This window comes from Stegodyphus dumicola, chromosome 8 (genome assembly GCF_044657685.1).
Source record: "Stegodyphus dumicola isolate Sdum_Otavi_A_Nest chromosome 8, ASM4465768v1".
In the NCBI taxonomy this organism is placed as follows: domain Eukaryota; kingdom Metazoa; phylum Arthropoda; class Arachnida; order Araneae; family Eresidae; genus Stegodyphus; species Stegodyphus dumicola.
This window is the reverse complement of record NC_140775.1, coordinates 6,315,211-6,585,382: the sequence shown is the minus strand read 5'-3', so window position 1 is coordinate 6,585,382 and position 270,172 is coordinate 6,315,211. Positions and strand designations below refer to the sequence as shown.

The 270,172-nt window shown below is 35.4% G+C and overlaps 2 protein-coding genes, 1 long non-coding RNA gene and 1 pseudogene across 5 annotated transcripts; 2 read left to right on the top strand and 2 right to left on the bottom strand.

Moving 5' to 3' along the window:
* Positions 1-32,985: 32,985 nt before the first annotated feature.
* Positions 32,986-35,870, bottom strand: LOC118191398 (zinc finger MYM-type protein 6-like; annotated as a pseudogene).
* An 18,734-nt stretch (positions 35,871-54,604) lies between these two features.
* On the bottom strand, positions 54,605-262,891 carry LOC118196116 (tubulin polymerization-promoting protein homolog). Of its 2 annotated transcripts, XM_035367520.2 has the most exons (4): positions 86,945-87,053; positions 82,307-82,632; positions 68,396-68,528; positions 54,605-54,862 (listed from the first exon to the last, which is right to left on the bottom strand). In XM_035367520.2, exons 2-4 carry the CDS (start codon positions 82,618-82,620, stop codon positions 54,659-54,661), a joined length of 651 nt encoding a protein of 216 aa, XP_035223411.1. In that variant the 5' UTR covers positions 82,621-82,632; positions 86,945-87,053; the 3' UTR covers positions 54,605-54,658. The 2 variants fall into 2 exon arrangements, with proteins under 2 accessions (XP_035223411.1, XP_085679027.1); XM_085822901.1 differs by lacking the exons at positions 82,307-82,632; positions 86,945-87,053 and adding an exon at positions 262,563-262,891.
* LOC118198888 (repulsive guidance molecule A-like) lies at positions 122,342-258,232 on the top strand. Its single transcript, XM_085821536.1, has 4 exons — positions 122,342-122,491; positions 189,020-189,108; positions 211,193-211,701; positions 252,771-258,232. The coding sequence occupies exons 2-4, from the start codon at positions 189,033-189,035 to the stop codon at positions 253,383-253,385; spliced, it is 1,200 nt and encodes a 399-aa protein (XP_085677662.1). The 5' UTR covers positions 122,342-122,491; positions 189,020-189,032; the 3' UTR covers positions 253,386-258,232.
* Positions 178,224-184,642, top strand: LOC118196115 (uncharacterized). 2 transcript variants are annotated; one of them, XR_015042472.1, is made up of 3 exons: positions 178,224-178,307; positions 182,981-183,070; positions 183,960-184,640. It is a non-coding gene; the product is annotated as an uncharacterized LOC118196115 (long non-coding RNA). The 2 variants fall into 2 exon arrangements; XR_004759379.2 differs by lacking the exon at positions 178,224-178,307 and adding an exon at positions 179,429-179,821 and having other exon boundaries at positions 183,960-184,642.
* Positions 262,892-270,172: the final 7,281 nt, after the last annotated feature.

Genomic DNA, 270,172 nt, shown 5'->3' with positions numbered 1-270,172 from the left:
TCCTGAAAATAAATTTAAATACAGTTGGTTACACATACTAAAACAGTTAGAGACTTATATCAATTTATCCTTTGGCTTGGGTGTGATAGTTTTTTTAATGATAATAGTAGGAGCAGGTTTACCATTTTTTGGCGAGATATCACTAACGTTAAAAAATGCAGCTAAATTAATATTTCTGGTTTTGTCACTAAATTAATTCTTCTAGTCCAGAAGTTCTTGGAAAGAATAAATTGTATGAACTTAGTGAATTAATATAATTCATTACGTATCATGCAGCTGCGATCATATATTTGTTTGGATTCCATCATCTAGGCTGCTCACATTTTACAGCAGTATAAAAAAGGCATAAAACAAATACTGATGTTTTTGCTCCCAAAGAGGACATTAAGGAAATACGTTAAGGAACACATTAAGGAAACCCTACATTAGGATCCCTACATCCCTAATCCCTACATTAAGGAAATACGTTACGTTAAGAAAATAACAGCTTCGAAACAATATATTTTAAATCATATTTTGTGGTTTCCTCTGGCAACAAGATTATTGATAAAATTTTTGCTTGTGTCATGTAGCTTCCATCGCTATTTCGTGGGTACCCTGTTACCAGAACATCGATTTTTCAAAAATACAAATAAATTTTTTAACATTGTTAAACAAACGCTTTGAATTTTTCTAGTCTATGGCTCATTTCATTATATAATTTCTTTTCACGACTGCCCCTTTTTATGTTACAATATTTGGTAAAAGTGTATTTTTTAGAACAGGAACTATATAGTCTCGAAACTCACTTTTTTGTCCGTATCACATTTTAAATAAAAGAATGCTGCCACCAAATGTTATCAACAGTTATTATTTTTAAAGAAATAATAGATCGTATATTAAAATGGCAACATTTAAATATTTTGGGATTTGCTGTTGAATTTTATGTGGTGTAAGTGCGAAGAAAGTGACGTTTTAATAATGTTAAAAAATTAGTAAAAAAAAAGGCAATAAAAGCTGTGTAAGTCCTCTTAAGTAAAAAAAAAAAACTGAATTGAGAAAAGATTGAAAAAAATAGAAAATGTAGGAATCCGGAAATTATGCAATTATGCTGTTTTTGAAAATTTTGTGGTGATTTTATTGTTTAATTTTATGAGGTTTATTTTACAAAAGCCTTCGATGCTCAAAATCGCGGCTTCAAATGACTACAGAAAGAGAAAACTTCTGACTACTTATTCTTCTGACTTCGTATCTCAAATTATGTCCCTCTTTTCTCGAAACCTTAGAGTAACATTCTTGAATACAACCAAATGTTTTCGTAGATTTACTCCCTCAAACACTTTCCTCAAATGCATATTGTTCCCCGGATTGTTTGTCAGTTCAGTATACCATTGTTCGAAAACCTTCGAAAAATCTTCGACTGAAGGACTTCAGAAGATAACAGTATCGGACGTGTATCTTTCAGGTTTCTTCATAAAGAAAAGGATGCGCGTTATATAGATCAAAACCAAACAGCGGGACATATTGCTCGGCATTTGAGCATGGAGCCGAATGACAAGTTATAAGGTATTTTTCCCGCCTTCCTAGCATGCCTTCGTGGTGTGGTGGTTTGCACTCTGGGGCGCGTATTCCAGAGGACCGTGGTTCGATTCCCGACGAAGGCGTTGCTCATTTTTCATCTTTCCTTCTTCAAAAATAATCCTAATGTCTCTACAAAGTATCTGGTTTACTGTAGACGGACGACTTCATAAGGGTGGCTTGGTGGCTTATTCCCTCGCTGTCCTGAACGCTGCTCAACATTGATATCAGCCCGTCGGTGGCACTTTTACAGTGATGTAGAGAGCATAAAGACTGGTCACTCATAAATGAAGTCATGTCCTCTTTGCCGATGAGCGCCGCTTCCGTGTGACAAACGGTTCTGGACGCTAGCTGGTATAGAGAGTGGTAAGGACACGCTTTGATCCCACTAACATCAGATAAAGAGACCGTTAAGATGGTCCTGGCGCGCTGGTATGGCAATACTTTCGACAGAGTTTCACTTACCGGAGAACGTAAATGGGGCGAAGTAATCCTCCTCGACATGCGTCTTTTCCGGCGTGCCATTGTTCTCGACATTGTTTTTATGGATGACAATGTATGCCACGCATGATTCATACTACTGAGGAGCTCCTGGAAAGTGAAGATATCCACAGAATGCACGATCTTACCCCGCGGAGAACACCAGACAAGTGAGACAGATGCTTCTTGAAGAATGGGAACTCTTACTCAAGAACTATAACATAATCTGTTGTTGCAACGCAGCCATTGCAGTTAGGGAAGGTCATATCCTTTACTAAAGCTGTTTGGTTTGTTGTTCTCCTTCTAGACAGTGTTTTGTAGCAACGCCATTCTGTTAATAAAGTTGTAGTCATTATGTTATTTTAATGCTGGAGACGTGAACAACAAGCCTGGAGCTCTCAAATACGCTCCGATAAATGTTCTACCGTTAAACCACGAAGGCATGCAGAAAAGAAAGAGAAAATACTTTATAATACTTCCTCTTTTAAAGTGCGATTCAGCCACCACTGTGGAGGAATAAGGTTATTTTGGTGCTGGAGACGAGAAAAAGGAGCAATGCCCTCGCCGGGATCCGAACCTGGACCTCTCGAATACGCGCCGAGTGCGCTACCGTTACACCACGAAGGTATGAAAAAAGGACGAAGAAAATGCCTTATAAAGCCTCAGTGGTACTAGCCTTAGTGGTACTTTGTGCCTTAGTAAGCTTTATACCTTATAAAGCCTTAGTGGTACGTTTTCATGGTAAAGAGATTGATTCTAAAATGTGAATATGAAAGCTACTAATTCTGTACACCTGGCAGAAATTTATTCTGTAAAAGAAGTCTTCCAATGGATTGACTCACATTTACAAGCATCATATTCAACTAATCTATATTCAGACGCTTTGTTTGCCCTGCTGGCGCTCTCTCACCCGACTCATAGCAATCTTATGAATGAAATCAAATGTTTATATAGAAAACTTCGAAGAAAACACAGATCTGCACTGGTTTAAAGCGCACTCTGGAGTGTGTGGTAATGAGAGGGACCATGCACTAGCCAAAGAGGCTGCCCTGGGGAATGGAACCATTTGTCATGATATTCAAGACTCAAGGAAAAAGACTATTGCCATTATAAAGATCATTTGTTGAAACAACGGAACGATAGGTGGGAGACATCTGATAAAAATATTAATTATTTAAGACATATACGTATTAAGGAAAAAAATGACTATTATGAATGATATGGACCTTAACGAAATAATTACCAATGATGGTAGGTTTCCCGCCTATCTAAACAGATTCCGCCTCCAGGAGAACTGCTTATGCAACATATGTAATTCTTACAGAGATGCAGCTCACTTTGTCGAGGACTGTGTATTAACAGGGAGTGTGACGGCAAAGTATTGATCATTCAGTACGCAAAATTTCAATTAAAAAAAATGGAAAGACAACAAGATATGCTAGGGAAATAATGAACATTATTAATATGAATAAGAAGTCTATTGGAATTGAGAACTACATCTATTTATTTCTGTTTTTATTTATTTATTTGGAGAGGCGCAACCGGGCTGCTGGCTTCCTCTTTATGGTTGAATTGGCCGGTCCTCCTTTTAGTCATATGGCGGCTTATGCCGGCTAGGTGGACTGGGAGCTTGCGTCCGTTGATATTGTTACGAAATGGACAGGCGCGGTAAGATGGCTTCCCCGCAAAGCAGTTTAGGGTTGCCATAAAATGACAAGGGAAGGCAGGGTTGCCACATTTGGCGATATTTGGAGGCAAAATTGGCGATATACCATGGACGGATGGAGAACCTTCTGGAACGAATTCTTACCGGTTTAGCCCAGAATGTTCTCGAACACAAGCCGAAAGCTATATAAACCCTGTTGGTTCGCAGTCAGTTAGTGTCTAAGAGATTGCCACGTCGAGAGGGCAAGTGTAAGTGCCTCGGCTAGCGAGCTGATAGTCAGTATCGAGTTGGTGTCTCATCTAGCGAATTAGTCCGTGTGGAATCGATCGAGTTGACATCCCGGCAGCGAGTGCCGAGTGGGTCGTGGAGTGCACCGAAGAAGTCTCGTCGTGTATCGCGGTTAGTGCATCGTCGAGAGAGCGTGTTGAGCTCCGGGAACGATTGAACCGAAGAGTCGGGAGCTGTGCTCGTGTGTCGTCGAGTTCATCGCGAGATGTAGCTTGGAGAGTCGCGAGAGTGCGTGGAGTTCCGAGAACGACCAAGCAGAGTCGGGAGCTGTACTGTGGTGCTTTGCAGGAAGCTGTCTCCACCGTTATTGCCTGACAATGTGAAGGCTGTGTCGCTGATTGTTCCAGCGTGTTTATAGTAGAGCTTCGACGACTGTAAAAAGTGTTATTGGAGCTGTCCTGATTAATATTGGCTAAATAAAGTGTGTTTCGATATTTCATCAAGTAGTGTCGATGTTATTCACTCCAAATCCACACGTACCCCGTACGAACGTGAAGTAAGAAAATAACGTACCAACTGGTGTCAGAAAAGAAAGAAAAACCGTAACAATATTAATACTAATACCTTATAAAGCCTTTTATGTTCGTTCCGTACTGTATGCGTCCTATTAATTTTTAGGAGGGCTACTACACTTTCCTCAGGGTTTTAAGTACTACATCGTGCTTGTGCACTATGAATATCATGTCTTGCAGGTGATTTGTTGCGAAATTGCTGCCAAAATCACGAAAAATTGCTTAAGTTTTGCACAATAGTGTATGTTGATATTGTTACGAAATGGACAGGCGCGGTAAGATGGCTTCCCCGCAAAGCGGTTTAGGGTTGCCATAAAATGACAAGGGAAGGCAGGGTTGCCACATTTGGCGATATTTGGAGGCAAAATTGGCGATATACCATGGACGGATGGAGAACCTTCTGGAACGAATTCTTACCGGTTTAGCCCAGAATGTTCTCGAACACAAGCCGAAAGCTATATAAACCCTGTTGGTTCGCAGTCAGTTAGTGTCTAAGAGATAGGTCATACTATATGGAACAGATTAATATATATATTTAATCGATTTAATATAGTGTATGTACATTTATATTATATATATTCTACTTTAATTAAACTTAGGAGATAATATAATCAATTAATCAATATTGTTTAGGAAATAAATTATTATATATATATATATTTAAAAAAGAAATAATTAGAATGATGAACGCGTTATCTTTTCTTGGCGGTTTCCATTTCATCAAATTCAGTTCAGAGATTTCAGAATAATCTTTACGATTTCTGTTTAACGTTGGATTTAAAAAATAAAGAAAGGGTCTTCTATTTCTCTGATGGAGTCGCTGGTTTTACCGTTTTATGACACCTGTCAGATGTCAAATTAGAATCAGACGGAATCGGTGGTTTTTTTTCTTTTTTGCGTGGTGAAATTGCTTGGTGTCTGGAATGATTTCCGCCAAGTTGTCGCCAAAGGTGAATAATAGGGCAACCCTGTGTGGCGGGCGAGGTTGCCGATTTAAATGCAAATGAGGAAACCTGAAGGACGCTCCTTTCAAGTATCTGCGCCTCACTCAAACTGCTTTCTCCTTTCATTCATGAATCGCCTTTTTTTTTTTTTTAAACTATAATTTCTATCTTTCACCTCCTCCCCTTCACCAATCAGAAGCGAAAAATCTTACACAAATATTGGAATTCGTTTTTATGCTTGAATCAAAGCGGATGTTTGGTATTAGAACATTTCTACATTTATTTTCCACTGTAGGTTTAGGTTTACTCACACATTTCTCGCACCCCCTTTTTTTTTATTCTCGAAAATCGAAAGGGAAAAAGCAATGCGAATCATTTAATTTCTGAAGAAAGCGGTTATAGTAAGAACGTAACAAATAAAAAGTAGGCATGAATAAATTACTCCTAACTATTACAATATTATTTCTTTAAAACAAACTTACATTTCAAAAAGAATACATGGTGATATTAACATTACAATATCTGACGGATATTCAGCCGACATGTGACGGTAAGCGTGACGTGTCCTGCTCAGTTACCTTGCAAAGCCCCACGAGCACCTCACATGAATGAGTGTTTCCGAAAGGATTGGATTGGATTATTCATTTATGGCAAAGCACACAAGGATATCTGCCTAAAGGGAGGGATGCCTTCGTGGAGGACTTTCTAAGGGAAACTGGCTCGTATACGCGTTACACATGGGGAAAACCACGAAAACGCCCATGCAGCCAGCCCGTTCGCGGGATTCGAACCTCGGACCGAACTACCAGTGTTCAGCGTCTTTACCGCTCGGCCGCTGGTGGGCTGTCTTCGAAAGGAACATCTGACGAATGAAAATGAAGACAGGCGAGTAAAAGACCCGGATTTTGAAAGATCGAACACATTACCAGTAGATAAAAGTGCAATGAGCTGGAGCATAAATAATGGAAGAAGGTAAAATCACACGTGTGGAAAGTTTCTTTAGTGTGGAGAACACCTGCCGTGTCCGAGTAACTTAAGGAAGAATCTCTGCGAAATATTTTTTCAAATTAAATGGAGGCCATATTAATACGAAAATACAAATACAAATTGAATACTCTGAATAAAAATGAAAATAATACAATTTACCAGTAAATAGCTCTCAGAAGAAAAACTATGTACAATAGAAGAAAGGGAAAATTGAGTGGGTATTTCTAAAATTTTTCAGAACCAAGCACTGGAAAGCTAGGGAAAAAATACACTAGGAAATGCGATAAATACTAAAATTTGAAGCTTTGGGTTTATATTTTAATATAAATTTTCATTAAAACTGTTGTAGACCATCTCCGGTAAAGTAACACTTTCGAATGTCGCTTAAAAACTGTTATGAACGTGTTATGAACCTATATTAATAAATACGTCGGTAAACGCAAATTATTTTAAAATATAAAATTATATTTATCTCAAAATTACATTTCGTAAATAGCTTTGGAAACAGAGTAACCTCGAAACCTTCTCGTAAAGGCTTTCAGCCTTTTAAAGAAGTTATTTTGAGAAAGAATTATTTTTTTCTTTACTCTGCCTTTCTTCAGAAATAAATAAATGAAACAAAATAAAAATTGGATGAAATAGAAGAGGATTGCGTGATGGAAACTTTTGTAAAATGTCTTATTCTCTGGAGTATTTTTCTCCTTTCTTATCTTAAAAGGGCGTTAGCCCGAAACGGCTATTTAGTCTTGGAACGGGATTTTGCGTCGTCAACTATAAACGGCGAATCAGTTTTCAAATTGTTTCCATCAAATATCATTTTTATGGCCTGTATTATTTTAAGAAATTAAAATAATGAAGAAGCTGCATGTATGTATATATGTACTTTGCACTGTGAAGAAACGACGGCACTTAGCGCCATCAAATTTTGAATAATGTAGTCCTCCACCTGAACATGTGCACCTGAAAATCCGAATTTGGAATTTCGAATTTTATATTTCCTATTTTTTAAAACTTAAATGAATTTTTGATTAACAGATTCAACGATTTGAAAGCGACCATTGGCAACACTGCACGGAATAAAACATTTTTATTTCCAGCGCGTAAGACTCTTTATCGGAAATTCTAAAGATATGTTGTTTTAAAATATTTTGTGATTTTGCTGTAGAATGGAACTGTGTGTTGGGCAAGTACTGAGACCATAGTATTTAATTAATAAATTTCCCAGACAAAACTTTAACAGTACAAGAACAAAAAAAAGGGGGGGTTGCAAGCCATCTTATTAAGAAGATTGAAAGTGATATGATGAACTGAGAAAAGTCTGGAAAAAACAGAAAACTGTATGACAACTGACAACACTTTAACGCTACACCCTTAATTCTAAACATATGCTGTTATTTTGCTTTTGAAAATTTTTAATCCAAAGGGTCTTTGTCCCTGAGAGACTATTGTTTTCGTTTTGCGATTTCGCGTCGAATCACTCTGAATGTCTGTTTCACTTTTCAAACTGTTGCCACCAAATATTATCGCCCTGTACTATATTTGAAGAAATTAAGGAAGAATCTGCATAAATATATGTATGTTTCTCGCATTGTGATAAAACAACGGTACCTAGAGCCATCCAGTTTTGAATGGCGTAATCCTACTGCGAATATGGGCATCTGAAAGCCCTAATTTGACATTTGGAATTTGTTTTACTATTTTATTTTGTAAAACTTTAACGAATTTTTGATTAAAAACCTAATGATTTCAAAGGCAGCAATGGCAACGTTGTACAGAAAAAGCATTTTTATCTCCAGCGCGTGAGACTGTGTATCTGAAATTCTACAGATATGCTCATTTTAAAATTATTTTGCGATATTTCTCTTGAACTGAATTTTATGGTTTAAGTGCGAAGAACATGATATTTAATAAATAAATTTGACATACAAAATGTTAAAAAAGCGCATTTTCGGGCCTAATTTAAAATCTGAAACCTTTCAGATTTCCTTTTTTCTTTCTTTCTTTCTTTCTTTTTTTTTTTTTTTTACTTTTTTAATTTATTTTTTTTTTTAATTTTATTTTTATTTTTTATTTTATTTTTTTTCTTTCTGTCGAATTCTAAATGGCGAAGTGTGAAGGAAATGATGCTTTTTTAAAACTTCAAGTATGCTTTTAATGTATATTGAAAACTCCTCTCTGACTAACAACTGCTCCACTGAACACTACTAGTTTGTTTCGGATTTGGTTTCGGGCAAATTTGCTGAACTTTTTCCTATGCGTAATTTGAATTTGGGTTAATTTCCACAGAAAATTCTCCATGAAAGCGTTCCTACTGGGCTTTTCTGCAATCAAAAACCAAATAGCTTTTCTGTCAGTATCTGTATGCTGAATTTTTTTTTTTTTTTTTTTTTTTTCTGTGTGTATAATTTCTTTGCAAAACAACTGTAAAATATGTTCAACAGTTTCTTTTCCCTGTTAATTTGTAGTGACTCAGTACCTACGTAATATAGCTTATTTTTCTAGGACTAGCATATTTTCGGCATTTTTTTTCTATCAGCTTACACTAATGTTCTCTCTTTATAATGTATTACTGTATCGAAGAATTATAAAAAAAGTCCGGAAACTTTTATCACAATTCGATACATAATAACTTCGATACAGAATTAGTGTATCGAAGAATTATGATAAAAGTAAACCGGGGTTGCCACACGTTCTAATTACCAGCCTCCCAATTACAATATGTACTAGAATGGCCGCGTTTTTCTCCTGTTTTCGAGTATACATCCATTACAATAACCAGCCCACGCAAGCATATTGTTGCATGCGTACCGAATCGTAATGTGACACTGAATGCACACAGAACCGATAATAACTTGATAAAATTTATTTTACCAAAAGAAACGCTTTACGGTTCTGGAACTTTCAACAAAAGTACTCGTACAATTCTCAGTATCACAGACCACAATCAGTAGTTACACTTCAAATTACTACGAATGTTAAACACAAGGCAATGCAAAGGGCGATCCCATAATGGACCTCGTGATAATTTTTCCATGAAATATAGTCCAGAATGAGCGGATGTCATATCCAGAAAAACCCGAGAGCTGATGTTTTTCTCAGACCTTACATAGTTTTCCATGAAGTATAGTCCAGAATGAGCGGATGTCATATCCAGAAAAACCGAGAGCTGATGTTTTTCTCAGACCTTACATAGTTTTCCATGAAGTATAGTCCAGAATGAGCGGATGTCATATCCAGAAAACCCGAGAGCTGATGTTTTCTCAGACCTTACATAGTTTTCCATGAAGTATAGTCCAGAATGAGCGGATGTCATATCCAGAAAACCCGAGAGCTGATGTTTTCTCAGACCTTGCATAGTTTTCCATGAAGTATAGTCCAGAATGAGCGGATGTCATATCCAGAAAAACCGAGAGCTGATGTTTTTCTCAGACCTTACATAGTTTCCCTCGGCCGTTTAGAAATCTCTAGTACCTTCCACTTATGTTAAAGTTACATATAAAGTCCGGATACAATTACAGTTACATATGGGGATCGATTACAGTTGTTCAATTACAGCATGAGTTATAGTTACACAGGGATCGGACCAAAATATTGCCACGTTTGGCGAGTTTTCGTGATGTATCACTTGCTTAGAGCTTTTGGGGTTACTTGTTTTAGAGCTAAATATGGAACACCATTAGCAAACACAGAATGAAAGTATAAACGTTCGTGAACAATTCACATCTTTTGCCACAATTCCAGACCTAAAACAAAATATCAAAATTATAATATCAAATGAATTAGTTAAATGGAAGAATTGTTAATAATAAGCTTTTTTTTTAATTACCTCAGTAAATTGCAATGTTTTCTCGATTATTCGGACTAAAGGCGGCAAAGATGATCACAGATAATTAAAAAACACGATAATCCAAATTGTCACTTTTCGTGTATGTTGTATGTGTTTATTCCTTTTAAAATTCAATAATTTTACTTCGTTTTTTATAACTTTTAAGTATTTGTCGAATTTTACCAGGTATTTTTAGAAGTCTTATTTTATCCGGCAGAGTTTCAATAGAAGTGACTTTGCAGTCTCGGGACCAGTGTTATCAACAGTATCCTCTTTGCTTCTATTTTCAGTACCACTCTCCGCCTCTTCTGTTCTTGTGGCATTTGAAACCTTTAGTAGAATGTTCTTTATTAATTTTTTAGTTCTAAAATATTAAATAAGTTTTTAGAAGAATAAGATGAAAATAAGCACAAATATACGTACGAAACGAAGAAACCCCAATGATCAACCAAACTGACAGCTTTCACTATACCGACGTAGAATGAGTTAATAGTTGAAACTAAGCCTAAAAATGCAACTTAGCAGTTTTTAGAGAATAATTCGACTTGCAGGTTTGTTTTTTACACAATGTCACGCACAGCGTGGGAACACGCAAGGAGTTATCGAAAAACCGGATAATAAGCGTCCGTATAATCAAGAGCACTCCGTAGTTATTTTAAAACAACTCAATCTATTAATTCCACTAAAATAAAAAAATTATGATGCATTTTATTTAAACTTATTTCCTCAAATTGTTCATTACAGATGTATTTCTCATTCAATTAATTCAGTTCGCACTTCCTGGCAAGACAAAAATCCATAAAAACTCAAAACATGTTCATTAAAAATTGTAAAATGCATAAAAAATAAAACACCAAATATAGTTAAAAACAGTTAAAAAACAATTTTTAAAATTAATATTAGAGTTTGTACACCAAACAAGCAATTCGGCCAACGGGAAGGAAGACCAAATTTTCGGCGCACATAATTGAAAGTTAACTTTCGGTCCAACTGATTAAAAAGACACTGTAGTTCGTGCACCAAATAACTGAATTCACTATTCTAGTAACAGTTTCAAATGTAAACAAATATCCGCCACGTTAGGCCTAGCGCTCCTTGCATTTTTGAATTGTTGTTAATTCCACAATTGTTGCATGCAGGTTAACTAAAGCCATAAAAACAAGAGCAACATAATTCAATCACTTTTAAAGCACAAAATGCACAATTTACCAACATATGAAAATTTCGGGTATCATATTTATATATAATATATACGATATGCGAAATTTTTCGGGATTACAGTAATTCTTTTACTTCGTACAAGCAAGTAAAAATAATTTCAATCAAATCTGTGTTCTTAAGTATTGGAATTCCGTTTAAAGTTAATTTGCATGACATTTTGAAATTTGGTTCATTTACCATAAAGGTATATTTTATAAAATCTAAATAATTATAAGCAACAGTAAATTAGATACTACATGCTCAGCAGCTGTCTATGAAGCAGACAGACGAAAAATGCTTCACTAACAAAGAAGATTTACTGCTTTGACGCCTCTGCGATATAGAAAAGGAACGTTTAGAAGTACAAATGGGTGACGAATTCCGTGACAAACCGTTTCCTGCCATCAATCCAAGACACACCCTACTGTTCACGTACTGTTCGATATGGGGTGTAATACATGACCTCAAGCTGCGTAAGAAGGGAAATGAAATTTTATCTCTATTCCCATCTCCATGTAAATAGCTAGTTTCAATTACAGCAAAGGTTTTAGTTTGAAATGACTGATCAATGTAGGCATACTTCGTTATATATTGTGTTTTGCAAAAATCCTTCCCATGCCGTTCTTCCAGGTCTATGGCAATTCTGAATTGAGGCGCCATTTTTAAAATTCAATACGATTTGTCGCCATTTTGGCTATTCAGTGGCCTATTACAGAGATTTTCGAACTTTATGACATTAGTACCACATAAATAAGAATTAAAAAAAATTTATGTACCATCATGAAAGCGTTTTTTAATTAAAAATCTACGTATCTTAAATGATGTGTTTATAAACAAAATAACAAATAATTATAAACAAAAGTTAAAACACTTTATATTATTCAAGAATATTATAAGGTATTTCTCCCGCCTTCTTATCATGGCTTCATGGTGTAATGGGCAGCACGCTCGGTGCGTATTCGAGAGGTCCGTAGTTCGAGTCCCAGCGAGGGCATTGTTACTTTTCCACGTCTCCTGCTTCAAAAAAGCAAAAACGGCAACAAAAAAACCCTAATGTCTCTACAGTGGCGCCCTAACTAAAAAAGATGGTGGATGATGATTCTCCTACCACCAAGATTAGGCAATTGGGTCCCCTAATCCCCAGTCGCCCTTTGAAAGCGGGAGTATATAAGGCATTTTTCCCGTCTTCTTATCGTGCCATCGTGGTGTAGTGGTCAGCACACTCGGAGCGTATTTGAGACGTCCGTGGCTCGAGTCCCTGCGAGGGCATAGCTCATTTTTCATCTCTCCTGCTCCGAAATAAACTAATGTCTCTACAATATTCGTAAATGAAATTTTCTATTACAACAAAAATTTAAAAAAAAAAAATCTGAAATGTTTCAGATTTTAAATTACGTCCAAAGGTTCGTTTTTTTAACCTTTTTGTATGTTACTTTCATTTATTAAATATCATGTCCTTTGCACTTAAGCCATAAAATTTAGTTCAATAGCAATGTTGCAAAATAGTTTTAAAATGAGCGTATCTTTAGAATTTCTGATACACAGTTCGACGCCCTGGAGATAAAAAGGTCCCCCCCCCGTAGAGTGTTGCCATTGCTCGCTTTTAAATCGTTGAGTTTGGTACTCAAAAATTCGTTAAAGTTTTACAAAATATGAAATCGATAATAAAACAAATTCCAAATTTCAAATTTGGGAATTCAGATGCCCATATTCGCAGTAGGATTACGTCATTCAAAATTGGATGGCTCTAGATACCGTTGTTTTATCACAATGCGAGAAATGTACATACATTTATTCAGATTTTTCATTATTTAATTTCTTCTAATATAATGCAGGACTCTCATATTTGGTGGCAACAGTTTGAAAAGTGAACCGACATTTATAGGAGTCCTACGCAAAATGGCAAAGCGAAAGTAACAGTCCTTCGGGGCTCAAATCCCTTTGGAGTAATAAATATGCAATAGAATCTCTTTCACCCGGTTTCAACGAGACCTCGTCGATTCCGGATAAGAGGTTTTTCCGGATTATTAAATATACATTTCTAGAATTTACCTGTTCATGTTTAGAGATGACATCTGTAGAAACTGTCGCATGCGAAGATCGTTACTCATGTTTTTCGAACTATTGGTCTCAATTAAATAAGCTATATCGAAAATCGTACAGATTATTTAAATTTAAAGCACATGCACATGATTTTATGTTTAAAAAAATGTGATGTGCACACGTCATGACTTCTTTGTTTGGCCTATTAAATTTATACACATTTTTTGAAGCACTTCATTGAAGCTTAGAATTATTCTACTTGAATAACCGATCCGTCGAGGCAAGTTGAAAATGACAACAAAAACTGCAAATTTTTAAATTAAATATCCCGGTCAATTTTTGTCCCACGGGAGTTTTCTCGTACAGTTTTTGTCTGCTGTTATGTGAGACACATAGATGCGCACGACCTGAAAAAAATCTCTTTGTAATCCATTTTCAATACATTTTACAACTCATTTTGAAAAAAATAGGAATTTGTTATGCGCGTACGTACAAACGTTACGCAAAAAATTCTTTCAAATGTTCAAATTTCTTCCGAAATGGTCAAAATAGATATTTTCGTTGAAATATGATATCCGATTTTTTTCTAGATTACAATACTCCCTTTACTTCGTACAAAAAAGTAAGAAATATAATTAAAAAATATATTTAAGCAGTATTTTAAAATTACAATACATATTATAACAAGAAATTTACGAATTTCTTAGCGTGATGGCATCTAATTTGGAATGTCTGCCAGCTTACGCGATTTGTCACGATAGTTTTCAAAGATCGCTGTGCATATAGTGAAGCTTCATAATATCGTATATGGTTATAGATGAGCATTTCTCGGCAAATCGCATGAAATTCTGCTATTTCCTTTCATGTGCCTATCTTCATCTTCATCCTCCTCATCATCTTTCTCCTTTCCCAGTACATGTCCGATTATTTCGTCGTCTCCTTGAGAGAGTGCGACGAAAATAGAATCGTCTGAATTCAACCACAGCCAGCTCATCACTAATACTAAACTTATCAGACTTCTTTAATTAAATCCAAGATACCCGCTACTGCAGAGGAATGCTTTTTATAACAATGAGGATTATGTTCCGGTTAAGGTTTTTATGCCTTTAGCTAATCTGCATGCAATAGCTGTAGAATTGCCAAAAATTTAAAATTTTAAGTGGGACTGTTCTAACGACTACATTTGAAACTCATAGTAGAACAGCAATTTATGCCAGTTATTGCACTAACTTCAGAATCCTTTTGCCCAGTGGGGTGTTTATGCCGAATCTTGCGCAGCGAAACTTTGGTCTTCCGAATTGCTTGTTCGCCATAGAAACTTTAATTTTAATTGTAAAAATTGTTTTGTTTTAACTGCTTTTAACTGTCTTTGGTGTTTTAAGGTTTTTTTGTGTTTTCAATTTTTAATGAAGATGTATTTTTGCGAAGTTAGAATTGAATTGATCGAATGAGAAATATATCTGTAAAATGCGAGGAAATAAGTTTAAATGAAGTGTAGCAAAATATGTGTATAATTTAATAGACCGTACGAGGAAGTCATGTGGTGCACACATCAGACTTTTTCATTTCAGAATGAAATTGTTTTGAAACCCAAGAATACGGTTGCCTAGTTTTCCTGCAGCTTTATTTTGGGAGTAAATATAGCAAATATGATGTTGAAATAACTTACCACTGGCATAAAATACACACTATTTCATGGCCCGCAACCGATCATACGGTCTCCCATACATGGTTTGAAAGATAGTTCATTCTTCCCAACTGTTATCCATTTCATAACCATTCAGAACAGTTATGTTAAAGTTCGTGAAATTCAAAGTTAGCTCCATACAAAATTACCGGACTACATCTACATACTATGTAACGACTTTCTTTAATTTAGGTACTTTTGTTGGGCAACATCGATAACGATCCAGACAAATCCAAATTGTAGCAATTGTTGCAAAATGGCCGACTGCCAACAGTACTTAAATTTTGGCACAGATTGCAACAAGGAGAGAGTTATTTGGATGATTTAAATGATGGAGAATATAATCCGTAAAGAAGATTGTTATCTGTACTACATACATGAAGATAAAACATGACAAGCAGAATTTAATCTACACAGTAATTATCTACAGACACTATTTTAGCTAAGGACTACTACAGATTAGAAATCATTGCATATTGATGGTCCACCTCAAATAAGAATTACCCGATGTACATTCAGAGAAAATGTTTCCCAATTTAGTCTAGGCATAAAGATGCAGGCGTGTTCGTATATATGCTTTTAAACTTGTAGAGACATTAGTATTATTTTGGAAGCCAGAGAAATGAAAAATTAGCAACCGCCTTCGCCGGGAATCGAACCACGGACCTCTGAAATACAGGCCCAGCGTGATACCGTTACACCACGAAGGCACGCTAGGGAAGTGGGAGACATACCTTATAAACTAGAGAACTCTTCATTATGAAGATGGTCTACCCATTTCAGGTTAGGCTTCTAAACCCATATTTCTGAATAATTCATTAAGCTATCGAAAGGCTATTTATTAAGCTATTCATTAACCATATTCATTAAGTTACTTGTAAAAACCATTTTATTTGCACTGCAAAGTTATTAGGCTTGTTTTCTAAAAAAAACTTAAAAGGGCATTATATCCCGAATGGGCTATTAGTCTCAAAATGGTATTTGGTGGCGTATCACTTTAAATGTCTGAATCACTTTTCAAATAATTGCCACTAAATATTATTGCCCTGTATTACTTTTAAAGAAGTTAAATAGTGAAGAATCTGCATAAATATATGCGCTTTTCTCCCACTGTGAAAAAACGACGTATTTAGGGCCATCAAAATTTCAATAACGTAGTCCTCCACCCGAGCATGGGCACATGGGAAGCGAATTTTGAATTTTAGATTTCCTATTTTGTAAAACTTTAATGAATTTTTAACAAACTCAACGATTTGAAAGCGAACAGTCGCAACACTGTACCGATTAAAACATTGTTATCTTCAGCGCGATTTATCGGAAATTCTAAATGTACGCTTGTTTTTAAATATTTTGCGATTTTGCTATTCAGATGAGTTTATGCTGTGGTATTAATGCGAAGAACATGATATTTAATTAATAAATTTATCGCACAAAACGTTAATGATAGAAACACACACACACACACACACACACAAAAAAAAAAAAAAAAAAAAAAAAAAAAAAAAAAAAAAAAAGATTTTGCAAGCCATCTTACTAAGAACACCGTACACTGACATTGTGGAGTTCCACCCTTTTATCTAACAGTGTAGGAACCTCGTGAACGGCTAAGCGAATAATCGCTTTAGTTCGGGAACAGAGAAGTAAACTGAAAAAGCGTTCATTACCCTTTATTTCTCAAAACAAGAATTTAACAATCGGCCCCTTTCTCAAGGCGTACAGCAAAGTCTCCACTTGGGCCTTGAGCTCAAAATAATAAGAACTAAGACTTAACTGATGCTTAACTAAAAATACATAGTTGAAGCTGCCGAAATTCGAAGTAGTTCGCCCCTAAATATCGAATAAGCTAGCGAAGCTATCAAGGGCCTGCAATACGGCCCAACGTAATAATAGCTTAGAGAAAAAAATAGCCAAAAGGCGGAACGCGCGCTAGTCAGAAACTGTGAGGCTCTCTCTCGAAGTCAGTGGAACTTCGACTTAAATCCTACTCTTACTCATTTGCATTAAATGCGATTTTAAGAACACATTCTGGTAGGAAATTGTAAGCTGAAATTAGGAAGGACAGAAAGTAGCTTTAACTAAAGAACACTATTAAAAACTTAGGATAAACCTTTCAACATGATAAACTCAGAAACAACTCAAAAAAGTAGAAAAATGTAAGCCAACATTTAACACTTCACCGGGAATTCTAAACACATACTGTTTTGTAATTTTGCTGTTGAATTGTATATGGCCTAAGTGCGAGGAAAATGATGCTTAATAATAAAGACAAGAGATTATTTTAGATTGTTATTTAAGCTATCATATATGTTAAAATTAGCGTTAATAATCACTTTCCTTTACTTTACAGGAAAAGTATATAAAAAATTGCTTAGTTTGAGAATTAGTTTTCAGAAGCACATTCAAATTATTCCGACGTTTTTAATTAACAAAATGCATTAATAGACTTTTAAATTGATATAAAAAATTACATGAACGACTGTTTACGACAGGGTTTCTTAAACGTTTTCCAGTCGCGACCCCCTTTTATCGCTGAGATTTTTTTCGTGACCCCCAGGACCCCATAATATTTACAAAAATTTTGTGGGACCCCAAAATCACACACGCGTGAGTGAAACTGTCAGTTTTTTCACTTGTACTCTAATATACTATTGCAGTTTTAGGTCATTAACTTTAATTTCTAATTTTAAGACAGAACAATGTGAAATTTCTAATTAAGTAACAGACGTAATGACAGCATCACGTGCAAAGCAAGGAAAATGAACGTGTCTATTATAAAAAGAATGATTCGAAACGTCTTCGTTTTTTCCTTTGAGTGTATTGTCTCATCTTTATCTATTTTCAGATACACTGTGTAAAAATATTTGGTAATTTAAGTTAAGGAAATATCAAAACTGATTATCTTTTTGGCGACCTCTTGCTGCAGGTCAGGCGACCCCCTCGGGGGTCCCGACCCACACTTTAAGAAACCTTAGTTTACAAGAAGAAGTAACAAAAATTTTCACCGTGAACTGGAAGGCAGACACTCTGAGCTCAGTCTCTCACAAAATGTCCATATGAGAATCACTATAAATATCGCTCTCGAACTCTTTAGAAAATTAACCTTCACTATCCTTCATATCCTTAAGTTGCTTATTGACCATTCATCTGCTAAATAACGTTTGCTCGCCATAATAAACTGCAGTCAAGATTTTCCGAAATAAAGCGTAACAGAACCTCACATAGTAACCTTAAAGGACTCTGCATAGTAAAAATAATAATAATAATAAAAAAATAAATAAATAAATAAATAAATAAAAAAATAAAAAAAATTACAAAAACAAAATCTGAAATGTTTCAGATTTTAAATTACGTCCAAAGGGGCTTTTTTTAACATTTTGTGTGTTACCTTTCTTTATTAAATATCATGTTCCTCGCACTTAAACCATAAGATCCAGTGCAACAGCAATATCGCAAAATAGTTTTAAAACGAGCATATCTTTAGAATTTCCGATACAGAGACTCACGCGCTGGAGATAAAAATGTTTTTTCTGCACAACGTTGCCATTGCTCGCTTTGAAATCCTTGAGTTTGTTAATCAAAAATGCGTCAAAGTTTTAAAAAATAGGAAATCGATCATAAAACAAATTTCAAATTTCAAATTTTGTCTTCCACATGCTCATATTCGTTGGAGGATTACGTTATTCAAAATTCGATGACTCTATGTACCGTTGTTTTATCACAATACGAGAAATATACATACATTTATGCAGATTTTTCATTATTTAATTTCTTCAAATATAATGCAGGACTCTAACATTTTGTGGCAACAGTTTGAAAAGTGAACCGACATTTATGAGTCCGACGCAAAATGCCAAAACGAAACTAATAGTCCTTCGGGATTCAAATCCCTTTGGACTAATAATAATAAAAGATTCGAAGGTGTATAGAAACGCGAATGTTTATATCACGTGGCGAGTTAAAGAGACAAGCTCTATCTGTTTATATCTCCCTCCCCGCAAGAGCTCACACTAAAGAATATGATCAAACTGAAGGTCAGGTTCCTAAACCTATACCCAATTCAAAAGTAAAGGACACAAGACGCCATCTAGTCGTCTTTAAAACGTTTCAGGATACTAACACAAGTGCGTGACGGCCGGGGGTGAACGAGAAAAGTCTCTGGCACGTCAAGGTGCCGGCCAGGAAATGAGTGCGTTTCTTGCTGGCACGTATGCTTGACAATCGGGGTCAAAGATTAAGTAAAAATTCATGATACTAAATGTACATATATACAGAGAGAATCACAATTTTTTATTTAAAATTTGTTTAATTTTATATTGATTTTGGTTAATTTTACATGCTAGTAGGGAATTTTGAAATTTACTGGTTTTGAATATCACTTCATTTGGGTCTTCGCGAAATTGGTTCTAAAATTCGTATTTTTTGTCTACATATTTGGTTTTTATTAATTAATTTTTAATTTTTACTTTCTCAATTTTCCTATTATAACTTTATAGATTGGAATTTATGTAGTCTTCAAATTGTAATTCTTAGCTTTCTTTATTGGCATTCTTAATTTTTACTTTATTGGTATTTTAATTAGGAGTATTATTACTTCATTCATTTGATTATATATATATATATATACGTTTGATACGGCCGATAGCAATGAAAAAAGGAGGTGCACAACAAGATGTTATAGCAGTCCCATATACAAAATTTCAACGCTCTACCGCTAATCATTTTTGAGTTATGCGAGATATATACATATATATATATATATACACGTACGTACAGACATCAGGAAATAATCTCTTCTGAATCCATTTTAAATCGTTTTGGAAAAAGGTCTTTTACTCTGACCGTACGTGTCATGCGAAAACATAGTTCAAATGGATTGGAAACCGGTCAAAATGGATATGTTCGTTGAAATATGATACCCGAAATTTTCTCGATTCCAATACTTCCTTTAGTTCGTACAAGGAAGTAAAAACGAATATCACCAATTTGTCATCAAGTGCGCCAATATTGCAAACTCAATAAGCTTTTTTCTACCATCTGCTTCAGACTGCAACACATTTTTTTTTTTTTTAAATGTAGAAAATCGTTCAATTAATATTTTTTGCTTCGGTATCAATAAAGAGAGGACTGTGGCGTTGGGTGTGTCAGAATGGCGGAAGCTGATTGAGAAAGGCCTTGGCCTGAAATCGGCTGTACAGAGGAAGAAGAAAAATACTCTTTTTATCATTCTTGTTTAAAAAAGAGGGGAAAATGTTTGTTTTATAATCTGTTAAAAATTTCAAGACTTTATATTTGATATATTTTTGGATGTTAAAGATTTAAAAGCATAAGCGCTAATAGTCTTAAAAAAAACCAGCGATTTTCATAAATCCTCCAAAAATTCAGAAATTAATTTACAATTTTCACAAGTTTCATTGAAAAGATTGTTTTTCCGCTTTACTGGATGGTGTAAACAGCAAAATTCCGATATGTTTAGTTTATTCATTATTTATTCACTACGAAGATATGGGCGAAAAATCGTTTAAGAATCAAATAAAAAAATCAAAATCGAATTTTTAAAAAATCTCTTCAAAGCATCGACCAACAGTGTTTGCATAAAATTTAAACTCGATACTTATCGGGAAGTAGGTTAAAAATCGATGGCGAAATTCCAACCAAATTAAACACAATGGTAAACTAAACAAAAGCTTACAATTACATTCAATCCATTTCACGTAACAACTCCACAGAAACCTAAGGAAATCCCAATATTCATTCACGGATACGTTAAATACAGCTCATAAAATCTTGGCATGAATTTGTAAAATGGCTTATAAATATTCTGGGTTAGATAATAAGTATTAAAAATATAAAGTAAAACAAAATAAAAGGGAAAAGAAAATCATTCTTTGTCAAGATTTTCAGATTAGCTGAATTTTTTTTAACCGCAATTGTGTGTAATCATTTTACTCCGGATACTTTTAACACCCAATCTGAAGTTTAAATCTTATGGGCGGTTATCTCGAAAACACCAGTTTCAAGACTTTCTCACCTGTTGCCACATCTCTTCATAAATCAACACCCACGTAACGCATTCAGCTCACGTGGTCCACTCCCATTTTAACCACGTACAAAATCTATTCTATTCAAATCTCAATTATTCAGATCGAATATTATGCTTCAAATTGTTACCCCCACAACAAAATTAATAACAAAATGTCAAGACGACCAAAAAAAAAAATCTAATAAGTCTAAAAACAAGGGTGTTCTGAAGCCTGATCTGTCTTCTTGCTCGGGTTTTGTGAAATATTGACAGGTGTTCCAAGTCTTTTGTTAGTCAGCCATTTTGGATTAACGCAGTTACGCTTGTCAAGATATGACAGCCATTTGCATCGAATGGAAGTTCCTATGGAGGGAAAACGGAAAGAAAATAAAAGATTCTATTGTAACTAATAAAAGATTTCCTTTACTGATTAAACCTAAGTGAAAGAAGTTATTACAGGTTTTCTAGTTTCAAAATAAGTGACAAAAATCATTCTGTTCAAGTATCAAATAAATTTGCAGGAATTTTCCAGGTAGATATACAAAGATATTCGTTCAAAACTGATTACAATACAATTTCCGATTAATCGATGCAATACAGAGGACGATGTCCACCGTTAACCCAACAGCAGTTAGAAAAAGCAAAAGAGAAATAACCCACATTATACTTAACACTACATAAAAACGCCTTCTTTTGCGAGACTTATGCGTCATCTGATACATATATTGTTAAGAATTTTGTACTTAGATAGTAATTTTAGTAGAATTATAATTAAAATTGTTGTATTTTTCTGTGTAATGTAGCGCGAGACAAATTTTAAGAAAAAGCTATGCCGGAAAAGTAAAAATACAAGGGCACGTGCATTTAACCTTGAGTAAATGGGTACCTCGGCATTTTGTATTGAAATTGAATAAATGTAATTGACCACTGTGTTAGCTGTAACCGTAATTCCATCATCGCATTGCTTTCCAGTAATTTCGAGAGGCAGAAAGCACTAGAAATATCTCGCGGCTCGATGAAAACTGTTTAAGGCCGAAGAGAGAGCATCTGCTCTCAATTGCTTAGTTATTGTTGTTGCGAGTTGTTTAGTTCCGCGTGAACTGAGATATTTGAGTTAGCTTTCTCCTTAGATGCGCTTTGCATTGCGTTGTATTTAACGTTTTTAGTAGTTTGAAGTATAACTAGTGATTACATTGCGTGATATTGCGAACATTTGTACGAATATCTATGAGAAAATTCCAGAGTTCTGATATATTTCTTTTGATAAGAATAAATTTTATTAACCTATTATCGGACTTGTGCATTCAATCTACTACGAACCCGTACGCACGCAACAATATACATCTATATACGCAAAAACTCAAAACAGCTTCATTAAAAACTGTAAAATACAGAAAAACATAAAACACCAAATGCCGTTACAGACAGGTAAAGAAAAACAATTTTTTACTGTTAAAATCAGAGTTTAAACAAACAAAAGCAAGTAATTTCGCCAACGGACAGGAAGACAGACTTTTCGATGCGGAAACGTGAAAGTTTACTCTTAATCCCACTCGGCAAAAAGACACTGAAGTTGGTGCACAAACTGATTTAATTCAGTATTCTACTAACAGTTTTAAGTGGCTTCGTTACCACCAGTTGTTTGCATTTAAAACACTAAAGTACCACTTAAACAAATTTTAAGTTGTGAATAATTCTGTAAGTCTGTAAGTTTTATGCCTTTAGTTAATCTGCAGCAATAGTGCTGCAGATTAACTAAAGGCATAAAACCCTTAACCAGCATGTAAGAACAACACATTAACTCAATAATTTCTAAAGCAAAAAATGCACAATTTACCAAAATATAAGAAAAAAAGGATAGAACTCACGAAGCCGAGTATCGGGGTGAGTGTTTATATACGTATATTGTTGCGAAATGCCCGGCTGCAGTGAGATAGCTTCTCTGCAAAGCGAAATTCGGGTTGCCAGAAATCGGCAGAAAAAGGCAGGGTTGCCACAGCTGGATTGAAATCGCCATTTGGCGACGAAATTGGTGATATGCCATAGACGAAGCGAGAACATTCTAGAATGCATTCTTATCGGTTTTTCTATAGAATGTTCTCGAAGGTAGGTTAAAGCTATATATATATATCTTGCCTGTACGCGGAGAGTGAAGAGTATCCTGAGTTTTTTTCAGCTTGTTTATCGTAGTCTTTTCGACGACTGTAAACGTGTTTTTGGAACTCTCCTGCGTAATACTGGCAAATAAATTGTGTTTTGATTCTTCATCTAGTGTTGTCATTAATTATTCCAAATCCGCGAACCCGTACAACGCAGTAATATGTATAAAAAGAAGAAGAAACAATTATCTCAACATAAAGGAAAATTGTTTAAATAACGCTTGTGCAAGTGTATGCCAAAAATCTAAATAAAAAATTGTAAAAGATCAAAAAGATTTAAAAGGAGAAACAAAAACTGAAACTAATTATTGCCATTAAGCGGAGATTAATTGACTTTTCAAGGAGAAAAATCAACCCCGTTCAATTAAAAATAATCAAAAGAAGCGATTTTGATCCATCACCCTCTATTTGCAAGGTAAAAACAAATCAGGATTTGATCGAGGTGAAACTTAAGCAAATTGCATGTAAAAGATTGTGTAAAATCTGAAGAAGCAAATGGTCAAAAATAGAACAAAAAAATAAACTGCCAAACAAATTATTAAGTGAAGATGCTATAATCCTTGCAAAAAGAGGTCATTCCCCTACAAAATCGCATAACAAAAACCTTAAATATTTTTAAATGTGATCAAAATATGACACATTTAAAATAAGGATTTAAAAAACTTTTTAAAAATACATATAATGCCAAATTAAAATTTAAAATGCAAGAATACAACTGAAAAAAATCTTTTAAACTATACATTAATAACGCCAGAACATCAATAAATTGAACTTTGTAAAGCTGTAATAATTTGTAAAGCTGAAAACCATAAGTAAAATGGCAAAAACTGAACGATGCTTGGAATGCAAAAGGGGTTGTCATGAAAAGGAGAAGTTGGACAAATTTAAATCTAGTTTCAGAAGGGAGGGAGTTAGGATCACGTTTGAAAGAAAAGAAGTAAAACTGAGGACTTACTTCAAACGCAAAAATTAAATAAAAACTTACAAACAATAGAAATTAATTAATTTTGGGTAAGTTTCTGAAATGTACACAGTGAAATAGAAGTTCTTCACTTGTAGAGGACGATCAACAAGTCAGAGAAATAGAAATAGGCCCATTATTTCGTAAAAGCATTAAAGCCAGAAGAAAGTGTTTTTACAGCATATACAAAAACTACAGGTCTAATTACAAAATTTACAAATCCTTAAAGTGAGAGACATCTAGCACGATTCGCCTGAAAAGTTTAGAAAAATATTATCATAACTCTATCGATAAAAAGATTACAAAGTGTATTTAACGCCTGCTTTCTTAAGACAAGAGTTAATAAATTGGTTTGGAACAAGATTGGTTTTAAGTACGTTTATAAGAGTTAATATTTCCTTTTGAACATCAGGTGTATCTGTACATATATTCTTAATGCGCTATAATTGATTAGTAATAGTATTAGAAATATCTCTTTACGTCTGGTGCCGCTGATTGCCGGGAAAAAAGGGAGGTGCATAACTAGATGTTATAGCAGTTTTATATACAAAATTTCAAAGTTCGACTGCTAAACATTTTTTGAGTTATGCAAGATACATACGTAAGTACGTATTCATGCCACGAAAAATTCCATTTTTAATCCATTTTACAATTCGTTTTGGATTATAATCCTTTATTTTGCCAGTACGTCTGCATGTCACTTAAAACAAAATGTCAAAATGAATTCGGGAACGGGCAAAATAGGTATTTCCGTTGAAATCTGGAAACCAAAATTTTTCGCGATTGCAGTACTCTCTTTACTCCGCACAAAGAAGTAAATAAATAAATAAAAATTAAAAATAAAATAAAAATAAATGAATATTAAAAGAAAATTTAAAAAGAGAGAAAGAAAGAAAATCTGAAAGATTTCATATTTTAAAGTTGTACCAGAGGATTTTTTAAGGATTATTATGCTCTCGCTGAGCATCGCTTGTTACCAATCTGCTCTTGGATTCATACCTGCTAACAGAATTTGTTGTTTTTTTAGCTTTTTAAAGTTCCGCTTTAGTCGCACTTATGCAAAGCAAAATTCCACAACAAAATCACAAAATATTTAAAAATATTATATTTTTTGAATTCCTGATAAAATATGAGTTTTCACACATCTGTTTTAGATTTATCATAGAAAGAAAAAAATATATAATGATTTAATAAGTCCATCTAGCGTCATTTCATAAAAATATTGAATATTTCTAGTTAGACATCTCATGATTTCGATGCATTTTAAAAATTTGTAAGTTAAATATTTTGCGCTTTACTGAATGCCAACACGCTGCTGCGAATATACATATAATAGTATGCTGTTAGAGGCAATGGCAGCACATTGCTTTCAAATAGCCGAGTTTGTTTGCGGATTAAAATTGGAAGAAAAATATCTTACATTTTGCCGAATGGCAACAATCTGGAGCGCCGGATGTTTTACTTCGAACAGTGTTGTCATTGCTCGCTGTGCAACTTCACTGGCCGGCAGGATTTAAGGGAGACAACATTTTTAGAATTTAGAGAAAGCACTGGGCATCAGAATTTATGGGCGGAAAATTTTTTAATTTAAAAAGGCAACGGGTAACAAAACTTAGGATTCACACATTTTGCACCAGGCGGCAAAATGGCAAAATGCATACACACATACAGATTCTTCATTATTTTTTTATTTTAAATAATGCATGCGATAACATTTAGTGGCAACAGTTTAGAAACTGATTTGGACACAAAAGGGATCGGGAAAAATGCGAGCTACGAGACTAACAGCATATGTGGCGTTAATTTAAATCAGGGATCCCCAAACTATTTTGGACAAGTGACCCCTTTTCCAAAATGAACTGTTACCTCAGACCCCCATGGGCAAATTACCTACTTTTAAGATCAACCCCCTTATTCATAATGGTCCGCTAACTTAAAACAGCTGCTACAGAGTGTTATTTTTCATTCTGACTTAGGTCAATAGAAGAAGACAGAGTGAGAATTAGCAATGCTTAAGTTAGAATAAGGGGGCCTATTCTTTAGTTTTTTCCTATTGATACAAAATACCTGGTACTAAGGTACCAATTGGAAAACTATGCACTTGGTTAAGTGAGTAAAGTTGACTTCATTTTCTCATCAAAATTTAACAAAATAAAAAGACATACAATTCAGTAAATATCAAGTTTAATTTATAATGATTATTACAAATTAAGTACTTAAAGAATCTTAAGTAGGTAGGAAATTATATTTAAAAAAGTATTCATTCGCAAAGAGAAAATAAAACATTCAGTGTAATGGATGAACCTGGTGACTATCTACCAATCTAGCTACATCCGGTTCAATATTGGTGAGTTGCAGCCTTAAATCTCCACTTTGGTTGATTTTCAAACGATTTCTTTGTTTCGTCAAAATGTTTGTTACCACACTGAAGCTTTTTTCAACTAGGTATGATGATGGAAAAGCGATAAGGTATTTTTCAGCAATGTTCCACAATGTAGGATACTGGGTTTCAATGTTGCGTTGCAACCAGAACTTCTGATAGCCTTGGTTGAACTTCTGCTTAAGCTCTTCGTCTGTGCTGATGGTAATCAACTCTTCTTACATTATCACATTGGCTTCTTCTATGGCTGTGGTATTGTACGGATTTATTATCCATTGAGGAATTTGTAAATTTAAAAGATCCTCAAAGCTCTCCGTAAAATCCTTGTGTAATGCGTCCAAGTGAGTGACATATAATAAAATGTCATCATCTTGAAGCATTTCTGGTAATTTTGACAAATGCGGAAACTGGGAATATTCTTTTCTGCCTAAATTTTGTTTATAAAGGATTAGTTTACCCACGAAGGCCGATATTATTGATTTTGTTTTAATCAAGTTAAGATCGTCACCCTGCAGTTGAAAATTAACTTGGTTGAACATTCCAAAGATATCAGTCAAGTAATAAATATCTGTTTTACAATTGTTCAGATTTTCTTTCAAATGCGGATCTTTTTCTTGTAAAAACTCCAACACAAATTCAAAAATGGCTGAAAATCTTTCTAAGCAAGAGCCTCTTGATAGCCAGAAAACTTCAGTGTGCGAAAGTAATCGAGTAAAGACTTCGTCATTTTCCTCACATAGCTGAGCAAATAACCGAGAGTTCAAAGAATTGCTTCGAATCTTGTTGATAGCATTTAGCAATTCCTTAGCAATAACCAATATGGGTTCAGAACTGGTCTCTCTACAGTACACACTCTAGATAAGATCAGAAGCCACATTAACGATAATAGAGCCAATAACCGGCACACGGCATTTATATCACTAGATCTTCAGAGTGCCTTTGCCTCCCTCTGGTGGCCTGCAATCAAGCAGGCCCTCAGGGAGGCAAAGTGCCCCAGGAATCTATATAACATCTTCAACGATTATCTGGACTCAAGAAGTCTCATAATCGCAAACAATAGTGGTGTCTATACAAAGAAGCGGGAGAGGGGCTGCCCACAAGGCTCTTGCGCGGGGCCCCTGCTTTGGATAATTACGTTCAATGCGCTACTGCAACTCAATTGGCCTGACCACACCAAAGTAGTGGCGTATGCCGATGATGCGGCACTACTCGTTACTGGCCGTACGCGAGACGAACTGGAGAGGAACGGCTCCGCCACTTGCTCCAAATTCTATGACACGTGCCAAAAGCTGAAACTCGTTATCTCAGCCCAGAAATCTACGGCCATGGTCATACCGCGTCCAGGTACAAACCCCACGAGACGACCTTGTATTAAGCTAATGGGCAGAAACTTGAAAATCACCAAAACGTTGAAATACCTTGGAGTCACGTGGGACCAAGGCTTGACCTGGCTACCACATCTACAAGAAGTCAAAGTCAGAACAGCTAACATTGCAAAGAAAGCCAGGCAGTTTCGGGGACAAAACTGGGGGCAGAACCCTTACATTCAAAAACTGCTCTACTTCACGGTTGCAGAAAGGATTGTACTCTATGCCTCAGCTATTTGGGCACTACCAATGGGCAGCCGTAAAATAAAAGCCCTGTCAACAATACAAAGACCTTTTGCCTCTCAACATTAGCAAGGCATATAGAACAACCGCGACAAATGCAGCACTTGTGCTTACCGGGCTCACACCCCTTCACATCAGGGCCAAGTTAGAAGCAATATATGAGCGGGTAATAAGATTAAAGGAGAATGTTGCACTCGACACCACAGTCTTCAGCACGCTGCAGTACGAAACACCAGGCAGCACACAGCACGTGCACCCAGCACATAAAAACTCGGGCATACACGTCAAAATAACAAAGAGATCTACGCCGCGAATAGAGGATGTACCAGTCGCCTCGCAATTCTACACAGATGGCTCCAAACATGATAACGGAGTGGGTTGTGCTTATGCTTATTATGAGCATGGTACACTTCACAGTCAATGGAAAGGTCATCTTGCAGCTCACAATAGTATCTTCAAGGTGGAGGCGATAGCAATTGAAGCGGCAATACAGTACGCACATGACATACAACTTGCACGAACAGAAATCTGCACAGACAGCATGTCAGTGCTGCAGGCATTAAAGAATCATCATCACACATCTCCCATAATCCTGCAAATCCAACAGACATTGCATAGCAACCAGCAATCTAACATCAAGCTAAAATGGGTAAGAGGCCACTCTGGGATCGCAGGCAATGAGATGGCAGATCAACTGGCCAATGAGGCAGCAATCAACAATAATGCACAGGCTGTCTCAGCACTAATCCCGCCGTCATTTTTAAAAAGACAACTAAGAGACATAGGGAATAAACAATAACAACACGAATGGGAGAATGGAGATACCGGGAGAAGGACTTTCGAGTTCTACCCTGTAGTAGATAAAGAACGCTTACAGGGCATACCCCCTTTAGTAAACTATATCACGGGGCATGGCCCTTTTCCCACCTTCTTTTATAAGCGTGCTATTTCCATGACAGAAGCGTGTGTGGGGGGGGAAATTGGCTCCCCCGACCACTACGTGTTCAACTGTAGCCTCACTACGAGCCATCACCTACCATATCCCACTACGGATATAGTACCTTACAAGAGGTTCATCATCAAACACGCACCTGCGATAAGAAATATATGTAAAATTATACAGCAGCTGAGCGCTCTAGGGAGGTCGAAAATTGACTTTCCTTCCTCATGTCTTAAACTTGAGAAAAAAGTGTACCAAAGTTTTAAATATTCTAAAAGTCTTGGCGAACACCTCCTGGGGTGCAGAGCGTTGCTCCATGCTTCGCATTTACAGAGCTCTAATTCGCTCTAGACTGGACTATGGCTCAGTTGTTTACGGATCCGCCCGGTCATCAGTATTGTTAAAACTGGATCCTGTTCATCATCAAGCTCTACGGATCTGTTCAGGAGCTTACAGGACTTCTCCTGTCCAGAGCCTGTATGTTGACTGTAATGAACCATCACTTTATCTGAGGCGTGAACAATTGTCCCTTTTGCAATATTTTAAAATTCTATCCCAACCTGGATATCCCAATAAGCTGTGCTTACTTGATGATGTGTGTAACGCGTTATTTGGAACACGTCCATCTTGTGTTCCTACATTTCTTTTAAGAGTTCGCCCTGTCATTGTGGAACTTTCCCTCTCTGATATGCACCCCCAGGCAGTACAGAATTTTGAAATCCCACCTTGGGAAAATGCACGGATTCAGCTTCTTGATGTTTTTAAGTATCATGTGAAGGCAAGCACTAACGAGATTATTTACAGACAACACTTCGCTGAGCACAGGAACAAATATAGCAGTTATCTTCCAGTTTATACAGATGGAGGGCAGACGCTTGCACAATGCTTGCTCTGTCTTAACATTCGAACTAACTGCGATATATTATAGTCTTTTGTACATCTCGAGGCTCTGCTACAAAAAGTTTATAGTTTATACAGATTGGTATAGTGCTCTTAAATCATTAGAAGCTTTTCCTAATACTCAAAATCCAGTAATAGCGGATATTCTCAAAATACATATAAACTTAATGAATCGTGGATATGCAATCCTGTACTGCTGGGTTCCCGAGCATGTGGGAATAAAAGGGAATGAGCTGGCAGATATCACAGCAAAATGTGCTGTTGAACTGTCCAGTCATCTCATTCCTTTTGCAGACATCTGTTGTGTTGTGAAACAGAAGATCCGAAAAAAATGGCAGCAACTTTGGGATGTTCAGCTTCAAAATAAATTAGGACATGTAAAACCTAGAATTGAGCACTGGGAATTAACCAAAAATCGAAAGGAGGATGTTCTATTGACTCGCCTCAGAATTGGTCACACTAGAGTAACACATAGCTACCTTTTAAAAGCTGAAAATGAGCCTGTTTGTTTTAACTGTAATGTTTGTTTATCTGTTCGTCATATTTTAATTGAGTGTCCATGTTTTAATAGGCTTCGCTAGAAATACTTTAATAGCTGTGACTTGCCTCTCGACCGTTTTATCCGAAGAGAGGTCAATTGTGGTTTGCTTTATTATTTGAAAGAGACTGGCTTTTGTTACCAAATGTAATTTGTTTTGATTACTGTGTCTTGAATTTTAATGTGTGCTTTTAACTTAAGTTTATATGACTTCATCCTCTGAATCTGGTACATTTGTCTACATGTTTTTATTTATTGAATTTTAATGTCATCAATTGTAATCATCCCATCTTGTGTTTGGCGCGTTATAATCATCTTTGGTTTTTGAGCCATAATCACTCACTCACTCACTTAAGTTTCTAGGATAATATTAAAATTTTGACATAATGTATAGAAATAGGCTGTATAAAAAAGCAGTTACATAGAACAGAACTAGCTGCCTCTATACTATTGAATGAACAGAACTTACAGCATTAAATTCACATATAAATGATATTAAAACTGAATACGCTCTTACTACTAAAAACAATTGAGCATTATCAAGAATTTGAAGTAGGATTAAATAATAAGATTTAGTTATATTCAGTAATCAAGACCACAGAATCAAATGTTAAAATACAAAGTGCCTGTTACTAGGCTCTATCGAACTGTGCATACGACCTTAGTCAAGGTCGAGTTGTTGTTGACAATATGGCTGACGCAAAATGAAGCTGGTCAGTTATTCTTTTTTTTTTTTTTTTCCACAGCTCAATAGATAGAATGTAAGAAGCCTACCTTGGCAGTGATAAGACGAACATGGTAATCCAATGTAATCCTGGGTAATGAATTTTTAAACACTTTTATCAATGATTTCTTGGACTTAGAATAAATTTCGTAAGGTTAACACATTACACAACACTGTTGACACACACAGAAGAGACGCTACGAAGACAAGAACAATGGAAGAATAACAAAAACACTAATTTCACAAAAACCACTAGACGCACAAACACATAACTTATATCAAAATGCTCCTCCAACACTCACTCAACTTAAAAACAACTTTTCTAACACTTGTAATTAAAATTTCCGCTAATTACAGGGAATAATTGCGGAGCGCTTACAGACACGTCTTACTCCCTCGGCGGACGATTGACTCTCCGGAGATACCGGCAGAAGGGCTTTCGAATTCTACCCTGTAGTAGATAAAGAACGCTTACAGGCCATATCCCCTTTAGTAAACTATATCACGGGGCATGGCCCTTTTCCCACCTTCTTTTATAAGCGTGCTATCTCCATGACAGAAGCGTGTGTGTGTGGGGAAATTGGCTCCCCCGACCACTACGTGTTCAACTGTAGCCTCACGACGAGCCATCACCTACCATATCCCACTACGGATATAGTACCTTACAAGAGGTTCATCATCAAACACGCACCTGCGATAAGAAATATATGTAAAATTATACAGCAGCTGAGCGCCCTAGGGCAGGATGTCTGCCAACCAACATAGGAATAATAGCATACACAGCGCAATAATTCTATGTCTCTATTGTAACTTAGCAGGTGTTATGTCTAAAATTGTAAATATGTAAGTGTATAAGTAACTGTGTAATGTAAGTAATGTAAGTAATAGTGTAATGTAAGTAATTTAATCAATGAGTGTAATACGTCGTATTATGTGTACTTTTAACATAACGTAATCGGTAATGTAGTCATTAGCGCGTGTAACGCGTGCCCCATGTGTATTATTTTAAGTAACGCATATATGATTATAAGGCAAAGTATGTGTGCCTATCTTGTTATATAGCATAATGTCATTTAAGAAGTAATAGCAATAATGTAAACTATAAGTAATCCAGTTATAAAGTAACTTAGCAAGTTCGCAATACAATTAGCTTAACGTAGTATACAGTCAGGTTATAACTCTAATAAGTGTAGATTAATGTCATGCATTATGTATGTGTAGTCTAATGTCATGTGAAGTGTAAAGTATGTATGTACTAATTCATGCAAGTATTATGTATAAGTTTAATGTCATGTCATATATCATGTATGTAATGTTATGTTTCATGTATGCATTATGGCCTATGAACACCCAGGTCAACCATTAACATAAGAATCTGTACGGAATCAATGTCAAACTGGAATAGCCCTTGTATGGCCATGTAAACTTTTTCATGAAGGCTCAGTAACTCCCGGTGCGCCCTTGTGGGACCCCAGAGAGTTCTTGTATCTATATAGGGGAGGGCGTGGGACATATGCCTGTTTACCTCCGTTAAACACCAGGCGTCCCCGTCCTCCGTCACCTGTCACCTGATAGCATTTATTACATATTGTAAAGACTTATGCAATCTAGGACTCAGCTTTTTTGCTACTAAATGCTGCCTGTGAATCACGCAGTGAATGACCAGTACATCAGGCAGTTGTCGCTTTAAGTGAGCTATAAAACCACGATGACGACCAACCATAGACGGTGCACCATCAGTCGCAACAGAAACAATGCTCTTCCATGGAATAGCTTTGTCAGTAAAAAAATGTTCCACGGCCTGAAAAATCGATTCTCCTCTGGTATCAGTCTCTAAATATGTAGCAAAAAGCAGTTCTTGGCACATATTTTCATTAACATATCCTAACAACAGAGCTTCATTGCCGGGTAATGTAGACTCGTCCAACTGCAGAGAGAATCTGTTGGTCTGTAAGAACTTGCATAAAATGTTTTCCACATCGCGTCCCATCTCGTCTATGCGTCTCTGAACGGTGTTATTGTTCAAAGGTATTCTCTTTAAAATAATGTGCGGATTTGTGCAATACATTGTTTAGGACCTCCGCAATGGCTGGTAAGATAAGCTGCTCTCCAATTGTGTGGGGTTTCCCCGATTTCGGTATTAGTAAAGATATATTATAGGACGCTAGTAAACCATCATCGTCTTTAATAGATGATGACGCAAACATCGATCTTATGGATGGCCTTTTGTCTAGTTTTTCTTTAAGTGCTTGAAAAAATGACAAGGGCTTACTTTTTTTGTCAACATGTACCCTTGATAAGTGGTCATCCATTTTTGAAGGCGTCATGGCATTACTGAATACTTTTTCACATATGAGACACATCGGCAAGTGTTGATTTGATGGAGATGCAATAAATCCGAACTTCAAGTAGTCCAAACTGTATTGTCTGCGTTTTTTTTTTTTTTTTTTTTTTTTTTTTTCGAGTCCGCCATCATAAAACTCTCAGTAATCAGTCACTTTACTTCACTTAATTAGCTATGTAATAATTTTGTAATCTCTTGAAATAAATGAGTACTTATATGAGTTATTATCGTTCAAGCTCCAACGAATTTCAAAACGCAAATGAACTTTCAACTGACTGACTGACTGATAACTTATAGCCAGAATACCACTGAGATCAGTAGTTTATCTGGCTCAATCAAATTTATGCCGGATGGGCACAATAACATAGAACTATCTTCACATAATGTCCGCAGTAAGGAGGAGAAAGACGTATAAAGAATAGGAAGACCAGCAACGCAAGAGCTCACTAGCAAGTAACCGGCCCGGTAAAGGCGTGACTAAGTGGGAGTCATAAAATGAGTGTAGAATGTGAATAAAACTAGTGAATTTAAGAAATACACAGTACAATAAATGAGTAAGATACAAAATTAAGAATGCTAATAAACACATTGGGTACATTATTTACAGGTGGGCACTAGGTGGGAAAGTTCGGGTCCCTGATAAGGTGTGCCGCAAGTGGGCGCAGTTTGGCGTCCTCATTCAATATTTCGTAGGTAAAGATATCAAAATTTCTCATATGGTCACAGTTCAGAGCTTTCGTGAAGAATTTCCTGTTGATCTTATTCAGGTGCTCTTCTAGAGTGTCCAGTTTTAAGTCACAGTGTAGCATTGCTCACAAAAAAGTGAGCATGGGTGATAAGCCTTAAGACTTTGTTTTGCATGATTTGAAGTCGTTTTATATCCTTCTTGGTAGCCATGCACCAGGCCGGCGACGCATAAGTCATCAATGGCCTAATTGCCGTGATATAAACTAGCCTCTTTTTCCTGAGGTCTAAGCTAGAATAATTACCCAATATAGGGATGAGACTATTTACAACAATGAAAATTTTTCTTCTGACCTCTGTTATATGATCTCCCCATTTTAATCTTTCATTTAGCATTACTCCTAAATATTTCGCCTTACTAACTCTAGGAATCTCTTCAGAGAATAAGAAGAGCTTGCTATTAATAGTCAACTGTGTATTTTTCCTCCTTATCAATAATAATTGCGACTTGCTGGCATTAATAGCAATTCTCCAAGTCGTACACCACTTTTCTACCACTGGTAGAAGCTCCTGTAATTTCTTGATTGCATGGTGTGCGTTTGCGGACTTTACGGCTAATGCCGTATCGTCCGCATAGCACCCAAGAAGTAATTTCTGCCAATGTGAGCCCTAGGGAAGTCATGAACATAAAATAAATACAGGGCGGGCCCTAAAATGGACCCCTGTGGGAAGCCTGCATTCATGGTGCGTAAACTGGATATGTCCTTTCCAATAGCCACAGTGAATTTCCTATTAGTGATGAAAGACATAATTAGCTGAATCAGCTCTCTATCCATAGGGAGATTTATAAGTTTATAAATAAGCCCCTCATGCCAGACGCGGTCGAATGCCTTCGCCACGTTTAGCATGAGTAAGGCGACATTTTGTTTCTTGTGAAGCGCATCCCCACAAAATTCGACGAGTCGAACCAGCTGTTTCGTTGTTGAAAGCTTTCTCCGGAAACCAAATTGTTCCGGAGGCAGTAATTCAATATAGTTTTTCAATCTGCTGTAGATTAATCTCTCAAAGACCTTTCCTAGTCCCGGAAGCAAGCTAATGGGCCTGTACCCATCTGGCTTAGTGTTATCCTTGCCGGGCTTAGGCAATAAAATAACTTTTGCGATTTTCCATTTTGTGGGAAAATAGCATTGACTAAGACACGCATTGATAATACTCGTGAATTTTGTCACAACATTGCAGGGTAGATTTCTAAGTGCGTGATTATTAATACCGTCTATGCCAGGGGCCTTTTTGACTTTAAGCTTCTTTGTGATTTCTTTGATCTCACTGGGGGTAGCAGTGGCCATGTGCCTCTTAGCAGTGTGGGCATTAAGCCAATCCCTAACAAAGTAGCATGCCTCATTGACAAAATTAATGTCCATGGGCGTCATGTTAGGTCTGAACTGCTCTTCTAAATGGTCCGCAAGGACCGTCGATTTGTTTTTATTATTGAGAGCAACAGACTTTTCAGTATAAATCGGCTTATTGCATGTACACTGCCTTTTCAAGTTACGCATGAACGTCCAGAGAATGCCATCATTCGGACTAAGATTCTGAATTTTTTCCTCCCATACATCTCTCTTATGCTCATCTATTTTCTTTTTAATTAATTTGTTCATATCTCTTTTAACGTGATGGCTCCATGTAAGGTGCCACGCTTTCCTCATCCTATTCCGGTCCTTAATCATCTCTCTAATGAACTTTCAATCTAAGTGCAAGCTCGTTAAATAGTAAAATATCAGGAACATGTTTGGACTTGATCATGAATTCGTTCGTGTTAAATCGCGTAAGCGTCAAATAGAGAGCAAGTCAAAACGCGCCTGAAAGACGTACGCTCGAACTCATTACGAATTATTATTGTTGCACAAACTTGTCCGCACAGACTTGCCGAGTTCTTCATCTTGTACGAACTTGAGACTTTACATTACTACAACAATGCTGTTTCCTACAAAAATATTAATTATTCTTAGTACTTGTAACACAACATAAACAATACAGTACCTACCTATCTTGAAAGTTTTAAATAAGAACTTGTGTTAATTTAATAGGGGTCGATTTTTAGACCTCGTCGACCCCCAAAATCAGTTTTCGTTTATGTCGACCCCTAGGAAACGTATCGACCACTTTGGGAATCCCGGATTTAAATGAAATAAATGTTGAATTCAGTTCCAACTGCAAGTGAATAAGACAAGTAAATTATTAAGCCATTACCAGTTTTATTAATAATTATCATCTTTAATAGTTTAAATTAATAATTTTAATAACAATTTATCAATATTATTAATAATTAATTGATTAACAAATTATTATAAATATATAATTATTTATTATTAATAATTACTTTTAATTACTAAGTTTCATTACTAATAATTACCTAAAGAAGATTTAAATCACAGTGAAAGAGCATTGAAATTCAAGTCAATGCTATTCTCTTTCACTTTGATTACCGTCGATTCCAAATCCTTGAATCAAATACCAAATCGATTGAGATCATCGAAAGAAAAAAAGAGAAAAAAAAAAAAAAAAAAAAAAAAAAACATTTCTCTGACGTCGAAGAATTCTGCAACAAATCTTCCTTTTCAATCTGCCTGTTTCTCGAGGCCGATTTAGACGCAGAATTGAGTACTTATCAATCGAGCCAATTATTAAACACACTTGGAGGTTATCACGTGTTTGTTCGTCTGCATGCCGAATCGAGTTCCCGCGCTTTCGAGGTTCGTCCACCCCTCCTCATCCTGCGAACTCAATTGGGTAAACGGTGTTTTCCTGCATCCTTGAAAAGGAAGTTTTTCGTTCACTCAGAAAATCTTTGTCTTCATAATGGGTCGCAATCGTCTGCGTCGAACTAGGTCCGCCATGCATTAGATTGAATACACGATGGAAGAAAATAGGGGGGGATGTTTCATGAAGGGACGTTATAGACGTACATTTTTATATAAGTGGCAACATAATGTGTGATATTTTTAGCATATTTATGACAAGAATAATGGAGGATCACGTGACATTCAGTGCTCCCCTGTTATACAGAAGGTCGTTCGCACTTTATGAACACGATTTTCTACGGTAGGCACCGCTCAGTGCCATTGTGGATAACGTTATTATTCGGATATTGTTATCGAATTGCCGAAGACTCTCCCTTTTGTATACGAAAACATGGAAAATGCATCGTCTATTGTGATCAGAAATTCTATTAATATGATAAAATATTATATAAAAGAAATTTTTTAAAACTGAAGGAAAGTCACCAAATATGAGCTTAAGTCGCCAAATAAGGTTAAAATATATTATAAATACTGCCGAGTAATACAGAATAACCGAAGAGCATGGTTTCAATTTTAGTCAACCATTCGATATTAAGCTAACAAGAAGGTTCTTCATCGGTCTATGGCACATCGCAATTTTTTGCCAAATGGGTGATTTCTCGCCAAATGTAGCAACCCTGCTTTCCATTGTCATTTCATGGCAACCCTAGACCTGCTTTGTGAGGAAGCTATCTTACCGCGCCTGCACATTTCGTAACAATATATTACCCTTTCAGTTGCTTGGCTCTGCGAGCTCAGTTTTATTTTTATTCTTATGTGTTGGTAAATTGTGCATTTTTTGCTTCTGAAGTCTGAAAAAATGTCTGAAGTGTGTTGTTTTTATCTTCCGGTCAAGGTTTTTATGCCTTTAGTTAATCTGCATTCAATATTTGTAGAATTATCAACACTTTAAAAATTGTTTAAGTGCAGCTAAATTTTTTAATCATAGCAGCTATATTTGTTTACATTTAAAACTTAGCAAACTAGTCCTCACCTTCAGTGTCTTTTTGAAGAATTTGACCAAAAGGAAACTTTTAGTTTTGTGCACCGAGAAATCTACCCTCTTGCCCGCTGGCCGAATTGCTTGTTTTTGCGTCGAAACTCTAATTTTAATTGTAAATTTTTTTTTTTTTTACTGTTTTAACCGGAGTTAGTGTTTTATGGGTTTTTTTTTTTTTTTTTTTTTTTTTTTTTTCCCCCAATTTTTAATGAAAATGTTTTGAGTTCTATGCATTTTTGCTTTGCCGCGAAGACTGAATTAATTGAATGAGAAATAGATCTCTAGTGAAATTGGAGGAAATAAGTTTAAATGAGGTGCCGCAAAAAATGTGTATAAATTAATAGGCCATACAAGGTCTATTAATATCGGTCAAATAAGATCTACAAATGTTATGAACAATTCATAAGTGAACTTTGGTTAAAGATGTTATAAAACAGTTCGTAAATAATCCTTCTTTCTCCATGTTAAGATGCTGTGAAAGTAAGTATTAATATTTTTCTTAATATTTTTATACTAATCAGTTAAACTCCAGTGCACTTTTGAATGATATTTTTTTCCCATCGTTTTAATGTTATCATTCGATTAATGTTATCAAAATAGACGTACAAAAGTGGAATTTTCTCGTAAGCAGTTTGACAGTTGATCGTCAATACAATCGTCTACTACTGTTTTGTTTTGACTGGAACGTTGTATCACTTTTCAAATATATCGTTGTGTATCCTTTCAAATGTATCGTCCAAATGTAAGAAAATGGTATCCCCAGTTCTGTATCCTGGAAAGAAATCACCGCGAAAGGCATTTTTCTTATTTCATTTTTCAATGTTCTAATAACTTCAAAATATTTTTGAATTTTCAAGAAAATGGTATCGTCGGTTCTCTATCCTTTAAAGAAATCATTGGGAAAGGCAATTTTCTTATTTGGTTTTTCAATGTTCTAAAGTCTTGAAAGAACTTAAAAATATTTTTGAATTTTGAAGAAAATGGTATCGTCGATTCTCTGTCCTTTCAAGAAATCATTGAGAAAGGCAGTTTTCTTGTTATCTTCTTAAATTTTCTAAAGTCTTGCAGCTAAGAAAATTATTTTTGCATTTTGAAGCAAATAGTATCATAGATTCGTCAGAGTTAAGGAAAAAAAAAAAAAAAATCATTGAGAGACACAATTTTCAGTGTACTGTTTTACGCAATAATGTTGCCAAAAAGAAATTACCGTATTTGCCGGCGTATAAGAGGCACTTTTTTTCTTTGAAAATAGGTTTTAAAAATGGGGTGCGTCTTATACGTCGATACTTATTGCGTCGATACGTCGTTTGTGAATGGATCAAAGCTTCACGGGATGCTATGTAAACAGAGACAGTGGTTAAATCATTTAAGAAGTGTGGCATTAGTAATGCACTGGATGGTACGGAGAACTGATTAGATGCTGATTTAGATGAGGTTTCAAGGGACTGTTCATTTAGTTCTGGATATGCGTGTCCGGGTTTTAACGAAGATTAAAAGGTGTTCTTTCCCAGATAGATTGTGTATTCGCAGAAAGTATTACTTTGCATTTGTATTACTTTATATTTAAAATACTGTAAATTCATTATAATGATCAGTAATACAGTTTGATGCCTCAAAGATGTGTACAAAAAGGGGGGTGCATTTTATACGCCGGCAAATACGGTAATTTTTGAATATGCTTCAAGTAACTAATTTTTCTAGCTTTTTTTACCTTGGTCTTAAACTAATAACCGCTACTGTTTCCACTATATTTAATTATAATTAATAGTTGGGTAATCAGCTCGTCTAGTTTTCTTTACCGAACTATTTCTAGCATGTCACGAATTCAGTTCCATCGACGAAGATTCGTTCCAACATCTGTTTTCTTGTTCTAAAATTCCCTCCCCCGACAGATGTTCTATTCGAAAGCTGACTCAACTCGTGATGCAAGAGATTCCAATTGCTGTTAAGCAGACTTCCTTGTTACTCCACCAAAAATTGGTCCCAAGGTTATTCGAGGGGTTCTCCCGGAGGGTGAGATACGAGCTTTAATATTCTTTGATCGTTCTATGGAACTGATCCGTGGCACCTCATAAATGCAAAACCACGTCCGTGCAACGTATTTGTCGTTAGCCATCTGTTGAAAGACATCATAGAGTTTGACTACGGGAAACAAACATCGATATATGAAGGAAACAATTAATCGATTATATGCAGCATTTTTAGTAAGCATCACATTACTCTACACAGTGTTTGAAAGACGTATTCTAGAATTCACCAAACTTTATGCAATTTGCAGAAATCCGATGGTGGTGGCGGTGGGGAAAAGACATTATTGATACAACTTACATATACTTCATATAAAACTGTTTTGTGAAATGAACTCATAATCCAGCACTTTTCATTCGAATTTATTGAAAATGTATTTTTCACCTTTTTGTATGATTTATTTTCATAGCTTTAAGTTTGCATGTGTTCTATAGAATATAAATTTAAACATTTTAAATCAGATTTTTTTTTGGGGGGAAGGACTGGGAAAAGAAGAAAGGGGGAAACAATAAAAGAAAGAGAGAAGAGCCTCAAGAATTCTGATTGGTTTTACTGAAAACCTTAATAAAGTTATACAGATATGATAAAAAGGTTGCAATGAAATTGTTTATCCGGCCATTTACCAACTACCATTTTTTGTTTCACTACGGTTGGAATTTTGTCATCGAGTTTTAATCTACTTCTTGATAATCTATTGATTTCAAATACTGTTGATCGATGAAAACGCAATGTAGAAGGGGGTTTTACAAAATTCCATTTAGATTTGTTTTTCGAACTAACAAACTAAATATCGATTTTCGAACAAAAACATATCAGAATTTTTCTGTTTGCACTATTAAATAGAGCAGAAAAAATCTTTTAATGGAACTTGTAAAAAAGTTGTAACTTAATTTCTGAATTTCAGATGAATTTTTGAAAATCGCTCGATTTTTTTACATTGATGTTTACGATTTTAAATTTCAACATCTAAAACTGTATTGGATATAAAGTTTTGAAATTTTCTACAGATTATATAAAACAAATTTTTCGCCCTCTTTTTAAACAAAGAGTGATAGAAAATATTAACTGAGCGTTTTTTTTTTTTTTTTTTTTTGGTACCTTTTTACTTCCTTGTACGAAGTAAAAAGTAAGTATTGTAATTGCGAAAAGTTTCAGGCAGCATATTTCAACGAAAATATCCATTTTGACCGCTAGCAAATGCAATTCAACGATGTTTTTGCGTGATATCTATGCGTAAGGACAGAATAAAATACTCTTTTCCTCCAAAAAAATTATAAAACTGCTTTAAAATGAATTCTGAAGAGAATTTTTTGTGGCGTCTGTACGAACGTATCTCGAATAACTCAAAAACGAGATAGCCTCAGAACGTTGAAATTTTGTATATAGGACTGCTGTAACATGTAGATGTGCACCTCGTATTTTGGTTGCAATCGGCCGCACCAAACGTATATAAATATATTTATATATATATCCACTCTGTTACCCGACTCAGTGATCTCGGTTTCTTTACTCTTATATGTTTGTAAATTGTACATTTTTTGCTTTAAAAATGATTGAATTATGTTGTCCTTATCTTCCGGTTAAGGTTTTTATACCTTTAGTAAATCTGTATGCAATATTTTTAGAATTATCAACAATTTTAAAGTTGTTTAAGTGCCGCTAAGCCTAATAAGTTTTTTTGATGGCGGCCATTTCTTGTTTACATTTGAAACAGCAGGATAGCGGATTTGTTGCCAATCTAGAGAAACTTAGCTTCGCAACAACAAAGATAACGTCTTCATTTATTATTGCGAATTAAATCATGCTTAATCCTGTTTCGAATTTTTTCGAGGAAATAAGTGTTTAAGATTTACTTCGTAATTTTTAAAACAGATATTTTGAATTTTTATATATTTTCGCCTTGTCGCGAAGGGAGAACTGAATTAATTGAATGAGAAATACTGAATCATCTGTGAAAAATTTATCTTTTTTGTTTTGTTTGCTTAATTTCTTTTAGACATTGTTTTATATTTATTATAGTATTTGAATAGAACATGTGGCAGAGATTAGATAATTCTTCAAATAATATAAATTTGTATGCATTCCGAGTTACAATATGAACGAAATGTAACACTGTTAAGCGAACCTAGAGCCAGAATGTCGGTATGGTAAACAAATATAGTGAATTTTAAAGAGTACATTTATTCTGTTGTGATTTATGCGCTGTCGGAGAAGTAGATTTAATGGTAAATAAATATAGTGAATTTTAAATAGTGCATATATTCTATTGTAATTTATGGGCTATGGACGAAGTAGATTTAATTCAATCCAATAAATTGAAATTAAATGCAAGAAAAAAAGCGTATAATTCAATATTCCGTACAAGGAAGTCATGTGGTTGCACACATCAGATTTTTTTTAAAAATGTGTCGTGGTCTGAAGCAGATGGTAGAAAAACACTCGAGTTTTTTAGCGCACTGGATGACAAATTCGCGAGATATTCATTTTAGCTTTAAATTAAATGCTCCTTCTAACACTGTCATTGCATCCATTTTCCGAAACTGAATATTCAAAGCGATTTCTACATTCTCTGAATGACGTGCAGTTATTTTTCTTTATTTCATGATTTTCTTATAATTTATTGCTTGCGTTTTAATAGTAACTTAAAATTTTATCATTGATAACGTTGAGACTGAAAACAGAAAATAAAATACAATTTAAAAAAACCACATAGGTTTTTATGCAATAAGCTTTTATTTGAAATTGATATGAAAATGAATATACGAAAAGGAGAAAATTATTTGTCATATAGTTTAATAAGAAGAATAGATTAAATAATTCTATTTACAGAATTCATCTGCAACTTTATGTCGCCCCACAGTTTTGGTATTCACGATATAAAATTGTACATGAATTTTATAAACAGAGTTATTTGATCTATCCTTCCAATTAAACTGTAGGATAAATTATTTTCTTTCTTTTAGTACATTAATTATCATATCCATTTTAATAAAAGCTTATTATATAAAAAAAATCTTTTTAAATTGTACTTTTTGAATCATCGGTATCAGGTGACCGGGATCTGCAGCCACTAGCTCCTTGTTAAATTTCTCGAGGAAAATTTCCAATCGGCCTTTGTTCGTGATATCCAACAGCATTATAAGCGGCAAAATGTAAATTTAAGACCCCATTTACTTCCAAAAATTCATCCCTGATATCTTTTAAGTTTTTTTTTTTTTTTTCCCCCAGTCTAAAAACATCATTTCAGTTAAGAGCAAGTAATGTCCGCCCTTCCTCTTTGACGAGAAGCAGAAGATGTCGTTCAGACCTAACGTGGTATAGCAGGAACTGAGAGGAAGGGGGGATGGGGTATCACTCCCGAGTCGAGTTGATCTGTGACTGTCTTCAGCCATTAAGCTTCCGCGTTTGCCATCATTTCATTTGCCGAGCCACACGAAGATTGTTTCCACAGCTATTATTGCCCTTGTGTTCTTACAAATGAGTTTAATGACATCTGCGGTTTGTTCTTTGTCATACAAAAACCACTTCTAGGAAGAAAAAGATACGAATGCATAAAAAAAAAAAGGTTAAATAAAACAAAGAAAAACCGATTAGTGGGTGAAACCGAGGAGTGATTTCGCGGAAAGGCGCCACCGTGTGTCGGTGAGCTCAAAGTGGCAAGAGAATTAAGCCTACTTTCTATCAATCAGTGGCGCCATTTTCGAAATATGTAACTCGAGCAAACACCATAAACGGTAGTCATTTATTTATTCAGATCATTTATTTCGTGATCATAGAACATTATAAGCGTCTGCTGTTAGACTTTAACTGTGACGTCAGCGTCAATCGAGTAGCATTCGTTTTAAATTAAATTTGCGATTAGGAAAGTTCCAGTATCGAATAATAACCACTACCTATAACTTCTGATATTTTCAGTCAGACATATGTCGATTACCCCAGTAATCTCAAATGGCGTCCCCCTCAAGCAATTTTATGAGGCCCGAGAATATATTTTAATTACGTATATGTTGCCAACTGCGATGTTGTAAAGATTTCAAAATTTTAGTCATTTAAAGTCCGAGTTTATATTACTTCCAATACCTTCAAAAATGAGCACGATTAGCGCATCAGAAAATCTGTAAACTGAGCTAATTAATCTGCAGTATGATATGAATCTTTTTCAAAGAATTGAAGAAAACAGATTTTTAGTTCAAAGGGACAATTTGCCCAGAAGGAGTATTAATTTCGTTTTGGCATTTTGCGTCGATTCACTACCAGCATTGTTTCACTTTTCAAATTGTTGGCACCAAATATTATCGCCCTGCAATATAGTTAAAGAAATTAAACACTGAAGAATCTGCATAAATGTATGTATGTTCACGCATTGTGATAAAACAACGGTACCTAGAGCCATCCAGTTTTGAGTAACTCAACCCTTCTGCGAATATTGGCATCTGGAAGCCCAAATTTGAAATTTGGAATTTGTTTTATTATCGATTTCTATTTTGTAAAACTTTAAGGAATTTTTGATTAACAAAACAGTTTAAAAGCGAGCAATGGCAGCAATCTACGGGGGGGGGAGAGACAAAACAATTTTATCTCCGAGCGAGACTGTGTATCGGAAATTCTAAAGATGTGCTCATTTTTAAATTATTTTTTGATATTGCTGCTTTTTTCTTTTCTTCTTCTTCTTTTTTTTTTTTTTTTTGTAAATAATTTTTATTCGTAGCTCTGTCAAAAAGTAAACAACAAGATCAGATACTAATTTCTTCAATAAGAATAATCGCTTTGTTTGGAAATACATTTAGATGCGAACAATGACTTTCGCAGTTGAAAATCAATGTGCGTAAGGAAAGAACCCAGTTCACCAATGAGCATCCACAATCTATAATGAAAATAATTTGTAATAGTTTCTCTGTAGGGCTGGCTACAAACATTACAAGAATCGAAACGCCATCAAGTGTCAAGATGTACTAAGAAATAAACAAGTATTTGCATACTAATATATTGTTGCGTGCGTGCGGGATTGTAATGCATTGAATGCACACAGACCCAATGATAGCTTGATAAAATATATTTTCACTAAAAGGAACACTTCACAGAATTCTCCACAGAAGTATTCGTACAGCTCTTCTCAGTATTCAACGTACAATCAGTAATTACCACCCGAAACTACTAAGAACGTTAAACAGAACGCAACGCAATGCATGTCGAAAGGGACATTTCTCAGAACCCCGCACATTTCCAGGAAACCCACGTAGCTAGGTTACCATTTTCACTTACTACAAATACTTTGAACGCCAAACAATAATCGATTATAGCTCAGATTGGGATCGCGTGATCCTCCAAAAGCAGAACTTTCGTCTGATTGGTTGATCTCTACGCGGGACGGAGCTGCAGACGGTACATTTTCGGCGAAGTTTCAAAATATCCCGCATGGTCGGGATATGGTTTCTGTAACTAGGCGGGACTTCGCTTCCAGCGGAGCTTTTTCTTCTAGGAATTCTCCCGTTTAAACCATGCTATCGGAATTCTCATTTCTCAGAAAAGTTCGGTCTAGCAGGGACAGTCGTAGATGTGATAACCCGTTAAGAAACGGGAGAGGGATGCCTTCATTGAGGACCTTCTTAGGGAAACTGGTTCGTATTCACGTGCCATATAATGAAAATACGAAAACACTCCTGTAGTCAGCCCGTTCTCTCGCCTTGTATCCGGCTCGCATCACCAGAGTTCAGAAGTCTGATCCATTGATCTTTTTATAGGCTTTATAATAAACAGTCGAAATAGGCTAGCTTCAGGTTTATTTTTTATGATTGCATTTGTGGACAAATATTATAAATTATAGTTTTAAATAACTAAAATTGGGGGATAAAAAAATTATCAAAAAAATTCTTGTTGCTGAATGCCGTCTGAGATTTTTTTTCAACATATACTAAACTGTAATTTGTCCATATATAATTATAAACGAGAACTGGTGCTGTCTGAAGGCTTACATAGTTTTCCCTTCGGCCGCGCAGGTATCTCTACCATTTCTCGAAATTACTGCAAGGTATGAACGGTTAAAGTTACAGCTAAGGGCTGGATACAGTTACGTATAGGAATTAATTATTGTTATTCAGTTACAGTACCAATTGCAGTTATGTAGGAAGCGGACAAATATGTCGCCATACGATCGCCAAGCATGGCGACTTTTGACGATTTCTCGCTAAATCTGGCGACAAAAATGAGTTGCCAAAACATTGCCAACAACATCGCCAACTTGGCGACATCTCCTCAGTTTAGCGAGATAGTCATTTTCCTCAATGTTAAAGAGAATTGGCCTTGTAATCTTATTTTTCCGGTAGAGCTTCGCTGTCTCAAGCATTTCTTGTTATGTTGTGCAAAAGGTACTGCAGTTTCGCATATAATTTCACTAAAATTATTTACATATATCCAAAATTCATAATTATATGTTCGAAAAAAATTTGAACAAATAAAAGAGAAAGACCAGGCTGTCATTATTTATTCTCGAACTTTGTTTTGTTTGGGAAGCTTTCGAAATTTATTACTTCAAAGGGGCAATTTGCCCAGAAAGACTAATGATTTCGTTTTGGCATTTTGCGTTGATTCACGATAAGCGTTGTTTCACTTTCCAAATTTTTGCTACCAAATATTATCGCCCTGTAAGATTGCTGGTGTGCTCCCCACCCACCTGATCACGAAGTGATCTTATGATCTTAAAGGGGCACCCATAAAACAAAAACAAAAAAAAAAAAAAAAAAAAAAAAATTAACAAAGAAAAATATATGTTAGTATAAGAAAATAAAAATAAGGAAAGGTACATATATAAGGACAACACAAACACAAAATACTACCAAACAAACAACATATTGGAATTGACAGGGCACCTCACATAAAAACTAAGAATCGCCCTGTATTATATTTGAAGAAATTAAATAATGAAGAATCTGCATGAATGTATTTATGTTTCTCGCATTGAGATAAACCAACGGTACCTAGAGCCATCAAAATTTGAATAACGTAATCTTCCATAAAATATGGGCATGTGGAAGGTCTAATTTGAAGTTGAAATTTGTTTTATTATCGATTTCATATTTTGCAACACTTCAACGAATTTTTGATTAACAAACTAAACGATTTCAAAGCGAGCAATAGCAACACTCTACGAGGGCGTGAGGGAATAATCTCCAGCTCCCGAGATTCTGTATCGGAAATTGTAAAGATATGCTCATTTTAAAATGATTTTGCGATATTGCTGTTGAACTGAATTTTAAGGTTTAAGCGCGAAGAACATTATATTTAATAAATTAAAGTAACACACAAAATGTTAAACAAACGCTCCTTTGGACGTAATTTAAAATCTGAAATTTTCAGATTTATATATATATTTTATTTTTAACTTAAATCACATTAAAGTTATTTAATGCTTTATTAAACATGTTAGAATTGTTTGAAACAAATATCAATTTAAAAATATAGTATTTAGCTGCCAGGGTATTTGAATAATAAAGTGTAACTAACAGAGAGGTCCTCCAGGTATAGAACTTAAGATTGCACATGGAAAATAAACGTAATTTGTTTTTCATTTGCGATATTATTATTATTATCTTTATATATGTTCTGATAAACAGCGAAGTTTGAAATTTATTTAAAATATTTGTTATTTTGTTGATAAAAAAATTTTCATGTTTACGGCCCGTCAGCTGTTTTTAGATCGTGCATTCATTCGGCCCGCATGCGATTTGAGTTTGAGATCATGTTGACGCGATATTGTTCGAGAGATCAAGCGACGAATTAACATGGGTGAAAATTAAATTTCACCTCGCTGGAAATTTATTGTTACTTTTGAACAATATTTATCTCTATTTAAAACATACAAGAAGTTCAGTTTATTTACCCCTGCTGCCGAGAATAAATGCTAAACGTTCTCATTAGCCCAAAAGTGACCTTTGCTTTCAATCGGCATTTTGCGTTGAATCATTAAAAACGGCGTATCACTTTTCAAATTGTTGCCACCAAATATTATCGCCCTATAATATAATAAAGAAATTAAACAATAAAAAATCTTTATGAATGTGTGTATATTTCTCGCATTGCGAAAAAACAACAGTACCTAGAGGCAGAAAATTTTGAGTAACGTAGTCCTCCACTCGAACATGCGCACTGAAAGCCCGAATTATTATTAATTGCTTTTATTACCGATTTCATATTTTGTTAAATTTTAACGAATTTTTGATTAACAAACTCAACGATTTGAAAGCAAGCAGTGGGAACACTGTACGGAAAAAAAAAAAAAAAACACAACTTTTTTTCCCTCCAGCGCGCCAGGCTGTCTATTGGAAATTCTAAAGATACGCCTATTTAAATTTTTTTGTGATTTTGCAGTTGAACCAAAGTTTATGCGACCTAAGGGCCAAGAACGGAATATTTAATAAATAAAATAAACATACAAAGCGTTTATAATAAAAAACAGAAAAAAATTTTTGTAAAGGCATCTTAGTAAGAAAATTCAACATTGATATGATGAACTCAAATTTGGAAAAAAAAAAAAAAAAAAAAAAAGGAAAAATGAATGCCAACACTTAACGCTGCATTGGCAATTCTAAACGTGTACTGCTACGCTGCATTTAAAATGTTCGTAATTTCGCTGTTGAATTCTATATGGCGTTAAGTGAAGAGAAAATGGTGCTTAATAATAAAGCTAAAAAATCTGATGTGTGCACCACATGACTTCCTTGTACGGAATATTAAATTATACGCATTTTTTTTTCATTTCATTTAAATTTATTGGATTGAATTAAATCTACTTCGTCGATAGCGCATAAACCACAAAAGAATAAATGCACTCTTTAAAATTCACTATGTTTGTTTACCATAGCGACACTCTGGCGCTAGGTTCACTTAACAGCGTTCTATTTCCTTCATTTTATTACTCGGAATGCACAAAATTTATATCATCTGAAGAATTAGCTAATCATTGCCATATGTTCTATTCAAATACTATAATAAATCTAAAACGATGTATAAAAGAAATTAAACAAAATAAATAAATAAATAAACAGCTTTTCACAGACGATTTCTCATTCAATTAATTCAGTCCTCACTTCGCTGCAAGGCTAAAATACATAAAAACTCAAAATAACTATATTAAAAATTACTAAGTAAATCTCAAACACTTATTTCCTCGAATAAATTCCAGAATGGATTAAGCATGATTTAATTCGCAATAATAAAAGAAGGCGTTATCTTTGTTGTTGCGAAGCTTACTTTCTCTAGATTGGCATCAGAAATATATATCTAATTAAATTCGAGGAAATAAGTTTAAATGAAATGCAGGAAAAAATTCATATAATTTAATATACCTCACAAGGAAGTCATGTGGTGTACACATCAGTTTTTTTTAAAGTGCTTTATATGATTCGGTTTCTCCGATAATTGTTGCGCCAAAGTCTGAAGTCAATTTCTAAGACTTATGGGTCAATTTTCTTGAAATTTTGATTACATTCGTATTTGCTATGGCAAAAGAATATTTCAGTGATCGCCTCCCATTAAATTTAATGCTGTTTTCGAACACGTAAAAGGAAAATCCTTCGACATGTATATTGCCTTCACTTCAAGGATTTCCTATAAAGTACTGCCTCTTAAGGGAAATACTTGTGGGAATGCTCTGAGCAAGCGATGCATTGAAATGAACGCTTACTCACATTGTGAATGATTAACTGTCTCCTTCATTAAATAACTGTGCAAAGCTTTACGTCGCTTTAATTGAGGATGAATTAATATTGTGACAAATTGTTTTTCTACCTTTTACCATCTTGAGCAGCTAATTTTAAAAGTTAAGATTTTATGTTCGACAGCTTTACATTCTGGAAAAATGAGTCTTAAATAGAAGACCTATCGTAACTCTGTTTAGAATTATTTCAGGAGTTCAAATGAAATTTATTTACTGAAATTAAAGGGTAATCTGTACTGCGATCTTAAACGAGATCAAATTGCAGTTTGACTTTAATCTAATGATTTTTTATATTTTTAAATTTTTTATTCTTTTCCTCTACTGAAAACTTAATGGTAGCTTTTCGCCATCGAATAGATTAAAAAGTATTCTTCCAAACAAAATCGGTGTGAAATGTCGAATAGAATTTATGAAATTTTAGGTTTGCAAAAATTGGCCAAATTTCTTTCTAGTTTTAGCGGCTTTCCAAAAATCGTCCAATTAACCAATGATCGGTGACCATCAGCAGCCACGTGGCTGCTGCTAATGACCTTTCATTAGTAGCAGCCTTAAAGCTAAAAAGGATAATATTTATTCCTAAAAACTGCACATGTCGTTTTTAAATAGTTTAATTTATTAATTCAGACCTGTTGTTTTAAATAACTTTGCATATTTGAAAGATAAATATTTACATTTTGCCGAATGGCAACAGGCTCAAAAGAAAATCTGAAAGCTTTCAGATTTTGTATTACTGCCAACAGGGCCTTTATTTTAACGTTTTGTGCGTTACCTCTATTTATTAAATATCATGTTCTTCGCAGTTAAACCATAAAATTTAATTCAACAGCAATATCAGAAAATATTTAAAAGAGCATAGCTTTAGAAATTCCAACACAGTCCCGTGCGCTGGAGATAATTCCCCCCCCCGTACAGTGTTGCCATCGCTCGCTTCGAAATCGTTAAGTTTGTTAATTAAAAATTTGTTAAAGTTTTACAAAATTCAAATACAAAATAAAACAAATTCGAAATTAAAAATTCGGGTTTCCAAGGGCCTATGTTCGGTTGGAGGACTACGTTATTCAGAATTGGATGGCTCTAGGTACCGTTGTTTTTTCACAATGCGAGAAACATTCAGACATTTATGCAGATTCTTCATTATTTAATTTCTTTAACGCAGGTCTCTAATATCTGGTGGCAACAATTTGAAAAGTGAAACGCCGTTTATATAGTGAACCAACGCAAAATGCCAAAACGAAATCAATAGCTCCCCCCGGACAGATTGCCCCAAAGGGGCAATAAAAAGTGAAACAACGCATTTACAACTGATTTTTATTAGATATAGTCTGAATTAAATGCATTTTTATTTGAATATATCCAATAAGAAAGTAAAAAAGATAATATTCTTAAGAACTGTACCTGTCGTTTTTAAATAATTTAGTTTATTAATTCAGACTTTTATTTGAAAAATAAATATTTACGTTTTGCCGAATGGCAACAAAATCCAATGCAAAGTGAAACAATGCATTTACAGTAGGTTTTAATTAGCTATATTCTGAATTAAGTGCACTTTTATTTCAATGAATCCGATCACAAAGTAAAAAGAATAATATTTTTAAGAACTACACCTGTTGTTTTAACTAGACTAGTTTATTCATTCAGACTTAATTTTTAAAGATCAGTATCTTACATTTTGCCGAATGGCAACAGATTCCAATGAAAAGTGAAACAGCGCATTTGCAACGGACGTTGTTGCGCAGCATGCGGGCGGGAAAATGACTACCAAAAATATTATATTTATCTAAAGAAGGGCGGCTAATTTTAATTTATACGTAGACGGTCAACGGTCTAGTATTGGTACTGTAAGATAATATCCTGAATTAAATGCATTTTTATTTGAATCAATCGATCAAAAAGTAAAAAGAATAGTGTTCTTAAGAACTGCATTTGTTATTTTAAAATAGATTAGTTTATTAATTCAGACTTAATTTGAAAGATAAATAAATACCTTACGTTTTGCCAAATGGCAACAGACACCAATGAACAGCGAAACAATACCTTTACATAATAACTATTACAGAATGTTGTTATATAATTATCAATATACTGATGTTCTCAAAAGTTTCCACTCAAGACATAACTAAAGTAAGTGAGTCATTATAGAAAAATTAAAAAAACAACTAATTTAAATAATTTTTCGTTAAATTTTCGCTGTTGGGAACGTTAGTAGAGGAAGGGTTAAAAAAAAACTGATGGGCTATAAATACTGTTGTTTTCTGGGTTATGTCATTTTCTGCTATCTGCTTTGCTGTCTTAACTGATGAGACGTTGGAGATTCCATTTGGCAATGATTATAGTTTCCAAAATCGCGTGCACAAATGATTCATCGTCACGTGATATTTTCCCACAGGTAAGTATCGCGCCGCGTTCACCATTTCTTTTTTGGGCGCGCGGTTGAAACAGATTGCTCATCACCTCTTTTCAACAACGATGATCACCAGAGCGAAGAGATTCGAACGCTCGTGAGAAAGAACATACGGAAAGAGAATGGTGATGCATAGTATACTTCCAAGCTCATTTTTCCACTAGACATAATGAAACGGTTTGCAGGAACGTCATGAAGTCTGGAGGGAACATTTACAGCTGATGCTTATGTACAATTTAGTTCTTTCTAAGTTCCGAAATAAAGCGATTGGAAAAGAGTACATGATCGATTTTGGGGGGGGGGGGAGAAAAGAAAATTTCTAAAGCTCTTTCTAAATTGTAAACGCTTCTATAAATCAATAAACTTATACTGAAGATTTCGTACAGAAACCACAATTGGAGCATATCCTACACATGGGCTTACCGGACGTCCCACTTCGACAGGGATTGCTAGCCCAAAGGTCGTTAGCCCAGAAGGACTATTAATTTCGTTTTAGTATTTTCCTTCAACACTATAGAATCACTATAGACGGCGTATCATTTTTCAGGTTGTTGCCGATAAATGTTAGAGCCTTGAATTATATTTAAAGAAGTTTAACAATGAAGAATCTGCATGAATGTATGTATGTTTCTCGAAGTGTGAAAAAACAACGGTACCTAGAGACATCGAATTTTGAATAACGTTGTCCTCCACTCGAAAATGGGCGTCTGTCAGCCCAAATTTGGAATGCTGAATTTGTTTTATTATCTATTTAATATTCTGTAAAACTTTAACGAATTTTTGATTAACAATCTCGAGGATTTCAAAGCGAGCAATGGCAACGCTGTATCTTCAGATCGCGAAAATATGTATCGGAAATTCTAAAGATATGCTCATTTTAAAATTATTTAGCGATACTGCAGTTGAATTGAATTTTATGGTTCAAGTGCGAAGAACAGAATATTTAATAAGTAAAGGTAACACAAGAAAACTTTAAAAAAAGGCGCTTTGGGCGTAATATAAAATTTGAAAATTTCTTTTTCTTTTTTTTTAACTATTTTCGTTGTTGCATTCTGAAGGAAAAAATTGAAATTTAGGACCGACCTACTACATTAGAACAAACAGGAAAGTTATGGAGCTGGTGATACTGATGGGCGCTCTCGAAACATTGAAAGAAATGAGTACCACAGAATGGCGCAACAACGAGACATAACTTAATTCCTTATTTATGCGAATATATGTGGTCCCGAGTTCACAAAAGTAAGTGACAGTTTTGTTGCTGTTCAGAAAACTGGTCAATTACTTTGTGAACGATTGTGAATGAGATTAAGGATTCCGGGCCACCGGAGTTAAATTTAATTTTTTTTTTTTTTTTTTTTTCCATTTGTTATAGCTGAAACCTTGATCTCACATTTATGTGCTGTACCGATAACTTAGTCTTGAACATAAAAGAAAATTTCACAAGCACTTCTACCACTTATTCTACTTAAAACTGCACTTCTGGGAAACAAGAGACAAACACCCCTGTTCGGAACGAATGATCTATAAAATGATCACCAAAACTTCGAATTGTCACCAAAACTTCGAAGTCTTCATCAGCTTTGAGTCTTTGTAAGTTCTATTCTCAATCTCTGTTCGGAATGATCAACAAAATGGTCTTAAAACTGTTATCACAACTTTTAAGTCTTCATAAGTTCTGTTCCAAATTCCTGTTCGCAACGAATGGCCGACAAAATAGTCTTAAAATTGTCACTTAAAGTCTTCATCAGCTTTGAGTCTTTGTAAATTCTATTTTGAATCTCTGTTCCGAACGAATGATCGACAAAATAGTCATATAATTGTCTCTACAACTTTTAAGTCTTGAGAAGCACCAGAAGGAACCAGATTACCAACCGTGCATAAGGTAATCAACATTTCGCAGTAGAAGTCCAAGCAGACATTTGGAGAAAATTAGTGGCAAAAAGGCAAAAAATTTGAAGAGAAAACACTTTTCTAACTAAAAATAAGGAATGAAAGATTATCCCGTTTTCTATCCATCTTATTCTCTAAATTTTCTTTTTTGATTAAAATAACCGAGAGACAGACTGATGTTCCTAAAATGTTAGTGTTTTTGTGACTGATATGCGATTTTTTGTTATTATGTGTATTCTATTTGAGTAGGTATTGGAAAAAATTCTAATTACAAAGCGAAAGGAAATAAATTATTAAATTTATTCTTATAATTGTCTCACGCATTTATTTTTCGCATCTTATTCTTGATCTTGTTTGTCTTCTGGGCTTCTTTTAGGTTTGAATCCTTGAACGTAGCCATCGTCTTCTGCGGTGTCGTACCTACCGGACAGTCCCTTCCCTTTACCCTCGGCATCGAAGCGCTCTTTGTGGGTTCCGGTATACAGTGAGGGATCCGTCAGGCGACGCATACTCTCCGCTGCCACACTTCCTCGGATGGGCTTCTGGGAGAAGGAATAAAAAGAATGTGGTAAAATAAAATCAAACAATACTAATGTAGATTGATAAACAGTGTTACGAATTTTGTGCTTAGACATTTGGCGACATTTTGGTCTGGGTCCTGTATCACCGTAATATGTATTGAAATTGAATAAACATAATTGGCCACTATGTTAGCTGTGACCGCAATTACACCCTCGTATTGCTTTCCAGTAACTTCGAGAAGTAGTAAGTACTAGAAATATCTCTCGGTTGAAAACTAGTTAAGGCCGAAGAAAAAGTAACTGCTCTCAGTTGCTTAGTTATTGTTGTTGCGAGTCGTTTAGTTCCGCTTGAAGTGAGACATTCGAGTTAGCTTTCTCTTCAGATGCGCTTTGCATTGCATTGTGTTTAACGTTTTTAGTAGTTTCAAGAGTAACTACTGATTGTACTGTGTGATATTGAGACACCTGTACGAGTATTTCTGTGGAAAATTCCAGAGTTCCGAAATATTTCTTTTAATAAAATTAATTTTATTATCCTATTATCAGACTTGCGCATTCAATCTATTACGAACTCTTACACACGCAACAATAATATTGTTACGTTATTTTCTGATACCAGTTCGTATGAGGTTCCTAGATTTGGAGTGAATAACGACGACACTTGATGAAGTATCGAAACACACTTTATTTAGCCAATATTAATCAGGACAGCTCCAAAGTCACGTTTTACACAGTCGTCGAAGAACTACAATAAACACGCTGGAACAATCAGCGACACAGCTTTCAGGTTATCAGGCTATAGCGGTGGAGACTGCTTCACTGCAAAGCACCAGAGTACAGCTAACGACTCGGCTCGATCGTTCTCGGAACTTCACGTACGCACGAGACTCTCCACGCTACAACTCGCCCTGCACTCGACGACACACAGAGCACAGCTACCAACTCTTCGGTTCAGTCGTTCCCGGAGCTCAACACGCTCTCTCGACGATGCACAAACCGCGATACACTAAGAGACTCTTTCGATGCACTCGACGACCCAATCGGCACTCGTTGTCAACTCGATCGACTCCGCATGGACTCAGTCGAGTGAGTGAGTGAGTGAGAAATTATGGCGAAAAAACCAAAGATGATTATAGCGCGCCAAACACGAGATGGGATGATTACAATTCATGAATTAAAATTCAATACATAAACATATAGACAAATGTACCAAATCCAGAGGATGAAGTCATATAAAAACAAATTAAAAGCACATATTAAAATTCAAGACACAGTCTTCAAAACAAATTACATTTGGTAATAAAAGCCAGTCTCTTTTAAATAATAAAATAAATTACAATTGACCTCTCTTCCGATTAAACGGTCGAGAGGTAAGTCACAGCTATTAAAATATTTCTGACGAAGACTGTTAAAACAGGGACACTCAATTAAAATATGACGAACAGACAGGTGACAGGTGACGGAGGACGGGGACGCCTGGTGTTTAACGGAGGTAAACAGGCATATGTCCCACGCCCCCCCTATATAGATACAAGAACTCACTGGGGTCCCACAAGGGCGCACCGGGAGTTACTGAGCCTTCATGAAAAAGTTTACATGGCCATACAAGGGCTATTCCAGTTTGACATTGGTTCTGTACAGATTCTTATGTTAATGGTTGACCTGGGTGTTCATAGGCCATAATGCATACATGAAGCATAACATTACATACATGATATGACATGACATTAAACTTATACATAATACTTGCATGAATTAGTACATACATACTTACACTTCACATGACATTAGACTACACATACATAATGCATGACATTAATCTACACTTATTAGAGTTATAACCTGACTGTATACTACGTTAAGCTAATGGTATTGCGAACTTGCTAAGTTACTTTATAACTGGATTACTTATAGTTTACATTATTGCTATTACTTCTTAAATGACATTATGATATATAACAAGATAGGCACACATACTTTGCCTTATAATCATATATGCGTTACTTAAAATAATACACATGGGGCACGCGCTAATGACTACATTACCAATTACGTTATGTTAAAAGTACACATAGTATGACGTATTACACTCATTGATTAAATTACTTACATTACACTATTACTTACATTACTTATATTACACAGTTACTTATTTACATATTTACAATTTTAGACATAACACCTGCTAAGTTACAATAGAGACATAGAATTATTGCGCTGTGTATGCTATTATTCCTATGCTGGTTGGCAGACATCCTGCCCTAGAGCGCTCAGCTGCTGTATAATTTTACATATATTTCTTATCGCAGGTGCGTGTTTGATGATGAACCTCTTGTAAGGTACTATATCCGTAGTGGGATATGGTAGGTGATGGCTCGTCGTGAGGCTACAGTTGAACATGTAGTGGTCGGGGAAGCCAATTTCCCCACACACACACGCTTCTGTCATGGAAATAGCACGCTTATAAAAGAAGGTGGGAAAAGGGCCATGCCCCGTGATATAGTTTACTAAAGGGGGTATGGCCTGTAAGCGTTCTTTATCTACTACAGGGTAGAACTCGAAAGTCCTTCTGCCGGTATCTCCATTCTCCCATTCGTGTTGCCATTGTTTATTCCCTATGTCTCTTAGTTTTCTTTTTAAAAACGACGGCGGGATTAGTGCTGAGACAGCCTGTGCATTATTGTTGATTGCTGCCTCATTGGCCAGTTGATCTGCCATCTCATTGCCTGCGATCCCAGAGTGGCCTCTTACCCATTTTAGCTTGATGTTAGATTGCTGGTTGCTATGCAATGTCTGTTGGATTTGCAGGATTATGGGAGATGTGTGATGATGATTCTTTAATGCCTGCAGCACTGACATGCTGTCTGTGCAGATTTCTGTTCGTGCAAGTTGTATGTCATGTGCGTACTGTATTGCCGCTTCAATTGCTATGGCCTCCGCCTGGAAGATACTATTGTGAGCTGCAAGATGACCTTTCCATTGACTGTGAAGTGTACCATGCTCATAATAAGCATAAGCACAACCCACTCCGTTATCATGTTTGGAGCCATCTGTGTAGAATTGCGAGGCGACTGGTACATCCTCTATTCGCGGCGTAGATCTCTTTGCTATTTTGACGTGTATGCCCGAGTTTTTATGTGCTGGGTGCACGTGCTGTGTGCTGCCTGGTGTTTCGTACTGCAGCGTGCTGAAGACTGTGGTGTCGAGTGCAGCATTCTCCTTTAATCTTATTACCCGCTCATATATTGCTTCTAACTTGGCCCTGATGTGAAGGGGTGTGAGCCCGGTAAGCACAAGTGCTGCATTTGTCGCGGTTGTTCTATATGCCTTGCTAATGTTGAGAGCAAAAGGTCTTTGAATTGCTGACAGGGCTTTTATTTTACGGCTGCTCATTGGTAGTGCCCAAATAGCTGAGGCATAGAGTACAATCCTTTCTGCAACCGTCAAGTAGAGCAGTTTTTGAATGTAAGGGTTCTGCCCCCAGTTTTGTCCCCGAAACTGCCTGGCTTTCTTTGCAATGTTAGCTGTTCTGACTTTGACTTCTTGTAGATGTGGTAGCCAGGTCAAGCCTTGGTCCCACGTGACTCCAAGGTATTTCAACGTTTTGGTGATTTTCAAGTTTCTGCCCATTAGCTTAATACAAGGTCGTCTCGTGGGGTTTGTACCTGGACGCGGTATGACCATGGCCGTAGATTTCTGGGCTGAGATAACGAGTTTCAGCTTTTGGCACGTGTCATAGAATTTGGAGCAAGTGGCGGAGCCGTTCCTCTCCAGTTCGTCTCGCGTACGGCCAGTAACGAGTAGTGCCGCATCATCGGCATACGCCACTACTTTGGTGTGGTCAGGCCAATTGAGTTGCAGTAGCGCATTGAACGTAATTATCCAAAGCAGGGGCCCCGCGCAAGAGCCTTGTGGGCAACCCCTCTCCTGCTTCTTTGTATAGACACCACTATTGTTTGCGATTATGAGACTTCTTGAGTCCAGATAATCGTTGAAGATGTTATATAGATTCCTGGGGCACTTTGCCTCCCTGAGGGCCTGCTTGATTGCAGGCCACCAGAGGGTGTCAAAGGCACTCTGCAGATCTAGTGATATAAATGCCGTGTGCCGGTTATTGGCTCTATTATCGTTAATGTGGCTTCTGATCTTATCTAGAGCGTGTACTGTAGAGAGGCCAGTTCTGAACCCATATTGGTTATTGCTAAGGAATTTGGTACAGTGAAGGTGGTACTTTAGCCTATCCACCAGAAGTTTCTCGTAAACCTTCCCCAGCGCAGACAATAAACATATCGGTCTGTAGGAGCTGGGGTCTTCTGGTGATTTATTCTTTTTAAGAAAGAATACGACTTGGCCCTTTTTGAAGGCCGATGGAAATATCTGCTGTCTTAGCAATTTATTAAAGAAGGCCTTGAAGTATGTTGGGCAGGCAGTGTATGCGACTCTGATGATTGCATAGTCCATTCCGTCAGGGCCTGGCGCTTTCTTGAGCGGAAGATATTTGAAGACTTGCTTAATCTCCTCCGTTTCGAAAGGGATATCATCCGGGGTATCTGGGACGTCTTGACAGTCTCTTGTTAGTCTTTGTTGTGCCGTGTCATCCCCTGGGTTATCTTCCCTGAAGGCTGCATTCAGATATGTGGTAGCAGTATCTTCTGCTATGTTGCCGGTGGAGGTTGGATTTGTGGTCTTGGCGTACAGATGATCCGGCTTGAAGACTTTGGAGGTTGCTAGTTTGTGCAGTATTCCATATGGATTTGAGTTCTCCGTACAGAACTTCCGCCAGCTGGCGATCTTCGCCTTTAGGAGGTTAATCTTGTACGCTGCTCTTTCCTTTCTGAATGCTGCGAGGATTGTAATCTTTGCTTCCTCGTCTGTCGTAGAGCGTAGACGGCGTCTTAACGCTCTGCACTTCTGCCGTTGTTTGCGCAGCTCTTTCGTCCACCACGCAATACCCTGTAGTCGTTTTGCAGTCCTGGTGGGCAGGTATTGATCACATATGCATCGAATGGTGTCTAGAAGTTGTTCTGTATGGTCATTAAGGTCATTTTGATTATTGCATAAATCCAACGCTTGCTCCTTTTGTTGAAGCGCCTGCGAAAAGGCCCTTGTGAGTGCCTGTATTCTATTCTTTGGTAACTTAAATCTCCTGAGTATGCTAATGCTCGTATCACCTTCTATATTGAAGTAAATATATCGGTGGTCCGAACAACTTTCGTCTTCGGCCACCTGCCAGTCATGGACATTGTTGGCGATGTCCTGGGTAGTGATAGTGATATCCGGCCAGCCCTGATGGTAGGTATTATCAAAGGTTGGCTGTGCATGAGGTGCATTGATAATTTGAAGGCCGTTAGAATTCAGGAAATCTTCTAGCAGTTGCCCTTTAGGGGTGGTGGTGGGATATCCCCATATTGTACTACGGGCATTGAAATCACCACCGAGTAAGTGCGGGATCGATGGGTACTTAAAGCTAATGTCCTCAATGCTTGAAATAGTCTCTTGAATGTCATCTGGAGGGGGGCTGTAAATTGAAGAGATAATTAACTGCATCCTCGCAAAACTTAATAGCATTGCTGCGTGGTCTCCCTGTTGCTTTATAATGAGAGGCGACCAGGCTGTGTTGCAGCAAACTATTGCAGTTCTTGGTGCAGGTTCATTTGCTGCGGCTTTGCACTGGTAAATCTTCCAGGCAATTGGTAGGCATGCCACCTCTCCAGTTCTGCAGTACGGCTCCTGTATTAAGAGTATATCTGGCTTATGGGTTACTGCGTGCTGTGCAAGATGCGCCGTTGCGGCTTCTGCCTTCTGCAGGTTTATTTGAATACATTTTATAGAGTCTCCTGGGGTACGCGATGCTGTCAGTTGTTGATCAGGCGGTTGCGGCTCAGTCATATTTTGTGCCTCTTCTGATTGTAGCGACGTACCTGCCGTACGACGGGCAGTTGACATCGTAGGCAGGGTGGTTACAAGAGATGCTTCTGCCGGTCCTGTAGTTGTAGTCCGCGCAGTTAATGCAAGCAGGTCGTTGTGCACGGCAGTTTCGCCCTTCGTGGTCGTCTGTACAGAACGCGCAGTAGTTTCTATTTTTGCAGTTTTTCTGGACGTGGCCAAATTCCTGACACTTATAACACCGCTTGGTGTTAAAAAAACTCCGAGATTCTATAGACTCGCCAGCCAATGTAAAGTCTTGGGGTCTGCAGGAGGCGTTTGAAGATAGATGGTTGACACTCAATGACCCACTTGACAGTGTTCCATCTGTCCCGGAGTTTGTAGAGGATTCTGGCTGTCGCTTTGGTGGCATTGAATTCTGATGCTAAAGTACGTTCCAATTCTGTCTCCTGTATATCAACTGAGACTCCGTGTATGGCAATTCTTGGTAGGCGTGTGGCCGGAACTTTTATGTCCACTAACTCTTGGCCTTTATCACTTGTCAGTGAGCTTTGCAGCTTATTTAGATCGTTCTCTGAGTGGCAGTCAACTGCCAGTCCTCCTTTTTGTATGTTTCTTATAGCCGCGACCTCTACTCCTAGCTTTGGCAGTGGGAACACCTCGCTGAGTTTAGTTTTGAGTTCCTGGCTCGTAGAGCAGGTGGCCTCCTTCGGATATATTAGTAGCGTGTGACTTGGCGCTGCCACTTGGTGTTGACTTTTTATCTTCGCTGTAACTGCCGCGTAGGTTTTCTGCTGCTGTACGTGCCGTTGCTGCGACTCCTCGTGTATGCTGTTGTCCTGTTGCACTGTGCTCGGACTGCTGTCGTGTGCGAGATCACAACACAGCACTGTTGAAGTGTTTGTACTTGCTTCGGTTGTTGGTGGCTTGACTATAGGGGTTGGACCCTCAAGTGCTAACTTTCGCAGAGCTTCTAACGCCTGTAGTAAGTCCTCTCTAAGATTGGTGGGCAGACAGTACTTACCACCTCTATACGTAAGTACTCCGCTTTTGATATGTTCGTGAACTGTATCCACTTTACTCTCGTAGGTAAGGTCAGAGGTCAGTAACACTGTTAAATTTGTGCAGCTGGGAGTTACGTCCCCGTCAATTGGTAGTACAGCTTGACGTGGCATGATGCATTTAATTGGCCTGTAATCACTAACGTTGTCTCTCAGGTAGTCTCTGTTGCCACTTAAAGACACTGAGTACGTGATAATATAGTACTTAACACTGAAATACACTATACACGGAACACACAAAAACACTGGTTTATTCAATTGCACTTATCACTACTGCACTGGATTATGTTACTGATGCACAGCACTAATACGCTTAGCATTAATATGCACTATACATGGGAACACACAGAATATGCTGTTTCACATATGAAGCACAATGCACGGTAGCACGCACCTGTAGAAATATTAAGGCACTATGCACAAAACACAAAAATGGTGGTTCACGGAAACCACTATGCACAGTAGCACTTTAGATGTTAGAAATTCACTTCACTATCGCTTAAAAGGCCTTTAACATAATTGCACAATTCACTTCAAAACTCAATCACTATGTGCACTTCACAAAGGCAAATTTGCACATTTCGCGACTAATTTTAACTTTCACAATAACGCTTATGCGCTTGTTGCACTTATCACTTGCACTGGTAGCACTCACTATATCACTTATGCACTATTTGCATTTAACATAATTTGTACAATTCACTTAAAGGCTTATTCACTATGCGCAATTCACAAAGGCAGATTGCACACTTCGCGATTAACTTCCACTTCACTATATCATGTAAGCACTTGTTGCACTTCACTGACTGCACTTCATTTGTGCATTATTTGCTCGTACACTTATTGCACTTCTCTTATTAGCACCTCAATAACACAATACAGACTTAAAATACAAATAATTGTGCTGAACCCTGAATAATGGATATACACTGAGTAGTTGAACCAAACAAGAGCACATTAACACTGAGAAGTATCACTATGAAAGATTATTGCAAATACAGAGTAAGTATACAAGGGAATCCACAAAAATTAAAACATAATGTAAGCATACTATACATTCAATAAAATATAAGCATTCAATAACAACAGAACCTGTGTTCAATAAGAATCGCATCTGTAATTAATCTAATTAATTTACAAATTCAGTTACTGCAATTGAGATGCTCATACCGATTAGAGTTGAAAGTTATCAAATGCTGAAAGACACTTATATGAAAACACACAAGGTATTTTTAAATGTCTGTATATGCAATTAACCTAATTAAAAATACCAAAACACAAGTAGTTGCAACTTATAAGATCAGCTAGACAAATTAGGGAGAAAAATCAGATGAAAAACACATATGAAGGCACATTATGTAATCAATCTCCGAAATCAATTAATCAGTAGCTGCATTCAACAATTCATTGTCTGTAATTAGCCAACAGTTATTGACAGTTATTGCTGCTTTACTACTCGTGCCAGTTAGGATAAATAAGATAATCTTATGCTGAAACACACGTTATTCATGCGCAGTATACAGTGGTCAGTTGGACCAATGAATTGTCTTATAATTAATTACATTTAAAGCCTGCCCATGTAACAACCAAATTACTAAGCAACGTGACAGGACATACATCACGAATACATGAATCAACTTAGAATGTGCTGCATACAAATTCAAATAATCTAGTGACTTCTAACCTGATAATTAAGCCGAATTATGAAAGTTAATTAAAGAGCTTACCTTCTTGCTCGGCTCTGTTCTTCTGTACTCAGCATTGGTAAAACATTTGCACAGAGATTACGGAAACACAAGAGCTTGAACACTGCACACGCACTTCACAATTGCAAAATTAAGACACTACGCTACTTAGTCATTAGCATGAACCGTAGCACTGGGATCGATGTTGACACTTGCACTAAGTTGGAAATGGAAAATAAATATGCTAGAAATTTAGAACTCTTTAACTACCAGTCCGATCAGTTCCAAATTTAGATAAATCCGATCAGTCCAATTAGATCCGGGGATAGCACTCTGGAAAAAAAACCCCACTCTCGTTAAGTATCCTTTTCTTGTCGCCCTTCGAATCTGACGAACAGACAGACAAACATTACAATATGAACAAACAGGTTTATTCTCAGCTTTTAGAAGGTAGTTATGTGTCACTCTAGTGTGACCAATTCTGAGGCGAGTCAAAAGAACTTCCTCCTTACGATTTCTAGTTAATTCCCAATGCTCAATTCTAGGCTTTACATGTCTTAACTTGTTTTGAAGCTGAACATCCCAAAGTTGCTGCCATTTTTTTCGGATCTTCTCTTTGACTACACAACAGATGTCTCCAAAAGGGATGAGGCGACTGGACAGATCAACAGCACATTTCGCTGTGATATCTGCCAGCTCATTCCCTTTTATTCCCACATGGCCGGGAACCCAGCAATACAGGATATCATATCCACGACTCGTTAAGTTTATATGTAACTTCAGAATATCCACTATGACTGGATTTTGAGTATGGGAAAAAGCTTCTAATGATTTAAGCGCACTACAAGAGTCTGTATAAACTATAAACTCTTTGTGGCAGAGCCTTGAGATGTACAAAAGACTATAATATATCGCAGTTAGTTCCGATGTTAAGACAGAGAAAGCATGGTTCAAGCGTCTGCCCTCCATGTGATCTTCAATTACAAATGCCATTCCGACATGATCTTTTGACTTTGAACCATCTGTATAGACTGGAATATAACTGCTATATTTGTGCCTGTGCTCAGCGAAGAGTTGTCTGTAAATGATCTCGTTAGTGCTTGCCTTCGCATGATGCTTAAAAACATTAAGAAGCTGCATCCGTACATTTTCCAAAGGTGGGATTTCAAAATTCTGTACTGCTTGGGGGTGCATATCAGCGAGGGAAAGTTCCTCAATGACAGGGCGAACTCTTAAAGGAAATGTAGGAACACAAGATGGACGTGTTTCAAATAACGCGTTACACACATCATCAAGTAAGCACAGCTTATTGGGATGTTCAGGTTGGGATAGTATATTAAAATATTGCAAAAGGGACAATTGTTCACGCCTCAGATAAAGTGATGGTTCATTACAGTCAACATACAGGCTCTGGACAGGAGAAGTCCTGAAAGCTCCTGAACAAATCCTCAAACCTTGATGGTGAACAGGATCCAGTTTTAACAAAACAGATGACCGAGCGGATCCATAAACAACTGAGCCATAGTCCAGTCTAGAGCGGATAAGCGCTCTGTAAATGCGAAGCATGGAGCTGGACTCAGTCGAGACTAACTATCTCGCACTCACTCTCCGCGTACCAGCAGGGCTTTTTATATAGCTTTCGGCTTGTGTTCGAGAACATTCTGCGCTAAACCGGTAAGAATTCGTTCCAGAGTTCTCCATCCGTCTATGGCATATCGCCAATTTTGTCCCCAAATGCGCGATTTTTCGCCAAATGTGACAACCTTTTCTTCCCTTGCCAATTATGGCAACCCTAAACCTGCTTTGCGGGGTAGCTATCTTACCGCGCCTGGACATTTCGTAACAATATCATTTTATGCAGACATAATGAAAGGGGTATTGCAGTCCTTTGCTTTGAATATTGCATGTGAAATCAAGACTCGAGACTAAGTTAGTCTCGAGTAAGACACAAGAGAAAAAAATAACGCCATTTTTAAAAAGCATCCAATTGCTTGAAGGCAACTGGATGCTTTTGCCAAACACTTCTTATCCACAATTTCATGCCGTTTTCGTCCATCCACCGTTTCTCGTGAACATGAATGAAAACACCATTTGAGAAATTACATTTTGAATCCGTCTTTCTTTTAAAAATAACCACGAGTTTAATTTTTGTTCCTTCCGCTAAGGAGGAAAGCACTACGGTGAGGTGCCATTTATGCCATTGCTAACGTTGGAAATAATAATTGAAATAGGCAGCTCATAAATCTCGTCGTCTCAAAATATCTTAAAAGTAACGTCAAAGCAGTTCGCAGAATACAAATCATAAAATTAGATCATAATAATAAGGCTTATTACAGCCTACTGATTGCATTATTGAAATCTTAAAGTTCATAATTTTAAATATAGGACAATAACATCTTACCTGTTTTTCAAAAAAAAAAAAAAAATTATGCCCCTGAATAAACATGTCAGAAGAACAAAAAATGAACCAAAAATTTGGAAACTTTTTTACAAATTAAAGCAGAGAAACGTGAGCATTGATTAGTTGACTGCTTCCATGGCAAACACATTTTTTTCTCTTTGCCTTTTCTAATATAAGATCATAAAACTTTTCATGCCATTATGTGCCGTTTTATGTTGTTATATGTAGGGCGTCCCAACCGAAGCTCCGTATTTAATACGCACCCAAAAGATACTTTATTTATTTTTTTAAAGAAAATATTTTTACATATTCACAACAGGTAAATGTTCCGATTTCAGAATGTCGAGTTTGATTTAACCTGGCAACACTGGCAGTTTGTCACTGTCCATTCATTTCGCAGGTTCGCTGCAGATTAATCCAGTGGTCTCAAACTGGGAACACCCCCGAAGCAATTTTACATGCTCCGTGAATGCATTTCTATTATCTATTTGCTGCAAATACGGCGCTTATAGCTTTGGACCCATATGAGATATGGCCTGAGCTTATGTGCGTGACTGCTATTGAATTCACGGTATGAGTATCACGTGACCGGTACTAGCCAGTACGATTAGATCCACAGTGGTAGGCGTGGTGAGTTCAATTATTTACACTTTGTACAAATAACACTAAAAGTCTTTGCCTGTCCAGACACAAATACAAATTCACAAACACGAAATAAATCTTGTTTAAATACTTGGATGAATACTAGGATTAAATGCTTGATTAAATACTTGAATAAAATGAGATAATTTGGATAAAAACTATATACATATTTACAGCTACCACTTTACATTGTGGTGAATTGATCTAGGTCGTTTCGTGACGTTTTCCACAGTGGGACCATCGTTCGTAAGTTCTCTCAAAGTACTGACTGGCGAATTCTCCATTTTCTCAAAAAAGTTGTGAGCATCCATTAGGATCTGCTCCGGTATTGGTTTAATTTTTAAATCTTCATAAATGATCACATTTCTAACATACCAAGACGCATTAACAATCGCTCTTAGTATTTTATTTTGCAGGAGGTTAATTTTCCTTCGTTCAGTCTATAACGCCGTGGCCCAGGCCGAGGCTGCATAAAGCAAAATTGGTTTAATAAGTGCTAAATACAGAGTACGTTTAATTTTTAAGGCTGAGTTTAGACATGTAAGCTCTATTTGCTTTGTCTTTCAACGTCGGTACAATCAATAAATTTAGTTCGTCAGCCGGCAGATGGGGGCGCTTCAGTATTGAAGTCTTTTGGGTTTTTTTTTATTGATTGGCAGTGGTATAGTTAGGGGGCAATGGAGGACATCTGTTCTTCGACGTAGCATCCATAAAATTTTCTTTCCCTTCCCCGCTGCATTTTAGTAAGCAGAAGAGGGCGCGAAATCTTCAGTTGTTTCCTCATGTTGACAATGCTTCTGTTCTTCTCATAGAATACAAGAAATGGTGGTTCTTACATTCTATATATATAAGATCTTCCAGATCCTGCAGGAATTTAAACTGTTTTTTGCATAAATAAATGGTAATTGCCTCTTCACTTTCTACCATTTCGGCTAATGTAATATTACAGAGAAGAATTTTGCTTCCGAAAAACAAAGAAACCTGTAATGAAATGTTCAAAGGCTACTTAGAAAAGAGATATGAAAGATTTTGTACAATTGTTGTGGGCGTAATGGAACAGGCAAGGTATTATCTTCAGTGAACTGACGCAGAATAATCGAATCCTTTTGGTGCTATCAGCTCCAACATGTTCATGCGGAACTTCCCGGAACAGGACCAAACAAACAATATCGCGTCATCATCCACAACAACAGTGCCAGACCCCATGTGGTAGAAATACCGAAACTCACTATTCATCAGCTTAAGGATTCTGCACCAGGTGTGGCTATAATATTTTCCGGATGTGATTCCTGAAAGTTATTTATCAGCTTAAGTATAAGATTCTGCGCCAGATGTGGCTATAATATTCTCCTGATGTGATTCCTTAAAGTTATTTACCAGCAAGCATAAGATTCTTCATCCGATGTGACTATAATATACTCCGGATGTGGTTCCCTAAAGTTATTTATTAGCTTAAGTAAAACATTCGCACCAGATGTGACTGTAATATTTTCCTGATGGGATTCCTTAACGTTATTTATCAGTTTAAATATGAGATTCGTCACCAAATGTGGCTATAATGTTCTCCGGATATGTTTCCTTAAAGTTATTTATCAGCTTATATATAAAATTCTTCCCCATGTATGGCTGCAGCATATACAATGCTATCAGCTTGAAGTTACCATCTTCTAAGATCATTGTCGATGGTACTCCATGGTAAGTCCTCTGAAATGATGATCAGCTGCAAAACGTTTTTGAATGGCTCTGAATGATCCCAAAACTGCCAGAACAATGGTTAGTTTAATACTGATAGCAATAAATGTACTTTGGTACTAAGAAAAAAGGCCATAAATTCATGCGTCGACCCAGTACATATCTTTAATTAAATGAAGTTTCTTACCGTGGTGCCACTGACGTCTGGAGGACCAGCAGCACGTAGTCTTGCTTCTAATTCCTCCACCGGCATGCCCTTTTGATCCGCTAAGACGCTTAGGAATTCTTGAAATTCCTCACGATCAAGTTTCTTTTTATTGCTAAAAGAATCAGAATTGAAAAAAAAAGTATTCAGAGTTTGGATTTTGACGTCAGAAATGTCTACGGCATCATGCGCAAATAAACTGTTACTTTCTGGCACGTTTAATATTTCCCATATTTTAATAAGCAGAAGTTTTATTTTAAAAGCTTAATTTCAAATAGATGTCGAGTTACAGTAGGGCCCATATCACACATGCATTTGTTCCATACGAACAACTTTTTCGGACAATTTTTCTGCCTGGTTTATTATTAAAAGAAAGACGCACGATTTTTTTCCTCCCTTTCGAAAAAAATTGCAAGTTGTTCGCTTTCAGCCAATCAGCTATCAGCTTCGAATGCTATCAGCTTGTTTGTAATGGAGAACCAGTTTCCTCTTTACATGCTAACCCCAAAGTGATCTGGGTGATTGGCTGTTGTGACAAAGTAGAAAAATTGTTCCAAACAGTTGTTCTTCTGAAACAAGCGGATGTGTGACAGCAGCCGTTCTAAATTAAATTCTCTAAATTGAATTCTAGTTATTCAGAATACTTATTCTGAATAACTAGAATTCAGTTTAGAGTCAAACAACAAAAATCAGCGTTATATTTGCAATTTTTCACAGGACTAGTTTCGATGATTTTAGCGAACCATCATCCTCAGCTGCCAAAGCGCAGACGTAGAGGAATTTCTGAAATTTTCACGCCCTCTTTCCTCCAAAAGGAAATAATTGCTCTTTGCTTCTGCCATAATATCAAAGTGCCACGAAAATGCGTCTATATCACTCAAAAAACTCAGTCGGTCTAAACTATATCAAACAGGATAACTTCATAAACATATCAAGACTTGTCTCTGGTCTAGGAATTGAACTAGAGCTCAATTCCTAGAACTTCGGAAACTGCCCACTCAATGCACACAATGTATGCATGTGATCAAAGTTGGACTTATGAAGCAATCTTTTCAAATACAGGACTTATGAAGCAATCTTTTCAAATACAATACTCTCGATTATTCGGATTAATGCCAGGAAAGTAGTTCACGGATAATTGAAAAACGCGGATAATTAAAACTTATTCGTGTGTTTTTGCTACTGTATGTATTTATTTCTTAAAAAAAAAAAAAAAAAAAAAAAAAAACGCATTTCTGTTTTTCTTTTTCAGAGCATTTAAATATTTGTAGAATTTCACTGCGTATTTTTCAAAGTACTATTTTATCACTGCATTCAAATCCCTTTGGGTCGATAAAGTCCAACAGACTCAATGGGAAACAATAGTCCAATGATCGATGGGTCCAATAATCGAGCTAATCCATGGAAAACAATGTCTAATAGACTATACATATGCAAGAGAAATCACTGAATCTTTTCGTCTTAATCATTTTCACTTGTATTTTCAGTATCACTTTCTGACACTTCTTTTCTTGTGACACTTGAAACGATATCCACATCGTTCGAGCACTGAAAGCCCGTCTCTTTCGAATGTCATCGATATATTTCTCGATGTTTTCCCGACCGATATTTACGTACAAATATGTACGAAACAACAACAACAAAAAAAAAAAAAAAAAAAAAAAAAAAACCTGTGATCAATAGAAACGATGCCTTTGTCTATACTCTCATGGGTAAAAAAACTGCACGACAAAATCATTGAAACCAAACAGAAAAAGGGCAATTCAGTGATTTTTAGAGCATGCTCGACTTGCGTGCGTGTGTTTTTGCCTGCTATTGCGCCTAGCGTTGAATGCGTGTGCATGGCCACCGCCATGTACGGATAATCAGCAGCCGGATAATAGAAAGTACACTGTACATATATATGCTTTTTCAAGAGGATGTATATCCCAATGATTGTCACACTGAACTGCATCTAATATAGTATCAAATAAGCGCCGCGCATTCTATAACATAGTGTCTCCACTACAGTTACTGCCTGCACATCATATCTGTATACATAATATATAATTCATCTATATCTATCAATATTGTATCTGCATTACCTGTATAATCTCATAGCTTCGCATAGAAATATATAGCTTGGTAACATCACACAACACAGCATGCATGGTGCTGCGTACTATAATTGTGTGTATATAATAGTATAGTGTTTTAATCTGTTACTATAATTGTGTGTATATAATAGTATAGTGTTTTAATCTGTTACTATAATTGTGTGTATATAATAGTATAGTGCTTTAATCTGTTAGTATAATTGTGCTTATATAATTGTGCACAATTGTGTTGTATACGGTAGCATGGTGTTTTATTCTGTGTTTTAATACTTTAGTATAATTGTGTTTGCATAATTGTACACCATAACTGTGTTGTACATAGTAGTATAATGTCTTATTTCGTTTGTACAATTGTGCGCGGTATATTTTCTAATATCTAATACTTTACAAGTACAGTGTATCTGTTTTTACATTGTGCATCAATTCTGTAAGCATTGTGTATATAAAAAGCGCTGCATATCTATTCAAATTATATAAGTATTGTGTACCTGATATAATGTATTCTACAGCGTAAAGTTTCATTTGTAATTACTACAATCTGATAACAAATTTAATATTCTACAGTGTGGCTGCATGCTTTATGTATGTTTATGGGCGCATTTTACATGTAATTTATATGTGTCTTTAGTTTAAGTGTATAATATATATTAGCTCAATTATGTTTCATTATAAGTATATGTTTTACTTGTATAAGTGTGTGCAAACTAGTATCTAATTTCTATTATTCTGTAATGTGCTTACACGTTCTATATGTTTTATATGTGTTATATATGTGCTTTTATATGTGTTTTACAAGTGCTTTGTATGAGTCTTTTATATGTGTAAAGTGTATGTGTTTGTATATGCTGTAATTAGTGTGTAACAAACCAAGGTGTAACAAATCATTCGCCTATCGTTCAAAACTAATGTATTCTTAAGACGCCTCTGTATGGCCATGTGCAATTACGTAAAATTCTTCAATAAACTCCTGAGGTGGTCTCATCAGGCTCCTTGGAGGTGCTGTCACTCGATAGGGGAAGGCGCGGGACATATGCCTGTTTACCTCTGTTAAACATCAGGCGTCCCCGTCCTCCGTCACCTGTCACCACCTGTCACACTGAACTTATAATGAGTGAGTGAGTGAGTGAGAGATTATGGCGCAAAACCAAAGTTGATTATAGTGCGCCAAACGCGAGATGGGGTGACTACAATTGATGAAATTAAAATACAATAAATAAAAACAAGTAGACAAATGTATCAAATCCAGAGGATGAAGTCATATAAAAACAAGTTAAAACCACATTCAAGACACAATTTTCAAAACAAATTACATTAGGTGATAAAAGCCAATCTCTTTTAAATAATAAAATAAATTACAATTGACCTCTCTTCCGATTAAACGGTCGAGAGGTAAGTCACAGCTATTAAAATATTTCTGGCGAAGACTATCAAAACATGGACACTCAATTAAAATATGACGAACAGATAAACAAACATTACAATTAAAACAAACAGGTTTGGAAATTTCCGGTTATGTTTTTACCACCAATCCTCGAATTCCATATCACAGATTATGTTCTTACTGCATTAATATAATATTAACAAGACATAGTGCACAATAAAAATTAAGCTTTATTTAGGAACTTCGCGCACACTGCCCGACAGCCTGCCTGTTTCGCTCTGCTCGCTACTCGTAAGAAATTTCTCCTCTAGGGTTGCCACACTTATCGGAGGGCGCAAGGCGCGCTCCTTATCGCCATCACCACAGAGTTTCCCCCCAGTTCCTTTAATGACTATTCAAAGGAACGACATATGTTATGAAATTATCTTAGAGGATCCGTACTGTCGGGTATTTTTTACATGATTACAAAATTAGAATATAAAATTAGAAAAGATCAAAATGCAATTCAATATATAACAAGGTATTGACACATATAATAAACATGAAATAACAAGAAATATGTTAAGATATGAATTTTAAAAGAAATGTTTTAAATTGTTACGTAAGAAGCAAGTTTCTTAGGGAAGTGAACATGTCTTCCCGATCTGGTGACAGTTTGTGTCTTAGAGAGTTCGTTTGCAGATTTATTCTGCTGAACTGTCTTTAAGTCTTTATTTGTTTTCAGTTCAGGCAAATTAGAGTCCGAAAGCAAATAGGCTGGTTTCACACGGTCTATAGACACAGTAGATTTCAGACCGTTAATATCAATTGTGAAAGTTTTGTCCGTTCTAGAAAGAACTTTATGCGGACCTGTATATGGTTGGCACAGAGGTGGCTTTACTCGATCGACACGTAAGTATACATGCGTACACGACTTTAAGGTAGCACTTACGTAACATTTTTCTTGGCAATGTGCAGATGTTGCTATTGGATTCAACTGTTGCATTCTATGCCGAAGATTCGTGATAAATTGTGTGTCATACGGAGATATCTTAGATGACGTTATCATATCACTAGGCAGCTTGAGAGTTGTGCCGTACACCAGTTCAGCACAAGATGACTGTAGATCTTCCTTTACGGCTGTCCGAATACCAAGCATAACAACTGGTAGTGTTTCAGTCCAGTTATTGGTCTCGTGAGCCTTGAGAGAAGATTTTAAATGTCGATGAAATCGTTCAACAATGCCGTTTGACATTGGATGATAGGCTGTTGTTGTGATTCTGTTCGTACCCAAAATGCGCGTGAATTCTGCAAAAAGTGCGGATCTCATTTGAGAACCTTGGTCTGTTGTTATGATCGATGGGCAGCCAAAACGAGATATCCAACAGTTGAAGATGGCTCTGCAAATGGTTTCCGTTTTCATATCCGGGATGGGAATGGCTTCAGGCCATCTGGAGAATCTATCTATGAGAGTTAAAAAGTATACATTGCCTTCTGATGGAGGTAACGGTCCGACGATATCCATATGGATTTCTGAAAAACGTGCATCAGGAAGAGAGAATGTGCCCAGTGGTGCTTTAGTATGCCTAGTAATTTTCGATTTTTGGCAAGATTCACAGGATTTCACCCAATTTTTGATATGACGTTTCATGTCGGGCCATACATAACGAGAACAAATAAGCTTCGTAGTAGCTGCAATTCCTGGATGTGACAGATTGTGCAGATGATTAAAGATGAGTCTGCGAAAGGAATTTGGAACAAATGGACGAGGAATGTCCATTGATATGTCACAAAGGATATTACCATCAGAATATTGGCACGGTTTAAATTCCAGTTTCAAAGATGATGTGTTGTTTTTGAGAAGGTCTTGTACCTCCGGATCATGCTGTTGAGCTTGCGAAAATTTTTTAAAATCCAAAAATGGAGATTTTGTTATGGAATCAATTTCGATTCTTGAAAGAGCGTCAGCAACGACGTTTTTTGAACCTTGCACATGCCTAATATCAGTAGAGTACTGAGAAATAAAATCTAAATGGCGCAATTGTCGAGGTGAACATTTATGAGGGTTCTGTTTAAAAGCGTATATTAACGGTTTTTGATCCGTATAAATTATAAAATTTCTGCCCTCTAACATGTGTCGGAATTTCTTAATTGCAGAATAAATAGAAAATAATTCCCTATCGTACGCGGACCATTTCTGTTGACTTTTACTGAGTTTCATAGAGAAAAATGCTATAGGTTCCCATGTTTGTTGAGACAACTGCATAAGTGTGCCGCCGATTGCGACCTCTGAGGCATCTACCCAGATGCTTAGCTGGGCTCCGGGAATAGGGTGTCTCAAAAGGGTAGCCTGAGCAATGGCATTTTTGGCAGCAATAAAGGCTTGTTCAGCATTCTCGTTCCAATTTAATTGTGGGGATGAATCCTGAACACGAGAACGAGATTTCTTTTTATTAATATAGCCTTCTAACAATTTTATTAAAGGAGAAAGAATATGTGCTGCTTTAGGTATGAAACATCTGTAAAAGTTAAACATGCCTAAAAATCGGCGAAGCTGAGTGAGAGTGGTAGGTTGAGGAAAATCTAAAATACATTTGACTTTGTCAGGAAGAGGTTCAATTCCGTTTTCACTAAGGTGAAAACCTAAGAAATCAATAGATGTTTGACCAAAGGTGCATTTTGAAACATTTATGCAAAGTCCATATTCCTGAAGTTTGGAAAATAAAGCTTTCAAATGCCTGCAATGTTCCTCAGAATCTTTAGAGGCTATGAGCAAGTCATCGACAAAAGCGTAAACGCCTTCTAAATCCCGCGTGACTTCATCTATAAAACGTTGAAAAGTCGCAGATGCATTGCATAAGCCGAATTGCATACGGATACTTTCGAATAAACCGAATGGTGTGCATATGGCGGTTTTGTGGATGTCGGCTGGGTTAATTGGTATTTGATGGTATGCCTTAATCAGGTCGACATGACTAAAAATTTTAGTACCGTGCAATGCAGCAGTAAAATCGGCTAAACATGGAATAGGGTATTTGTCTTTTATTGTTTGAGCGTTCAATGCTCGATAATCTCCTACAGGTCTCCATTCCAGACTTCCCTTTTTTGGAACCATGTGAAGTGGGGATGCATAATTGCTGCTCGAAGGTCTCAAATGCCCCAATTGCATCATAGTTTGAAATTCTTGTTTTGCTACTTTTAAGCGATCTGGAGCTAACCGACGAGGTTTTGCAACCACAGGTGGACCTTTAGTTATGATATAATGAACGGTGTTATGTTTAACAGGTTGGTTAGGATCTGGTAATCTAGTAACTGAAGGAAATTCTTTTAAAATTTTGTGATATGGTGTATCACTAAATACAGTTTTTACTGAATAAATGCTTGCATTTTTCACGCAACCGACGGTTTTAAAATGCGTTTTTAAATCTTTGAGACATTTGTTTCTGAGATCAGGCACCAATTCAAAGAAATGGAGAAAATCTGCTCCAAGAATGGGTGTACTAACATTTGCCATAAGAAAAGTCCATGTAAACTGTCGTCTTAATTTGAAATCCAAAGAAAGTGTTTTTTGACCATAAACATGAATAGTAGAAGAATTAGCAGCGAAAAGTGTTTGTTGGGACGAATTCCGTTTTTGAGAATTATTTGCTGGAAGTAAGGACACGTCAGAGCCGGTATCGACCAAGAATGAAAGGTTTGTTTTACGGTCACGAACGAACAGGCGACGTGAAACTTGAGGCAAAGAATAAGTCGCCTCTATTCTTTGCTGGTTTCGTTTCCCTGCCATGAACAAGGTTTTGTACATTTGTCATCTCTACACTTTTTCCCAAAACGTCTATGATACCAGCAAACAGAATAATCTCTCCTTTTGGAATTGCTTCTTTCCTTATTGCGATCTCCGCGATTTGGCGAGCGACCACGAGAAAGAGAAATGCGATCAATACGTTTGTTTAATTTTTCTATTTGTTTAAATAATTTATCCTCAAGAGACTGATCGACTGTGCGAGAAACGGCACAAGTCACTGGGGTTGGATTTACTTCTAAATTTCTGTCGGCAATTTCTGCAGCTTTATCTACAGTTAAATTGGAAACCGCTGCCAAAATAGACTGAATAGTCGAAGGCAAACGTTGAAGGAATAATTCTAACATTAAGTTATCAGGAACATTTAAAGATTCTGCTCGACGTTTCATATTTCTAAGCAAATCGGAAGGTTTTCGAGAACCTAATTCTTCTCCAGATAATAATTGGCGAATTTCTTGCTGAAAAGATTCTCCTGAACGATTTATTAACTCAGTTTTAAGCTTTGCATATGGATCAAAAGGGTCTGGTTTCATAAGTAAATCCCGTACTATTGATGCAATATCTGGAGGAAGATGAGCAACTACATAATTATATTTAGTAATGGATTCTGTGATAGGTTTGGGGGTGGCAAGAGCAAAGGTACTTTCACACATAATAAACCATAAAGATGGGTCTGATCGGTTATAAACCGGAATTTGGACGGCATAAACATCAGACATTGTGCAAGGCTTTTAAGCCAAAATAAAAGGAAAAATTTAACTAAAGAAAATTAAATTAAATGATAAGTAGAAAACAGAATTATAAAATGATCTATAATTACTACTCATCTGTGATCCGGAGGACGAAAACCGATGTAATCCATTACTTCTGGTTTGGAGATCTTGAGTGATGGCTTGTAGTCAAAACCGAAAGTGCTTGAGAACTGTTCATACGATTTAACACAGTCCGGGTTACCATTATGGTGTTTTCCTGTTTTTTTTTTTTTTTTTTTTTTTTTTTTTGTACAATAAAAATTATGCTTTATTTAGGAACTTCGCGCACACTGCCCGACAGCCTGCCTGTTTCGCTCTGCTCGCTACTCGTAAGAAATTTCTTCTCTAGGGTTGCCACACTTATCGGAGGGCGCAAGGCGCGCTCCTTATCGCCATCACCACACAGGCTCATTTTCAGCTTTGAGAAGATAGTTATGTGTGACTCTAGTGTGACCAATTCTGAGTCGAGTCAAAAGAACGTCCTCTTAACGGTTTCCAGCAGAATCCCAATGCTCAATTCTAGGCTTGACGTTTCTCAACTTGTTGTGATGCTGAACATCCCAAATTTGCTGCCATTTTTTCCGTATCTTCCCCTTGATGACACAGCAGATGTCTCTAAAAGGGATAAGGCGAGTAGACGGTTCAACAGCATGTTTGGCTGCGATGTCTGCAAGCTCATTTCCCTTTATTCCAGCATGTCCAGGAACCCAGCAGTACAGGACCTCATATCCTCGAATCGTTAAATTTCTATGAATTTTGAGAACATCCACTACCACAGGGTTCTGAGTGTTGGGAAATGCTTCCAAGGATTTAAGAGCACTATACGAGTCTGTATAAATTAGGAACTTTTTGTGGCAGAGCTTTGAGATGTAAAAAAGACCATAATATATTGCAGTTAGTTCAGATGTTAGGACTGAGAAAGCATGGCACAGGCATCTGCTCTCAATGTAATCTTCAAATACAAAAGCCATCCCGACATGATCATTTGACTTTGATCCATCTGTGTATATCGGATAATAACTGCAATATCTGTGCCTGTGCTCAGCGAAAAGTTGTTTGTAAACGATCTCGTTAGTGCTCGCCTTTACGTGATGTTTGAAAACATCAAGAAGCTGGATCCGTGAATTTTCCCAAGGTGGAATTTCAAAATTCTGTACTGCTTGGGGGTGCATATCAGAGAGTGAGAGTTCCTCAATGACAGGCCGAACTCTTAAAGGGAAAGTAGGAACACAGGATGGACGTGTTTCAAATAATGTGTTACACTCATTATCACGTAAGCACAGCTTTTTGGGATGTTCAGGTTGAGATAGAATATTAAAATATTGCAAAAGGGACAATTCCTCACGCCTCAGATAAAGTGATGGTTCGTTAGAGTCAACATATAGGCTCTGCACAGGAGAAGTCCTGAAAGCTCCTGAACAAATCCGCAGACCTTGATGGTGAACAGGATCCAGTTTTAACAAAACAGATGACCGAGCGGATCCATAAACAACTGAGCCATAGTCCAGTCTAGAGCGGATAAGCGCTCTGTAAATGCGAAGCATGGAGCAACGCTCTGCACCCCAGTAGGTGTTCGCCAAAACTTTTAAAATATTTAGTGTTTTTAGACACTTCCTTCTCAGGTTTAAAACATGAGGAAGGAAAGTCAATTTTCGGTCGAACGTCACTCCTAAAAATTTTACTTCCGGCGTAACTGGAATAATTGTACCATTCAGATATAACTCAGGTTCAGGATGGAGACCACGCTTCCTACAAAAGTGCACGCACACAGTTTTCTGTTTCGAAAAAGTAAATCCCTGTTTGTCGGATATTTCTTGAATCTTATTCAGAGCCATCTGCATTTGCCTCTCTACATATCTCATGTCTGCCCCTCGACAGCTAATCTGCAGATCATCAACATACAGAGATCCCAAGATGGTATGAGGAAGTTCTTTCAGTACAGAGTTTATTTTTAAAATGAACAGCGTTACACTTAGCACACAGCCTTGAGGCACACCCTCTTCCTGTTGAAAAACATCCGAAAAAACAGAGCCAATCCTTACTTGAAAAGTTCTACTGTTCAAGAAATTCTGAATGAAAATTGGTAGGTTGCCGCGCAAGCCACTCTCGTGAAGATCCCGAAGTATACCGTATCTCCATGCCTTATCATAATCTTTCTCAATGTCGAAGAATACGGAGACAAGGTGGCTTCCTCTTACAAATGCTTTCCGAATGGAAGTCTCTAGGAGGAGCATGTTATCTACGGTTGTGCTCCCCTTTCGAAAACCACTTTGATAAGGCGATATAATATTATTCTTTTCCAAGAAGTAGACTAGGCGGCTGTTTACCATCTTTTCAAACAGTTTGCAAACACAACTAGTAAGGGCAATTGGCCGATAGTTCGAGGGATTCCTCGGGTCTTTCCCTGGCTTCCCAATAGGAATTACTACAGCTCTCCTCCATGCACTGGGAAATGTACGCTCCTTCCACACTCTATTGTAAAGTGTGAGAAGGGCACTGAGTGACTTACAGGACAGATGCTTAAGCATTTCATAATACACGCCATCCAGACCAGGACAAGACCTATGTGTCTGCAACAAAGCTCTCCTTAATTCAACCATAGTAAAGTCTCTGTTGTACGGCTCATATTTGGAAGAGTTGAAAGCGATGGGATTTTTCTCAGAGCGTTGCTTGATAGAAAGAAATGCAGGTGAGTAATTTTGGCTGGAAGAAACGGCAGCAAATGTCTCACCAATAGTATTTGCACTTTCTTCTATGGAGCTAATCACACGGCCATCTTTTTCCAGAAAGGAAAGTGAGTGGTCTTTATACATTCCGCATGCTTTTCGAACTCTTTCCCAAACTCGCTTACTAGGTGTAGAGGATGTTATTGAGGACACATATGAAATCCAGGAATCCCTCTGGCTCTGCCTTCTTACTTTTCGTGCATTTGCTTTGGCACTTTTAAAGGCTATGAGGTTTCGCAGAGTAGGATATCTACGAAAAATACCCCATGCTTTTTTCTGTTTTTTCAGTGATTCATTACAGTCGCGGTTTCACCATGGTTTTGAATATTTTAGTAGTTTTCCTGATGTTCTAGGAATGGAGAGCATAGCTGCCTGGATAATAGTATTAGTAACAGCTTCAACAGCGTCATCGATATGCCCATCTTCTACCATTTGATCTGTGAGCTCTGCAATGGAAGAGAAGAGTTCCCAGTCTGCCCTGTCCAGTATAAACCGAGGGTGTCTCGTCATGGGATTTGCTCCTCTTCGTGCAAGAGACACAAAAATGGGATAATGATCACTGTTGTAAAGATCTTTTCCCACATTAAATGTGCAATAAGGCAACAGAGATGGTGAACAGATGGCAAGGTCGAGAGCATGGAATGTCTTTGTAGGCTCATGGAAGTAAGTATCCTGCCGATTATTCAGGAGACAAAGGCTATGATCTTCGATCATCTGCTCAATTTGTCTTCCTCGGCAATTTGTATCTTTACTACCCCAGAGCGGACTATGGCCGTTAAAATCTCCTATTATGATGAAAGGCTCAGGCAGCTGCTCTAAAAGACCATTTAAATCTTGCTGATCAATATGCTCATTTGGAGGCAAATATAGAGAAACGACTGTAACAACAATATCAAAATTTGTTTGAGTAGCGACAACTTGGAGGGATGTCGTCAAAGAAAGTACATTTGAGGGATAATCCAGTGAGGAGAGGAGACCTACACCTCCACTGGCACGCTCACCTGCAAGGTTATCCTTTCTGACTATAGCAAACCTCCGAAGTTTTGCATGTTGTTCAGGTTTCAGATTTGTTTCCTGTATAGCTAAGCACACAGGATGATACGCATTTATTATAGATTTGATGTCAAGCAAATTTCGGTGGAAACCGCGACAGTTCCATCAGACGAGGGTGGCCATTATGATTGATGTTTTTTGTTCCTGTGTTCCTTTTTAGTTTTGCGCGGAAGCAGATGATCGGGAACTTCTAGACCGTCTTCCACTTCCATACTGTCTGAATCTGCAGATTCAGGAATAATTTCATTTGCAGAACTCTTGCTGGGACTTCTATTTTTGGTTTCTATTTTTGGAGGCACAGTTTTGGGTTTGCTCGGGATTGCTATTTCTTTATTTTGTATGATATGTGTTGGATTTTCTTTGTTCTTGCTTGCAGGCTGCTGGTTTTTATTTGGTGGAGTCTGTGTACTTATGGAAGTTTGGGTGGCTATTGTGCGGGTTGATTTTACGGCATTGGCATATGATTTGTTTGATATAGGCTGTGTGCTTTGAACTTGTCTTCTGGCTTCGGCATACGAAATGTTCCTGGAAACTTTTATGGTCTGCACTTCCTTTTCTAATTTCCATTTCGGACAGGAACGAGAGAATGCTGGATGGTTGCCCTTGCAATTTATACACAGTGCTGCAGCGGTGCAATTTTCGCTATCGTGGCCAACCGACGAGCATCGAGCGCACGTCAGGGTCCCACGAAAGGACATCTTGGAAACGAAAGGACGTCAGGGCCAAAACGCTGGCACTGGAAGCATCGCATGGGGTTTGGAATATAAGGCCTTACGGGGCAGTTTATATATCCAGCCTTAATATTTTTCGGCAGATCAGGCGATTTGAAGGTCAGGATCACGTGTTTAGTGTCAGTCAACTGACTTTCCTTACGCATCTTGATCCGCCTAACACCACAGACTTTTTGGTCAGCTAACTCGGAAACGAACTCTTCTTCTGAAACACACAGAAGGTCGATTTCCGAGATAACACCTCTACAATAATTCAGAGTTTTATGCGCTGACACAGTTATAGCTACATTTCCAAGTTTGGTTTGTGACAAAAGGGAAGCAGATTGGGTTGGTGAGACAGTATCTATAAGCAGATCTCCAGAACGGAGACGCTTTGTGTTCTTTGGTTCACCTATGCAAGAACGGATATATTTGCTTACAACGAAAGGGGACATCTTTTGCAGTTCACCAGAGGGACTCGAGACTACAAGGAAGCGTGGATTATCAGTGATTACTTTGGCATTTGCATCGGTACGTATTTTCTTAGTAAGAGATTTATCAATTATTTCAATACTTTGGTCGTTTTCATTTGATTTGAGGAGAAACATAGAAGCCATATTTAAGAAAGAAAAGATTCGGGTCCGACGGCCCCGCCCACCACGGAGCCCAACAAGGGAACACAGATTACTGTGTTAGGGCTAGCCGGACCTATACGCAAACTGAAGCCCCACAGTCGGCTTTCCCGAAAGCAGGTACTCCCGAGAGCTTGACCCCAAGCCACTGACACAAGGACTAGTGACCAGCCGATTGACACCCGTGAGGACGACTAAGGTGCCTCCCGTTTAGCTGAAGCAGAGGCCAAAGCAGTGTGTTGGGGACAGTACCTCGCCCCTCAACTACCAAGACCCTCCTTTCCAGCGACACGGGTCTCCACGCACGGCAAACACGTGGGCAGTTTTCTCGCCATTTGAAAATTGGACGCAAGGGTTGTTCCAGTTTCTCGTGACGAGCCCCAAACTCCGTAGAGAGAAACCACAAGGGAGAAGGGAAGGAGAAAAGTTCCAGTTAAGAGGAGAGGAGATGGAAAAGAGGATAGATCACTGGGGCTCCAGGATCGTGACACCCGTCTCATCAAGAAGATGATCCCCTGAAGGGCTAGGATACCTCAGGATTGCCACACCCGTACTCACAAAAGTGAGCCCCCTGAGGGCGAACTTATAATGAAGTTAATGGTCTATTTCTTTATATTTGATCAACAATTTAGTTTTATTCTGGTCAATAATTCGTTATCTTAACTTCGTTTATATCGTTATAGGTTATATCGTTTCAGTGCTGTGGGTGGTTAATGCTGTGCCATTAAAAGCATCATAACTGCTATGAACACTATTGCTTACCGAGCAATTTTGGAAAACTCGATGGCCGTATCAGCGTTGGTGACAATTCCATCGAACAGCTGAGCCTGGGCGAACCATTTGTCAACGTTCCGCAGCGAAATGTTCTTCTCTTCATTCCAACGGTCTCCGAAGACAGAAAATTCCTCAAAGAGATCATCGAGGCTAGCCTCGACATTTGGAGTGTTCTCGCGCTTCACTTGCGTTGTCCCCCAAGGAAAATTTTCTTCTTCAGACTGACTTTGCGTCTCCCGATTCTGCCTTTCCTCATATTCCCTTTCGTCAGCTTCTTTTTCAATTTTAATTCTTTTGTCCATTGTGGGTGTGTTCTAGAGGAACAGAAAACAGTGCAAATACTCTTTAATGAAGCTGAGAAAGGTATGCGTAGCTGAGCTCGAAGAATAATAAATTTTCTTTAACAATGCTGCAATGACAATTAAATTTCGGATCTCAGTACTTAAAATTTATTTAATTATTACCGACCAAAATAAAAAAAAAATAATCTGAAGGCTTTTAGATTTTATATTACGCGCAAAGGGTTTTTTTGCGCTTTTTGTGTTACTGTATTTATTAAATAACTTAAATCATAAAATTCAATTCAACAGCAATATCACAGAATATTTAAAAAGAGTATATCTTTCACATTTCCGAGACACAGTCTCGCGCGGTGGAGATAAAATTGTTACAGTGTTGCCATTGCTCGCTTCGCAGTCGTTGAGTTTGTTAATCAAAAATTCTTTAAAGTTTTATAAAATACGAAATAGATAATAAAACAGATTCCAAATTTGGGCTTGCAGATGCCCATACGCGAGGGGAGGACTGGATTATTCAAAATTTGATGTCTTTAGTTACCGTTGTTTTTTCACGAACGAAATAAATAAAATAAAACGAAATAAATGGTTTTTCTTGGCAAAATGCTCCTTTGGACTAATAAATTCGTTATCCTTTAACAATATAACATATTGTAATTAGTATTCTAAGTATTCCGACATGAACACTTTGTCCTGAGAAGTACTTAGACCAGGGCTTCTCAAATGTTTGTGTTCCAAGCACCCTTTTCACCATTACTAGATGATCGTTCTCCCCCATTTTAAAACTCGGAAAATGCACAAACACTTACCTAAATTTAGAATATTTTTCAAGGTATTTCATATATTAAACTAGAAAAAAAAATTGAGAAAATATTAATAAATACCAAAATTTAAAGAAAAGTAGTTTTTCATATTCATAAAGTAAAACTAAATACTTAACACGTAAATAAAAGGCTGATCGCATTTCCATCTGAAACTCTTCCCAAAGAGAAACTTCTCCCTCCCTCCCGGTTGAGATATCCTTGTCTAGACAAACTGCTCGACTATTATAAGCAAGACTTTATTTTCCACAATGGCAAATAATGCATGTGCCCGACGATTCCACATTCAAGGAGTATCACAGATCTTCCTGTGGTATTTAAAATGTGTAATATATGACTCACTTTTCGAATTCTAAATTTTAAAAATGGAGAAGCAAGAATAAATTTAAAATTTTGTATTTTAAAATTTCCGTTATTTCGACAACTCTTTTTTTTTTTTTTTTCCCTCCTTTTTAACTGAATGAACATTTTCTACGAAGCAGTTTTACTCTTTGAACTAATGATTTTTTAAATTACTAACAATTGGAGTATAAAGAAGAACCTGAACTATATACAAAAAAGAAGAATGAAATGAAATATAAAAAATAACCTCGGAAAAAAGTATAAAAATAAGAAAGATGAAGTACTGAAAAGGAAAAGTGAAGTGTCAAAAAGAAGTGTAAAAGATGAAAATGGAGTATAAAAAAGAAGTTACAAATTATTAAAAGAAGTTATTTAAAGTTATCTATATTATTATAATCTATGATCGTTTGTCTGTTTGTTTCTGACATTATCATCCTCCGGAACGGCGGGGAGTTAAATTTCGAGAGAGGTACCCTGGATTCCAAAAAATTCGTGGGAAGCCATTTCGACCATTCTCATCTTCGTACGATTTTATAATCAGCCGAGATATTAATTAAAACTTCGAAAACGCTAATTTTCCCCGTCTCAGTTTTCCGAGTGGCAGCAGTCTGGCACGCTGGAAATATAAATCTGCTCTATTTCGAAAAGTGTTGCCACTGCTCGCTTTCAGATCATAGAGCTTGTTAATAAACAATGTATAAGTATTACAAAATATGAATTAAAAATAACATAGCCAGACATTTATATAAAGCGATGTTCTGGCGTTGAAGAAAGCACGCGATTTCATGGGACGTCATGTCGAAAATGTTTTGCTAATGTCATCCTTTTAAACAAATAGCTGCTCTGCTAAAAATGCCCCATAGAAACCAGTAAAACTTTTAAATGGGTACCCATAACGTTTTATGGGTTTTCTATTGACTTTTACTGGTTTCTGTTGGTCTCCGTGGGTTTTTCTTACTGGTATCACTTGACACCCATACAACCAACATCAATGTCAAAACTTTTATCTGGTTTATATTGGTTTATATTGACTTTTACTGATATCAATATAAAAATAAATCTTCAGTTGGTTTATATGGGTTTATGCTAATTTTCTATCTGACGTTAATAGACTTCTTGTAAACAATAAAATTAATAGAATGAAAATATGATCTCTTTTTCCTATGCATTTTTTTAAGGAGATTTGACCTATGTAAACGCATAAAGTTCTGATTTCTGGCTATGGGTTTTTACTGGGATTTTGTTTATGGTGCCTACAGTTCTACAGGTTTCTATGGGTTTTTACGGAGATTTGGCCTACTCTTATCTGCACAGTTGTACGGGTTTCTGTTTATAGGTTTTTTTTACGGGCATTTAGCCTATGGGCACCCGTACAGCTATACGGGTTTCTGTTTATGGGTTTTTACGGGGATTTGGTCTACGGGTACCCGTACGGTTGTACGGGTTTCTTTCTATGGGTTTTTACGGGGATTTGGCTTACGGGTACCCGTACATGGACGGGTTTCCGTTTGTGGTTTTTTGCGCGTAATTGGGCTACGGGTACCTGCAGAGCTGTACGGGTACCCCTAGACCAATTCCCCGTAAAAAAAATGTGTGTTTCTACGGGGCATTTTTAGCAGGGTGCTATTGGCAACTTTTTTGTTTCAGATTAAGATAATTGACACAGTGTATTATTGCCACGTTAATTCTTTTTTTGATATTGAGAAAAGTCGTTATATTACATTAAATTTATAAATCATGACGTCATACGTATACGCATTAACCTGAACTGTCAAAAGTTTTTGTTTTCTGGTTTGGCAACATAAAATGATTTATGAATTGGTTGTTGCTTTAAAAGAATGAACTGATTTCATTGATATTGAAATGTTTTTATACATTTTCCTTTTAGGTGTACATAGAACTTAATTTAACTAACTCTCCTGAAAGAAACTTAATTTTTTGTTTCTACATTTTATTCATTGAGTAGAAGTTATACGACGATCAATGAATATGATTCGATGTGTACATGAATACGTACAGTTAACATTGTAGCACACTAGTTTAACTTCTAACTAAAGCCTAACTTTTAATGTAAGTCTAACATCTAAAACATTATTCTTTAAGTCAGAAATTTTAAAAAGAAAGGAAACATGCTTAAAAACGTCTATTTGCAAAAAATAATGATCAATTATTTACTGCAATTATTTATCTATTGCAACAATTACAAATTATATTTATATTCTTTTTCATTATAAAAAATTACTGAAAAATAATTCCTTTCAATTGGTAGTTGAAATAAAACAATTAATAAAATAAATGAAGACGCAAAACATTTAATTGAATTTAACGATGTTTTTATAAATGTTCTTAATTTGGAACGATTACAGCTAAACGAATAATATATTGTATCCTTTTATAATGTGCGTTAAAGAAATATTTTTGTAAGCCGAAAAGGAATATTATACTCGAAATGCGAATTTGCGTCATCCGCTATAAAATGCGTTGTTCACTTTTAAGTCTAGTCTGTCAAAATGCACGATATTTATCTTTGAAATTGAATCTGTCTGTTATTGATTAACAAAATAAAACATATGAGATCAATCAATAGTTCTTAAGAATATTATTTTTTCTTTTTAATCTTATTGATTTAAATAAAAATGCATTTCATTTATAATATATCTTATTAAAAACATTCAATATTTTTATAGAACGAAGTTATATATTTTTTAATTTTTAAAACATACAGAAGATATATAACGTTCCCATGTTAGTTTAAAAGCATATTCTTCTAGTATCCCATAAAACGTTTCGCTATTTCATCTGGAACTGGCTATTTCATCTTGATAATTTCAACAGGAGTTTATGATAAACCACACTAAACTTCAAAAATGCCCTTTTGGGCGACCATTAAACCTAAACCTTTTCACACTTTTTAAAATAAATTATGAGAAATATTTTTTTAAAAAAATTAATTAAATTTTTTTTGTATAATTTGATTACTGTTTTCTAATATAGAGAGAATGAGAAATAATATCAACTTGCTAATTATTTTAAACAGGTTATCGAAATCAATTGGTTGTAACAGTTACGAAGTTATAGTAAATACAGAAGCGAGAACAAATATTCAAGAAGTCAAAATTAATTTACATTGCACTCAGTAGTTAATAAGAAAGGAAGATGCAGTTTACCTACAAATACTTCCTGTTTCAGTTTCTGCAAATTTAAATTTGGGAGGAAAAGAATCCTAAATTATTTGATGAAAATAATTTGAAATGTTAGATCAAAAAATGATTTAAAAAAAAACTTTGCACGCGAAATTTTGCTATAAATACCACGTTAAAGCTAATCTCGAAGCAAGACTTTGTTAAAATAAATATTAATAAAATTAATAAAATTTTGTTCGAAAAACGTGAACTTTTCTTAGGTGAAATAACAAAAAAAAGTGCACTGAGTTTTTTATTTAGTTATATCCTGATTCCATTCAAAAAGCTGGCAACAACTATGAGAGTGGCAAAAATCCCAAAGCATAAATTTTTCTTAATGTCTCTTTGCAACATCAAGCTTATTGTAACATAAATCTTATTGTAACATAAATCTTATTGTAACATAAGTCTCTTTCTTTCAATACAGGCACTTCAAGGCCTCTGCCACCTTCTTCCGTTAACACCAATCACATATATTTCCGCTACGAGGGACTGGACGTCGAAAGGGACAATTCTCAAAATCCGCACATTTCCAGGTAAACCACGTAGCTATGTTACCATTTCCTTTTACTACAAAGATTTGAAAGCCAAACAGTAATCGATTATCGCTTAGATTGGGATAACGTGATCCTTCAGAAGTAGAACTTTCGTCTGATAGGTTGATATCTACCCGGCACAGAGCTTCAGCCGAAACATTTTCAGCGAGGTTTCAAAAAATCCCGCCTAGCCGGTACATCGTTTCCGTAGCTAGGCGGGACTTCCCTTCCAGCGGCTCTGTTTTTTTAGGAATCCTCCCGTTTAAACCAGTGCTACCAGAATCTTGTTTCTCAGAAAAGTCCCGTCTAGCAGGAAACGTCGCTAGATGTTATAACTTCTTAAGACGTGTCGTCGTCACAGCACTTATTTTCTCGATTTAATTTGAGACTAGTTCAAGTTAGCCACTCGATTAGTTTGAAGTAGTCAAGCGGTTTTCATGAAGCGAAATACTTTAAACGGAAATGGAATGGGGAAAAATGCATAAGGCGACTCGAAATATCTGCCACAGCTGTCATTCCTATGGTTACGAAGCAAACCGGGGCTGGAAAAGGCCCCCAAAGCTGCTCTTACTATACCATGAAGCCGACAATGCTTTCAGTTCAAACCGAATGCCTATTATGACGTACCTAAAATGAAGCCAGCAGTACTTTCAACTGAGTTTATTTTGTAGATGGATGAAACGTGTTCCAGGTGTGACGGATCTTCAATGGCCACAAAACCCGCGAATGGTTAGAATACTTTTACGAAATGCCCAGCTGCGATAACATAGCTTCCCCGAGAAGCGGGTTTAGGGTTGCTAGAAAGTGGTAGGGAAAGGAGGCGTAGCCAGTTTTGGCGCAAAATCGCTAATTTACCATAAATAATTTGCCATAAAATTGGCACATAGACGGTGCGAGAATATTCTACAACGAATTCTTACCGGTTTTCCCGATAATGTTCTCGAAAGCAGGTCAAAAACTATATGTACCTTGTCTGTACGCGTAGGAGAAGAGTATGTTAAGTTCAGTAGGAGTGTTTTGAATTCAGAGATTAGCTTGAGGGCCACCGAACCGAATCGGGAGCTGTATTTTGTGCTTTGCTGTAAAGCTGTCTTCATCGTTATGGCCTGAAGGCTGTGCTGCTGATTGTTTCAGCGTGTTTTTCGATGACTGCAAACGTGTTTTTGGAACTGTCTTGAGTAATACTGACGAATAAATAGTGTTTTGATTTTTCATCAAATGTTGTTATCAATCACTCGAAGTCCACGAAACCAGAGAACGTAACAATACAATGCACATGCAATCCGGTTGGACAGGCATCAGATTCAGAATGGCCGGTCTGTAACTATATGAATCACCGTAATCAATTCTATCATTAGATTACATCTGCTGTTTCTGCGGTTTTTTTTTAGCTGATTATGGAAAAGCACACAAGCGTTCTCTGCGTAAGGGGCGGGATGCCTTCCTGGAGGACTTTCTATGGAAATTGGCTGGTACAGACGTTACACATGGGGAAAAACACGAAAACGCCCATGCAGCCAACCCGTTCGCCTGGAATCAAATCCAGATCAGAGCTACCAGTGTTCAGTGATTTTACCGCTCGTCCGCTGGCGGTCTCTGCTTCTATGGTTCATCGGTCTTTATATTAATTGGCATTTCTCCTTGATACGTTTAATCCTCAATGACATAATTTTACCGGCAATACGCGGCCCGCGGTTCCAGCATGATGGAGGACTGACACATTTCAGCTCGCCTATATGCGTGATTCCTTGAAAACTCTGTCAGAAGATCGAGTTTTGTGATTATGATAGCCATACCTTACACTTTTGAATTTATTTTTATGGGGGGATCTGAAGGAGCTGGCATACTGATCCTCACTTGCTGTAGAAAGAGAGTTACGTATCTCTCCATGCCGCGTTCAATATGTGACCACTGTGCAGTCACCATTTTGAGCATCTCCTGTGGAAATCTAAGTCTGATACATGTACTAATGTTTATTGTGTAAATATTTGAATGAATTCAATATTTAATCGTGAAATTTCAGATATAAGGCTGGAATGAAATGTAAAAAAAATCTGATGTGGACACAACATGATTTCCTTACGACCTATTAAATTATACGCACTTTTGGCTGCATTTTATTTACACTTATTTCCCCGAACTGTACTAAATTAACCGACCAGTAAGGCAAGTTGAAAATGACACCAAAAATTGCAAATTTTAAAATTAAATACCCCGGCCAATTTTCTGTCACGCAGGAATCAAACTTCTTATAATTTTATTTTTTATAGTGAGTATATCTATTAAGTATAAGAACTTGGGGACAGCATTCAAAGTCTGATTTCGTTATCTGTCAATTTTTCTTTTTTGATATTCTAAAACATGAATATTTTCGCCATTTAAAACACTTTTGTAATTGGAAGTGTATAACTACGACTGACGACTGCGAAAATAAAGCCTGGGTAACGAATTTTAAGCTGGATAAAACGATAAATATATATATAAAGAAAATCTGAAACGTTTCAGATTTTAAATTACGTCCAAAGGGGCGTTTTTTAACATTTTGTGCCTTACCTTTATTTATTAAATATCATGCTCTCCCACTTAAACGATGAAATTCAGTTCGACAGCATTATCGCAAAATAATTTTAAATTGAACCTAGTTTTAGTGGAAATAAAAATGTTTTTTCTGAACAACGTTGGCATGGCTGGCTTTGAAATCCTTCATTTTGTTAATTAGAAATTCGTTAACGTTTTACAAAATACGAAATGAATCATAAAACAAATTCCAAATTTCAAATTTGGGCTTCCAGATGCCCATATTCGCAGTAGTATCACGTCATTCAAAATTGGATGGCTCTAAGTACCGTTGTTTTATAACAATGCGAGAAACATGCATACATTTATGCAGATTCTTCATTTTTTAATTTCTTCAAATATAATGCAGAACTCTAACATTTCGTGGCAACAATTCGAAAAGTGATACGCCGTTTATAGTGATTCGACGCAAAATCGCAAGACGAAAACAATGGTCCTTCAGGAACAAACTCCCTTTCCACTAAAAATACTGTATCCCCCCCCCCTCCTGAAAAAGAGGAAGTGTTTGATCTCCTTCAAAATCGATGCAAGTATGGAAAATCTTCGTCAAACAAAGTTTTTTATAAATATTTATTGATTCACTAAAATTGAAACTTTCCTGCTCGGCGACTTATCTTCTTACTTGGCGACATTTCTTGACAGTTTGCATAATCAATTTTGAGCTTATTCGGCCACTTTAGTTTGAAAAATTTATCCTATGGTATTTTGATTATATTAACCGACTTGCTAATCCCAATAAGCGATGTATTTTACGTTTCCGGAAACGGCCAAGACTTCGGCAGTTGCATAACAACATCCGAACGATACCATTATCCGCGATCACATTTAGCGGCGTCTACTGCTAATTTATCTCCCATGTCCATTTATTATAAACGATTTAAAAGTTTTTTGGTAGAGAATATGTAAAGAATCGTAGGCTGATTTCCTAAAATTAAAAAAATATTAAATTATAACCCAGTACGTGTTGCAGCGATCAAAAAGAAAACGAAACTGTTATTTGAAAACTAAGTTTGCTGCCTTGTCAAGATATCGACCAAAGCGGCCCCGATTATTAAATAAACATCATGCTGCTTTATTTGGAACTTCCTAAGACGGATTTTCAGACGATCTGATTGTTGGAGGTTAAAGTTCACACTCGAAGCCTAAGTAGTCAAAAGAAGCTTCAAACACCAACGCATCCGAACTGCAAATGAATTTTCTCCACTTCCTTCTTCGTAGAGATTTCATTTTACCATCGAAATATATTTTGCCTTAACCCTGGGGATTTTCTCCGTAAATTTTTTTATTACTCCAAAGTGGCAATTTGCCTTGAAGGACTATTCTTTTCGTTTTGGTATTCTGCGTTGAAAACTTAAAAGGCTGTATCACTATTCAAATCGTTGCCACCGAATATTATCGCCCTGTCTTATATTTAAAGAAATTAAATAATGCAGAACCTGCATAAATGTATGTATGTTTCTGGCATTGTGATAAAACAACGGTACCTAAAGCCATCAAAATTTGAATAAAGTAATCTTCCAAAGACTATGGGCATGTGGAAGCCCTAATTTTAACTACACGGGAAAAAAAAAAAAAAAAAAAACACTGCGCGGGGGGTTGTCTCCAGCACGCGAGATTGGAAATTCTAAAGATATGCTCATTTAAAAATTAATTTGCGATATTGCAGTTGAACTGAATTTTAGAGTATGTAGTGAGTGAGTGAGTGAGTGAGTGATTATGGCGCAAAAACCAGAGATGATTATGACGCGCCAAACAAAAGATGAGATGATTACAATTGATGACATTAAAATTCAATAAATAAAAACAAGTAGATAAATGTACCAAATCCAGAGGATGAAGTCATATAAACACAAGTTAAAAGCACATATTAAAATTCAAGACACAGTCTTCAAAACAAATTACATTTGGTAATAAAAGCCAATCTCTTTTAAATAATAAAATAAATTAGAATTGACCTCTCTTCCGATTAAACGGTCGAGAGGTAAGTCACAGCTATTAAAATATTTCTGGCGAAGACTATTAAAACATGGACACTCAATTAAAATATGACGAACAGATAAACAAACATTACAATTAAAACAAACAGGCTCATTTTCAGCTTTGAGAAGATAGTTATGTGTGACTCTAGTGTGACCAATTCTGATGCGAGTCAAAAGAACGTTCTCCTTACGATTTCCAACAAAATCCCAATGCTCAATTCTAGGCTTGAGGTTTCTCAACTTGTTGTGATGCTGAACATCCCACAATTGCTGCCATTTTTTTCGGACCTTTCCCTTGATGACACTGCAGATATCTCTAAAAGGGATAAGGCGACTGGACAGTTCAACAGCAGATTTGGCTGCGATATCTGCAAGCTCATTTCCCTTTATTCCAGCATGTCCAGGAACCCAGCAGTACAGGACTTCACAACCTCGAATCGTTAAATTTATATGAATTTTGAGAACATCCACTACCACAGGATTCTGAGTGTTGGGAAAAGCTTCCAAGGATTTAAGAGCACTATACGAGTCTGTGTAAACTATGAACTTTTCGTGGCACAGCTTTGAGAAGTACAAAAGACCATAATATATTGCAGTTAGTTCAGATGTTAGGACTGAGAAGGCATGGTGCAGGCATCTGCTCTCAATGTAATCTTCAAATACAAAAGCCATCCCGACATGATCATTTGACTTTGATCCATCTGTGTATATCGGATAATAACTGCAATATCTGTGCCTGTGCTCAGCGAAAAGTTGTTTGTAAACGATCTCGTTAGTGCTCGCCCTTACGTGATGTTTGAAAACATCAAGAAGCTGGATCCGTGAATTTTCCCAAGGTGGGATTCCAAAGTTCTGTACTGCTTGGGGGCGCATATCAGAGAGGGAATGTTCCTCAATGATAGGGCGAAGTCTTAAAGGAAAGGTAGGAACACAGGATGGACGTGTTTCAAATAAAGTGTTACACTCATTATCAAGTAAGCACAGCTTATTGGGATGTTCAGGTTGGGATAAGATATTAAAATATTGTAAAAGGGACAATTGCTCACGCCTCAGATAAAGTGATGGTTCGTTAGAGTCAACGTATAGAGTCAACGTATTGCCATCTGCAATTGCCTCTCTATGTATCTCATGTCTGCTTCTCGACAGCTAATCTGTAAATCATCCTTATATAGTGATCCCAAGATGGTGGAAGGAAGTTCTTTTAGTACAGAATTTATTTTTAAAGTAAACAGGGTTAGACTGAGCACACAGCCTTGAGGCACACCCTCTTCCTGTTGAAAAACATCCGAAAAAACAGAGCCAATTCTTACTTGAAAAGTTCTAGCGTTCAGGAAATTCTGAATGAAAATTGGTAGGTTGCCGCGCAAGCCACTCTCGTGAAGATCGCGAAGTATACCGTATCTCCATGCCTTATCATAAGTTTTCTCTATATCGAAGAAAATTGAGACAAGGTGATTTTTTCTTACAAAAGCTTTTCGAATGGATGTCTCTAAGAGGAGCATGTTATCTACAGTTGTTCTCCCCTTTCGAAATCCACTTTGATAAGGCGATATAATATTATTCTTTTCCAAGAAGTAGACTAGGCGGCTGTTTACCATCTTTTCAAACAGTTTGCAAACAGAACTGGTAAGGGCAATTGGCCGATAGTTCGAGGGATTCCTCGGGTCTTTCCCTGGCTTCCCAATAGGAATTACTACAGCTCTCCTCCATGCACTGGGAAATGTACGCTCCTTCCACACTCTATTGTAAAGTGTGAGAAGGGCACTGAGTGACTTACAGGACAGATGCTTAAGCATTTCATAATACACGCCATCCAGACCAGGACAAGACCTATGTGTCTGCAACAAAGCTCTCCTTAATTCAACCATAGTAAAGTCTCTATTGTACGGCTCATATTTGGAAGAGTTGAAAGCGATGGGATTTTTCTCAGAGCGTTGCTTGATAGAAAGAAATGCAGGTGAGTAATTTTGGCTGGAAGAAACGGCAGCAAATGTCTCACCAATAGTATTTGCAATTTCTTCTATGGAGCTAATCACTCGGCCATCTTTTTCCAGAGAGGAAAGTGAGTGGTCTTTATACATTCCGCATGCTTTTCGAACTCTTTCCCAAACCCGCTTACTAGGCGTAGAGGATGTTATTGAGGACACATATGAAATCCAGGAATCCCTCTGGTTCTGCCTTCTTACTTTTCGTGCATTTGCTTTGGCTCTTTTAAAGGCTATGAGGTTTCGCAGAGTAGGATATCTACGAAAAATACCCCATGCTTTTTTTCTGTTTTTTCAGTGCTTCATGACAGTCGCGATTCCACCATGGTTTCGTATATTTAAGCATTTTTCCTTATGTTCTAGGAATCGAAAGCATAGCTGCCTGAATAATAATATTAGTAACATCTTCCACAGCCTCATCGATATGCACATCGTCTACCATTTCCTCTGTGAGCTCTGCGGAGGAAGAGAAGAATTCCCAGTCTGCCCTGTCCAGTATAAACCGAGGGAGTCTCGACATGGGCTTTGCTCCTCTTCGTGCAAGAGATACAAAAATGGGATAATGATCGCTGTTGTACAAGTCATTTCCCACACTAAAAGTGCAAAATGGCAGCAGAGATGGTGAACAGATGGCAAGGTCGAGAGCGTGGAATGTCCTTGAAGGCTCATGGAAGTAAGTATTCTGCCCATTATTCAGGAGACAAAGGCTATGATCTTCGATCATCTGCTCAATTTGTCTTCCTCGGCAATTTGTGTCTCTACTACCCCAGAGTGGATTATGGCCGTTAAAATCTCCTATTATGATAAAAGGCTCAGGCAGCTACTCTATTAAATTATTTAAATCTTGCTGATCAATATGCTCATTTGGAGGCAAATACAGGGAAATGACTGTTACAGCAATATCAAGATTTGTTTGAGTAGCGACAACTTGGAGGGGGGTCGTCAACGAAAATGAACTTGAGGGGTAGTCCAGTGAGATGAGGAGACCTGTACCTCCACTGGCACGCTCACCTGCAAGGTTATCCTTCCTGACGAAAGAAAACCTCCGAAGTTTTGCTTGTTGTTCCGGTTTTAGATTTGTTTCCTGTATTGCGAAGCATACAGGTTGATGAACATTGATTATAGCTTTGATGTCGAGCAGATTTCGGTGGAATCCGCGACAGTTCCATGATACGATGGTGGCCATTATGAATAGTTTTTGTTCTTTCTGTGCTCTTGTTTGGTTTTTCGTGGAAGTAGATGCTTGGGAACTTCCAGACCCTCTTCTACTTCCATACCGTCTGAATCCGCAGATTCAGAAACCATTCCATCAAGAGAGCTATTACTGGAACTTCTATTTTTATTTGTTTCTTTTCGTGAGATAGTTTTGGGTTTGCTTTGAATTACTATTTCTTTATTTTGTACTGTATGGGTTGGGTTTTCTTTCTTCTTGTTTGTAGTCTGTTGAGTTTTGTTTGGTGGAGTCTGCATACTAACTGATGTTTGGGTGGCATCTGTGCGAGATCTTTTAAGAGCATTGGCGTAAGATGTATTTGGTCGTAGCTGTGTGCTTTGGACTAATCTTCTGGCTTCGGCATATGAGATGTTCCGCGTAACCTTTGCAGTCTGCACTTCTTTTCCAATTTCCATTTTGGGCAGAGGCGTGAAAATGCTGGGTGCTCACCCTTGCAATTTATACAAAGAGGCGCAGCGGTACAATTTTCAGAATCATGGCCAATCTGTGAGCATCGGGCGCATGTGAGGCTGCCACGACAAGACGTCTTAGAATGGCCGAAACGCTGGCATTGGAAGCATCGCATAGGGTTGGGAATATAAGGTCTTACGGGACAATTTAAATATCCGGCCTTAATATTCTTAGGCAGATCAGGCGTGTTGAAGGTAAAGATCACGTGTTTCGTATCGATCAACTTACCTTCCTTACGCATCTTGATCCGCCTAGCACCGCAGACATTTTGGTCGGATAGCTCGGAAGCGATCTCTTCTTCAGGGACATACAGAAGGTCGAATTCCGATATTACGCCACGACAATAATTCAGTGTCTTATGTGCCGTTACAGTGACATTCGCTTGCCCAAGTTTAGTTATTTGAAGTAAAGAAGCAGACTGGGTGGCTGAGATTGTATCAATAAGCATGTCTCCGGAGCGGAGACGCTTTATATTTCTCGGCTCACCAATACAAGAATGAATATATTTATTTATTATGAAAGGAGACATCTTCTGCAGCTCGCCAGAAGGACTAGAAATGACGAGGAAACGGGGACTATTGTTATGACTTTTTCATTTGTATCTGTGCGTAATTTTTTTGCAGTAGACTTTTCAGAAGTAGGTTCAGTGACTGGTTTAGCAGTAGAATTTTCAGGACTAGGTTGAGTGACTGGTTTAGCAGTAAGCTTTTCAGAATTCGGTTGAGTGACTGGAGTGACTTCAAAATCCTTTATAAGAAAAATTTGAGGGTTAGCCATCATGAGGAAAGAAAAGATTCGGGTCCGACGGCCCCGCCCACAACGGAGCCCTACAAGGGAACACAGATTCCTGTGTTAGGGCTAGCCGGACCTATACGCAAACTGAAGCCCCAAGTCGGCTTTCCCGAAAGCAGGTACTCCCGAGAGCTTGACCCCAAGCCACTGACACAAGGACTAGTGACCAGCCGATTGACACCCGTGAGGACGACTAAGGTGCCTCCCGTTTAGCTGAAGCAGAGGCCAAAGCAGTGTATTGGGGACAGTACCTCGCCCCTCAACTACCAGGACCCTCCTTTCCAGCGACACGGGTCTCCACGCACGGCAAACACGTGGGCAGTTTTTTCGCCACTCGAAAACTAGAAACAAGGTCTGTTCCAGCTTCTCGTGACGAGCCCCAAACTCCGTAGAGAAAAACCACAAGGGAGAAGGGAAGGGAAAAAGTTTTAGCCAAGAGGAGAGGAGACGGAAAAGAGGATAGATCACTGGGGCTCCAGGATCGTGACACCCGTCTCACCAAGAAGATGATCCCCTGAAGGGCTAGAGTACCTCGGGATTGCCACACCCGTACTCACAAAAGTGAGCCCCCTGAGGGCTTAGAGTATGTAGAACATGATATTTAATAAATAAAGGTAACACACAAAACGTTAAAAAAACGCCCCTTTGGACGCAATTTAAAATTTGAAACCTTTCAGAATTTTTCCCTTAGTTTTATATTTTATAATTTTCTTTTATTTAAGTATATACTACTTGCTAATGGTATCTCAGTTGAAAGAGTTAGTAAAAAATTATTTATTATTTTTCTGACTTAAGGTAATAATTTAATTATTATTACAATGAATTTTTGAATGGAAATAATTTTCAAAATAATTTACACTGCTGATCAATAAAATTGCAGCACCATGAAGGAATAATCCGAGGAACGTCAAAATCACATGAAAAGAAAGAAGAGGTTGAGATATGCGAAAGATTAGTGTTTCAGCGCATTTAGATGACGCAGGAGGAGGAAACGGCATCTGAAGCACTGCATAAAAGAAAAGTTGTGCATTGGATTTCTCATTCGGGAAAGCTGTTTGTAAGGTAGGACTCAGAATATTGTGTTGTGCCTCGAATAGAAAGAGCAAATGCTTACCAGCAAGTGTCGGAATTCAATAGACGCACGCCTGAAAAATATTTATTTTTTCCCCCACTTAAAATTAATATTTTTCCTTCAAGTCGATTGTAATATGTTGGAATATAAAAATAACACGATTTTCTGTTTACAAGGCGCCAGCCGCCAAAATTGCGGCTAAAGTGTAAAATGTAGCACCTTGTTTATATCGTGTCATAAACAGCTGTGCAATGTTTAATGTTCGTAATGCCAATACAGCGCTTGATGTCGAATTTGTACAATTTTCTGAATTTTCTTAACGAAAATGGATCGCTATGTACATGGGGAAAACAATTTTTTTTTGAAGGAAATAGATCGCTACGTACGTCGGAGGAAGAACAGTTCTCCCCATGTCCCCTTGGCACTGCACATAACTTCAGCATTACGCAAGAAAACATTATATAATATAACATTGTTACGTTTTTTTACTCTTCTTTTCTGACACCAGTTGTTACGTTATTTTTTTCCTTCACGTTCGTACGGCGTTTGTGTGGATTTGGAGTGAATAACGACGACACTGTCGTTCTCGGAACTCCACGTACTGTCGAGACTCTCCACGCTACAACTCGCGATGCACTCGACGACACACAGAGCACGGCTCCCGACTCTTCGGTTCAGTCGTTCCCGGAGCTCAACACGCTGTCTCGACGATGCACTAACCGAGATACACTAAGAGACTCCTTTGGTCCACGCGACGAGTCACTCGGCACTCATTGCCCGGCTGTCAACTCGATCGACTCCGCAGGGATTGACTCGCTAGATGAGACACCAACTCGACGCTGACTAGACGAGGCACACTCAGTCGCCCTTTCGATGAAACACACACTGACTGACTGCGGACCAGCAGGGTTTATTTAGCTTTCGGCCTGTGTTCGAGAACATTCTGGGTTAAACCGGTAAGAATTTGTTCCAGAAGGTTCTCCATCCGTCTATGGTATATCGCCAATTTTGTCTCCAAATGTCGCCAAATGAGCGATTTCTCACCAAATGTGGCAACCGTGTCCTCCTTGCTATTTTATGGCAACCGTAAAACTGCTTTGCGGGGAAGCTATCTTACCGCGCCTGTACATTTCGTAAAAATATAAAAAATACGTTGGCTTTGCTCTACGCGAACAGGCAACCTCCAATTAACTTTCCGCGATTTCAGGATCTTCCCCTTAGACCAGTACTTTCGAGAACATTCGGGCATGTTACCTAACCGCTACTATAAATGAAGAGTTCACGCCATTTTTCGTCAGACAGCTCCCTGCCATCGTTGCCATAAGACGCTCTGTCGCTTCTTCTTTCCTTTGTTAGAATAGTTATGACGCTTGAAAGCTTAAATTTAACCTTATCTTAATTTAAATCATTATTGGATATGTAGTTTTTGGAGAATCTGAAAGAATAATGACCTGCCATTTTTAAGTGAATAAATATGAAGTTTTAAAATTTAAAATCTTTCGGTGTCATCATTTCTGCTGTAAGCCACTCAGCCAAGTCCGGATTTTGACGCCAAGCTTCACTGATGTGCCCGACTGCCAAAATATTACTACATGTGTGTGTAATAGAAATGCTGATTGTGAAAATACTCGATACTTTAAACGTCAAATTCGTAAAGACTAAGAACTTCGCAGTCGAGGCGGTTTTAATTTCATTTTTTTTCCAATTGACATGTGTGGCTACAATCACTTAGCTCTCTAACCGTGCCTATTTACAGAACATTTACATTTTTGATACTTTTGAGATAGGAAGGTATTCCAGCGAAATTACGTTAAAGCAGCGCTCAGAGAGAAGCTGAAGAGCGTAGTTATCCAATATGGAAGCTCAGGAAGAAGAAAGTTTTGGTTTTGAGTTTGAAAAGTTTCAGTTCTGAGAGTTTAGGTTCCCAATTACTACGTCATCAGCGTTACGCAAGCTTCAGAATACTTGCGTTTTCATTCTTTGAATACTATGTGCTCTGTTTTTATCTTAAAACTATAAAATTGTAAGAATTTTAACTAAAACTTTTCATACAAAATTTAAAATCCAGTGAACCAGCATTAGTTTTGTTTTCACTGGGGAAAAAAAAAAGAAAAAAAAAAAAAAAGGTGTAATTTAATACAGTTTGACCGAAAGAAAGTCATTCGGATAAACAACATTCTTAATATCGGATTCGGTCCTATATTAAAACGTATTAATCAGAAATGGATTAAAAGTTTTTCTGCAGGTCAACACGCGGAAAGTAAATGATACTTGATAACCTCTGTTAATTTTCGATGTGAAACGGGAAGTACCTATCATACGGTAGTTGAAAACACTTTTAGAAGCAGAGTTTTAAGCACTAATTAGTTGCAACCCACTTAAGTCATAGATGATGTCATAGGATATATTTTTTTTTTTCTTTTCCTAGACACTGGCAGAACATAGGGAGCAATTATAAACACAGAAATTAAAAATAAGCGTGGCACAAACTTGCATCAATATGTTCGGTGAAACGGGACTTTTTCCACTATTTACTGCTCACATAGAATGTTAAAGCCATGTAGATTTCTTGATAATTAGAACCAGCCGAATATTTTTTTTATTGTATATATACATATGTAAGAAAAATAAAGAATATGTAAAAGATTAAATTAGCAGAGAAAATGAATTCCCTTCTGTATTCTAAAAATAGTAACCTCTATTTGCACTGCGTCATTTCGAGAAAAATCTATGTCATATGACTCTTACATAATTCTGTTGATGTAAGTGAAACTAAAACTCTAACAGCGAATAGTAATTTTACAACAATATTAACCATCCAATCAAAATGCAGTGAGAACCAAAACTAACTCAGTCTGAACTAAGATTTCACTCTGAACATCAGCCAGCTTTCAACGCTTTGGCTTAGCAGGACTGCTGCCTGTCTGCTGCTGCTTTCTTGCTACAAAGTTATAAAAAATGTAAACTTTTTCGAATGGTCACAATTAATGTGCCAACTCGATTGTGGTCGCAACATGTTTACTGAAATAAAAGTTAAATTAAATATACCTTAACTGACAAATTTCTTATTCCTTTTGGATCGGCGTTTCAGCATTCTACTGCGTCAAAATTCTAGCTGTTCATTACGGATACAACCGCCTGCGTTCTACTACAGAATCAGCCCACCAGCGGCCGAGCGGTAAAGACGCTGAACGCTGGTAGTTCGGTCCGAGGTTCGAATCCCGCGAACGGGCTGGCTGCATGGGCGTTTTCGTGGTTTTCCCCATTTTCCCATCCGTGTACACGAGCCAGTTTCCCTTAGAAAGTCCTCCACGAAAGGCATCCCTCCCCTTAGGCAGATAGCCCTAGTGTGCTTTGCCATAATTAAAAATACACCTCTACTACAGAATCTATTACATATTTTAGCTCATATTCATGCACCATTTTTTTTTCTAGGAAAAATAATTATTTTTTGTGTTGTTCAGATCAGGTACAAGTGCGTGGAGCACCAATATAGCATCATAGACAAAATTTTGGTCCACCAGCGATCGAGCGATAAAGTCGCTGAACACTAGTAATTGGGTCCGAGATACGAAACCCCCGGACGGACTGGCTGCAAGAGCGTTTTCGTGGTTTTCCCCATGCGCAACGTGTATACGAGTCAGTATCCCATGAGAAGTTCTTCCATGAAGGCATCCTTCCCCTTAGGCAGATAGCCCTCGAGGTTTTGGCATAATCACACAAAACCGAACGAAACCAAAACCATGGAAAATTTTGTAAAGTCCCTGTACGCTTAATCATCTGCCCCTTTAAGTGCTTCCAACTAGCAGTTTATTCATAATTTTAAATAAGGTTATAAGAGGTTTACGGAGTACGAATTACAATTACACATATATAAAAGATATGGTTGTACGCAATATTAGATAGTTTAGAACTTTTGTCTAAATAAATCCTTATATATTATAAACATAATTTAAATTAATAGTTCATATAATATAGATTGCAGAGTTCATATAATTTATAACATGGGATTATACATAAATAGCTCATAACAGTTCGTTGAATTTATATAATAATACTAACGGTACAATAAATATGTGTGGGTTCAATAGTTCATATTACAGTCTCAGAGAAGGTGGAGTGCCAGCACACTTAAGAGTGACGGTTTACGTGGTACATCAAAACAGTATAATTAAGAGTTCAAAATAGATCATTAAAGAAATGGGTAATTCGCAGTAACATGGTAAGAAAATAATTAATTCACAGTCCGTCTGCAGGAATGTTAGGAAGATTATCGGGTCTTTTTTATGTGATGCATAATTAGTTTTAATTTTTAGGGTTGCTTTGCGGAATTACTGAAGGCTTATTTTTTATCATTTATTCTCCTATTTATATTTACTTCATTTAATTCCAAATCTATTACATATATATATTTGTATCATATTACATGATACATTACTATTATCAGAAGCTCGTTATTTCGTTCATAAAACTTTACATAAAGTGAATGCTGCCGCCATCTAGTCAGATTTCACTCCAACATTTATGTTTGGAGGTAAGTGGCTTCCCGTTAATATAAAAGCATTAATAATAATAATAACATACTGTCTACCAATAAGTATGTGGACACTGTGATATAAAAGAAAAACAAAATTTATTCATGTTCAGATTTCACTCCAACATTTATGTTTGGAGGTAAGTGGCTTCCCGTTAATATAAAAGCATTAATAATAATAATAACATACTGTCTACCAATAAGTATGTGGACACTGTGATATAAAAGAAAAACAAAATTTATTCATGTTCAGATTTCACTCCAACATTTATGTTTGGAGGTAAGTGGCTTCCCGTTAATATAAAAGCATTAATAATAATAATAACATACTGTCTACCAATAAGTATGTGGACACTGTGATATAAAAGAAAAACAAAATTTATTCATGTTCAGATTTCACTCCAACATTTATGTTTGGAGGTAAGTGGCTTCCCGTTAATATAAAAGCATTAATAATAATAATAACATACTGTCTACCAATAAGTATGTGGACACTGTGATATAAAAGAAAAACAAAATTTATTCATGTTCAGATTTCACTCCAACATTTATGTTTGGAGGTAAGTGGCTTCCCGTTAATATAAAAGCATTAATAATAATAATAACATACTGTCTACCAATAAGTATGTGGACACTGTGATATAAAAGAAAAACAAAATTTATTCATGTTCAGATTTCACTCCAACATTTATGTTTGGAGGTAAGTGGCTTCCCGTTAATATAAAAGCATTAATAATAATAATAACATACTGTCTACCAATAAGTATGTGGACACTGTGATATAAAAGAAAAACAAAATTTATTCATGTTCAGATTTCACTCCAACATTTATGTTTGGAGGTAAGTGGCTTCCCGTTAATATAAAAGCATTAATAATAATAATAACATACTGTCTACCAATAAGTATGTGGACACTGTGATATAAAAGAAAAACAAAATTTATTCATGTTCAGATTTCACTCCAACATTTATGTTTGGAGGTAAGTGGCTTCCCGTTAATATAAAAGCATTAATAATAATAATAACATACTGTCTACCAATAAGTATGTGGACACTGTGATATAAAAGAAAAACAAAATTTATTCATGTTCAGATTTCACTCCAACATTTATGTTTGGAGGTAAGTGGCTTCCCGTTAATATAAAAGCATTAATAATAATAATAACATACTGTCTACCAATAAGTATGTGGACACTGTGATATAAAAGAAAAACAAAATTTATTCATGTTCAGATTTCACTCCAACATTTATGTTTGGAGGTAAGTGGCTTCCCGTTAATATAAAAGCATTAATAATAATAATAACATACTGTCTACCAATAAGTATGTGGACACTGTGATATAAAAGAAAAACAAAATTTATTCATGTTCAGATTTCACTCCAACATTTATGTTTGGAGGTAAGTGGCTTCCCGTTAATATAAAAGCATTAATAATAATAATAACATACTGTCTACCAATAAGTATGTGGACACTGTGATATAAAAGAAAAACAAAATTTATTCATGTTCAGATTTCACTCCAACATTTATGTTTGGAGGTAAGTGGCTTCCCGTTAATATAAAAGCATTAATAATAATAATAACATACTGTCTACCAATAAGTATGTGGACACTGTGATATAAAAGAAAAACAAAATTTATTCATGTTCAGATTTCACTCCAACATTTATGTTTGGAGGTAAGTGGCTTCCCGTTAATATAAAAGCATTAATAATAATAATAACATACTGTCTACCAATAAGTATGTGGACACTGTGATATAAAAGAAAAACAAAATTTATTCATGTTCAGATTTCACTCCAACATTTATGTTTGGAGGTAAGTGGCTTCCCGTTAATATAAAAGCATTAATAATAATAATAACATACTGTCTACCAATAAGTATGTGGACACTGTGATATAAAAGAAAAACAAAATTTATTCATGTTCAGATTTCACTCCAACATTTATGTTTGGAGGTAAGTGGCTTCCCGTTAATATAAAAGCATTAATAATAATAATAACATACTGTCTACCAATAAGTATGTGGACACTGTGATATAAAAGAAAAACAAAATTTATTCATGTTCAGATTTCACTCCAACATTTATGTTTGGAGGTAAGTGGCTTCCCGTTAATATAAAAGCATTAATAATAATAATAACATACTGTCTACCAATAAGTATGTGGACACTGTGATATAAAAGAAAAACAAAATTTATTCATGTTCAGATTTCACTCCAACATTTATGTTTGGAGGTAAGTGGCTTCCCGTTAATATAAAAGCATTAATAATAATAATAACATACTGTCTACCAATAAGTATGTGGACACTGTGATATAAAAGAAAAACAAAATTTATTCATGTTCAGATTTCACTCCAACATTTATGTTTGGAGGTAAGTGGCTTCCCGTTAATATAAAAGCATTAATAATAATAATAACATACTGTCTACCAATAAGTATGTGGACACTGTGATATAAAAGAAAAACAAAATTTATTCATGTTCAGATTTCACTCCAACATTTATGTTTGGAGGTAAGTGGCTTCCCGTTAATATAAAAGCATTAATAATAATAATAACATACTGTCTACCAATAAGTATGTGGACACTGTGATATAAAAGAAAAACAAAATTTATTCATGTTCAGATTTCACTCCAACATTTATGTTTGGAGGTAAGTGGCTTCCCGTTAATATAAAAGCATTAATAATAATAATAACATACTGTCTACCAATAAGTATGTGGACACTGTGATATAAAAGAAAAACAAAATTTATTCATGTTCAGATTTCACTCCAACATTTATGTTTGGAGGTAAGTGGCTTCCCGTTAATATAAAAGCATTAATAATAATAATAACATACTGTCTACCAATAAGTATGTGGACACTGTGATATAAAAGAAAAACAAAATTTATTCATGTTCAGATTTCACTCCAACATTTATGTTTGGAGGTAAGTGGCTTCCCGTTAATATAAAAGCATTAATAATAATAATAACATACTGTCTACCAATAAGTATGTGGACACTGTGATATAAAAGAAAAACAAAATTTATTCATGTTCAATAGTTGGTGAAGTCTCTACGGCTTTTTCTTTGGTACTCAAGTACTTCTTTGGCTACTCACCAGAGGGCACCCTTGTTACAGTTAGTTCAACAGTTTATATTAGCAGCACAGTTTATATTAAAGGATTAGTTACACAAGTAATTTTTTAACATTTGGCGGTATTATCGCTTATAATAAATATTCAAATTTCAAAATGCGCCAATACATAAATTAACTTATTTCTTTGGAAATTTTAAATAAAAAACTTTTATAGGTTATAATTCGAAAAATTCTTTAGAAAAATTTATAAAAATCACAAAAAGTACAAGTTTTAAAAATAAATCAGTAAATAGCTGCGAATTTAATTTGGATTAAGCCTAAATTTCGAAATATGGAAAAGGAATCGAGTAAGTTTAATAAAAAAAAAAAGATATTAATAAATGAATATGAGATATTACTAAATTCAATTAACATCGAGGAGCTAAAATTTTGAGAGTTGATTTTTTAAAAATTATTGAGGTGATATTTACAAAATTTTAGCGGTTTGGCCTAATTTGAGTCGTAGAATGGGAACATAGAAAAAAAAAAAAAATCGGTATGCCATTTGAGAAAAAGTCCGATTTTGAATCAAAATACTATGTTAGAAGAATGCTATATATAAATATAATATGTATCCTATGTCGTGCTTTCGAGACATGGAAAATGCAAATTAAATTTTGTCAATGGGCACAGTAGAACGGGAAATACAGAACTGTTCAATACAGAACTGTTCCATACAGAACTGTTCCATACAGAACTGTTCCAGACTTAACGAAAAGTGTATGCAAAACGCGCTTCAAATAATCAATGCAAGAGAAAATAAAATGGACAAAATGCAAATACAAAATGATTATGCTGAATAAAAATAATCAGGGGATTAGAATTTAAAAATTAAGTTGTTTTCAGAGGGAAAAAATACAATAAAGGAAGAGAAATTTATGCAAATAATTTTTAAATTTTCAGAACCTAGCGCTAAAAGCTAGAAGGGTGGAATATGAGGTGTATCTTCTTGTGTAATGATAGTGCAAAACATTAGAAATTCACATAGATATTTCCATGAAACACTAAGAGAAGACATCTTCATAGTTTTTGCAAGATGCCGAAAATGTTTAAAATTTTGCTTTGTTAGCATTAGAAACGGAATGTTTTGTTTAGGAAGTCATGCCCGTTTACGTCTGTTACTATAATAACGATATATAGTATGTCTGGCTGTGCAGCGTAAACTTTTAACTGTTTGCTAACCTTGTTATTATCATTTTTAATTAGGAGACTCTCCTTTTTTTCGCCCATGTACCTTACCTAGTTATGGCATCTGCATAATTTTAATGATTCAGCTTTAAATAGCGACCTTTCTCTTTGAACACTCATCACCGGAAAATTGTCCAGACTTATTAGACTCGACATTTGAAACTGCATACCTTTCTGTAACATTTTTAACCTCTCTCAAGCCTGAAGAGCTGGACTGCATCATCGCAATAACATGTTTAAAAATTTTATCCAATCCCAATACACTCTGTTTATCTTTTAAAAAACTATATGTTTTCATTTCTGCTGCCAACGGCGAAGTTTCAATCCACTTTTTCGCAACCTCTGATCTTTATATGTTCGTTATTTTTTAATTAATTAATTATTCGTGGGTCTCTTGGAAAGCTAAGTTCCTTGTGATTGCGATTTCCGCGACACCATAAATCCAAGGCTCTCTCTGGTGGTATAGTGCCTGGTTTGTTGAAGACATATATTGATTCTTGCCCCGATTTTCAGGAATTTAGCCAGCTGCTAGAGGATTTTTCGTGATTTTTTTTAATATGTAAATTCGAATGTGGGTTGCTTTGAAAATTGTTCAAGAAAACTTGTCTCCCCACGAAACAAAGCCAAAGGAGAATTTTTGGTCATAAACATAGTAAAATCTTTTATAACTGACACCAATTAACCTGCAATATCAGAATAACGGCATTTTGGAAGGTTTAAATTTCAATCCGAAATTCAAACCTACGAGATAAAAAGAATCTTATGGGGACACCACTCCTTGTACGGCCTGTTAAATTATACACTTTTTTTTATTATTATTTTCGACATTTAAAACACTTCTGTAACTGGAGGTCGTCTGAGAACAACGTCTGAGAAAATAAAAGTCGGGTAAGGTGGGTATGTATACAATTTTGGTACAGCCGATTGCAATAAAAATGTGAGATTTACAACTAGATTTTATAGGACTAAGTATATGAGCAAAAGTTTGAAAAAATGATTTGTTAGACTGATTTTTTAATTTTTGGAATTTTATCTTTGAAAACTGTCAATTCTCGCTAGCCTCCTGGTGAGTGGCTTCATATCTAAACTTGGAGGTGTATTTAATTATGGCAAAGCACACTAGGGCTATCTGCCTAAGGGGTGGGATGCCTTTCGTGGAGGACTTTCTAAGGGAAACTGGCTCGTATACACGTTACACATGGGGAAAACTACGAAAACACCCATGCAGCCAGCCCGTTCGCGGGATTCGAACCTCGATCGAACTACCAGTGTTCTGCAACTTTACCGCTCGGCCGCTGGTGGGCCATATCTATACTTGACGGTTCCCTTTTGGATTTCACCCAGGGAGCTGGTGCTGGCGTCTTCTGTGATCTGTTGTCCTTTTACCTACATGTTGGCTCTCATACAACCCATTTTGACGGTGAAGTCGAGTCCATCCATTTAGCCCTTCAACAGCTTTCTACCCGCCTCTCTCCTCTTAATAAGGTTGTAATTTTATCGGACTGAAGGTCTGTTTTTCAGGCCTTAGCAAGTAACCTAGGAAAGCAAAATGCTCGTGCCCAGAGCTGTAGGGAGCTGTTGATCAGAATTCAGACAAAGGTTGCTTTCCAGCGGGTGCTATCACATTGTGAGCCTTGGTGAAATAAGATGGCTGACCTTTTGGCAAAAAAAGGTACGGGTATTCTCCAAAAGTCTTCCAGATACCTATCTTCCAGATCCCATCGGCCTCTGTGAACAATAATAATAAATTAATCAAAATACAGGTACCTTGTACTCATATGGTGCCTGCGTTGATCAGGGGCCCTGCTCGGGCCCATGCTTTTAAATGGCACTGCATCTAACCATCTCAGTAAAGAGTAGGTGAGATATAAAAGATGAGTAAGTACCATTAAATCATGATACTAAATAAAAAATAAAAAATTCCTATATTTTTATTCCGCTGAGAATGACAAAAATCACAACCAATAACTTACCACAGCAAAATTCGCGACTGCAGTCTGGGCGGATTACCGGCAAGGTTAATTTGCATAAATCGGCACCTTAATGCAAGTTGTCCGTTGTTCGCCATGGTACAAAGGTGCTCTGGTCAGAGGATAAATTGCGCCGGAACCTATCGGAGCCTAGGTCCGGTACTTCTCAGTTTTTGAGATAAATCATAATTTTAGCGGGAGCGCGTGGAACCCTAAAATGAAAGGGCTTCGTCACTTCTTTTCTGTAAATGAACCCCAATTTCAACAGATAATTTTATTTTAATAACAGTTATGCCTTAAAAATATATACTAACTTCTGAATGCAAGCCTGTCCTAATCTCCAGAAAGTGCAATGATTTATAAAAGCGAGTAAATTTTTCGTTCCTGAAAATACTGAAAGTAATACCCTGGTTGTGCACATGCCAGGCTACTGCAGACCTCCAGTAGACTCTGACTTCCTACTGTAGACCTCCAGTAGACTTTTTGAACTACTCTGACTTCCTACTGTAGACTTTTTGAACGATGTGACCAAACGCAGGGGACCATTGCTGTCACTAGTACAGAGAAGTCATGTTTATTTTCATGTTGTTAACGATTATTAATTAAAGCTATTAAAGCTATTCTTATTTTAAAATTTCTTTCCATATCCTCGTAGTATTTCTAGAATTTTCACTATTCTCCTTAATGGAGCTAATTATTTCATATTTTTTCACTGGTGTGCTGCAAAAAAGAATAGTTTTTCTACCTATTATCACATGAAATAGCACATTATACGAATAACCAGGGCTTAAATTTAGCGAAGATCGGTTGAACTACTTCTAATCTTCTGAGTGGAATTGTAATTCCAGCCGGAGCCTTAAATAAGATGAGGTCCGATCATTTATTTTTTTATTTTACTGTTAATAATTAATTTAGTAATTTATTAAATTTCTATTTATTCCTTTATATTTATTTTAATTTTGGTTTAATTATTTAATTATTTTAATTTTTAGTTGTTTTACTTATTTATTATTTTTCCCTTCTTTCCTGACAGTCCATAGGGCTCCGGCACTTCTAATCTTAGAAATTAAGTACTGGCTCCAGTATTAAAACCCAAAGCTACAGACTACCCTTATGAAAATGATCATATGCCATGCGTAGATTTCAACTTTCGTCAAAGTTCCAGGCTTTCATGTGAAGATCTAAGTAAATAATCGCCGACTTGAATAAATGTTCCGGCACCTTCTGTAAGCTAACCATTATTCATCAAGACATAAGGAGTACCTGGAACCTTTATATGGTTGACTTTATACTATAAGGAACGCAACTTTGATGAGGATGCCGGGACGCCCATGAAAGCATCCATGAGAATAGTCGTCGATTTCAGTAAAGATACCGGCATTCTTAGGAATTTTATTTTATACCGTGAAGAATGCTGTCTTCATCAAGCTAGACGTTCCTTTATACAAGTAGTCCTTTGTTTACCAGTTATGCCCTGGCATAAAAGTTGCCCACAATGTTCAATTTATAATTTGAAGAAAACAAATTTTACTTTGAGGTGCTTTTACACTGAGGTTAAATAACACTGAGGTGCTAATAACTTTTATACCAAAGCATTGTTATTAGGAGTCGTGGCAAAGTCTTCTCATAAAGATAATGCCACCATTATGAAGTTCAGTTTTAACTTGAAGAAAGTATCTCTCGTTGAGGTGCCGGTACCTTTTTATATCTGAGTAGTACCTTTACCAACGTCTATCTATCTCGGTGACTTCTATCTTGGAGAACAATCCCCAACGTGCATAAAGGTACCGGCAATTATCCTGGTCAGAACTGGTTGCATATATATATATATATATACTATCATTAAACTTAGGAGATAATATAATCAATTAATCAATATTATATATATATATGCAACCAGTTCTGACCACTCCATTTGATGAAGAGGTGGAGGCCATTAGGTTAGCTTCTTATATATATATATGTAATAATAAAATTCCATAGTCAAGAATACACTTAAAAGTCTAACTGTACGTTCTTTCCATTTTTTAATGGCAACGGTCTCTTATTTGAAAGTACGTGGAATTAAATCCACAGCCCCATAGTCAAGTTGTTTTTCCCGCCTTTTTCTACACGTACAGTTATAGAATGTTCTGGAGATATTTAAAGCGAACTGGAATGGCTGACGTCATTTCTTTGAAGCTCCACCTTTCCAGAGGCTATAAAAGTACTCGCAAAAGAATATCGGGGTCTTTTCTTTAATGTAACGATGTAGTAAACTTCATACAAAAAGTTATTAGTAATTATTTTTTATTTACTCCGGAAATATGATTTTTGTAACTGCTATTTCTCCTGACCAATAATAAATGGATCCTGTTTTTTAAACTTATCGTCTGATAATTTAAGCTACGACTACATCTATATTTCTTCACCAATTTATTTATTCCGGACGAAAGCTGGTACATCACACACACACACACACATATATATATATATTGAATGAACTAAAATTCTTTGAAATCGAAAACAAGTTTTTCTAATACTTGCGCAATAGCTGCAAAGTAAGATAATGATAATTTATTTACTAAAGAAATATGATTATATTATCACCTAATATAAATTTAGCAGAATGTATCAAAATGAAGGAACCCAGAAGTTTAATTCCGAAAATTGTTTTTTAAAAGGAACTTGAATATAAATCATGAAAAGAAAACTTTTTAATGGGACTTGAATTTAAATCATGAATAACAAAAATTCGTACTTCGAAAAAGAAATTAAAGAAACCAAGTAATTATCGCCATTGATCGGAAATTAGTTGACTTTTCAAGAGGAACAAACCAAATCGTGTTCAATGAACAATAATTAATAAATGCGAAGGTATTTCGTCTTTTACTCAAGTAAGAACGATGATGCCAAACTGGCAAATAAAGTTAAGCCAAAATTGTAGTTACGTTAAGTGATTGGATTTGTAGAAAACTTGAGACACTAATGCCAAATTGCTTGTTTTGGTTTAGAAAGTCTAATTTTAATTGCAAAAATTGTTTTTCTTGGACTGTGTTTAATTATGTTTGGTGTTTTAGGTTTTTCTGTATTTTACAGAATTTAAAGAAACTGTTTTGATTTTTTTATGTATTTTTGTCTTGCGGCGAACTGAGAACCGAATTGATTGAATGAGAAATATATCTCTATTGAAACACGAGGAAATAAGTTTAAATGAAATGCGGCAAAAAATGTGCATAATTTAATAGGCCGTACGAGGAAATCACGTGGTGGCTACATCAGATTTTTTTTTTAATTTCGAATATTTTGTTATTTGATGATAATCTTCATTAGAGGTAGTCGCACTAAAGCCATAAGAAAAAAAAAAGTTACACGAGTAAATACGAGTAAATTTAAAAACTTGCTTCCCCGCTTCAAAGAAAAAAAAAAAAAAAAAATTGTTATTTTTATTTTTACTTTATTTTATTTATTTTTTCATTATTTTTTATTTTGTTAACATACGATTCAGTGAATGACTCAATTGTTCATCTTTCTTCGATGGTATCGTCTGACGTGCTGGTGTCTATCATGTTCTAAGAGGGAAGGTTCTTACTTGCAACAAAAAGTACACAAAAAGGCGGAACACGTTTTCAAGTGCGAAACAAAATTCGTCTTTCATTTTGGAACGTGTTTTGAAGTTCGATTTTTACAAGAAGGGGAGGGATGTGAGAATGACGAAACTCAGCTACTGTCTTTAGAATTATTTTAACCTTATTTTTAAACTACTCAATTAGATAAACCGTTAACTACGTTAACAATTTACTGATGTGTAACGGTGGATGGAATGATGTAACCTTTGAAAAGATTATTTACCAATTTTGAACGATACAATCTTTTCCGGGAAATATTTTCTTAACTCTTAATGATGCACACAATAGTTATTTTAGCCCTTTTAAGAAAATCCTGCCCTCTCAAAACAAAATATTATTGTGAATCCAATAATCATAAGATCTTTCATATATCTTCCAAATTATCGCAGTACATGGCTATTATTACTAGGACATATTTTCCTCTTTTTCTGTTACTCCTATAATTTCTCGTTATCGTAGGGGGATTTGTTTAAATTGTTCGCTATTTTCTAACGCATTTCTTCCTCCTTATCGCATGTGTTCGCAGTGGAATTGGAAAGGACGTCCGGCTAGTCCGGACGTTCGTAAGTTCCGGAGTTCGAATCCCGGCGAGGGCATCACACAATGTTCACGCCTATTACTCTGAGATAAACCTAATGAATCGCCCCCCCAAAAAAAACGTGGTTTCATAGATATTTATGGAAACGTCATATATAAGAAACGTCAAAAAAGGGAAATTTATTAACAAATTAAACTTAATTGGAACAAATTGGCAATAGTTCTTTAATATCTTAATTTTAATCCTAATATAGCATTTAACCCACACACATATTGTTCTCCCTATCACTAGTCAATTCGGTATATCATTGTTCGAAAGGCTAGGACAAATCTTCGAATAAGTGACCTCAAAAGAGCACTGCACATGTATCTTTTAGATTCTTCCTTGAAGATCTCGGTACGCGTTATACGGTGAATATACCTAACAGTTTTTTTAAAAATGTAGCTTAAAATTACAGATGTTCGTTATACACTGTTATAAGCTGGAAAGTACGGTAACTCCATCTGCTTAACACGCTTCACATTTACGCAGTAGCTTCAACTATATCTGTCATATAACCATCTCGGTCATGACTAAAAAAGTGATTAGTTTCATCTTCAGCCAACTGGCCAACTCTCTACTAAGTTCTGTCGACATGCCGATAAGTGAGTGACATTTTTGACACAAAACCAAAGATGATTAGGTAAATGAAAGGTAGTTATGTGTCACTCTAGTGTGAACAATCCTGAGGCGAGTCAAAAGAACTTCCTCCTTACGATTTCTAGTTAACTTCCAATGTTCAATTCTAGGCTTTACATTTCTCAACTTGGAACTGAACATCCCAAAGTTGCTGCCATTTTTTTCGGATCGTCTCTTTGACAACACAACAGATGTCTCCAAAAGGGATGAGGGGACTGGACAGTTGAACAGCACATTTCGCTGTGATATCTGCCAGCTCATTCCCTTTTATTCCCACATGCCCGGGAACCCAGCAGTACAGGATTTCATATCCACGACTCATTAAGTTTATATGAATCATGGGAAAAGCTTCTAATGATTTAAGTGCACTATAGGAGTCTGTATAAATTATGAACTTTTTGTGACAGAGCTTTGTGATGTAAAAAAGACTATAATATATTGCAGTTAGTTCAGATGTTAAGACTGAGAAAGCATGCTGCAAGCGTCTGCTTTCCATGTGATCTTCAATTACAAATGCCATCCCGACATGATCATTTGACTTGGTCCATCTGTATATACTGGAAGATAAACATTAAGAAGCTGGATTCGTGCATTTTCCCAAGGTGGGATTTCTAAATTCTGCACAGTTGGGGAGGGCACATATCAAAGAGAAAGAGTTCCTCAATGATAGTGCGAACTCTTAAAAGAAAGGTAGGCACACAGGATGGACATGTTTCAAATAAAATGCTACACACATTATCAAGTAAGCACAGCTTATTCGGATGTTCAAGGTTGCAATAAGATATTAAAATACTGCAAAAGGGACAACTGCTCACGCCTCAGATAAAGTGACGGTTCGTTACAGTCAACATACAGGCTCTGGACAGGAGAAGTCCTGAAAGCTCCTGAAAAACTCCGCAGAGCTTGATGATGAACAGGATCAAGTTTTAACAATACTGAGGACCGAGCGGATCCTTAAACAACTCAGCCATAGCCCAGTCTAGAGCGGACAAACGCTCTGTAAATGCGAAGCATAGAGCAACGTTCTGCACCCCCAGAAGGTGCTCGCTAAAACTTTTAAAATATTTAGTGTTTTCAAACACTTTTTCTCAGGTTTAAAACATGAGAAAGGAAAGTCAATTTTCGGTCGAACGTCACTCCTAAAAGATTTACTTCAGATGCAACTGGAATAATTGTACCATTCAGATATAACTCAGGCTCAAGATGGAGAATTCGCTTCCTACAAAAGTGCACGCACAAAGTTTTCTGTTTCGAAAATGTAAACCCCTGTTTGTCTGACCATTCTTGGACCTTATTCAGAGAAATCTCCAATTGCCTCTCTACGTAGCTCATGTCTGCCCTTCGACAGCTAATCTGTATATTATCAACCTAAAGAGATTCCAAGATGGTGAGAGGAAGTTCTTTTAATACAAAGTTTATTTTTAAGCTGAACAGGGTTACACTAAGCACACAGCCTTGAGGCACACCCTCTTCCTGTTCAAAAACATCCGACAAAAAAGAGCCAATCCTTACTTGAAAAGTTCTAGGGTCCAAGAAATTCTGAATGAAAATTGGTATGTTGCCGCGCAAGCCACTGTCTTGAAGATCCCGAAGTATACCGTATCTCCGTGCCTTATCATAAGCTTTCTAACTGTCAAAGAATATTGAAACAAGGTTACTTCTTCTTACAAAAGCTTTTCGAATGGATGCCTCTAAAAGGAGCATATTATCTGCGGTTGTTCTACCCTTTCGAAAACCGCTTTGATAAGGCGGTATAATATTATTCTTTTCCAAGACGTAGACTAGGCGGCTGTTTACCATTTTTTCAAACAGCTTGCATATGCAGCTCGTAAGGGCAATTGGCCGGTAGTTGGAGGGATTCCTTGGTTCTTTCTCTGGGTTAGCAATAGGAATTACAACAGCTCTCCTCCATGCACTGGGAAAAGTACTCTCCTTCCACACACTATTGTAAAGAGTGAGAAGGGCAGGATTATAGGACAGATGCTTTAGCATTTCATAATTCACGCCATCAAGACTCAGAGAAGACCTATGTGTCTGCAACAAAGCTCTCCTTAATTCAAGCATAGTAAAGTCTCTATTATAAGACTCAGATATGGTAGAGTTGAATGCGATGGGATATATTACAGAGCGCTGCTTGATAGAGAGAAATGCAGGTGCGTAGTTTCTGCTGGAAGAAACGGCAGCAAATGTCTCACCCATAGTATTCGCAATTTCTTCTATGAAGCTAATCACTCGGCCATCTTTTTCCAAAAAGGAAAGTGAATGGTCTTTATATATTCCGCATGCTTTTCTAACTCTTTGTCAAACCTGTTTACTAGGCGTAGAGGATGTTATTGATGACACACATGTAATCCAGGAATCCCTCTGGCTCTGCCTTCTTACTTTTCGCGCACTTGCTTTGGCTGTTTTAAATGCTATGAGGTTTCGCAGAATAGGATATCTTTGAAAAATACCCCATGCTTTTTTCTGTTTTCTCAGTGCTTCATGACAGTCACGGTTCCACCACGGTTTCGAATATTTTAGTATTTTTCTTAATGCTCTAGGAATCGAAAGCATAGCTGCCTGAATAATAGTATTAGTAACAGCTTTAACAGCGTCATCGATATGCACATCTTCTACCATTTTCTCTGTGAGCTCTGCAGTGGAAGAGAAGAGTTCCCAGTCTGCCCTATCAAGGATGAATCGAGGGGATCTCGACATGGGGTTTGCTCTTCTTCGTGCAAGAGATACAAAAATGGGATAATGATCGCTGTTGTAAATATCATTTCCAACACTAAAAGTGCAAAATGACACTAGAGATGGTGAACAGACGGCAAGGTCGAGAGCGTGGAATGTCCTTGAAGGCTCATGGAAGTAAGTATCCTGCCCATTATTCAGGAGACGAAAGGCTATGATCTTCGGTCATCTGCTCAGTTTGCCTTCCTCAGGAATTTGTATCTTTATTACACCAGAGCGGACTATGGCTATTAAAATCTCCTACTGTAATAAAGGGCTCAGGCAGCTGCTCTGTAAGACTATTTAAATCTTGCTGATCAATGTGCTCATTTGTAGGCAAATAGAGAGAAACGACTGAAATAACAATATCAAAATTTGCTTGAGTAACGACAACTTGGAGGGATGTCATCAAAGAAAGTGCATTTGATGTATAGTCCAGTAAAGTGAGGAGACATACACCTCCACTGGCACGCTCATCTGCAAGGTTATCCTTCCTGCGAAAGAAAACTCCGAAGTTTTGCTTGTTGTTCTGGTTTCAGATTTGTTTCCTGTATTGCTAAGCACACAGGATGATAAGCATTGATTATAGCTTTTATGTCGAGCAAATTTCGGTGGAAACCGCGACAGTTCCATGAGATGAGGGTGGCCATTATGATTGGTTTTTGTTCTTTCGGTGCTGGTTTTTGTTCTTTCGGTGCTGGTTTTTATTTTTTCGTGGAAGTAGATTCCTGTGATCTTCTAGACCCTCTTCTATTTCCATACTATCTGAATCCGCAGATTCAGAAATCATCCCATCAAAAGAGCTATTGCTGGGGCTTCTATTTTTAATTATTATTTTCTGAGTGACATTTTTGGGTTTGCTTTGAATTACTGTTTCTTTTTTTTTATACTATGCGACATGCCAATAAAATTATTTCATATAATATAATAAAAAAAATTATTACATATAGTATATGTGATCTTATAGTTTAGAGGCTCGCGATCGTTGTACGCTTCACTATTTTAGTCACGGTCGAAGTGGAAATATACGTGACGCACAAATGAAGACGGCGTAATAGGTGGCTTGAACTCTTAGAAGAACCATATAATCCTTAGATAAGCACAATATGTATTTATTACTTGATAATTATGCTGTTCAAACATCATATTGAGTAGCACAGCATAGTGGGGGCAATCTGCTCTGCAAATTTTTAAATACTCACTCACATTTTTTAAACAACAAGGAAAGAAGGCAAAGCGAGAGACGTGGTTAACTCAAGTAGCACCAACTAGTTCCAATAAAGTCATTCTTTCATCTATGAGATTAACGCTGCACTACGCTTATGGGTGTTAGAGCGAATGTGCATGCGAACGACATATTCCATTCGCTAATGAGCATTAAATGCCGCTGTCACACTTATTACCAATATCCACAAATAGAATATTAGAGAAACACATATCGATTTGTGTTTCTCTAATTGTTAAATAATATAAGTTCGGCATATTTTGAGGAATTGTTTAAAAATTAGTGAACTTCAACTTTAAAAATGCTTGTGAAAAATATAAAATAAGCATTTCTTAATTATCTGCATCTCCTTCTCGAAAAATCGCCAACTCCTTGGTTATGCCAAGTTATTTTTTCGTTTTGCTAATACGCGAAAGGTACCAACTATTGCCAAAAAAAACCGCGCACTGTGAATTCCGCAAAGAGCAATGAATCAATGAACACGAAAAAAGCAAGAAACATCCGTAGCAAAATGCTAACCTTTTTTTTAACAAATCCTTACACATTTTTTTCCCGCTATTCTACCCGTTTACACAGCGATCTGTTTTAACTTCAAAAACATGACCTGAACAAACTTGGCACTGCGCATGCTGCTGTTCTCACACCATGTACATAGCGATCTGTTTCCGTTTCAAAAAAGCATGAAATTGCAAAAATTCGTCATTGCACTCGCTATTATTTTCACCATGTCCACAGCGATCTGTTTTCGCATAAAAAATGCTACTTTCTGATTATTCGAATGCCGTATTTCTGAAGAATTATAACACTTCCTATTTCATCAGCTGGCAGGATCTAGTTCCATTGCGAATACTGGCAAGAAAAGAAAAGTGTACTGAATGGAAAATTAACCACTAATTAGAAAAACGACCGTCGGTTTTAAAAAGGGTAAATCCGCGTTTACTGGCACTCACGTCACAGATGCACGCATGCGTGCGTACCTGTATTTCCACATAAATACATTTTTGCATAATGAGTGTCCACATGACTAATTTGGCAACACACGGTGTTGCCTTGTCAATACTTTTCGGGGAATCGGCATAATCAGAAAAACTGTAAACTATACATATTTTTTTAAAATCATATACAACTGTTTTATGTAGTTTGTTTTAATACGATTTCCCCAGTTAGCTCGTGGAATAACCGACTTTTTTAAACGTATTTTTGTTATTTACATATAGTAATTTAGTTATTAAAAATGGAGATACAAGCAATCGTGGCCAGTAAAAGAGTTCTTTTATTTCCTGAAAAAACTACAGTTTATTGTAGAACTATACTGTTACAGTAAATGAACACTTCTGATGCGTCACAGATAAAACAGAAATAAGCGGGCCCATTCATAATATATTCTTGAATTTTAAATATCCGAAGAAAAAGGAAATGCAACAACAGAGAGTTAGCTTGAAAGGCGGCGAAGCGAAAGAAGGGATACGGAGTGTCCTTCATGAAAACCTGGGGATTACAAAAGAATTATTAATGAAATTACTAATTAATGCTTTCTTGATATTATTATTTTATCATGCAGTAAAAAACGGTTTCCAAAAATTAAGGAAAATTCACAAAAACAGGGATATCTCATTCAGAAATAAGCCAATCCGATAAAATTTGAATATGCTGTCAGATAAGAATTGCCGAGTAAAACTGCAGTATGCAAATTAGAGGCGCTGCAATCGAAATATTTCACCTACAAGGAGCATGAAATAGCAGGTTTCAGAGCAAGCCTGCAAATTTCGCTGTGATACTGATAAGAAATTCGGGCATCATTTTCCCGAAGAACTGCGATGAAGAGCTATTGGGAGACTAGAGGCAGGACAAAGTCAAACAGAAGTGGCCAGATGGTTAAATGTGAGTTCTTCTGTGCTTCATAGATTTTTAGCAACAATTTCTAACTACAGATTTGGCATCTAGGAAGTTCAGCCAAACACGGCCAACCGCTACGACGAGACTTGATGCAATATTTGTTGTTACGCGCCAGAAGGAATAGAACCTCAACTCCGGCTCAGCTAAGATCCTTTCTCGTTGCAGCCGCTGGAAGGTTGATGTCAACATCAACCATGCGAAGGCTTCACGAAGGAGGTCTGTACGCGAGGCGACAAGCCATTTGCTTGACGCTCACGTCTCGTCATAGAAGGGAATGTCTAAGGCGCGCACGTCAACATGTCCACTAGACAACTCTTCAATGGAGGGCTGTTCTCTTTATGGGTGAGTACAAGTTTGCCCTCCAAAATGATGGTAGGCGTTATTTAATTTGATTTAGAGAGAACATGGAACCCGTCATCATCCATCAAACATCCGTGAAAGACATGCATAGGCACTGTCTTCGATTGGGGTGGTATCTCTTTGGGTGGACGCAGAGACCTCCATCTCACGTGTGACTATGAATGCTCAGGCCTACAGAGATCACATGTTTTATGCTTATGTGTGCCTTTATGTCGGGCCAATAGGGGTTATTAATTTCTTGCTACAAGACGACAGTTTTACACTGGCCAGGGCTCACATCGTCGAGGATTATCTTCAGCAGTAAACGATACAGCGCATGGAGTGGCCAGCTCGATCACCGGATCTGAATCCTACCAACCCTATTTGGAATACTTTAGAAAGATGTGTAGCTGCTCTCAGTTCTCCTCTTCATACCCTTGCCACGTTTACAACTGTTTTGCATGAGCAATGTCTCTCACTTCCTACGGAACTGATAGCTGCATAATTCACAGCATCGCACATCGTTGTATGTGTTGCATTTCTTCTAGAGAAGATCATACTCCATAGTGAAGGTAATTTTCCCTATACCAAACTGACACATCCAATCTGTTCATTTTACACATATGCCAATTTCTGTAGCACAATAACTGCCTGATAATGTATTTTCATGTTGTTTTATACCTTACTATTTGTTGTGTATTGTGGGTCAATTTCATTAAACTTTTTGAGTAATCGTAATTTTTGTGATTTTTTCTTAATTAATGATAAGCAGTGTAATTATATAAAATAAATATGAGAGATAAAATACACCAAAAATTACTTATTATTATATTAAAAATTACTCATATTTAAAAAATACAGAAATGTATTTTTTATCAAGTGCAATATAAAAAAGTAAAGAGCAGGAACACAAGAAAAAAATAAAAAGATTTGATGTGAACACGACATGACTTCCTTGTACGTTCTATTAAATAACAAGTTTTCTGCACTTCATTTAAACTTATCTCCTCGAATTAATTAACTGATCCCTCAAGGCAAGTCGAAAAAACATCAAAAACTGTAAATTTAGAAATTAAATATCCCGGTTAGTTTTCATAATCTGGGAGTCAAAATTCTTGTATTTTTATTTTTTCATAACGAGAATAAAAACTTTCCCAAATATAAGTACAGGAATCGGTCGAGCGCATTCAAAGTTAAATTTATTTATTTGTCCCGTTTTTTTAAATTTGATATTGCCAAAACATGAGTATTTTCCTCATTTAAAACATTTCTGTTCACTTTAAGCGGCGTATGACTTTTAAAATTGTACCCACAGACTATTATCGCTCTGTATTATTTTTAAGGAAATTAAATAATAAACAATATGAATGTATATATGTTCCTCGCACAGGAATTTTACACCGCACAGGGCCCACATCGTGGAGGATTATCTTCAGCAGTAAACAATTCAGCGCATGGAGTGGTCAGCTCGATCACCGGACCTGAATACGATTATTTTGAAAAACGGCGGTACCCAGAATCCATCCAATTTTGAATAACATAGTCTTCTGTCTCAACATGTGCACCCGGGAGCCCGAATTTCGAACTTCAGATTTGTTTTATTATTTAATTAATATTTTATAAAACGTTAATGAATTTTTGATTAACAAACTAAACAACGATTTGAAAGTGATCAGTGGCAACACTGTATGGACTAACATATTTTTATCTCCAGTGCGCAAGACCGTGTTTCGAAAATTTTAAAAAGATATGTTGTTTTGAAATATTTTGCGATTTTGCCGTTGAAATTTTATGCGTTATTTAAGTGAGTAGAACGTTGTATTTAATCATTAAGTTTAACACACAAAATGTTAATAATAAAAATACAAAAAAAAAAAAAAAAAAAGTTTTGTAAATGCATCTTAGTAAGAGAACTGAACATTGATATGGTGAATTCAGAAAAGACTGAAAAAAACAGAAAAATGTATGCAGCGCTTAAAGCTGCATCAGGAACTCTAAACGTATACTGTTATACTGCTTTTAAAATTTTTGTAATTTTGTTGTTGAATTCTATAGAGCGTAAATATATCTATAGAGCGTAATAAAGCTAAAAAGACAAAAACGTGGGTTATCAGGAATAAGTGTAACAGCAGACTGGTAGATTGCGAGCTCAGCGAGAGCATATGAAACCTTAACAATCCTTTTTGGACCACCAATAAAAATCTGAAACCTTTAAGATTTTTAATGTTATGATTACTATTATTTTTATTTTCCATTTGTTAGATTGTGTTTCTAAGTGGTAACTGGGAGTTAATTATATTCACAGGAGCACTATTACATAAGGAATAAATTTAAAAAAGCAATAACGTTAAAAAATTATTGCCATATTATTTAACACTGTAGATTGAAATAAAGAATTATTTATTCTCTTGTTCCCTTTACCATATATGATAAATTACTTTTTTCCTTTTAGTTTATTAACAAACTTTTAGTTTATTAAAAATGAGTTTTAAACAAAAGCTTATGTTATTAACATTCTTTTTAAGTTTTTAATTTTTATTTATTTATTTTATCACCTTCTCCCCCCCCCCCCCGGATTAACCGTGTTTTGAGTTAACTGTTGAAATCGGGAGTTACTTATATTCCTAGATTCTGAGCACTACTGCTTAAGGAATAATTAAAAAAAACAGCAACATTAAAAGTCGCTGCCGTGTTAGTTAACTCTCTGCAGAATGAAATGTAAGTCGTTTGGTGACGCACGTGACCTAAAAGGTTTCGGAAGCGCTGTTCTGCATGCTTTTTACAAAATAGGGCCTCGATATTCGGTGGAAGCATTGTTAACGCAATCCCAGATCCAATAAACGACGGGGAGTGGGAAAAAAGGGACGAGAGAGAGTGTTGATCGTCTGCGTGTGTGAATGGGAATGGAATGGGGGAGGATGCGGCGGAAGATTCTTCATACACGCTCGTGATCAGCAACGCAGAGGGCGTTAGTTCAAAGTTTTGTTCGTCTCTGACAAATTAGGTGGACTCGATCAGACGATCAGTTGTTGGATTTGAACGGTGGCTGAAATACAACCAAAGTGGAAAAAGGAACACTACCGAGGTAAGTTAAGCTTCGATTTTTTCGTCTGTTATGTGTAGAAATATTATATAATACGAAGAGAGAAGGTGTGACTTTGATTTTATAATAACTAAAATTTCAAAATGTTTAATACTGTTAAAGATATCTGTAACTGTAACGCTTAATATTATTGAACGTATGCTTAGTAATATTTCTAACTGGCAACAATAAACCCTCTCTAAGATGACCACGTACAATTCCAAATGATTTCGGTCTTTCGTGAAGTTAAGTTTATTTACGTATGTTCTTATAAATACTTAACTCTTTCTGAGGTGGTCGTCTATGAGGGGTGGTCACCACGACAGATTCTTTCTGTTTAATTATTTTTGTACAACAACATAAAAAACAAGTACAACAACATAAAAAAATAGACAGGATTCACATTTAAAAGATCTTCTAAAAACGCTCCTTACAGTTTGATATGGTTTATCGGAAGAGGTTATCGATAAAGATGGTCCATGTGGGATAAAAACATTTTATAGGGTCTAACATAAATCTAGAAGAGTTCAGATTTTCACAATTGCCGAAAAGGGCTCTCTTTTAACCTTTAATATGTATTATCAGTACAGATCATTGATAGGCATGGCTCAGGTGGAAGAATGGCGAAACATTTTATAGGATATTAGAGGAATATGAATTTAGACTTACATGGGAACGTTATACATCTTCTGTCAATTTAAAAAATGAAAAAATATGCAATGCAATTCTATAAAATATTTTATGTTTTTAATTATAGAGATCATGAATTATATACATTTGATTTGAATCTGTCAGAGTAAAAAATAGAAAAATGACCTATTGCTAAATCTATTACTTTTAAACATTTCAGTTTGTTAATTAATAACAGATGGGCTAAATATGAAGAAGTGATACTATATTTTTATCCGAATGGTAACAGACTCCAATAAAAAGTAAAACAATTCGAAGTCGCGTTTGAAGACTAATAGCTCTTTTGGGCTAAAAGAAAAAGAAAAGCAATCTTTTAAAGCTGAAATTGCTTTTAACTTTTAATGCTATTTGATAGTAAAAGTTTAATATAGTAGGCTGGCAGCAGTAGATGGTATTTTTATTTTTAAAAAAAGCTACATATTTCTATAATTATTTAAGGTTAAAAAAAAAAAAAAAAAAAAAAAAAAAAGAAGGTTTAACCATATTTACTCGAAAACTTTTTTCTATTCAATTTCTTATTGGCAAACCAAAGCTTTTATCAAGCCAATTTTTTTTTTTTAACTCTGAAGTCCCCCCCCCCCCATTTAAAATTTATAGCAGACCAAAAGTTTGCTCATCAAAATATTATAAAGTTTCTAAAAGGTGCGTTTGCGGAATAATTTTTCATGATTCGCAGACTATTGCTAGAGAAATCAAAAGATGTCTCCTTTTGCACCCGCTAAGTCCTTCTGTCCGCAGGGGGGGGGGGGACCAAGCTTAGGTGAGAAGGAAAGGTATACAGACAGAGGACAACTTCGCATTTCAGATGAAATGTTTCGTATGTTTTTATACGAATTTGAAAGGCTGGATAATAAAGATGTGATAAAAAAAAATAAAAATGAAATGCTCATATTAAATTCCTTACAGACAGACAAGGGAAAAAAATAAATAAATACAAGATAAAGGACCTACTTTAGATTGGAAAAGCAGAAAGTAGCTGAATAGTTCACGTGTCAATGAATGTAACGAATTGAGCGAATTCTGTGTATCCTCACAACGTATAATGTTTCCCAAGAATGTGATAGGGATTAAAAAAATAAGATTAAATTTGAGAAATTGAAGTTACTTTTTAAATGTATGAGCACTTCTGAATAATTGGAGGGGGGGGTAAGAGGAGCTATCGTAATGAAAGAGTTCCATCACAAAGCGGTCATAGTTAAACGTCGACATAATAGTGTGCAATTTCCTCCTGCACGCTCGGACAATCACTTTAATCCCTTAACGAGGGATTATTTTCCGTCATAAAAGGGATTTCCTCATTTAATGAGGGATTAGATTTTCTTTCTTAAACGACTGTTGTTTTAAGAATAATAGAGGCGTCATCAATCTACTTTAATCACTGTTTTTCTTAGACGTGTGAGATAATTTTGTTGAATGTAAATAGTACGGAACGCTTTGTATTGTATTTCTGAAGAATGATTAATGCAGCCTTGTCAAAAGTATAAAATTTAGTAAATATGTTATAAACATAAAAAGCAAAAATTTTCTGGTGTATATTTTATTAAATATATTTTAAACCTAAAAAGCAGAAACATTTTGTATATTTTTGTTAAGGACTTACGTCATTGTTAGGATTTGAATCTTTCAGCGACCTTGATTAAAAACGTTGTTGCCAATCCGCTTAGTATATGATCTTTCATTTATTTTTGTACATTATACAATGATCTTTAGTGTTCAGGTATCACTCTATAATGTGCAAGATAAATGAAAGAACAATAGTAGGAAAATGAGCTTTCACGTGTAGAAATATGAGTGAAATTGTACACAAACACGTAAATAGTGATCGTATCACAATGTAGTTTCGCATATATAATCGTGCCGGTGTATTCGCTGGTTCAGTATCCGCGGTTCACAGCTGCGAAACAAAAAGAATAACAACAACAACACACAAACAAAAAAACAAAACAAAACAAACAAACAAAAAAAAAAACATATTTTAAGATTCCTAAAAGGTTTTAAATTTTCACTGAAACTATAAAATTCAGTTCAACGGCAATATCGCAAAATAATTTTAAAATGAGCATATTTTTAGGCTTTAAAACACAGTCTCGCGCGCTCAAGATAAATTTTTTTTTTTTTTTTTTTTTTTTTTTTTTTTTTTTTTTTTTTGTACATTGTTGCCATCGCTCGCTTTGAAATCGACGAGTTTGTTAATCAAAAATTCGTTGAAGTTTTACAAAATACGAAATCGATAATAAAACAAATTTAAAATCCAAATTAGAGCTTCCACATGCCCATATTCTATGGAAGATTATGTTATTGAAATTTCGATGGCTTTTAGGTACCGTTGTTTTATCACAATGCAAGAAACATACATGCATTAATGCAGATTTTCCATTACTTAATTTCTTTAAATATAATACAGGGCGACAATATTTGGTGGCAACAATTTGAAAAGTGAAACAACGCTTATCGTGAATCGACGCAATATGCCAAAACGAAATTAATAGTCCTTCTGGGCAAATTGAATCTTTGGATTAAGAAAAAAGCCTAAATTGCGCCATACTTGCGATGTGAAAACAGTATATATAAGACAGTGAGATACAGCATTCAAATTATCCCAGTACTGTCTTTCCAAGTAACCATACCCTTATATATTCGGATGCTGAAATTTGATTCTCTTGCAATTTTGTGTGGTGTTTCGTCACATGTAACGTAAATACGAACCAGTTTCCCTTAGTAAGGCCTCTACGAAAGCGCCCCTCAAGCGAGATAGTTCTTAAACGCTTTGCCTTAATAGATTAAACCAGTATTATAGATTTGATTCCGCTATAGTTTTTAGCGTTGTTCCCGTTATCAGTAATGTCATTTATTACAGCTAAAAAGCTGTTATTTACTGCCATAATATCCCCAAAGCATATGAGTAATGAAGCTTATAGAGCTTAAAATCCAACAGTTTGGTATCAATGACAGGAAATTCATTTTTCTTTATATTTTCGTAATATTATACTGCATACAAAATATTCAATATTCGACCTATGCTGTACATATTATCGAAAAAAATTTATAATTTTCATTGCGTAAATTTATCTGAATTTTGATATCTCCGAAAAGAATGGATGCTACATCCTTGCACGAAATGGAAGTATTGCAGTCGCGAAAGCTTTCGGGTATCATATTTCAACGGAAATATCCGTTTTAACCGCTCTCGAATCCATTTGGATTTTTTTTTTTTTTTTTTTTTTTCGTAACATCTGCACGTACAGACAGAATAAAGGACTCTTTTCAAAAGGGTGAACTGTAATATTAATTCAGAAGATGAATTTTTTTCGTGACATCTATCCCTACATACATACGTACATATCTATGTATCTCGCATAACTCAAAAGCGATAAGCCGCAGAACGCTGACATTTTGTATATGTGACTGCTATAACATCTAGTTGAGTACCTCCCTTTTTTATTGCTATCAGCAGGATCATACGCATATATAAGCTAATTTTTCACCCTTCTATGTCATTATTTTAAAAAATACTGCGTTGAACTATTTCTTGGAGCCACAGCTCCTGGTGACTTTTTGGCGAGCTCACTACAATTTTTCTTCCTATTATTTCATAATTTTTGCAGCATATTGCGCAAAAATTTTTTAAGACTAAATAGGTCTTACAGCACAGTACTTATCAGCTTTCCAATTTTATATATATGTCATAATAAAAGCAAAGGAAAAGACGGAACACTGTAGTGATTAGACCCATATTGAAGAAGATTTTGATTGCGTAGTGTGCTAGTAATGCTAACTTGGTAATATCTAAGGAGCTTGGCAGTCGAGGCAGTATTAATTCCAATTTTTATTGGCAACTAATATTTGTGGCCACAATCACTTGGCACTCCAGTCGTGCCTTTCCACAGAAGATTTACATTTTTGATATTGTTGAGATAGAAAGCAAGCCAGCGAAATTACATCTTAGCACAGTAGAGAGCAAAAGCTGAAGTGCGTAGTTATGAAGGAAGGAAGTATGGCGAAGAGAAAAGTTTTGGTTTATAATGGCAGTTTCAGTTCTTAATTATTACGTCATCAGAGTTGCGCGGGCCATAGAGTGATCTAGAAATGACGCAATGCAGAGAAATTATTACGATTTTAGAATAGAGAGGAAGAATTAATGTTTATAGTTTAAACTATAATTTCGATTCATATAATTTTATCTTACATATATATATATATATATTTAAACAAATTTAAATTTAAATTTCATTCCTTGCAGCAATGGCGCAAAGAATTAATTAAGTTTGTATTTAAATTTAATTTATTTAAATTCAATTTTTTCTTTTGAAACAATATATATATACATACACCCACCCTCATATCCGGCTCGGTGAGATTTTTTTTTATTCTTATAGGATGGTAGATTGTGCCTTTTTTGCTTTAAAAGCGATTGAATTATGTTGTTCTTATCTTCCGGTTAAGGATTTTATGCCCTTAGTTAATCTGCGTGCAATAGTTGTAGAATTATCAACAATTTAAAAGTTGTTTAAGTGTGACTAAGCCTAATTTTTTTTCCACCATAGCAGCCATATTTGCTTACATTTGAAACTTAGCAGACAAATTAGTGAATTAAGTCAGTTTCAACAACTTCAGTGTCTTTTTGAAGAGTGAGACCAAAAGTGAACTTTCATTTTTGTGCACCGAGAAATCTACCTTCTTACCTGCTGGCATAATTGCTTGCTTTTGCGTAGAAACTCTAATTTTAATTGTAAAATTGTTTTTTAATTGTTTTAACTGCATTTGGTGTTTTATGTTTTTCTATATTTTTCAAATTTTAATAATGATATTTTGAGGTTTTATGTATGTTTGCCTTGCCGCGAAGGGAGAACTGAATTGATTGAATGAGAAATATATCTCTAATGCATTTCGAAGAAATAAGTTTAAATGAAATGCTGCAGGAAATGGGTATAATTTAATATTCCGTTTAAGGAATTTATATGGTGTCTGCATCAGATTTTTTTATTTATGTATTTACTTTTATAGTACAGTTAGTTTTAGGAATCGTAACTTAATTATTTTTAAACATTTTAGAAAATAAAGTATGTTTTTCATCGTAATTGTTTTCTGTCCTAAAATTCAAATCGAAGCTTGCAATGTCATTAATATTTTTCACTTCTATTATTAAATCGCCGAAATGACCTTCGAAACAGGTCAGATTAAGTTTCGATTGTTGTGATTGAGGTCAGTAAGTACGCACAACATAATTAACTATCTGATACTAGATAGTATTATTTACATGCTATAATAAAATGCAACTGAACGAAAAATGAACTGCATGGTAAAATACAAACCTTGAACCGCGCTGTAGAATTAATCGTTTGTAGCTTTTCTTACCCCGTTCTCATGAGAACTCGCGGCAGAAATCGTTTTCATGGACGTGTAGAGGGCGCATTCAGACTAAACCCGTGAGTAAATTAATAAAGGTATTCATCCGTCTGTCGATTTCCCCCCCCCCTATACTCTCTCTCTTTCTCTCTCTTTATGAATGTGGTTTGACCTATCAGTTATATTTGAAAATTAATTTCGAACTGAAGGCGAACAAAGAGTACGCGATGGAAACAGAAAATTACATGAAATGCATTATCAGAATGGCATTAATAGTTATGACGTTCATGAAAAATATTAGTTGCTTTTTTATTTTGTATTTATTATTATTATTAGTCCAAAGGGGCTTTGTCCCTGAAGGACTATTGTTTTCGTTTTGCGATTTTGCGTCGGACTCATAAACGTCGGTTCACTTTTCAAACTGTTGCCACAAAATGTTAGAGTCCTGCATTATATTTGAAGAAATTAAATAATGAAAAATCTGCATAAATGATTGTCTATTTCTCGCATTGTGATAAAACAATGGTACATAGAGCCATCGAATTTTGAATGACGAAATCCTACTGCGAATATGGGCATCTGAAATCTCAAATTTGGAATTTGTTTTATTATAGATTTTATATTTTGTAAAACTTTAACGAATTTTTGATTTACAAACTCAATGCTTTAAAAGCGAGAAATGGCAACGTTATATATAAAAAAAATACTTTTATCTCCAGCTCGCGAGACTGTGTATATCGGAAATTCTAAAGATCTGCTTAATTTAACATTATTTTGCGATATTGCTCTTGAACTGAATTTTATGGTTTAAGTGCAAAGAACATGATATTTAATAAATAAAGGTAACACTCAAAACGTTAAAAAAACGCCCCTTTGGACGTAATTTAAAATCTGAAACATTTCAGATTTTTTATTTATTTATTTTATTTATTTTATTTATTTATTTTTTTTTTTATTTTTTTTTTTTTTTTTTCCTCCCTGGTCAATAATTTTTCTGTCTGACATTCGTGTCTTCTTCAATCGATCTTTCAAGATGCAATAAAACGAAAACATAAACCACACACATTCAGTGTCGAAAATTGTTTCACTAAATGCACAGTCCTGTTTCATAAAAATTTTTCTGTTGAAAATACACGTCTAAAATTAATGTTATATGTACGTATAAACCTGTAATAACATAAAACAGACAATAATAATTATCAAATACTAATTTACTGAACAATGGATTAAAACCTTTTTTATTTACTGTATTTCCTCTCTTACCCTCCTAATTTTTTAATCAAAATTTAACTTCCCAAAATGGAGATGGGGAAACTTACGCAAATCATTTAATTTTCGAAGGACACGGTTACGGTAACAACGTAACAAATACAAATTAGTCATAAATAAACTACTGGTAACTATCGAATATTATTTATTTTACTTTTAAAATGTTTTCTTTTCTTTTTTTTTTTTTTTTTTTTTCGTATAGTGTTGCCTTTGCTTGCTTTAAAAACGTCGAGTTTGTTAATCAAAAATTCGCTAAAATGTTACAAAATATGAAATAAATAATAAAACAAATTCGAAATTCAAAATGCGGGCTTCCAAGGGCCCACGTTCGGTTGGAGGACTACGTTATTCAGAATTCGATGTCGCTAGGTGTCCTTGTTTTTTCACAATGCGAGAAACATTCATGCATTTATGCAGATTTTCTTCATTATTTAGTTTCCTTAAATATAATTAATTCATGGCGATAATACTCGTATTTGGTGTCAACAGTTGGAAAGTAAATCAACGCAGAAAGAGAAACGACGCAAAATGCCGTTTTGGGACTAATAGCCCTTTGGATCTAATCCCCTTTTGAGCTAACAATCGGGAGAATACAATTTTCCTTATAAATTAGTCATCACACAGGAAAACTGTATTCAGTAGAGGAAATACAAAAAATTTTCACAACCTAGCGCTAAGAAGCTAGGCCGAAAAAATACAGTATGCATTGATTTTTATTACCTTGAATAAATTATTTATGTCAACATAACTTGAATGTGTGCATTTTATTATTTTCTATCTTTCGTGATTTTCTCATAACGAAAACGCCGTCTGGAGACTTTACTTTTCTAATCATTTGAATTATCTAAATTCTTCAAAATATTTTTAATTTTTTTTTATTCTAATATTTTTCTAATTTTTTTAATTTAATTTCTTCTGAGACGAAATCACAGTTTACTTTTCTAATATTTTTGTAAAGTTTGGAAATTTTTATTTATAAATTCTTATAAACATAAGATATTAATCTAAACTTTACTGATTACACTTTTTGTGTGTGTGTTTGTTCTTTAGAATTTTGATTTTAAATACAATAATGCACCTGCTATCTTTGAATATTAGCCAGACGATAGGAGAAAGGGTTATTTGAAGAACCCGGATTCTCGAATTCTGTAGCCAGATCATAAATAAAGACCACATTGTGAGTCAAGAAAGAGGGCAGACGATAGATATAAGTACTTCTCTTGAAACTTTCGTGCACATGTTTTGAAAATTAAAAAAGAAAAACTCTTTCATGATGAAATATGTTTTCGAAAAACAGTGGTTATAAGGCAAAATATTCGAAATTATATCAGTCAGAACTTACATTCAGCCGGTACTTTCGAGTCTTCGAATGAAATGATAAATCCAGACGGTGTCCCAAATATTTAATTATTTGCCCCTAACATAATTTAAATTATTAATTTTTTTATTTGTATCTTTATACTTAATTCTATTATTCATTATTTCTTACTTTATTTTTTTAATTCATTTATTTAAATTTAAATTTAGTTTTCTTATTCATTTAAATTCATTTACCTGACATTTTCCATATGGTTCAGGCGTTTCAATTTTAGATATCAGTGTCTGATTACGGTTACAGCTAATATAATGGTCAATTACATTTATTGAGTTTCGATACATATTACGGTGATACTGGGATCGGACCAAAATATCGCGAAATGATCGCCAAATTTGGCAACTACCCATTTACTGAATCTTAAATGCCCCTGTATTCTTACTTTTCCGGCATTGTATCGCGTTGCATTACATAGAAAAAATATAACAACTCCACATATAATTGCACCAAAATCGTCTATTAATGTACGAAATTCGTAAAAATTTCTTTTACATGAAGTTGTTAAAGGTCTTTAAGTACAACATTACTCAGAAAAGCCGTTCGGTATCGCATCGTCTAAAAATGAAAGTCTTATATGAAGCCTCATTGCTTCTCGCGAACACGGCACTATGTCAGAGTGTCAATAAGAAATGTGTACTATTTTTAATTCTGTTATTTTGTTTCGCAGATGAGTAATGAACTATTGTATCGTTAATTTAGAAGATAAATTAAAGACGTGATGCCAAAATTTTTGGCAGCAGTTTCGTGTTACGTTTCAAAACAATAACAACGCTATTGTACCATTAAATAAATAAATAAATAAATAAAAATCTGATGCGGGAACCACATGATTTTCTTGTATGCCTATTAAATTATACACGCTTTTGGTGCATTTCGTTTAAACTGCTTTCCTCGAATTATTGTACCTTAATCAATCGATCCCTCGAGGCAAGTTGAAAATGACATAAAAGACAGCAAATTCTGAATTTAAATATCCCAATCAATTTTGGTCGTACGAGAATCAAAATTCTTTACTTTTCCATAAGGAGTATAAAATTTCACCAAATTTAAGACTCGGGAGACCGCATCAAAAGTTAGATTTCGTTATTCGAGTAAAGCTTTTTTTTTTTTTTTTTTTTAAATTCCTTGTACGAAGTAAAAAGTAATCGTAAAGTATAAGTATTGTAATCGCGAAAAGTTTCAGGCAGCATATTTCAACGAAAATATCCATTTTAACCGCTATCGAATGAAATTTAACGATGTTTTTGCGTGATATCTGTACGTAAGGACAGAATGAAAGACTCTTTTCCTACAAAAAAATTATAAAACTGCTTTAAAATGAATTCTGAAGAGAATTTTTCGTGGCGTCTGTACGTATGTACGTACGTACGTATCTCGCATAACTCAAAAACGAGTCTCAGAACGTTGAAATTTTGTATATAGGACTCCTAAAACATGTAGATGTGCACCTCGTATTTTGGTTGCAATCGGCCGCACCAAACGTATATAAATATATTTTTATATATATCCACTCTGTTACCCGGCTCAGTGATCTCGGTTTCTTTAATCTTATATGTATGTAAATTGTACATTTTTTGCTTTAAAAAATGATTTGCATTATGTTGTTCTTATCTTCCGGTTAACGTTTTTATGCCTTTAGTAAATCTGTATGCAATATTTTTAGAATTATCAACAATTTTAAAGTTGTTTAAGTGCCGCTAAGCCTAATAATGTTTTTGATGGCGGCCATTGCTTGTTTACATTTGAAACAGCAGAATAGGTGATTTGTTGCCAATCTAGAGAAACTTAACTTCGCAACAACAAAGATAACGCCTTCATTTATTATTGCGAATTAAATCATGCTTAATCCTTTCTGGAATTTTTTCGAGGAAATAAGTGTTTAAGATTTACTTCGTAATTTTTAATACAGATATTTTGACTTTTTATGTATTTTTGCCTTGTCGCGAAGTGAGAACTGAATTAATTGAATGAGAAGTACTCAATCGTCTGTGAAAAAATTTATCTTTTTTGTTTTGTTTGCTTAATTTCTTTTATACATCGTTTTGCATCGTTTTAGCTCTTTTATACATCGTCGCTATGGTAAACAAATAGAGTGAATTTTAAAGAATGCATTTATTCTATTGTGGTTTATGCGCTGTCGACGAAGTAGATTTAATTCAATCCAATAAGTTTAAATGAAATGGAAGAAAAAATTCGTATAATTCAATATTCCGTACAAGGAAGTCATGTGGTGTACACATCAGATTTTTTTAATTTGGCATTGCCAAAACATTAATGTTTTCGTCATCTGAAACGCTTCTGTGACTGGATGTCTACGATCAGTGATAGCGAAAATAAACACCGTATAAGGTCTTTCAAGCCGAGTAATAGGCAGGTGTATATATATATATGAAATGTATATATAGAGAGAGAGAGAGAGAAAGTGTTTGGGGATTATCTCTTAGGAAAAGAAATTGTAAAATATAAATAAAATAGTGAAAATAGTTAAATAAAATTAATAAACGTTAATTTCTGTAAAAGAATTCACTAAAATTAAAAATTTTCCCATTGAACGAAATAATTCATTAAAAGAAATATTTGGACAGCAATAAAAAGAAGAGCCATTTTTATAAAAATGCAATAAATAAGAGTAAAAATTGAAAACATTATTACTGTTAATTGGAAATTAATTGACTTTTCAAGGGGAACAAATCCATTTCCGATTAAATCACAATAAAAATTAATAGAAGCGAATGTTTTCCGTCGCCTTATTATGCAAGAACTAATCATAAAAACATAAAATTAACTCCCGTACGACAAAAATTGATCGGGATATTTAATTCCAAAAAAATTGCAATTTTTGATGTCATTTTCAACTTGACTCCGAATTTCTTTAAATAAATCAATAAATAATTAAAACAATAACAAAAATAAAGCTTCCAGATTTTATATTATCCCAAAGAGACGTTTCTTTAACGTTTTGTGTATAATATTTATTTATTAAATATCATGTTGTCCGCAGTTAAGCCATAAAATTCAGCTTAACAGCAATATCACAAAATATTTAAAAAGAGCATATCTTTAGAGTTTCCGATACAGTGTCTGTCGTACTGGAGATAAAACTGTTTTTTTTTGGGGGGGTGTACAGTGTTACCATTTGCTCGCTTTGAAATCCTTGAGTTTGTTAATAAAAAAATTGTTCATGTTTTACAAAATATGAAATAGATAATAGAGCAAATTCCAAATTTGAGCTTCCAGATGCCCATATTCGAGTGGAGGATTACGTTATTCAAAATTGGATGTCTTTTCTCTAGGTACCGTTGTTTTTTCACGGTGCGAGAAACATGCAGATTAGATCAACTGGTGAATTCAGCTCAACAAATTTATTCTATTTATTAAAACACAATTCTGTAATAAATTCATACTTATTTAACATAAGGTCCAATAAAAGGAATTGTTTGGTTTGTTTTATTTAATTATGGCAAAGTACACTAGGGATATCTGCCTAAGGGAAGGTATGCTGTGGTGGAGGACTTTCTAAGGGAAACTGGGTCGAATACACGTTACACATGGGGAAAACCACGAAAACGCCCATGCAGCCAGCCCGTTCGCGAAAAGGAATTCTATATTCTAAAAGAGTTCAAAACTGAAATACGTAAAACCACTCTGCATTCTATATACACGAACCATTAAAATTCTCCAGTAATTTACAGTAAAGCCTAAAATGATTTTCCACCGCTACAAACTACTTCGGTTTCCTTAAATTACATGCCACTTAGTGATATTCAATAGCATCACTGATGATGTTCTCAGATGTGCTGATTACTTAATTTTATTTAATTTATTTCAGACAGTATTTTCTAAAAAAATAATTATCCGTATTTCCTATAGTAATGCGGATTCTGCTATTACGTTGATATTGCTTAAAGTCTCCGACGCCATCAGGGGCCGAACGGATAAGACAGCTGACTACTGGTAATTCTTCTGGGTTTGGGTTTACGGCTCATGGGTTGGATGCTTGCTCTTTTTTGTGATTTTTCTTACGTGTGAAATTTACAAGAGCTTGTTTTCCTTATCTGTGACGGGTCAGTTTTTATTATTATTATTATTATTATTATTATTATTATTATTGGCATAAAGTTAAGCCGTTACAAGGGAAAGGCTCGGTGTGGCCTTCGCTGGTAGTCTGAGAGAGTTTGTCTTTGATGGTGAGACGAAAACAACCACTAGATGGAGGAATCTGCTTTAAAATTTAGGGGAGCTCCTGCTCTGAGAAAGAAAAAAAAATCAAGCGAATGTTTTAAAAATTTTCAAAGCCTGGCTCTAAAAAGCTAAGAGAAAAGAATACGGTATTTTATTTATCTATTTTTTAAATTTTAATACTAAATTTTTCTTTGAGCTGTTTTACCTCAATATAAAATATTTGGAATGCAATCTCATCCCTAATGAAGTGTACCTTTCAGCAAAAATGTGAATTTCAATTCCCCCCCCCCCGCTTTATAATGAGGGTGACTTATATTTGTTTATTTATTCAATTAAAATAAGGTTTTTGTGAACAGCCGAAACCCAAACCCAGATTACGGTACAAGTTGAAATCCAAATCCAGATTGCGATGCAGCAAATTGTAATCGATATAGCCGTTTTCATCAGCACTCATCGATAGAAGATCAAACGAACGACGCAGAACACGACTTTGCGCTAGATATTTTTCACGCGATTTAGGTTGAAAAGATACACTTTGACGTTAACTCCAACAAACTGACTTTTGCTGTCTTATGGGAAGTGATATTCCGTGAAGAACACCTGCAGAACACCTGAGAGAACGTTTGCAGGTGCTTTACCCCTTTACCCACTCCCAACCTATACTCCGCGCTGTCTCCAATCTTATCCTATTGGGTGAGAATTTACGACCCGGGGATTACTACCCTCCTGCCAATAACCTGCATCGGTATCTCGGATTCATATCAATCTGCAAACCGGCTGGGCTCGCGAACGTGATATCCAGCGCAGGCTTCCTAGGTACGGTTGCAGCTAAGATCGAGAAGTGAAGCTAAATTTTTTATAGTTAAAAAAAGAAATTGCATAGGGGGTTGCGTATTCTCTAAAATGAGTTAAAAAACAACAAGATTTTGTTTTAGTCCAAAAGAGCAATTTCCTCTTTGCGTCGTCCACTATAAAACGGCGTTTCACTTTTCAAATTGTTGCCACCCAATATTAGGACCCTGCATTATATTGAAAGAAAGTAAATAATGAAGAATCAGCATGGGTGTATGTATATTTCTTTCACTGTGAAAAAACAACGGTACCTAGAGACGTGGAATTTTCAATAACGTAGTCCTCTGTTCAAATATGAACATCTGGAAGCCCTAATTTGGAATTTTTTTTTATTATCTACTCCATATTTTGTAAAATTTCAACGAATTAGTGATTAACAAATTCGACGATTTCAAAGTGAGCAATAGCAACACTGTATGCGGGGAGAAAAAGGCATTTTTATCCCCAGCACGCGATCCTGTGTATCGGTAATTCTAAACATATTCTTTTTAAAAATATTTTATGATATTGCTATTGATTTGAATGTTAAGTGCGAAGAATATGATATTTAATAAATAAGTGTAAAGCACAAAAAGTTAAAAAAAAAGCGCCCCTTTGGGAATAATATAAAATTTGAATGCTTTCAGATATTTTTTGTAATTGTTAAAACAGTATAACTCTTTGGCTTCCCCCTGAAAAGTAGCGAGTAAAGAAGTTTATTTGCTGGTCACATGAGTAACATATAACTTGTTACATGATTAAGAAAAGCAACAAAATATTTGTTGAATTTATACAATATGAGATGCTATTTAGTCTCGAAGCTCACCTTTCGTCCGTATCACTTTTGTGTCAGAATCACTTTTCAAACTGTTGCCACCAAATGCATACCCCATTGCATTATTATTTTTAATTAAATAATGAGGAATTTGTGTATGTGCACGTACGTTTCTCGCGTTTTGGAAAACCGACAGCACCTAAAAGTACCGAATTTTGAATTTCTTTTCTCATTGATTTATTTCACATTTTGCACACTTTTAACCAATTTTTGTTCAAGTTATAAAGCATTTCTCCCGCCTTCTAAGCATATCTTCGTAGTGTAGCGGTCTGCAGGCTGGGCGCGTATTTCAGAGGTTAGTGGTTCGATTCCCGGCGGGAGCGTTGCTCATTTTTCATCTTTCCTGCTTCAAAAATAACTTAATGTCTCTACAAACTTACTTAACGATTTGAAACCGAGAAGGGGCCACACTGTTCCAAATAAAGCATTTTTATCTCCAACTCTCCAGACTGTTGCCATTCGGCAAAATGTAAGAAATTTATTGGACCAAAGGAGTCATTTGCCCCGAAGGACTATTAATTTCCTTTTGGCATTTTGCGTAGATTCACTACAAGCGATGTTTCACTTTTCAAATTGTTGCTATTGAATAACTGAATATTACCGCCCTGTGTTATATTTAATGAAATTAAATAATGAAGAATCTGCATGAATGTATGTATGTTATTCGCATTGGGATAAAACAACGGAACCTACAGCCATCCAATTTTGAACAACGTAATCCTCCTGCGAATATGGGCATCTGAAAGCCCAAATTTGGAATTTGTTTTATTATCGATTTCATATTTTGCAAAACTTTAACGAGTTTTTTGATTACCAAACTCAAGGATTTCAAAGCGAGCCATAGCAACGTTCTACAGAAAGAACATTTTTATCTTCAGCGCGTGAGACTGTGTATCGGAAATTGTAAAGATACGCTCATATTAAAATTATTTTGCGATATTGCTCTTGAAGGCTTAAGTGCGAAGAATATGATATTTGATAAATAAAGGTAACAGACAAAACGTTAAAAAATACGCCCCCTTGGACGTAATTTAAATTCTGAAACCTTTCAGATTAGATGAGTTAGTAACAAGGTCAAATCAAAAAGAATAATTGAACAACCAGCAATATTTAGCAACAGAGTATTTACCCATTTCGTAGCCTACAGCGATAGACATTTTACGACCAATATCAAATTTCCAAAATGACATTCAGATTCGTAAGCAAAAAAGTTTTCATTAAAACAAAACCTTTTTCGGCCTATGCTTGTGTCTGACCTCTGTTGACGCGAGCGAAACAAGATCAACCACACTGCCATATCCCTAGACGGGTTAACTTACTACAATAAAAGTCGGAGGCGACTTTTTAAACTCTGCATGTTCAATCCAAATTATGGGGGGAAGGATTTGAGGGCGCATCTCCCCCCTCGTGTTCGACCCTTCCTGGCGTCCCAAACAATTTCTTATTCCGGTCATTTGTGTGTTAAAGGCCGCACCCGTTCCACACCTGCAATGCAAAAAGGAGAAGAAAGTATTGAAAGAGAAGGGGGGGTCGAGACAATTTTGTTGTATTTTAAGCGGCTTTGTGTTTTGGGGGGTCGGGTGTTGACAACCAAGGTCGGTTTCTTCTAAGCTCTTTGAATGGGATCTGGCCTTTCTGCACAAAAGCAAATTTAGTGCATAATGTTCTTTGAATCTCTGGCCAAGAAGGAGATTCTATCTTCTAATTTGCCTTGTTAATAGTTGCCTTTTCGTGAAATGTGTGCTTGTGCCATTAGGTCAGACGTGTTTGCTTTACAGGCGAAATCCGGTATATGTGGTATTTTCTTAAGAGATTGCACACCTAAATCTGGCTTGAAGGATAAGGAAAAAGCAGTGTTTTCTGATTAAGAAATATATCACACAAAGAAGGCTTTCTAAGTGAATTTAATATCGCTTCCTAAAAATGTACGAAACCTGAATTTTGATGCTAGTCTTTTATGGAAAAAAGAATTAGTCGTGAAAATTTTTTCAAATTTGTATGGCAAATTCAAATTTCAAATTTGTATGTAAATTTGTATAATCTGAGTCTGAGACCACCGGTCTCAGTCTCAGATTGCATACCAAATTTTCTTCTATTTGCTTTTATTTTTCTTTCCTTTTATCTTTTTTTAACCAAAATTAATTAAAAAAATTTTAACTAAATTTTTAAGTTTCATATACTAAGTTTTCCATCAAAATATACATAATGGTAATAATAACGACGCAAAAAAAAAAAAAAAAAAAAAAAAAATCAAATTTGTATTTATTTTGTACCTGAAATCTAATGCTTGGTATCTGCAAGAAATTTCTGTTGGTTACAATTTGTAATTTAAAGACAACTACATATTAAATTTCCAGACCGATATTTGTTTCAAATATTCTAATGTGTTGAAATAAGCACTAAATAACTTACTTAAACTAAAATTGAACAAATTAAGAAAGCTTTCCAAGTGGAACGAAACTTAAGAATAAATAATGACAACCTATTATCTTTGTTTTATTCATCAAATTTTTCTTTGACGCGTATAGAAATAAGAACATGTATTTGTAAGGAAAGAATTATAAATTTCTTTTATTTTTCAATGCATCTTTCGGTTACATTATCTCACGGCATTTCGATTTCAATAAAAGTGTGAAACATAAGAGTAAAATATCTAGGAAACTAACTATCTTTGTGATGAAATACATAGATTCTTATCGTTCAGCCTGGTTCTTTTCTTAGACATACTAATTTTCAACAGCGGGGATGGGGCAAGGAGATATTCCCATATAAATGTTTTTCTAAACAAAGCGATTATTATTTTTGCAGAATACTGCGACTGATGATAATTTGAAAAGGAAAAAAGAAAAATCTGAAAGATTTTAAATTTTATATTACGACCAGAGGGTCTTTTTTTAACGTTTTGTGTGTTACCTTTATTTATTAAATATCATGTTCTTCGCTCTTAAACCATAAAATTCAATTCAACAGCAATATCACAAAATCATTTTAAAATGAGCATACCTTTAGAACTTCCGATACACAGTTTTGCGATATACGATACACAGTTTCGTACGTATGTTCCGATACACAGTTTTTATTATTGTATCAGATTTCTCTTAAACTGGGAAATTAAAAACAAGAAGAGTTAGGAAAAAATATTAAAATTAACTCAAGGTACTCTAGAAGAGAGAATGTTTTACGTCCGATATTTACAGAAGAATCTTATTCCAAAGGCTTTTAGAAAGGGAAACTCCATCGAGACAAAGCACTAAGTCATACTTCGAAAAGTACCCCTGCATTCCTCGAAAAATTGAAGATTGATACAGGTATGGCATAGATACCTTTTCAAAGTATCCTGCGAAGTCCCCTGCCGTTTCACCTATGGAGTATTGTGCTTTTAGTCTCTTGAATAGAGCTCTTTCTAAGCACAAGCCTATCACGATTGATGGAAGTTGGAAAGTAGTGGAACCGCAATGGAAATCTGGTAAACCCTTGGAAATTACTAAAAGCCCTTCTATCATGGATCCATATTTATAGTCCAGAAAAAAGGCTACCAGATCGAACATTTAAAAAAGGGCTCTCTACGTTTTAACCATTAATTAAACGGCCCCGAAATCATCCTACAAATGTGCAAGTACCCTGTGTAGCAGAAAGGGAGCAAAGTCTGAATTGTTTAAAATTGCTATATGTCTAGCATAATTTCGAAAAATTTGATGCGGACACCACATCACTTATTAAATTATATGCATTTTTTCTGCATTTCACTTAAACTTATTTCCCCGAAATTCGTTAGAGATAGATTTCTCATTCAATGAATTCAGTTCTCACTTCGCGTCAAGGTAAAAATTCATAAAATCACATATCTTCCTTAAAAATTGAAAGATGTAGAAAAACATAAAAGACCAAATACAGTTAAAACAATTTTTAAAAAAATTCTACAATCAAGATTAGTTTCTACGCAAAAACAACCAATTCGACCAGCAGGCAAGAAGGCAGCTTTTTCGGTGCACCAAACTGAGAAAAGTACTTTCGCTTCCACTCGTCAAAAAGACACTGAAAGTGCAGAAAGACTTAATTCACTGTTCTGCTAAGTTTCAAATTTAAACAAATATAGCTGATATAGTAAAAAAAAAAAAAAGGGGGGTAGGCTTAGCCGCACTTAAACAAGTTTTAAATTGTTGATAATTCTACAGCTATTGCATGCAAATTAACTAAAGGCATAAAAACCTTGACCAAAAGTTAAGAACAACATAATTCAATCATTTTTAAAGCAAAAAATGCACAATTTACCAACATATATGAATAAGAAACTGAGCTCATTGAGCCTAATAACAGAGGGGGTATATATATAATTTTGGTGTGGCCGATTGCAACCAAAAAGGGAGGTGCACAACTACATGATATAGCAGTCCTATATACGAAATTTCAACGTTATGACGCTATTCGTTTTTGAGTTATGCCAGATACATACATACGGACGGTCGCCACGAAAAAAATCTCTTCTGAATCCATTTTAAATCAGTTTTGTGATTCGTTTGGGGAAAAAGAGTCCTTTATTGTGTCCTTATGTACAGATGTCACGCAAAAACATCGTTACATTACATTCGATAGCGATCAAAATGGATATTTTCGTTTATATATGATTCCTGGAATTTTTCGTGCTTACAATACTTGCTTTACCTCGTACAAGGAAGTAAAAAATGAAATTATTAACTGTTAAAAAAGCGTGTTGTATCACGAATTCCGTTTGAGTTTGGAAATTTCCAAAACTGTTGCAAGTAACGATTCCAACCGCATTTTAAGGACCAAAGAACCGCACTTTGGTCATGCTTGTTATATGTCTGCTAACACCACCCATTATGCCTCGGTGAAGAAATATAGTTCCTTTTTTTTTTTTTTTTTTTTTTTTTTTTTGTAATTTTTTTTTTTTCTTCCAAAATAACTGTCTGCGACAAATAGATTGTTGCCGTATATTCCAAAAGATAAATGACATTGTTCAGTTCGGTAATTCTTGCCTATTGTTGATAAAATGCTTAGAAGTGTTAAAACCTGATTCATACGGGATAGGTGACGTTGCAATGATACAGCGGTGCAGTAAATTTTCCATCTGGTTGCGTTTTGAGACAATTTTCAACAGCATGCTTGTTTCGCAAGAATAAAAGTTGACAAATGTTGCAGCTTTGTTACTCAAACTGTATACAGCAGAACCACTGCATAAAAGTGCCTGCACATTTATGAAGAATAATGTTTTAGCTTGAAGATTGGTACTTGCATAAAGATGCCAGCATATTGATGCTGAGGCACACTTACGCAAGTAAGCTTTCAGTTCGTTACTCAGATCAATAGAAGAAGCGAAAATCCTACTTCCGTAGAAATATCTTGTCGCAAAGGTGCCGGAACTTTTGTTAGAAACCTTTATTATTTTGAGGATTGCAACTTTCACAACGGTGCCGTCATTTTATTCCGTCTCAAAGCTGCCGGCTCCTTTGTCAAGAACATTTATTAGCTTGAAGAATATAACTTCCGCATGCCACCACAAGTATCGCCTTCCAAAGTGCCGGAACCAAAAGTAAAAGTACATAAAAACTCAAAATACCTTCATTAAAAATTTTGAAATTTAGGAAAATCTAAAACACCAAATATAGTTAAAAACAGATTTAAAAAAAAAAAAAAAAAAAAAAAAAACCAGTTTTCACAATTAAAATTACATTTTCTTGGCCAAAGCAAGCAATTCGGTCAACGGGCAGGAAAACAAACTTTTCGGTGCCCAGAACTGAAAGTTAAATTTTGCCCCCACTGGGAAGAAAGGCACTGAAGTCGGTGCACACCTGACTAAATTCGCTGTTCTACTAAGTTTTAAATGTAAACAAATGGCGGCCTCGTGAGGTCAAGCGCCAGTTAAACTTTTAAACTGTTCATAATACAACAACCACTGCATACAGATTAACTAAATGCATAAAAAACCTGACCGGAACATAAAAACCACATAATTCAATCACTTTTAAAGAAGAAGAAAAAAAAAAAAAAAAAATGCACAATTTACCAGCATTTAAGAATAAAAGACTAAGCTCACCGAGTCAGGTGACAGAGTGGAGGAATATATATACATATATATTTATATACGGTTGGTTCACCGGATCGCATTGAAAGAGGAAGGTACACAACTACATTATAGCAGTGCCATACACAAAATTTCAACGTTCTGAGCTACTCGTGTTTGGGTTATGCGAGATACATACACATGTACGTACAGACGTCAAGAAAAATCTCTTCTGAATCCATTTTAAATCCATTTTACAATCCATTTTGGCAAAATAGTCATAGTCACCAACAATTTTCCAGTTTGGGGCGACCCAGTTGCGTAATTTATGCAATCTACCGACTAAACACTTGGAGCACCAATACATGCTGCGTAAATGATGGCCACGATCCAATTTCAGAAAAATTTTGATCTTAGAAGATGCGGGTATTCCCGAAATTTATCTTATTTTTGTGTGTATAAATAAATAGATTGTTATTCTGTACTACACTGGACGGCATATTAAATAACGTAATTTTATAAAATGTTTAGTATAAATAAACATACATTCTGCACAAATTTTATATATGTGCATTGTGCACAAATTTTATAAATGTACAATCTACACACACACACAGAGATACAAAAAGCTCTCATTCTACTGAACCGATTGACGAGATTTAATTTGCGTTTTTCATGTGTCGAAAGATCGACTCAGAATACATATTACGTTTATATATAGCATGTTCTAACATAGGTTTTTGATGCAAAATCGAACTTTTCCTGAAATGAAAAAACGATGTTTTTGTTCCATATTTCGATTCTACGATACAAATTATGCCTCAGTATTAAATTTCGTAAAATTTATTGAAAAGGTTATCGAGAAATTTAAAAATTTATCTTGGCGCACTTTTTGCAGTTTTCACCAAGAATAATTCGCTTGGCGAAATTCTTAATTTATAGTAACCTATTTTCCTTTCCCTTCTGCTGTGCAGAAGCGGATTAAAAAAGTTTCATTCTTTCAAATAATTTTAACAAAGTGCGTAAACCAGACATGGCGTTATTATCGCTTATAACAAATATGCCAAATTTCAGACCGCGCCAATATATAAATTATATGCTGTGAAATTTTGAATAAAATCTGTGATTTTTGGAAGGTACGCGTAGAAATGCATCTACTTCAAGGTGATGCTAAAAATTTTATAGGTTATAATTCAAAAATGTTTTCGAAACATTAAAATTACTAAAAAATACAAACCTTAAAAATAAATCTGGAAATATCTGAAAATTTTATTTAGATTGAACCTAAATTTCGAACTATGAAAGAAGGAATCAAGTAAATTTAAGAAAGATAAAGAGAGCTTAATAAATAGATAGCAAATTCAATTAACACGAAGGAGCTAAAAGTTTGAGAGCTAATTTTTTAAAACTACTCGTGCGATTTTTACAAAACGTGGCACTTTGGCGTGACTTGAGTCGTCTAATTGAAATACCAAAAACAATAGGTACGTATTCTCAGAAAAAGTCTGATTTTGTGTCAGAATACCTATGTCAGAACAGCGCTGTATGTAGATCTAATATATATCTTAAGCCACTTTTTCGAGACATAAAAAACGCAAATTTAGTCAATGGGCACAGTAGAACGGGAGATATCAGAGTGTACGTTTATAAAGTGTTATAAGAGCGTTTACGAATATTCATCAATGGGCTAGAATGAAACCGTGTTACTGTGCTATACGGGGGTTTCTGTAATTTTCTTTACCGTGTAAGAGCGAAACCGTGTTATACGAGGAATACTTGTGAAATGAATCCTTTCGAAAACAACCGCCTACGATTTCGGACGGTTTTAGCGTTCGACGGAGGAAGTCGCCTTGAAGAGGTGAATTCCCTTCCCATGTCTATTTATGTTCTCAGAAATAATCGTCTGTTTCACAGGTGGTTATCTTGAGGAATGGTCGCCGAGAGAAGATTCCGGGTATTTAGTGTAAGGCAAGTAAAGAATTTTATTTATTCATTTACTGTATTTTTTTAAAGAAGCTTTAGAGAACGAAGACAAAGTATTATACATTAATAACACATCCATATTCTAAAACACAGCTCGCAGCGGAGTCTGTATGGATTCCCTGTGATTTAATGAATTTCAGAAGGAAATGTAATGTAAAGTCTCCTGGCCGATAACAATCGGCCTGATGATTAACGCAGTATACCCAACAGAAATTAAAACAAAAATACAATGATAAACATCAAATTAAAATCCCCAGTATTATTCTATTGCCGTTTATAAAGTTCATCAAATCGTTTGCAAATGTAATAAACTCTTTATTGAGGCAGTAGAATTATTTTATGTCACCATGTTTTCCCCTAATTGTCGCAATAATACGCAGTCTTCGACAAAATGTCGCGTATTGCCTTCAGCACTACAAAAACTATAAAGACTATTATTTTGAAAATTAAATCTTTTCAGGTACCCGGGTCCAGTAAATATTTGATTGTAATCCAAAATCACACATCATTCTCATGCTTTTAGAAACTTCAGAGTTCAACAAATAATCCCTTTTTTAATTCCTTTTTTCCGAAATGTTCCATTTCTCTTTCCAGCAATCATAATAGAAATCCTTGATTTTACCAATAACAATTCTTTTTTATGCCTGTATATCAAACGCATCCCCTGCATTACCCATAGCAGCCTTTTTGGCCAGCATGTCGGCCCTCTCGTTGCCTATAACACCAATACGGCCTTTCACCCAGTTCATTTTCATGTATGTATTTTCTCAACTTTCACAAGGAGATCTTTCATATATAAGACCGGCCCACCAGCGGCCGAGCGGTAAAGTCGCTGAACACTGGTAGTTCGGTTCGAGGTTCGAATCCCGCGAACAGGCTGGGCTGCATGGCCGTTTTCGTGGTTTTCCCCGTGTTTAACGTGTATACGAGCCAGTTTCCCTTAAAAAATCCTCCCCGAAGGACACCCTCCCCTTAGGCAGATACCCCTCGAGGCTTTGCCATAATTACACACACACACATATATAAAACCAAAATATTAGTGTTATCAACATCTGCTAGCGCTTGCAATACAGATAATGAGTCTGTATTTATATTAATATACGTTTTCACAGTGAGGTTTTCATCAATCCGTTTAAGAACAAATATGACTGCAGCCCATTCGGCTCCGAAAACCGAATTATAAGGTGTAAGTCCAATTTTGCTATAGTCTGTTTCTATACCAAACAAGTAAACCACATACACTGCACCAGTTCCATTGTCATAACCCGAACCGTCAGTAAATATGTCCAATTCTCTTACGCAGACAGGATGTATATTGTTAATATCAACCCCCCCCCCAAAAAAAAACATATATTATATACAGAAAAATCCTCCGTAAGTAATAAAATCAATATTTTGTGAACGTAAATTTCACGAAGTGTCGATAGCCGAATAGACACGGTCAGTTTATCGGCATAATAGAGATTTCATTAATCCAAAAAATATTAATATTACAAACTTGATATTGGACACAAAGCTATATCATAAAGCAAAGAAGAAATCACATGAAGTCATTATAAGGGAGGAACACACAAAAATTGTTTAATATATTTTAAAAATCAATAATGCTTTTAAAAAACATGGGAAATTTGATTGCAAAAAGAGCAATCTAAAAAAAAATTAACCGTAGGCTCTCTCTCTCTTTTAGTTTAATAAGCCCCTGGTGTTTAATGCGTAGAATTACTGACGGAAGTGTGAGAATGTTTTGGCTTTTTAGCTTTTTTATTAAGAATTATTTTCTTCGCACTTATGCCATATAATATGCAATTCAACAAAAAATTCAAAAACTCTAAGAGCAGCATATGTTTAGAATTCTCGATGCAGTGATAAATGTTAGCACGCATTTTTATGTTCTTTTCAATCTTTTCAAAGTCCATCATATCAATGTTCCGTTTTCTAAAATGACTTTAGAAAAAAAAAATTTTTTTTTTTTTTTTTTTTTTCTTTTTTTTTTTATCATTAGCGTTTTGAATGTTTACTTTATTTATTAAATACCACGGTTTGGCGGTTATGCCACATAAAATTCGATTCAACGGCAAAATCGCAAAATATTTAATAATAGCATATCTTTAAAATTTCCGATACACAGTCTCGCGGCCTGGAAATAAAAGTGTTTTATTCCGTGGTGGAAGTGTTCGCTTTGATATCGTTGAGTTTGTTAATAAAAAATTCCTTCAAGTTTTACAAATCATGAAGATAATAAAACAAATTCCATATTCCAAATTTGGGCTTCCATGTTCGGGTGAAGGACTACGTTATTCAAAATTTGATTGGTCTAGGTACCGTTGTTTTTTCACACTGCGAGAAACATGCGTACATTCATGCAAATTCTCCATTATTTAATTTTTTAACTGTAATACAGGGCGATTGTAAATCTAATAAAGTTTTTTTTTAATCAAAAACTATTCTTCTTCGTAGTCTAATTGTTATCTTAAAAGGCAATTATTTGTATTATGCTAATATTCTGTGCTCTATATTATAGAAAAACAAAGCGGGGGTCAGTTCAGGAAAAATTTTCTTTCAAAGGTGTGAGAAAAAGGGTCGAAATCCGTGACCAAAATTATTTAGTTGCGTATTAAAAAATATATTACCTTTTATTCTTTATATTACTAAGCCACCCATAATAATTATTCTAAAAAAGAAAAATTTGTAATGAATCTAACTCGTATCGTTTGATGGCTGCAATTAGTAGCTGACAGTAGCGATGAAAAACAGCTTTGATTGCTTTGAAATTGCTGAATTTTTTAAACAATAAAAGACTAAAGTATATCAAGCTTCGGCAAATGGTATTGCACCGGCACGTAAAAGGTAGAAATATTTTATTTTGGGTAATAACAACACATTTCTTTTAAATCGCCGAGTTTGTTATGTAAATTTGAATCTTACGCTTTGCCTTATATATGGATATCTCCTATCTATCTAAGACGATATATGCCTTCATGAACGCCTTTTTAAGGGAAACTGGATCGTATTGCCATTACACATGGGAAAAACACTCATTTATTGGGAAAAGTTAGCGAGAGTATTAGAGCAGATAATTAATTATATATAACCACAAATTATGGCAATAACTATGTCACGGTGGAAATTTTATGGAATTTTTATTTTGACGTTTTGGCGAATATCAGAATTTTCCGCGAGGTTGGTACGTATTTACGAATTTTGGATTTTTGCTACTATGTTTGAATTTTTATTATAATTTAACAATTTTATCGATAATTTTTGTACTGCTTTCTGTTGTTTTTAATCTGATAATAAAAACCAGATTAGAAGATTTAATTTTGAATTAAGTTTTGTTGGATTATGGATTGCCTGTCATCGTTGGCAAATAATTTCAACACCGAATGATCATCTTTCAAAAATATACCAACATATGTGTACAACATAAAACTACAACATAATGCATATAGAACATAATGAAACAACACTATGCACAATATTATAGAACATTACGTACAACATAATACAGTTACACTTCAAACTACCAAGAATGTTAAACACAACGCAATGCAAAGCGCATCTAAAGAGCGAACTGAAAATCAGAGAAATAATGTTTTTTGGGCCGAGGAATCTCTAGTACCTTCCATTTCTGGACATTAGTGGAAGGTATATACATTTAAACTTACATATAATTGCCTGCGGTTAGAGTTACTCATAATAATCAATTAATCATTCAGTTACGGTACCAAATACAGCTATATAGGGACTGACACAAAATGTCGCCAAATGGTCTCCGAGTTTGAGGACTTCTATCTATTTCTCGTTAAATTTGACGACAAAAATTAGTCGCCCAAATCTATCGCCAAATGGATCTATCAATGCCTATAGCCATTTACTCAGTGTTAAATAGACTTCAACTGTAATCTTATTTTTCCGGCAAACCTTTGCTCTTTTAAGCATTTCATGTTGCATTATGCAAATGATACTACAATTTTACTTATAATTTGACTAAAATTAGTTATATACATATAAAATTCTTAACAGTATATGCAGCATAAAAGCTACAACATAATGTATACAGAGCATAATGTAACAATATTATAAGGTATTTCTCTCGCCTTCCTAGCGTGCCTTCGTGGTGTAGCGGTTCTGCACGCTGGGCCGGTATTCCACAAGTCTGTGGTTCGATTCCCGGCGAAGGCGATTGCTCAATTTTCATCTTGCCTGCTTCCGAAAAGAACCACTTCAGAGTTCTGGAACTTTCCATAGAAATAATCGTACGTATAATGAATTTTGGGCACGGATAGGTAATTTTAGAGAAATTATACACAAAATTGTTGTATTTCTTACATGATAATCTAAAGGAGCGAAGTTTGTCGGAAAAGTAAGAGTACAAGAACAAATCTATTTAACATTGAGTAAATGGCTATCTCGCTTATTTGGCGAGACATCGCCAAGCTGGTGACGCTCTTGGCGACAAATTTGTGCCGTCAATCTTGGCGAGACGTCGCCAACAGCGGTGACGTCTCGCCAAGATTGACATTTTGGGTCTGGCTCCTGTATCACCGTAATAGGTATTATAATCGAATAAATATAATTGATTTCATGTGTAATTGAAACTGTATTTGACTTCCATGTGCCTTCCAGTAATTTTCAGAAAGAGAAAGTACTAGAAATATCTCGGCGGCCGGAGGAAAATTATATAAGGCCTGAAAGAGCACCTGCTCTCCGTTGTTGTGAATTGTTAGTTCCGAGCAACTTCGGAGTATTGCAAAAGCATTTTAGATGCGCTTTGCATAGCGTTGTGTTTCATGTTCTCAGCAGTTTGAAGTATAACTACTGATTGTGTTCTGTGATACTGTGAACACGGGTACGATTATTTCTATGGGAAGTTCTAGAACTCTGAAGTGTTTCTTTTGATAAAATAAATTGTATCAACCTATCATCGGAGCTGTGTGCATTCTTCAATCTGTTGTGAACCCGTGCGCACGCAACATTACGTTAAACATTAAACATAATATTTAAATGTTACATAAAATATATAAATTACATAAAATAGTTAAACATTATGTACAACATAATGCACATAAATCCATTGATTATTCTGTTGTAATTTTATGGTGTAGTTTCTTATGTTATACATAAATACATAATGTACTACACCATAATATATATACAGCATAATGTATATAAATGTATTGATTAGTTTGTTATAGTTTCATGTTGTATTACACTATGTTATACATAAATACATAATGTGCATAAATGTATTGATTAGTTTGTTGTAGTTTCATGCTGTAGTACAGTATGTTAACAGAATACTGTATTAACATGCTATAGTACATAATGTACTACAGTATGAACCTACAATATGTTATATATAATGTACTCGAACATAATATATATACAGCATTACGTACAATATAATAAACACGTAATGTACAACATAATAAACGTACAACATAATAAACACTACAAAAACACCATCAAGCGATAGTTTAGGCTTCCAAATATTTACTTTGTAGATATTAATTTCAGTTCTAAAAAATATGACATTTTTATACGTAACTTATATGTTTTTACTCACTTTCCGTTATACATTAATCCCTCCTCCCCCTCCGAAATGTTAATGTAAATTTCCATCTTGAAATCATTAGCACATATGCCGGGCCGTGAAATTTTTCGGTAATTTTTACAACTTATTCTTCTCTCGCAGTAAAATTACTTCATGGAACTACAATCATTTTCTAGATCAATGGTCTTCAGAGTGGGATACATACCCCAGGAGGTACGCAGAATGATACTTGGGGGTTCGCCAAAGAAGAAGGATCACGATCAGTTATGTTCCTATGATTGTGTATAACAGTGAGTGCAATGTTCTTTCATGGGTCGCTGTGGTCAGATTTAACTAGCGTCTGAGAAGCTTAACATTATAAGCGCAACAGCTTTAAAGCGCATGATATGATATACTATAATAATGGTGCATAATATTATATTATACGGGATACAACTTATAATTGTTTTCGTGATCGAAAAAGATCGTAGATCGCTGTTATATAGACACACAGCGTGTTATCAATTACAGACGTTCTTTAGTATGTGTACGATCCCTCGTACTATCCCGGCAAGCGATGTGTCGGTATGAATGGGGCCTTTCCCATGCAGGCCACCTGTGGACAACCCTCCCTGCTTCCTTTGGCGTTGGCGTTCTTCAACTTGCACGTGCAGAACATAACATCCGCGCACTGATCTTCCAGACAGACTTGTCGCATTAAATCCAGTAAAGAACTGGCAGGGCGTTTTTGGAAATGTCTTTCTTTGAGCATTCAAACGTGATCATGATTTTTCGTGCCAAGGATTTGTGAAGAAATCTTCCAGTGTCAAAATGGCAGAGGCGTCAAGGTGCTGTTTGATATGCAAAGCGTAAAAATTAGTTTGGAACTAGGTTTCAAAGCAAGGAACTCAAAAACTCATAATATTCTTTTCTGGAACCTAACTCTTTTTTTTTTTTTTTTTTCGGAGGGATAAAATTATTACCATTCTTAAAATAAAAAAAAAAAAATCGAAAATGTATCTGTTTTGCGAACATTTTAAATGGGAAATGGCAAAAACAAATCGTTATTTTATGACAATTTTACCCATAAATACAGATTTACATCGCAATTTTTACAGCAATAAAATTATAAATAAAAAGAATATTATTTAATTAATTAATTTTCATCAGGGATCCTTAAGAGGGCCGGTACTGGTTTGGTTTTTTTTTTTTTTTTTTTTTTTGGTTTATTAGATTACGGCAAAGCACTCGAGGGCTATCTTCCTTAAGGGAGGGATGCCTTCGTGGAGGACTTTTTAAGGGAAACTGGCTCGTATGCACGTTACACATGGGGAAAACCACGAAAACACACTTGCAGCCAGCCCGTTCGCGGGATTCGAACCTCGGACCGAACTACCAGTGTTCAGCGACGTTACCGCTCGGCCGCTGGTGGGCCCTGGGCCGGTAGTGAGCCCGTTCTGATGGACGAAATTTTGAAGGGGGTAAACAATGATCAAGGAATCAATATCCGAATACGCACCAGCAGTTCATTGACATAATCAAAATCCTGTTAATTACAAATATATATATAGGTAAGAAAATTATTATATGCTTTAACCTGGGATTGTATATAATACCTAGGCATTCTATAGAAGGACAAATGCCGTTCAGGCAAAATATGAAAAAAAGTCATGGTAAGGCTATTAGTTAACAGGCGCTCATTTTTAAAAAAAGTACAAACCTTATTTTGTAAAAATAATGGTGTTGGTGTGTGTATTTAATTATGGCAAAGCACACGAGGGCTATCTGCCGAAGGGGAGGGATGCCTTCGTGGAGGACTTTCTAAGGGAAACTGGCTCGTATACACGTTACACATGGGGAAAACCACGAAAACGCCCATGCAGCCAGCCCGTTCGCGGGATTCGAACCTCGGACCGAACTACCAGTGTTCAGCGACTTTACCGCTCGGCCGCTGGTGGGCCTGTAAAAATAATGAAAGAGTGTCAGTAAAAATTTTGTGCCTAGGTAGGGGAGATGGAAAACAAAACACCGTACATTTGTGGAAAGCAAAACAACGTACATCATAAAGGTGGATGTACGGTGTTTTGTTTTTTTACAAACATCATACGTTCTAGTTTTAGCAACCAGTAGTCTCGTGGTTCCTTCTTAGTAGTCATTTTGGCTTATTTACATCATTTATTAATTTCTGGTAAGTATTAACTTCCGGTTATTGGAAAAGAATTGCAGATGTAATCATTACATTGCCGGTTTGCCATTTGGCATTCTGTGGAATGTTTAGGAAGTGTGTGAAATGTTTAAGCGTTTCATGCAATTCTGGGTAGTTTTTGGCATTCTATAGAACGTTGGATTTCATACATTCCTTGTAATATATATATTAATAAAACTAATAATTAATTGCTATTAATAGAAATTTACATAATTATTATTAGTTTATTATTATTAATTTAAATATTATTAATAGTTATTAATAATAATTTAAGAAGTCATTTAAAATTAATATAAAGGGAAAGTACACTATAATTATTTATATTTATATATATATATATATTTTTACAATACATCAATTTTTATTATAGTTTGTGCACAAATACAAGCTAATACCTTAAATGATAATTCCAGATTGAATTAAGCATAATTTAATTCGCAATCATAAAAGAAGACGTTACTTAGTTGTTGCGAAGCTTAGTTTCTCTAGATTGGCAACAAATCCACTATTCTGCTAAGTTTCAAGTGTAAACAAATATGGCTGCTATCATATTCAAAAATTAGGCTTAGCCTCACTTAAAAAACTTTTAAATTGTTGATAATTCTACAATTATTGCATGCACGTTAACTAAAGGCATAAACATCTTAACCGGAAGATAAGAACAATATTAATTCAGTCATTTTAAAAGGAAAACTTACACAATTTACAAACATATTAAAACAAAGAAACTAAGCTGACTGAACCGAGTAATAGAGTAGATATATATATAATCTATATTCTTTTGGTGCGACCGATTGCAACTACGTAAAATAGTAGTTGCATTTCTGCATGTTATAGCAGTCCCTATATACAAAATTTCAACGTACTGAGGCTAGTCTTTTTTAAGTTATCCGAAATACATACATACATACGTGGATACGTACAGACGTCACGAAAAAGATCTCTTCAGAATTCATTTTAAATCAGTTTTATAATTTTGTTGGGAAAAACAGTCCTTTATCCTTACGTACAGATGTCACGCAAAAATATCGTTAAATTGCATTTGAAAGCGGTCAAAATGGATATTTTCGTTGAAATATGACACCCGAAATTTTTTGCGATTACAATACTGCCTTTTTACTTCGTACAGGGAAGTAAAAATGGGAATCTGTGATTAATAAATTTTTAATTCGGAATTTATAAATGGTAAATTTAAAAAAAAAAAAAAAAAAGTAAAGTAAAACAATTAAAATCGTAAATATATATAAATATATAAAGGAAAAAACAATTTAATAATTAAACACTTCCTGCACTTGAGCTGCATAGGACTGAATTCTAAAGAGATGATTATAGTAAAAAAAAAAAAAAAAAAAAAATTAAAAAGATTATCCTATCGTAGGAGAAATAGTTTAGAGAAAATTTAGACTATTGTTAATTGGTATTGAAATGGAGAGCCATTTGCTTTCACAAAAATTATTTACACGTACACAAAATTCTTAACAAAATAAATAGTTACATTCATATAGCAATTCAGCCAGGGGAAAAAAGGTGTTATTAGTAGTTTGTCTGGATGCCTTGTGGAAAAGTCCATTTATGAACTTCGTCTAATGTTTGTGGAAATTATTTGATCGGTGTTGAATCTTTAACCCCAATATCTGGAGAGCGTTCATTGCACCAGCATTTATAGGGAATTTATCGATTTCATCTTTACTTTCTTCAGAAAGTTTATTCCATGATGTGCTTCGATTTGTTCCACAGAAAGGATCCTTCCTGACAAATATCTTCCGTCTGAAAAAAAAAAAAAAAAAAAAAAAAAAAAAAACTGAAATGTTTCAGATTTTAAATTACGTCCAAAGGGGCGTTTTTTAACATTTTGTGTGTTACCTTTCTTTATTAAATATCATGTTCCTCGCACTTAAACCATAAGATCCAGTGCAACAGCAATATCGCAAAATAGTTTTAAAACGAGCATATCTTTATTATTTCCGATACAGAGACTCACGCGCTGGAGATAAAAATGTTTTTTCTGCACAACGTTGCCATTGCTCGTTTTGAAATCCTTGAGTTTGTTAATCAAAAATTCGTCAAAGTTTTAAAAAATAGGAAATCGATCATAAAACAAATTTCAAATTTCAAATTTGGTCTTCCACATGCTCATATTCGTTGGAGGATTACGTTATTCAAAATTCGATGACTCTATGTACCGTTATTTTATGACAATGTGAGAAATATACATACATTTACGCAGATTTTCATTATTTAATTTCTTCAAATATAATGCAGGACTCTAACATTTTATGGCAACAGTTTGAAAAGTGAACCGACATTTATCCGTCCGACGCAAAATGGCAAAACGAAACTAATAGTCCTTCGGGATTCAAATCCCTTTGGACTAAAAAAAAAAAAAAAAAAGACCTGTGTCTGATCGCCCACGAAATCAAAAGAGCTATTAAAAATTTGCCCCCCCCCAGTTAAACAACAGGTTGCTTTTTTTGTCTAATTTTAAAGGGTTTACTAAAACAAACAACAACAACAAAATTTTTTTTTTGACTTAGTGATATTTTTCAGTCATTTAGTATTTTTATAATTCATTTTGACTTTATTTGGAGAATTGATTTCGGTTTAAAAAATTCATTCTATAAGAATTTGATAACATTTTCCGTATTGTTGTTTACAAAAAGCAATATCTTTTTCATGTTTTCGTATACAAACGAGGGGGAGGGGGAGTTCGGTAATTCGATAACAAAATCCGAATAAAAACAGAAATCGAGATCACATAAAGCGGCATCTATTGTGTTTTAAATTTCAAAGTACTTTTGTACTCCACATATGACTGAACCAGACTGTTTATTGAACTAAGTGGGAAAAAATTCATACACTGAAAGTTATTGGGACGAAAAGCAAAACCAAAGAATTTATCCTGATTTTATGATAAACTTTATAATTAATTAAATAACAGGAATCAAAGAAAAATTTTCCGAGTAAATTGTTTAGCTGTTTATTATAGTTAAGAACATGACCGTACGAACGATAATTGAAACACAGTCACGTGAGATCGAGAGCATCAGATTAGAGATGAGCAAAATCGACTAGTAAATGGCATGGGATCAGAATGTTTTCTCACTGAAATGAATCGAGTTTAGTTTAAGACTCACCGCTCACTAACAATAACCTTAATGAAGAAGATCCGGAACGAGGTAAGAATCAAGAGGGGTTAGTGAGGATAGAGCGGAGAGCGGAAAGAATCGAACAAGGAATGGGATCGGAAAGGTTGGCTCAATCAATCGGTAACTCCCTGAACCGATTTCTTTCAGCTGTAGTTCTTAAATTCCCTAAAACGTCCTTTCTACAAGGAATTAAAAATAAAATTCTACAATAAAAGTTTTCCAGAAAGTTGGGAAATGATAAAAATTAAACTCACTTTCAATCAAGCGAGGATAAACATTCCTTTCTTCTCTTTTTTCGCGAATTAGGTGATCGCTCACTCAGTTAAGTAAATCAGTTCGCGAACGACTAGCAGATTTCTATTCCTGGCACGCTTCCAACAAAAGGTCTGTGTAAAGTGTAAATGCTACATTTTTTAGAACTTGAGTAAATTGACTCATTCAAGTGAATTGGTCCTTTGATTCAGTTCCGGAACGAATTGCCCATCTCTAATTCAGATGTGGTTAACAGTCACAAGATAACAGAGATTGGCTATGCGTTTTAGTGTTAGTTTACAAATCGATTCTGAATGGATTTATTTACAAATCGATTCAAATCTAAATGCACATCAGTCGCCTGTAAGGCTGAAATACAAAAGTCCTTTGTCTTATTTCTGAAGAAAGATAGGAAAATTAAAATACGAAATTTAAAATTTTAATCCTGCTTCAAATTTTGTATTTCTGAAAATCCAAAACTGGAAAATAAAATTTAAATATATTTAAAATTTTAGGACAGTTTTACATCTGTTTGAGTATATTAATAGTCACTTCACGCTCATGTTTTTCATTTTCAATATAATATTCAATGAATTAATTAAAGTGTTTAAAACTTAGTTACAAAAAAGACATTGAGATACATGATTTTTTCCCGACTCTAAATTACCGTCATCTAAACATAGTTTTAGTGTAAGCTGTGGTTTTAAAATTAGGTAAGTATCAATTTAAAATTAATTTTGATTTTGCAGAAAAACTCTATACATTCCAATACAGCACGGCGAAGGGGCCCTTTTTTTTTTAAAGTTTCCACCAGTTTTCGAAACGTTAAGACCACTGAATACTAGTAGTTCGACCTGGGTTCGATCCCAGGCGAACGAACTAGATGCATAGTTGGTTTTGTTCCCACGCGTAGTGTAAATAGGAGCCAGTGTTTCCTAGAAAGTACTTCACGAAGGCATTTCTCCTCTTAAAGGATAGCCCTTGCGCACTTTATCATATTCAAATCACCTAACGCAGCCTTCTCTTCAACTAACAAAATAATTTTTAAACAGAAAGAAATTATATACTGTGGAAAAGAATACACTAATTATTCTAGTGCAAAATTAAATTAAATACTCTGGAAAAAAACCGTATTAAATAGCGTGGAGGACAAGAAATTAATTTTCTGCTCGTAAATTAAAAAAAAAAAAAAAGAGAGAGAGAGAGAGAGAGAAAAAGAAATTCAAAAGCAGGAAAAAGCATTTAGGAACAAAATTAAATCAAACAATTCAGGGGAAAATAAAGAATACATATTGTTACGGATTTTGCATATATGTAAATAACTTATAACTAATACTGAAATTATATGTGAAATTATAGTATTTTTTTGTATAATGTAACATGAAACACTTGAAAGAGAAAATGCTCTGCCGGAAAAATAAGATACAGGGAGCAAGTCTATTTAGCGAGATATCGCCACGCTGACGATAGTTTTGGTGACTAATTTCATCGAAAAATTTGGCGAAATGTCGACCATTTGGAAGCATTTTTATCCAGTCCCTGTATAACCGTAATTGGTATTGTGATTGAATAAATGTAATTGATTCCTATGTGTAACTGTAATCGCATCCCGCCCTCATATGCCTCCTACTAATTTCGAGAAGTGGAAAGTACTACTAGAGATTTCTCGTCGACCGGGGAAAAACGACCGGAGAAAGCATCAATTTCTCAGTGTGTATTCGGACATCACAGTGTGAATTTCGCCCTTTAAATGTGCTTTGCTGGAATACTGTGAAGAGCTGTACAAGTATTTTTGCAGAAAGTTCCAGAATTGTGAAGTGAATTTTTTGGTAAAATAAATTTTATCAAGCTACCGTAGATTCTGTGTGCATTGAGTCTCTTACGAACCCTTACGTTAGCAACAATATTCAGGTGTATACGAAAAATATTTACAATGAAGCAGATATTCAGGAGCATAAGAGAAAGATGGAAAGAAAACTTTGGAGCAGAGTACTTTTGTTCCTTGAAGATAAGGGACCACTGATAATTTCTATTGAAATGTCAACGTAACTACACTTGCCTATTTCCCTTAATTTTTTTGAAACATGTTTCTTCTGTGGTGGCTGCCCTCTATACTATACAGATTAAGTTATGTGTTGATCCGTGAAGACTTTCAGCCTTTTGAAGAAGAATTATTCTTTCCCTTTACTCTTTTTCTTCAAATAAATAAATAAATAAATAAATGAAATAAAAGAAAAATTAAGAAAAGAAAATCTGAAGACTTTCACATTTTATATTACGCCCAAAAGGGCGTTTTTTTTTTAACGTTTTGTATGTTACCTTTATTTATTAAACGTCATGTTCTTCGCACTTAAACCAGATAAAATTCAATTCAACAACAATATCACAAAATATTTAAAAACAGCCAAACAGCATATGTTTAGAATTTCCGATACACAGTCTCGCTCGCTGGAGATAATTTTTTTTTCCGCTGGTACAGTGTTGCCATCGCTCGCTTTGAAATCGTTGAGTTTGTTAATCAAAAATTCGTTCTAAGTTTTACAAATTCGTTTCTAAGTTTTACAAACTATGAAATAGATAATAAAGCCAATTCCAAATTTGAGCTTCCAGATGCCCATTTTCGGGTGGAGGATTATGTTATTCAATATTTGATGGCTCTAGGTACCGTTGTTTTTTCACAATGCGAGAAAAATGCATACATTTGTGCAAGTTTTTCATCATTTTATTTCTTTAAATATAATGCACCGCTCTAACATTTGGTGACAGTAGTTTAAAAAACGAGCCAACGCAGAAAGTGAAACGACGCAAAATGCCGTTTTGAGGGTTATAGCCCTTTCGGACTAACGCGCCTTTGGGCTAATAAATGCATATAAATTTCGATGAAGTACAAGAGGATTACAAAACTTAATGGAAGCGTCTATAAAATGTAAATAAATGTAAATACTGTACTTCCTGGAGTATTTTCCCCTTTTCTTAACTAATTTTATTCTCTGAAAACCGACAGAGGAAAATCAGGCGAATAGTTTTTATGGATAAAGTACAGGTAACTATCACAATATTATTTCTTTAAAAGAAACCTACATTTAAATAAGAACAGACAGAAATATTTACATTGCAATATCTGATGTAACTGAGCCGGTTAAATTATCTTGCAAAGCCCAGGAGAACCTCACATAAAAAATTCTTTACCGCAGTTGCCAACGGGAACGTTGGAAGAAAGAAAATGAAACGTGCGAGCAAAAGACTCGAAATCAAACCCATAAAAATCGGACAAATCAGCAGTAGATAAGACTAGAATGATCTGGAACATTAATAATAGAAGTAAGATGAAATCAAATTTGGGAAGTTTCTTGCTTCGTTAAGCTACCGTGTGTCGACAAACCGTGGTAGCTTAACGAAGAATCTGTACAAAATATGTTTTAAACAATAAATGCAAGTGAAAAGGAAAGGATGAAATGCTAATACAAAAATTAAAATAAAAATTGAATAGACTCAATAAAAATAAAAATAATAATAATAAAAAAAAAAAATCTGAAATGTTGTAGGTTTTAAATTACGTCCAAAGGAGCGTTCTTTTAAAGCTTTGTGTGTTACTTTTATTTATTAAATATCATATTCTCCGTACTCAAACCATAAAATTCAGCTCAACAACAATATCGCAAAATATTTTAAAACTAGCATCTCTTTACAATTTCCGATACACAGTCTCGCGCGCTGGAGAGAATTTTTTTTTTTTGGGGGGGAGGTGGTACAGCTTTGCCATGGCTCGCTTTGAAATCCTTTAGTTTGTTAATCAAAAATTCTTTGAAGTGTTAAAAAAAATGAAATCGATAATAAAACAAATTGCAAATTCGAAATTTCGGTTTCCACATGCCCATATTCTATGGAAGATTACGTTATTCAAAATTGGATGACTCTAGGTACCGTTGTTTTATCGCAGTGCGAGAAATATATATACATTTATACAGATTCTTCATTATTCAATTTCTTTAAATAAAATACAATATTTGGTTGCAACAATTTGAAGAAAAGTGAAACAGCGCTTGTAGTGAATCAACGCAAAATGGCGAAACGAAATTAATAGTCCTTCAGGGCAAATTGTCCCTTTGAACTAACAAGGAGGGCAATGTAATTTATCAATAAAATTAACCCTCAGAGGGAAAAACTATGTACAGCAGAGGAAGGGGAAAATCATGAAAATATGTATATTTTTTTTTTATTTTCAGATCCTACCGCTAAAAAGTGTAGGACGGAAAGTTCGTGAGGAAATACGGTAATTTTAAAGTATTAAGTAAATTTTCTTAAACTGCACTTTGTACATAACGCCTTGTTTCCACTCCCAGAGTAAATCCGTCTTTTGAACAATACTTACCCCAATCTTAGCACTGATTCTGATGGCGACTGCTACGCTTCAAATTCCAAAAGCATTTTTTGAATGCTTTTGGTGTTTTCGGCACAGAAATGCGAAGCAGCTGTGTTTGCGAGTGCCGCTCACCTTTTTCGCAAATCTTATTGTCAAATCTTCCACATCTCCAAGGAAAGATTCTTGCCCAGTTGATCCTTCTCTCAAAAGAGAATTCAAGATCTCTTATCCGTCTTGTGCATGGGATTAGCAAACAAACGTGACGCACCTGGAATTTTTAGGATTTGCAGTTTGAATACATGGTGGTTCTTCGTTCAGAATTTCATATTATCTGAAAATTTTTCGTTATTACATTCGCTCTTTAAGTTAAGCCCCTGAACCAACATAGGCTACAATTCTTTTTTAGTAGATTTGGAAAATTTTTATTTCGATTACTAAAACTCAGACAGTTAGGTCATTTTTTTAAGCGAAAGATCCCATTAACGACATTATGATCTTCTTACATTTTACTTCGAAAGCTGCTTCCACTTTCAAAAGCACTTATAACAAGTATTTTCTTCTTTATTTTTGCAAGCCTTCGTGGTGTAACGGTAGCACACTCGGCGCGTATTCGAGAGGTCCAGGTTCGAGTCCCGCATAAAAGGAAAAAAAAAACTAATGACTCTATAGTGGAGCTGGAACTAAAAAAGACGGTGGATGATGATTCTTCACCACTAGGATTTGGCGATTGGGTTCCCTAATCTCCAGTAGACCTTTAAAAGGGGGGGGGAGTATATAACGTATTTTCTCCCTCCTTTCGAAATTCCTTCGTGGCGTAACGGTAGCAGCCTCGGCGCGTATTCGAGAGGTCCAGGTTCGAGTCCCGGCTAGGGCATTGCTCATTTCCCATGTCTCCTGCGTGGAAAAAAACCTAATAACTCTACAGTGGCGCCCGAACGAAACGGAGTGGATGATGATTCTTCACCAGGATTTGGCGACTGGGTCCCCTAATCCTTAGCCGCCGTTTAAGGATATTCTAAGGGTAATGGTAGCGCACTCGTTGCGTATTCGAGAGATTCAGGTTCGAGTCCCGTCGAAGGGATTGCTTACTTTTTATGGCTTCTGCTTCAAAATAACCTAATGCCTATACACACTGATAAGGTTTGGTTAGATTATTTAAATATGATAGAGCACAGCTATCTGCCTAACAGGAGGGATGCCTTCATGGGAACTGGTTCGTATTCACGTTATACATGGGAAAGCCACGAAAACCAACCATTCAGCCAGCCGGTTAGCTTGGGTTCAAAAGGGGCCGAATGAGCAGTATTCGGCAGTGTTTAACAGCTCGGCTACTGCTGGAGTTTAGATATTAATAAGGAAAATCGATCATCAGTCATTTAGTACAGATATTCTTCTATGTTTTATTCGTTGCCAGATTTAAGATATTTATAGTTCTTTATACAAATACGCGTTAACAATGCTAAATATAAATATATTGATAAAGAAAAAACATTAAAATTAGCAATTCAAAAGGACTCATATATGTAAAATCCTGCCCAGTTGTTGCAAAGATAATATTTCATTTAATAACGTAATAGAGAATATAAAGGAAATTATCTCCTAGGAAATTCGAAATGAAATTTAGAATGCACTATTGTGCTAAAAATAAGTGGCAATTTAGAAAGCTAATGTGCACTATTGGTGGTCAGAATAATTGGCAGTTTAGAAATCTAGTGTGCACTATTGCGGTAAAAGTAATTGTTAATTTAGGAAGCTAATGTGCACTATTATGGTAAAAATAATTGGCAATTTAGAAACCTTTAATTATCTTAATTAATTTACACTATTGTGTTAATAATTAATTGAAATTTATAAATAAATACGCTAGAATGTCCATTAAAAAGTAAAAGAGAATAAAACAAGGGAATTATGGCTGATTCCACAGAAGGATCCCGTCTTATCGAGGGGAACTGGAATCTCTCCATACAAGCATCAACGATTCGTGAAAAGCGCGTTTCGTCATCTCGGATATCTGAAGAAATCCATTTAACATCTGAGTTACATCTTTACTTTTAATTGACATTTCAGTGTATTTATTTATAAATTCCAATTAATTATTACCACAATACTGCACATTAGCTTTGCCAATTATTTTTACCACCGTAGTGCACATTTGTATTCTAAAATTTATTTCTACTTTTGTAGGAGATAATTTCCTTTATATTCTCTACGACTTTACTGTGTGATGAATTTATGCATTCCAGTCAGTGTAACATTTTACGAAAATAAATTCATATCAACCCAAGTTTATTGAAAGATAATCCAGGATAGGGGTTTAAGAGGAAGTAACACTGAATTACACAAACTACAATTACCAGTTCTTACTTTGGGGGGGGGGGCAGGGAGTGCGGAAGTGTTTCTAAACATCCAATATAAACATAAATTTTATGCCAAAGGGAAAATTTAAAAAAATCACGTAATTATTTTATAATATTTTTCACTTACTTTAAGCCACCTACTACCAGGAAAATGATTAGACTCTAACTGCCATATCGAAAGGCCCGGTTTGAATTCCGGAGAAGGCATAGATGTTTGTAAATATATAGTGTCTGTGCGGCATGGGATAATCTAAAGATGCGGCTGGCCGAAAGCCCTCTCGAGAGGTAAGAGAAGAGGGAGAAGAGACCTTCGGACCCGTGCCCCTGGGGTGCTCTCTCTCAAAATTGGAAGAACTGTGCTAAAGTCTGATTGTCACCTTTGAGCACCTTTAAATTCTTGAGCACCATATGGTGCTCAAGAATTTTGCCAACGACAGGCGCATTTGATTCCTTGCCACGATGAATGTGATGCATGTTGTGAATCTTATGCTGAGATCAGAGAAGTGAGACTGGTAACAACAACAGCAGCTTAGTTTGGAATTATTCCTACAGTATCTCAAGCCTCGCATTTATTATTATGTGGAAAAACAGCATAGCTTCGCTGAAAATTGTTAATTAAAAAAAATAGAGAGAGAGAGAGAAAAGAAAAAAAAAAAAAAAATCAGCTCCCTTAATTTTCAAGAATTATCCCAATTTGCGCGACTTCGATGGAACCTTTTCCCTACTCGATTTGGAAAAACGAACGAATTTCGAACGCCACGTGTATTCTAAATATAGGCTTCTAAATAGAAAAACCGTTCCCTCCCTGCCCCCCCCATCCTGAAGTGGGAGGGTAGGTCACAGCTGTAGAAACATGAACGATTCGGGGTCTTTGTGAGGGGCCTCGATAATCCTGTTCGTGTGGGGAGGATGGAATTCCTTAGAAAATGTAAAGGGAGAGGGGTCGGGCGATGTCGTGGAGACTCGAAGAACGCAATTTCTGCATTCGGGGGAGGCGAATTGCAAAATATAATCCCAGGGTTGCCAGGTTCTGCCACCCTATTATGTTTCCTTTTTCTTTTTCTGCTTACATCGGTGCGAGGGTGAATGTTGTACAATAGCTGAGACCGGAACAGAAAGACGAAGTTCTTTTGTGTCTTTTTTTCGTTATAACTTTTCTTCTCTCAGTGGCCGGCAAGAACGAAGGAATATAGAATAAGAATGGGACAATTTTTAATTTTTTTTTTTTTTTTTTTTTTTTTTTTCGGAAAGTTTAGGAAGACCAGTTTGCTTCTGAAGTGTTAGTGGAGTACAGTGGAGGAGTCAGAATTTGCGCCGCCCGGGGCAGTTCCTCAATTTGTAATCCTTCTTGATGTACAAATAACATAAAAAATGTCGAAATGACATATAGGGAAATAAATTAAAACTCTACGTTCATTTTTGATTAAAAAAACTTTAATTACAACATTTTAAAACTATATAAGTATCTTTTACTGCTTTACAATTTTTTTTAAGCCTCAATGGGACTTTAGTCTCGAAACGGCATTTTGCGTTGAATCTCTTTTCAAATTGTTGCCACCAAATATTATCGCCCTGCATTATATTTAAATAAATTAAATAATGAAGAATTTGCATGAATTTATATATGTATGTTTCCCGCACTGTGAAAAAACAACGGTATCTAAAGGCGTCCAGTTTTGAATAACGCAGTCCACAACCCGATCATGGGTACCTGCAAGCCTAAATTTTAAATTTCGAATTTGTTTCAATTTCTATTTCATATTTTGTAAAACTTTTTTGATTAACAAATTCAAACGAATTTTTTATTAACAAACTCAACGATTTCAAAGCGAGCATTGGCAACACTGTACAGAATAAAACAATTTTATCTCCAGCCTGAGAGACTCGCTATCGGAAATTCTAAAGATATGCTGTTTATAAATATTTTGTTATATTGACGTTAAATTTATGCGGCGTAAGCGCCAAAAGCCTGATGTTTAATAAATAAAGTAAACCCCCAAAACTTTAATAAGAAAAAGACAAAAAGAAAGTTTTGCAAAGCCTCCTTAGTAAGAAAAATGAACATTGATATGATGAACAGACAACAAAAGACTGAGAAAAACATAAAAATGTATGCCAACACTTAACGCTGTATCGGGAATTCTAAAGGCATACTGCTGTGCTGCTTCATTTTTTTTTCCCTTAATTTTGCTGTTGAATTGTATGTGGCTCAAGTGCAAAGAAAATTATGCTTCATAATAAAGCTAAAAAGACAAAAAAGAAATGGTGGTCAGTAAGAGTGAGTGTTTACAGTAGATTGGTAGACCGCAAGCTTACCAAGAGCGTATAAAAGCTTAAAACACACTTTTGGGCGACCGTTAAAATCTGAAATCTTTCGGATTTTTATTTGTATTTGTTTAGTTATTAACGAAAGATGGGATTTCTACGATTCATGAGACGAACGAACTCCTTTAAAATAATGCTTTCTGGGAAAAATGTTCGGCGAACGCCCCCCTTTTGCTCCGTTTAGCTAAGCCATTGTTCACATATCTCTGAAATTTCTTTTTAAACATTTTGTCTTTGAACATTTATAAACTTACATTACAAACTTTGAACATTTATAAACTTACATTGAACATTTATAAACTTAGATGTCCAGATAATGTTACATGTTTGTATGTTTACATGTATTTATACAGACTTTCCTCCATAAAATTAGTAAAGCAACAATCTTGCGTTTGCATACATTTTACTCAAGACTATCGATTTCGAGAGTAAACAGTAACAAGTCTCTCTCCAGCAAGAGCAAGGACGAGAAAGCCACGGTTGTATATATACCCAAAAGGAGTAAAGCGAACGAGATAATAGCGCCATCTGTTGGCAGTGATCTTTATAGTTGATTCGCCATGATCAAATCTTTGGGTTAAAGTAAATTTTTGTTTCAATGTTGAAATAACTGTGGAGTTCCGTCTTCTTTGTTCGTCTTCTATGCACGGATAATCCAGAGTACATTGTACTTGCTATTACTGAAAAAAAGTACAGATTCCGTCAATGCGGCCGAGCGACAAATTCGCTAAACCGGTCCGAGGTTCGAATTCCGACAAACGGGCTGGCTGTATGGGGATTTTTGTGGTTTTCCGCATGTGTAACGCGTATACGAGCTAGTTTTCCTTAGTAAGTCTTCCAGGAAGACATCCCTCAGGCAAATAGCCCTCGAGTGCTTTGCCGTAATTAATTAACCAAACCAAATCAGTCGTCAACAACACCGTGACAGGCGACGAAATATGACGTACCACGAATATGATTATAAATGAGTCCGCCCTACCGCCCGCTAATGTATTTCAAAACATACATAAACCATAATGCTAATGACGCAAAGAGAAAAAAATCAAATTTATATTAATTTCCTATCTGAAATCTAACGTTGGATACTTGTAAGATATTTTTGTTGGTTACGCTTCGTAACTCAAGTATACTGACAGCTAACTATCAGATAAGGAGACTGAAATTTGTTTCAAGTAATACAAACATATTTAATTAATTATTAGATAACTTACTTTAATTTAAAATTAAAATATATATGTATAAAAATTCTGAAAGCGCTCATATTTTAACAGTCGCCTAAAAGGTTTTGTTAAAGTTTTTCTTCGCTGTCGCTGAGCTCGCTGTCTTCCATCCTGCTGCTGCACTCACTCCTGCTTTCTTTTTACCTTTTTTTAGCTTATCTCAGGTTATCATAACAATGTACAGTTTTCTTAGTAAGATGGCTTGCAAAACTTTTTTTGTCTTTTTATTATTAATGTTTTTTGGGTTAAATTTATTAATTAAATATCACGTTCTTCGCATTTACCTCACATACACTTCAGTTCAGCGTCCAAATCAAAAAATATTTAAAATCAGCATATTTTTAGAATTTCCGGCAGACAGTCTCGCGCGTTGGACATGACAATGTTTCAGGTTGTACAGTATTGCCACTGCTCGCTTTCAAATCGTTGAGTTTGTTATATTTTCATTTAAGTTTCACAAAATATGAAATACTAAAATATTCGAAATTTTCGGGTGCATATTCGGGTGGAGGACTACGTTATTCAAAATTGGATGGCCCTATGTACCGTTCTTTTTTCACAGTCCGAGAAATATACATACATAAACGCAGATTCTTCATTACTTAATTTAATTAAAAGTATTACAGAGCGATAATATTTCGTGGCAACAATGTAAAAAGTAATTCAGGCATTTAATGTGATACGCCTCCAGATCCCGTTTCGAAATTAATTGCCCTTTCGGGCTAACGCCCTTTTGGGTTAATAAATTATGAAAATTTTCTGAGCTTTAAGCGAAAATTTCACTAGTGGAACAAGCCCACCAGCGGCCGAGCGGTATAGTCGCTGAACACTGGTAGGTCGGACCGAGATTCGAATCCCGTGAATGGGTTGGCTGCATGGGCGTTTTCGTGGATTTCCCCGTGTGTAATGTGTATACGAGCCAGTTTCCTTTAGAAAGTCCTCCACGAAGGCATTCCTCCCCTTAGGCAGATAACCCTCGAGGCTTTGCCATAATCACATACACACACCCTAGTGGGACAAAACTTGAGAATAAATAATAAGAGCTTATTCTTCTCTTATTTAATAAAGTTTTCTTCGAAACATAGATAAAAATACGTTTATACATAAGTAATTATAAACTTCTTTGTTTCTTACTGTAGCTTGACACTCGACAGCGTAGCGTTTCAATTCTGGAAAAAATTGTAGTCTGGGAAAGAAATAACTTGAAATTTTTCTTATCATAAATTGCAGGCCAACCAGTGGTCGAGCGATTAAGACCGTTGAATACGACCTGTCTTGGGTTCGATCCCAGGCGAGCAGGCTGGCTGCATGGTAGGTTTTCGTGGTTTTCCCCATGTGTAATGTGAATACGAGCCAGTTTCCTTTAGAAAATCCTCCAGGAAGGCATCCCTCATCTGACCCAAATACCTATCATCATGAGTTGTAGATGCTTATCGATCTCAATGGGTTGCTTTTCTTACTAATTTTGAACTGTTGAAAAATGCTACTCGTGTATAAATGTATTCTTGTATAAATGTATTCGTGTATAAAGCGATTACACTTAGTGCCACAATTCGAAACTGAGCTTGTTTATTTTTTGACAAGTACGAATGAAATCTTACATCTTCAAACCTTTTAAGGTTTTTATGACGTTGTCAAATAAAGTTCCATTTCTGGTGTGTTATTTGTGTTCGTTTTTGATGGAAATGAAAATGGTATAAAATCGCACGTCAGTCTTGATAGCTTTGCAATACCGTATTTGCAACAAATACACAATTGAAATGTATTCTCGGCTCTCGTACGACTCGCCAACTGGGACTTAGTATATCCCAGAAACGAAACCACACCTAAAAGTAGCGTTATTTTGACGATACTTCCACCACCCAGAAAGCTCTCACGGGGTTTTAACAACACTCCTGAACTGCTGTTGTCAACAGTCGTTCTGAGCGATAAACGCTCTGCGATAAAGCAAAACAGTACAGAGATTCCAGAGGAACTCTTTTGATTCCCCGCTGCCAAACGGGCTGCTTTTAGATATTTTAGAGGCGGATAGAGGTGGTCTTAGTATATAAATATGTCGGCACCTTTTGGAAGTTGATCATTATCTGTCAAACAAGCGTGCCCCGGCATGAAGACACAATGGGTGCCAGGATCCTTACGAAGTTCCGTATATATTATGAAGGATGAAGCATTTATTAAGATGTTGGGGACTTCCCGTGGAAATCTAAGTAATGAGTGGCCTACTTAAAAGGTTCCGACACCTTTTGCACGTTAACTATTATTCCTCAGGAAACATAGAGTTGCTGGCACCTTTCTAAAGTTCCGGGACATCCATGAAATGATGTAAGTGAATAATAGTCGATTTCAGCAAAGATATCGGCACTCTTAAGAATTTCAGTTTATACCAGAAAGAATGCTGCCTTCGGCAAGATTACAGATGCTGCTGTGGAGATTTAGATGATTAGATGAATAATTGCCGGATTGTGAGATTTAGATGAAACAAAGGGTGCCCTGTACTTTATGAAGTTCGATTTACACGAGGAAGAATGCAATCGTCATGAACAGTACGAGATGCCCACGTAAAAGTTTTTATATTAGTCACTGATATCATAGAGGTTATGATATCATAGCGCTCTTATGTAGTTCGGTGTTTGTAACTTAAAGAAAGCAGCTTCCATCAAATGCCTTGTACCTTTATGATACTTTTTCTCTTAAAGAAATCTTCACAAAATTGCCGGTGCATTTATAGTAATGCCCCATTGTTTAACATCTATAATCTGATATAAAGGTTTCCGCATCCTTATAAAGCCGGCACGATTATTAAGTTCAGTTTATAACTTGAAGAAAGCAACTTTCTCGGAGGTGCTGGTTCCTTTATATTACAGCGTCTTTATTAGTAGTCTTAAAGAAATCTCATAATAAAGGTCCCGGCACCATCGTAAAGTTCACTTCATAACTTGAAGAAAGTATCTTTCTTCCAGGTACCAGGACCTTCATGTTAAATACTGTTTATGGTAGCATATGTTTTGAGGAACAATCGTCGACTTGCATAAAAGTTGCTGACATCTTTAGCGACAAAGCGGACCTGTAGATTTTGGCGCGTTGAGAAATTTCCCGAATTCTCGATAGCCCCTTTCGCTCCTCTGCGAAGACCGTGTCTTCACTGCTAGATAACCCTCTGTCAACTAGCTTGTATCGAAACTGGCCGACAACTTTCATCCATTCTTTGAACAAATGAGCAACGATATCTCAATTTTGTTCATTGTTATCTCTAACTATCGGTAAAATTCCTGAACAGGCCCACCAGCGGCCGAGCGGTAAAGTCGCTGAACATTGGTAGTTCGGTCCGAGGTTCGAATCCCACGAACGGGCTGGCTGCATGGGCGTTTTCGTGGTTTTCCCCACGTGTAACGTGTATACGAGCCAGTTTCCCTTAGAATGTCCTCCACGAAGGCATCGCTTCCCTTAGGCAGATAACCCTAGTGTGCTTTGCCGTAATCTCAATAAACCAAATCTAACCAAAATTCCTGAACACTGGTAGTTCGGTTCGAGGTTCGAATCCCGCGAATTGGCTGACTGCATGGGCGTTTTTGTGGTTTTCCCCATGTGTAACGTGTTTCCCTTGTAAAGTCTTCCGAGAAGGTGTCCCTCCCTTCCATGTAGGAAGAACACGTAAATAATAATATCTATTGCTGCATCATCACAAAATTTGCGACTTTAAGACTATTCCCCTTTTCTCAATAAACTTATTGTTGTAAGAGAAATAACTTTAGAGATATTATGATATATGTTTACAAAGAATATTTAGGATAAATAAATTCAAAAATGTATAAATGCATGACAATGAATGGACGATTTATTTAGAAAACTTTTGCTTATCATAAAAAGATCTGATATTTTTGACCGCCAGTTAAACAGGTAGAACTACCGGTATTCAGTGGTATCAACCATTCCACCACTTATGGGGACTTATTCAAACCAAATAAAACACTCTTAAAAACAGAAAAGAGGAATTTTTTTTTTTTTATATTACTCTTAAATTTCAATAGGATTCAATAGGAAGCAGAAGATTAGCAGCTGTAAACTCAATTACTTTTAATGATTCAGTAATTTATTTTTAACGGATGATTTAACAAGGGCGTTAAAATTCTAAATGCTCGGCCGGATCCAAACACCACTTCTACAAAATTTTTAGCCTCATAGGGCAGGTTCGCTCACACAAAGCTCAAAGGAAAAAACAAAAAACCTTGATCCTGAGGTTACGGAATCTCCATCTTCTCCGAAGTCGAAAACTGTTGCCAAAACGGCGAGAAATAATGTCGTGTCGATTTAATGGCGGTGTTGGGTGATATGTCTCTTCGTGATCACCGCAAGGGCGATAAGCAGTTCTTCCTGGATACTGCTCGAGCTGTAAGCGAGGAGAAGAAAAAGAAAAAAGGCAGAAAGAAGTAAAAGAAGGAGAATCGAGCAAACGCGCTGTGTGTCGAAGGCGGAGTAAGGCGGTACTCGGAAGATGAATTGCTGCTCCCCTCCTCAAAGGGACCCCGAATCGGGTGGAAAAACATACCAGAGCTCGTTGAGGGGGCAGTTCCAAGAGTTTAAAGATGTGATTGCAGATGCACGATTTTTAACGCGCTAAGCGCTGTGATGTGCTTAGTAAGCGAATCGCACGTCGTTAAATGCCGGATAATAATGGCAAAGATTGCGCGGAATTTACTCCGGGCTGCATTTTTTTTTTTTTTTTTTTTTTTTTTTTTTTTTTTTTGTAAAACGCGCCAATTTGAAACAGCGAATTTTGTTTGTTTGTAAAGTAATCGCGCCAAAGACCAGGTCTGAGTTAAAAGTTGCAAAGAAACAAATTTAGACTGCAAGAATTAAACAATTTGAAGTTCTACAGAAAGAAGAGTTTTAATATCAGCGAAACCTCGGTTCATAAAATTAATTCGTTCCCGAATCCCGTTCGTCAACCGTAATTTTCGTAAACTGAAACAATTTTCTCCATAGCAATTAATGGAATTTTTCCATAGCAAAAATGGATTAATTCTTTCCTCGATCACAGAGAATTCCCTAAGTAAACTTTACAACAGTGTCTCCTGCAGAGCTCTGTAAGCCAAAACCAAAGAAAATCGTTCCACATAAAACGAAAAAGGTAAATACAAGCATTAAACAGGTAAATGTTCGTAAGCCGAAAGAGTTATCCTCGTTGGAAATACTATAAAAAGAATTAATTCGTTCCTGGATCAGAGACTGATTATGTAAACTTTACAACATTGTTTTCTGTAGAGATTCCTAAATCCAAAATAAAGAAAATCATCTATATACAGTGTCTCAAAAAAGTGATGGGACACTTGTGCTTTACAAAAGGAAACTGCAATAAAATAAATTTAAAAAACATGTAAAATTTTTTGTGGGTGTGTTTCATACTTAAGTTTAGTAACAATTATTACATAACATACATTTTCTCAAAATATTAAAATATTAATTTAATAAAAATACAATTGTTTAGAACGGAGCAGAAAATGGCTCACTTAAGTGATGGGACACTACGTACTATGCAACAAAAATCGTCTGAAGTAAGCAATAAAAATATCTTTTGGGGTATTTATTTTTATTCAAAAGCAATTGCCAATAATTTATAAAATCGTCTGCAGTATTCCTCTCCAGTTTGTTTTGGAATTTTTGTTTTTTTTTAGCTCTGTACAGCCATGAATGCTAAACCAAAAGAAACTTTGCCTGGAATTCGAAAATTAGTTATTAATTTGCATATTGAACGTGGAAAATCTAGTAGAGAAACTACTGAAACAGTTAACCTGAGTCATTCAACAGTTTTCAATATCATTAAACGATATAAAAAGAATCATATGATTCAGGATAAAAGAAGACCTGGCCGACCATCAAAGCTATCCAATGGAATAAAGCGAATTATTGTTCGAAATATTTAAAAAAAATCCAAGAATGAGTGCTCCTAAAGTTGCTGCTGATTTACAAGCATTATATGGAGTAATTGTTAATTCTGAGACTATTAGAAGAGTAATTCGATCTATTGGATATCACGGTAGAGCAGCGCGGAAAAAATTCTTCGTAAGTGAAAAGAATAGAAAACTCAGACTGGCTTTCGCAAAATCCAACATAAATAAGAATTCTGATTACTGGAATGAAGTTATATTTGCTGATGAGAGTAAATTTAATATATTTGGTTCTGACGGTAGAATCTTGGTGTGGAGAAAACCCAGGGAAAAATTTCGCAAACAGAACTTGGTGCCAACAGTAAAACATGGTGGAGAAGGAGTTATGATATGGGAGTGTATGTCGTCCTCTGGAGCTGGTAATCTTGTTTTTATTGACAGTATAATGGATCAGTACAAGTATATTGACATTTTAAATCAAAATTTGAAATCTTCAGCACGAAAATTGAATCTTCATAACGATTTTAAATTCTACCAGGACAAACCCCAAGCACAGTGCTTTGAACGTTAGACTCTGGCTGCTGTATAACTGTCCTGAATAATAAAAACACCCCCACAATTTCCACAATTAAATCCCATAGAGAATATTTGACAAGAATTGGAATCAAGAGTTCGCAAATACACCATTTCTTCAAAACAACAATTAAAATCGGTGCTTCAAGAAGAATGGGGTAAAATCACTCCAGAAATCACAAAAAAATTAGTCGAATCCATCCCAAGAAGATTAAATCATGTTTTAAAAGTAAAAGGAAATCCAACAAAATATTTAAAACCTTTTAAAAAGTAAAATTTTTGGATAAATATTTGATGGAAAAGTAAGTGTCCCATCACTTAAGTGAGTCATTTTCTGCTCCGTTCTAAACAATTGTATTTTTATTAAATTAATATTTTAACATTTTGAGAAAATGTATGTTATGTAATAATTGTTACTAAATTTAAGTATGAAACACACCCACAAAAAATTTTACATGTTTTTTAAATTTATTTTATTGCAGTTTCCTTTTGTAAAGCACAAGTGTCCCATCACTTTTTTGAGACACTGTATATACATAAAAAGAAGAAAGTCTGTGTGTTTGTTCGCTAAATAACTCAGTCACTACTATGGCTGTCGTCACTAAACTTTCTACAGTTCTTTTCTGGGTGCTGGAAAAGGTCGAAGTCCACTTTTTTTCCAAAAAAAGAAAAAAAAAAAAAAAAAAAGTGGCTAAAATCAGAGATATTAATTAAAAACTCGGAAAAACGATTATTTTCGTCCTCATTTTTTCGAGTGGCAACAGTCTCGCAAGCTGGAGATGAAAATCTGCTTTTTATTTCGATAGTTGCTGCTACTGCTCGCTTTCAAATCGTAGAGTCTGTTAATTAAAAAAATTTCTAAGTTTTACAATGAAATAAAAAAAAAGTTTCCAAACATTAAATACATTAGTAATTTATTCTAAAAATTCGTGGGAAGCTATTTTGACTACGTGCGACTTTAATCAGACGAGATATTAATTAAAAACGCCGAAAACATTAATTTTCGCACACATTTTCCCGAATGGCAACAGTCTCGCGCGTTGGAGATAAAAATGCTTAATTTCGAAAAGTGTTGCTGCTGCTGGCTTTCAAATCGTAGAGTTTGTTAATAAAAAATTTGCAAATTTTACAAAATCTATACATGTCTGTTTGTTTGTTCGTGTTATGATCCATTTTTTGCCACATTTAATCGACTAAAATAGAATATAAGTGAAATATTGGATGGAACTGGAGCTTTTACGGTTTATTTTTCTATCGAAATTTTTTACGTGGTTTCCATATCGCATCAGACTGAAACGTGTATGACTATGAATCGTATTTTTTGCATCTCTGTTAGAGAAGGATTAGTCTCAATCTAACTTAACTGCCATCAGGTACTTCTGCTAGTTGAGTATAAAACAAACACACACAGTATTTAACAGATTCATAGACGAACAGTTAATTAATTTTACTGTGCACGTACGAAGAAGCATGGATAGCATAAGTAGAAAATAATGAGGAAAGTTTTACTGCTTCGATGCGAAATTCCTTTCCATGAAAACAAGTAGCTGTCTTAAGGGGGCATCTTCTTTTATCTTTCCCTTATCTCTACGCGCCACTCAACTGTATTGGAGACCCACTGGATCTCCGCTTCACTCAAAATTTGTCGCAATTTGTTATTACCTACTTTTTTAATATATTTTTAAAGTGAGACATTTAGTCCGCATTGAAAATGCTTCTGCTGTAGCTTGTTACTGCTTTATCAGAAAGATTATCGTTATGTTAAAACTTTGTATTTATCCTATTATTCACGAATTTTCATGGCTCAGAGAATGAGTTTGCAGTTCTTTTTTGTTGAGCCTAATTTTTGTGGTCCTTTAGTAACTTTGACACGCCTTAATTCTTGACTTCCTTGGCACAATATCATTGGCATCATCATCAACAACAAAATATCTGAAAGGTTTTTTTCAGATTTTAAATGACATCCAAAGAGGCGTTTTTTTTTTTTTTTTTTTTTTTTTTTTACATTTTGTGTGTTACCTTTATCTAGTGTTCAGTCTCGCGCGCTGGAGACAAAAATGTGTTTTCTGTACAACGCTGCCATAGCTCGCTTTGAAATCCTTGAGTTTGTTAATCAAAAATTCTTTAAAATTTTACAAAATATGAAATTGATAATAAAACAAAATTCATATTTCAAATTTGGACTTCCAGATGTCCATATTCGCAGGAGGATCACGTCATTCAAAACTGGATGGCTCTAGGTTCGGTTGTTTTTTATCACAATGCGAGAAACATACCTACATTTATGCAGATTCTTTATTATTTAATTTCTTTAAATATAATACAGGGCGATGATATTGGGTGGCAACAATTTGAAAAGTAAAATAACGCTTGTAGTGAATCAACGCAAAATGACAAAGTGAAATTAATAGTCCTTCTGGGCGAATTGCTGCTTTGGACTAAAAAAAGGAAAAAACGTCCGCAGTTGATCCTTAGACGTCCTAAATGTTAAGTCTTGAAACTTCCAAAGTGTTAAAAATTCTCAGCGCCCTATGTTTTAAGACATCTCAAGCGTTAAAAGTCCTATGTATCCTAAGCATTAAACGGCTTAAGTGTTAAAATGTTTTAAGTGTTCTAGGTGTTAGAACATCTTAAGTGTTTAATATTTACGTTTTAAAACGTTCAAAGCATCTCAAGTTTTAAAACGTCCTAAGGGTTAAAAATTCTAAGCGTCATAAGTTTTAAAAACTTCTTAGGCGTTAAAACATCCTACGTGCCTTAAATGTTAAAACTCCCTAAGTATCTTAAGTGTCCTGCATGTTAAAACGTCCTACGCGTTAAATGTTTTAAGTGTGTTGAGTTTTATAACACCTTAAGTCTTAAAAGTCCTAAATGTTAAAACGTCTTCATTGTTAAAGTGTTAGCGGTATAACTAACTGGCTATAATTCCCTACAGGCAGAATTCATGGTCCTGAACGTCAGTTACTGCCAATTAATGAGTGAAGCAACGAATGATGCTGAAATGCTGTTTTCAGAAGTTTCTGAGTGTTAATTATGTGACATAGGCTACCTAAAAACACCTTTGAAAATCATATGTTGTCGACTTGAGCGTTCGTAGCTCGAAACACCATTCGTCATGCGAGACGTTTTTTGTTCGTAAAGTGAGGCGATCGTAAATATTTTCCAAATTTGAACTATGAAAAACCGCGAGACTCTCGAGTGAAAATTGGGAATTTCTGGAGGGTTTTCCTGCTGTGGGACAGCGCCATTTCAAAAAAACTCCAAACTGAATTAAATTCATTTTTTATTGCATAATTCGAGTGCTTGAATTATTTATAATATGATTCTGAAGTAAAACATATTACTGTTTAATTTAGTTCTTTGATTAACTTTATTTTCTAATTTTTCTTACATTTTTATACCGAGAAATTTATTTATTTATAAAATACTTTAAATATAACGAAAAAAAAAACTTATAATTATATTTAGTGTACATGCTGTTGTGAAGATAAATTTGGTAATGTACCATTTATTGATGTAAACAAAATTAAAAAAATCTATTAACTGATTAAACATTGGTTGAATTTCCAAGAAAACTATGAAGATGTCTACAGTAGATTAAGGCAAGTCAAATCAAATAAAACTATTAAGAAAATCTCTACTGAAAACCGCTAGGGGTGGGGGAATGGAATTTGCGTAATTTAAGTTTCATTAAACTTCATTTATTGCTAGGAAACATTTTCTTTAGTAAAGACTAAAAATTTTAAATTTAGTGTGCTACCGGGAGATGGGATAAAAAACCGGTACTCTACCTGTAAAACCGGAAGAGTTGTCAGGTATACCTAGAGGGTTAGGCGAAAAGATGCTAAAGTTTAAATTGTGAATGTTTTGTGTGTGACTCTTTTGTAACGCGACAGATGCCAACACGATAACGAAGGTCTTGCCAAACACGCCCCAACATGTCCATGTTCTCAACCAACTAAAGGGAAGAACAAAACTCGATCCCAGGGGCGCAGCTAGAGTTTCCAGCGCCCGGGGACAACTGAACATTTGCGCCCCTTTCTGTGTGCCAAGAATGGAAAACATTTCATTAAAAAATTTCGTAGCATCAATTTGGCGCCCCTTGGATGCTGCGCCCGGGGACAGATGTCCCTCTTTGACCCACCCTAGCTACGCCACTGCTCGATCCTTAATGTATCACCACAAGAAGTGGGCTCCGGTGTTTTATTCTGGAAATCTTGGTTGCTAAAATGCCAGAGCTATCCCTCTACTAGAACGGTGTCAAAAACGCGAGTACCTGGGCTCGAAGCAAAATTATACAGATGAAAATTCCTTTATAAGCAAAATTATACAGATACAAAATTGTGCAGATGAAAAAAACATGAGTAATTACGTGATCCAGGTATTTAAGAATGACAGGATTGTCAACTTGCTGCTGTCTTTCATGAAATTTCTTAGCCAGATTATAATAATGTGTTTTTATTTGAACTACCCTTAGTTCCCCATGTATTCTATTATTAGGAATATACCATTTGGATCTGGCGTAGGACACAATTTTGAGTAGTTTTCAGAAGTTTTCGGTTCGGTTGACAGGCATGTGCCCAAATTGGACTTGCATAACAGAGCATGGGACGCAGAATGGGTTTATAAATGAGTAACTTATTATCTTAGATAAAACATTGTTTCGAGCAATTAAGGGGAAGGCCGAATCATTGGGTTAGCTTAATGGTCAGTAGGATATTCTTAGAATCTGTTTAGAGCTATCACAGGCAGAACTTGCCTCCACACCCTATTCTAACGACGTTGTCTGACAGCAATAAAATTTCTCTTTGCACATTTCATCATATGAAAAGATTTTCTACATAATTAGCGGCCATATTCAGGGCCGTCTTAATACGTGGTCCACTCGGCGCTTGCCCGGGGCCCCCGCGAACATAGGGGTTCAAGGCTAACCCGTTTGTATTTCCTTTCTTTATGAGTGGGTGGGTCTTATAGGACCCCAGCACACTAGTTGCTCGGGGCCCTATGGTGCTATAAAACCAGGAAGAATTTAATGCTTTTTTATATAAGAAATCTTCATGTTTACCAAACTCCTTTTTTCGTGACATCGGCATGATGTGAGCCTGAACTCTTATAAGGTCCATGGATGTGAGACCGTGCCGTCTTCACTCTAAATCTCGCAGGGTGGGATTTGGAGGGTGAAGCAGTTTTCGCTCCGTTTTCGTGTCAAACAAAGCAAATTTACTGTCTTGGTAGCAGAACATGTTTCCCACTTGCAATAATAACCTTGGGGAAGGGAGTGAATTGAAGGAGCAGGACGACCCCCTGTCTTGCCATTGTCCACCCAGACTGACCAAACAAGTTTGCTAAGTCAAAGAACGTTCTTTGGCTAAGCGCCATTTCAAGCGAGGACAGTCGTAACAATGGATACAGCTCCTTTGCCAAAAGTAAGTTCGCTTTTAAAATATATATACAATTATTTCTTAATATAAATATCTTAATTATTATAAATTATAGTTAGATTTATGTGTCAAAATTTAAGTACGTAATAAAAAGTAGTTTTAGTTTGCTCTTTTTTTTTAGGTGTCTGTAAATTTGCTTTAAGAGTGTAATGCTGTAACGTAGTTTTATTTATTACGTACTGCTAACACAATGAAAGCTGTACGTATGGATGGTACTTTTTGTAAATAATTCTTAACATTATTTTTATTTTTGAACAATTTACACAAAGCTATCGAATTTAGTTATTTAAATTTAGTTTTGCATGCATTCCTATTTCAAATAGGAAGAACAGCGGTGGAAAAAAAAAATGCATACTAAAGTTTTGATTTTTTTTATAACACAAGTGTGTAAATTATTTGGTAGTATTGGAAGAAATAAAAACCGTATACTTTACTGAATTTCCTATTGAAGTCATATCGTTTTCAGCTTCTAGTAGTTTTTAATAGATTTTTAATTTTCATTTTTTATAAATTCTGCTTATAGTTTGTGACAATAAAATTCACTTACTGTTGCAAAGCTGAATTTTTCCAAAATATAAATACTAGCACTACCTGGGTCATATCAGCATTCTAAAACTTATATTTTTGCAAATATGTTGTTATTCTCGAGAGTGTAGGTGTAGCTACAAAAGTCCGGGAGGCCAATAAAGCTGATAAGACGGCTTTCCGTTTACGATTTAAAAAAAATCTTGCATTCTTTAAAAAAGACTGAAAGCTTCAGATTTTAAATTACGTCCAAACGGGCGTTTTTTTAACATTTTGTGTGTTACCTTTATTTATTAAATATCATGTTCTCCGCACTTAAACCATAAAAACATTCAACAGCAATATCGCAAAATAATTTTAAAATGAACATATCTTTAGAATTTCCAATACAGAGTCTCGCGAGCTGGAGGTATATATATATATTTTTTTTTTTTACACGAGCAGTCTTGCCATTGCTCGCTTTGAAGTCGTTTACTTTGTTAATCAAAAATTCGTTGAAGTATTACAAAATATTAAATAATAAAGAAAATAATAAAACCAATTTCAAATTCAAATTAGGGCTTCCACATGCTCATATTCTATGGAAGATTACCTTATTCAAATTTTGTTGGCTCTAGGTGCCGTTGTTTTATTACAATGCGAGAAACATACATACATTCATGCAGATTCTTCATTATTTAATTTCTTTAAATATAATGTTTGGTGGCAGCAATTTGAAATGAAACATATCGGGAATCGATGCAAAATGCCAAAACGAAATTAACAGTCCTTCTGGGAGAATTGCCCCTTTGGACTAAAAAAAACCCAGCTATTAAAAAAAAAAAAAAAAAATAAGTTTTGATTTTCTGATGACAAACTGAAAACTATTGTATTATTAAATGTTCCAGGTCTACTCTGTTTTTAATTAAAAACTATACCGAGTCCGGATTTTTGAAAATTCCAGATATTCAGTTGACTTTATATGCTATATACATGTATTTATTTTATGCTAAATATGTATTTACTGACAAATATACGTATATGCCAATATATAATATGTACACCAAATGTTTATTTCTTTTAATGCAAATAAGAAAATTAAAAAAACAGTATTTATTTTTAAAAAATGTAAGGCATGTTTTTTTCAGACTTAATTAAATAGTAAAATTCGTACATGTCTAAACATTTTTATTTCAACTGAAACAAAACGACTTTTTTATGTGTAAGCCATAAAACCTAAATGTTTGATGCATTTTTATTTTATAATATGAAAATTAAGCAATATTGCCTTATATTTGTGGCAGCGCCTATCATATTTAGAAAATTAACTTATTTTATTAACAGATAATAGAATGCACAATTAAAAAACAGCTTCCCCTACCTTCTATTGCGGGAGAAAACCTAATTCGACGAGTTATTTTTATTTATTTATTTCCCCCTTCTAAGAAAACTTGTCAGGCATACTTTCAATATTGTTGAAATATATACTAATTTAAACATGATAATTCTAAAATGATTCATAGATTAATTCATATACATCAACTCAATAGTTAGAAAGTTAAACTAATGACATTTACTTATTACTTTTCAAGATTAATGCTTTTTCATTTCAATTAGTTATTATATCTTCTCCTAGTGATATTAAAATGAGTGAGAGGATCTGATAAAGTAATGTTCAAAATAATATAATTGTTTACATTAGCAAAAGCTATTGTTGTATCAAACAAGTCTTATAAACCTTTTCTTATCCACAGTCCTTTAAAGTAGGAAAGAAATGTAAGTAACCTGATTTTAATAAACTCATATGAATTCATTTTCTGGTTTAGATAGGATTTAAAAACCCAGGTAACACAGCTTGTTTATATTTTCAATAACTAAGTTATGTGAACACTGTTAGAGGTGTAGCCAGAGTTCTTGCTGCCTCGCTCAGTGCACAATAAAAAGGTCTATAAAATGTCAAAATGATATATATAAAAACAAAATATCTGGGTTTATTTTTGAAATAAAACATTAATTCTAATACCGTAAAGTACTATTTTGTTTGTTTTCCTATACACAAAATCATTAATAGTATTCTAAAAGTTTGATTTAATACTCTATCAGCTGATTTGTAGACAGTATGGTACAATTTCTCAGTCTTAGGTGTTTTTTAATCCTTTGGAATAGCATTCTGAAATTTTATGAACTGCAGAAGTTCAAAGTTACCGTCCTTCCACCTGCCTTCGAAAACACTATCGCAAAGAATCCAGTAAATGTAAACGCTGCAAAAGCACAAAGCTGGTAGAATTCTCTTGCGGCCTCCTCGCTTTCTTTCGCTGCTGTTCAAAATTTATTTGCATGTCTCATTTTTTCTCAATTTATTATTATTTTGTCTGATTTCCGTGCTATGTTTCCTAAAAGTGATTTTTAAGTGTTTGCAAAGAAAATTTACAAAACTGCATACTCGAGTACTTGTCTCGGCATGAAATTAAGCATAATGGTTGAGATACAGTCAAAGAAATATTAAATTGCGTTTAAAGAATGTTTCCTTCTAAGATAATATGTTGCCGAAAATTTTCTTAACGGAACAGTTTTTGGGACAATTTTGAGAAAATGGGGGAAGGCCAAATTGATTTCAGTAACTAATATTTACTTTATGTAAATTTTACTTACGTATGCTTAATATTATATTTCTTGCTGCTCATTCAGAGTCGTAGCTAGGGTTTTCAGCGCCCAGGGACAACTGAAGATTTCGCGCCCCCTACTGCTTGCCAAGGATGGAAAACATTTAATTCTAAAATGCCGTAACATCAGTTTGGCGCCCCTTGGATCCTGCGCCCGGGGACAGATGCCCCTTGTCCCCCTCTAGCTACACCCCTGCGCTCATTTTAATTTATATGCCCTAAATACCATGTTTAACAGGCTGTTAACTAACAAATGCTTAATATCATGCTTTTTCTCCGAACATTAATGCACATCCCCTAAATAATACCCACTAGCGGCAAAGTCGCTGAGCACTGGTAGTTCGGTCCAGAGTTTGAATCGCATGAAGGAGCTGGCTGCATGGACTTTTTTGTGGTTTTCTCCATGTGTAACGTGTATACGAACCAGTTTGCCTTACAAAGACCTCCACGGAGGCATCCTTCCCATTAGGCAGATTTTTGATGGCAACTAAAGAACAAATAAAGGCTTTGAAAAGCTGTCAGAATTTTATCGAACCTGTCGAAATTATGCTTGACAGTAGATTGGATCAAGCTCTGAATACAAAAACAGGTCAATTTGAAACCAAAATTGTAAAAGAAACATTTCAGTATGTTTCAGTCATTAAAACAATTGAAATGGTTTTGTCTAATAGCCATGTAAGAAATTGTATCGAAACTGAAACAATTTCTAATGATAGACATTTAAAAAACAGTTTTCATCTTTTTATGTCCCAAGAATTTTGAAATATGTGGAAACAAAACGCCTTGATCTTCTGGTACCAAGTATTGCTGATTTCAGTGGTAAAAATCTTTAAAAATTTAACTAGGATTATAAATGATAGAATTTATTTAGGATTATAAATGATAGAATACTTTAAAACTTTTCTTTGTTTACTTTTTAATTACCTAGAGTAAAGTAATTTTGCATCTATTACTCACATTCGTCTTTATTCGTAAATGGCTTATAGTTTGTTTCTTCTGGCTCATAAAGGTAAGCTGTAAATGCATGTGCCTCTAGTGCCAAAGGTCTTTTTAATGATATTTTTGCAAACATTATGTAATAAACGTGTGTATTTATATATATTAGAGAGAGATGACCTAAAAGCATTAGTTTTGCTCACAGAACTTTTGCTCAGCTAAAATTATTGGAAAGAAAGAGGGGAAAAGGTTTTATTCATTATTAATGAGTAAATATTTGGCATAAGTCTATGCATAAAAAATAATTTCATATGCTTAGCTATAAAATTCTTTTCATAGGATAATATTTTTAGTTTGCAGTGTATGTATATGTAAATAAGCTATTGATACTATATGTAAGTGAGCTGAGCTGCATATCCTTTGAAATTTGCTACATATTCTATCTTGAAAGGTTCATGTGTGATATTTATATAGTTTCAATCAATTATTATATTTCACATGCAATTTTTATCCAGTATATGTCTTTTATATATTTTTTTATTTTTATTTTTGTAGGGTAAAGGCAAAGCAAGTATTTTAGCATCAGGCTGTTATTTGAAAAAAATTAAAAAAATCCAAATTTTGCACTTCTAATATTTGCTAAATGTAAGTATTGAGGAATTTTGATATGCTTTGCACTAACTTTCATTTTAAGAGGGCAGATTATATTAAAATGAGCCATTTTACAACAGTGAATGTATTTGGCCTCATGTTGCTAAAATTCATCTTCTCAGGCTGCTTTCGACTATTGTACCCACAGATGATGCATGGTCATTTAGCTAATTTCTGTAGAATTGGAATTGCACTGATTTGAATGTCACCTACATACTAGCAAATATTTCAAGAGAATAAGATGGTTTGTAATATGTGTGATGCCTTTATATGATCTAAATCTAAAGCATGACACTAATCATATATATGCATGTATATACAGTGAACATAGATTTTTTTTTTTTTTTTTTTTTTTTTTTTTTTAACTTGTAAAGTGATGGAAAAATTGCTTCAAGGTGAAATTCAAAAGATACACTTCCAGCCAGACTATAGCGATCATTAAATCAAGAACAAACATCTTTACAATAACAATAGTTTATTATGAACAACAATAGTTTATTATGAAGGGATGATACTTGTTTTTATAAGGAAAAGACAGACTAATTCTCCATATAGTTTGTTCTTTTTACATTTTTATGTACATTATTTATTACATTTTTCATTAAGAAGCAATGCACAAATAGACTATCCTATTCTATATTTGCATCAATATAATATTTACATATTCCTATATGTATTTATACTGCATTTTTACAGAAACTAAAAGCAAAAGACCTCTATGTGAATAAAATTACTAGGAATTACTTATTTTTGAAAGAAGAACAAATTTTCTGGCGATATTTTTTAATTGGAAAGATATACTTTCTAGTATGGCTCATTGATATTTGACTTGTCCTAATAGATAGGTAATGGATGTATTCTTAATAAAGAAATTTATTTTCAGGAAATAGAAGACATGGAATCTCTTGGGCCAGCTCAGAATAAACAGCCCATTATAGTGTGTATTACAAGTTCATTCTATATTAAAGCAGTAAATCACTTAATAACATGCCCAAATCATGCCATGAAGGCATTTGACATTCTATTTAAAACTAATTTTGTATTTAGCGTTCAATATGCACATACATCAACAAATTTTTATAATTTTGTGGCAAGCCTTTTGTATAATGTCAGCAATCCTAGAGCTTGTGGGGACTCTTTAAATACATGATTGAGTATGAATTATTGCATTCTGTACATGCATTACATTTCATATTTTTAATGTCATTTTATTGTCATATTTTCCATTTTTATATATGTATATATATGTACATATATTTCCTAATAAAGAGTTTTTCATGCATTGCTTGTTTTCACTTATATTTAAAATACTTCGTTCATTGAAATTAATATAATTCTGCAGTTATGGTAATGATTCCTATTCGGATTTAATCAACAAATGAAATACATAATAATTTTCAGCAGAATTATGAAAAATGAATTTTTAGCTTACACATGTGAGCTATAATCCTTATTATTTCACTTTAAAATTTACTTTATTTTTCCCAAATGAGACTTGGAATTAGCATATATAAAAATAAGTTATAGTCTAAAAGTATATGTAAGCATTTATTCACCTGTAATGATTAATGTATGGGAATTTGTATGCATATAACTTCTCAAAAATAGAAAGTGTAACAAGCTAACTGAAGATTTTAGACTTTATTCATAATTTGGGGTAATAATTAATTTTAAGCTCTTCATAATTATGTAATAAGAAATAAAAACATTTCTTTTGCTATATTTTGTGCAATATATGGAGCTAAAAAAATAGCATGAGAGTATTTTATGGTTACTTATTTTCTGAATCTCATACATTGAAAATAAAGCTGAATAGTTTTCATGTAAGGGAAATTAAATTCGCATTTGTTTCTTAGTTCAATGTATATTAAAATTTATTATTCGATTTTTTATGCATATTATGCTCAAGTAGACAAACTACTAGTAACATCAATTCACAAATTGTATTAATATATTCACTTATAAGTAGCATTTTAAGAAGTTAAATCTATCAGATTATGATACAGGTTTACTGACACATATATATATGATCAGCTGTTCTAACACATTCAAATTTTCATTATAAAATTTGTCAAGAACTATTTTTAATAAATTACTTTTCCAACTAGTAAGATTATTTAATGCAAAATTTAGCTTACAATTTACATGATTACGTGCCCAAATCTTGTGAATAAGCATAATTTGCTTTTTTAAATTAAAATATGTATACAAAATTTAGAATGTATATCAGTATATATATATATATATGATTCATCTAAAATGATTTAATTAAATTTCTTTTATGAAAATAAGCATTTTTTGATTTCTCAAATCAAATTTTGAAAATATCTGAAATATTTATTCAAAGTTTTAAGTACCTGAAAAACCTTATTTTTTATTCAAAAACTAAGTTTTTCATTGCGAATATCTTGCTATTCCAGTTTTTATATATAAGTTTCATTGACGTTCTTATTTTTATTGCTTACTACACATAAAGGTTCTGTAAAATAAAATATATTCTGTGAATTCAAAGTAATTTCACATCAGAAGTACTGTGAGGAAGTGATAGTGTTAAGTATTTCAGAATGTTAACTACACCGAATTTTCAATATTTTAATATGGATGTAATTTTTTATATGTATATTTCGTTAGATTTGGAAAGAAAAACTATATGTCTAAACAATGAAGATATGATTGTCTTTAAACTGTGTTTTTTTATTTCAGTGATGGTCTACTTTGATTCATAATCCAGTTTTTATATATAAGTTGCATTGACGTTCTTATTTTTATTGCTTATTACACATAAAGGCAAAAGCCATGTTTCTGTAAAATTTAAATATATTCTGTGAGAAAGTGATAGTGTTAAGTATTTCAGAATGTTAACTACACCGAATTTCCAATATTTTAATATGGATGTAATTTTTTATATGTATATTTCGTTAGATCTGGAAAGAAATCTCATCACCAATAAATGTTTAAGTAAGTACATAGGTAGCAAATCTAAAACAGATGTATATATCAGATAATTAAAATCACAATAGCATGTTAAAAAGTAGTGTAAAATATTTTTTTCAAGAGATAATATTAACCAGATATCTAAAACAATACATCAGCTATAAAGTTTACATAGTAAATACCAATTTTCAGTTTGCCTATAAAATAATTATATAAAAATCACACTATCAAGGAGTGAGCAGACTATTATTATAACTCCTTGTAATGTGTGTGGTTTCACCCGAATATCGGGCGATATCTGACTATCGAAGAAGAGCGAACGAAGAAAGGGTCACTCCTGTTTTTGTGTGAAAAGGAACCGCTTTTTACTAGAGTGAAATATCGCTCTTTCGAGGTTGGTGCCATTTTGGCATTAGAGGGAGGTGGGATATCACTCCTTTAGAGTCGGATAGGACTCTTTCGAATTTAGAGTGTTCACATCATGCTGATGTCACGAAAGAAGGCGTTTTGTAAACATTAAAATTTCTAATATGAAAAAAAGCATTAAATTCTTCTTGGTTTATATATGGACGTATCCCTCTTATAACCCTTTTACACGATAAGAAAATTCCGGATACCCTCATATAAGACGGCAATATGATTTCATTCCAGGACGTTAATAAATATGCGCAAAATAACTTATAGCATTTTACTTATTTTACATGTTTCGATAATACGATTTTTATTGTAAACATTTACAGCTGGCAATTCGCAATGTGGATATGTTGGAAGTGGACAATATGGGGAAGATTAGCCAAAGAACGTCTATGTTCAATGTCTATTAACAATACATATTCTTTGGATTAGCTGCCTTCACAGTGGCTAGAATCGGCGTCTGTATGATGATCCGTTCAGGCTCGGCAGAGACTGTAAGAAGGGTAATGTCAAGTCTGTATTGGGCTGTGTAGTTTTTACATGTTAAATTTTATAAGACTAGTCCTTGGGGGTTTCGGTCTGCCGGGACTGCTTTTGACATGACAGACCATTACAACGGCCTATGGGCTGCTATACGGTTCGGGTCTGGATGGATCTCGTTGATGGTTGATGTTGATGTAAACGTTTACAAAATGAATCTACGTACTTGTTGCTCATTTATGTATGTAATAATATTAACAACCTATTTATTTATACACACACACACACACACAAAAAAAAAAAAAAAAAAAAAAAAAAATCCTAAAATACCCGCATTCTCTAACATTGAAATTATTTTAAAATGGAGCCATGCCCATCACTTACGTAATATGTATCTTGTGCTCCAAGTAATTAATTGGTAGATTGCATGAATTACGTAATTGCGATTTTGGGGGGGGGAAAGGACAAAATTTTCGAGTATGTGTTACTAATTAGTTTTGTTGTTTTTCGGAGTTCACTACCTGGCAAAACATTTCTGTTGATTACACTTTGTAAATGAAATATACTGACAGACAAATATTAAATTTTCTGACAGACGTTTATTTTAAAATAGTTCCAGCATATATAATTAATCGTTAACGACGAAACCATCTGGTTAGGTTAGATTATTTAACTATGGCAAAGCTTCGAGGGCTATCTGCCTAAGGTAAGGGATGCTTTCGGGGAAGACTTCCTAAAGGAAACTGCCTCGTATACACATTACACATGGGGAAAACCAGGAAAACACCCTTGCAGACAGCCCGTTCGCGGGATTCGAACCGCGGACCGAACTACCAGTGTTTAGCGACTTTACCGCTCGCGAAACCATTTGAAGGGGCAGTGTTAAAATACTGCAAAAAGAAGACTTCCGCGTTGGAAAATTAATTCATCGGTTTCAGAATTATATTAGATTTATGTATTCTCGGGCAAAGGAATTGACTTCCCTGTAACGGTGCAACAAACAGCTTAACGTGAGTGAAAGTATTGCAGCTGACTGGAATTATATGCGATATAATATTAGTAATAAGGGCAATGATAAGCATTCTTAAAAATATTCCAAGGAAACGATATGTGAGTATTATTGATATGTTTATATATTGTGTTGTTTATTTTTACATTCGCGCTGCACGAGCTTGCCGAAATAAAAAAGCAGGTATTCCCGAAAATTATTTTATTATTAGAAGACTCTTATTGCATACTGCACTGGACGGCATAGTACGTAACTTAATTGTATGCTAACGTAACTTAATGTTAAGAATAAAAGTTTTGTTACTGAAATAAGTACGTAGATAAGGTGTTATAAGAAAGTTTAAGCATATTCGTTATGGTGCTAGCTGGTGTTTAAAATTATTCACTCGCCTGTGCCGAATTAAGTTCACGAACAATTGATTTAACATGAAGGCCGTAAAAATTTCTTTGGAATCCCTACATTGCAAAAACCAATAAGAAAACCACTGCTCGGTGTTGTAACTAAAGACACTTTTAATGACCTGCCTTCTGTCAGAACTGAGGCGTAATATATCACGCACAACACCACCTGAAAATAAAATCTGAATTAATCAAAACTGAGCTTACGAACAATGGCGTTAAATCGCACGTGCATTTAAAACTCACGCCTGTAGTTAAAATTTAGGATCTCCCGATTATGAAAACTGATGAGAAAACATTGTTTAACAACGATTTATCACAATGAAAAACGCCTTTAAATTCCTTCCATCAAAATTTTTAACAGCGAGCCATAATGAATCACGTGCATTATAAACACAAACATCAAATCTGAATTAATTCGAATTAAGCTCACGAACAATTAACCTCAAGTACATTAAAGCTCAAGCAGAGTAGCTTCCCTAAGCTCGTGCTTTTTGAAAACTGGATTCCCCCCGACCAATGGGAACGGCCCACGGACGGGTGCCTGCAGCTTGGCGAGCGGCATTCGAAGTGCTGCCGTCAAGCGATGTGTACGTACTATGCTGAGTGCGTCTTGCGAGGCTGTGTCAAGCGATCGACTCTTCTTACCCGCAACCATGGAATATCCTGATCGCTGTATAGGTGGTGACGCTTTGTTGTGTTTTGCAGGGGATGGGCCGTGATGGGGCCCGCCGGCCCCACCATCTCCCCGATTCGAATTCTGGAGCTTCTTGTCTTCATCCATTGCTGGGTTGTTGGTAAGTTTATCCTTTTTGTCCTTTATGTTTAGTAGTAATTTCTTGAGAATTGAATTTGAAAAAAAAAAAGTTTACCGATCATCAAAGTTTTTTAAATTAAATGCTCTTTAGAATATTTAATATGTGATGCTGTATATACATCCCTTAAGCATATAGGTTGGAGTAGGATTGTTGATTTTTTGTTTGTTTATACATGTTGTGTTATTTGAATATGTTACGTACTTACTCAAGACATCGAACAATTTGTTTAGTCTTAAGTGTAGTGCAAGCAGAACAGAAATAAGTTTTATATTCCAGGATCCCAGAACTGAAAATCGGAATATTAACGTATTACATTTGCCTGACTTCCAACTCTTGGCAAAACTGTTCTATTAGACTTCTGTTTTGATCATGTTTGTAGGATTTTTAATCCTAGATCTAACATTTTGTGCATTTTAAATTCGAAAGTGGCCTAAAATGGAATATACTTAGATAGAATGTGATAATGTGAATACGTTCTTTTTAAATCTTGAGATTAGATCGTGAAATTAAATCGCCTGATCGCCTTTGATACCTTTCGTATTATTTTTGCCGGTCCGATGATTTTAATTCTGTTCGAAATATAATAAAATTGAATATTATAATTAGGCGTTTAATATATTACGTTAAATAGCTTTTGAGATTTTAATTAGTTAACGAGTATATTATTTTATCTAGTTAACCTTTTTCAATTAAATAGATCAATATCGATGAAGTCAAACTATCGATCGATCCTGCTTCTCGTATTACTTTGAATAATCTCTTTAATTCGTATTGTAACTAAACATTAATCTTAGGTGGAATATATTATAATTAAGTCTCCAAATATATTATGATCAGCTTTTTAAATCTTAGATCTAAATCTGATCGACTGACAAGCGTGTTTTCACTTATTGAATGTCACGGATTTGAATTCGAAAATTCTGTTTTATAATGTAAATAACTTAAAAATGAATGTCTGATTTGCCGAGCATGAATATCAGCGATCTTTGATTTGCCATTGTTGGAGAAGAATTACGTCCGATTGATTGTGTGAATTAGGTATAATTTGTTTTTTAAAGAAGAGAACTGATTTTATGAAATCAATCGAAAAAGCAAACATTATGGCTTTATTTAAAAGTAATTAGATATGCAGAGATCAATATATTAAATTACGAAATAAGAAACAAAAGCATTGTTCATCGATTTCATGATTTGTGTTTTTATACATTTTTTCTAATCTGCATTTACAATTATTCGATCAAAATTGAAGTAATTTGGGGATAATTAGACGTAAATACAAAATTAAAAATATTGAATTCATCTGGTCTGCGAACTCGAATCAATGTTTTGAACACTAAATATGGAGTGCCAAATGGTGCTAAACGTTGCCAAGAAGTAAAATGAAACTGCGAAAAAAATTCCGCTACTTTTTTCGTACGTGTTTGCAATGACATCGGTAAAGCTAATTTTCAAAACATTTTGGATTAAAATTTGAACGGGATTCAAGTTAAAATTCGAACGATTCAAATGACGGAAAAATATACGAAAATTAAAAGTTTTAGATTCTAAAATACGATTATCCGATCCCTAATTTCTACGAATTTAGTCTTTAAACGTATTTAATTTATTTTAATTCCTATCCTTGGATGAAACAAATATTTTTTACACCTCTAAATTAAATATTTGCCTGTATGAAACGAAAATTGAAAGAAAACATATTCTTTGAATTCTTTCGATAGAAAACTCAACGTAAAGAAAATGTCAAAAAAGGCGGAATAATATTAGTAGTTGGATGTCAGGTAATTTTTCAAGCTGGTCTTTTTATTTCCTTCTGCGAAGTAAAGGAAAAATTTCGGGTATCATATTTCAACGGAAATGGCCGTTTCCGAATCCATATGGCTGACGTCTGTATATACACACAGAATAGCGGACTCTTTTTACCAAAACGGACTCTAAAATGGATTTTTTCGTGACGGCGTCTCGCTTTACTCTAAAACTATCAGCCCCCAAATAGCCGTGGGTTCTGTTCTATCAGTTCTGGTATCTGTTCTTGATTCAGTCCGACATGGGAATATCCTTTAGATCATCAATCCCATTTCAGACATCCTGTTTGCCCCTTCGTATAAAAAAGGTTAGTTTATGACCCACTTTGGGTTCTTTATACCCCTTCCCCCCAAAAAAATATCGCGCATTAAAGGCTAATTTAAACAGTCCTTAAATTTACATACTTCTTAATGACGGGATCTTCTGTTGCGCTTTCGGGTTTTACTGTGAAAGAAGCGGATGAAATGGGAATGGTTCATACTTATCGAGAGTGGCTACGATTATAAAAGCCTCAAGGGGACTAACTGAGCGACGTTTTTTACACTCTCTTGGGGCTGTGAAAACGCAGAATAAGATATAAAGTCAAACAAGGCGATATTTTTCGATCGGGTCGAGTTCCCTAAAGTTGAAATGAGAGTAAAGTTGTGAAAGGAAATTGGAAAAGCGCTGAATTGTCATTAAACCGTCTATCCACATGTTGATATAATTAAATGTAAAGAGATACTAGACAGTTTTTTTTGGGGGGGAGTAGTCTGAAGATGCTTGACAGGTTGGGTTCAATTATATAGTACTTTCAATTATAGAGGGATTTATTAGGATGAAACTCGGTCGCACTTAGAGGGAGGGACATTTGCATGTAGTATTTAAATAAGGATTTGTGTAATAAATTTTAACTTAGATTAGATTTTTACGATGGCACGTTAAAAGATGTAGACCTTTAGTGGGCAGCGCCCGTAAACTAGATTTCAATTTTTCCCACGATACAAACAGATGGGACCGGATGTTTCATCCCGACGTGATGTTAACAAAAGTTCTGGCTCACTGTTCGATAAAACTTTCCCAGCTGTGGCCGTCGCCTTTATGTTAAGAATTAAAGGTACCGGTGTGTTCATGCGACCTTTGAGCCCTTTCCCAAAACATGTAACAGTTTTGTTCCCACTTGAGCCATATCGGGAAATATACTCTCATTTCATTTGCAACACAGTCTGCGTTTTTGTACCCCCTTTTATAAATACAGTAGAACTCCAATTATCCGAATAAAATGGGACCGGACACCATTCGAATAATCAAAATTTCGGATAAATGGATTTTTTCCGAAGAAAGGGTCTACGTACACTTTAATTAATTACTGTATGTACTGTACGTTGAAAATGTGAGAAAATAAACTATTTTTAAAGAAAAAGAGGTTTTAATTAATTAAAATGAAAAGGCAGAACAAAGGTACGTACATGTTATATATAGCGTACTGTACAGTACCTACAAGTGCTGAAAGTCATTGCTGGCTGAATATCTCGGTTAAATTAAGCTCAAAATGTCTTAGCCAGTCGTTACTTGCTTTAAAGGACGAACAACGAAGCTTCTTGAGCTCAGATCTAAGCTTTTTCACAAAGAATCGGACCCGAAATTGTGTTTCCCATAGGACGTTGCTACAAAATCCACTTGGTAACGACATCTAAATTTTTGTTTGTTGCTGCCTTCATTGATTTTCTTGAAGAACCGCCATCTTCGTTTTCAAGCACTGACGCGAAGTTTAAAAGTGTAGGTTTGCTCCTTTTAATGTCTGAAATCGTTGATTGTTCAACACTACGTTTCCGTCTTAATTTTTTCTTAAATTCTGAAAGCGATTCTGATAGTCGAAGTTCGGATAGTTGGAGTTGTACTGTATATAAAGTAAGCCAGTGCTTACAATGGTAAAGCACTTTTCTGTTGTGATTTATCTTGTTGGGGTAGGACATAGGAAAACAGTATTTACATAAATATTTTGTCTTTAGTTTTTATTTTGTATTATATTAGTGGGAGTTGTTAGCCTCATTGCACACGTTTCCATCATTTTCCGCGATGGCTGTTAATGCTTTTTGATTTCTTCTAAAACAATTCATTTTATACTTCTGTATTTCAATTTTTACTTACTTAACGTTTCCTACTTTGGACATATACTGACTTTACCTTAAGTTCCGGCCAAGTCAAAGAATATAACGTCACAGGGGGCACACCACTTTGAAAACAGTCAATAATCTTAATTCCCACAGAAAGAAATAAGAGGGGGGGGGGACTCTGGCTGGTCAACCTGTGTAAAAGTGCTGGCTCCTTTAGGACGCGGCAGAACCCAGATTGCTCAGAGGGAAAGAAAATCTCCTGACAGGTTAAAATTTTCGGAAAGGGGGGGGGGATTTCTTGTTACTTGAGCATGCTATCTGAGGCGAAATCTTCTCTCCCTCCCTCCAGGTGTATTGTTGTTAATCGCTATTCGTGGAATTGGCGTGTTTGGGGGAAATTCCACACAGAGAAATGACTGAGGTTTCGTGCACGTTTCTAAGTCGGTCTACACTCAGAAAATGCAGAAATAAACGACGTACTTTATTTTAAAATGAAATTCTTTCTAGCTAAACTTTTCAGTGTTATTTAAAATAAAAATTTATGGTTATGAGTTGGCAGTTGGATATATTTTTTAACACATTTTTGGCAGGCTTCGATTATTCGCATTCCATCGAAAAATTGCCAATTCATTGACGAAAAATTTTTGTTTCGCTCTGTTTTCTTCATTTTTTCATAAGTAATTAAAAAAAAATAAACATTTTTAAGGAACTAGAAATTTTATGAGAAAAGAACAGAAATGGGTGTAGCTGATACATATTCGTGGGTTTACTTTCAAGACTATTATTTTTTTAATGTAATCTGTAATTGGCTCCTTTCTGAAGAAAGTTATTAATAGTTGGGAAAAAAAACTCTTTTGACGATACTTACTACTTACAGTCAATACCCCGTTTAGAAATCCCGGATATTCTTCATTCTGAGACTCTACGGTATATTTATAAAACTTAGGTAAATAATAACTCATTCGAAAATACATTATTAGTTCTTGAAGAAAAAAATATCCGGAAGTTTTCAGATTTTAAAGGCTGCCCAAAAGCGTTTGTTAAAATTTTTTTAACGCTGTCACTCAGCTCGCAGTCTACTTACTTTGCTGTTGGACTCACTCCCTCTAACCCGTTTTCAGTAGCAAAATCATAACAATTTTACTTAATTTAAGAATATTTAGAATTCCCGATGCACTGTTAAATATTTATTTATTTTATTTTATTTTATTTATTTATTTTATTTTATTTTATTTTTTTTTTTTAGAAACTGGACGATTTAGAATTCCCGATGCACTGTTAAATACTCTTTTCTGAATTCCTCTTATCAGTGTTCAGTTTTCTTAGTAAAAAGGCTAGCCAAATTGTTTTTTGTCTTATCATTATTAACGATTTGTGTGTTAAATTTACTGATTAAATTCCACGATTTTCGCACTTACACCACATAAAATTTAATTGAACAGCAAAGTCAGTAGGTATTTAAAAACGGCATACCTTTAGAATTTCTGATAGCTCGCGCGAAAAATAAATGTTTTTATTCCGTACACTGTTGCCATTGCACGCTTTCAAATCGTCCAGTTTCCTAACCGAAAATTCATTAAACTTTTACGGAACATTAAATAGATAATAAAACAAATTCGAAATTTAAGATTCGAGCTCCCATGTGCATGGATAGAGGACTACATTATTCAGAATTTGATGACTGTAGGTACCGTTGTTTTTTTTCACCATTGCCAAAGACATTCATGCAGATTCTTCATTATTTAATTTCTTTAAATACAGGGCGGTAATATTTGGAGGCAGCAATATGAAAAGTGATACAGCCGTTAACAGGGATTCGACGCTAAATGCCATTTCGAGACTAGGACTAACTCCCTTTTGGGCTAAAAGTACTGATTGCCCACTTGACATAGTTTTCTTCATATCGAGAATTAAATTTTGTGTGTCTAAGCGTCGAATCGATGTCCCATTCTTACAGCTGTTTCAATGCGCCAGATTTTCCAAAGTCGTCTGCGTGCGATCACGTGCCGGGCGAGTTGTTTTCTATAAATAATACGTATGTGCGGCACGCGACTTTCCTAACAGCACCCCGACCCGATGAAAAAAAAAAAAAAAAAAAGGAAGAGGGGGAAAGAAAAAAAAATGTTCGTTTTCCTAGATAATGGCGATCGATAAAAGTTTGTAGAAGATGGCGGGAATCATATTCAGGGTTTTTTCAAGTAGGCGATCGGGCCAAAAAAGGATGTCTATTGTTCCGCCGCGGGCACCCATTGGCGACGTGCTCTCTCGACGGGGTCATCATCTTGCCGTTTGTAAGCAGTCTCTTCCCTTCCTCCTTTGCTTGGAAATAATAACGTGCGTTGTCGTTCGAGGTTAAGTTGCCGATTTCTGTAACGGTCTTATTTGCACTATTTGCTGCTTAATTTGAGTATTGTAGACTAAATATCACGTGCGTAATAAATAAAGAATTTTAAAATCTGAATTTTTGAATATTTTAGAGTTATGTAAGCGGATTTATTTACGTACCTTTTTAATCCCCTTGTACCTTTTGGCTGGGGAGTTCCCTTCCTCCTCGGGATTCTCGTATTTTCTTACCAACTGACTAGCCTGTCATTATTTTATATAGTGAAGTGGTAGTTTTTATTTATATTTAGAAGTGGTTATTGTTTTTATTTAGTCTTTTATATGTTACAAGTCGTTGCCACTAAACGAGACGCAGTTTTCCTTCCCCCCCCCCCTTATGAAATTCTGCTGCTTACAGCGTAGTAATATCAGTCTGAAAAATAATACCATTTTGCGACAAGAAATACATTTAAACACACTATATGTAGAATTTAAAATGTTAAAAAAAAAAAAAAAAAAAAAAAAAAAAAAAACTTTATTATGGCGTACAGTTTGAATAAAATTCTGGTAACTGTGTAGTATGCGATCTACAACTTTTAGTGAGTTATTTATTTCTTAGCGCCACTAATATGCTTTTTTTTTAATTGCGATAAAATGGCGGGAAAAAGAAGTGATTAAAACAGAATCCAATTTTAAATAACAGTCGACTAACTAAAAGTCTTTTTGAAGAAACTTTCTAATCAAACCTATTAAATTAAATATTATTTCTAATTAAACTCTTCTGCATAGCTATCGTCTGCCTCAAAAATGAAATTTAATGCTAATGATGAAATTTTGTGGCGACTTATGGACCAAAATTCTTCCTATCTGTAAACTAAATTATGCCTCGTTTTTCTTCTCCCCCCCCCTCCCGCGCTAGGTTCGATTTCAGGCGAACCGGCTGGTTGCTTGGCCGTTTTCGTGTGTAACGTGTATATGAGCCAATTTCCCTCAGAAAGTCTCCACGAAAACATTCCTCCCCATAGGCAAATAGCCTTAAAGCGCTTTGCCATAATTAACTAAACCAAACCAAACTCTCCACCCCGCTCTGTATTCAGTTTCGGTTATGTAGTATAGTAATATTTTCTTTTTTATGTCATCCTACGTTCAAAAAGAAATGTAGAAATTAATGCCAGAGCTTTCAGAATGAAAATTCTTTTACTCGAGATTGATTTGCGAGTTGGCAACAACGTAAAGGGGCAGCCTCGAAACGGGATTTCGCGTTGAATCACAACAACCAGTGTATCATTTTTCAGATTGTTGCCACTAAATGTTATTATCTGCCTCAAATATTATCATTATTTTAAAGAAATTAAATAATGAAGAATGTGCCTGAGTGTATGTATGCATGTTTCTCTTACTGGGAAACACGACAGTACCTAGAGCCATCAAATTTTGAATAACGTAGTTCTCCACCGGAAGACTGAATTTTGAATTTCGAATTCGTTTTATTATCTATTTCGTATTTGTAAAACTTCAACGAATTTCTGATTAATAAACTCAATGATTTCAAAGTGAGCAGTGGAGGCCCTTTTCAGAAAAAGACAAAGCAGTAAAAATCACAATCACGAAATCACAATAATCTTTTCGTTGCTTTTTAATTTTGCGACGTGTGTGGGGAGGTTAAGAAAGACTGCCAAAAGAAATTGTGTTTATTTATTTAGATTGAAATTCGAAGGCTCAGATTGCAATTATTGGGTTTTTAACGAAAGTTTCCCGCCGCTGCACATCTCGTCTGCGCAAACAGTTTGCATTGGCATGTTTAATCATATTTTGAGTTTTGCATTTCCAACCCTTGTTTTTAAGATAATGAAGTTTATTTTCAAATATACTTACTTTAATTAATAATTTAATGAATGGTAACACTCTTTTTGTTTGCATTTTAATTTGACAGCCTTTTATCTGGAGAGTTATCCTAGGTGATTACCTGGTAGGCCTTTACATCGTGCTTGACCGTTTGACCGGTGCAACATACCAACATCGACGTATCTTCTTGGAACAAGTGCTTCTCAGTTTATTGCAGGCTGTTACGCTCCTCATCTAGACAGACATGTGGTCTATGCACGATGGAGCCCCAGCACATTTTTCCATCACACTCTGTAACTTTTTGAATGCCAGATATCCTGCATGATGGATTGGACGTGGTGGATGTGTGGCTTGGTCTCCTCGCTCACCGCACCTCAACCCACTGGACTTTTTCTTGTGGGGGCACATGAAATCTTTAGTGTATGAGATGCCTGTAGACTCAGCTGACGATCCCGTGGAGTAAATCGTTGTTGCCACGGATAAAATTAATATGACACCACGGATCTTCGAGAGGTTGCGCCAGTCGTTCCTTCATCAATGTCAGCTGTGCAACAAGCATTTTGAGCTTTTTTCTTTAGGTCAGTTAGGAATTAACTGGAGTCGTCGGAAGCTTAGATATTGAATTGCTAATTTGAAGTTTATTTATAGACTTATTTGTGTATATTTTTCTGCTGTTATTTTAAACAGTTGTGCTTAAAAACAAAGGCTATTTTTATTCTATTATTTCTTCTTCATGGAATTTTTTACCGACTGCTGCCTTTTTCTGTGTGGAAATTATTCGTAAAGGATCTCGTAATATACGCATTACACTTTTGCCGATTTATGCAATCGTAAATAGATTCCAAGTTACATGAATTTCCAAGAACATATATACTCCTACTTACTTAAAATAGCGCGTCGAACCGTTTGGAAGAGTACAGACAGAAGATTAAAAAAAAACCCGATTTTGTTGGGCTGATGCACAAAATGTTGGCAAGCATTCTGTGAAGGACAATCAACAACTCAGCGAAAGGGGAAAAAATTGAGTGCACCTGTCTTGTTGATTCATCCTTAAATTGGGTTACTTTTAATTTTGTGCAGTAGCGAATTTTTTTATCTTGTTTTAGAGCTCCTGTGAAATACATCTTCCCGTTACAATAAAAAATTAAAACAAAAGAAAAGAAGATCTGAAGGCTTTCAGTTTTATATTACGCCCAAAGGGGCATTTTTTTAACGTTTTGTGAGATACCTTTATTTATTAAATATCATCTTCTTCGCTCTTGAACCACATAAAATTCAGTTCAACAGCAATATCACCAAATATTAAAAAAAAAAAAAAAAAAAAAAAAAAAGCCATAGCTTTAGAATTTCCGATAGACAGTCTCGCGCACCGTTGCCATTACTACCTTTAAAATTGTTGAGTTTGTTAATCCAAAATTCGTTAAAGTTCTACAAATTTGAAATAAATAATAAAACTAATTCAAAATTCGGGTGTTTAAGTGCCCATGTTCGGGTGGAGGATTACGTTATTCAAAATTGGATGGCTGTAGGTACCGTCGTTTTTTCACAATTCTACAAACATACATACCCTCATTCAGATTCTTCATTATTTAATAATTTCTTTCAATATAATGCAGGTCTAAAATATTTGGTGGCAACAATTCAAAGTGATTCGCCGTTTATAGTGAAACGCCACAAATTACCGTTTTGAGACTAATAGCCCTTCTGGGCTGCTGCTTTGGGCTAAAAAACCTTGTAATACATATAACTGAAAATTTAGCATCATTTTGAGGATTGGAAAGTTAATGCTCTTGAAAGGATCATTATAAAGGTTCATAAATTGATTCGAGAAAAATATTTATTTCATGTCAAGTTTATATATTTTTATCTAATTATAATATATCTTATTTTAATTTAATATTTTTATCTCTGGGGATTATGAACAAGCGAATCGCGATTAAGTCAGACTTTATAAGACCCCTCCGTGCGTCATAGAAGGTGGCTATAATTATCACAGCACAATTAATCAACGTTAGGGAAGGGGGAAAACACCTATTTTCGTTATCGGAACCTATTTTCAGTATCTTTGTTATTTGTGTGCATTTTCTGTTGCGATCGTGTGCGTTTCATTCGAATATCTGAAAAATAGTTATGTCGAAACACTTGTTGAATCGTAGTGGTTAAGAAACAGATGTCGATCTCCGGTTAAGAATAGATTAAAAAGTTTTGGAGTTTTTTGCCTCCTCTTCTTATCTTCGGAGTTAAAGTATTCGCATTGTTTTTCTGTGGTGAACATTGAGCCTACACATCGGTTGCCACCTACTTGTTATCTCTTATCTAATCGTGTTTGAGTTCTTTTTGCTTATTTGTTTAGAGCTCCACGAGCAGTCGTTAGGGCCCGATTGATCATAGGATAAAAAAATCTTTGCTTTGTGTCAGGTTGATTATGTATGCTTCTAATGTTGCAGGAAAATTCTATGAGAGATCAAACAAATGATTTATTCTTAAAACAGTATGGCCAGCGTAAAAAAATTACTTTTCTACTCTTTGTGTTGACACTTTCCGTATTTCTACGCCTATTTCCATCACTCCTTACCGAGCTTAGGGTCTGAAATTTTAAAAATATTCGCATCGTTTTTCTCTTCCTCAGTACGTTGAGAGAACGAGTTTCCCTTGGTGATTGTTTTTATTTTACTCACAAAGACAAAACCCCGCAAACTACCTTCCGTCTCGCCGAACCTATCCCTTTCAACTGTTGAACGGTATGCCAGCTTTAATACAACAATCGACCCCTCACAAGGCCAAGAACTGTACAAGAACACAACCATGGCCTTCTAATCTCGAAGGCCACGACACAACTCGCCAGCACGAACTGATATGCAGTCTTACGATTTCGCCCAGCCAGGCCTCCAGTTTACTCCTCTCTAATTATTTATGGATGATTTAAGGCCTAGGGAGTAGCAAAGACAACAGTGAAAACGGATGAGATTAAGTTATAGAGAAATGGAAATAAAAATATCTTATTAGTCCAAAGGGGCAATTTGCCCAGAAGGACAATTAATTTCGTTTTGGCATTTTGCGTCGATTCACTGCGAGCGTTGTTTCACTTTTCAGATTGTTGCCACCCAATATTATCGCCCTGTATTATATTTAAAGAAATTAAATAATGAAGAATCTGCATAAATGTATGTTTCTCGCACTGTGGTAAAACAACGATACGTAGAGCCGTCGACTTTTAAATAACGTACGTTTCCACCCGAATATGGGCATCTGGATAATATTCTTTTTATTTGGAAGCCCAAAACTGGAATTTGTTTTATTATCTGTTTCATATTTTGTAAAACTTTAACAAATTTTTGATTAACAAACTCGACGGCCTTTCAGATTTTTAGTCCAAAGGGGCAATTTGCCCAGGAGTATTAATTTCATTTTGGCATTTTGCGTTGATTCACTACAAGCGTTGTTTTTGTTTGAAAGTATTATATTATTAATATTACTTTTTATTCTTATTGGAATGTAGATTTCTTTTAAAGAAATAACATTGCGATAATTAGCTGCTCTTATTGTAATCGCTTTCTTCGGAAATTAAATTTACTCGTTAGATTTTTGGACTCGCTCGTTCTGGACAATAACATTAGTTAAGAGGTTCTGAACAATACCATAAGTTAACATTAGTTAGGAGGGGAATATGACCGTGTTTACTCGCGTAATAGTCGCACTTTTTTTTGCTAATTTTTCACTGTAAAAGTCTAGGTGCGATTATTATGCGGGGAATGTTACACAATAGTGCACACTTGACGATTTTTTTTTTTTTTTTTTTTTTCCTTTTTTGCTTCAAAAGGGGGTGCGACTATTACGCGAGTAAATACGGCATGTCGTCTAGCAAATTATAATTTTCCATGTATGGAAGATCTATATATCTCTCCACCATACACACGCACACAATTCAAATTATATATTTCCACACCATATACACGCACACACTTCAAAATGAGAATGTGGCATCGAAAAACCTTGATATTAATTTTAAAAAAAAATCGCAAAGGATTTTCGAGAATTTCTTTATATTCTTTCGAGATTCCCGGTTCTTGAGAATTTTAAGAAAAATTATTTCTGCTCGTCTTTCAAATTGCCTTTACATATCTGAAAGCTGCAACTTCAAACTGTGCAAGAGTACTTAAAAATGGCTTTGAAACTGTTCTCGAGATATATCGGCAAAATCTCAAATCAATATACCGTTTACACTTTGTTCAGAATGCAGTCTTTAATGAATTGTATAAAATCAAACCCTTTATTCCAATTTAAATTTCAGTTTTTAGACTCCAAAGAAATTGGATGCTGCTTCATGAAATCAAACTGAAAATACAGTTCCAGCTTTGTTCAGTCTTCGAATCAGGAGAAACGAACGGCATAAAGTTAAAATTCTTTTTTGTTCGGTAAACAACATTTAAAACAACGAATATGAGATGGAGTAAATCAAAACAAAATTTCCTATGAAACTGTTTTTAATCTGTCAAAAGAGGTTCTTTTTCATGACGTCTGTACGTACTTACGTATGTTTCTCGCATAACTCTAAAACGAATAGCTGTAGAACGTTGAAATTTTGTATATGGGTCTGCTACAACATCTAATTGTTCACCTCCCTGTTTTATTGCAGTGGGCCACACCAAACGTATATATGTACCCACTCGCTTACCCGGCAAGATGAGCTTTTTTTTTTTTTTTATTCGTATATGTTGGTAAATTGTACATTTTTTGTTTTAAAAGTGATAGAAGTAGGTTATTGTTATGTTCTGGCTACGGTTTTTATGCTTTATTTAACCTGATAATTTTAAATTTATCGATAATTTAAAAGTTCAAGCGGTGCTAGGAGTAACGAGGCGGTCATTTGTTTGCATTTAAAACTCTTAGTAAAATAGTGAATTAAGTCAGTTGGTGCACCAACTTCAAAATCTTTTTGCTTATAGGGACCAAACTTTAACTTTCAGTTTTGTGCACCGAAAAATTTGTCTTCTTGCACGTTGGTGAATGGTTTGTTTTCCCGTAGACACTCTAATTTTAATTTCGAAGTTTTAGGTTTTTTTTTTTTTTTTTTTTTTTTTTTTTTTTTTTTTTTTTATTTTATAATTTTTAGTGAAGATGTTTTGAGTTTTCATGCATATTTTGCCTTGTCACGTAGAAGAAAATTAGTCTCTAAAGAAATTCGAAGAAATAAGTTTAAATGAAATGCGGCCAAAAATATGTATAATTTAATAGGAAGTGATGTGGTGCCCGCATCAATATTTTTAATTGTAAGTTTTTAAAACTTTATACCGGTTAGGAGTGTTTCCCTTTCCCATTGTTCTGCAAACAATACAAGCACCGTAAAAGGTCGTCACCTCTCGACGCACAAAAGAGGATTTTTTGGCTCGCGGTTAGAAATATTTGGACACCTTGGTGTAGAACAACAGGTTATGAGCTGCATAACAAGAACAAATCTTCATTCGTTGCTCAGTTTTTAGATCTAGAAACAGCCGATAAATGTTGCTTAAAAAATCAAGCGAAAAATCAAAAAATAAGTTTTATAAAGAAAAAAAAAACTTTTTTAAAAAGCGCATAAAATAATGAACGAACTAGGAGCAGAAAAGTAATCCATCATATAGTTTAATGGGACCAAAAGATTAAATAACTGTCATTACAAAATTCACCTACAATTCTATATCACGAATAATAAAAGCTTGGAGTATTCTTAATGAATGTCTTATACTTTTGGAAATGCAATTCGATTATCATATTTCATTGTTTAGAAGCACATACATTTATTATTGGCGATATAAAATTGTAGGTGATTGATTTTGTAAAGAGAATTATTTAATCTCTTGCTCCCATTAAACTGTATGATAAATTATTTTTCTACTTCTAGCTCATTCATTATTTTATAACATTTAAATAAAAGCTTATGTTATTAAAAACTTTTATTTATTTATTTTCATAAAAAAGCACTTTATACTTCCTTCTACGAAGTAAAAAGGAAGTGTTGCAATCGCGAAAAATTTAGGCTATCCGATGTCAATGGAAATATGCATTTTGATCTTTCCCGAATCCATTTCGACTATTTTCTTGCATTATATCTGCACTTACATTCGGAAAAATTTTATACTCATTATGAAATAATAAATATACGAGATGTTTGACTCCCGTACGACAAAAATTGTGCGAGATATTTAATTTCAAAATTTGCAAATTTTGATGTCAGTTTCAACTTACGTAGAGGGACTGGTTGAGTTAGAATAATTCGAGGAAGTAAATTCAAATGAAGTCCAGCAAAACGTTTGTATAATTTAATAGATATACCAAACGGTCATTTAGTATCCATATCATGTTTTTTATTAAGCAGGCCGTATCCTATCCACCGAAAACTGATTATGTAAATCTGTCTATTACGACAAACTTTTCCTACAAAGTTATGAGTGTTACTTCTAAGAATTTTTACCCGTATTTCTTAGCTGTTTCAGACTTTTTGTGGGGGTTTAGTTCCTTACTATTAAATGCAGAGGAGAAAAGGCTATTAAATTATAACTGAATGAAATTTTGAATTTGCATACATTAGATCTAGTTAAAAGATTCTAATTTTCAACTATTAAATCCCTACAAGTACAAAATATCGAATCTGTCGGTGCAAAAGATTGCATTCATAATTTTGCCCACGCTTTAAAAATTCACATAATAATTCACTGCAAATGTAATATAATACTATAAGGTGGAAATTCAGAAGAGAAAGTAAAATTCAAGTGAAAGGTATGTCTAATTGTTTGGGTTTTAATCCATTTGTCATTTTATATATATATTTTCTGCGCGAACCTTTTTTTTAAGAATATTTTTTCCGGTAATGAAATTTCAAGGCTGTTTGTTGTAAATTACGTTTCGCCAAGGATACGACTTGACAATTCGAATGAAACGTAGAACTGACAAAACTGTAAAATGTGATTTCCACATTTTGTGCTTACCTAACTGCTGGGAATTATTAAAAAGAAAAAAATAAACTACGCATCTCTCTGGAGGAAAAACTTCTCTTAGAATCGTCCGTGTCCTTTTCATCCCGGAATTCTGAATTCGCAACCGTATTACGTCCTCATCAAAAGGGAAAGTGATGTAAGAAGGCTGTGGCAAGGGCGGTTGCGATTACAGGTGGATGCGCAACTTTTTCTTTTAATTTCTTTCCCTCTCTTTATTAGTTGTTCTCTTAGTTCGTTTATTTTATTTCGAATTTCAAGGAATTCATTAACGCGACTTGACATTTTATACTCTTGTTCTTGGTTGCCTTTAGGCATGAAATAAGAGTTTAAGTTTCAGCTCAAGTTTTTTTTTCCCCCGTACAGTGTTGCCATTGCTCGCTTTGAAATCGTTGAGTTTATTAATCAAAAATTCCAAAACTTCTTAAATTTGCAAACAAAGTTTTGCAAAATTTCAAATAGATAATAAAACAAATTCGAAATTTGGGCTTTTAAGTGCCCATGTTCAGTTGGAGGACTACATTCTTCAAAGCTGGATGGTCCTAGGTACCGTTGTTTTTTCACAATGCTAGAAACATTCATGCATTCTTGCAGATTCCTCATTATTTAGTTTCTTTAAATGTAATGCATAGCGATAATATTTGATGGCATCAGTCTGAAAAGTGAAACGACGCAAAATGGCGTTTTGAGACCAATAGCCGTTTTTGTGTCTAACTCCCCCTTGGGCTAAAAATAGAAATACAAAAAGACAAAACAGTAATTAACCTCATTACAATAACAATAACTACGACAAAACTGGAAAATGGAATAACAAATGACTATGCTACGGTGAAACACCGAAATCTGGAGAATGTCGACTTTCACCGGTGAATGTCAACATTCACATAGTCGCTTGGTGTATGTCCGAAATATTTTCCAAATACACTTCTTTCTGACTTACACCGGTGAATGTCGACATTCACCATGTACTAATTCGCGAAAAAACGCACTTGAGACTCGGAATAAGAACTTAAGAATATAAGAACTTAAAACACACAGTACATTCAAAATGAGAAAGGAAAATAATAGAAGTTATAAACTTACCAAATTATGTGAGTCAAATCTTATTTATTGCGACAACTTAAACTATTATGACACTTTGAATTGCACAAGAGGCCCTCTTTTATAACTGCATTTATTTGTGGAACACTTTCTTTTGGAATGGCAGCGTGTACATATACTCCTCTCTTTTCGACGTACCCCAGAGCATATCTGTGATTGTCGACATACACCGGTGAGGGTCCGAATGTACAAGAATGTAAAGAAATATTCGATCTTTCACCGACGTATTTGGTGAATGTTGACATTCTCCGGTGAATGTCGACATTCTCCAATTTCGGTCTTTCACGGTAACAACTAATAAAAAATAATAATAATTGAAAATAATAATAATAATCTCTGGATGTGAACTAGATCAACTTTCTAGTTTACCAATATGGGCTTAGGTTTTCTTCGTTCAACTAGGAACATTTTAGCAAATGATCTCTACCCACTCAGAATTCTGCTTGTACAAAGTACGGAAGGGACTGTCATATACACCAATGCGGTGCAGATACAATGATGATCTGGTTTCTAAACGAAAGGTTGTAACTGCGATGGAGCTGGGAGTCTGGGATATTACCAATCAAGTCCCTCCACTTCTTATTCTTAATTTCTTCAAGTAATTTAACTGCACAAATTTTTCTTCAAGGTATTTTTTACTATTCGTTTCATTGATGTAAATGATATCCACTATTATTTTATTGCAAAATGTTCAGATGGTGGTATAAATGTCATAAAAGGCCTAGTCATCAGGCATAAAATGTGGTAGTTCCGTTCACACCTGCGAGACCGGGTGCAAGCTATAGCCAATTAAAGAAGCTAAATTTGCGCATGCGTGGATGTGTCTACAGCTTTCCCGATCTGTTTTCCCCATTCAGGTTTCGCGCGTTCGCTCTGATTGGTCGACTCTTATACCAAGTCGGCATAAGGTTGAAAACTTCGAACCTTATGTCAAAGCCCGTAAAGCAGTTTTTGTCAGGTTACCTAGCAACGAGGCTGGGCTTAAACCAGTTAAGACATTTATACCCTTGTCTGAACGCAGCCTTAGACAACAGTTATCCCTTCTGAGGCTAGAAGATACAGAGTTCTTCTGCAAGATTCAATAATTTTTGATTCCGCGACATTATGTGCAGAAATTGCTTGAATGCCTGAATGGAAGTCTGAGAAAATAACAGTATTTTTGAGTTGGGTTGTGTAAACAATAATTTGTTCAGTTGCAACTCTTAATTTCCTCGAGTTCATCGTCGAAATTGGTCCGAAATGGACTGAGGGATGAGTAGAAAAGATCGGAATACACGATAGCTCCTTTTTTGTCGAGCATTTTCGATCCATTTATGTGAAGTAAATTATCACCTCAAGCTTAAATTCCATTTAAGTTCTATATGTAATTAATATAGTATGTATAACATCAGGAAATTCCAGTTTCACTATTAAAGACTGAAACAAATGGTAAATATTTTAGAATTCCTGTTATCGTCATTTCTAATTATCCGTATAGTTTATTTGTTGTTCTTCATGCAACAAATACTGTTACAGATTTTGTATCTATATGAACAATTTTAATGAACTTATATCGGAAATTGAAACATCTTTTGTATAATGTATCGATATATCGCCAGTTTACCGAGATAGCCATTTATTTACCTTTGCCCCTGTAATTTTATCTTTTTGGCAGAGCTTCATGTCTTTCAAACGTTTCATGTTGCATTACAGAAAAAATACTACAATTTTATTAAAAGTTTTTACATATATACGAAATTCGTAACAATATTATTTTTTTTACTTTTTAATTTAATTGATTTAAATAAAAATGCATTTAAGTCGGGATATGTCTAATTAAAAAAATTAAATATTTTTCACTTTTAAATATACAGAAGATATATAACGTTTCCATGTTAGTATAAATGCATAGTCGTCTAATTGCATTCATCTAAATGCATATTTGTGAAACATTTCGCTTTTTCACCTGGACCATCTCTATCGATAATATGTACTGATAAATCATATTAAAGTATAAAAGATCCCTTTTGGATGACTGTAAAAACCTGGACCCTTTTGCATTAATTTTTTTCCCCTTAAAATTTTCTCCTCTTTATTAAAGCTAAAAAGTATAGTTCGCTTTCAGAAACATTCATTTTTCTGGATTTTTCAGATATCCAGAAAAATTTTGTTCCAATTTGTCCAAATATTTGGATTTTACTATACAGTTTTTTAAGGCAAGCCGTTAAGCATAAAGCTTATCAGTAATTGGTTATGATTCGGAGAGTCATTTTTGCTATTTTATTTCTTCATTTAATTTACATTTAATTACATTTAATAACTGCTTAAAAGATGGTTGTATCAATCTTTACTGTATCGAACACTTATTAATGCACACTCTTGAATTCCGTGAAGTGCTCTTTTCAGCTCGCATTCAACAGGTTTAACACTTTGGACGAGTGCCAGCGAGATTCGTCCAGTTCGTGGTCGGACATTAATCGTAAACCAGGTTCTTTAAGAATTTAGAGAGTCATTTTATATAAAGCAAAAAATCCAATTTCTTTCTGATAAGATATCAGAAAACTATCTTGTATTTGCTTTCCTCTTAATGTCAAAACTTATCAATCTGTTGGGGGGGGGGCTGTCTACTCTTTGTTTTTCGTGCACTTAATATTTGTTCTTCACAATCTACTTCTCACTCTGAACTCGTATTACTTGAGAGTGTTGTTGGTAAAAATCTCTTTCCTTATTGATAACGCTTTTGTATATCATCATCTTGTCATAACACTTATTATTCTCTTATTAACCCGCTCAAGACCGTGATCACGTGCGTCATCACGCGATTCTCTGTTCACGGCATCATACACTGGTTATCATAAATAAAGGAAAAATTACGATTATTGCAAAAGTTGCATGCAGAATTTTATGAAACTTACCCACAATATACAACACATAGTAAGGTATCAAATAACATAAAAAGAAATTACCAGGCAGTTATGCTAGTATAGAAATTAGCACATGTATAAAATGAACAAATCGAAGGTGTCAGTTTGCTATAGGAAAAGTACCTTCAGTATGGAATGTGATCACCTCTAGAAGCAACACAGCACATACAGCGATGTGTGATGCTTTCAATTATGCGGTCTATCAGTTCCTGCAAAACAGTTGCAAGCGCGGCTGAGAGCAGCTAGACGTCTCCCTAAAGCATCCCAAACGTACTCGATAGGATTCAAGTCCGGGGATCTACCTGGCCACTCCATGCGCATAGTTCTTTCCTGTTGATAATAATCATCTACGATGCGAGCCCTGTGTGGTCTTGCGTTGTCATCCTGTAACAGGAAAGCATCACACGATTCCCCTTGGAAAGACATGGAGGTCTGTGCGTCCACCCAAAGAGATGCCACCCCGCAGACACTGCCTCTTCCGTACGCATCTCTTTCACGGATGTTTAACGGATGATAACGGGTTCTAGGTTCTCTCCATATCAAATAACGCCTACTATCGCTTTCTAGACTAAACCTGGACTCATCCGTAAAAAGAAGAGCCCTCCATTGATCAGGCATCCGATGGACATGTCGTGCCCATTGCGAACGGTCCCTCCTATGGCGTGACGTGAGCGGCACGCAAATGGTTGTTCGCCTCGCATACAGACCACCTTTGTGAAGCCTTCTATGAACAGTTGACGATGACACCAACCTTCCGTTGGCTGCAGCAAGGGAGGATCTAAGAAGAGTCGTAGTAGCGGTTCTATTCCTGAGTGCACATAATGTCAAATATCGGTCATCGGCGCTCGTCGTAGCAGTTGGCCGTCCTTGGCTGAACCTCGTAGGTGCCGAATCTGTGATTTGAAATTGCCTCCAAAGTGTTACGAACCACAGAAGGACTCCCATTTAGCCATCTGGCCACTTCTGTTTGACTTTGTCCTCTCTCTAGTCTCCCAATGGCTTTCTATCGTAGTTCTGCAGGCAAATGATGCCTGGAGATCATTGTTACGAATAGGCTAACTCAGATTTCTGATGTCATTATCACAGTGAAATGTGTGGGCTTGTTCTCAAACATGAACTTTTATGCTCCTCGCAGATGACGTATTCCGAGTGCAGCACCACTAATTTGCATATTGCAGTTTTACTCAGCTACTCTTACTTGGCAACATATTCAAATTATACATGGTTTGGTTTATTTTTGAAGGAGTTATCGCTATTTTTGTGATTTTCTTTAAATTTATGATAACCGGTGTCTATGTGACCAGTCTTTTTGTGTCTCGAAGCCACCAGTGATCGCACTTGTGTGATTACAAATTGGAAACTTTTAAGTTTTTAAACAACACTAGATAGTTGTCAAAGTCCGTTATATTTTCGAATAATGTTGCACATTGCTTTCTCCTTCAATATGCCCTTCCGGTTCCAAATTTTTTGTGTTTTTCTTTGTCGGATCAGGGGAATTGGAAGATATGTAGAACAGCGCAAAGAGCTGTGTCTTATTGCCTTTTAGTGTTTTTTTTTTTTTTTTTTTTTTTGTTTATATTTTGACGAAGAAGTCAAGAAGATAGTCTGTAATATGCAAAAACATTTTCTTAAAAGGAAAACAGTTGACGATAGACTCCGTTCTTAGAATGCATAAAGCAAACAAAATATTTTACGCACACGTATGTCTTATTTTATTTTTATTTATAACATTTATTCATTCAAAATGATCCTGTGCAAAATTGGACCATGATATGCGAATAGGATGCAGAATTTAATATGTCTTCAGTTATATTCCTAGTAAATAATAATAAAATGCAGCAAGCACCACATAAACACACTGACTGTTTACGCGCGACTGCCTACCAGACGACCTTGCCACTTATACGCGTTTGCGCCTGCGTCCGGAGTTCTGACGTCATCAAAATTTCCCTACTTTTTTTGCGATACTATGCATGTGGCCTTTTTTCGAGTTTTTAATTTTGTGTGCGTGTTTGCTTATGTGATCTCTCATCTATCTAATGATGTATTTAGATTGACTGTAATATTTGTAGTTTGGAAGGCACAAGCATTCCCGTACGCCTCAAATAGCATCTTAATATTTGCTTCCCATTAGACCATTATGGACGAATGTAATCCTAATTGTTTTCATTAAACATCTCTTAAACTTTTATCACAGCATATGCAGAGACTATCAATGATAATAAACTGAAAATTCAACGTATTTAATTAAAATAATGATTTTAAATCAAATTTAGGCTTACCGGAGAAAATTGTCCAGTGTGCTGCGTCCGTATACTTTCGGGTCGTCTCGACCAACGGGCTGGCTGCACGAGCGGTTTTGTGGTTTTCCACATGTGTAACGTCTATGCGAGCCAGTTCCCCTTAGAAAGCCCTCCACGAAGGCATATCTCCCTTTAAGCAGACAGCCCTAGAGTGCTTTGCCAAAGTTAAATGTACCGTATTTACTAGCGTAATAGTTGCACTTTTTTGCCAATTTTTCAAAGTCTAACTCCGACTATTATGCGGAGGAAATCTACTACACCATATTATACACTTTTGATGATTGATTTTTTCGGCTTTAAAACGGGGGTGCGACTCTTATGTGAGGCCGACTGTTACGCGAATAAATACGGTAGTATACCTTAATAAGTTAAAAACTATTATTTGAAAATGTTCTTATTTCTTAGCAATAAAGTTCTTATCGTGCTTCTTTTTACCATTGTATAACAGAGTGAGAAATGGAAGTTCAAGATTCGCGTGAGAAAAGATATTAAATACATGTAAGCTTGCTTATCCATCCCATGATCAGGCTTGGCTTATTTCTAGTCGCCCCCCCCCCAAGTTTTAATAGTTCTTACTGTGGATGTACCGTATGAATGCTTAGCTTAATAGCATTAATTTACCGTTATTGAACAAATATTTGAAAACTACCGTCTGTTGATGTAGTTTTGTTTGTTATAAATTCATAAAGTAATTAACATTACATTTTTGTTCATTTCAGCTGTGTCTTATTCAGACTGCAGGTCTCAGTTCTGCAACAGACAATTCGAACGCAACATGAAAGATATAGTCCAAGGCTCTAACTACCCATACTGCAGTATTCTTCGTAGCTACTCTGATTGCATACGCCACACAGCCCTCTCTTGCAGAGGAGATTTGCAATACCATTCCGTCCAGTCTTTGATTGGCCAGTGGACTCGAACATATAACTGTGTCCGAGTGTTAGAAAGAGGACCCGAAGCACAGCCACCGGTCAGGGTTCCAGGAGGAGGACATCGGAGACCCCAGAAGAATCACCCCGAGTGCACCTCTTACCATCCGGCTGGTGGGTCGCCAGCTACCTACAGTCACTGTGCCCTGTTTGGAGATCCCCACTTGCGCACTTTCTACGATGAATTGCAGACTTGTGGTGTGGCTGGTGCATGGCCACTTCTGGACAATCCTCATGTCGCAGTGCAGGTGACGAATGAACCCGTCAGCAAGGACTCCATGGCCACCGCCATTACGAAGGTAAGTAAGAAAAATGTTGTTTGCCCCCCTTTCATTTGTTGTTTGTTTGTACGACCACTTTTTATTAATTTATTGCAAAAGAAAGAACTGTGCTCCTATCCAAGTATGAACGCACTATCTATTATAACACACACGTCTGTTTTGACAAACAATTCTTTCAAGCAGTTTTCCTACCAGCCTTGTTTTTGAAAGAAAATATGCAATTTTCCCCTCTTTTCTTCAAAAAGTACGTTTTCAGCCGATCAGTATTGAACTAAAGAGCTTGTAAGAAGCTTCTTTATTGGTAGTCTCTCTGTCTGGGATGGAGATCCTCTTTACGTAGTAACCGCAGAATGATCCGTGGTGGTTGACCGTTATACATCCAAAGCTGGATTGAACATAAGCAAAATAATACGTATTTAGGACATCAAAGAAAGGAAGTACCACAGAAATGTGTGTGGGGCATCAAGGGGGCACCACAGAAAGGTGCTTATGGTGTACTATAAAAAGGTACGTATGGAATCAAAGAAACGAAGCACAGCAAATGGTGTTTAGGGCATTAAGGAAAGGAGACATCACGAAAGATGCTTAAGGCGTCAAGGAAAAGATCATAAAAAGGTGCTTAGGTCCTCAAGTAAAGGGCGCACCAGGAAAAAGTGCTAAGACCATGAAGGAAAGGATACATCCCAAATGATGTTTAGGGCATTAATTAAAGGAGGCAGCATAAAAAAGTGCTTAGGGCGTCAAAGGGGCATCATAAAAAGGTGCTTGGGGGAATCAAGAAAAGGACGCTGTACGAAAAAGTGCTTAGGGCTTTAAAGAAAGGGCGCACTACGAAAATGCGCATCAAAGAAAGAAAGCACCACAAATGGTGTTTAGGGCATCAAGGAAAGGGGGCACTACAAGAAGATGCTTATGGCATGAACGGAAAGGGGTATAAAAAGCGGGTGAGTTCAGAGGTTTAGACAGAGCGTGATTTCCCTTGTATAGCGCACGTTTGCTATTTCGTCCTGCAGCTTCGTAGCGGCTACGCTTTCCGGTCGTTTAGTTAGTCTATCGCCGGTGTAGGCTGCTGACACAGCTTGCTAGGTTAAATTAAATTGTGAAGTCTAAAACATTACTTCTTACCTTTCTAATTTATTGTTAAATTTACCTTTAAGTTCTCACCGCAAGTAGTGGATGTTTTAGTGAGCACGAAGTCCGCGCCTTTTTGTCAGAGTTGTGATAGGTAAAAACGGTTATTTACACCCTTTTCTGCTGTACTGCATTTCACGGTCTGCACTCTTGAGATCTAGACACTGTATGATAGCGGAAAGGATTAGATCTTGTAATTGGATAGAGCCTGTGCTCTCAGTTGTTGTTTAGTTCAGCGTGGTTCGAAGTATTGAGGTTTGAGGTATCTCCGTGACAGCTTAGCTCTTACATACGCTTTGCACTGCGTTGTGTTTAACGTCCTTCGTTGTTTGAAGTGTAACAACTGATTGTACACTTTGGTACTCTGAAGAGTTGTACGAGTATTTTGGTGGAAAGTTCCAGACCTGTAAAGTGGTTCTTTTGGTAAATTTTATCAAGCTATCATGGGTTCTTTGTACCCGTACGCTCGCGACAATATGGAAACATTTACATTCCTTTTGCATACTTTTGTAAATAAACTAATACACAATTCTATCGCGTTTAAAAGAGAAAGTCACTTTTGTTATTTGTATTTTGTTGTGTCCTTCCCGAGTGTTAATTGCCTGTGAGGTGAGACTGAAGAGGATGCGGTTGCAGTTAGTTTATCAATGCTTACGTGCATGCTCAGCGTGTGTAATAAATTCTCTTGTGGTCTTTTTTTTATCTTAACTACGGGGGGGGGTGGCGTAATAAGTCGCTGTACAGTGGAGATTTTACCCCTCCCCCAACGTCTCTTGAAAACTGTTAACGGAAGCATGATGTGTAAAAGACGGGAATGTTGAAGCGGAGGGAAGAATTGTAATCAGAATTTTTACCTGCAGGCGACGAATTTTCGGGTATCAATCATTGCAATGAAGCCCCCCTTTTTTGGAGGGGGGTTATTTCCCATTTTTTGAGGGGGATGTCACTGCAATGATTTTGAAACTGTGCGTGCGTCAATCCGTGTTGCAAATTATTTTTTGTACCGAGAAAATTATATGGATATTAACAGTGAGTGTAGCGTAGATAAATTAAAAGAAACATTCCGTGTTTATTAAAAATTATTTTAAGTCTTATTTTTGCCATTTTATTTCGAAAATCAAACTCGACATTGTAATAGAAGCTGTTGCCATCCCTAACTAAGATGTTTAATTTATTAGCCCAGAGAGGCGTTACACCCAAAAGGGCTATTAGTCTCAGAACGGCATTTCACTTTCTGCGTTGGTTCACTTTTCAAACTGTTGCCACCAAATATTATCGCAATGTATTATATTTAAAGAAACTAAATAATGAAGAATCTGCATTAATGCATGAGTGTTCTGTACGTGTCGTGAAAAAACAACGCTATCCAATTTTGCCATCCAATTTTGAATAACAGTCCTTCAACCGAACATGGCCGCTTGGAAGACCGAAATTTGAATTTCGAATTTGTTTTATTATCTATTTCAAATTTTGTGAAACCTTAACAAATTTTTGATTAACAAACTCGACGATTTCAAAACGAGCCATGGCAACGTTGTACAGGAAAAAAACCTTTTTATCTCCAGCGCGGCGAGACTGTGTATCGCAAATTCTAAAGATATGCTCATTTAAAAAAATTTTTGACGATATTGCTGTTGAATTGAATTTTATTGGATTTAAGTGCGAAGAACATGATATTTAATAAATAAAGGTAACACAAAACGTTAAAATTACGCTCCTTTGGACGTAATTTAAAAATCTGAAACCTTTCAGATTTATTTTAAATTATTATTTAAGTTACTATATAGAATAATCTCATTTTCCTATTATTTCCCATGAAAAAAAAGAAAAAAAAAAATAAATAAATAAAAAAATTTTTTCACCCGTGTGTGTGAGTTTTGTAAAAGCAGCGTGATATAATTTACATAAACACAAGATTCTCTCGTGACGATATGAATAATCATTTGTAGCTTGAGAAAAAGCCAAAAGACCGGATATGCTTATGATTTGTTATGTGAAAGTATAGAAGAAAATCTTTGCTTTAATTGCGTACCGGATGACAGTGTTTCAATCGTATCCGGTGCTGTCATCTTATGTCTCTCTCTTTTTAGTCCAAAGGGATTTGAATCCCGAAGGACTATTAGTTTCGTTTTGGCATTTTGCGTCGGACTCATAAATGTCGGTTCACTTTTCAAACTGTTGCCACAAAATGTTAGAGTCCTGCATTATATTTGAAGAAATTAAATAATGAAAAATCTGCATAAATGTATGTATATTTCTCGTATTGTGATAAAACAACGGTACATAGAGTCATCGAATTTTGAATAACGTAATCCTCCAACGAATATGAGCATGTGGAAGACCAAATTTGAAATTTGAAATTTGTTTTATGATCGATTTCCTATTTTTTAAAACTTTGACGAATTTTTTGATTAACAAACTCAAGGATTTCAAAGCGAGCAATGGCAACGTTGTGCAGAAAAAGCATTTTTATCTCCAGCGCGTGAGTCTCTGTATCGGAAATAATAAAGATATGCTCGTTTTAAAACTATTTTGCGATATTGCTGTTGCACTGGATCTTATGGTTTAAGTGCGAGGAACATGATATTTAATAAAGAAAGGTAACACACAAAATGTTAAAAAACGCCCCTTTGGACGTAATTTAAAATCTAAAACATTTCAGTTTTTTTTTTTTTTTTTTTTTTTTTTTCCCCTGTGCGACTTGTATGATGACTGTGCCTTGCATTTTCCGTACTTACTTTTTGATGTTATAAGATGTCATTAATGGCCTATACAAATTTGTTTGGGCTCTTACGTTACGTTATCAGAGCTTTGCAGTTCGTGTGATCCGCCAAGTATTGTCGTTCCAATATCTTTAGCCTTTAGCCTGCTAAATAGGTAATTCTTTTATCGTTGCCATTTGACACACCGTAAGAGCTTTAGTTTTTTATTTTATTTTCCAACTTGCAACTGTAGTTAACAAGATAATTCTCCGAGTGTTGCCATCTGACTCACCATAAAATTTTTCGTTTTGCAATTTTCCACGTGTAGCTCAGCAAATTGACGAATTTAAAATCAGTAAAATGTGCTTCTTGTCAGTGCCGGTGCAAGGGTCACTTGCCTCAGGTGAATCACTAGAAGCGTCACGAATTTGACTAAATTCAAAAATTACTTTATGTTTTAAAATTTGTCAGTTATTATTAGGGAAAATAAGCTTCGCAAACGTATATTAATAAAACAATAGGAAGAATCGCAAGAAAACCTGGAAATTAATGCAATGTGCATTTCGATGTTATTTCTTATTTATCCCCCCCCAAAAAAAAGGGGAATTTTTTAACATTTTCATTTGAAAATTTTAGGCCATATTATTTTTCTGAATTTATAAAGCTACGATTAAAAATACTTTAAGAATTATGGTATAATTATGCTATAAGAATTATGATATTTTGATTTAATACATTTACTTTTGTTTAATACAAATATAGATATTTTGATGCATATATATATATATATATATATATATATATATATAGGGGCGCGCATTTACCTTTTTGCCTCAGGTGAAAAAATATCTTGGCACGGCTCTGCTTCTTGTAATAATTATCTCTTTATTTAGCTTTATTAACAGTAATAATTTGATTTTATTATTAATAACAAAGCTTTTGTTATTAATAATAAAAAGATGTCTCTAAAACCATTATGGTACGTTCCTCAGTGCAGAATAATCGTTTGGTGTTTGTTTATTTTTATTTCAAAGCTTGGATATATCTGTCATGATTTTTATGCGCATTTATTGCTGAATAAGCTAATTAAACACCCAAGCGTAAGAATTTTTTGTTTTTATTTTCATGTTTGAATAAAAGTTAAATTAGGTTATTTTAATTACGGCAAAGCCTCGAGGGCTATCAGCCTAAGGGATGGGATGCCTTCGTGGAGGACTTTCTGAGGGAAACTGGCTCGTATACATGTTACACATGGGGAAACCACGAAAACATCCACGCAGCCATTCCGTTCGCGGGATTCGAACCTCGGACCGAACTACCAGTGTTCAGGGACTTTACCGCTCGGCCGCTCATATTTGAATAAAGAAATATGCCTCTCCGATGTAACGTGTTGATCCAAATGTCTACTGTATTGAATTTTTTAACTGTTGTGGAACACGCGTCCAATTAAAAGAGAGAAGCTGTTTTGCCAGCTTAAGTACCTTTTATTTATTTATTTATTTTAAATTCCGTCTAGTTCCTTACAGGAAGAAAAGGAAGTATTGCAATCGTGAAAAATGTCGGCTGTCACATTTCAACGATACTATCCATGTGCGTCTGCTATAACATGTAGATGTGCATCTCCCTTTTTGGTTGCAGTCGGCCGCAACAAAAATGTATAAATATATGTATATATTTATATATTTGATACTCGGCTCAGTGAGCTTAGTTTCTTTATTCTTATATTGTTTGTAAATGGTGCATTTTTCGCTTTCAAAATGATTGAATTATGTTAGTCTTATCTTACGGTTAAGGTTTTTATGCCTTTAGTTAAGCTGCATGTTATAGTTAGTATAGTTATAGAATTATCAACAATTTAAAAGTGTTTAAAGTGTGGCTAAGCCTGATTTTTTTTACCACAGCAGCCATATTTGAAACTTAGCAGAATAATAGATTTGTTGCCAATCTAGAGAAAATAAGCTTCGCAACAACAAAGTAACGTTTTCTTTTATTATTGCGAATTATGCTTAATCCATTCTGGAATTATCATTTGAGTTATATAAAATTATTCTACGTATTGACTCAGCATAGCGTTCACAACAAATTAGGTCAGTTTCTACATCTTCAAGTGAGACCAAAAGTAAAAAGTTTTACAAAAGGCAGATTTTTAGGTTTTTTTTAAAGGCAGATTTTGTGTGCACCGAAAAATATAACTTGCCCGCTGGCCGAATTGCTTGTTTTTGCGTAGAAACTGTAATTTTAATCGTAAAAATTTTTTTCTTTAATTGTTTTAACTGTATTTCGTGTCATATGTTTTTCTATATCTTTCAATTTTTAATAACAGATATTTTGAATTTTTGCCTTGTCGCGAGGTGAGAACTGAATTAATTGAATGAGAAATATATCTCTAATGAAATTCAAGGATATAAATTCAAATGAAATGCAGGAAAAATGCGTATAATTTAATATTCCGTACAAGGAAGTCATGTGGTGTACACATTAGATTTTTTTTTTCCCCCCAAAAAAACGTAAAATGGATTCAGAAGGGTTTGTTTCGTGACGCCTGTATGTACGTATGTATATATATCCCACATAACTAAAAAATGATTACTGTAGAAGGTTGAAATTTTGTATATGAGACTGCTATAATATGTAGTTATGCATCTCCCTTTTCGGTTGCAATCGGCCGCACCAAACGCACATATATTTATTACCCGGTTGTGTGAGCTCTGTTTTTATTATATCGGTTAATTTGCATTTTTGGCTTTAAATTATGTGGTTTTTATGTCCCGGTTAAGGTTTTTATGCCTTTGGTTAATCTGTTGTAGAATTATCAACTGGTTCAATGTTTAAATGCCGCTAAACCTAACGAGGCCGCTATTTATTTACATTTGAAACTCTTAGAATTGTGAATTAAGGGACTTTGCCTCCCCTTCAGTGTCTTTTTGCCGAATGGAACCAAAAGTAATCTTTTAGTTTTGTGCACCAAAAAATCTGTCTTCGTTCCCGCTGGCCGATTTGCTTGTTTTTGCGTATAAATTCTAATTTTAATTGTAAATATATTTTTTTAATTTGTAAATAATTCGTAATTAAATTGTAAATATTTTTTTTATTTTTTTAAACGTTTGATTGAATGAGAAATATATCTGTAATGAAATTCGAGGTAATAATACGTTTAAATGAAGTGATGAGAAAATATGTATAATTTAATAGTCTGTACAAGGATAAGTTGTGTAAGTTTTAAAACCACATTTTATAATGAAATTTGGAATGTCTGGTATTTGGTTAGATATGGAAAAACGAAAAAAGTTGCAGAATTTTTCATCTTGTCTCTTCATGTGTCAGATTTTAAAGAATGGCTAGAAGATGGGCTTGTTTAATCGAGGGCCATACTGATAAAATTACTACATGTATTTTCGTAAGTTGTACGTTCGGTAATCTCCAGGATGTTGTAGATGGACTGTATGAATTACTTCTATGTGCTTTGCAATATCGTCCTTATGGGTTGTACATATCTTGTACAGCAGGCACACTAGTGTGGAAAAATCTAAACTGAAAATTCGAAATGTGGTTTTCATTGGTAATAACAAATTCGAATCTCCGAAAGCTGAAACCTTTTCGTCATCCGAATTCTAACGACGGAAATTGTTAGTGTTTCGATTCAAAACTTAGGAAATGTTTTAGGTTTATTCGCATTAAAAAAAAAGAATTATCATTTATTATTATTATTATTTATTTTGTCATTTGACTTAAACATTTTTAAATTCAAAACTTCGAAAAGATTAAATTTATAACATATTCGAATCGCACGAATCCTGAAATATTCGCAATCCGAAAACCCGAACCTTCCAGATTGTTTTCATCGGTCAGATCTTTCCTGTTCTAATAAAATAAGAAATTGTTAAGCGTTTTTGATTCCAAAGTTCGGAAACTTTGCTTTACTTTTAATTCCAAAATTGGTATCTTCCTTCGTTTTTTGTCATTCGAATCTTTCGAAAGTTAATCTAGAAACCTGTTTAGCATTTTAATTCAAAACTTCAGAGAAGTTGGTTTTATTGACGTCCATTAAATATGAACGCATTTGTAGAGTTTTCAGTAGTATTTGGATCATCAGTATCAACTTGTGATGATTCTGAATGCCTATACTCTTCATTTTTTTGGAGAGAAATTAGCGTTCGAGGTCAGGAGTGGGCAAAAGGTGGCCCGCGGATCGAAGACCTTTGTAATTGTGTCACCTGGCCCGTTCTGAAATCATGTACAACATTTTTATCTCTCTCTTACTTGATTTCATACGTAAACTACTGAAATCGGCGGCAAGAGTGTGCATCTATTATTACAACGTATATGCGCATGTACACGCATCACTCGTATTTGTTATTACAGTGTATACGCGCATGGCTATACTAATGATCAGTTCGAGCTGAGAACACTAGATATGCTAGCATGTGCATCCGTCGAAGAATATAATCCCGTCATTTCGACCGTCAGCAACCTAAATTTTTATTTAGATGAAATAGTGTATATCTCAGTCGTCTGACGACAAATAGAAACAGGTTCTGTTTTTGGCTTATTTCAAATGTTTTTAAAAAATTGAATTTATTTATTTATTTTTTAAGTTTTTCTTCTGAAGCACATAGTTGGGGTGCAGTGTTGTCACAAATGTTTGAGCTAAAATAGCAGGAGAAGAACCATGAAGTAGCACGTGAATTTATGACGCCATAGGTTCATGTGCACACACGATTTCTGCCGTCATCACAAATTCAGTCAGTGCGTAGGTTGAAATATCCAAACACTTTTTTTTTTTTTTTTAATTAGCCCAAAAGGGCGTTAGGCCAGGGCTATTAGTCTCAAAATGGCATTTTGCGTTGTTTCACTTTACAAACTGTTGCCACCAGTATTATCGCCATGTATTAAATTTAAAGAAACTAAATAATGAAGAATCTGCATGAATGTTTCTCGCATTGTCAGAAAACGACGGTACCTAGAGCCATCCAATTTTGCATAACATAGTCTTCCAATCGAACATGGGCACTCGAAAGCCCGAATTTTATATTTCGAAATTGTTTTATTATCTGTTTCAAATTTTGTAAAATTTTAACGAATTTTTAATTAACAAACTCAACGATGTCAAAGCAAGCAATTGCAGCACAGTACGGAAAACAACATCTTTATCTCCAGCGCGCGAGACTGTGTATCGGAAATTGTAAAGATATAATATTTTGTGATATTGCTGTCGAATTGAATTTTATGTGGTTTAAGTGTGAAGAACGCGAACACACAAAACGAAAGGTAACACACAAAACGTTAAAAAAACGCCCTTTTGGGCATTATATAAATTCAGATTTCTCCCCCCCCCCCTCCCCAAAACGCACTATAATTTTCAAAAACGCAGTCAGTTTTTCTCAGTTGTTTAGCTCAACGTGAGTTCGGAGGAAGAAGCTTCACCTTTTTAGTTGCGTTTTGTTTAACGTTTTTAATTAACGGAGTAGTTTGAGGTGTAACTCCTGATTGTAATCTGTGATACTGTCAATAGCTGTAACTCGTATTCCAGAAAGTTCCAGAACTGCGAAGTGTTTCTCTTTGGTAAAATAAATTTTATCGATCTCTCATCGTTTCTGTGTGCATTCAATCGATTACGAACCTGCACGCACTCAACTATACATAACTACTACACAATACTACTGTTGTAAAAATCTCTAGATTTTACGAAATTTAGACGTTATATAATTCTTTGAGATTTGGTATGTCCCATATCCCAAAATTTGCATGATTTGCCCTAGAACAAAAAGTCGTAAGAGATAATTCCACAAGGAACCGTTTTACTTATATGCAACGCGATGATTTAAGTCCTAGAAAAGATACTAAAACCCTTTCTGAAAGAAGGGACATAGCCTACACCATTGGGCTTCTGGGATTTTAAAATAACCAGAAGAAATTATGTCCACTCTTATACCAAATATATCGAAGTCGGACATTAGAATAATTAAAAAAAAAAAAAAAAAAGAAAGGAAGGAAGAAAGAAAGAAACTATTAAAAGTAATAAGGGGTTAGGAATTACAGTCCTCAAAAAGATTAATAAACTATCTAGTGTGAGAGTCGACCCGACTCTAAAACAAGGTTTACAGGTTAAGAAACAGTATTTCTTTGCCAAAGACCTGAGATTTGATACTATTCTGACCTATAAGCAGAACATCAGCAACGTGATAACGGTTCCCTTGCTTCGACCCTCGGGGTCGCCGCTCCCCTTTCAGAAGACCTTGGAGCTCGTTAAGCTCCTTCTCCTACCCCAAGATGCCTTTCCGATGCTTTTCTCGTTTGCGACCCTCATATCCCCCATTAGCTTGGGGGGGGGGAGATGAAGCATTTTTTCGTTTTGCTTGCTCACAAGTTGGAGAATCTGCCGCACGGCCGGAAGGAAGAATGGTGGGGTGAGATCGCAGAATATTGGAATATTTTTTTTTCTTTATCGCTTGGTATTTATGCGATTAGTACAACCCACGTTTAATAGTTTGTCTTTGCGTAGAGTTCTAACACCATTCCCTCCCCTTTTTTTAGAGATTTTTTTTCGTTTATTTTTTTGATATGGTTTGTAATGGGTTCTGGTCTTTCGTTGTAGGATAAAAATCACTGCAATTTTTTTTTTTTTTTTTTTTGTCTCTCCTGCTTTCTTGGCGAGTTAAATTGCATTAGTGTGTCGGTCTTCGGAGATTTTGAATTTCAGCCCGAGAAATATACACACTATGTACACATGATATGTACACACTCGTATAAGCTATCAACATCGTGTTAAACGTCTTACCCATTCACTCATAATTGATGAATCGGCTTGAATTTTTGCTTGTAGATAAGCAGTAGTACTATACACACATACATACGGATAATACACATACTTTACGAATATACACGTAGGTTATCAAGTTTTACCGTACTGCGAAGAAAGAGAGGTTAAGAAAACTCCAAAACTTTCAGAAAGTAAGCTGGATCTTTTACATTGCAGGTGCTTTCCTTATACACGCTGGCCATTTTATCCTTCTCGGAATCCATTACCTGGTTCCGTGGGGACACTGGGACACTAATCGCATAAATACCAAGCGACACTGGTGTTTTGTCCTATTCATGGAATCCCATCATTTGATCTTAGGAACACTGATTCAAACTTAACTGTGGTGTATCTACCCCAAGGTTAGGAGACAGAGGATCATCAATAGAATAGCCGCACCATCATTTAGACCTTCGCTTTGTATGTTGTATTGATGGGAATTGCCCACCATCTGCACCTGAGCGGCATTTATTATAACAATAATTATAACAATTTAGAGTACATGTTACATTACAATTGGTTAATGTACGAAACATAAGTAATTAGGAATGTTGAATTTCTACATATAATAAAAGAGTCTGTGTGTCTTTAGTTCGTGCTGCGCGTAAGCTAATAGACCCAGGGCTACGAAATTTGGTACATAGGTGCATCTAGACAAGAGCTTCGAAGTGCACCTAGAAGCGATTTTTTTCAAAATTCGAATCAGATTTTTTTAAAAATCTTTTTTGATGAAATCGCACCATTTTGAATAGTTTCATTCTTTTAGAAATGGGGTTTTGGCAACATTTTTTTGATTCACTGCTTTGGATACTAGACTGCTGATTGTTTTCTCTTAAAAATATGAGATTTATTGCTTATTTCATTGTAATTTTTATATTATGTTTTAATTATATAAAAAGTTCTGCATGATTTTTTTTGAAACAAAGTTCTTAACTTTCTTTATGCCATTTGAATTCTTAAGATTTTGCAACGGGAAGTTGGTTAATAATAGGATAATTAATATTTGTATTAACCGATATTGCTTATTTCGTTTTAATTTTTTTAGTATGCGATTTTTTTTATTAAGTTGTTCTGCTGAGTAAAATTTTGTGCGGGTTTTCCCTTTACATAATATAACTTTAAACTTAGATAACTTTAAAATATAAAAATAAAAAATATATAAATTCTATGTAGAAGTCGATATAAATATATATAAATTTCCATATGTAGAAGTCCAGATCTTGTAGAATGTGGAAGAATTTTCATATGTAGCAAAATTAATAAATAATAAAGTAATAAACTAAAAATATAAAGTCTAGGTAGAAGTCCGTGTTTGAAGAGTGTGGAAGAATTTCTATATCTTGTAGAAGTACATAGTTTGAGAATATTATTAATCAGATCAGAATCGCCCTGTGGAATCATATTTATGAAGCTTTCAAATTTTCACAGTTGATGGATAAATAGTTTATGATATTTTATTTTGAAGTTTTTACGAAGGAAGTTGCTTTTTAGTGTTTGAACCAGAATTGTGCTGATTGTGGTAAATGGCTTGAGGTGGAGATCCTTTGTGATTTCGCAGTTAAAGAAGAACGGCCCTATGAGATAACTATTTTTCATTGCGCTTGTATGGTTGTGCCATCACGAAATCGTAAATTCCACAGTTTTCCAACCCAGGAGTGCTGACTCTCAGAATGTTTGTAAAATTCGAAGATTTGAGTTGACACCTCATTACCCGAGATCGTGCGAAATGCCAATTTTGGGGAATGAGATATATTCCGATGACATTAAGAGATCACGTGGCTTATATACAGCTAATGTAAACAATGTAGATGACCTCAGAAATTACGTGACTTATGCGTAGCGAATATAAACAAAAGAGGTCATTCTTCTTCTCTCGCAGAATGTATCTCGTTAGAAACTGCTTCCATTGAATCGGTTGAAACAGCTGGTGCAAGAGCTGCAGCAACCAGAGAGTGTTAATATTCTGTTGGTATCTTCGTCAGAGTAAATTTTTGTAAAAGTCTGCATTAACTTTCTCCCTGATATAACTAATGTTGCTGGAAGTTAACCTCTTGGATAACTCGTAGATATTTGACAGATACCCTAAGAAACCGCCTTCTTATACCTCTTCATATTGGCATTGGCATTGGGCGTTCTGTATGTGCCCAAAACTATGGGCAAGATTTACCTGCACTTGGAATTTTATTTTTACTAGAATAACGAAATTGTTCATTTATTGGAACCAGTGCCGGATTTCTGCCTAGGGCTAGGGGCCCCGGTGGTGGAATCTTTACATAACTTCAAAAGCCTGGCTTGCATTATCAAAAAGCTCTATTGAAAATAATATTATAATAAAGATTTTTACTACATTTTGCGTAACTATAGTAACATAGATTGTATTATTCTGAATTGTAATGTTTATTAAAGTCATTAAAGTTGTCTAAAATTATATGTTCTGTACTAATGCATTTAATTTGCTAAATTTCCAAAATAGCTTCGAGATGGTTGGGGGATCCCAAATGTCAAGTGCCTAGGGCAGCGATGCCCAACTTTGTGCTCGCAATATCAAGTGTGCTCGCCTCGCCGATCGTTTTGTATGCGTTCGCCAGCCCGATTAGGTACTAGGAACAAAAAATATTTTAAAAATAACCATTCATTTATATTGCTTAATTGTTAAAATATGGTAAGCATTTATAGTCATAAGAGATATCTTGCAAGGCGTTATAAAATAATGGATTGCTGACTGATGAACTTGATAGCGAACATGGAATTTTATTGCTTTATTCCGATGTGTAGATGGCTCAGCAGGGGAAAAGTAGTACTTCAACAAGTTGTAGAATTTCTTTCGCCAATAAAGCAGTTTTTAGAATCCGGAAACGAAAGTTATGAAGAATTGGACGGTAATAATTGGTTATTCGATCTGTATTTTCTCACGGATATAACAGCTAAACCGAACAAACTGAACGAAGATCTCCAGGTAAAAGAAAAAAACCCTTTTTCAATTGACTGGTACTGCAACTGCTTTTCAGATGAAGTTAAATTTGTGGGTAAATCAGATGAAAGAAAACAATTTCACCCATTTTTCAGAATTTATCAAGTCATATTAATAACCACAAGGCAATTGAAATATTCGAAATGCAGCCTAAATGCAGTGAAAAATAATTTTGAACTCCGCTTCTCTGATTTCCATAAAGTTCAACCAGTATTATTATTCATCTCAAACCCACTTGCCGAAATTAATATTTCAGATGTATCACATATGATTGGAAGTATGTTTAACAAAAATGTTCATGATTTGGAAATGTGCTCGCGATAGACCAAAGGTTGGGCACCACTGGCTTAGGAGCCCTGGGTCTCTAAGTCCGGGCCTGATTGGAACAGCAGCTGTTTACAGTTTAATAATAAACGTTAATCGTACAGTGTCTGTGTATTCGGGCTTGCTTCAAATTTCTGTTCTTGCAATCGATTTCAGGCTGTTAATGTATAGAACTGAAGGTTAATAATAGTGTAACGTAAATAACCTGGATTCGATGGGGAGGTAGCTAATAAATTAAGTAATAAATATTTTTCAGATGCTAAATTTTAAGGAAGTACGATGGGAATTCCAGGTAACGATATCCGTACATTTGTTTTTTGTTAGTGCGTAGATAATGGATAGAAAGATAATGTCGTTCTGATATTAACCGTGGAGATGAATTTGATTTGGGTTTCAGATAAATAATCATGCTAGATAATTAATAATTGGAGGATGTCTGTAGTTCTAATTAGCAGTAATATGCTAGCTGAATTCTGTTGTGAAGGGTCTACTATATACCTGGACCTATTGTGTTTGTTTGTAGGGCGAATGAAAGTTAAGTGTAGTGCTAATTTATTTTGTGTGTTTTAAATAGTTTACGTACAGTGTAAAAATTAATTTACGGTACTTACTTTGGAATTGTTAAATTAATGTAGATAAATGTGAATAATTAATTAATCGATGTCCGGGAGATATTTGATTATTTAATTTATAATTAATATAAACGCAAGGACGGTGGGCTCGTCGTCACGTGATGAATTTAATACATTATTCGAATCATTGTTTATTCGGGATGCTATTTCTCGTAAATTACGTAAATACGTTTAATCTGTTGTCTAGCTCCAAACTTCCTGAAACGCCCCCCCCTAAAAAAAATGGTATTATTTTTTAAATATTTACGTACCCTTCCTTCTGTTTATTTAATAGAGACTATATACATGAAAAACGCAAGGGAAATTGGTGACAAAGTGAATGAAACGATAATATTAAAATGGGAATTCAATTTATCAATAAACTGGCTCTGAGAGGGGAAAATTATGTATAACAGAGGAAGAGGAAAATTGTGAAAAATTTTTTTAACGTTCCGAATCTAGCGCTAAAAAAGCTAAGGGGGATATACTAGTAACTGTATAATGTGTGATACATACTATAGAAATGGAGAAACTGTAGAAAAACACACAAGTTCGAAATAAAGTAATTTTAGTAGACTTCAGAATATTCAAGTTCTAAATTCCTAAATAAGACTATAAAAATGGAGAAACTATAGAAAAACATAAACACCATAGTAGGGAATAAAATAATTTTAATAGAATTCAAAATATTCAAATTCTAAATATTATATATATATATAGAGAAAAAAACATAAGTTCGAAATAAAATAATTTTAGTGGAATTCAAAATATTCGCACTACTGTATTTTTCTATTCCCCTACCCTGGAGGCCAAATAAGTGTGTATTGTATTGTGTAAAAAGCAAATGACTGAATTTTATTTTCCCGTTCGTCGCATTTTATTGCAACAAAGTTTTTACAGTATAAAAATAAAGTTTAAAAGAATAAACAATTATTAATAATTAATAATTTAATTTGTAAAGTTTGAAATAATTCATTTAAAAAAAATTAAACGTTTAGGAATGGCAACATTAGCCGATGAGCAATCGGCTTTAATTTTCTTCTTCCTTTATCGTCCTACAATGTAACATATTAGTATTTTCTCTCATATTTTTATATGTGTACCACATTTAGCATAGTTTGTTTTTGTCTGCTGGCAAGATTTTTCAAGGATTACGACTGACACCGTTGCTTTTCGCGTGGAACTTCCGAAAAAGGCGCGTTTTGTCGATGTTTTCTCGAAAGCGAGGGAAGATAACGGAAGAAAATATCCGAGGGCGTGAATTGTCACTCTCGTGTTCAAAAAAAGGAAACACAATCCACTTGGAAAACCAGGCGACGAGGTCTTCTGGGGTACAGCGGTAGGCGGAAACCCATGATGCCCTTCGCTCTCTATCGACTGACGCTACTCGCTCAGATGGGGGGGGGGGTAACTTGGTGACGTCACGGCACCTGGGGCTGCCGGCGAAGAGAGGTAAACAAGCCGACGGGACGCCACCATTCTCGGCGGAGAGGGGTGGATGTCTGACGGCGAAATCTCCCGTTTATTGCGGAGAAAAAGAACGTTGGGTACACAAACGTAGGTTGTAATAGGTAATACACAGCGCCTTAAACCCGAGTATTAAGGAGTATTAAGGAATGGATAATTAGTATTAACTCTAAACCCCGATTATCAGCTAAGCCTTACGGGTTCCGGTAGTGGCAGATTTATAAACTAGGGACCCCACTTCATCTGAACTTGGGGGGAGGGGGAGCTTAACATATGATGTCTAACAAAAGTGATCGGCCACTATAATTTTTTATATTTTTTTAAGTGATAGGACAGAGCTGTAGCTTGTGTTTTCAGTGCTCGGGGACAACTGAAGATCCTGCGCCCCCCTCCTGTTTCCCACGAGTGGAAAACATTTCATCATAAAAATTCGTAACATCAGTTTGGTGCCTACCCGTCTTGCCCCCCTCTAGTTACGTCCCTGTAATAAGAGAAAAGCTAAAGTGTTCGACTACTTTTGTGAGAATATTTTTCCGCATTAAACAAACGATACTGATTTTTGAATTTAATCTTTTCGAAAATGCATTAACTGTGAAAAATTTTTGAATTTATATAGAATCAAAATAAAAGCCTTTCTATTGGTATTAATTTATTTTAGTTTTTATGTTCATTGAAGAATGCAAAAATTCAAAGTGTCCGATCATTTTTGTGAGCTGTTGTGTATGATGCACCGTATTTACTCGCATTGCATTTCTTCCCCTCTCCTAATGCCCCCTTTTTTTTCCAACATATGACTTGAAATCTTATGATTTATAATAATTACTGTAAAATCTACACACGAATAAGCTTCTAACAGTTAATTTTAGTTAAAGCTACTTTCCTGTCCTTAATTTCAGCTTACAATTTGCTACTAGAATGTGTTTTTAGAATTGCGTTTAATGCAAATGAGTAAGAGTGGTATTTAAGTCGAAGTTCCAGTGACTCAGAGTTCCCGACTAGCGTGCATTCGCTTTTTTGGCTACGTCTCCGTCTAAGACAGGGGTTCTCGACCGGTGGTACGCAAGGGAAAAATAAATGGTACGCAAAGATGAAAAGTATTTTTAACTATTAAATTCAAGAATTAAAACTCCAACAGCCTGATTCAGTTTTTTTCTCTAACAATCGTAAATTTATGCGATCTGAGCTTTGTTCAAGAGTGGCAGTAGTACTTTGTTGGGGTGGTACTAAAGGTTTTCAATTTTTGTTTAGGCGGTACGCGTTAGTCCAGGGTTCCTTAAACTGTGGGGGGAGGGTCGCCAAAAATTTTAGCAGTTTTGATATTTCTTTAACTTATTATAATAATTTACAATTACCAAATATTTTTACACAATGTATCAGAAAATAGATAAAGAGAAGACAATACAGACAAAGAAAAAAAAAAAAAAAAAAACGAAAATGTTTCGACGCATTCTTTTTATAATATAAACGTTCATTTTCCTGCCTTTGCACGTGACGCTGTCATTTCGTCTGTTACTTATATAAAATTTTCACATTGTTCTATGTCTTAGAATTAGAAATTAAAGTTAATGACCTAAAATAGCAATAATTTTACAGTACAAGTGAAAAATTTGACAGTTTCCATCACGCGTGTGTCGGATTTAAGCAATACTTATGGGGTCCTGGGGGTCGCGAAGAAATCTCAGTGATAAAAAGGGGTCGCGAATGAAAATAAAGTTTAAGAAACCTTGCGTTAGTCAAAAGCTTGAGAACCGTTGCGTATACGAGCCACTTTCCCATAGAAAGTCCTCCACGAAGGCATCCCTCCCTTTAGGCAGATAGCCCTCGAGGCTTTGCCATAATCACACACACACACTGAGAACCGCTGCTCCAAGCTATTGCTACGCTGGGCCGTATTACAAGGCCCTTGATATTGTTTCGCTGGCTTATTCAATATTTATGGGCCAACTACTGAGAATTTCGATAGCCTCGGCTATATCATTTTAGTTAAGTCTTAGTTCTTATTATTTTGCGTTCAAGCGCAAGTGGAGGCTTTGCTGTACGCCCCGAGAAAGAGGCCGACTGTTTGACTCGACTGCCGATTTTGAGAAATAAAGGGTAATTAACCCTTCTTTACGTCTCTGTTCCTGAACTGAAACGATTATTCGCTTAAGTGTTTCATGAGGTTCCTACATATTTAGGTGATGGATAAAAGAATAGAACTCTACAAAGTCAATAGATTATTAATGAAATTAATAAGTCCTTTGAAATACGTAATATAATAATCAACTTCCGAATTTTGATGAGCTCAAAATGCCCTTTCCAGAAAATGCGCTTAAAATGAAAAAAATGCCGTTAAAAATATCCCCCAAAATAAAAATAATAATAATAATAATAAATTCCAGTATAAAAAGATGACAGAATTGACAAATGGATTAAAACCCAAACAATTACATATATCTGTCCCCTTGGAATTTTATTTTTTCATCCGAATTTTCAACACACCTTACACAAAATGTATTGCAATTGCGCTTAATTATTAAGTATGTTCCAAAATGTTCAATAAAGGAACGGTGAATACTCATTTTGAGGTTTCTTCTTCCGTTTTCGGTAAACGAGTTCGCAGACGTGGAATATCTTCACTAAAATCTCAGATTCATGAAAATTCGCAACAGTGATCTAATATTTTGAAAACTTTTAATAAAGCATAAAGTACATTTTACAACGTTTTATAAAATATACTACGCACTGAAAAATTCTGGGCGGATACAATTCGAAATCAAAAACTTATTGTCGTTCAAAATTACAGTCACAGTTACTGAGGTAGGAGGAAGTTCGCCGATAAAGTGCTTGTTGATGTTTCCAAAAGTGAAAGATCTTCTGTTATCAATATGTAAGTTTTTATATCGCGAGAAGACATCCACTGCAGTTATTGGAGCATACTGGAAAAAGTCTGCATCACTAAATCAGTAACTCGTCTTCAGTTTCGTAAAGATCTGCTTCTCCCATCAAGATGAGGGATACTTTCCGCATAGTTTGGAAGACACAGTTTATAGTTATAACAATGTTTGTTCAATTAAGCAAACGCAGTGTTTGAAACTATTTTCCGCCCTTTTTAAAATGCTGGCTAATTAATCCAAGTAATTTATTAAGGATTTAATAGTTGAACTTAAGATCCTCAAATTGGTTCTAATGTGAATGCACGAAAGATTTCCTTTAGTTTTTGTCTGTGGAGAAATCATTCCGTGCAATTCGAATCTAAGCAGGGCTTTACCAACTGAAAAGGGGAGCGGTAACTAAAAGGGTTGTCCCCCCAAAAAAAGGGTTTGTTTTTTCCTCACCCTCCCTGAGGTTGACTGTCTGCTGTTAAACTCACTCCTACTAATCCCCGTCGTCCCCCCTTTTTTTTGTCGTTTTTATTATTAAGCATTATTTTCTTGGCACTTGCCCTGTATACCATTCAACAGCAAAATTACATAGAATTTAAAAACAGCATGTTTTTAGAATGTCCGATATACAGACCCGCACGCAGGAGAAAAAAATATTTCATTCCGTACAGTGTTGCCACTGCTTACTTTAAAATCATTGAGTTTGTTAATCAAAAATTCATTAAAATATTACAAAAATATGAAATATAAAATTCGAAAGTTAAATTTCGTCTTCCAGGGGCACATGTCCGGATGGAGGAGTATGTTATTCACCATATGACGGCCCTAGGTACCGTCGTCATTTTACAATGCGAGGAACAATATACATACGTACATACAGTTCTTCATGACTTAATTTCTTTAAAAATAATACAGGGTGATAATATTTGGTGGCAACAGTATGAAAAGTGAACCGCCGTTTATAGCAGACGACGCAAAATCCCGTTTCGAAACTCTCTTTCGGGCTTACGCCCTTATAGGCTAATAAAATGGATTTTATGGAGGTAGAAAAATGTATTGCGCACAGCTGTGAGTGTGTAATTCCAAATATGTGACTCTGAAATAGCATTTTCCCTTTGGCACATAATCCTATATGCACAAAAACTCTTAAAGAGCTAAGAAATGCCTACATGAAAAAGATCTTAAAATTCTGTAGTGATAGAAGATATAGGATTGTATAATTGTTAGAAATACGTAATGAGTTTTCTACGGGTAGGTCATGTCTGCGTATTTTTACAGTAAAAAATTAGTTCCGTCGGTGTTGAGAGAGTTTTATTTCAAAGGTAAACTATTCTTTATTGATTACTAGAATATGCCTCAAACTGCTCCGAAATGACCAAAACGACCGAGAATGCTTTCAAAAGTGTTTCAAGAGAAGAATAGACCCTAAAAAAAGTCATAAAAGTGCAGGTGTTGGTAATAATATTAGCTTTACCCGATTTTCTGGTGGTGAAATAATAAGTAGGAAAAGAGGGGTCAGTACACCATGTTAATACGGTATTTAGTAGTTTTATTTTTTAATTAATGATTTAAAACATTTTTGGAATTGCATCTTTAGTTCTCCAAATCGCCTGGTATAATTAAATCGTTTAATTTCAATAATTAAAGCTTATTGATGTATAATCACTAGTAATGTGTTAAAAAGTTTCCCCTCTGTATTTATAGCGCCCTCAACTGCGGGCTAGTTGTAAAATTGGTGAACACTTATAATGCTGCCCAAACGGTACAGTGGTTAGCGTCGCTAACTGCCGTGCGGAAGGGGCCCGGGTTCGAATCCCGGTCGGTGCAGCATTGCGGCACTCTAAATCTGCGGCGAGCCCAAAGTCCTCTAGTGTGGTTTGGCAGAAGGGGGAGACCCTCGGATCCGTCCCCCCCCGGGTGCTGTCCATCGAAATTGGGGGCGGAACTGAGCTAAATCGCACTGTCACCTGAATGCTGCTCAAGGCGTTGCCAACGGCGTAATCTAGCGCTCCTTGCCACGAGGGATTTTGTGGGCTTGAGTAGACTACTTCAGACAAGTGAGCATAAGCAACAACAGTAGCCGATCTGGGTTCGATTCCAGGCGAAGGGCTGGCTGCATGACCCTTTTCTTGGCTTCCCCCATGTGTGACGCATGGAGGTAGGAAAGGGAGGAGGGGCCATTCAGCGCTAGAAGTGAAGCACTGCTTTGAAGCTAGGGTCACCAGACGGGGTGTTCTTTGTTTACATTCAGAAGCTCGCTTGACAAGATTCTGATAGTATTTCCACACACGACAGTTCCATACAAATCGAAAAAGGGACACTCTCGCATGAAAGAAACATTCATAGTGTGATGGATAATAGCAATTTGTATAGTTTACTGACATTTACGCAAAAATCACATCTTGGTTATTTTTCGATAACTAGCAAGAGCGATTTTGATTATGAATTTGTTTTATAAAATTCTAAGCTGTTGCACTACAAAAATATAGATTTTAAGAAAATTGCTAAAAGAGATCTGCCAAAATTTATTTTCTAGAAGATTTGAAAAGTTTGAAACTTGATGGCTAAATGTAAATATAAAATTATGTATGTTAAAATATTTGTAATTAGGCGCATAGGTCAGATTAAATTTTTATTGAATAGAGTAATGCATGCAAGGGCTATCTGCCTAAAGAGAGAGATGCCATCGTGGAGGAATTTTGAAGAAAAACTGACCTTTGAGTGGGTATTAAAAATAATACTTATAATTTTCATTCAAATTATATTCATATATATTTTTTATGTAAAACTTTCGGGTGTATGCTAAATTAGTGTAAATTACTTTACACGAAAAATATAGTGAATGCACAGAAATTAAAGATTTGCACATGCCGGAAATGATAAATAGGAAATATGTATGGGTATTTATGCATGTGCTTGCAAAAAGCATGCATCTGCCTTTGACAAAATACTTATATTCATTAAATTATTTATAAATGTATTTGAAATGAAGAATTTATTCACTTATAAACAACTGTGAAAGTACTGTGAAGAAATCTAATGATTAAATGTATCTAATTTATAATGATTATAAATGTTATCTAAATATATAATAACCTTAATATTGAATTGTAAACATAAATTGAAATCTTGTTGACAAATGCGTTATAAAACTATTTAAGCAAGAATTGTTCGTATTGGAAAACGATCTGTTAAAAGGTATTGTAAAGCAAATGCTATGAGATGCGCACTTAAGAACGTAATAAAGAGTTTTGGAATATGTATTGTTGAAATGAAGGGTAAAAAAAAAAAAAATCTGATAAGTATAATTAAAAGAATTATTTCCTTTACATTTTATAATAACTCGGTTACAAGTTTTAAACAATACTTTAAAAAAAAAACTTATTTTATTCCTTTTCAGAAATGTTCAGAGAAAGTCAAATACTATTTAATACCTATTTAATTATTAGGAATTAGCGAAATACTTATTTAAAGTATTTCGCTAATTCCTAATAATTCTCTAATTTAAAATGAACCGAATAGAGCATTAATTATAAATTGACTTACATTTTTCGATTTAAAAGAAGCCAAAAAATCATGTCATATTTAAGAAAGTATTTTAGGAAGAAGCTCTATAAATAGAAAAGAAATAATGCATAATTTTAATATTAATAATACAATAAACTTTGATCTTAATTTTTGTACCTTAACCGAATAAAATCGAATTACCTTAATTTTTTTTTCTAATGTAATTAACGAAAACTTGTGAAAATATTTCATTCAAATTAAACCATTCTGAGAAAAATGTCCTGTGAAAAGTATAGCATTTAATTCCGTTCAGAATGAAATGTTGTTTAAAAATATGTTGTTTTCACATACTTAGGACTCTGAAGTGTTGTATAAAAAGAAAATATATACATTTATATGTATATTTGCGACGTAATTACAAAATATTTACACCCGAACGCGTCAAATCCCATAGAACTCAATGGTAAATGACCCAATGTTTTGGTCACCACATAGGGATCGCCGGTGCTTCAGAGCAGGGTACGGAGAAACTTGTTTAGGGCGACTCCATCTTACTTCCTACCTCCATGGTTAATACCAGCCAATTTCCCTTTGAAAGTCCTTTTCTCTTAGAAAATTTGGGGAAGTGAGCTTCGGCGTCTTTAATGAATGCTGAGTTTTGGACTCCTAATCAGGGCATGTGCGTCCTTCCGAATCTACTTTTCCTGTCCTAATGAATCATTGCTGGTTCACGGGATATTTCCGAGTGGGAGAAATGTTATGTGTGTGATTATGGCAAAGCTTCGAGGGCTATCAAAGAAGAAATGTTATGAGAACAGTTTTAAAGCGATATTTAAATTTTTAAAAAATGCCCAAGATCTCATGCAGTTTTTTAACGTGTTCTAGAGAATAAATGGCATAGGATCTTGAACTTTTAACCAGTAAAGGATTACGCAGTTGTTGTTGTTAAGGCAAGCAACTTGATAGCTATTTATCTTAAAAAGAATTTTTAAGGGTTGGTTTAGTTAACTATTTTGTAGACTATAAATCGCTAGCATAAATAGTTTTGGGATGTGATGATCGTTCAAATAGTTTTGTGCTTGTAACTTTCGAATGCTGGCCTTATTGATAAATTAAGGGCCATTCACACTGGGGTTTATCTGAAGGAGTCAGTTCCATGTGGCGATTAGCTCCGCTATACTTGCAGTTCAGATTTTTCGGTGAAAGAGAAAAAAACTGATTCTGGAGATGGGTCAACTATGTCAGATGTCTCCGTAGCTCATATAAACCCCAGTCTGAACGGCCCTTTACATCACACTAAGGATCGATAAAATTAGTGATTCAAAAATGATCAGCTACTCTTTTGCATAGCTTTGCTGTTATTTCTCAATGTTGCGTGTATAACTTTTTATTTCACATAGTACAATGGAATTGAGACATTTATTTGTTTGCCTTATAATATTTTTTGATGGTTTCAGTCCGGTTAGGGAATGCCGTGGTTCTCTTATAGGATAATAATTGTCAAGACGGTATTTATGTAGCTCGAAAGTTCGAAATATTTTTATTATCCAAACAATGCGTAGCATTATGCCCGGCTAAAGTAAATGACTTTACCGCGGAAGCTTTAGCCAGTGTATTCAGGGTAAGATATGTCATCTATCTTCTGAGTGATAACAGTACAATTCTTGTCACTGTAGCAAAGTAAATCACCAAAAAAATATCCACTTGCTGGTATTATTTTTATAGTTCTTGAACGATCAGGTGACTGTTAATGGAATGTTTACTGTTCGATGTACCGCTTTCATGTAATGATTTCATTGCTGTTTGCAAATAAACTGTTGACCTTTGCTGAAGATTAGTTAGTGATTTCATAAATATTTATGCCGTTAATGTGACTGATAAAAGGTGTGATTAATTCTCGGAATGTAGTTCAGCTATGAACTTCTTTCTCTTCTATCTCTGTGTTATTGTCTGCATCAAGAATGAAACGTGATGATAATAAAGAAACGTTGTAGCAAGATAATAGATTTAAATCTCTATGTCCCCCCCTTCTACCATATTTGATTGTTTCGTTGTTAGAGTTTATTTTCTAAATTAATAGGTATTTTAAGGAGATTAAAAATGTTTTTTTACGACCATGTACGAAATAAAGGAAGTATTGTAATCATGAAAAATTTCAGGTATCGTATTTCAGTGAAAATATCCATTCTGACTGCTCTCGAAATCCATTTCATCGATGATTTTACATGACACCTGTACGTACGGACAGAATAAACGAATCATTTTTCGAAAATGGATTCGAACGAGATTTTTCTCTTGACGTCTGTACGTGTGTATTTACATATGTAGTTCGCGTAACTCAAAAACGAGTAACTGTAGACGTTGAATTTTGTGTAGGGAGCTGCTATAACATCTAGTTGTGCACCTTCCATTTTCATTGCAGTCGGCGTCACCAAACGTGTATATATATACAGTACGGCTCAGTGAGCTCAGCTTCTTTTATTCTTATATATTGGTAAAGGGTGCACTTTTAGCTTTAAAAGTGATTGAATTATATTGTTCTTAAGTGCCGGTTAAGGTTTTTATGCCTGTAGTTAATCTGCATGCAATAGTTGTAGAATTATCAAAATTTATTCAAATCCGACTAAGCCTAACGGAGCAGCGTGTCGTTTACATTTTAAATTTATCATAGAATAGTGAATTCGGTTGATGTACTATTTGCCCAGTGGGACTAAAAGTTACCTTTCAATTTTGTGCGCCGAAAATTTTGTCTTCCTGCCCGCTGGCCGAATAGTTCGTTTTTGCGTAGGAACTACAACGCTGTTTAGCTGTTTAGCATTGCACTGTGTTTAACATTCTTAGCAGTTTAAAGTGGTAGCTGTCGATTGTGCTCTGTGATAGCTGTGTGAGAACTTTTGTGAAAGATTCCAGAACTGTCAGGTGTTTCTTTCGGAAAAATACATTTCGTCAATCTGTCATCGGTTCTGTGTGCATTCAATCCATTACGAACTTGTACGCACGTAACAATATTTATCTTTCGTTTTGAATCATTGTCTGTTGTTGATTCACAAATTAAGCTATTTAAAAGGCATAGGTTCACGTTCTTAATATTATTTTTTTACCTTTAAAATGTGTTCGATGTAAATAAAAATGAATTTTAATTCTCGATATGTTTAATTAAAAACATTCAATATTTTTACTTAATTACATTACATACTTTTCACTTTTTAAATATATAGAAGATATAACGTTCTCATGTTAGTCTAAATGCGTGTTCATCAAATATCCTATGAAATGTTTAACTACTCCGCATGGGCTCTTTCCATCTTTACTGCTGATAAACATTAAAAAGAGGTCTTTTGGGTGACTGTTAAAATCTGAACTTTTTCAGCTTTATTTATTACGAGTGTGGGCATTGAGAAGGGAGGTAAACTCGGACACCGCCCTGGGCGGCAAATTTAATTAAGCTCAGAAAACCAAAAATTATCGCTCCTATGAAAAGTTACTTCTCTTTGCTAAAAGTATATCGTGTTTGTGCTTTCGGTAAATAAATATCTTTCTGCTTTGCCTTTGTATATTTTATTTCAGAGAGTAGTACTTGGGGAGTTGTGCTGAAGCGGCAGCTGTGCTTTTACGAGACCTCTTCACTCCCGGGTATTTATTTAAGGGAAGAGTAATTTGAAAAAGCTCTCAAATTATCTCTTTCGCCCATATTTATGAATGCTTCCTCAGCACTAGGTTGGTGAGATTTATTTTACTTTATTTTTGAGGTTTTCGGAGAGAAGGTTTTTGCGTCTGAGACGGCAAAGCAGGTACTGACTGACTCATACGTTACTTGGGCATCTTCCAGAGCGCCCTCTATTGTTAGACATCTATTGTTGGATTGCTTGTCCCCCCTACTCCGTTCCATGTTACCTACTGAGTGAGAAGCGGCGTGTTCTTTGTTCCTTTTAAATGTTCGTAAGCATCGTTTATGTTTATCTCAGCACCGTTACGCGAATTTGTGTTGTATTGTTCTCGGCTTGTCAACAGAAATCGTGAGTCTACGTATTAGATTCTGGTATAAAAAACTTTAACGTAGTGTCAGTAATGTGCTCTATGACATTCCAAGCTACTAAAAACGCATACAGAACATTTCAATTATTTTTTAGGCGCCGTATCTATTACTGTATATTCTGACATATTTTTAGTCCAAAGTGGCTTTTGTCCCTGAAGGACTATTATTTTCGTTTCGCAGTTTTGCGTTGAATCACTTTTCAAACTGTTGCCACCAAATGTTAGAGTCCTGCATTATATTTAAAGAAATTAAATAATGAAAAATCTGCATAAATGTATGTATTTCTCGCATTGTGATCAAACAACGCTACATAGAGACATCGAATTTTGAATGACGTAATCCTCCTACGAATATAAGCATGTGGAAGATCAAATTTCAAATTTGAAATTTGCTTTATTATCGATTTCATATCTTGTAAAACTTCAACGAATGAACTCAAAGATTTAAAACTCAAACAAACTCAAAGATTTAAAAGCGAGCGATGGCAACACTACGGGGGGAGGAACTTTTTATCTGCAGCGCGCAGAACCGTGTATCGGAAATTCTAAAGATATGTTAAAATTATTTTGCGACATTGCCATTGAACTGAATTTTATAGTTTACGTGCAAAGAACATGATATTTAATAAATAAAGGTAACACACAAAACGTTAAAAAAAACGCCCTTCTGGACGTAATTTAAGATCTGAAACCTTTCAGAGTTCCATTTTATTTATTTATTTATTTTAATTCGCGTACATTTCTTAGCGTTTTAGCGCCAGGTGTCTGAATTCTTTATTGGTTTATTAGATTACGGCAAAGCACTCGAGGGCTATCTGCCTTAAGGGAGGGATGCCTTCGTGGAGGACTTTTTAAGGGAAACTGGCTCGTATACACGTTACACACGAAAACACCCATGCAGCCAGTCCGTTCGCGGGATTCGAACCTCGGACCGAACTACCAGTGTTCAGCGACGTTACCGCTCGGCCGCTGGTGGGCCAAACCGGAATTCTTTAAAACAGTGTATTTCCTTGCATATTTTCCCCCATTTTTTAACTAATTTTACAGTCCGAAAAGCGAGAGGGGTATATTATGCTAGTAATTTTACTTCCGAAGAGCACAACAAAAGCATAACAGAAGGAGTCATAGTAAACTTACTCGTAACTATCTCCAGAAAGTTTTTCATGATTATATATATAAGTTTATATAATACATCCCTGTATTAGTATGGAATTCGCTCATATACACGTTGTACATGGGGGAAAACCAGAGCTTAAATTGGAACTTCTCAGTTTATGAGATAAATAATAATTCTAACCGGAGCCCTTAAATAAGAAGGCTCCAGCACTTCTTTTATGTAATTACGAAACAACAATTTAAGAAATTTGATCTCAAAAGTTTTATTTTTAGCATCAATAAAATTATATTAAAAATCGCTTATTAAATTTTAATTTACCTCTTTACATTTTAATTATAATTATTTTAATAAATAATAATCAATCATTAATTAATCATAATAATTAACAAACATTAATTGTCAATCTTAATTAAATAATTATTTATCAATTTAATAACGATTAACTATTTAATTTTTAAATTATTAAGTCCATACTGCTCTGGCATTTCTAATCTTAGAAATGGAGCCCTGGGAAAACCACGAAAAGGGCCCGTGCAAAAACACCCTCCCCATTCGCCGAACCCTGGAACTATCCGTGTTCAGCGACTTTACCGCTCTGTTGCCAGTGACTTTTTCAAGGACTCTTTACTATCCGAATTTCCGAAATATTCTTGGTATATGTACTTACGGCAAAGGCCTGGTTATCTGCCTAATGGGATGGATGCCTTCGTGGAGGACTTTCTAGAGGAAACTGGCTCGTATACACGCTACACATGGGAAAAACCACGAAGACGCCCATGCAGCCAGTCCGTTCGAGGGTTTCGAACCGAACTACAAGTGTTCAGAGAATTTACCGCTCGGCCGTTTGTGAGCTTGCGAGACATTCTTATCCCATGATCAATGTCAGGTATGTATTATATAAAACTCCTTGGCGATAAAAATGCGTGTCTTATATCTTATACTGCCTCGATCAATTCCGAAACATTTTGAATCTGAATGAGCCTCTTTATATTTTAAAACCTGCAGTTATTAACTCAAACTTTTTTAATCCCCTGCTTTAATTCTCCAGAATGTTCCGTTTAAAATTCCTAAACATTAAAACTTAGTGAGCAAACCCTTTGAGCTTTTAAGAATTGCAGGTATTAACCTTGAAACAATTTTACACCATGTTGATGTTAGGAATATTCTGTACAGAAATCGTAGCTTTTAAAAATCGTATTAACCTGTTATCCGATAGTTCTGATATTTAAACCGCCCATTAAATGATCGTAATATTGGTAATTTAGTATTATGTAAAACTATGCTTATTAGCTTTCAAAACAATTTGCTTCGTGGCAAGAGGGAGATGAATCCCCCCCTCGCAAGCAAAAAGAGTTTTTATAACTGAGCACTACTTCGCAACGTATAAATTGGAATGTGATGCCATCTTTCTCGCACTTTTTGTTGGGGGGTTGCAATGTTTAATTTAGCACTTCCCCCATTTAATTCTCGATATCCCGGAATTGACGGGCGGTTACTTCATTTTTTGAGGTGAACGTTCCCAGTTTCTGGAAATCGCGTTACCAAGCAGGAAAAGGTCTTGTTAAGCCGGTATCATATCTTACTACCCTCAATAGCACATCGAAAGAAACATTTTCCAGAAATTTTTGGATATCTGATTGTTGACATATGCAAAAACTAGTTCTTTTGATCAGTCGTACGAGGGACAAAGCTTCAAGCGAAACTTTTTCAGTTGAGCTTTTAAAAAAATCCCATGTAGCTAGTCGGGACATAAAATTTCAACGAAAGTGTCAAAAAGTTGAAGTTAAGTCAACTCACGCGGTCTCCGGCCATCGGGCAAATGCCGCCTCTGAACTCAATCCTGATTGGTTACCACTTTACGCGCGAATGCGGCTTTTTCTCGGAAAAGTTTTTGTAGCCTCATGCGTCGTTAAATGTGTTAACCTCATAAGGTTCGCGACCATTTAGAAAAGTGATTTAAAGCGCTTCATACTTTGCGAAGTAATGCCCAATCAAAACGTTACTGTCTAGTGTGGAGGAACTCCTCTTCATCTTGCATCAGACAAACGGCTAACGTCTCAAAGTGCATCTGAAATTTCAAGCGATATATTACTTGTAGCAATATAGCTGTGTCATCTCTTGAAATAATTTGCCTGTAATTTCCATTTGTGAATTCCCACAATTTTTGAAAGTTTGGTGTGCCCACGACTTTGGAATCACCCTGTATAAGCATATTACATGAAATCAATCACGATAAATTAATTGAATGATTTAACACATAAATATTAGTATTCTTAAATATGTGTAAAAATTATTTATGCGTATTTTACTTTCGTACTTAACAGTGAGCAGTCCTCTAATATCTTTACATAAAATGGCTTTGCATCCAGTGTGATGGAGGTTGCTTTAGAAATATTCTCAAGTGCTAAAACAGCTTTCCGGTAATAAATCGTTTTATTTACGTAGCGGTGACAGATGACAGGAAGGAAAGAATGTAGGAGGCTTAAAAAAGAAAGCGAAAGCCTTGAGATTAAAACATTCCGTTACGATGATAACTCCTGGTTGTAATTTAGCCTCGTTGATTTAATGATTGTGTCTGCACCGTGAACGTGTAATAAGACAAAAAATTATTAAACGTAAAATAAAAGTTATTATTACAAGCAATTAAATACCGTGTTTATAATGACAGTAAATTCATCGTGGTACGAATTTTAGGGAAATTTGTAAGATGCCTTAAATAATAACGCTTCCCGTTCCCCCAAGAGGTGTTATGTAAATCGTCGACTGCGAAATTATTATTGTAAATCACAAGCCGCGAATGCTTTACGAATTTTGTCTTTTTCTTATTATTATGCGGTAAAATTATCGGTCTGATCATCATCTGTCTGTAGTATTTCTTAGACTGTAAGAAGCGTGATTTTTCCTGTATAAATTTGGCTATAAACGTAGATTTGGCGAATTTTTTCAAATTATCAATTTTGAAGTGAGTTTTAGATGATGAAAAAAGTTTTGCTTTAAAAAAATACATGGCGATAATATTTATACATTAAATATAATACACAGTGGTAATATTTGGTGGCAACAGTTTGAAAAGTGAACTGCCGTTTGGAGATTTAACAGTTCTTTGGGTTCCAAACCCCCCTTTGGAAATTAAAAGAAAAAAAAAAAATTCTCTAATATTGGTGTAGTAACAGTGAGATTGCATGTTTAGCTTTAATGGTATAAGTAAAAAACTAATTTCGTCCCCTTTATTTTAATTGAAACAGAAAATGGATTATCTCTTAAAACAACAAATAATTTGAACTTGTCAAGTTTACCAAAACTGTTTGTTTCGTTATTTTTTACGAAAAGAACAATACTTATATTTTTAACGCTATAGATTTAGGGTAAATTAAAACATGTAAAAGAAAATAAAATTTCCCTGTTTTGCATTGCAATAAATACATATTTACATTCTACTTTCCCCAAGAACATCCAGTTATCTAGATCTTTCGAATATCCGGACGGAGAGGAATCTCTGTACTTATAATTAATATATGCCATTTTATTTTAAAATGTTCGATAAAAAATAGCTAAAAATTCTAATACTGCGTGTTCTTCCTAGCCCACAAACATGTGGATTTATTATTCCATTCTTTGATTGTCTTGTCCTGCTATCGATTCATTGTGGGCAGACGACTTCGATCGGTGCTGAGACGTATATAAGGCGCATGCGCAAAACCATGCTTCTGTTAGTTGGTTAATGATGTTTTAGGTTGGTTGTAATACAATAAAAGCGGATGAATCATCGAATGTGTGTTAGCTTGTTTGTATAATGATGGCACGTTTTTGGAGTATATCATTAGGGAGTTATCCGCTGTTCTGAAATACAAAGAATTGTGTAATGTAATTTAAAAATCCATTTAATAATATTCCTGAGAATCTGCAAGTAAAATAAAATGATTACTGTAAAGGACCTCATTTTCGCGAGCCCGTCGTAATCGCGAAAATTTAAGCCTCGCGAAATACTTTTTTTTTTCCCCGCCTCAAATAATAATAAAAAATCAGAAATTTTTCACTTACCCAAAATTTAATGATTTATTGCACAGTTACAAGCTTTTTCTTGACAACTTTCTTTCTTATAACTATTTTTTAAATAATATACAAATATATTTCTCGAATATAAAACAATTAAATTAATAGAAGGCAGCTCATTCACTTAAAATACTATTTATACCAGCTTCTTTGAAGCTATTCAAAATTATCTCATGTTTGGCTTCAATACCGTTAAATACGCGCACAAGCCAAGAAGCGTGAATCGGTTTTAGTCTTTCATATTCGCAAGTCCACAGATTCTTTTTCCTCCAGAAATTGAAGCTCATTAGAATACCACTCAATAAGCTCATTCTTGAGCAAACGCTTGAATCGCCATTTAGACGGGAACGGGGGAGGTAAAAGAACTTTTCGTACAAAAGGAAGCTTATTAAAATGCTTTATGCAAAAGATGTACTTTTGGAATTTTTCAAATTTCTCAACTTTACTTAGGTACTTTTGAAATTTTTCAACTTTCGGTTCTGTTCATATAAAATTCCGGAAATTTTCAACTCGCGAAATCACCGATATGTTCATTTTCGCGAAAATTACTGCCAGGGAAAATAAGGGTCTTTACAGTATATTGTCATTGTTAGTAAACCAGATATTCATCTGTGTTAAATCCGTCATGTGATGAGTATTCTGCAGTAGATTAATTAAACTCTTTAACAAAATACTAATCTAATTCGGGTACATAGGTTAGCAGTTGTAAATTAATAGGTCTTCTTATACCTTCTTATTAAGCCTATTCTTGTCATGAATACCTCGGCTTTTTTAGACCAAAGGAATGTTAGCTCAGAAGGGCTTATCTCGAAACGGGATTTTACGTTGAATCACTTTCCAAATTGTTGCCACCGAATATTATCGCCCTGTATTATATTTAAAGAAATTAAATAAAAGAGAATGTGCACGAATGTAGGTATGTTTCTCGCATTGTGAAAAAACGACGGTACCTAGAGCTGTCGAATTTTTTATTAATAAACTGAACGATTTCAAAAACAGCAGTGTACGGGGAAAAAAAAAAAAAAGTCTCCAGCGCGCAAGACTATCGAAAATTCTAAAGATATGTTGTTTTTAAATATTTTGTGATTTGTAAAAAGAGTCGAAACTAATTAATTACTTCTTTTTGGACGCTGAATAGTTTTAGATTATCATATTTTATACATATAGTATTTTATATGCACGAGTCGCACAAATTGCCTGCGAGAGCCGTTTCAGGCTCGCGAGCCGCACTTTGGCCACCCCTGATATATGCCCTAATTTAAAATTTGAAGCTATGTGTACTTATGAAAATTAATTTTGTGTAAATGTTTAATCGATGTGGTTTGTAATTTGATGCGAGTATGAGAACGAAAACCTGTTTCTGCGTTTTCTCTCAATGGAGCTGTTAGCGCCATCTCTTTGTTAAAAATTAAATCATTCCAGGTATGAGGTAATCGTTCAATTCATAAAATTATGTTATGTCTAAAGACCCGCTTTGTATGTCTGGACTCTCATTTGTAAAGTCTGGTTAATCAGCCATATACATACGCACTGGATATACTACATGTGCTATAATTCTTTGCGGTAAAACAGCCTTCAAGGTACTCGATCGTATCGAAAATGGAACGTTTCTTTAAGTGTTGTAACATATTTTATTAACATATTCAGAAGCCATCGTTAGATTTCACTTCAATGTAATACGTGTTACGACGAAAAATAACGTTAGGAAGATTTTAGTGGCTTTAATATAATTAAGTATATGCTATTTTGAGATACGTCACTTAATAAAGTAGGCTTTAAAATATTTTGAATCGTTTGGTTACTACATTGTGTTTCTTCTTCAGATTTACTTGGTACTAAATAATTTATTAGGGAACTTCAAGCAAATGATCTATTCTCTTTGAAAGGAAGTGCGACATTTTAAATTTGGCTAAAATATTTTAACTGTAATGCGGATTCAAATGCTAGCTGTAAGTTAAATTTTTAGTGGATAGAAAAAAATGTTTAGTTCATATAAATTTGTTCTTCTCTTTCACTAATTACAAGTAATTGAGAGATTTTATTATCTATTTTCAGTGGATCCATAATTTTGCCAACACACTGTCAAGTACTATATGTTGTTTTCGAATTACTATTTTTGTATTATAAAGTACATAGAATATATTTTTACGAAATGTACAAGCGCGGTAAGATGGCTTTCCCGCAAAGCAGTTTTAGGGTTACCATAAAGTGGCAAGGGAAGACAGGGTTGCTACATTTGACGAGAAATCGCCCGTTTGCCGACAAAATTGGCGATATGCCATGCACTGATGGAGAACCTTCTGGAACGAATTCTTGCCGGTTTAGCTCAGAATGTTCTCGAACACAAGCCGAAAGCTATATAAACCCTGCTGGTCCGCAGTCAGTAGTATTGAGAGTGTGTCTCGTCTAGCGATTCAGTCCGTTCGGAGTCGATCGAGTTGACAGCTGGGCGGCGAGTGCCGAGTGGGTCGAAGTGAACCGAAGAGTCGGGAGTTGTGCTCGTGTGTCGTCGAGTGCATCGCGAGTTGTAGCTGGAGAGTCTTGAGAGTACGTGGAGTTCCGAGAACGACCAAGCAGAGTCGGGAGCTGTACTCCGGAAAGTAGCGTCGGGTGCTTTGCAGGAATCTGTCTCCACCGTGACAGCCTGATAACCTGAAGGCTGTGTCGCTGACCGTGTCAGCGTGTTTATAGTAGTTCATCGACGACTGTAAAAAGTGCTTTGGAGCTGTCCTGACAATACTGGCTAGTAAAGTGTGTTTCGATACTTCATCAAGTGTCGTCGTTATTCACTCTAAATCCACACGAACCCCGTACGAACGTAACACCTGGTGTCAGAAAAGAAAAACGCAACACTAATCAGTAATGATGCAATTACGTTTTCCGAATATATTGTTATTTTACAATAGTATTTCGAATTACTATTTTTGTAGTATAAAGTTAAATTTTAATAACTTCTGTTCTGTGGTGTAAATTTGAGTTAATTGTAAGAAGAAATAAGTTTTTCTTACCATTCAAAAATTATGCTTAACATTTCATCATTCGCTTTGTTAGATAGGTTGGTCATAATTCAGTCTATAAGAAAGTCATATATGTTGTCAAATAGCTATTTAATTTGAAAATTAAATCAAAACCAACCTTGACAAAATCGTCTGCGTCTACAAACAAGAGCCCTAACAATCATGTTGCCATTTCTAATAAGCAAACTATTGATGGTAGGAATACACTTTTCTTGAAAATAGGTAGAAATTGGTAAGGAAAAAAGAAGTCTGCTATCATATTCGGCAATTTTTTTTTTTTTCCAAGTGCCAAGTAGTTGATTGCCTTCGAAAAATGACTATTGGTGATGCTTAGCACCAATATTTTAGAAATACTGTTCACGTTAGAGGTGGTCTCCATGGCAAGTTTCACTGTGTTATATGAATACATAATACATATATACTGTATTGTATGTATTCTTCGGATGATTTAATTTCACTGCTCATTTTCTAAGAACGAATTGCAGGTAGATTAGAAATCCAGAAATTATTTTACGAACTTTAGATTTTATAGACCTGGGCCAGTTCTGTAAAAGCATATATCCGGAAAGCTGCCCAACCGATATAGTGGTTAGCGCCGCCGACTACCATGCCGAAGGGCCCAGGTTCGAATCCCCGAGAAAGCAGTAAATGTATAGCGTCCATGCGGCACGAGGGCGCGCTAAATATGCGGCAATCGAAAATCCTCTGGAGAGGTTGGTGTTTGGGAAAGAGAAGTGGGAGACAATCGTACCCGCCTCCCGAGCGTGCTCTTCATCAAAATTGGGGACGGAACTCAGCTAAATCGCAGTGTCACCTTGTAAGGTGCTCAAAGCTGTTGCCAACGACGGGCGTAATCTGGCGCTCCTTGCCACGAGGAATTTCGTGGGCTTGAGCTGACTATACGTCAGACAAGTGAACATTAGTCAGCAACAACAACAATATATTCGGAAAACGTAATTGTATCATTACTGAATATATTTCTGATCTTACGTATATCCTCATGGCCCATATGGAGAGATATCGCCAAAATCCAAGACGACTTCTTTTGCTGAAATTTGTAATTAATGTGTGTGGAGAATATGAATTTGAAGCTATAGTATTGCTGTTAGATTGGAACTTTTTCTTTTGAATATTAGCTGAAGACCTTATTTAAAGCGTATTTCTTCTTCTTGTAACCAAAAATTAAGCTAGAGGTGGTACCAGACATGCCTGTAGGAAACAAATACTTCGCCGAGAAAATTATCCGTTCCAACGGCACGTATGGTGTCTTTGAGCAGTAAAACACCTTCTGATTCCTTTTTATGATCTTGATAAGGGTTACCTTTATGAAACCCTTGATCCTCGTCAGGGTGTTTAAGGAAATGCTTTGCTTAAGGAACGTCGAGAAGTAACTGATTGGGGACGTCTTCATAAATGTGCCAGCATCCTTATGCAAATTGGCCATTATCCGACAAACTATCGTAAAAGTGAACAGCGATCGACTTGCCTAAAGGTAATCTTCCGACGGGGTACCGTTATGAAGGTGTCCCACTCTTTCGGGGATGTAAACATTGTGTCGAAAACGTTCTGAGATTGGATTAATGAAAACTATAAACTTGAAAAGAATGTTTGAATGCTTCAGGTGTTCTACCACACACAAACCGTACATACAACCAATATGAAAGGATCAAAGAAGTCCTTGTTTTGTGTGTCAGTGTGGCTTGAATATCGGTTACGTTGTAATAGTTTTGATTTTGGGGAATAAAAAATGGTGCTGGTTGCTAGATCGGATGAATATGGAGGGTGGTTAAGAACTAGCACACATTTTTTTTCTAGGAAATGCACGACAACTCCAGTCGAGTGCACGGGGACATCGTTGATTATAGCAAGCAGAAATTCATCTTCTTCCATAGTTCCGGGCGAACCTGCAGAATCCTTGTGCACAACCGATCCACTATAATATGGTATTGCATTCCCTGTTTCATCCCATTTAAGATTCCCAGTTGTGATTATATGCCAAGAAGGAAATCGGGATTTTTCGGACAAATGGTGTGTATAACCTTAAGATGACCATTGTACTCGATGTGCAGATTATTAGAATTAAAAGTGAGCATGCCTTCTGGCAAACCGGAGGTTGTAAAGGCCAAAGAATGTATCATGAATATTGAAAGTAATGATTAATTGTTGACATGTCTTTTAAAACATTGTATCATTAAAAGTTTATTAGAAATTCTCTGCAACAATATTGTGAGCATGTTTCGTGAATAATATTCAGTTTGAAGAAAGATTACTTGATGGCTCTCACCTCGAACTGTATTTAAAGGCACTGATACATGTGAAGAAGAAAGTTCAACTCGGTGTATTATTAGATTCAAAGGCCCTTTAAAGTAATGTTATAGCTGATACATGCGCTGGGTTAAGGGCAAGGTCGATGTCGCCATTAATCATCTCGTTCTGACCACTTCACACTTTTTTTTTAAATTCTTCCAGAATGGAATGATTGATTGCTGTGTAATATGCATGCATAAAACGTTTCAAAGAACAAGCGAAGCTGTTCTCATCTCATTGTAATATTTAGTGTTCTTTGTTAAAACAAATTTATTTCAAGAAATATGCATGAAGAGTTCTGTTTCGAGAAGGGCCTTTTGTGCAATTATACTTAATAAAAAAATGCTCGCTGGTGTTGCCTACTAATTTCTACAATGTAATGCCCAAAAATTTCCAGTAACAGTCACCTAATTAGATCTACTTGAAAAACTTTCTTAATACAAAGTATACCTTTTCCACTTGATGTAACTGTAGTTATGATCATAAAAACTATATGCCATAAAAATGTTTAAAAATAACAACTTTTTGACTGAGTTCACAAGATGCGATAACATCAAGTCATCGCAAAGGATATAACACTTTTAGAAATGTATTTTCAACTGCTGTTTTGCTTATAGCATCTGTAGTTGTGGGAAGTTCCTCGGACATTGTTCTTGGGAACTCGTTAAATGTCTGATACATTTTGTGGTGTCGCAGTCAGGCCTAGCTACATTGCAGCCGTTCAAAGTATCGATTAGAGATGTATTCTAATCGATATGTTATAGATTGAAGTTGGGTTTGAACTCTTTAAAGATGTGGTACTTTCTGCTTTGTCCGCGCTAGGCTTGTATGTAATAAACTTATCTTTTCTTCTAGTCTGTAAACATTCACGGAACTTTTTACATAAGTATTCGTACAAGATATAGTACGAGATAAGTTCGTTATATTTCGTACGAGAAATGGTGGAAAATGTGGAATAATGCGCAGAAAGTATGCGGTGGGAGCTGATTGTACGGATGATAAAAAGTAATAATCTGAGGAATGACGCTAAAATGTAATTCTTCAGAGTACCGATTATAAGTTGTCTGTTGAATATTGGTTGATAAAGTCCAGAATTAATTATTAATTAAAACTATTAATTAATTACTATTATTATTAATTAATAACATGTTTCCAATGCCATGTATTACGTATACTTTGATATAAAACCGTTTCCCAAAATGATCGATATCACCCTCCTTGGTGCTGAAATAATGTAGGAGAAAGTTATTTGTCCGAGGGTTAGAAAGGAGACTTGAGAAGTAAATTTATTTCCCTGGAAAATATGGCTGCTCAAACGGCTTTGAAGCAAATGTACCAAATTTTATCAATAGACACTTTGACGCGGGTTTGTCGTATTTGCTGGTAGCTTCATTTTCCTATTTAAGTGATTAAAGATTTCATTTCCTATTTAAGTGATCTTATCAGACAAATGTGAAACTGTGGTCACAAACCCATACTGGCAACGATATCTAATAGGCCCAATTAGCACGTTATTTGATACAGTGATCTCTCACTGCATGTGAGCCCAAAGAGATATTACAGCGGCCCACGGATAGATTTCAAATTAGATTAAATAAGGTGCTTATAATGTGAGATGTAAAGAGCTTATGCGCGTGATTACTTTTGAATAGGTTGGGACTTTGTCTTATATATGTCACTATATATGTTTGTACGCCAGGCTATGTGATTGGGTAAAGGTGTGAGAATTTCCCACGTCGGTACACTCAGGATATTTAGTTGACCAGCCGACAGTTGGTGATGCTTCAGTACTCTGGTGGTTTACGTTTATTTTTCTGTGGAACTGGAACTTCTGATGTATGCTTTTCTTGAGTCCTTCACTGATCATTTGACTGGTTGCACACCAGCACAGTTCATATTGGTATAAAGATACGAGGTAAACTAACCACGGCGTATAAATCCTGTTTATTTGTGCTTTTTATTAGATCTGCCTTAGATCTATACCCATGCTTAGAATTGTGCATAACTTTTGTTGCGTTTAAACGTTTTAAACGAATTGAAAATGTAACCCAACAGAAATTTCTTGCAGGTACCAACCTTTAGATTTCAGATAGACAATAACCATAATTTGAATTTTTCCTTTTGCGTTCTTATAACTAATATTGTTTATGTGTTAAATATGTAATAAAATAAAAAATTATAATAATGTAATTTAAACAATATATCCAAGATTTCCTGACGGCCGTATTATGCGCCGTGATAAATGCTTGTTATACCACAGCTCCATAAAGTTATTACAACTGTTCATCATTCTGTAGTTATTTAAATTTGGTGGATACAATTCGCCTTATATATCGTAGTTATTTCAGTAGACAAAAGAACGAAATATGAAGGTCCGCCTTAAAAGCATTTTACAGACAATACTCACTTTGAAAACAAGAATACAAGTTCAGCAGTTGCAACAAGAAACATTGAGGAATGTATCTTTTTGCGGGAAAATGCGCGTGATGTCCTATGAATGAGAAGTTCCACCAATGACCGAGCGGTTAAAAAGCTACTGAGTACTGGTAGTTCATGCCGGGTTCGAACCCAAGCTAAGGGGCAAGTTACATGGCTGATTTTTTCCCCCGTGTTTAACTTGAATACACACCATTTTTCCTTAGACAGATAGCCGTTGTGTGCTTTCCTATATTCAGATAACTTATAAATAGAAAAGATTCGAATAATTTTTCTGTGTTTAATTTCATATTCGTGATTTGCCATGATTTACTTTATAGTGCGCCCCTCCCCCCCCCATTAAGAAGAGAAAGTGGTATACGTAAAATCACCGCAAAATTTGATAGAGCTGTTTTTACAATCTAAGTTTGCTCATTTTGTCTAATTTAACATGTATTGACATGTTTTTCTTCCACTTGGATTCTTCATTTGTTGTGGTAAGCATCGCTGTTTCTTACAGAAATGTTTAAATGAGTGTTCCTGACCTCCATCTTGCTACTGTTATGGTTCTTTAAGCTTTATAGTTTGACTAAGATGCAGATGGGCGACATGCATAAAGTGACCGAACGGGTTTCCCCAATCATTCGCGAAGCTCCCTTCATTTTTTTCTTTTCATTCCAATCCAGTTGGTGCGTACATTGGGGCGGAGGCGAGGGCCAACGACCCGTTTACATGCTCCTCACTTAAACATGCTTTGAATCTTCTCAAGCAAATTGCCTTTGCTGTTTGCGTGTTGTTTACTGTTTACATTCTTGCGCTTCGAATGATATAGCGTTATGCGTAGCTCATCGAAACGGGCAAGTGTACTTAGTTAGGTGAAATTAAAGCAAATGTGATACTGAAGTTTGAAACTAATTTTGTTGGATTAAATTCAAAACAAGTCGCTTTTTTTTTTCTTAACTCCTCAAAAAACCTATTGACGATGCGTAATATCTTTCATTTATTTCTTCAGCGGTGGAAGGAAACTTTCGGGAAAATTCAGTAGAGAGTTCTGTACTACATTAATAACAAAGATCATACTTAAAGTGATGTTGAATGGCTTCTTCTGTTGATGAATTCTTTAAATATATATATATATATATATTTTTTTTTTTTGTAATAAGTGTGTTGGTATGAATATATCGTTTTCATTACTGGTGTTAGGCACTCCAACTCTTATCAATGATTATGTGAACTAAATATTTATATCCTTCCAAATTAAATGCCCTTGCGTATTTTTCCATAAAAGTTATCGGGCATAACGCCAAATATGCTTCAGTTATTTTAGCAGAAGCTTGGGCAAGAACATATTCCTCGGGATCCTGAAACTAAAAATATTCCCGCGTACTTTCTGTGGAAAGCAGATCCGAAATTTCAATTTATCGTCCCATTCCCAAATGGGGAGGAGAAAACAGAGAAATAGCAGTAAACGTTATTCTTTTTACAAAAACTGGCTTATCAAAGATTCGTTTTGTTTTTTAAGTAATCCCGATTAAGTTCTTAGAACGTGTTGTGATGTCGCGCTTATCCATCATCGGCGCTAAATTCCACTCTATGGCGACAGATTTATTTTCGTCGTAAGGGTCGATGGGAAACTGCGATTCTTTTTTGCGCAGATATACTCATTTTGTTTATTTTTATGAAGTTTTAATGGAACATTCTGTGTAAATTATATGTATGTATTATGCAGAATGAATACGTTTTAACGGTTCTCTTCTTTCTGTCTAGGTGACTGTTATTATTCGCCAGCATAGTCCTTGTGCCTTGGAGAAGATGTATGAAGCTCAGACAGACTCTTTACCAAGTGTTTTTGTAGATGGCTCGAAGACGAGCGGGCCAGGTGTCAAGATCGTAGTTGTCGCTGCAAGTAAACATGTTGAACTACATTTGAGATACATTGCAACTAAAATTATTATCCGACAAGTTGGACACTATTTGACATTCGCCGCTGAGATGCCGAGTACTGTGGCTGTGCAAGGTGCTCAAGGCGAGACTCATGAACTTTGCGTGAGAGGTTGCCCAAAGAGGGAACGCATCGAATTTGAAGGGTTTCTTGACGTCAAGAGTGGACCAAAACGAGAAGCTCTTGCCATGTGCCGCGCCCTAAACCTTACGGGCTTTTATCTGAATGCCTGTGTGTTTGATATCCTGACCACTGGAGACAGCAGTTTCAGTACAGCAGCACGAGATGCCATGTTCGATGGTGGTCAGATGCTAAGAAATGGCAGTTTGCCTATCATACCCAGAAGTGTGGAAAGTGAAGCAGCTATTGCCAACTCATATCTACTACTGCAGATAATGACTGTTCTAATTGTGCTTGTTGTGTTTCAAGTCAAAAGGTAGCCCTGAAGAAGACGCATGTGTAGCTATAAATTTACTCATGTAAATCAATGATGTTCTTCGCAGACATGTAGAAGATATGCACTTTTACATAGCAGATTTTATGAATCAATAATTCCCTTGACAGGTATCGATCACAGAGTATGTTCTGTGGTCTTTCCTGTGTAGAAACTCAGGGGCTAATCACCATTTGGTGTTAGTTATTTGTAGGTTATCCAGTATTGACTGCATATAACTTATAAATATCAGTGATATACCTAATTGTGTATTATACAATGACAGAGCTCTACTCAGGTTTATGTTAGGTTGTCATTTGTGAGGATTTGTGTACGAGAAGTGTTACATCAGTATTTCTAGTATGTTCTGGTAAGTAGATAAAGTGTGATGCACTGCCTTGAAAGCCCTTGTTCTGTTGATATTGTTTCAAAATACTAATGACTTTTTGTGATATATTCTTGTGGCATAGTGTTGCATACATTTCTTTTTCTCTTTGCTCTTCTCATTAATGTTTTATTTAAGTAAATCTTAATACAGTGTCATAATCCATGTACCAATCTCATATTGAGATAGGAAATTTGTATACTTACGTGTTATCCCGTCGATTCAAATGTGGCGATAAGATTTTGGGACCATTTTGTCAGTCATATCAAATAATCTTAGCTAGGATTATTTGATATGTATAATATATCTACTTATATGGAGAGGCTATTAAAAAAAAAAAAAAAAAAAAAAACATTGTATCAGGTAAGCATGGGTATAACAAAAGGAAACAAAAGGAGCACATATGAAAAACACAACGTTGCTTAACTGCAGGCTTATGATGAACATGATTGCCAGAGTTTGGCATATTCTAAAGATTTGGTGGCTTCTGCTAATGTGGTTGCATTAATGTGTAAATACCCTAAATTTTTAGAATTGCTGGAAAACTGTATCACTACAGTAACTGGCCCAAAATCACCATTCGACAAGCTAATGCGTAAGTAGAAAAAAATCCATGTATAAATTAAGTTTTCTGATTGGCAACAGCTACCATTCAGATTTGCAGTAGGAGCTTGTGGTACTTTGTGATGCTGCTTGCCGTCCAGAGGATAAAATATACCCCGAGGAGGGATACTTCTCCTATGTAAATAAAATTTGTTGTAAATTATATTCTATATGTAACGTATTGGCCAATAAATATGCCCTGTATGTTTATATTTATGGAATGCTGCATTCTCTTCTTCTAATTCTTAAAAGCTTTCGGGAAAGTCGGGGGAAGAAAGAAGATTGTTTTTAAGAAGTATATCAAAAGTAGCTATGAAGAAAATTTACCCTCTCCTAGAACTTACTACAAATTTTAAATAATTATATTAAGCATACATGTTTTGTAAAATTATTTTTTAGAAATAATATCAGAATTTTTAACTGGCATTTTAACATTATAATTTTTCTGCAAAATTGCAATTTGAGTTTAGGATAGTTTTAAAGTTTGTCAGATTATAAGCGACCAGTTGCACAATCTCAAAGCCATATTATTTGTGAAGAGTCACTGATTTATATCTAGGTATGTTGTTCCAAAATTTTGGTATACAAGGAAAGTACTGCACTTTAAAATACAGTGCTATCTCGACTTATGAACTTGAATTTCATGTCTTTGTATATGGAAACCCAATTTTTCATTGTAACTTATGACAAATAAATCCGTTCCTACATTTAGAAATTCAGGGGGAAGAAGATAAAGTGTACACTGATATAGAAATTATTAATCTTATCTATAAAATTACAATGCTTTATATGCAAAGAATTATGAATTTTTTTTCAAGTCAATTTACACTATGCGCTGGAGAAAGTTTCTACAATTTCCCCAATAAAAGCAGGCAAATAGCTCATGTAAATTCAGGTTTTGTCGTTTTCAGAATTGAATATGAGTTAACAAACAATATTATTAAACTATAATTATTTTTAGGTCTCTAAATATAATCATGAATGAATTGAAAATTAGTTAACAAAGGATATTATGAAACTATAATTATTTTTAGGTATCTAAATATAATCATGAATGAGCTGAAAATGGTGACAATAAAGAAAATTATTAAACTGTAATTAGTATTCAGGTCTCTAAGTATAATCATGAATGAGTGGTCTTTTTCACATTAATTGTTACATATATGTTTATATTTTCAAGAAGTGAATGAGATGTCTACAAAATATTTTTAAAATATGTATCACAGTATTAAAAGAGTGTGTACTATAATGTTAAGAATATTGTAGCGGTTCATATTTCTTGAATAATTTCGAATGTAAAAGCCAACATCGGACGTTAAAAAAAGTTTGTATCTCGAAATGTTCGCATGTGATGCTTCGAGATATTGCTGTATATTAGCCATAATAAAGTGTTCTTTATTACTTCATCAGATTTTTACCTGATACAATGCATTCGCAATGCAATTGTTTTAAAAGAAATTGTGTCTATTTAAAAGCTGCAAAATCATGCATGTGTATCCATCTCAAGAGCTAATCAAATCCTCGCATTACAAAGTAGTTCGAATATCAGAATCTGTGGCTCAGGAGCTCTTTTGCAACAGGGGTATGATATTCCGCTGCCACATAACAGGCCTCCCAAGGTCATTATGATCTTCAAGGTCTTGCGAAATTCACGTTGGTGATAATAGATGGCGACATGCGTAAGCACCTATGTACCAAGCGAGCATACCACCGTATAATCGCAACACGTATATATATAAATTTGCAAAATTAGCATAGAATTTTATTAAAAATTAACTATCTCTGAATCTCCAAACATTGGATTATAGTGGGATCTACGGAAAACAAGGTCTTCCACCGCTTTTGTGGCACCACCATAAATAGTACGAAGAAACGGATCCTAGTTTTCTTGGCACTCTTTTTTGATGACATCATGATCGCTGTCTCCCAACCAATAGGATAAGTTCATGAGAGTGCTCCAAGGTCACTGTTTAGTCCATTGATAGTTAGTACAGTCCACTTAATGTTATTGATGTTGCCGAAAGTTTGAAATTCCCCAAATATTCTGTAGTTTGTATAATGTGAAGAAGAGAAATGCTGCATTGCATATCCCCAGCCTGGATAATTTATTCTAGTCATGTGCTGCCTAATCCTAGTGGATGTTCTGAAGTAAGCTTTCTAGATGTCCTCATTTTAATATCATCTGTTTTTTGAAAGAATTTTCTGTTCTCTTTAATAAGATTATTCATAATTGAGAAGTCTTGATTGATGTTATTTTTTAAGGAAAATTTAATGTTTTAATCTGTGTACAAGGTACAAACTGCGCTGTTATAATTTTCATATCTGTAAGTAGTGTATTAAAAAGGAATAATTATTTTATTAAGCTAACCACGAGTAAATTAATTAATTTTACTCTTCAGAATCAGAATATTTCCAGTATTTTTATTGAGTTTTCTGCACTTTCACACTTTGTGTTTTAAATATATTGAGATTCTTCGAATTTATCCTTTATAAGACTATTCTACAGTTTAAAAAGAGTACATAACTTCATCCTGTAATCATATTTTCTTATTATACTGAATATGTCTATTAATATTTTTTGCTGTTTAAAAATTCATATTTGTAGTTCAGCTGAAAAATAAATCATATACCGGGTGATTCAGAAGTCTTCAATCTCAAATATTTATTTCATGTGTATTAAGATGTACAACCAGTTAAAACCTTCTTCAATGAAGTTCCAGCATATGTATAATCAGAAAATATTTACAAAAATATCTGTTGGAATTGTGAACCAATTTTTTGTAGGGGGCAAATTCATTGTCCTGCCGGCTTATTTGTTTTAATAAGGAACTTTGAATATCTTTGATGGTTGTTACTCCTTAGAACTCAATATAAAAGCATAAACTCCCAATCACATATGCTTCCACTACGAGTGACTGGACATCGAAAGTGACAATTCTCAGAACCCGCACATTTCCACGAAACCTACGTAGCTAGGTTTCGTAGCTATCACTTTCTACAAAGACTTAACGTCAAACTGTAATCAATTATCACTTTCGTCTGATTATTTGATCTCTAGGTGGTACTTCGCTTCCAGAGCAGCTGTTTTTCCTAGGAATCTTCCCGTTTAAACCAGTGCTACCAGAATCTCGTTTCTCAGAAAAGTCCCGTGCAGCAGGGACTGCCGCTAGATGCGATAACCTCTTAAGAGAATTACAAAATGAAATTAATCAAAGAGTATAAAATTTAAAATATCTAATTAAATATTAATATAATTTAGGATCTTATTATGAATAATTGAGTAAGCTGAATCATCCGTAAGTGAATTTAGGTTAATTTGGTGTTCTTTTGAAAAGACATCTCAGCACAGTTCGAAACCTCTCAGTTTTTCATATTTCAAGGTTGGCAGCTACATAGAAATACTTTTTTATAGCTAATAATGCTTCCAAATAAACTGTGAAAACTTCTGAACCTCCTTACACTTGATAAAATGTATTATACAGATTAAGTATTAAATTTTGTAATTACTGCAAACATATAAAAAGTGTCATGAAACACAAGCATAAAACCAAATTATTGTAAAATAATCATTTTATTAGTTCTAAACTTGTTTTATTTTAGATGTTAAAAAATTAAATTTATTGATATTTCTTATGTTACAGTATTTTAGCAAGTTGTATTATTTGTATGTGCCGTGCTTTCCAAAGTGAAAATACCCAGATTCCACTGTTTTTCGTATTTGTGTTCTTAATTACGGCCGAATAGTAGGCATATGTGACAGATGCAGCTATCTGTAATCTATGTAAAGTTTTGTGCCATGATTTTTTTGTGAAGACCAGATGGTCTATGTAGATTTTTTGCATAATAAAATTGATTTTTTTAGTGTTTTTGAATTTACAGTTTATGTAGTTTTTTAATCACAAACAATAACAGAATGGTCTAAAAAGTAATTACATATGTTTATTTGATACTGAAGAAGCAGGTAGAGCTAAATATTTTTCAATTCATTTTTTAATTTAATCTTTTAACTATTTTAAATTTATTTCAGTTAAATAGTTACCTTAAATTACTTCAAAAAATCTGATGTTACATCACATGACTTCCTTGTATGGAATGTTAAATTATACGCAATTTTCCCGCATTTCATTTAAACATATTGAATTAACAGTTAACAAATTTTGAATTAAATCTACTTCGTTGATAGCGCATAAACCACAATAGAATAAATTCACTCTTTAAAGTTCCCTATATTTATTTACCATAGCGACACTTCGGCGCTAGGTTCGCTTAACAGCGTTACATCTCATTCATTTTATAACTCAGAGTGCATAAAAACTGTATCATAACTACAGTTAAAACAATTTAAAAAATTTTACAGTTTCTAAGCAAAAACAAGCTAATAACTTAAATGATAATTCCTGAATGAATTAAGCATAATTTAATTCTCAATAATAAAAGAAGACGTTACTTTGTTGTTGCAAAGCTTATTTTCTCTAGATTCGCAACAAATCCACTATTCCACTAAGTTTCAAATGTAAACAAACATGTATCAAAAATTAGGCTTAGCCACACTTAAAAAACTTTTAAATTGTTCATAATTCCACAATTCTTGCATGCAGGTTAACTAAAGGCATATAAATCTTGACTCTAGTGTAGAACTGGGTGCCCCTTCAATTAGCAACAATTTTTTTTTTTTTTAATTTTGGCGATGAAACCTCACTTCTGGTTACCATGATAGCTTTAACTTTGTTTTAGCGTCCTGATTTTATTTAAATGAAAATAGATTGATGTGTACATGGAAAAATTTAACGCAGTGTGCAATGCCTAGTTTGTGCAATTCTAGGATTTTTTTAAGTGAAAACAGATCGATGTGTACATGGACAAAGAGTTTGTGCAATTCTTATTTTGGTTTTGTGTAGCAGCTGAAACTGTGCCTTCTTGGCGTCAAAAGAATCGCCAAAAAACAAGGGGCAGCCAATTGTAAACTTTTACCTAAATCTTAACCAGAACAACGCAATATAATCATTTTTAAAGCAAAAAATGCACAATTTACAAATTTGTAGACACATTAGGATTTTTTGGAAGCAGGAAAGATGAAAAATGAGCAACGCCTTCCCTGGGAATCGAACCACGGATCTCTGGAATACGCGCCCAAAGTGCAGACCACCACACCAAGAAGGCGGGATAAATACCTCATAAACTGAGCCAAGTAAAGAATAGATATATATATTTGGTGCCTCCGATTGCAACCAAAAAGGGAGATCCACATCTACATGTTATAGCAGTGCTACATACAAAATTTCAATGTTCTGAGGCTACTCGTTTTTGCGAAATACATGCTTACGGACGCCACGAATAAATCTCTTCAGAATTCATTTTAAATCAGTTTTATAATTTTTTAGGGGAAAAAAGAGTCCTTTATTGTGACCTTACTTACATACAATGTCACGCAAAAACATCGTTAAATTGCATTCGCTGCGGTCAAAATGCATATTTTTGTTGAAATATGATACCCGAAATGTTTCACGATTACTATACTTCTTTTTTAATTCCTACAGGGAAGTAAAAAAAAAGAGATGCTCAGATATTGTTACGAATCTGCATTATGGTTTTTTATAATAAAGTTCTCTTTTTAAAATATTCCAATCATCATTTTCATAAAACAACGAAACCTACTGCGTACGTTCTAAAAGTAGTTGTGTATTTCGCATGCACTAGTATCACAAATACATAATAACATCGACTTGCCTGTACCCTAAGCATTATTCTTAAGTGTACATTGGTATCGTAACCGAGGGAGGGTTTTCCAGAATCGACCAACTGACTGCCAATAACATAATTTGTTGTCGTGTGACCGTTACCGCGTTTTTAAAGCAAGATGGCTGAAAATATTTTGTTGCGTAATTTCCTCAAATAAATAGATAAAGCATCTTTGATTTATTGTAAAAATTTTCAGTGCAAAATTAGATAAAATATAAATTATTGTTAAGAAAGAATAGGAAGAAAATGATTTAATGGCATACTAAAATACCGAAACAGAAATTAATAGTAATGTTACGAATTTTGTCTTTAGATAGCTAATGTTAGTAGAATTATAATTAAAATTTCCCCGTGCAATGCAGCGTTTGATAAATTTTAAAAGAAAAGCACAGGAGCACGTGCATTTAACATCGAATTAGAGTTTGTCTCGGTAATTTATATTTAATTTGAATAAATCTAATTGACTACTATGTTGTCTGTAACCGTAATTCCTGTAAAATAATATAATACGTAGAACCAAAAAGATTTCATGTTATCCCTTCTCTCAAGAAACATTAATTCAATTTAAATCACACACAAATTCACCAAGTAAATGAACATTCGAATCAGGTTTCAAACTTCCAAGTTTATTCAAGTCTAACAGACATTCAACTGGCAGTGCCAGATCCAAGAACAAGAAATATACATCATGAAAGATTTACGCCCTCTATTGGCGATTAAAATATATTTCCAGGTAAATTTCTTACAATTCCTCTTGTTCTTCAAAAATCTCGAAAAGCAAAGAAATTACTAGAAATTTCTCGCGACCGATTAAAATGCCAGAGCAAGAGCATCTCAGCTCAGTTGCTTAGTTATTGTTACTGAGATTTATTTCAGCTCAGTGTGAACTGAATTAGCTTTCTTTTTGAACTGCGTTCTATTTTAACGTTTTTAGTTGTACGGCAGGTTGGTTCTGTATATTCGTAAATAAGCTAAACCTATTCAATTAATCACATTTATTTATTTGAATTACATAGAGAAAGAACCAACGACTTCATATAACAGGTAGACGGCTCACCCAAAGAGAATTCGTCTGCTAGGGTGTCTCCAACATATACCACGTGACTAATACTCTTGGCGCTCTTTGGGAGTGATAGCTTAAGCTGTTCATCGCCAGTTTGGCCCGCTTTTGATATGGCAGGTAGTACTTTTTATTTCCGTCTGCTAGCAGTCAGCAGACAACGGCCTCGAATTAGGTTGTTCGATTTTTTACAATTATATTTAGATATAACTTAACCCCTTTTTTCCTGAATATTTTATCTATATTTTTAATAATTGCTTTAAATTACTTGCACCATTGTTTAAGATGTTTAGATTAAATAATTTTAGGAAGGAAATCTAAAATAAATAATAAAAAATTGAGATGGAAACTTTAATTTTGAATAACGTTAAAAAATTAATTGCACTACTGTTATAATATTTGAGAAGGTAAAAAAAAAATTCGTTTAATTTTAATGCATTGCATCCTAAAGAGAAAAAGAAAATCACATTGTATTATATGCATTTATGCCATTGATTGCCTTTCTTTTCTTGAGATTATATTACTGGAACAAAATAATGCACTCTCTTTTCTTGAGATTATATTACTGGAACAAAATAATGCAATCTTAATTACTGATTTCCACACTCTTGTGTATGTCATGGGGGGATCAATACATCTTATTAACTATAAAAATTATTTTATATTGAATATGTATCAAACGGTAACAAACTTCAACTCAGTATTTATTATTAGGATCAAAACGATATTACAGTTAAAAATTTTCTCACTCTCCTTTTTTTTTTAAATACTATTTAAAATATGATAAGTTTTTCACATCGCATTTTTTCAATTACAATAAATTTCTAACAGCATCGTAGATGAGACAGAATTATAATCCAGATTATTTTTATTTTAATTGATTTTATAGAAAATAATGATAAAGCATTGAGCTTTATAAAAGTAATCTGATTTTTAAAATAATGCTGTTTAACTGTTTATGTTCAATGTTGCATGAATCAAGATCTTTAGCTTTTTTTTTTTTTTTTTTTTTTAACAAACATATCGCACAATCTTTTCTCAATAATTTAATGCTAATAATAGCGTTTTTCTTTTTTTATCGCAGGCAGTAATTGTTTATGAAATCAAAACGCGTACGACTTGGCGAAAAAAGGTTAACGCCAATTGGCGCAGCTTTCTATTTCAACGGAATACACGGAAAAAAACATATAAAATTCAATTATTTGTAAAGGATGAATCCAGTAAATAGTGTCACAGTATTTAATACATTTTGATGCTAATAATACATGCTGAAAATGTCATATACAGCGGCAATTTTCTTGTACAATATGGCTGAAAATTTCCAACCAATTCAACAGAGATAGTAAAACGACAGAAATACTGAAAATAAAATAATAAATCATGCAGTTTTAACTTACCTATGAAAGGTTACAGGTCCTCCTTTCACGAAACTTTCTTTACATCCATGCAGCATAACCATTTTTACTTAAATTTTATGTGACCAAGCAGAGCAGCAGTCTTTCGTCCCATAGAAAGCAATGTAAAGTATTTCCGGACTTTCGGAATTCGCGCAGCAGTCACGTGACACTAATGTTGGAACCGGTTGAAGGTTGCAATACGCTCTCTACCAGTATATTATCTCGTTGGAAAGAACAGAGCATGCTGCAAAAACATATCACGCCGCGTTTCTGCACGCTAGCGATAACAGCACAAGTACGAGGAAAACTAACAGTTAATATTTAATTTAAAAGTTCGTTGCATGGTTGCTGCATACTCCCCTCTCAGTGTCAACGATATCTTACGGGGAACATGACGCCCAGAACGTTTAGTCTTGGATTTTGTTGCAGGCTGTGCTGAAGTTGTGATATCAGTTGGACAATAATTTGATGGAACATTTGGGTTAATTGGCAAATTATGTACCACAGTGCCCTGCAAACGGTGAGGTGAAGTTGGCGTGGAGTGATTGGTTTATGCCTGTTCAGAACATAAGCTGGTTTTACACGATCTTTGGATACAGGTACAGTTTTGCCCTTTATGTCTAGGTAAAAGACCTTCTCTGTTCTACGAACAACTAAAAACGGTCCATCATAAGGAGGTTGAAGTGGGCGTCTCACCATATCATGACGAGGAAAAACATGGGTAGCAGTTGCTAAATCACGGTGTATAAAGGTTTTGCTATCACCATGGCTCTTGGGTGGTATGGGGCGAAGTGTTTGCATGTGTGCACGTAAGTGGCTGACAAAATCTGTCGGGTCAGACGGTTGTTAGGCAGGAACCATGAACTCACCAGGCAGAAGAACGGTGGTGCTAAAAACCAAATCTTCTTTCAAAGCAGCCCGAAAACCAAGAGGGATCACAAAAAGGACTTCGGTACACCGCTCAGTGGCATGGCACTTAATGGCAGTCTTAAGAGGTCTATGCAATTCCTCTATTAACTCATTCGACTGCGGGTGGTAACTAGTCGTCCTGGATCTCTGAATGCCCAAGTAATGAGTGAGAGAGCGAAAAAGTGAAGCTTCAAACTGGCGTCGTTGGTCAGTTGTCTCAGTAGAGGGCACTCCATACCTGGAGACCAAGCATGTGAAAAATGCTTGTGCAACAGTTTCATTAGAGATATCCTTGAGTGGTTGAGCTTCTGGCCATCGAGAGAAATGGGGAATTAAAGTCAAGCAGTAAGAATAACCATTTGAGGAAGGAAAAGGGCCTATAAGGTTCAAATGAACATGATCAAATCTTTGGGAAGGCTTCTTACAATTTGCCATAGGTGCTTTTGTATGCCGAACATTTGGTCCATTTAGCTATATCTAATAACATTCTAGGCCAGGCAAATCGTGTGTTGTGTTCTGCGTACACGAGGGTGAGCCATGTTGTGTAATGAAGCAAAAACATCCTGGCGAAACTGAGTTGGGACATACGGACGAACTTTGCCAGTCGATGCATCACAGAATAGATCAATGTTTGATTCCGGGAGAGTAATTTTTTTAACTGCAGGCATGTGCCTGATGACAGTAAAGACTTCAACTCATTATCCAATATTTGTGCTGGAGCTATTTTAGAATAATCAACTGATGCAGGAATAGTTAAGGGAGCTATACGGGACATAACATCTGCAGGAATATTCTCAGGCCCTGGAATGTGCTGTATGTTAGTTGTGAATTGCGAGATGAAATCTAAATGCCTCACCTGGCGTGGAGAGCACTTGTCATTCTTTTGACGGAAAGCATATGTGAGAGGCTTATGATCGGTAAAGAGGACAAACTGTCTAGCCTCCAACATATGTCTGAAATGGCGAATAGATGCATAAGCAGCAAAGAGCTCCCGGTCATAAGCACTGTACCGAGTTTCTGCTGTGCTGAGCTTCCTCTACAAGAAACCTAAGGGCTGCAGTGGCATAATTAGATGCACGCAAAGCAAGTGGCGCAGTTGGAAAAGGATGGGCAAGTAGCGTGGCATTAGCTAGTGTTTGTTTGCATTTGCTAAAAGCCTCAGTTGCAAACGGAGTCCAAATAATTGGTTTTTTCGAATGTTTCCTGCCAGAAGGTCCCTTTAAAACGTCGCTTAACAAGGCCTGGTTGTCTGCTGCATGAGGCAAAAGCCTAGGATAGAAATTAAGGGTAATCTTTGGAATATGGTAACAGTTTGGCGACATTTTGGTAAGGCGATAAAGGTTACTAGGTAGGGCTTTAGCAATAATCTGAGAAGTACACAGTTCGAATCACAGATTATTTTGTCTCAGAGAAATGAGAGATCATGAGACATGTCATGTGACATTTTCCGGAATATTCCGATCGTGATTTTAGCTAATAAGCACTTAGAAACAATTTCGCTGCTAAAGTGCAGAATCGCCCACTTATTTGTTTGGCGCTTTTTAGAAGAGTAAGAAGAATTAGATTTTTGTCAATTTTCTTTGACTTTTTAAGTGAAATTAGGTCGATGTGTACATGGTTAAAGTCAAGCGTGTGCGCAATGCCATTTTTGTGCAATTCTGGGAAGCGGAAGTAGGTCGACGTGTACATGGATACCGCGTATGTGCAATTCTTAAAAACGCGCGAAGCAGTGGACGATTCTGCACTTTCTCCCAATTTCGCACCTAATCGTCGTCGTAATTAAGCACTTTTGTTCCATAAAAGTTCTAGCATAAGCGTAATTCGGCTAGCAGATTGTTGGAAAAAATTTTGAGTTAAAAAAAAATGCCTTTACTTCGTGAAAACAAAATGGCGTCCAAAAAAACTAGCAGGTTGCTGTAGCAGGGTTGGTCGCCAAATTTTCGCCAAAAAATCGCCAAGTTACCATAATTCGAAGATTTACCGAAATTAATTAGGCCTAGGAACTTACGCAAATTACCAATAGTTTTCAGGCAACTTAAAATCTAGGACTGCTTGGACTTTATTTTGCAAGACTTTAACCCCTTTCGGGCTTATAAGGTGACCAAGAAACTCCAGCTCAGTGACACCAAACACACATTTTGAAACATTTAACTTGAGACCGTAAGTACTCAGTCGTTGAAATATAGCATGTAAGTGCTTCTTATGTTCCACTACATCATTTGAAAAACATAGTATATCATCAAGATAAACATAACAAAATGGGAGACCCCTTAGGACCTCATGCATAAAGTGCATGAAGGTTTGGGGTACATTCACTAAGCCAAAACAGATGAGCATACTCGTATAGACCCCATGGGGTTGTCACTGTTGTTTTAGGAATGTCAGCTTCTGCAATAGGAATTTGGTGAAATGCTTTAAAAATGTCTACTTTTGAGAAAATGGATTTACCGTAAAATGAATGAGCAAAGTCTTGAAGGTACGGAATTGGATAACTATCAAATTCAGAGACAGAATTCAGCTTGCGGTAATCTCCAACCGAACGAACTGTGAAATCCTGCTCAGGGACGACATGCAATGGTGAACTCCATGGACTCTTCGAAGGATGGATTATCCCTTGATCCAGGAGGAATTCGAACTCAGATTTGAATGCTTCGTGCAGCTTGGGATGGAGTCGTCTCGGTATTAAGGTTACAAGTGGTCCACGGGTCAACATATAATGCACTGTGATATGAGGAACAGTCTGCTTAATTAGAGTAGGATTTGTTATATCTGGAAACTCAGAAAGCAAGGAGTCATAATCTGAATTAACAGAACCAGTGACAATAGGTTGGCCTTTGTGAGCAACATTGCCGTAAGTAAACAATGAAGTTTCAGGATTTATAAGACACTGCCGTTTCAAATCAACAAGAAGATTAAAATGTTTCAAAAAGTCAGCACCGATGATAGAAGTCACATCAGCAGTCATAAATGTCCATGAGAAGGGTTTTCGGAGACCCAAGTCTAACTGTCTGTGTACAAATCCATATGCAGGAATTTTAGAGTTGTTGGCAGCAAAAAAGAGCAAATGTTTCAGAACATTTTCTCTTATCTTTAGGGGAAGGAGGTAATACTGAGATCTCACTACCAGAATCAATCAAAAAGTTTTGGCCAGTCTTCCTGTCTAGAAGAAATAACCGACTGGGCTTTTTGGATACTTCCGTCATTCCAGCTATGACGGGTGCTAGAGCTTTCTTTGTTGTTGATAAGCGAAAAGGCTGAGCACATTTGCGTGCCTTAATCACCAAAACGGTTATGATAGAAACACACATTACTGGAAGTATTACCTTTCCTGGAACTAGGTTGAGCGACTCCGGAACCTAGTTGTCGTCCGTGCATGAGAAAGTTCAGAAACTTCGCGTGTAAGTTCTTCGATCTGCCTGGTTAGGGTTTCAGTTGTGAAACCCTAACCAGGCAGATCGAAGAACTTACACGCGATTCAAGGACGTTCAAGCTCCAGAAGTAGCCCTGATTGCGCTAGGTTGAACAACCTCAGCGACTTTATCAGCTATAATTGCTAGCTGATCAACGATTCAAAAGAAGCAGACAAAACTGTTTGGATATGGGCTGGCATCCGTTGCAAAAGTCATCATTTAGCTGTTTCCCAGATGGTTCTTTCATTTTCCGTAGAAGGTGACTAGGCCGTTCATCACCCAGCTGAAGTTCAGTGAGGAGGTTTTTAATTTTATGGTGTTCAGAATCTTCAAATTCACTGATGAGCCTCTCAGACAGTTTTTTATATTTGTCAGAGTGCGGAGAATATAGCACGATATCTAAAACGTGTGTCAGAGTTTTCACATCTATATTCGCTATAAGAGCAGAAAATTTCGTTTCATCACTTGTAATTCCGCTGTAAATGAAAGCATTGTCACACTGTGCGATCCACAACCGCACGTAGGTAGTTCGGTCCGAGGTTCGAATCCCGCGAACGGGCTGGCTGCATGGGCGTTTTCGTGGTTTTCCCCATGTGTAACGTGTATACGAGCCAGTTTTCCTTAGAAAGTCCTCCACGAAGGCATCGCTCCCCTTAGGCAGATAGCCCTCGAGGCTTTGCCGTAATTAAATAACCTAACCTAACCAACAACCGCACGTTAGCCTTCCGGAAAGGTGGAATGTGAAGTGAAACTTTCGCGACTTGGCTCTGCTGATCGGGAGGTGGCATCGCAAGTATGTGGAAACGGTTTCGAAGCAGAAAAAAAATAATCGTAATTATCCAGAAAGTGAAGTCCCCACAGCTGGATAGGCTTAACACAGCAGGCTTAGCAAAGCACATGATCAATTAACTGATTTTTCGTCCATAGGTCAACAATTACGGCAGTTTGGTTCTGCATATTCATAAATAAGATAAAAGTATTCAATTAATCACATTTATTTATTTGAATTACATTGAGAAAGAACAGAGCATGCTACAAAAACATATCACGCTGCGTTTCTGCACGCTAGAGAGAACAGCACAAGCACGAGGAAATCTAACAGTTAATATTTAATTTAAAAGTTCGTTGCATGGTTGCTGCAGTAGTTTAACGTATAGCTACTGGTTGTATTGCGTTCTATTTAATATATTTACGTTCTACTGATCATTAGTGCCTGATATTGTGAACACTTGTAAGAATATCTCTGAGGAAAAGTCCAGCTTTTTTATATTGTGACAAGAATAAATTTTATTAACTTTTTATCGGACTTCGGCATTCAGTCTCTTACGAACCTGTACGCACGCAACAATAAATGTATTAACTCAATGTCTGGACGCTGTTGTCGTTAGCTCGTATTCAATTCAAATTGTTAGATCTAATTCTTTACGCTGCCATAGGAGGCAACGTTGGCCCACCTATTAGGTGCTTCCATAATGAAGTGGCCAACGCCTAGTGCCCACCATTAGGGGGGATCTTTGCATCACTGCATGTATGCGAGGAATCGGAAGATGTTATAAAGAAGCTAGCTTTTTTATGCAAGTAGGCAGTTTTTGCCAATATCTACACATAAGTGTCCTAGCACCCTTGACGAAGATTGCTTTCTCTACGATATTGTACCTCGCAAGGTTGCAGGCAGATTGGTGTCTTGACGAGCGATGGTCAACTTGAAGACATGCCTGAACATTTTGGCGACTGTTCACTACGTTTGACCTTTATAAATTGTTGTTTGTGCAGCCAACTTCACATGGGTGTCTCGAAACCCTTGATGAGGTTTACGATACCGAACTTCATAAGGGTGCCTTTGCATCTTCAAGAAAGACGGTCAAATGAAAAGATGTCGACACCTTTGTGCACGTTGGCGACTGTTCACCAAGTTAAAGACTTGCAGTAACTTCTGAAACTGTCGGCTATAGGCTCGCTGTCTTGTTGAATACAAACATTATTAGTTCCGTCCTCGATTAGCTTTTCATGAACAGCATGGTTGGGAAGATAACAATAAGTTTCAGTTTAAAATGTAGCACTGAAAGTTTATAGTTTGCAGTAAAGTCAAAATCAGTAGCTATGGAAGTAGAGAACCGATTAGCAATTCTGGGCGTATCAAGATTTTCTGGTCTGAGCTGAGTGCAGTGCTGGCGTTTCCTGTGGAGTCTCGTAGCTAAGTGAGCTTGTCATGTAAAGAGCAGGAATTGTGCAGTCAGAAGAGATTCTAATTGGATGACTGGGAGACTTGTGGTCTTAAAATGAAGGTTTAGTGGGCGCGGGAGAAAGCTCTTATCAGTCCTTACAAACTGAGAAGTTCCGAAACGGTTGAGACTGAATGAAGGTAAGACTGAAACAGGTGAACGCTGAACCAAAAAACTCAGAACTGATGCTCTCCGGGCTTATATAGTTTTCCGCCGCCCCCCCCCAGAAATCTCTTGTATCTTCCACTTCTCGAAATTCCTGGAAGGTAACCGATACAGTTACAGTTACATGGAAAATCTATTACTGTTATTCTATTACAGTTATAGAGATATAGGACCAAAATGTCGCCAAATTTGGAGACAAAAAATAATTGCCGAAACCATCACTAACTTGGCGATATCTCGTCAATTTAGCGAGATAGCCATTTACTCAATGTTAAATAGACTTTCCCTATATTCTTATTTTTCCGGCATAGCATCTTTCTTCCCTTTCAAGCATTTCTTATTACATTATACAAAAAATCTTGTACGGCATATTAAACTATACACATTTTTTGTTGCATTTCATTTAAACTTATTTCCTCGAATTTAATTAGAGATATATTTCTCATTCAATTAATACAGCTCTCACTTCGCGGCAAAGCAAAAATACATAAAATACCGAATTTTAAAATACAGATTTTTAAAATACCGAAAAACGTAAATCACCAAATACAGCTGGGGAAAAAAAAAAAAAAAAATACAACTAGAGTTTCTTTGTACAAACAAGCAATTCGGCCAGCGGGCAAGAAGGCAGATTTTTCGGTGCGCAAACCTGGAAGTTTACGTTTACTCACACTCGGCAAAAAGACACTGAAGGTGCAGAAACTGACTTCATTCACTATTCTATACTGAGTTTCAAATGTAAACATATGGCGGTTTGTAAACTCGCCATTTAAAGCTTTAAATTCTTAATAATTCTATAACAGTTGCGTGCAGATTAAGTAAAAGCATAAAAGCCTTAACTGGAACATGACAACTGAATAATTGAATCACTTTTAAAGGAAAAAATGCACAATTTACCAACATA

Excerpts from the sequence above, each read along its gene's own strand:
- LOC118198888 (XM_085821536.1), top strand. The coding sequence starts at position 189,033 with ATGGGGCCCGCCGGCCCCACCATCTCCCCGATTCGAATTCTGGAGCTT. Across the intron at positions 189,109-211,192 it reads CATCCATTGCTGGGTTGTTG|CTGTGTCTTATTCAGACTGC; the intron begins GTAAGTTTATCC and ends TGTTCATTTCAG. Across the intron at positions 211,702-252,770 it reads TGGCCACCGCCATTACGAAG|GTGACTGTTATTATTCGCCA; the intron begins GTAAGTAAGAAA and ends CTTTCTGTCTAG.
- LOC118196116 (XM_035367520.2), bottom strand. The coding sequence starts at position 82,620 with ATGGACAAAAGAATTAAAATTGAAAAAGAAGCTGACGAAAGGGAATAT. Across the intron at positions 68,529-82,306 it reads GAGTTTTCCAAAATTGCTCG|CAATAAAAAGAAACTTGATC; the intron begins GTAAGCAATAGT and ends TGATTCTTTTAG. Across the intron at positions 54,863-68,395 it reads CAGACGTCAGTGGCACCACG|AAGCCCATCCGAGGAAGTGT; the intron begins GTAAGAAACTTC and ends TCCTTCTCCCAG.